Below are 215,000 nucleotides of genomic sequence, written 5' to 3'. Positions count from 1 at the left end.
TCTGGTGAAAAATCACCATCTTCAATATGCAAAGCATATTCTCTATCAGAATTACGTCAAATAAGTCCAGTTACTTCTCATATAACAGCACTTACTTTTTCTCCTTCTACACCCCGTTCATCTCGTCAATCAGGTAAAATATTTTTTAATTTTTTTTTAATTATCGGGTATTAAGTTCTAATTTTCTCACAGGTAGTGTATTAGGTGTATCTGGAGCGACCTATGATAAAAAAAATTTTAAAGAAAAGATATAAAGAGACCGTGACTCATCTTTTACGCGATATGTGTCCAACCAAGAAATTAGTAGCAAATTAGATATGCTTATTACGAACGTATGCAGATTAAATCGTTTTCTTCTTCCACATGAAAACAGAATAGTAAGGCCAGCACATTTTCCAGCACTTCCATTGACAACAGAGGAAGAATTAAAAAAATTTGAAAAATATTTATCAAAAGATGATAATGCAGGAGCAACTGTAAGTATATTATTCTTTTTGTTAGGTGTTTATTTTTTAACATTCATTTTTTCGCTTAAATACTGATATTTTTTTAGATATGTTACGTAAGTCAAATTATTGGTCTTAAAGACAATGTTAAGGAAGCTGTATATAAAGTGCTGAAAAAACTTATTTCGAACACATTGGCAGCACAGTTTACTTTGAAAGCTGGTAAAAATGTATCCAAAAAATGTTTTGAAACGCTGGCGCTGTATGAAGTTGTTCAAGGTAAGTAAACTTATATTTATTTATTTCAAACTTTCCAACATTAAGAATTATTCCAAAAAAAGAAGAGAATAATATAAATAAATAAATAATATAAATTAATCAGTAAAAATAAATAATATATAAAATAATATGTATACAATATATAATGTGTAAAATTAATATATAAATATACTAAACTGTTTAAGTTAACGAATAATGGTAAAAGATTCTTTTGTTTAGTACTTTAATACAAGAGATTATTAAATAATGATTATTGTTTTTATTAACATCCATCTTTCACCATTTTGACAAAATTTTTCATTAATTTATTTTTATTATAGTAGACTTTTTTAAGAAAGCATAAAGGTTTTCTGAAGATATCTTTTAACCTCCTCCTATTTTCAGTATCTTTTTTATACTCTTTCTATTAATTTGGCGTCTATATATATTTTTTGATGCAATACATGTAAAATAAAAAAAATTTTTACATATAAAAATTAATTCATTTTTAGGTGCCATTTTGGACAAAAGGCTAGAAACACAACTCCCAGAAATTGATGTAGCAACCTCATTATGGTTAAAACAAGCCCCTTGGCGTCGTCAAGGCGATGGCAGTATGGGGAAAAGGACAAAGAAATAACGTTTTACTGCAGAATTCAAGAAAGAATCTTCGTTTAATTTTTTTATTTTGTGATTCATCGCTCAACTATACTCTGCTTTATTTAAAACGACAAAATGTCTGACAAAATGTCTATTCTTTATGGCTCTATCCGCAACGTTTAATCAATTTAAGTTTTATTTTTCCTTTCTAATTTTATTCTATTGGATAAACAAAATTACTCATTAAGTTCGTTTTGACAATGCACACACTGGAGAATTTGATTTTGTATGCACCATAATAAGTATCGAGAAAAATCGTGTGCAATATTGCTTTTGTTGTAACTGAAAAGTTTTTACTGTTTTAAAATAACGCAGTGTTTAGTAATACGTAACTGTTTGTGCAATTATTTGTGATTTTTTGTTAAACGATAAGTACTAAACGCTTTATTCTTAGATATAAAAGATATTTGTGAAAAATATATTGTAACGTATAAGTAAAAGTACTTATTGTGTATTTAAAAATGCAATGTAGTTTGTAATCAATTTTGTTCAATAATAATAAACGAAAGAAAAACAAGAATGTTTGCACTCTTTTTATTTTTTAACACTTTTACTTTAAAAAAAATATAAAAAAATATAAAATATATAATATACCATATTTCAATCGAATTTTTCAACCTTCGACGTTGAAACGACGTTGAAACGATAAGTTGAATAGTCGGTGATATTTTATACGTTTTCGACGTCGAATCGACCAGAATTACGACGTTGATTCGACATTCGGTTTTCGACATTGATTCAACGTCGAATCAACTAATCATTTCTGACATTATGTTCAAGCAACGACTAACGAGCACAAAGGAGAGATAGAGAAAAATAATAAAATTTGACGTAAAAAGTTTACGATCTTTTTTTGAATTTTGAATTTTGAATATTTTTTTTTTGAATTTTGAATATCTGTTGTTATTTTATGCGCAACTTTCAGGGATATTGCTATATTCTTGTTAAAATATTTTACGTTGGAAATGTAACTTATAAAATTGTAATTAAAATCCTTTTTGGTTTATTAATTTTTAAATTTATTAATATATTCAGTCATTTATTAGAACTGCATTGAGCAAAGAAAATTAAGCTGAATTAATATATTAATACTGACATATTAGATTGTTAAATTTACTTACTGTATCCATTTTAAGTGTGTAAACAAAATGTTATTTAATAATAATTAGTAATAACGTTAATATCATTGTTGCTATTTTAATTTTGGTAATTATGCAGTATAGGGGACCACCCTCCGATGACCTTGACCTTGACATATGTTGTCAAGGTCACCCTTCTGTGTGACTTTCAGAAGGTTTTAGCCCTTGGTCATTGTTCGTTAAAAAGTTATTAACAAAAAAAAGTTTGGCGACCTCACCGATTTTAATGACCTTGATATGTTGTCAAGGTCATGACCCCGAGTGACCTTCAGTAGGTTTTAGCCCTCGCTCGCTATTCGTTAAAAAGTTATTAACAAAAAAGTTTGGAAAATATAGCAGCTATTTTGAGTATTGGAAGGCATAAATAATTAATATATACGTGTGTGTGCCCTACTTTAAAGAAAATCACAACTTCTATAAAGCAGGACATACACACATGTGTGTGTGCCCTGCTTTAAAGAAAATCACAACTTTTATAGTTATAGTTATAGTTATAGTTATAGTTATAGTTATAGTTATAGTTATAGTTATAGTTATAGTTATAGTTATAGTTATAGTTATAGTTATAGTTATAGTTATAGTTATAGTTATAGTTATAGTTATAGTTATAGTTATAGTTATAGTTATAGTTATAGTTATAGTTATAGAAGTTGTGATTTTCTTTAAAGCAGGGCACACACACATGTGTGTATGTCCTGCTTTATAGAAGTTGTGATTTTTTTTAAAACAGGGCACACACACATGTGTGTATGTCCTGCTTTATAGAAGTTGTGATTTTCTTTAAAGCAGAGCACACACACGTAAATATTAGTTATTTATGCCTTCCAATACTCAAAATAGCTGCTGTATTTTTCAAACTTTTTTTGTTTATAACTTTTTAACGAACAATTACCGAGGGCTAAAACCTTCTGAAAGTCACTCAGAAGGGTGACCTTGACAACATATGTCAAGGTCAAGGTCATCGGAGGGTGGTCCTCTATACTGCATAATTACCAAAATTTTTTTAATACGTGACAAGTATTTGGTTATACACGCAAAATTTGATTTTCGAGCAAACGCTGTGCTTTAAACTTTCTACAATTCACGCGTTTAACGTGGATCACAATTTGCATGTTACATCAGGTGAAATTTGCAAAATTTGTGAGGAAATAGCGTTTAGTGGAATAATTGATTTACAGATATGCGTGTTTACTGATTTGGTATAAGTGATTCTGCTTGCGTTTGCGTTTCAATTAGACAGATTTATGATATTTGATATTACAATTATTATTATATAATTCTAATAATGGAACTTGTTTGGAATATTAATTATTTAAAATGTATATTACATATTATAAGGGTTTTGAGAAAATAACTGTAAATAATATTACAAATAGAGCAATTTGAGTGCATAAGAAACGTTAATTACTAGCAAGATAATAAGTATTTATTAATTTAATTTTATTTTTTTAATTCTTTATTCTTTTATAAATTTTTTTATTTTGTAAATAATTACTGTTACTTTGTTGTGAAATCTTTTATTTTATATTTTTGCGGAAATTTTTTAGGTAAATAAACATTTAGTGTTTAATTCTTTAGTTATTTAGTGTTTAGTTTTTTCTTTTTATTGTGTAAAAATAACTTATATATTGCATATATTTATATATCTATTCATAAATTATTTATATTTTTTTATTGTATATTTCTAGATAGGTTATTCTTTATTCTTGATGTTCGTACATATCTTAATTTTAATTATATCTCTTGTATATAAATCTAGACGATTTACATAAAAATTATATAAAAATTATATAATCTACATATAAATTACATGTAGAGTATATGCTTTGACAACCATTAATACGTTGACCTATTCCATCAAATTACGCTTATTAACATTTCCTTATTCGGAAAACATCGTTTAGGAAGCTTAATTGTCGAATTAGATCTGCTTGGGATCCATAAATTATACCTTACATTTATACCTTTTGCATAAAAGCATGTAAATCAGCATATCCATTGATCCGTTGTAATTAAGTGACTTCGGATGACAATTCATGAGTTGTGTTCGAACATCATTACATCATCGCTATAATTGAGTCTTCTCTTAATTTCGACCTCATATTGAGTAGCAGCTTTCATAGTTCGAAGGTCCATTATTGCTGGATTAGGTGTACATCCGGTTGATTTAAATCTTAACGCAACCTACATTTTCGGCAAGATTGCAATGAGCGTCTTCATTGGACACGTATTTCCAATGTATTTCTAAATAATGTATTTCAGATGTATTTCGTATAATACATCTATGCGAAACATAAGAGCAATTTTATCTTAAGGATGTATAGCATTAAACTTTATACTAATTCATTCAATTAGCATAAAATATTAAACATCTCTACTAGATTTTAAATTAATTAATTTAATACATTAATATAATAATTGTATATTAATGCATTTAAATGCTTATATGTCGGCGCTCAGTAGTTCGCGAGTTGAGATGGCAGATGGCGCGCTTAAGATGGTGGGACACGTGAGAGACCTCTCCTCGTTTCAGAAGCGGACGGCGGTGGCGCGGTGGCACGTCAGGCCCAGTGTACTTGCGAGACACTCTGAATCGTTATTAGTTTCCGCAATAAAAGTTTAATAGTAAAGATTATAGACGTTTTACTTAACCAGCTATCTGTCAGCCTACAGATTTCCAACCCAATTCGCGATAAACCGAGAATTATGGCATCCGAAAGAGAGGGCGCACGAGGAAAGGGGAACTCGGAACGAACCTTCGAGACCTCTTTCTCGACTAACCCTTCTATTTCTCTAACATCAGAAGGGATGACGCGTGGCTCAGTGCCTACGCGAATGATTAGAAACACCAAGGTCCGTGGTTCGAATCCGACCCGGCCTTCGTCCCATATATACTTTGTTAAAAGAGATTTTTTCCGATTAAGATCCTTATGGATTAATGGTCTGCACGATTGGGAATCGGAAAGGATTCACAATCTGCAAGGCTTAAGATTCGTAAAGGATCAAAAGATTATGAACGTGTGTATCACGGTGGTAGTGTAAATGAATGACTAGGTCTACATCGCTTGTGCTAATTACCTTAGGGTACAAGGCACCTTATTTCCTCATCCGAGGAATGTAACGGATAAAACCCCCCTAACATCAGAAGTGGGATCGTCTCAACGCCGAACAGCAGGACTGGCAGATTCTGACTCTCCACCGCTGAATACGGTAACAGATTTCTTCAAGTTTGCTATAACGGAAGTTATGGAAAAAATGAGTACAGGAAATAGAGCGACTGTGGCAGAGATAATGAGACTCATACGCCCGGATAAGCCTTCACGTACCCGGATATCAGACGTTTATTTTCCTTCATATGATCCTGATGGTGGCACAGATGTACGAGGGTGGGTTAACCTTATTTCTCGGACACAGAAAGAATATAACCTGAAAGACCATGAGGTTCGATTAAAAGCGGTTAGTGTGTTACAGGGTCGTGCAAAAACATGGGCGGACGACAGCTTATTGAGAACGATTACTTAGGAGGAGATGTGTAAAGATATGCTGGAAACATTTGAGCCTGAATCGAGGTATTTCTCTGACGTGTTAAAATTTCGAAATTATACCATTGATGATGCCGTAGATGTTCCAGAGTACCTCTCCAAAGTCTGGAGAATGTTCAAGCGTATCGTGAAACCCAATCCCACTAAAACATATGCCGTAGAATTTGTAATTGGAAGCGTAGACGACAATAGAATTCGAACGGAATTGCTTAACAGTAAATCAAAGACAGTTCCGGAATTAATCGCAATTGCCAAAACGATGCAAAAAAAAAAAACTACCAAATCGACAGCGAGATTTTTCGAATAAAAAACCACGTAGTGAAGATGATCGACAGAAGGAACCATCAATTACTTGCTTCGTTTGCGGAAAAATTGGTCATCGTGCTCGTGATTGTAAAATGAACGCGTTGAACAAGGCTAAGGAGTCACAGCCATTTACGAGCAATCTAGGACGTCAGGGCCAAAACAAGTTAAAACAATCTTGCTCATTTTGTTCGAAGATTGGTCACACATTTGAGACTTGTTTTAAACAAATGGAGTCAGAACGTAAGAATGTTAATTTATGTCAAGCGTCCACGCGCCCGTGTAATGTCATAATGGCCAACTTCCGTGGACGACCCTTAGAATGCATCTTTGATAGCGGAGCGGACTGCTCTCTAGTACGAGAATTGATTGCGGCATCCTTACCAGGAGAGAGATTAAGCGTAATAAAATGCTTATAGGGGATTGGTCCGATTCCTATCTTTTCATCATCACAAATCAAGACCACGTGCGAGATCGATGGATTGACGATTGAGTTAAAGTTTTATGTTGTTCTGGATCATGAGATACCTGTAAATGTATTAATTGGCAGAAATTTATTTGAGATTCCAGGAATTAGAGTAGAATTGACTGATTCAGGTACGACAATTGCAAGGGAGCCAGAAGAGCGTCAAGTGCTGCAAGTTCAAGGTACACGATTTGATCAGATAGACAGCAACCTCACCAAAGCAGAAGACAAAGAAGCATTGAAGAATCTGTGAACTAAGTACAAACGTATTTTCGTGAAAAGATATAGCAAGACAAGAGTTACCACGGGAAAACTCGTTATTCGCCTGAAAAATCAAGACAAGGTCGTCCAGCGGTGCCCATATCGCTTAGCACCAGCAGAGAGGAAGAAGCTACGGAAAATTATAAACGAACTTTTAGAGAATAACATTATTCGTGAGAGCCAATCACCATTCGCCAGTCCTGTCATACTAGTGAAGAAGAAAAACGGTGAAGATAGGCTCGTTGTTGATTATCGAAAACTTAACTCCAACACCGTGCGAGAACATTATCCACTGCCTTTGATAACTGACCAGATTGATCCACTTGCGGACGCACATTATTTCACGTGTTTGGATATGGCTTCTGGTTTTCACCAGATCCCCGTATCAGAAGATTCAATTGAAAAAACCGCATTTGTAACACCGGACGGACAATACGAATACTTGACCATGCCATTCGGATTATGTAACGCCCCTGAGGTGTATCAAAGATTAATCAACAAAGCTTTGAAACATACAATAGCTCAGGTTTACATCGACAACGTGCTGATTCTCGGGGGAACGTTTGAGGTGGCTTTAGAGCGACTAGAACTCATGCTTGAAGCCTTAATGGACGCTGGATTCTTGATAAATTTTGATAAATACTCCTTTATGAAGAGATCTGTAGAGTATCTTGGATACGTTATTAAAGATGGTAAAGTCTGGCCCAGTCCATATAAAATTGAAGCTTTGGCGCGGTCTCAAATACCGAAGAATGTTAAACAGGTGCGACAGTTTAATGGCCTGGCTGAATACTTTTGGAAGTTTATACCGAATTTTTCGCAAGAGATGATTCCGTTGTACGAGTTAACAAAATCAGGCGCCAAATGGGAATGGACCGATACTCATGAAACTGTGAGGAGCAAGATAATCGACTACTTAACTTCAGCACCGCTACTAACCATTTTTAAGGAAGGTTTGCCAATCGAGTTACATACAGACGCTAGCTCGGCGGGTTTCGGCGCAGTACTTATTCAAATCAAAGAAGGACGACAACACGTTGTAGCATACTTCAGTATGAGAACCACGAAGGCTGAATCAAACTATCATTCTTATGAGCTGGAGACGTTATCGGTGGTACGGTCAGTAAAACATTTTTGACACTTTTTGTATGGTAGAAAGTTTGCGATTGTTACAGACTGCAATGCCCTCAAAGCATCACGTTACAAGAAAGAGTTACTTCCACGCATTCATCGATGATGGGCTTTTCTTCAACACTATGACTTCGAAGTGGAGTACAGAAAGGGAGAACAACTTAAACATGCCGATTTCTTTAGTCGGAACCATATTGTACCAGTTGTAATGAATCTGACTAATGATGATGATTGGCTTATTATGGAGCAACACCGAGACCTGAAGTTGAAGGAGATTATCGATTCAAAGCAACACAATCAAGAGTTGTACCCGGAGTATGAGTTAAGAAACGGAGCTCTTTGTTTTAAAAGACAAATTAACGACAAATGTGTTTCTCTGAAAGTAGTCCCTTGATCGTATCAATGGAGTCTAATAAATCACTATCATCAGGCCATAAAACATTTTGGTTGGGAAAAAACCCTGGACAAATTACGAGAGAACTTCTGGTTTCCTAATATGTCAACCACGGTACGGAATTTTGTGGACCGTTGCGTCGTTTGCAAGACTATGAAGGGACCGTCAGGAGCAACACAAGTGAAATTACATCCGATAGACAAAGTTGCAGAACCATTTCATACTATTCACATTGACATCTCAGGCAAATTGAGTGGACCCGCCGTTAAGAAAGGGTACGTGTTTGTGGCAATCAATGCGTTTACAAAATTCGTAATTTTGAAGTACGCCAATTATAAATCCCAAGAGTCAGCGTTAGAGTACTTAAAAGAAGTTGTATTTCTTTTTGGAGCACCAAAACGAGTTATTGTAGACGGTGACGGAGCATTTCTGTCACAATATAAAACCTATTGTGAATCCTACAATATTGAATTACACCAAACTGCTGCTTACGCGAATAGATCGAACGGACAGGTTGAACGTATAATGCGAATACTTAAAAATGGACTGACTATAATGGAAAACACGGAAGATGATCGTTGTAAAGCTTCTCTGGGAGCCTTACAATTGGCAATGAACTGCACAGTTTCTAAGGCAACGGGAAAATCACCGATCGAACTCTTAACGGGAAAAAGAGGATGTGTGCCACCCGAATTACTGTCATTAATAGACTACGAAAATGAGAAGGTCGATATCGAGTCGTTTCGGCTCGCAATACGGGAGAAAATAGCTGAGAACTCCGCTACAACCAAAATTAAATTCGACGGGGGAAAGCGAAGGTACACCGCTTTGAATTAGGAGAATATGTCTTTGTAAAGAAAAACCCACGACTTGGAACAAAACTGAGCCCCAAATTCAGTGAACCTTTTGAAGTAAAAAAGGTACTGCCTAACGACCGGTATGAGGTACGAAAGATAACTGGAAGAGGTCGTCCGCGGAAGGTGGTGCACGAAAACTTAAGAAGAGCACCTACATTCGGAGGACGTGACGAGTAAGACCATGGGGCTGAACCAGTGGATGATGATGATAGCGTTGCAGAGTCAGAGACGGTTGAGACGTCTAAAACTAGGTAGATAAATTGTTTAAACGAGTTACATTGCATGCGTGAGCGCGCGCTGACCGACATGGGCGCTGAGGCTTTGAGGTAAAAAAAAACGTGCGCTGGTCGATAAGGGTGTCGAGGCCCTGAGGTCAAAATGAGCGTGTATTAAACAATATGGGCATTGAGGCCCTGAGGCTAAAAGAAGTGTGTGTTGGCCAATATGGGCGCTGAGGCCCTGAGGTCATGAGAGATAAAATAATAAAACATGTGTTTTCTAATAATTTTTATTGCAAAATTCTAATACGTGTGTGCAATTTGTATGAATTTTATTGGCCATTTTAGTGACATGTAAAGTCGACGCAGGGACGCGCCGCTCGTCAGTATGGCCGTGTCGGCGCTCAGTAGTTCGCGAGTTGAGATGGCAGATGGCGCGCTTAAGATGGTGGGACACGTGAGAGACCTCTCCTCGGTTCAGAAGCGGACGGCGGTGGCGCGGTGGCACGTCAGGCCCAGTGTACTTGCAAAACACTCTGAATCGTTATTAGTTTCCGCAATAAAAGTTTATTAGTAAAGATTATAGACGTTTTACTTAACCAGCTATCTGTCAGCCTACAGATTTCCAACCCAATTCGCGGTAAACCGAGAATTATGGCATCCGAAAGAGAGGGCGAACGTGGAAAAGGGAACTCGGAACGAACCTTCGAGACCTCTCTCTCGACTAACCCTTCTATTTCTCTAACATATATACGTAACAAAGAAAAATTTAAAAGGCATACGTATTATATAATTATGATTTATTTATTTTTTTGTGAACATATTTAGATTATAATTATGTAACAAAATTAAAGTTTGAGCAATATAAAGTTTTTTAATAAATGAAAAAGTATTACAATAAATGTAATAATGACACATCAAATTAATGTCAAATAAAATATTATATTAAACTCTTACATAAGAAGTTCTGGAATATCTAAAAATGTTTCGATATTTTTTATTTTATTTAAACTAATTGTTATGCATAATTTCTTTGAACTCGTTAAGCGTAATTTTTGCTTCCGCCTTCGGAACGTTGGAGAAATCAATAGAATGCCTTTCGCATTTCGATTGCTGTTGGAATTTGTTCGAGAGGTAGAATTAAATAAACTCATTCCTCCGCTGTAACGTAAACAGATCTGTCTGAGCAAGAAAATAAAATTCATTTCTGCCATATTGATTTATCTAAGATTATTTAAGAAATGTCACTTGATCTGTGAATTTAATTACAAGATTGCTTCCTACGTTACTTATTGTTAATAAATGTATTTCCTTACGTTTGTACTTTATTTTGTTTCAGACTTGGCATAAATAACTGCTAAAAAGTAAGGATTTTTTTTATAAATTCGTCACATTAAAGAGAAATTTTCTATTACAAAGAGCCTTGCGTTTCGTAATTATATTATTTCCTTATTTTATTTCGTTATCTCAAAGGTTTATGACAAATGTCGTATTTGCATTGTGTTGCTCTACAACAATCGCAATGTAATGAAAATAACGGCACATTTCGAAAAAAACAAACATTCTCTAATAATAAGTGTTATTACCTTTTTCTAGAATTCCCATCTATTTAAGAAAAAAGCTTAATATGAAAATACAAGTATAGATATAGACTTTGAAATACAAGAACGAAGAAATAGATAGATACCTTTACTCATCCGTTACGTGCAATATCGCTTTCATAAAGGCAGTTGTTGTCGTCACACGACGATACCGTGGACTTTAATTTGATCCAGGACTTCGAGCCTTCAAGCACGCCGTCGCCGCCGTCGTCGTCGTTGACACCGAGATGTTTTTCTCACGGCAGAGGCAGGATTGGATAAAAAGCTTCGCAATTAATCGGATATTCTCTGTCCCTTACGATCGCATCACCGTGAAATTAGTAGACAGGCGGTAGGCAGTGTAATTATAGGTGGTAGTGAAAAGTCGTGCGGGAATCCTGTTCGATTTTTGAATAGCGAATCAAATGATCGAATCTAATTCGGCCGCATTCCCGTACTACGGTGATAAAGTACCATTTACGAGCCTAACGCGATTTCCACTTTAGACTGCTGAAGATCATTTAGCACAATGGTGGGTGCCTAATTATCGACATAGCACAAGGCAGAAAGAAAAGCAGGTATTATTTTTCTGTCGAGCGTATTAGGTAAACAAAGGATAGAATCAGGTTTATGCTTCACTATATTCGTAAACCTCTTTACGGTTGTGCAATTTTCAGTTTTCTAAGAATTTCAGTTTACTGAGAAAATACGCAGAGAAAATACACAATCTTTATATTAAAGTTAAAATGTGCAACACACTTTTTTGTAATTAACAAACAAAGTTTAAATTAAAAAGCAGAATTTTGATCTTAAATTAAATTTATTAATATTGCGCAAAAGCTTCTATTACATATATATTCTATACATATATGTACATATACATACATATATATGTAATAGTATATAATATTGACATATATAAACTAATATTCTGACTGTCTCATCAATGCCGCCCAAACCCCTAAACCTAGAAACATGAAATTCGGGGAGTATATTTCTTCCATGACGTAAACATGTACTAAGAAGAGATTTTTCTAGAAATTTGATCCTTAACGGGATAAAATCTTCCTGAAAAAATTCCCCCGAAAAAATCTCTCCATCCAAAAATCCAGTAATACTGTATTTTAAATTGTGTGGCAACATTTGTGGGGCTTCACTACCGTTAAACTAGACACATAGTATGCCTTGCAAAGTACATGCATGGGCTTTCCATGCGTGGAAAATCGTAAACCCATGTGGCACCTTGCTTTGCGTGGAAAATGTATGCGTGAAGGTAGTAGGTTCTATCCCCCCCCCCCAAAATAAGTTTACAAGGCGAAGCGAGGTTTATTCCACACTAATGTGTCTAGCTTAACGGTAGTGGAGCCAAGTAAAAAAAATGATTAAAAGTTTTATAGCAGAGATAAATGTAAAGTGTTGTATAGAAAAGTGCGTGGTTGCAGTAAGTTCCACCCCCCTGCGGGAGGTTTTAAAAAAAAAACTAACCCATAACCCAACCCATTTGTTGCGTGGGTGGACCACACGTGTGTGTGCGTGCGTGCGTGCGTGCGTGCGTGCGTGCGTGCGTGCGTGCGTGCGTGCGTGCGTGCGTGCGTGCGTGCGTGCGTGCGTGCGTGCGTGCGTGCGTGCGTGCGTGCGTGCGTGCGTGCGTGCGTGCGTGCGTGCGTGCGTGCGTGCGTGCGTGCGTGCGTGCGTGCGTGCGTGTGTGGTTAAAACCAAAAATACTTTTGAATTTTTAGATAGAGATATTTTTTTGGAGATATTTTTTCCCGGGGGAAATTTTTTGATGAAAAGATTTTTTCCGGAAACCAAAATGACGGTTACCCAACATGTCGATGCGCAGTATAGATCGGCGCAAAGCAAAATAATTAGTCAAGTTGACTTACTGGTTATACTGTGGCTGCATTCCGATATTCACTGTCAGTAACTTTCAGTACTGAAAATCTATAGTATACGTGACGTAAAATATAGATTTGCAGTACTGACAATAAATATCGGAATGCAGCCTGTGTTGAAACTCGAATCTGCTCGAGGCCGCGCGCAAATTCTTTAAGGCGGAACTACGATGAACTTAACGTAACGGAACGCGACGAGACGCGAAGTAACGTGAAACCTAAACACATTGTTTTTTGATATTTCACGTCACGTTACATAAAGTCGATCGTAATCAGCATATAATAATATAAAAACGCATATAAAAACAATGTGTTTAGATTTTACGTTACTTCGCGTCCCGTCGCGTCGCGTTACATACGTTAAATTCATCGTAATCCCGGCATTACGAAGCCATGGTACCTCTGTCTGCTTTACAAAAAAATATATAAAAATTCTCTAGTTTTCTGCGCAATTTTTCAAACCGATCTTAAAATTTTTCTAATACTCCCTAGAATATTTTTTATAAATTTCAAAAAAATAGAAAATAGGGTTTTTAAAATATTCAAATTTTTTGTGTTTTTTACTCTATTTGTTTAACAATATTATTATAAAAATTTTGAGTAATTTTTTCAAAAAATATGATAAAAAAATAAGGTATTTTATGTTCAATAAATTTTTGCCTTAGATGTCTAATAGGCGAAAAAATTCATTGAAAATCTTACAGTCCTAATTTTGCGCAGGCTTTATTTCGGAAACGCTACATTTATTGTAGAAACGCTCTTATATGGGTATAGTACTCGTAAAGACCTGCTAAAAAACGGGACGCCATCAAAAATAAAAAGGTCGAGGTTTGACCCCTTGCAAATTGGCGTGGAATGCCCCATTTACATATACATATACATATACATATACATATACATATACATATACATATACATATACGTACACGTACACGTACACGTACACGTACACGTACACGTACACGTACACGTACACGTACACGTACACGTACACGTACACGTACACGTATACGTATACATATACATATACATATACATATACATATACATATACATATACATATACATATACATCTATCGACATCACAGTTCTTTTTTCCAAAAATGAATTTGGGGGATTAGCTTTTGCCATTCTTCTTTTTCTTCTTTGTGTCCTCCAATTATTTATTTACGAACCTTCTTTAGGATATAAAATATATTTTTGCAGAGTATTACTCTCATCTTTTGTATTCTGAAATCGATGCTTCTTCTTTGTTGTAATCTAACCAATCGAAATGGCTCACGATATTAAATGTACCCTACCGAAAATATAGCAGGAAACAGATGGCCACTACTTTTTACATACCTGGCTTTGTGGTTAATTTTCTTCGCGCGGGCGCGCGCGTGTGTGTGTGTGTGTGTGTGTGTGTGTGTGTGTGTGTGTGTGTGTGTGTGTGTGTGTGTGTGTGTGTGTGTGTGTGTGTGTGTGTGTGTGTCTAGCTATTTCACTATTCTCTTTCAAAAGGTGACAACGAGAAAAGTCAATTATATGATATCATAAAGATATTACTCGTTTCTTGGAAATATTCCACGAAAGTGGAATATTTTAACTCTTTGATACAGAGAGCATTAATATGTTACTTTATATAGAAGATTTTATCTTATCTAAACAGATAATTATTAAACTTTTACATTAATCCAATGAATTGTTAAATATGTACAGTACAAAATAGCCATTGTTCTAATTTTTTTGCAAAAATTTGCGAAAGTAGTTATCTAATAAAAAACCTAATTTTCTTATAATAACTCTTTATGAAGTTACAAAATGTCTAAAATCTTGTGTCTTATCTTAAAATAGTAATATAAATTAAAATATAGGAAGTCAATATTATACAAAAGTCTATTTTTGAACGATTTTTTTCCATTACTAAAGAAAAGTGAATATTGGAAATTTTTATATGAAATAACTATCACGTAACCTATTTCAATAGGGAACGATCAGATTTTATTGGATGAAATACGATTCACTTGGTATTTGAAACTACAACCCCTTTCCCCAAGTAAAAAATGAATTTGCTTGCAATTATGTAATTAAACTTTTTTTTAATTATTGATGTATGTGATAGGAAAAATACAAAACCTATTCTGCATAAAATATACGTAAAAACAAAATTTAATTTAATACTTTTTTGGAATAACAAACTTTAAATGTAAAACAAAAGTATATATATTTTAATTATACTACATTTATAAGCAAAATGAGAGTAATTTTGCATATATGCTTCATGTATATTCTCTTAAGGGCTCTAACTATAAGGTTGTAATACACATTATTAGGTATGGTTTAAAACAATTTGGGCAAATGTCAAAATAAATTTTTATTTATAAATTTAATAAATTTCTCTCTGAATAAACCAGTTAAACAAAAAGAGAGAATTTTTTATTTAGCTGGTTTATCATATATAAATAATGTAATAATATTATTACATTTATGTATAATACATTATAATTTTATAACGTACGTTTTTTTATAACGTTCTTTTTGAAATTTGTAACTTGACTTTAAAATTCTGTTCTAAATTTAAACAAGTAAAAAGCTTTAATAAACTTTTATTAATTGAATAATAAAAATTTATATATATAAAAATGTATAAAAAGTTTTAATTTTTAATTACTTATACTACGGCGATTATTAATATTTGTTGAAACAAACGCAATATATATTTTTTTATACATCTTGATCTGTAAAAAAGAATTTGTTTCCGCATACTGAAAGTTATATTATTATAACTTTATCTACGCATTTTTTCCGTTTTTTTTTTAATATTGTAAATGCCATTAAAATTAAAATATAAGTAATTGCTTTGTTTACATATCCTTAAGTAATACATTAAGTTTAATAACTTAAGTTTAACAATATTATAAATATATTTCTAATTTTTAATATATCTGTATTTTTTCTGTTTATATGCTTTTATCCCAGAGATAAATATGCATATTAGGTCAAACCTCACCGATGACTTTGACCTTGACATATGTTGTCAAGGTCACCCTCCTGAGTGACCTTCAGAAGGTTTTAGCTGGCGGTCATTGTTTATTAAAAAGTTATAAACAAAAAATGTTTTAAAAATATAGCAGCTATTTTGAGTATTGGAAGGCATAAATGACTAATATATATGTCGAAATTATAGTTCACGCATACACTTTTCACGCAAACCGAGGTTTACGCACACCTCCCCCTGCTTTCGGGGGAGGTGCGGTAGTCCCGAAATAGTTCACGCAAACACTTTTCACGCGAACCGAGGTTTACGCACACCCCCCCGTGCTTTCGGGGGAAGTGCGGTAGCCCCGAAATAGTTCACGCATACACTTTCCACGCAAACCGAGGTTCACGCACACTCCCCCGTGCTTTCGGGGGAGGTGCGGTAACCCAAAAATAGTTCACGCATACACTTTCCACGCGAACCGAGGTTCACGCACACCCCCCCGTGCTTTTGGGGGAGGTGCGGTAGTCCCGAAATAGTTCAAGCATACACTTGGACAAAATACGCAAAATTTTAAGTATGCAAATTAAATACACGGGACTACCGCACCTCCCCCGAAAGCACGGGGGGGGGGGTGTGCGTGAACCTCGGTTCGCGTGGAAAGTGTATGGGTGAACTATTTCGGGGCTACCGCACCTCCCCCGAAAGCACGGTGGGGTGTGCGTGAACCTCGGTTCGCGTGGAAAGCGTATGCGTGAACTGTTTCGGGGCTACCGCACCTCCCCCGAAAGCACGGAGGGGTGTGCGTGAACCTCGGTTTGCGTGAAAAGTGTATGCGTGAACTTTTCATGCGTGTAAAATTAATATGCGAGATGCCACATGGGTTAAAAATATTCAACTGTTTAAAGCGCGTCATCTAACCCATGTAAGTATTTTCTGCTTTAACAAAGACTTCAATTTATCAACAATTTACTACTTTAAATGTTGTGTTTTGGTAAAGCAGCGACTTTCTCGCGAAATAAAGTATTCTCTGCTTTAAAAAAAAAAACGTAATATTAGTCATTTATGCCTTCCAATACTCAAAATATCTGCTATATTTTTCAAACTTTTTTTGTTTATAATTTTTTAATAAACAATGACCGCCGGCTAAAACCTTCTGAAGGTCACTCAGGAGGGTGACCTTGACAACATATGTCAAGGTCAAGGTCATCGGTGAGTTTTGACCTAATATGCATATTTACCTCTGATTATAATATTGCAAAACCTATGAGCAAAATAAGATTCACAACTGTATAATTATTATTATATTATCTAATACTAATATATTTAAAAATACCGAAATTATTAAGTCACTCTTTGTATCTTTTTTATCATATTCGAGGAATAAATTTTTCATATTTAATTATGTATAAAATATGTTCATATGTTTTCTTCTTTTGTATAATCTCTGTTTGCATTTATACAATAAAAATAAAAAAAATTAAAAAATAAGTAAAAGAATAATTTTTGCAGTTTTTTTACAAAAAACTAAAATTTGAGGAAATGAAAAAAATTCACTATACATATATAATATCATATATAGATAAAGTATAATAAGTGTATGTAAAATATGATTATATTAGAATATTGTATAATCTAATTGTAATTTTACTCTTTATAAAAAGAAACAATGCAAATGCTATTTTACAATTTATTTTTCAATTACTTTTTTTATTATTTTTCTTACATATACGATCAGAGATTATACATGAGGAAGAGAAATCATGTATGGACATATTTTATATATGATTTATACATGAAAAATTTCTTCCCGAGATGTGAAATATCATATTAAATTAGATTTTAATAGAAATTATTTTGATAAATTATAATATATTTTGAGTAATAAACAAGAAAATATGGGTCCCTTTGATATTGTAAGAAGATTTTTTTTGCTCCGATAGAACATGCTGGTTATGCGGGTGAAACGAGATGTCAAATTTTCATAAAATATCTTGCAGTGACACTACTGCACATCTATATGTTACTTTCCACATATCGATCGATACTTTAGCAAATATGAACTTTTATAAAATACGACTTTACACATCGTATGGAAGTACTTCAAAGAATACTAACGAGAAAAACAAATAATAAAAGAACCTATATAGAACTTCCGTCATATGGTTTCTCTTTATCGAGTTTTGTTTGTCCGGCTCCAACCCCACAAATTTCTTTGATGACAAAGTAAGTTTTTTAATGCGTAAAAAGCGTTACAAAATCTTATTGCTTGTTGTGATTAAATTGTTATGCCATAGTAACAATATATAAACGCCGGTTGAGTTTGCTGCTTTAGTCACGACATTATATAATAAAGCTTTTACTTAGGGTACGAAAATAGAATTCCAGTTCTCTAAACTCAAGTTAAAATCTTTAAATATATAGAATTTATGAAAATTTTAATATACAGAATTTCAAATTTATCAATTCTTGTTATGCTTTTTGAAATTTTATTTTATAAAATATTTTATATTGTAACTCCATACTTATAAAAATAATATTTTACTTTAAATTAGCAAAAAAGTGGCAACGATTAAATTTTTTAATTATACATTTAACCTGATATTCAGCCTGATACTCAATTTTATTATTTTATTGATTTAGTTTCTAAAGCTTATATCCTTAAGGAACAGATCTGGATATCAGCAATCTCGAACAATTGATTACAATTACCTCAAGCAAATTAGTTTCTTTGACAAACTCGGCTTTAAAATAAAATTTTGCAAGATATTACGTTTTTCGTGATCGAATTTTCCAGTATATATATCATAGAGGCCATATACTCATGTAATTGAAGCATAATTTTGCTTTTAAAGACAAAATGTAATTGTTCTTGAAATTTATCAACGTAATTAAACAATTATAAACAACTTAACAATGTGCTCTTAAAACTATTTTGCCAATTAATTATGACATACCTACATACATAAATATAAATTACTGGATAATACAAAATTCCATAAAACCAAATTTAATGAAATTATTTATGTGATGAATTTCTCTCTCTCTCTCTCTCTCTCTCTCTCTCTCTCTCTCTCTCTCTCTCTCTCTCTCTCTCTCCGCCCTCCTTCCTCACTCGCTCTCTCCCTCAATACAGTTGTCAATATTTAATAGCTAATTTGTAAATTAACAATAATTGACTACTAAAATAATACTATATTAGAATTTTTACAACTATTATAAATTGCTCATATTTTAATCACATATAAAATTTATCGAATTATTTTAATTTTGCAAATAATAAAATAAAGCGCAATGGACCGTTAGCGCAGATCACTGTTCCCGTTGAATTAGGTGTACTGTAATAAACGTGGTACTTTGCCAAGCTCTCCAAGTATTTACTCAACTCATGCCATATCATCTTAACTGCATTCCAGCTATCTGCCCTTTGACGTAGACAGCTACTTGCATCAATGTTAAGTGCATCTGGAAACCGCATTGGCAGTGGCTCGTAACATTTGCCACTTCAACTCGAAGAGATGCTCAGTACGAACGTAATATTTTAAATTAAAACTCGAATTAAAGACTTATTTCTTTGTTTCATTATATTGATCTGTACTCCGAAAAAAAATTTATTTTAAAAAGAATATATTTTATTATTTATTTTATTCAATGTCTTTGATAAACATATATTAATAAAAAATAGATGATAAGTAGGTACGATTAAAATAAATATTTTTGATGTACAATTATCGCTTTCAAATATCCTTTTAACATAGTAGGTGAGACCGAGGCAAAGTTGTCACTGTTTTTTCGGTGCACTTTTAACAACAAAACAAATAATTTCAGTAAAATGCGGTATACCGTTGTAATAAGTTAAACTCTTGGCTACAAAATTTATTAGGACATTTTTAGTCTATGTCGCTTTGTTCAACTGGTATAGAGTAAAAACGACAAAGGTGTAAAAATTAAAATGTCAAAATTGCCGGGGCGGAGTCATCACTCCATTTTCGGACTGGATTTTAAATAAAAATTCATAATTCCGATCATGAAAAATGATAGGATACATTTTATTAATTATTTTTATATGACCTACGTTTGCACGTTTCTCGTCAGCTCTATTCTGTCATCTGTGAGCACACGCAGCACATATTATTTAAGTCCTCGCCGGAATCCAACCACTGCTGCGTCTTTGACTTTGATTTTCGCCCGAAGCCTGCATGATATGGCTTGGTGACGAGTTCGCCCCGGACACAAGTTTCAAGTTTGGTCGCTCATAAAATATTAGAAATCAATGAAAATAAAAAACTTTACTGGATTCGTGTTTAGCATGCATTACTCCTTAGAATCACTTACCTTGAGATTTGGAGACACAATAATATTTAAGATATTACAAATTTTAGACGCGCAAAAAATTTTACTTTTGACTACCGAAAACACGTTTGCCTCGATAAAAATCACAACATGGCACATAACCTCGCTAAACTCCGTTGGTCACGTGGGCACCATAAGCCGCGTTTACACAGTATTAATGGCGAGTTCACACAACAAACAGATTTCGAGATAATTGCAATGACGACTCCGCCCTGGTGACGACTTTGCCCCGGTCTACCCTACCCTTTTTTTATTGATAACACTACACGGAAAAAATGATGTTGTATCAACAGCATCAGTGTGAGTTAAGATAAAATCTATTAATGCAACATCAATATTAATGAATAAAAGACATTAGATAATTGTTTTAATAATTTAAATAGTTGGTTTAATAATATCCAATTGAATTAACTATTTATGTTTGTGGCAGACCGTGGCGTCGACGTTTAATTGAAAAAACTTTATTTTTTTCTGTGTATATTAAATTTACAAAAAAAAACAAAAAAATTGCATTAAAAAATTATAAAATTATAAAAGTATTTTATAAAAGTAATTCAGCTAATTTTATCAATAACGTTATACAATTTGATAAACAATTTATGATTTATATCGTTTTCATTTATAGCGTTTAACAAAATAAATTCAAGAAGCGTTCAATAAGAAAGAAATAAGTTATATCGTTTAATAAACGCCATTTTCAAGATTAATTTCTTAATCTTAATAACATTTAAAATGTTGTTGCTTTTCTTTATTACAGTTATCTTTTACACGGAGTTGGTTTAAGCTATTTATGTATTCTAAGAACCAACGAAAGACAGCACAAACGTCTCAGAATCATGAAGAAATTGCATCATTCGTAACATTGAAATCAACTTGTTTGTATCTCGTCGCTGGATACGAGTGGACCAAAAGAAAGAGACCATATTTTTTGACAAAACGTCATTCGTATGGAGTCAATCCGGAGATTGATTCAACTATGCAATTTGTGGATTAGAGCCACAACTTTACCTATTTAACTGTCCTTGGGGCCATTCTCTAGAAAAAGTATTATAAAACTATAGTCAATTACCTTGAGCGGACATAAGGAGCCGTGGGAAAAATTGCAAAACTGAGATATTTTGTAGATATTTACAAAAACATTTAAATTTGCATATTTCCGCGATCATATTGTTATTCAATATCCCGACTGAAAATAATGACTGTCTGAATCTCCGTCATTACACGCCGGCACGTAACATCGAGGTGACTACTTTGAGGGGAAGCCCCTAATTTCGACGTGCTAGAGCGACTCGGAGTGTTAAGTGCGAAAACGATTGACAGGTACTGTGCACAGCCACGTTCAACAGAGAGTGTGTGTGTGTGTTGTACTTGTTGCATTGCACGAAATGTCTTGAGTGTAAGTGCCGATGTTTCACATTGACATGTAGCATGACGTGCATGCATCCCAGCACGTTAATTAATTTCTAATTAGTCAAGTGACATTCTCGATTGTCTCTGTATGTTTGCCATATGCATGCTACATGAGATGCATATACAATGCTTGACGAAATTTGTAAATTGATATATTTTAAGTTATATCTATCTATATTTTTTTGCGCCAAAATTGATTAACAAAAATGTTAAATAGCTTTAATATGTTGAATGACTAATATTTTAATATACAAAATTTTCTGTCTTCTACATCACTGAGAAACCCATTTCGTTGAATCAACTAAATCCTTGTTTGGATATAAGCAAACAAATTCTTTAGTTAATATAACAAAAATTTGGTTTACATAACAAAAAATTTAGTTGTTAAAAATTTTTTGTTATGTTAACCAAATTTTTGTTATATTAACTAAAAAATTCGTTTGCTCATATCCAAACAAGGATTTAATTGATTCAACAAAATAGGTCCTCAGTGCACTTTCTAATTATTAAATCGAATAATAAAATAACATAAAATTTAGGTAGATTCAAATTTGCTATAAGCAAAGTTATAATTTTAGATATCTACTTAAAAAATATACTATTATGTAAAGCTTTAAATAACGCAAATTTATTTAAAATTTTTTTAAAAACAAAGTTAATTACAAATTAAAAAAAACATAATAAATAATACAAAATATATATATATATATATATATATATATATAAATTAATAATTAACATATTAAAAATTTGTTTAACTTAATACTATATAATAAAAGGTATATTTAAAACATATAGACTTATCGGAAGCATTATTTTTGTTGGATGTTAAGCGTTATTCAAACTGCGCGAGTTGAAAGCTGAAATCTTCGTCTTATGTTGTCATGATTATTTTATGTCATGCATTAGCGAGAGATACAAATACGTGAAGGGATATTATTTCGGAGATATGCCTTATACTATACCGTATTATCGTATACGTAACTTTCCGAGTCAAAAGATTTAGCGGTAAGCTTAGAGAGTCCTCGTCGTATATACTTCGTTCGAAATATGCTACGTATTCCCTGACGAGCGCACTTTAGCCATATCTTTTTGCATCTAGATATTTTGACTAGATAAGGGAAGCAGATAAACATAGGCAGTAATGCTTCGAGTAAACGATATTTTATTAATAATAGAAATATTAAATAGAGATTGCATAGTCCAGATTGCAATAGTACATATATTAACAATATACAGACTCCGTTATAGCTATTAAAATAAAATATGGAATTTTGAACGGTAATAAAATTAAATATTATATAAATTAAAACTAAATGTATATATAAATGGCCATTGTCCACTTTATACTTTTCTCACTTGATATTTATGCAATTGGAGTATAGTAATAAATAGTCTTACTTTACCTTTTATTATAAAAAATTGAGATTGTAAAGGGCACATCAAATTCCAATATTATAATAATTTATGTATATGAATCGTTCGAGAGATGTTTTGTAACGATGCACCCCCACACATGCATCATTCCCGGCGAAGAACTGCCGGATGCCGCCCGACGATCTCCGTCAGGCGAGGAAAGGGCGCGGTGCGCCCACCTTATTTTTTAAACGAAGGAACTGCGATCGTGTGCGCGGCACTCCGCCGCACCGACATCTTCCCGGGTCTCCGACAGACACCGAGGGGAGCCGAACGCCGCCGAGCGCGAGCACGCTTACCGCCACGCCGATCCCGCTCCGCTCCGCCGGCGGCGCGGCTCACGCGGGAATCGGCCTCCCCACCCTAGCGTACCACCCGGGCGAGTATAAAATACCGGCGCCGCGACAGATCGACACTCGCAATCCGAGCTTAGCTACCTGTGCTCCGCTACCCTCGGAGACGAGTACCTTTCCGCTTCCTAGGCCAGCTCACGAAACGGGGTACAGCGTTCTGTGCCTCGCTCGAGAGTTCTCGAGCGCTGACCGCCTTCCTACCCGGGACACCCCGTCTGCCACGGTAACCAGGGGTCGAGCGTGCTCGGCCTCTCGACAAGAGTTCTTGCCGCCGGAACAGTCGGACCTCCTCGTCAACCGATCGACCAGCCTAGCCCCTGGCCGTTCGTTTCCCTTACCTCTGCGCCGCGTAATTAACACCGGATCATATCGCGAGAAAAGAAACCGCGCCGGATAACACACACGCGCCCGCGCCGCGATTTTCGCGCCGCGGGCCGACCAGCCATTGGCCGGCCTCAAGGCCCGTTCGCACGCGTACCGCATCGCGCCGGTGCGGACCACCTGATTCGCGTCCGCCGCATAAACCGAATGCGCCCCCGACATTTGTAATTATCGCGACCGTCTTATAGAATATAATCCGCCCGCGTCCGCCGCATAAACCGAATGCGCTCCCAAAATTTGTAATTATCGCGACCGTCTTATAGAATATAATCCGCCCGCGTCCGCCGCATAAACCGAATGCGCTCCCGAAATTTGTAATTATCGCGACCGTCTTATAGAATATAATCCGCCCGCGTCCGCCGCATACACCGAATGCGTTGTAATTATCGCGGCCGTCTTATAGCATATAATCCGCCCGCGTCCGCCGCATAAACCGAATGCGTGTCCGTACTCTGTAATTGAACCACTGTAATAAACCACGTTTCGTATCAAAACTGCCTTCTGTCTCTGGGCCTACCATCGAACTCCTGGTCCGGCGAGCTAGTCCGCGTTCGATAAAAACAGCCAAAAGGCAGGCCGTTACATTTAATAACAAAATATAGTGACGTGTTAATATGGTGACGTCAGAATATGAAGATGTGTCGTGCAGAATCCATATTCTTATAAAAATACTATCATTAAGAAAGAATGTAGAAAGAATTGACGTTGCGTGTGATAGTTTTCCTACTGCAGTATTAACGACGTACACTTCTGCATTGCGGCAAAGGAAGAATAATGTGTATGAAAGTCGGGAGAACAAGTATGGTTTCGTTTTCTCTTTCTTTTTAACCGATAATAAATAAAGTATATTTTTATATAACCAATATAGTATAATAAAGTATATTTTAGTATTAAAGTATATTTTTAGTATTATCAAGTATATGAAGTAAATTTTTCTTATAATTTTTTAATTCTTTTACTTAATTTTTAATTGTTGATGTTAAAGAGAGTGAATTAAAAAACTGATGCCTTTCTAGAACTTTATAGGATTATATACCAATTGCTGCATATGTACCGCAATGCGCATTGCAGCTATACATGGTTTTCTCGTTGAATTTTCAAATGTATTTACATCTCTCATACTGCGAAGATAAATTGCACATGAATTTCAGTCTAAGTAATTCCGATCTTATATTCATAATACTTTTTAAATTTTGTAAATACAGTATGTTGCACCTAGAAAACCGATTTACTAAATTTATTTCTTTATTTATACGGTTGAATTTTCTCCTTGAAATAAAAACTTAAATTAATATTTTTAATTACCATAATTTATCTACAAGTTATTTCAACAACAAATATTATAATAATTGAATGATCTCAATATTCTAAATAAAATCTAAAATGAAGGCAAACCTTTTCATTGCTTATATTTACGTTATTAAGAATACATTTATCAAAACGTTTGTGCTTTAATTATTAAAAATTTAATAATTAAAATAAACTTAATTAGATCTTTGTAGGGTTGTGTGTGGGGTGATGTGCAACATGGGGTGATGTGCAACGTTTCCGATTCCTGGTCTGCATGTCGACATTTGACAGAACCGCATATTGCCATGTATTTGTGTCGACAGTACCTTTGTTTTAGATAAATAACTCGCGAGATAGCACGCACCCTAGCTGGTTTGCTGTACGAAAAGCGAGTTAAATTTCTCGAGCTGAATTTTTTTTTGCTTTTCACATTTATAGTGATTTTGTGAATTTGTTTTAGTCATCTTATAGGTAAATATTTTTATATTGTCAGTATTTTAAGTGCTTTTGATAATCCAAAGCGATTTTGTGATTTCCTTACATTGTGTTGGTGTCACGCCAGTCCACGCAAAATAGCGTGTTTGGGGTGATGTGCAACACTGTGTCGACATGCAAGGTTGTAACTATTTTACTTGTGACAACTGCGATTCAGATGATAAAAAATAAAGTTTTTTGCGTTTTTCCTTTCATTATATTCATTTTTAAGCGATAAATAAATAAGAAATTAAATTAAAAAATGATTTTTTTGTGAAATTTCTATTTGTCAGAGGTCGATTACAATTAATTTTTTGTTCACCAGATTTCAATTAATTTGTATTTAAGAAGCCTAAATTTAACATTTAAGTCAATTAATGTCGATATTCATGCATTTTTTACCTTAATTTTACCTGTGTTGCACATCACCCCAAAAAAATTTGAAAATGCTAAAACAGATGTTTTTGAAAACTTGAAAAATTTTTAGGAAAAATTTAAAATTTTGAGAATCTAATTACGCCAGAATTTTAGTATTTTTTTTCTCTACATTATACAGCCATGATATATTCAAGAATTTGATTTTTGGATATGTTTTCCGAGCAACGAAAAAAAGTGTTGCACATCACCCCTCACAACCCTACTATATTCCAAGAAAAGAGAGACAATGATTCTAAATTTATTAAAAACATAATTAATTTCTGCTATAATTATCTAGAATAATTATATAATAATTATTCATTCTTTAGTTTGTTTAAAAGTAAAATTAAAAATCATACTATTATATAAAACCCGACTGTTTGTCTGTCGGTCCGTCCGTCTGTCCGCGAACTACTCACTCGTTAATGAACCAAATTTTTACCAAAAGTATATGAAACAGGGGTAGAATTTTCCGCGGAGTGCCATGACGTGTATAGTTTTTTGTTACCAATTTTCTGGAAACCGGTTTTTATAATTATTTCAATTTTTGGGAAATAATTGACCGAATGTCAAAGAATTGGGTATGAAACAGAGGTAGAATTTTTCGGGGAGTGCTATAAAATGTATAATATTTCGTTACTGATCTTTTTGGAAGCCGGTATTAGAAATATTTCCAATTTTTCGGGATTTAATTGACCAAATCGCAAAGAATTATATATGAAGTAGAAGTAGAATTTTACAGGGAGCGTCATGATGTGTAACAGTTTTTGTTACCGATCTGTTTGGAAACCGGTTTTTTAATTTTTCCAATTTTTAAGGAAATAATTGATTGAATCTCAAAGAATTATACATAAAGTAGGGGTAGAATTTCCCGGGGAGTGCTATAAAGTGTATTATTTTTTGTTACCAATTTTTTTAAAAACCGGTTTTAAATGACCGAATCTCAAAGAATTGTACATAAAGTAGGGGTTGAATTTCCCGGGGAGTGCTATAAAGTATATAATTTTTCGTTACCGATTTTTTTGGAAACTGGTATCAGAAGTTTGACGAAATTTTCGAAAAATAATTGATCGAATTTTAAAAAATTGTATATAAAAACAGGGGTAAAATTGTAAAATTTGCCGGAGAGTGCTATAAACTGTATAGTTATTTTTCGTTACCGATCTTTTTGGGAACCGCGGCGGTATCTTTTTGGAAATCTGATCGGATACTTTTTCTTTGTTAGTGAGTAATAAATCAAGCAAAATTCTTTTCTTTAACCAAACTAACAGTCTTTATTTAAAAAGGACAACGCGTTTCGACCGAGATTCCGGTCCTTATCAAGTGCGTATATTAAACTAGCTGGTTACCCAGGCTTCGCTCCGGAGAACATATGTAATAAGACAGAGGGAGAGGGAGAGGGAGAAGGAGAGGGAGAGGGAGAGGGAGAGGAAGAAGGGAGAGAGAGAGAGAGAGCGAGAGAGAGAGAGAGAGAGAGAGAGAGCGAAAGAGAGAGAAAGAGAGAAAAGAGAGAGAGAGAGAGAGAAAGAGAGAGAGAGAGAGAGAGAGAGAGAGAGAGAGAGAGAGAGAGAGAGAGAGAGAGAGACTATTTGCGTGTTTTACTACATATGTCCTCCGGGGGAGTGCCATAAAGTGTATAATTTTTTGTTACCGATCTTTTTGGAAACCAGTTACAAAATTTTTCCAATTTTTCGGAAATTAATTGACCAAATTTTTAACAATTGTATATGAAGTAGTGGTAGAATTTTCTGGGGAGTGCTATAAAGTGTATTATTTTTCGTTACCGATTTTTTTGGAAACCGGTTACAAAATTTTTCCAATTTTTTGGGAAATAATTGAATCTTAAAGAATTACATATATATGAAATAAAGGTAGAATTTCCCCGGGATTGCTATAAAGTGTACAATTTTTTGTTACCGATTTTTTAGGAATTAGTTACACATTTTTTCCAATTTTTCGGGAATTAATTAACCAAATTTTAAAAAATTATATACGAAATAGGAGTCGTGTCAACATTTTTTTAATTTTTGGAAGATGTTTAATTTTTTTTTAATGGATAATTTTTCATTAATGAATTGATTTTTTTGAAACCGGTTATAAACTTTTTCCAATTTTTCTAAAGAGGTTTCCAATTTGTTTAAAAAAATTTACGTAATTGTTCTAATTTCCTCAAATTTTGAGATATTAGCTGAATTTTTTTAAAGATAATTTTTTGTTACTTTTTTAAAAACAATGCCCAAATTTTTCTAATTTTTCGGAGATGGCAAAGACGTGTATAATTTTTCATAATCAATTTTTTAGAAACTGGTTTAAAAATTTTCTAATTTTTTGAGGATGGATACGATGAGTTTATAGAAAAATTGCTAATAATAAAGGAGTTTCCGATTTTTGATCCAATTTTCGTAAATTTTGAGATGTCAAGCTGAATTTTTTTTATAGATAATTTTTATAGATAATTTTTTGTTACCGATTTTTGTGGAAACCGGTTACAAAATTTTTCAAATTTCTCGGGAGTTAATTATATCAAAGAATTTTATATGAAATAAAGGTAGAATTTCCTGGGTTTTGCTATAAAGTGTATAATTTTTTGTTACTGATATTTTGGAAAATTGGTTACAAAATTTTTTCAATTTTTCGAGAATTAATTGACCAAATCTTAAAGAATTACATATAAGATAGAGGTAAAATTTCCCGAGAATTGCTATAAAGTGAATAATTTTTCGTTATTGATTTGTTTGGGAACCGGTTACAAAATTTTTCCAATTTTTCGGGAATTAATTGACCACATCTTAAAGAATTATATATGAAATGGGAGTCGTGTCAAAATTTTTTTAATTTTTGGAGGATGTTTAAGTTTTTATTAATGGATAATTTTTTATTAAGAATTGATTTTCTTGAAACCGGTGCCAAAATTTTTTTTATTTTTTGATGATTTTGAAAAAAGAAAATAAAATGGAAGAAAATGAAAGAGAGTTAATAATGGCGGGTCAACGGAGGGTGAAAACGCGCGAGGCGTGAGCAAAAATAATATTTGAAGACTTTAATATAAGGGATTACATTTTTGAAATATTTGACAATATGCTAATCTGCATCTATAATATATTATCTATTATTTTTTGTTTTTTAAAAAAGAATTCGAAGATGTAGGTTAGAGTTTGAGGAGAAAGAATATCAAAGGTGCTTCTAATTAATGAGTGAGTTTGGGGAGAGGGGAATAGATTTTGAGCCCGCGCGAAGCGCGGGCGAAAAATCTAGTAGATTATAATGCCAGTTTTTTTTAGACATGTGTATTTTACATGACCACTTCTATACCTTACAATTAATTATTATATATTATTACAAAAATAATAATTAAAAAATATATATATAACTATAATAAATATATATAAAATTATTTAAATTCTTCGAGATCTATATATAACTATTGAGGTAATGATGGCATCCGCGTATCAATATGCTTTTTATTATCATGATGCTTCTAGTGCAAGCGCAAAACTGGGAAAACACTTGAACACGTAGATGCTGCACTCACGCCTGATGGCTCTCTCCCTTTATTGTATATCTTGCAACACTCGCAAATGAAGTTGCGAGGTCATAAAGCATTGGCCGGTTCAGGCTGGAGGAGGATCGTGTAATCGAGGAAATGAGATGAAAGGGCAAAGTTCGCGGTTTCTGGATGCAACTAAGGTTATTGCGACGATGAGGTCGATAACTGAGCCGGAACATCTGGTTTCAAACATGGCAACAAAAGAGAAAAGTTGAAATTTTATGATATATGTGAAATGAAGATCAGTTGTCCTTTTATATTTTCTGTTGATTAAATATTGCACAGGTCAACGACTTTACGTATTTGAAGGATCCGGATTATGTTTCCGCATAGAAACTTAGTTGTTGGCACCTAAACATATAATTGCGTTTAGTCCACTTTTTGTAACTTCGGATTCATATGCAACACAGTAACTGAGTAAATAGATCGCTATACTATTTGTTAAGCTTTTATATTAAATAATAATGAAATATGATACATTTGGAATAAATTGTTTAATTTTTTAAATATAAGGTTTAAAAACTCGTATGTTGTTTAAATTTATATTACGTTTTAAAAATATTATTACGATTTTTAAGTAACAAAAATATATAAATTTAACAAGTTTGAATATATATCTAGTCGACATATAATAAATTTTAACAGAGTAAAAATTTGTGTAATTAATGCGTTAATATTTTTTTTAAACAATTATTAATGTTAATATGTGGTGAATGCAGATCAGTTTGTAAAACGCAGGTTCTTATTCTGTCCACATTTACTTTATTACTAATCTGAATTTATGCAACATTTTTCGAAAAGACTGTTATTACGAAAATTGATACAGTGTGTTGCACAAATTCGTTCTAGTTTAATATTAATTTTACAAGTATTAACTTGTTTCTAGGTTTACATGATAATTTGCGGAATGTATTAAATGCAAATTTCATTAATTGTGAAAATTTATCACATTCTATATAAACTCACATTGGTAACTTTCTGTTTTATACACGTTGTATTAACTAAGTCCAGGTTGTAATGAACAGACTATGAATTTATATCTATTTATATCTATCCTGTATCTTTTCTAAAAACAAAAGTTTATATTATTTTATATTTTATCAGACATTTATAGTATAACTAGCTTTTTCCCCGAATAGTAATATTTACCCCCAAAAGAAATTTTTTTGAAAAAAGGGACCTTTTTTATACAATTTTGTATGGTGGCCCTTTGTCCCCGAGCTCAGACCCCTTCCTAAAACTCTCTACAGTCTAAGTTAGAGTATCATAAGATAGTATACCAAATTTGGTTGTTCTAATTTGAAAACTGTGAGAGTAGAATAATAATATCACAAATTAAATTGATCATCAAATTCTAAACGCAACTGATGCTAATAAACATTCTTTTCCAGCAGACCTTTTCTTCTCGCTTTGACCCCTTCCCAAAATTCTCTACGGGCTAATTTATTAGACAGCAAACAATGTTTTTTCTCCAAATAGTAATATTTACCCCCAAAAATATTTTTTTAAGGGACTTTTTTATACAATTTTGTATGACTCTTTTTATTTATTTTATTTTTATTTTCTCATATTAATTTATTCTTTATCGACACCATCTCCAAAACATTAGACAAATTTTAATACCGGTTTCCAGAAAATCTGTCCATTAATGAATGAGTAGTTCGCGGTCAAACAGACAGACAGACAGACAGACATTAAAAAAATTTTGAAACCGGTTTCCCAAAAAAACATTTTCGTGAAAAATGAAACTTTTTTGAAAAAAGGAACCATAAAAATTATGTATATTTCTCGAAAATTTTTGTAACCAATTTCCAAAAATAATTCTTTAAAATTCAGTTGAAAAATTGGTAACAAATAATAATACATATTATTGCCATCCCCAGAAAATTCTATCCCCGTTTCATATATAATTCTTTAAGGTTCGGTCCATTAACGAATGAGTAGTTTGTGCAGGTTAAACTTTTTTTTTTTTAAAGGAACTAAAAATTACGTATATTTCCCGAAAAATTTCGTAACCAATTTCCAAAAAATTGCTAACAAAAAATAATACACATCATTGCTATCCCCAGAAAATTCTATATATACTCCTGTTTCATATATGATTCTTTAAGATTCGGTTGAAAACTGTACATTTGCATAGCGGACAAACATACATACATTTTTTCAAGAAAATCAGTCCATTAATAAAAAATTAAACCCATCGACACCATCCCTGAGAAAATTGACAAATTTTGGCACCGGTTTCTAGAAAATGGATCTATTAATGAATGAGTAGTTCGCAGTCAGACAGACAGACAGACATTAGAAAAATTTTAGAACTGCTTTCCCAAAAAATCGGTAATAATGCGGTTCTCAAAATACGTCTACGGTCTAAGTTAGAGTATCAGGAGATAATATACAAAATTTGGTTGTTTTAATTTGAAAACTGTATTATAGATTTGCATAGCGGACAAACATATATACATTAATTTTTATATATATAGAGATATATAATAGTTTCTAATTCTTTTTTGTTTAAATCTACATACATCATAGGGGCGCAGTGTGGTCTAGTGGGAAAGCGCCAGACTCATAACCCCGAGGTACCGGGTTCGAGTCCACCTGAACACGGGAATTTTTTCCACCAGTATATTTTAGACTGCGCCCCGCCGCACGAGTGGGGCTCGTGCGCAGAAACGGTGCCATCATAAGCAATTAATTAAGACCCCCAAAAACTTAGGACTAAAGTACCAAAAGACACTAGGATTTAGAAAAAGTGCTAGAGTGACAGACCTGATAAACCTGGTACTAGGCTAAGGGCTGGCCCCAAAACACCTAGCAAAGAAAGAGCGGGAGGTACAAAGGATCTTAGGATCTAGGTGCCATTGTGGGCTCAAGTAGAACCCCCCGCTTACTACTACTACTACTACTACTACATACATCATACATTTTGACATTTTTATTAAAAAAATAATTAATTTCCAATTTATTTAAAAGAATTTTGTTATCTAGTCTCAATGAAACAAATTTAATTCAGGTTAAATCCATCAATTATAAAACTTGATACTACTTAGTGTCTCTATGTTTTTAAATATTTATTTTGATCCCTACGAAAATACGACGCGTCTGAGTGCAGCTCTAAGGTTTGAAAAAATTGCTTCCAGAAGAAGCTTTCCTGTAAAAAAACGTGGCGAAAGGTACGCATCGATCTGCAGCTAAATGGATATTTATATATTTTATATTTATTTTTTTATGTATAATAATAAAAGTCATTATTCCATTTTTAAATTAAAACAGTCCGTAAAATAACATGCGAAAAAAATACAGCAAAAAATGGTTTATTTATAAATTCTATAAAAATGATTTTGTAAACAAATTTTATTTCAAAATAAATAATTAAGAAATTCGATTTCTTTTTAACTATGATACCAATATGTGCATGTGCAATAATTATTTATGCAATATAACATTTATTATAGTACATATCTATTTTCAAAGATATGATATTCTTAATATATCTTTGTGTAATATTGCTAATTACAAAAGGAAAATACGCACAATATCGATTTTAACTCGTTTAGTGACGGTTATAATAAATTTTTATTTAATTTTTTAACACATTAGATATGCTAGACTTATCTTATTAGTTTGTTTTTGTAAAATTAAATTTAGTTTATGCCACTAGAAATTTCATATTTTTTTGTATACTATTTTTTCTTTTTTTTAACAACAAATTTTATTGTTTATTGTTGCTTTATATTATTAATTATTTTAAATTTCTTTTTTATTGAGTTTAATTGTCTTTGATAAGTTAATTATTATTTAATAATTAAGGCTCCTGCTGGTTCCATTGCTAAGTCAGCATTATGCGTATTAATGCAGTAATTGTAAGTAAATATGTATATGTATACATTTTGATCAAAATAGATTGAACCTGTCTCACGCTGAGTAGCAGAAAACATCTACAAGTTAATTTCAGAGGATTTATTCACAGTCAATGTAGATACCAGCAATTTCAACTATTTACCTTTTCTTCAAGATTTATCGCCAGAATTTAGCGTAGGTTGCGTGAGTTACATATACTACTAAAGAACAAGAAAGAAAGAAAGAAAAAGAGAAAGAAAAAACAAAATAAGTCATGTGATAAAATGGTATTATACAATTTAATATTGTTGTAATTTTAAATTGTTTCTGTAGGTAAAATTTATTCACATGAGTTTTGTAAGATTAAATTTTTTATATTAATAAATGTATGCAATAGATTTAAATTATTATGCTGTAATATATAATACTTAAATAATATTTAAATTATTATACTATAAATATATAACATCTTTTATCGTGTATATATATTAATTACTTAACTTGTTAATTCTTTAACTAGTAATTTAATTGGTATTTACAAATGCATATACATATCTATTACATGCTAAATTCTTATATAATAAAATAATTTTGTAAAATTGTTCTATTTTTTAATGTCAATCTTTCCTTAATTAATTTATTAAAGAAATGTTATTATTTTTAGATTATATTACGTTATCTTTATATTTTTATGCTTTAATTGTTATATTTAGAACAATAATCTATCATAGACTTGTACGTTCGGAAAGATATTGTTGGCATTTATTTTGTTTTGAGCAATTCCAAAAATAACGTATTTTATGAAGAGCAACTTGACAGTCGCTATAGGCTATTTACAAGAGCATTGTAGATCAAGAGTGTCAGAGGTCTCCTGACATTCGCGGTACTGTATCTTGGTTAGTGCTTTCTGGAGACTTTGCCATCGCCCAACAAATCTCAAAATAGATCTAGCTGAACAAACGTTAGTTACGTTTCTAAGAAGAATTTATATTGCAAAACTTGAATATAGCAAAACAATGTTCTGCATTATTTTATTTAATAAAATCAGCACGTTTATAGCATGGTATCATATACAATTTATTGTATAAAGCACTGGAGATAACTTAAATCTATAGGCTGCAAAGAATATATTATAGAAGCAAATAAAAAGAAAACACTTAAAGTATTTTATAATTTAAGAATAAATAACTTGAATAAAAAGAAAACTTAAAATACATTCTATTTGCAAGTATAATTAAAAAAAAATCTATGTAAAAACAATTATTATTTTTATTAAATACAAAATAAACAGGATTAAATTGTTTTGCTATATATTAGATACTAATTTATTTAAATTTTGTATTATACTCTTACATATTTATACTTACACATTTTATGGCGTCTTAGAAAGAAATCGTTTACATCGTTCGTACTATTCTAGATAAGAGAATGACCAATGGCAATCCAAAGGCAATTTAATGAAACTAGGCTTGCATAATACACAAGAGAGCTACGCGCTGATTGCCAACGGCTATCTTTGGCGTCTGTGAAGGGAAGTTTACTACTCGCGCCTTACTGCGTAAGAGTAGAAGTGAATCGTTGAAATGCGCACACTTTCTCACGTATCTCTGAATTTTATTCGCTTCTCTCTGAAAGAATAGTCGGGGGATTCAGAAATTCAAATAACGTCGAATTTTCCTTGTATATCGCCAATCTCTTTCATGCGGCATTATAATATTCTGCATTATCGTTATTTTTGTCAAATACTCTGCAAATCCAAGTGTTTTATTTTAACTAATGTTCTTCTTGCACATTTTTTGCCGTTTTAAATCATGTCATTTAACACGGAAAACGTATTATCTTTGAATTTAATACGATTAAACGTGTTAATTTAACATGCAACAAGACATATAAAACAAGTTTCAGTCAAATGTGTCATTTTTAGTCAAGTTTATGCGTGTAGAAATAACACATTTGAATTTACAGTGTAATAAGCTATGCATCGACAAAATCTATTATATTTTATATAATTTTATTTTACTAAAATTTTTATCTATCAATGATTTTAATAGCTTAAAAATTATACGTTTATTAATATTAAGGGAGACCATGGCTAGTTGGTACATGGGATTGGTACACAGCAGTTATTGTAAAAGTGACAAAAGATAGTCAAATCTAAAAAAGGCATGTAAAGTTGATGCTCGAATCTATCGAAGTTTATTGTTGTCGCTTTTCCGCGACGCCAATTGGTTCTCTCGCTGCGTTTACTTCATGAGCACAATTTTTAGGCAATTTTGTTTGAGAGTTCTTTGTCCCCGGGCTCAGATCCCTTTCCAAAACCCTCTGGCAAAATACGTTTACGGTCTAAGTTAGAGTATCATGAGATAATATACCAAAATTGGTTGTTCTAATTTGAAAACTGTACATTTGCAAAGCGGACAAACATACATACATATTAAATGTTATATTTATAAATCTGATCATTGTTTTATCATAGTTCTAACTGCCTTTAAAATCTTTACTTTAAACGTAATAACTTCTAGTTACGTTAATGTCTTAGAAAATTCTTTTGTTTAAACAATAATCAAAATATCTAAATATGGCAGGTCGGGGCTGGTTGTGATAGGGTAGGTTGTTACTGCTGTTCTAGTTATAATTTTGACCAACTCCGTCGATGTAACACATAACCTTGGCATAACACACACAGCCGTAGATATTTCAATTAGCCCAGTAAAATAAAAAAATTTGGAAGAAATAATACTGACTGGGCTGAAACTTTGTAAACAGGCTTGTTTTAGGGTACTATTTAACATATTAAAAGTTCCCATGTGTAGACGCTACATTGCAGGCAGGCCGCGCGCGGCCGGAAGGTCCAAGAAACCAGTTTTTCGCAAATAACTCGGAAAATATCAACTTTACGGAAATTTATGTAGATATAAAAATTGTAGCTTACAAAATTCCGCACAATTTCGTTTTTTAATCAAATCTGTACGACCAAATGGAGTAGAAATAGAATTTTTTTAAACACTGGTAGTTTTGCGACGCAACAAAAACGCGTACACGCGTCGCGCATTTTTCGTTAATATCTCGAAAATAGACTCTTGAATCAAAAAATTTTTAAATAGTTGTAGAGAATCTAATTACAATAATTTCGTTTTTTATTTATTTCTCTACAGTCTAAATTCGCCGAGTGCTTAAAAAAATTATATCCTTGCTCCATTTGGTTGTACAGACTTGAATAAAAAATATAATTGTGCGGAATTTTGTAAGCTACAATTTTTATATTTACATAAATTTCTGTAAAGTTGATATTTTCCGAGTTATTTGCGAAAAACTGGTTTTTTGGACCTTTTGGACCCTCCCCTGCCCGCAACGTAGCGTCTACACATGAGGACTTTTAATATGTGAAATAATACTCTAAAAAAAGCTTGTTTACAAAGTTTCAGCCTAGTCGGTATTATTTTTTCCATATATTGACAAATTTCGAATTATTTTACTGGGCTAAATCTTATGTAAGATTTCACCGTTAACGTCTCTTATTACGTATCAGAATCAGTCAATACAGAACATCAGTTAAATTATATCTATACTAGCATGCCCCGCCAGGCTTCGCCCCGGAGGACATGTGTATTAAGACACACAAAAAGTCTCTCTCTCTCTTTCTCTCTCTCTCTCTCTCTCTTTCTCTCTCTCTCTCTCTCTCTCTCTCTCTCTAATTCGTCAAATTTTTGATACCGGTTTCCAAAAAAATCAGTAACAAAAAATTATATACTTTATAGCACTTCCCGGAAAATTCAACCCCTACTTTATGTACAATTTTTTGAGATTCGGTCATTCGGAACCGGTTTCCAAAAAAGTCGGTAACAAAAAATAGTACACTTTATAGCACTCCCCGGGAAATTCTACCCCTACTTTATATACAATTCTTTGAGATTCAATCAATTATTTCCCGAAAAATTGGAAACATTAAAAAAAACCGGTTTTTAAAAAGATCGGTAACAAAAACTATACACATTATGGCGCTCTCCGTAAAATTCTACCCTTACTTCATATACAATTCTTTAAGATTCGGTCAATTAATTCCCGAAAAATTGAAAAAATTTTCGTACCGGTTTCCAAAAAGATCGGTAACAAAAAATTATACATTTTATAGCACTCGTCGGAAAATTCTACCCTTGTTTCATATATAATTCTTTGAGATTCGGTCGATTATTTCCAAAAAAATTAAAAAAATTAAAAAAATCGGTTTTCAGAAAATTGGTAGCAATAAACTATATACATAGTGGCACTCCCCGGGAAATTCTACCCCTATTTCATATACTTTTGGTAAAAATTCGGTTCAGAGGTTTGGGCTGGGCGTTGATGAGTGAGTGAATCAGTCAGGACATCTTCCTTTATATATATAGATTATAATTTTGCACTCAACAATATAAATGTAACATAACACATATTGTTACATGTTGTTATTTTTCTTTATTAAATACATTATACTTTGAAAACTGGATCCTTTACAACTTAATCCAGTACTGTAACAACTTTTACCCCCTATATGAGGCTGGTTGTTACAAATATCGTCACTTTATAATTGTTATTAGTGCAATAAAATTAATTATATTATTTAGTTAAAAAAATAATTTTTGTGTTGTATAAGCATGCGGCTATTGAAAAATTCTTTTGCGGTTTGTATTCTATTTATTAGTTACGTGTAAAAAAATCTTTTAAATAAGTGTATTAACTAGCCCTGGTCTCCCCTAAGTTTTTTTTCAGTTATTTCGATTACTTATTTCTATTAATTTTTATTTATCTTTGCGACTATCTGAGTGCCGTAACATATTATATGGGGATAATCAAAGATCCGAACATTATTGTTCATTTATTATACACAACGGTGCCGCGGCAGGTTTTTGTTTAAATTTTTATGTTTTAAGTGAAATTTATTTCTTCTGATCACACACAATCTTAAACTGCAGTAGCGGTTTTCTATTTACGCCAAGTTGTCTCTTTATGTAGAGCGCTGTGTAACATCCAATCTGAACAATTCTCGATCACTTTGACACACACGTAACGCTTTTTGTCTGGAATATGGCGCAAGTAAGCCTTGGGAAATATATAAAATCAGGAAAACGAGGACCAATGAGTGATAGATTGTTATTTTTGAATGTAAATAAATATAAGAGTATCGTATTTTTTGCATGCATATTCTATAGTGCTTGAAAAACGAAGTCATGTATATATCTACAGTAAAGCGATGATTGGTATTACAAATAGAAATGACTTAATCCAATTTAGAGAATTTGCGCTCCGCTGCTTGCTGGAGTTGTGCATATAGATGGACGACAAATCGAAGTCTTATTGGCTCTCGCACATCTTCGGTCCTTATTAATTTAAATTTTTATTTAACAAGTTCGCCCTATTAAAAGCACGAGTTGTGTTATATAAATTTGCGAATAATATATATATAAGAATATGTATGTCACATAAAAAAACCGCTTTAATCGAGAAAATCAAAAAAAATTCTCTCTTTTGTGTTCACATGATAAAACATAAATAGAAAATATCAATTAGATTTCATAGTATCAGCTGGTAATTGACCTAAATTGCAACCTGTTTTTGATAATGGTTAAGAGAGTATTTCCGTTATTGGTTTTATCATTTACTCTGATCTTTTTGACAATACTTATATTTTTAAAAATGTAAAAAAATGTGTAATATTACTTTGTTGTTTTTTTGCCTTTTTTTCAATTTGTTTTGAAAAAAACAAATTACAGCACTCGACTTATTTATCACGATAGTTTGATTTGTGATTGCAATTTTAAGTTGATCTGACTGCGGCTTATTGTTAGTATGGATTATCTTCGTGAAAAGCGTGAAAGAACGGCATTCATAAAGCAACTGTTTGCTACGGAGACGAAGAACGGAGTTCTATGCAACACACATTTTCACCCTTACTCGGGTCAAGATAAAGGTGCCCGAGAATGTGAATTTATGATATTACTAGGAGGTAGGGTTACTTTCTTTCTTTCCTTACAATATGATGGATGTAGCCTCGAATACCATCTTTTGCTTTCGCAAAACTACTCTATTACGAAAGTTTAATTACGACAGCCGCAATTAAAAAATCTAAAAAAAGTGAGATTTTTATTAAAGCGCGCGAAATATATACATACAATAGGGGAGACCGGGGCTATGTATCCCATTACACTTTACGCTTTTTTCAAGTTTACTAAAAAACTAATAAAGATATTTGGCTAAAATTTTAATGGTATAACCTTTCAACTTTGCTATTAAAAAAAAAAATAATTTGAATCGTTGATCTTTTGACATTTTAAAAAGACGAATTTTTTAAGTAAACAAGTCAAACGTAGACAGATAGCCCCATATATATGCGGGGCTATCTGTCCACATAATAAAAAACACATTATTAATGTCTATACTTATTTATAATATTATTTATTATTAATATATAATATTGAAAAAACTGCCTAGTCATTGAAGTCAGAGAAGTAATAGGCATTTTGTGTAGAATTTTTGACAAGTTTCTTGCGTAGAGCTGACTTTTCTTTATATACGGTGGCATCAAACTGATTTTGAGTCTGTTGCAAAATCAATGTGATGAGTTTCTTTTGTCCCTTCAATTCTTTAATCTTTTTTTTTATTTGAGGTCTTTACTTTATCCTCGGCAGCGTTTAAAATACTCAATAATTTAAGACAAACTCATATATTTAACTTGACGTGTATTTTTAAAATAAAATACTGTATATAAAGGCTCAGTATATCAAATATTAGAATTAATCAGGCAATAAGAGCCAAGCGTGGTTACAATCGCTAAAATTTATTACGTGTCAATACATCACGATTAAAGTGTCAATTACAAAATTACGTACGTTTCGACCCTTTTTTGGGTCATCCTCAGCGCGTTGTCTACACATTACATAGTACTAAATCTAAATAGGGCCTTCTTTTTCCGTAAGCCTCTTTGACGAATCAATTACTCCTAACAGTTCTTTGGGCAGATGCCTTCCCAGGTATCTTAGTGTGTGACTTCCTGGTTTGAGCTTCCAGGAAATTTGTTTGCAGATAATCAGTCATGATTTGATGGAAAAGATACCTATACAGATACTCAGAGTGACAACTACCCCAGGACTGTATGCATACAACACGTTATGCTATGCGTAACGCTACTTACAGATAGTGCAGTCATTCGTCACATCGCAGTTATTCTCTTTGCACGACTATCCATGACAGCAAAGAAACGGACTGTGTCTCGTCAACGCTTAAACGAATAATGACTGTCAATGACACAATCGCTCTTACAATATCATTGCTGTACATGGAAGGGGAAATATGACGAACAAGAACAACAATGTTTTTATATTTTCGCAAGACCTTTAATAACATTTATATACGCATTTCAGGCAAATTCTCTGTGTCCGTTTGCAAATTTATACCGTTTGTTTGTTTTTTGATGTAAATCATTTCAGATATTAATCTTTTATTTAGAAACCATTCTCTATCTAAGATCTTCACATCATTCCAAATAAAATCGTAATTACATTCAACCCTATGGTCCGTCACCACTGAATAACCACTACCATTCCTCCTTATGTGAGATTCATGCTCTTTTATTCCGTATGCAGTTGTCTGCCGGTCTGTCCATCATAGGATTGCGGCCCCAATTAATGTAATAATAAAATAAGAATAGTATTAAGAAAGACCGAGAATAACAATAGGGAATGCGACCGCGAAAGCCCGAAAGAATTACGCAAAGCCGAATCAGCAAGAGATAAGTTGCGCGATCGGCCCACATACGATCGAGCAACTCAGCGATATCGAAGGACAGGACGAAGACTCAAAAGGAAGCAACCAGAGGAGACGACAGGGCAATCGGAGTCAGGGAGCAGATCAGTAACGGGCATTCTTGTACGCAATAACTGTAAAACGGATTTAAGTAAAGTATCGTTTATTGAACGTGTCGTGTGTTATAATTCTTCCCGCCTCCTCCGTGGAATAAAAGATCCCCGGTGTCCCTCTTCTAAAAAAGGGGCACAACAGGATACATCACAGTTTTTACAGTTAATTTGGTATACTACGTTCCTAGTTGACGAATTAGGATTGTAACCACGTTTAGCTCTTATTGCCTGATTAATTCTAATATTTAAAATAAAAATTTGGTAACGATTCTTGAATCGCAAGATCAAGTAGTTGCTCGTAGGTCATTTTTTTACAGTATAGCAAGTGAGAGCCCGAACGTTTATTTCAAAGTCTAACACTGTTTTTACCAAAAGATTCTCGCTCAATTTTTATTCTTTTATTTGTCTTAGGGCCGGTATCACAGTCTCCGATTAACGCGTGATCCTCCGATTAAACTCACTCTTCGTCTCTTTCTAGGGGGACAGTTAGAAATAGATGTTTTTATATTTTCGCAAGACTTTCAATAACATTTATATACATTTCGATTAAACTCACTTTTCGTCTCTTTCTAGGGGGACAGTTAGAAAGAGATGCAGAGTGAGTTTAATCGGAAGATCACGTTAATTGGAGACTGTGATACCGGCCCTTAAGGAAAGTCATTCTTTTGTAGTTACGCAAGACCTTCAATAACATTTATATACATTTCGATTAAACTCACTTTTCGTCTCTTTCTAGGGGGACAGTTAGAAAGAGATGCAGAGTGAGTTTAATCGGAAGATCACGTTAATTGGAGACTGTGATACCGGCCCTTAAGGAAAGTCATTCTTTTGTAGTTACGCACCATTATCTATTTATAAAAGAACAATTTGTCACACATTGAAGTGTGGACACATTGCCCCATCAAAAATAGGACAAATAGCCCCGACCACATTTTTCAGTCTTTAACATGTTGCCAATTTTAGATAATGCGGAATTAAGATTTGACGCTTCTCACACCTAATAACTATATATTAATTGATAATATTACGAATTGCTTACTTTAATTTGAGTTGCACAGCAAATTTTTCGACCGTCAAAAAATGTAAATAATTGTTTTCGCTTTTCTTGTAACGTATAGCATTTGCGAGAGGCATCGCAAAAAAACAAACAACATTTAAATATCTTACGTAGGGCATTTTTTAACTACTTGTTACAATGGTAGAGATATCTGTCTCTTAAAACTTGAAATAACAATACTGTGGACACATAGCCCCCGTAGACAAGTAGCCCCGGTCTCCCCTAATATACCTATATTTTATATAGACTTGATAATATATATATTATATATTTTTTTATAAATACTTATTCTTTCTTTTAAAAGATTCTATATATGTGAAACTTACCAATAACAATAATTTTACTTTTTGACATACAAATACAAAGAAACAACAAAAGATCAAAATTTTGCAATATTGATTATTTTTTTAATAAAAGAGACCTTAATAATTGTTGCACACAAGATTTCTTCTACATAAAAATGCTGTCTAACTAAAATATCTATTGAATTTGCTCGTCTTTATAATCAACTCTGTAATTTCACAAATTAATTAATATTGAAGTCCTAAAATAAAGACAGATTTCTGATATAGCTATATTATTAAACAGAAAATAATCCTTTTCTTCTCGCCAGTAATAATTAACAAGTTGTTGGCTATTATTAAACTTTGTTTCATATGTTATATACTGCCAAACTAAGTCTTAATTTAATTTTTTAAGCTTTTATTAAGAAGCATATTATTATTTATATGTGTTGTTGCTGTAATGAGAGAGAAAATAAGCTATATCTCTTCCATAGTGCACATCTTTCATTTTTAACTGTTATTGACAGTGATAGAATATCATTATTGTAATTTCACCAATTGTTTTATCATTTTGCGACTAATGATTTTATCTTCTGCCACGGCTCTAATTCCTACACTCATGTTCTCTGGACTATGTTGTGAGTTGACTTTGATTCCTTTAAATTCATTGTCTAATTATGTTGGGTTTAATTTTGATCATATTACAGATATTAATTATTTAGTCAAATATTACATGCCAGCTTTTCTATATATAACTACACTTGCTTGTTATCTTCCCAATTTTGAAGCACTCTCCATTGGCTTAACGGGGCGCGTGAGAAATAATTATAATTTTATTTTATTTTTTTTACATTGCTAAAAATGGTTCAAATCGGAGCCGAAACGTCCGTTATTACTATGCTAGTTGTTACGCCCGCGCTGAGACGGTCCTTAACTCTGAGTTGAAGCGAGCGGTCATTCCGCAGAAGTTGCGAAGTGTTCCTTTGACAACAGGCCGCTGTTTAACAATGGAGCCTTTAAGATTCAAACCTCGGCTTTTAAACTGTTCTGACGTAATCTCTGGTGTTAATAAAGAGATTCGTTACTTTTTTTTATAAACAGGTCGTTTTTTCCGCGATTGCACGAGTGCGAGTGAGTAAGTGTGAGAGCCATTTGAGGGGTCACGGACTCAACGCCGGCCCGGGCGCAACACTATATTATTTTTAAATAAAAATTAATTTTTTAACAATTTACGCACCAATAACCGCACTCTTATGGCCTCTTTTAAATCACTTTATAGATTCATTATCGAGTTCGGTTTTCAATTTTTTTTTTTTTTTTTTATTATTTTATATCGAATTTATTTTGACATCTATCCCATTTAATCGTACCTATTTAAATTAAAAAAAAAAATTAAAAATTAGTTTTTTATATTTTTATTTTTTATAATTTAGAATTATAAAATATAGTATATAATTAAGTTATTTTAATACATTTAAAATTGTAATAAAAAATATTTTATATATTAAATATATAGAATTATCTCTCTCTCTCTCTCTCTCTCTCTCTCTCTCTCTCTCTCTCAATTATCTCAATCAAACTGTTCGATAATTAAAGAATTGTATAAGTAATGTTTATTGTTTATAAGAATATTTAAGAATGCTTTAAAGAAAAGTTAATATTTTTTTTAGTTTATTTTATAACACAATATAAATAGGGGAGACATCGGAGCTCGTTAGCACAAGAGGCAAGTTGGCAACGAGTTCCGTTTATGTATTTATGACAAAAGAAACAATGAAAAAGTTATCACAAAATATTTCTTTTATGACATAGGTAGGGGAGACCGACCGGGGCAAAATCGTTGCTATTTTTTCGGTGCCGATTTTTAACAAAAAAAAAAACAAATAATTTTAGTAAAATGTGATATACCGTTTAAAAAGTGAACCCTTGGCTAAAAAATTTATAAGAACGGTCTACGTTGCTTTGTTCAACTGGTATAGAGTAAAAACGACAAAGGTGCAAAAATTGAAATGTCAAAATTGCCGGGGCAAAGTCGTAACTCCATTCTCGGACTGAATTTTAAATAAAAAGTCATAATTCCGATCATGAAAAATGATAGGATACATTTTATTAATTATTTTTTAATAGAAAAATGGAAACATTAATTAAAAACACGATGGCGGAAAATAATTACAAAAAAAGCGCACACACTTGTGTGCCTTACGCTCGCACGAAATGCACTGCTTCTCGTCAGCTCTATTCTGTCATCTTTGAGCACACGCAGTACATATTAAGTCTTCGCCGGATCCGACCACTGCTGCTTCTTTGACTTTGATTTTTCGATTTTTGCCCAAAACTTCCATGATATGGTTTGGTGACGACTTCGCTCCAGACATAGATTTTAAGTTTGATCGCTCATGAAATATATTAGAAATCACACAAAAATAAAAAATTTTATTGGACTTGTGGTGTGTGTAAAGCTAACGTCTCATTTTGCGGAAACTCACAAATTATTGAGAGTTCTGACTTCCTTTTCAATAGTTCTAGAGTTCCTGCTAGTGTAAACAAATAGTTCTGGCTTTTAAAGCCAAAAAACGCGTCAGTACAAACTGAGACGCTAGGTTCACGCAGCGTCTCACTTTGTCCTACACAAGTTCCACTACTGTATATCAGATTTTGCGAGATCTATAGTTCTATAACAGTTCTATAAAAAGTTCTGCCATATAAAAGCAAAAAAATTAATTATAAGGTATTAAAAAAAATTACAATGTAACGAGTATACCGAGTTGAGACGCCAGTTGAAATCTCAGGGAGTTCCGGTTTATGTAAAATATTTTTCGAGTAGTTCTGAGCATATTGAAGCATTTTTTAAAGAGTTCCGAGCGTTAAAATATTTGTTATATTTTAAAAAATTAATATTAACCGAAAAGTAATCATGACGAAAAACGATGAAACACTATGCGAAATCTCGGACTTCCGGTTTATATAAAATATTTTTCAAGTAGTTCTGAACATATAGAAGCATTTTCCAAAGAGTTCCGGGCATTGGCATTGTTGTATAATTTGTAAATAAATTAATAACGCTCGAAAGTCAGGAATTTATCGAAAATAGGTGAGACGCTGGCCGTATTTCGACAGTTCTGCGAGTTCTATTACAATTTTCGTGTAGTTCTGAACGTGTTCTAACGTTTTCTAAAGAGTTCTGGCGATAAACATTATTTAATCATTTTTTAAATAATTCTTATCGCCCGAGAAAGACGCATTTACGAGTATATGAGTGAGACGCTGTAAGAAATCTCGGAGTTCTGGCTTATATAAAATATTTTTCGTATAGTTCTAAACATATAAAAGCAATTTCTAAAGAGTTCCGGACGTTGGCACACACACACACACACACACACACACACACACACACACACACACACACACACACACACACACACACACACACACACACACACACACACACACACACACACACACACACACACACACACACACACACACACACACACACACACACACACACACACACACACACACACACACACACACACACACACACACACACACACACACACACACACACACACACACACACACACACACACACACACACACACACACACACACACACACACACACACACACACACACACACACACACACACACACACACACACACACACACACACACACACACACACACACACACACAATGTTGCAAAATTTTTAAATAAATTAATAACGCTTGAAAGTTAGGAATTTATCGAAAGTAGGTGAGACGCTGGCCGTATTTCGACAGTTCTGCGAGTTTTATTATAATTTTCGTACAGTTCTGAACGTGTTCTAACGTTTTCTAAAGAGTTCTGGCGATAAACATTATTTAATCATTTTTTAAATGATTTTTATTGCCCGAGAAAGACGCATTTACGGATATATGAGTGAGACGCTGTAGGAAATCTCGGAGTTCTGGCTTATATAAAATATTTTTCGTATAGTTCTAAACATATAAAAGCAATTTCTAAAGAGTTCCGGACGTTGGCACACACAATGTTGTAAAAATTTTAAATAAATTAATAACGCTCGAAAGTCTGGAATTTATCGAAAGTAGGTGAGACGCTGGCCGTATTTTGACATACAAAAAATATTTTATATAAACCAGAACTCCGATATTTCCTACAGCGTCTCACTCATATACCCGTAAATGTGTCTTTCTCGAGCGATAAAAATTATTTAAAAAATGATTAAATAATGTTTATCACCAGAACTCTTTAGAAAACGTTAGAACGCGTTCAGAACTGTACGAAAATTATAATAGAACTCGCAGAACTGTCGAAATACGGCCAGCGTCTCACCTATTTTCGATAAATTTCTGACTTTCGAGCGTTATTAATTTATTTACAAATTATACAACAATGCCAATGCCCGGAACTCTTTGGAAAATGCTTCTATATGTTCAGAACTACTCGAAAAATATTTTATATAAACCGGAACTCCGAGATTTCGCATAGTGTTTCATCGTTTTTCGTCATGATTATACTTTTCGGTTAATATTAATTTTTTAAAATATAACACAAATATTTTAACGCTCGGAACTCTTTAAAAAATGCTTCAATATGCTCAGAACTACTCGAAAAATATTTTACATAAACCGGAATTCCGAGATTTCAACTGGCGTCTCAACTCGGTATACTCGTTACATTGTAATTTTTTTTAGTACCTTATAATTAATTTTTTTGCTTTTATATGGCAGAACTCTTTATAGAACTGTTATAGAACTATAGATCTCGCAAAATCTGATATACAGTAGTGGAACTTGTGTAGGACAAAGTGAGACGCTGCGTGAACCTAGCGTCTCAGTTTGTACTGACGCGTTTTTTGGCTTTAAAAGCCAGAACTATTTGTTTAAACTAGCAGGAACTCTAGAACTATTGAAAAGGAAGTCAGAACTCTCAATAATTTGTGAGTTTCCGCAAAATGAGACGCTAGCTTCACTCACACGGACTTATGTTCAGCATGCATTACTCTTCAGAATCATTTATCTTGAGATTCGGATAGAAAATAATAATTAAAATATTTAAACTTTTCGACGCGCAAAAAGTTTTACTTTTGACCTCCAAAAACACGTTTGCCTTAATGAAAATCACAACATGGCATATAATCTTACTAAACTCCGTTGGTTACATGGGCACCATAAGTAGTGCTTATAATGTTAATGGTGAATTCACACAACGTACAGATTTCGAAATAATTGCAATGACAACTCCGCCCCGGTGACGACTCCGCCCCCGGGTCTCTCCTACTTTTCTCAAAGTTTTATTTAAATCAAACAAGTATTACAAGAAAAAAAAAGAAAAGTCTAATTCAAGAGGTGGCAAGTAAATTTTTAAGCGTTTTGAAATTTCGGATTAATGTTCTTCAGCTTGAGAAGTAAATCAAAGTGATGTATTATTAGTTAAAAGAAAAGTTTCTGTTACTATACGACATATTGTTTTGAGTATAACAACAGTAATTTATTGTAATAGAATGACTGAAATCAAACGTATATGTAGGGGTGAGGTATGTTGGCTCATAAAAGTACGCTTAGTTAAACTTGCTGTTGCCCCGCGCATGAGACCTGTATGAATATGTGATTTGCTACCTACAATGCTGATAGAAGCTAGATATATATTTAAATTTAATATTTTTATATTGAAGAAAGCTACATCTAAAATAGTTTACAATTGTTTTTCTGCAACAGCATTTTGCTATTCGGTCATTACAAAATAACTTTAAAAGATACAATCTTTATCAAAAAGTACATATCTGCTATCTGTGTGTTTTGTATTTCTATTATGTTTTTATTAATTTAACATGGACTTTTTGTCGTATAGCCAACTTACCCTACTATCGGGGCAAGCTGGCTACAATGCAGCATGTTCGTATTTCACTTATTACAAAGAAATTATACAGTATACAGGTACGTTCCTGGCATACAAATGTAGAAAAAGGTTCTCTCTATCATATTAATACTGTGTAATCGTGATAATTAGTTGTTTAAAAACTCAAATGCCGAAATTGTGAAAACTATGCCAACGAGCCCCGGTTTCCCCTACTTATCATACTATTATATAAAACCCGACTGTTTGTCTGTCCGTCCGTCTGTCCGCGAACTACTCATTCGTTAGTGGACCGAATTTTTATCAAAAGTACATGAAATAGGGGTAGAATTTCCCGGGGAGTGCCATAAAGTGTATAGTTTATTGCTACCGATTTTCTGGAAACCGATTTTTTTAATTTTTTGGGAAATAATCGACCAAATCTCAAAGAATTATATATGAAACAGGGGTAGAATTTTTCGACGAGTGCTATAAAGTGTATAATTTTTCGTTACCGATCTTTTTGGAAGCCGGTATTAGAAATTTTTCCAATTTTTCGGAAATTAATTGGACCAAATTTTTACCAAAAATATATGAAACTCGGTAACAAAAAAGAATTTCCCGGGGAGTGCTATAAAGTGTACTATTTTTTGTTGCCGATCTTTTTGGAAACCGATTTCGAATGACCGAATTTCAATAAATTGTACATAAAGTAGGGATTGAATTTTCCGGAAAATGCTATAAAATATATAATTTTTCGTTACCGATTTTTTTGGGAACCAGTATCTTTTTGGAAATCGGTTTAATTGAAAGTAGTATTTTTTAATTTACAGCATTTTAGAGAGAAAGATAGATAGATAGATAGATAGAGAGAGAGAGAGAGAGAGAGAAAAAGAGAAAGAGAGATTGATTGATTGATTGATTGATTGATTTATTATGCCCGAGCAATGGCTAAGGGGCAAAAGGTAATATAGCAGTTACAATAATATCGCAATTACAATACTATAGCAGTTACAATACCACAGCAATTACAATAATATATAGCAGTTGCAAGATGCAAAGATACAATGAGATGATATGCATGCTCTCTCTCTTAAGGCAAGCAACCAGCAATCTCAATAATATATACTATAAAACTAAGAACTAACGCAACTTAAACTAATAATGAGTACAGTGAAAAAGAATAAAATATAAGGAGCAAGTGTTACAGAAAAGAACTAAATAGTGCATATAAACTAAGAACTAAGGCGTAGTGCAATTTACGAGCTAATAATAAGGAATGAAAGGACTAGAAGCTCTATACCAGAAACAATGTTATCCAATTTCACATGCAAGCAAGTCGATATGTCCACGAAAGGAATAAGCGTTGAATTTAACAAAACGTATCCGAGAAGAATTACATGTTGATTATGCCGAACGATCAAAGAACAAGGGACGAGCAGGTCGGACCAGTCAGATAAGTCAAATAAGCCTTGCAAGGTCAGAGTTAGAGTTGACATAAATAACAGGTTTGCCTTCAGAATGCCTGACACGTATTCGACCGCGTCGTAACCATACATGCTTATAAGGTAGGCGTCTCGCTACGTGCTAGTCATGTGACTGTTTGTAGGTTTTCACGTTCAGAAATATATTTCAGGCAATTTTTGCTAAGGGAAAAATAATTTTATGAATTATGGTGTAAAATTTCATACGTGCCAAAGTATGTTACTTTTTCCAAATTATGTGATTTTTCTCATTTGACTCCGTTTTGATCAGCTGATCATGCGAGTCGTCGAGAAAGGTTACAAGTGAGGTTACATCTCCTTTTCGATTGAATTTTGACAATTACTGAGAAAGGGTTTCAAAACGCATGACAGGGGTGTCAATTACTATTCAATTCGGCTAAGAAAGACGAGCCTCATAACCTGCAACTACAGTGATTAGCCAGCGGCTTGCCAAGTCTTCCCAACCTTACCTCGACTAAAAAATGTCTGCTCGATTACCGCATTTTCACTAAAATAAACTAAAAAATTAGCAGCGAAATCTCCGGTAAACTATATATTTTATGGTTGCATCGGATTCTTCGAAATCTAATGTACAAAAAGCAATGTTTTTTCTCACTTCATCTAATCGAAAAATGCGAAAAATATGTGATTGAAACCGTGATAGAGCCTTCTTTTTCTGGCCGTCTGTATGAAGTAATGCAAAATTTGTGATTTTCGAGATCGATTTTCTAGAGTAAATAGTCGGTAAGGAGCCACAGAAAAAATCGACTGCAAAGCTGATCATATAATTTGATATAAAATCCAAAATCGAAAACTTTATCTAATACATGCCCTGACGAGACGACTACCTTATAAGACCTTTCTTTGGCAACACGCCTTGTTAATTGCAACAATTCGTAAGTGTCTTTGGAGAGAAGCTCATTTACAAGAACACTTCTATCAGAATTGTTACCGCAGACATCACTTTGCTTAAGCAGTCTTTTGGCTCTCTTTTTTGCTATAATAAAGTCGCGGACAGCACTCGAGGCTAAGGTGACTATGCAAGAGCGAGCAGGTACAGTTGTTACGGGTCGGTCGTGAACTGCCGCTGGCGGAGAATTTTTAACTACAGTTCTAACATCAAGAATATGACAAGAAAGATGTGGGACATCTAGAGCGTTAAACACATTATGAGCAAGCTCAGAAGGAGTAACAGACAATGTCGCCGGCAGTCCCGATATAATAAGCTCGTTGCCTTCATAAATCTGCTGAGTAGACCGAGCGGCTTTTAAGTCTTGGAGCTCTCGCACTAAATTAGCATTTTCTTGTTCTAATTTAGTAATGCGCTGACTGTTTTGAGCAACGGTGTCAGCAATTCGAGTTAAACAATCAAGCTTATTAGTGATTCCTTCATTTGTCCGCTGTTGATTTTCAATAAGAGCTAAAAATCTAGCTTCTGACTCCATAAGCTTCGCCATCAGCACGCGCAAAAGCTCGTCAGTAGTATTAGGCGAGTGTGAACGAGAGAAAGAGGCGCCATCAATATTAGATGTAGTCAGTGTAAGAGCCGTAAGAGGCATGATAAACAAAAGTGAGTCTTGCAACAAGCACTAGCGGACTTCGTACCAACGTAAGTTTTGACACAACCCTGCATGTGTTGTATACAATCGTTTAATCACTGGGCTTAAAAGAAGTAGAGTTCTGTAGTATCGATCCATAATCAGAGTGTTCCGTATAGATGTCGCGGAGATCAACCCGAGCAGCCAATCCGCGGTCATTTAGATAGCACGTGATTCAGAAAATAGCATGTAGATAAAGAAGATCGGCAACGATAGGCGCATGCGCAGCTGAGATCGACGCCTTCCACAGGAACAGCCAAGAATTAGGGTTAGAACAAGCGATGATATTTGCCACAGAAATGCTTTTAATTAGGTTGCAAGCACCAGAAAGATAATGATAGCACGCGACAAGCGACAAAAAACCTGCCAATACCTGCAACAAAATGGCCCGGAGGCAATTTACGGCAGAAAACAGATTCACTTGAAGCAGGAGCAAAGAGAACAGACAAGCAATGATACTCACAGAGAGAGAGAGGGAGAGGGAGAAGGAGAGGGAGAGGGAAAGGGAGAGGGAGGGAGAGAGAAAGAGAGAGAGAGAGAGAGAGAGAGAGAGAGAGAGAGAGAGAGAGAGAGAGAGAGAGAGAGAGAGAGACTATTCCCGTGTCTTATTACATATGTTCTCCGGGGCGAAGCCCGGGTAACCAGCTAGTCTATATATATAAGTACCGAACGTCTGTCTGTCTGTCTGTCTGTCTGTCTGACCGCGAACTACTCATTCGTTAGTGGACCGAATTTTTATCAAGGGTACATGAAATAGGGATAAAATTTTTCGGGGAGTGCCATAAAGTGTATAGTTTTTTGTTACCAATTTTTTGAAAACCGATTTTTTTAATTCTTCTAATTTTTCGGGAAATAATCGACCGAATTTACAAGAATTATATATGAAACAGAGGTAGAATTTTCCGGGGAGTGCTATAAAGTGTATTATTTTTCGTTACCGATCTTTTGGAAGCCGGTATCAAATTTTTTTCAAATAGTTTTTACCAAAAGTATATGAAATAGGGGTAGAATTTTCCGGGAAGTGCCACTATGTGTATAGTTTTTTGTTACCGATTTTTTGGAAACCGGTTTTTCTAATTTTTCTAATTTTTTGAGAAATAATTCACCGAATTTCAAAGAATTGTAGATCAAACAGGGGTAGAATTTTCCGGGGAGTGCTATAAAGTGTATAATTTTTCGTTACCGATTTTTTTGGGAACCGGTATTCGACATTTTTTTATTTTTTCGGGAAATAATTGACCGAATTTTAAATAAATATATATGAAACAGGAGTAGAATTTCCCGGGGAGTGTCATAATGTGTATAGTTTTTTGGTACCGATTTTCTGGAAACCGGTTTTTCTAATTTTTTGTAATTTTCGGAAAATAATTGACCGAATCTCAAAGAATTGTATATGAAACAGGGGTAGAATTTTCCGGGAAATGTTATAAAGTGTATAATTTTTTGTTACCGATTTTTTTAAAAGCCGGTATCAGAAATTTTTCAAATTTTTCGGGAATTATTTGACCGAATCGCAAAAAATTATATATGAAGTAGGGGTAGAATTTCCTGGGGAGTGCTATAAACTGTATAGTTTTTTGTTACCGATCTTTTTGGGAATCGGTATCTTCGGAAATTGGTTTTGAAAGTATTGTGTATGAAGTAGGGGTAGAATTTTTCGGGGAGTGTTATAGAATGTATAATTTTTCGTTACCGATTTTTTTGGAAATCGGTATCCGAAAGTAGTATTGACTGTGAAATTTAATAACGTCAAAGGTGGCATTAAATAAGTTTTCACTAAATAATTAATTGCTCGCGAAAGTCACGAATTGAAATGACTGATTTATCAGTTTTGACATATAATATGTGAAAGCAGCAACTTCATAAGATAACACAGACAAATGACATAGACACTACGCGGCCCATCGTCGTATATTTTCGCGTTATTAAGATTCAACATCGACCTCTATATCTAGGGCAGCGACATTATCCTTTGGTTTACCCTTGACATTTACTAACAACTGACATATACTGAGTGAAATTATCAACTTATCTATATAGAATGTGAGAAGCCGATTAACTTGAAACTTGGTGACATTTATGAGTATATGTTCGGCTCAGAAATTCGAGTTGAGAAGTTCGAGCCGAACATATACTCATAAATGTCACCAAGTTTCAAAATCGGCTTCTCACATTCTATATAGATAAGTTGATAATTTCACTCAGTATATGTCAGTTGTTAGTAAATGTCAAAAGAAATATATGGAAAAAGAAATATATGGAAATGGAAAGTAATCTAAAGAAAATGGACATTGAGGAAGAAAAATAATGGTAAAAAAATTAAAAAAATTTATATACATATATAAAAATGAATGTATGTATAATATGTATGTAAGTATGTATGTATGTATGTCCTTTATGCACTCTTAAACTATTCGACTGGTTTTGAAAGTATTGTATATGAAGTAGGGGTAGAATTTTCCGGGGAGTGCTATAGAGTGTATAGTTTTTCATTACCAATCTTCTTGGGAACCGGTATCCAAAATTTTTTCAATTTTTCGTGAAATAATTGACTGAATCTTAAAGAATTGTATATAAAACGCGGGTAGAATTTCCCGGAAAATGCTATAAACTGTATAGTTTTGTGTTACCAATTTTTTTGAGAACCAGTATCCAAAATTTTTCCAATTTTTTGGAAAATAATTAACCAAATTTTAAAGAATTGTCCACATTATAAAGAAAATTTAATTGTTTTTCTCCTTCAAATCCTTCAAATTTTAAATATGTGTATAATTTTTTGTTACCAATTTTTTGGAAACCGGTTTTTCTAATTCTTTCAATGTTTCGAGAAATAATTGACCGTATCTCGAAGAATTGTATATGAAGTAAGGGTAGAATTTTTCGGGGATTGCCATGATGTGTATAATTTTTTGTTACCAATCTTTTTGGAAATAGGTATCAGAAATTTTTCCAATTTTTTGGAAATTAATTGACCAAATCGCAAAGAATTATATATGAAGTAGGGGTAGAATTTTACGGGAAACGCCATGATGTATACAGTTTTTGTTACCAATTTTTTTGGAAACCAGTTTTTTTAATTTTTTCAATTTTTCGGGAAATAATTGATGATTGAATCTCAAAGAATTATACATGAAATAGGGACAAAATTTCTCGGGAAGTGCTATAAAATGTATTATTTTTTGTTACCAATCTTTTTGAAAACCGGTTCCAAATGACCAAATCTCAAAGAATTGTATATAAAAACAGGGAGGGAAAGAAAGTGGGGGAGAGGGAGAGAGAGAGAGGGAGGGAGAGGGAGGAAGGAGTAAAGGGATAGAAAGAGAGAAGAAGAGAGGGAAAAAGAGAGAGAAAGAGAGAGAGAAAGAAAAAGAGGGGAGGGAGAGAGAGAGAGAGAGAAAGAGAGAGTTGGAGAGAGAGATTAATTGCGTGTTTTACTACATATGTCCTCCGGGGCGAAGCCCGGGTAACCAGCTAGTCTATATATATAAGTATAATCTATATTATCTGCTTTTTATTAAATTTATCTATATAGATTCTGATCTAACAATAATAAAATTTTGCAATTTTCTCTGAATATTTTTATATATTTCTTTGATATTTTCTTTTATTTGAATGAGCGAATTTTGAACACGCAATTGATGTAATTTGGAAGATAACTGTACGCGTATTACAAGTACGTTATATACGCATTGGCACTCCTTAGGAAGTTTATCCTGATGATGATAGAATTTTAAATCATATTTTTTTTAGTTTCACAAATATTTTATTCAACAAAAAAAATTGTTTTATTGTGTTTCTGTTATAAAGATTTTTTCCTGTTTCCTGTGGCTGTTTTTCTGTTCGTTTTTAATAAAAAATAAATAAAAAAACATTAAAATAGTCATACTGCTATATTTTTAATTAAAGGTATATATTTTTAATTATAGTATACAGTAAATACAGTAAGTACAGTAAATTTTCGAATTTAGAGAAAAAGTGAATTTTAAGAGTATAAAATGCCTAGAAAGAGAAAAGGCTAAAATTTGAGTAGAGTGAGTCGTGAAAGCAGCCGTTTAAGGCAGAGACGAAAAAATGAGAATAAGAAGGAAAGGACTGAAAGACTTAAAGCTAATGCTCAGAGACATGCCCAGCAGAGGGCAGAAGAAAATGATGAGACAAGATCTCAACGACTTAAAAATGATGCCCAGAGACATGCTCAGCAAAGGGCTGACGAAAATGATAAGGCAAAATCTCAAAGACTTGAAGCTGATGCTGAGAGACATGCTCAGCAGAGGGCCGACGAAAATGATGAAACAAGGTATCAACGACTTGAAAATGATGCCCAGAGACATGCTCAGCAGAGGACAGAGGAGAATGATGAGACAAGATCTCAACGAATGGAAGCTGATGCTCGAAGACATATTCAGAGAAGGTGCAAAGCCAAACAAATAAATCACCAAATTGCGCTAATTGCCAAAGATCAAGAAATAAATGTGCCTGTTCACAAACTGGGCCAAATGAATGTCAAATACCAATTTTGCAAATCATTAAACTTTATATGTGAAAAGCCCAAAAATGGAAAATTTACATATTGTTGCCAAAAAAGCAAGCTTCAATTAAAACACATAAATTTTCCTCAATTTCTTAAAAAATTATTTATGGGAAATGATGCTAAATCTAAGAATTTTAGGAATAATATTCGTTCATATAACAGTGCTTTAGCTATGGCTTCCATGGGTGCCCCGGGCAATAAGAATCCCTTGGATGTAATAAACGTTGCTCCTTATTGCTTAAAGATTCATGGGCAATATCATCATTTGACCACGACAGCAATGCGCCCAGGAGATGGGCAAGCTCCGCGTTATGCACAGCTTTATTTTTTGGATACGGAAGAAGCTGTTTACCATAGAATGAAAAACAAAGCCAACCAAGGATGTGATTCAGCTCTAATGAGAGATCCGTCATGTTTCATGGTTCAATGCAATGAATTTGCTAAGACTTTTAAAATGATGAGTCAAGTTGAACAAGATCTCAATCCGAAAGGCACTAAAGCCCCAAATTTGATGTTATCCTTTAGAAATAATCCTCAATACAATCAAAGAAGATACAATGCTCCACGAGCTAATGAAATAGCCGTAGTTTTTCAAAATATTGATGGTGAGCCTCCATTTGAAAGAGACATTCGAATTTATAACAAAAATTCAAATAATGTACAACAAATTTCAATTCTGGACAAAAGGTGTGACCCAATGTGTTATCCTTTGTTATATCCATACGGTAATGATGGATGGTATTCAGAATTGAAATCTCATAATCCTAAATATCCAGGATTCAAAATAATTCAAATGGATTATTATGCTCACTTGCTGGCACCAAGAGCAGAATTTAGTCAATTTCAAAGAGCAGGCAAGTTGAGATGTCAATTCATACTTGATGCATATATGAAAACAGAGGCCAATAGGCTTAATTACATTAAAATGAATCAGCCCCAATTAAGAGCTGAATTTTATTCAGGATTAATGGATCACCTTGATAATCGATTAAAAAATGAAGGAATTACAGCTGGTGTACCTGTAATATTACCATCCTCAATTATGGGCAGTCCAAGGAACATGCAAGAAAGATACCAAGATGCCATGTCTTTAGTCAGAAAGTTTAGTAAACCAGACATATTTATTACGATGACTTGCAATCCTCAATGCCCTGAAATTAAAGAAAATCTTGATGGATGCCCAGTAGAATATCGACCTGACCTGGTCGCAAAAACATTTAGCTTAGATGTCAAAGAAGTTTTGAAGGATATCGTTCAAAATAGAATTTTGGGAAATGTCATAGCTTATGCAGGCGTGATTGAGTTTCAAAAAAGAGGGCTACCACATTTACATTTACTTGCAATGTTAAGTAATGAAGATAAGCCCCGATTATAAGAAGTCATTGACATGATGGTATAGGCTGAAATTTCTGACGAGGAAAAATATCCAGAACTTAATGCAAAAGTTCTGAAGCACATGATTCATGGTCCTTGTGGTGACCTCTCTCGAAAATATCCTTGCACTGGAGCCTAGATGATGAAAAATGTTCAAAAGGTTTTCCAAAAGAATTTCGAGACGAAACTAATGCTAATGTAAATGGATATCCGATGTATCAACAAAGAAATACTGAAAAAAAATACATTGTAAGAGGCAAAGAAATTGATAATAGATGGGTGCGGTGCCATATTCGCCATATTTATTTATGAAATATGATCGACACATCAATTTGGAAATATGTTCATCAGTTAAGAGCGTAAAATACTTATATAAGTACATTCATAAAGGATTTGATTGTGCTGCTATTGAAGTACAAACACGAGATGGCAAAAGGCTCATTACAGTAGATGAAGTTAACACATTTCTAGATGCAAGATATATTAGTGCTCCAGAAACAATGTGGAGACTAAATGGATATGATCTGTTTATGAGGTCTCACACAGTAATAAGACTTGCAGTTTATTTGCTTAATCGCCAAATGGTTTATTTCCGGGCGGGAAATGAAGAACAAGCTGTACAAAGAAAGCTCACCCGAGATACTACATTAAATGCATGGTTCAAATTAAATTAATCTGATGAAAATGCGGTACATTTTCTTTACACAGATATTCCTTCTCACTATATTTATGAAAAGAAAGAAACTAAGTGGAAGCGACGCAAAGAGGTATTGCCAAAACAATTGCAAGGCTTTACACAGTAAGCATTAAAGATAATGAAAGATTTTATCTCCGTCTTCTTCTCCTACATGTGACTGGAGCAAAATGTTTTGAGGATCTGAGAACTTTCAGCGGCATTCTTTATGAGACGTTTAAAGATGCAGCAATTGCAATGAATTTGGTAGAAGCAGATGATCTGTGGGAAAAAACAATGGAGGAAGCGACAAGTATTCATATGCCTGCACAGCTTAGAGAGCTATTTTTATACATTTGCATCTTTGGAAATCCAACAAATGTACCAACGCTTTGGAATAGATACAAAGAATCAATGATTGAGGACTTTGTACACAGCAATATTGTCAATCCTGAAAATATGGCTTTAAATCATATACAAGAAATTTTGAAGAATAATGGAAGTAGTTGTGAAAATCAAGAGACACGGTAGTGTCTCGCGCCAAGTACACGAGGAGCGAGACCGACCGTGATGACTCTTTTACGCGACGCGACGGGTTGTGAGTACCCGAGATGTTGAGATCTCGATAACGAGTGAACGGATCAAGTTCTAAGTAGGCTTGATCGATAGCTTGGGGTCCAATTAGGGGGGGGGTTTCTCTCATAATATTCCGCTACGTGCCCTACGAGCGGAGATATTGCGACGCAAAGTCCAAATGTGAAAATTTTTTATTAAGATACATCTACTTCTAACGCCGACGTCTGATATGATGACGTCATAATCAGAAACGTCACTTTCACTTTTTCGACGCTGGCGGCGCAAGTATCGCCAGTTTCGATATCGCGCGCGTATTTCGAAATTAGGTCGATAGACTTATCGGTCAGAAGGAAGATTTCTATTTAGGTAAATTAGGTATATATATAATAAATATTGAGTCAACGGAAAAGTAGGTTCTCTATGCTTGGCAGAAAGTGCCGCTAGGGAATTTTTAAGTCGATTCTTATGAATCAAGCTTGAATTCGATGTCTAGGTATCCCAGGTTGCCGATGACGAGGTCCAGATAGTGCGCTTTATAGTTTTCGGTGTCCAGGTGTAATAACACGTTGAATTCGATGTCTACGTGTCCCAGGTTGCCGATGACGAGGTCCTCATAGTGCGCTCCGTAGTTTTCGGTGTCTACGTGTATTAATACCTTGAATTCGATGTCCACGTGTCCCAGGTTGCTGATGACGGGATCCAGATAGTGCGCTTCAGAGTTTTCGGTGTCCATGTGTAATCGTACGTTGAATTCGATATCTAGGTGTCCCAGGTTGCCGATGACGAGGTCCACATAGTGCGCTCCGTAGTTTTCGGTGTCTACGAGTATTAATATCTTGAATTCGATGTCCACGTGTCCCAGGTTGCCGATGACGAGGTCCTCATAGTGCGCTCCGTAGTTTTCGGTGTCCAGGTGTAATCGTACGTTGAATTCGATGTCTAGGTGTCCCAGGTTGCCGATGACAAGGTCCACATAGTGCGCTCCGTAGTTTTCGGTGTCTACGTGTATTAATACCTTGAATTCGATGTCCACGTGTCCCAGGTTGCCGATGACGGGACCCAGATAGTGCGCTTCATAGTTTTCGGTGTCCAGGTGTAAGAATACGTTGAATTCAATGTCTACGTGTCTCAGGTTGCCGATGACGAGGTCCACATAGTGCGCTTCGTAGTTTTCGGTGTCCAGGTGTAATAATACGTTGAATGCGATGTCTAAGTGTTCCAGGTTGCCGATGACGATGTCTAGATAGTGAGCTCCGTAGTTTTCGGTGTCTACGTGTATTAATACCTTGAATTCGATGTTTAGGTGTCCCAGGTTGCTGATGACGAAATCCAGATAGCGCGCTCGGTAGTTTTTGGTGTCTAGGTGTAATAATACCTCAAATTCGATGTCTATCTAGGTGTATTAATAACTTTAAATCTGAATGGGTGCGTTCAGCCGATACTCCGCTAGCCTAGCAATTGTGAGCAGTCGCTCGTTTTCCCTCGTTTCCTCTCCTTTTAATCCATTAGGTCAAAATAGAGGAAACGAGCGAAAACGAGCGTCTGCTCACGATTGCTAGGCTAGAGGAGTATCGGCTGAACGCACCCAATGTAGGACACGTAGATATCGAATTCGAGGTATTAATACATGTAGACACTAAAAACTACGAAGCGCACTATGTGGACCTCGTCATCGGCAACTTGGAACACGTGGCCATCGAATTCAAGGTATTAATACACCTGTACACCGAAAACTATAGAGCGCACTATGTGGACCTCGTCATTAGCAACCTGGGACACCTAGACATTGAATTCAAGCTTGATTCATAAGAATTGACTTAAAATTTTCCTAGCGGCAGAATTAGAATTGTCAGGACATAATAAAAATTGCTAAATTAAAATTATGTCTAAACATAATAAAAATTGGACAAAAATTATGTCTAGACATAATAAAAATTGGATGAATTAAAATTATGTCTGACGTAAAAATAATTATCAAAAATATCGATACCTGAAGATATTGGTACATACATATACAGTTGCGAACAACATTCAGTAAAACACGCAAATAAAAATAAATAAAGAATTTTACAGTTAACGTCTTATTAACATTAATCATGCTTTATTGCGATTATGTTTTATGTTGTAATTGAAAAATATATACAAGGTGTACAACTAAAAGGGTTACAGATTATTATTTTAAAAAAACCAAGCAAAATATTAAATTGTTGTTTTCTTTAGAAATAATAGTACGTAACAATTTTAGCTTCATACCTTGTATTATATACTGTTTATAAGATTATAAGATATATTGTTTATAAGATTAAGATGCGTAACACTACAAAATGGCGTGATATCAGTACAAAATTACCTTAAAAAAAAAGGTAAAAAAGAGCGCCAAGTACACGCATAGTAGTGTATATGTATTATGTTGTTACCCTGCTATGTTGTTACTTCGAAAAAAACAAAGTGGTAGTATTATACCTCCAAATAGCTTTATCCTGTATATACTGTTTATAAAATGCGTAATATACTACAAAAAGGCGTGATATCCGCACAAAATTACCTTTTTTAAAAAAGGTAAAAAAAGGCGCCAAGTACACGTATAGTAGTGTATATGTTGTTACCTAAAAAAAAATGAATATTGTAGTATTATACCTCGAAAAAACTTAAGTAACAAGTGGTAGACTTTTATATCTCGAAAAATCTCGAAAAAATCTAAGCAGTAGTATCTTTATTTCCGAAAAATTATAACTCAAGTGATACACGTCACAAAATTATGTTTCCTTATCAAAAAGAAAAGTCGCGCTTCAAGTGATCTATTACAATTACAAAAAAGAAATGATATCTCTTTAAATTAGAGCGCCAATTACAGAGAGAACATGTATATTGCCTCAAAAAATAATTGTTGCCCTACTTTGAAAAATCTTTACATTGTGTCAATTAGAAAAGAATGTATGATAACAATTTTATAAGATTAAAAATTTTATTTAAATTTAACAAGGGAATACAAGATATTTAAATACAAAGTTTACATGTGTATTTTTTAATGGTCACAAAGAATTACAGAGGTAACAGTACAAAATACAAATATTTTATTAAAATATTTAATCCAACGAGGGAATACAATTTGTATTTAAATATAAATTTTATATATGTATTTTTCAATAGAATAAAATATTTAATCACAAAGAATTACAAAGGTAACAGTACAAAATAAAAATATTTTATTAAAATACATAAATTTTTTTTGTAAAAAAACTTGGCGCTGTTAGACCTCGAAATTTCAAATAAATAAATAAATTTATTTTATACTTAATTATAAGCCGCATTATTCGCCGTCCGCGTCGTCACGCACACCCATATCATTCACTCCCACATCCACGCTGATAATCATTTAATATTACTCCCATCGCATTTTTCTCTGAATTATTTTTATTTACTGTTGTCTTTATTTATTTAAAATTTCGAGGTCTAACAGCGCCAAGTTTTTTTACAAGAAAAATTTATGTATTTTAATAAAATATTTTTATTTTGTACTGTTACCTTTGTAATTCTTTGTGATTAAATATTTTATTCTATTGAAAAATACATATATAAAATTTATATTTAAATACAAATTGTATTCTTTCGTTGGATTAAATATTTTAATAAAGTATTTGTATTTTGTACTGTTACCTCTGTAATTCTTTGTGACCATTAAAAAATACACATGTAAACTTTGTATTTAAATATCTTGTATTCCCTTGTTAAATTTAAATAAAATTTTTTAATCTTTAAAAATTGTTATCATACATTCTTTTCTAATTGACACAATGTAAAGATTTTTCAAAGTAGTGCAACAATTATTTTTTGAGGCAATATACATGTTCTCTCTGTAATTGGCGCTCTAATTTAAAGAGATATCATTTCTTTTTTGTAATTGTAATAGATCACTTAAAGCGCGACTTTTCTTTTTGATAAGGAAACATAATTTTGTGACGTGTATCACTTGAGTTATAATTTTTCGGAAATAAAGATACTACTGCTTAGATTTTTTCGAGATTTTTCGAGATATAAAAGTCTACCACTTGTTACTTAACTTGTTTTTTCGAGGTATAATACTACCACTTTCATTTTTTTTTAGGTAACAACATATACACTACTATACGTGTACTTGGCGCCTTTTTTAAAAAAGGTAATTTTGTGCGGATATCACGCCTTTTTGTAGTATATTACGCATTTTATAAACAGTATGTACAGGATAAAGCTATTTGGAGGTATAATTTAGAATTACCAAGTCCAAATCCAGTGATTATTGAACAAAAACACGTGTATGATTTAGTCATGCGAGCAATTGCAATGATAATGAGAATGAACCACAGCGTCTATTTTGTATAGATGGGTTTGCAGGTAGTGGGAAAACCTATTTGTTTAACACATTTTTGAGTGTCATCCGAGGAAGAAACGAGGAAGTTCTACCATGTGCATCAACTGGTATTACTGCCACACTTCTAAAAGGAGAAAGAACAAATCACTCCCTGTTCAAATTTTCCATTCCAATTGATGATAGTGCTAAATCTAATATCAGAGGAAACTCGAAAGCTGCACGAGAACTGATCTCGGCTAAATTAATTATATGGGATGAGGTGAGCATAACTATAGGACATGCCTTAACAGCAGTGGATAAACTCCTCAAGGATTTGATGAAAAATTTACAACCATTTGGAGGAAATGTTATTTTATTTGCAGGAGATTTTAGGCAAAATCTACCAATAGTGCCACATGCACATAAAGCAGCAATAATTGAGTCGACTGTTAAATATAACCCGATATGGAGGAATGTAAATCAAGTTAAACTCCAGCAAAATATGAGAACTGGAGAGGAAAAAAAATTTGCAAGTTGGCTGTTGGAACTCGGAGAAGGTAAATTGTCTAATATGGATGGATTACATCCCGAGACAATTGAAATTCCTCAGGATTTTATATCAAAAGGATCTCTTATAACTGAGATTTTTGGTGATAAAATTATAACATGGAACAAATCAAAGTTAACTATGATCGAGTAATCCTTTGTCCTAAGAATGAGGACACATTCAAAATTAATGACGAAATCTTTTGTCTAATGGAAGGAGAAACAAAGGAATATCTCTCAATTGACTCTATTGTGAGTGATGACCCACAGGAGCAATTAAATTTCCCGATTGAATTTTTGAACTCTTTGACACCCTCTGGAATGCCAGTTCATCGACTAAAAATAAAAATCGGTGCTACAATTATCCTATTAAGGAATTTGAATACTAAGAAAGGGCTATGCAATGGAACAAGATTTATTGTTACTGATTTGAAACCTAATCTTATTTATGCGGAGGTTTTAACTGGCCCAGCTCAAGGTCAAATTGTCTTCTTACCAAGGATAGATTTCCTTCCAAATGACTCGGAACTCCCGTTTAAGCTTAAACGAAGACAGTTTCCTATTAGAATGGCATTTGCTATAACAATCAATAAATCACAGGGACAAACTTTAGAAAAAGTTGGGATTAATTATCTGCCACAACCTGTATTTGCGCTCATGGACAACTCTATGTAGCATTCTCAAGAGCAACTAAAAGAGATAATGTCAAATTAAGATCGATGAAAACAGCAATCAAGGACAACTTATTGAGGGAAATTCGAAATTTTTTACAAAAAATGTTGTATATCGAGAAATTTTGTAACAAAGCTGCTACTTATATCGAGGGTGGGGGCCGGGGGAGGTTTTTAGTCGGTGCAAGTACGGCATAACCTTAGGGACCGGCCCTAGGGTATGCATTAGGCATTTTTTTCCTCCAACAGAAAAAAAAGGCCCAATATCTCAAAATTTACGGATATTAAAAAATTCACGATGAAAAATTGAAACTTTTTAAAAATAAAAAAAATGTATTTAAATTAAAAATTAGTATATTAAACTGATAGTAAAATAAAGGTTAAATCTAAAAAAAACGAAGATGTAGATTACAGTTTAAGAAGAAAAAATAACAAATTTAGTGTTTCAAATTAATGGGTGAATTTAAAGCATATATAATTAATATACAGATAGATTTATACCCGCGCGAAGCGCGGGCCGAAAAGCTAGTTGTAAAATAAACTGCATAAAATATCTATTCTTTATATAATTATAATAGTTATTTGTTATATACGTATATAGATACTATAATCAAATCAGATAAATTAAAATTTTATAAATAGGCATCAATTTTTTAAATACCCTACAATAAAAAAAAACAAAATATATATTAATGAAGAATATTTAATACAGATATACGGGTACAGGATTTTAAATGAATCGTATAATAGTTACGACACTGTATGCACATGGAAATTTCTTTTATTTGCATGACATTGTTAAATGCTTTGAATTCAATTGTGATAAATACATATGCATTTTTATGTTAATGACGATAGAACAAGTTTAATTGAAATTTAAATAGGTATTAATAAATGTACTGCCAAGTTTATCTATATTATCTGATTCCAATTATTTAATCAGATCCCATTTAATTATTGAAAACGCATGAACATTAAATGCTTTGGATCCAAATATTTTAAGGCGATACACACACAATTTATGTTGAAATATTGCATACAAGAAAGCATAACAACTATTTTTACGTAATTGAAATGTAATACATACTTTTGAATAATTGATTAATGTACCTATTTGTGCATATATGGTTTGCATGAGTGATTTGTATTACACAATATTCATAATATATGTCCTTTAATTTCTTGTTAATTTTTTAATATTTATGTCTCAAAAAAATATTTGATGTGCAGTGATACTGTAAAAACATACCTTTTTTAAATTTAAAATTGTATATGATTATAAAAAATCAGTTATACATGATCTCTACACTCTCTAGAGTCAATAACTTAAGTTTCCTCAAATATTCTAAATATTTATGATTATTTTGAAATAAATATATTATTTAAAAAGTATGTAATTATTTTATTAAATATTTGTGGATTAGAAAAGAAATGATAACTTATATATATATATATTATATATAATCATATAATAGTGTTATTTTTTATTGTTTGTTTATTTTGAGTATAGATTTTCACTGAATGTAGATTTATAAAAATTTATAAAAATATGGAGTGAAAGGAGGAGGGTCCATAAGGCCAATTTTTGGCCCCCTCTGAATTTCATTCTAAAATATTAGACACGTTTTATTTTTCTAAAGACTAATAATGAAATCAAGTGTAATGAGATGATGGGTATGTAGGTGGCATAAGAGCGTTGATGGAATTAATTAAAGTTACAAGATAAACAGGCGTCAACATACGTTTGTTTAGGCGAAAATTACCTGATTTTAATAGTTCTTACAAAAATAAAACATTTCTGATATTTTAGAATAAAATTTAGAGAAAACTAAAAACCGACCTTATGGACCCTTCTCCTTTCCTTTAATTAATAAATTTCAATTAAAGAAATATTTTTTTAATTGTCAAAAATTTAAAAGTTAAAATTGCGAAAATTATTTACACAATTTATTTATCCTAAAATCCTTAATATTCTTTATTGTGATATTTGATAAAATATGTACTAGACATTTTATCGGTCAAGATATTGCATTTTACTTGAAAAATTAGAGATTAAATCAGTGTACAGCGGCTTTAATATGCACCATCAGTGCGTACTGAGTGCATCTAATTGAATTCGCGATTATGCTTGGAAATGAGATAATGCTGTTGTAATCATTATTGCACTAAGCATGTTCATATATATTTTGACACAATCTCTGTAATTATTAATGTTTAATTATAATTTTTAATCTTACGAAGTGTTTTAAACAATGGAAAAAACAAAAAAATCATGCGACATTTTTATTAAAAAAAAGATACTTTTTATAGATCTTGTTACATTTCTTTCAAATATATAAGTTTTATCGATTTTTTCATTCTCAATATAACTGTGGATTCTTTAAATCTACATTTCGAATATTTGCAACTGTTCAAACACCTACGTAAAATTCACTGATATCAAGAGCTGAAGGATTAAAAACTAACATAACCATGGACGGCCATGTTAACGTTTTCACATCAGCAGCGAACAAATTTAAGTAGACGAATCGTAAGATTTATATCCATGAGAATGACTTTTCATCAACGCAGCCGCTTTATTTCTCTGAAGCAAGATTATGGAATGCGCCAGACGCGTTCTGCTATAGCTATCTGAAAAGCTACGTAAAAATGATGTAATCTACGCTTTCCTAGATTAGACCGTTGGACTCATACCGCAACATTTTACCATTTTATCTTTTTATGTAAAGTCTTGGTATAATTGAAAGATTTTTGATACAATTTATAATTCCGTTTTATATATATTAAACACAAATAATTTTGTTGATAAGAATTTTTTTATATATAGTTGCAAAAACTGTATGAATTATTTTTCTGTGGAAAATATAATTTATCTTCTAGATACGGATAAAATTAAAAAGTATAATAGAGATATATGTATTAACACTTTAATATTAATTGACATTATTCGCGTAATAATCTGATAATGTTTGACAAGCAATAACAAATATTTCACAACAAAATCGGGTAAAACTTCAGATTAAGGGCAACCTCATCGATTTCAATGACCTTGATATATGCTGTCAAGGTCATGACTTTCAGAAGGTTTTAGCTCGTTAAAAAGTTATTAACAAAAAGAAGTTTGGAAAATATAGCAGCTATTTTGAGTATTGGAACGCATAAATGACTAATATATATGTCGAAATAGTTCACGCATACACTTTCCACGCGAAACGAGGTGCCACATGGGTTTGTGGCGTGCTTTACACACAAGCTCGTTTATATATATAATACATAATAAAAAATTATATATTCTCTTTTGGTAATTAGTAATACGGACCACCCTCCGATGACCTTGACCTTGACATATGTTGTCAAAGTCACTCTTCTGAGTGACCTTCAGAAGGTTTTAGTCGTCGCTCGTTTTTTTTAAGTTATTAACAAAAAAGTTTCGAAAATATAGCAGTTATTTTAAGTATTGAGAGGCATAAATAACTAATATTACGTCTTTTTTTTTAAGTAGAGAATATCTCGTTTCGCGTGAAAGTTGCTGCTTTACCAAAACACAACATTTAAAGCAGTAAATTGTTGATAAATTGAAGTCTTTTTGTTGAAGCAGAGAATACTTTATTTCACGAAAAAGTCGCTGCTTTACCAAAACAAGTAAATTTTCTTCTGAAATAGAAAATACTTTATTCGTTGTTCATTGTTCTTCACTAAAACTTCAGTAGAACGAACACTAAAATATGTGTATTCAGGAAATTAATAGAGAATATAAAATGTTTCATTATGTATATATATAAACGAGCTTGTAAAGCACGCCACAAACCCATGTGGCACCTCGTTTCACATGGAAAATGTATGCGTGAACTATTTCGACATATATATTTGTCATTTATGCCTTCCAATACTCAAAATAGCTGCTATATTTTCCAAACTTCTTTTTTTTAATAACTTGTTAACGAATAACGAGCAACGCGACGGCTAGAACCTTCTGAAGGTCACTCGGGGTCATAACCTTGACAACATATATCAAGGTCATTGAAATCGGTGAGGTCGCCCTTAATCCAAAGTTTTACCCAAAATTGTATCTCTTTTGTCTCGTTTAAAATACTTCGTAAAACCGAACACACCAAGCAGTTGTTTGATCGCGAGTACTTGCGTGCTGAGCGCAGACATGTCGATGTACTTCTTCCGGCTGCACAATCTGCGCCGTCAGGCGGAAGAGGTACGCAAGAAGCGACAAAAACGTGGTCGAGGGAACCAGGGCGGTCAACTTGGGACCAACCACACGGACCAGTCCCAACCAATGGCTGGATCCATGCAATGTTGCAACCAGATTCATCGTGGTCCGAGCAGGCTCTTCGAGCGGGCCCCTTTACAACCTAGCGACTCGCTTGATGAAATCGCCTTCCAAATACCAAGGTAAACTTTTCAGTTGCACGCTTCTGCCTTCAAACTTCTTTCCTTGTGACCTCGTTTTCCTTTCATTGATATTCTTTAGATATCAACAAAATTATAGCTTGTGACTTAAATAATAACTTTTAAAGTTCTTATGTTAGTTTATTAATTACTTAATTTATTAACTCTGAAGTGTGTAATATATGCAGTTTAATATATATATATATATATATATATATATATATATATATATATGTCAGACGTATTTTTTGGGACACCCTATTTTTTTAATTGCAAACCATGTTAGATAATCCCCCGAACTTTGGATAAGTGTTCTTTTTTAAAATAAAGCAATATTTTGGGTGTTAAAACATTTTTTATACTCAACGTTTACTATGAGGACTCATGAATGTAACGTATTTTCCTAGGACATGTCCTCGAATTATACTTTAAACAGACTATTCGCAATTAAAGTTAGATGTCCCAAAATAATACGTTTAAAATAAAGCAATTAAGATATTTTTTATACTCAACGTTTACTACGAGGACTCATGAACGTAATGTATTTTTCTAGGACAGTCCTCGAATTATACTTTAAACAGGCTATTCGGCAATTAAAGTTAGATGTCCCGAAATAATACGTTTAAAATAAAGCAATATTTTGACTGTTAAGGTATTTTTTATACTCAACGTTTACTACGAGGACTCATGAATGTATTGTATTTTTCTAAGACATGTCCTTGAATTATACTTTAAACAGACTATTCGGCAATTAAAAAGTTAGGTGTCCCGAAATAATACGTTCAAATTTTACGTAGTTTATTTATCGTAAGCTTACTTCGAGGTCATCATATAAAAGATGTCCCGAAATAATACGTTTAAATTTTACGTAGTTTATATATCGTAAGCTTACTTCGAGGACATCATATAAAAGATGACCTCGAAGTAAGCTTACGATATATAAATTACGTAAAATTTGAACGTATTATTTCGGGACACCTAACTTTAATTGCCGAATAGTATATATGTTTAAAGTATAATTCGAGGATATGTCCTAGGAAAATACATTACATTCATGAGCTAACTTTAATTGCCGAATAGTTTTTATGAATAAAGTAACTTTTGAAGTTAAATTACTACATGTTTGTATGTGATATGTTACCTTATATTATGTGGCATATTACCTATATGGTTGGGTAATATGCCACTTTTTTATTTCTTTTTTAAACAATCAAAATATTTTATTAAAATCATATACAAATAACAGATAAAAGAAGGAAGAAGAAGACCAGTATGCAAAGATAGTTCAAGAAAAAAGAAAAATATGAAAAAAGTCAAATTTTTGTTAAGTGTGGCATATTCCCCTGAGTTACCCTATATTTCGGAAATTATGTCTAACTAGGTTTACATGTTTCTACGTATACTTTGAGGACGTTGAGAGTTTGAGGACATTTATAGAGAAAGATAACTCGATTTAAATAAATTTAGAAGCAAGTTAGATATATCATTTATTTTATTTAGGAACATTTATATTAAAATGTAATATGTTACATTACATGTAAAAATATATATCTTTTATAAACGATTATTTTTAATATAATATATCACTTTGACTTTTTAAAATAGGAACCTGGCGTATCTATATAGTTGACGTCGAGATGTTTTCGAAATATTAGTTACAAATCCTTTTTCGATTAGGACTTCTTCAATTATAACCATAGTAACCTTTGCGTGATCTTAATATCTTCATCTAACATCAAACAAATAGTTTTTTATGACCCTCTCAGAACTAAATAAATTTTGTCTGAAACACGAACATGTCATTTATAAGATATTTGAGGAGTGCAAATAAAATGGGACACCCTATATATTATACATTAGATGTAAATAAATAACCATTTAAAAAATAAATATAATGTTCGAGTAAAACATTCTACTTCACCAAACCACTTAGATTTATTAAAAAACTTTACCAAGTAGTTTGTGTGTGTGTGTGATTTAAAAAATATTATTAAAAACAAAGGCAATCAATTTTATATACTTTTTGAAATACTGATGATTAATGTTATTACACAACTAATATACTTATTAAATATCAACATCGATAATATCTTACTGATAACTGACATTGAATGTCACTAATTTTTATATTATTGACTTCTTAAAAATAAAAAAATTACACTTATTATTTATTAATATTAACAGACTTATTCATTAGGCAATATTGTAGCAGTAATTTTTTCTTACTAACCTTATCGAATGGCAAGAATAAACTCTATCTGATCGAATCCGAATAGCTCGGATAAGTATGCCGCAGTAATATGATAATCGCAGCTCACTATGTGCACAAGCCGAAACAGCGTGTGTCGAAAGTTATTGTTTACGTTTCAGGTTATCGTTCCGCGTGTACTTGGCGCGAAACACTACCGTGTCTGTTGATTCAAATTCGTCGTCGTCCGTGAGAGCGTGTGTTTACATGTGACGCTTTTGATTGTTTTCATCGACATAAAGGCGGTCTAGAAAAGAATAGAGATGTGCAACCAATATCTATCTCTTTCTATTCAACACCGTAATATTGGTCGAAAAGAGACAGAAAAGGCCGGTATTCATAGTCGGTTCTTATATTTAAGACCATCTTAAGTACAATCTTAAAATGTCATTAACCAATCACAGAGCCGTATCAGCATCATAAGATATTACTTAAGACGGTCTTGAAATAAGATCTGATTATGAATACCGGCCAAGAGATTGGCCGTACATGCATTCTACTCTCTAATTTTGAGGGCCATTTTGGTAAAATCAAATAATAAAAAAATCAAATACGGTAAAAAACGTTGAAATAAAATCAAACACGGTAAAATACGGTGAAATTGTCAAATACGGTAAAATACGGCGAAGTAAAATCAAATACGGTAAAATACAGTGAAATGAAATCTAATACGGTAAAATACGGCGAAATAAAATCAAATACGGTCAAATAAAATCAAATACGGTAAATATGGCGAAATAAAATAAAATACGGTAAAAAAACGTTGAAATAAAATCAAACACGATAAAATACGATAAAATTCAATCAAATACGGTAAAATACGGTGAAATATAATCAAATACGTTAAAATATGGCGAAATAAAAACAAATACGGTAAAAAACGTTGAAATAAAATCAAACACGGTAAAATACGGTGAAGTAAAATCAAATACGGTAAAATACGGCGAAATAAAATCAAATATGATAAAATACGGTGGAATAAAATCAAATACGGTAAAATACGGTCAAATAAAATCAAATACGGTAAATACAGCGGAATAATATCAAATACGGCAAAATAAAATCAAATACGGTAAATACGGCGGAATAATATCAAATACGGTAAATACGGCGGAATAGTATCAAATACGGTCAAATACGGTCAAATAAAATCAAATACGGTAAATACGGCAGAATAATATCAAATACGGTAAAATACGGCAGAATAATATCAAATACGGTCAAATACGGCAAAATAAAATCAAATACGGTAAATACGGCGGAATAATATCAAATACGGTAAATACGGCGGAATAGTATCAAATACGGTCAAATACGGTCAAATAAAATCAAATACGGTAAAATACGGTCAAATAAAATCAAATACGGCGAAATAAAATCTTGAATACGGTAAAAAACGTTGAAATAAAATCAAACATGGTAAAATACGGCGAAATAATATCAAATACGGTCAAATACGGCAGAATAATATCAAATACGGTCAAATACGGTCAAATAAAATCAAATACGTTAAATACGGCGGAATAATATCAAATACGGTCAAATAAAATCAAATACGGTAAAATACGGCAAAATAAAATAAAATACGGTAAATACGGCGGAATAATATCAAATACGGTCAAATACGGTCAAATAAAATCAAATACGGTAAAATACGGCGAAATAAAATCAAATACGGTAAATACGGCGGAATAATATCAAATACGGTCAAATACGGTCAAAAAAAATCAAATACGGTAAAATACGGCGAAATAAAATCAAATACGGTAAAAAACGTTGAAATAAAATCAAACACGGTAAAATACGGCAGAATAACATCAAATACGGTAAAATACGGCAGAATAATATCAAATACGGTCAAATAAAATCAAATACGGTAAATACGGCGGAATAATATCAAATACGGTCAAATACGGTCAAATAAAATCAAATACGGTAAAATACGGCGAAATAAAATCAAATACGGTAAATACGGCGGAATAATATCAAATACGGTCAAATAAAATCAAATACGGTAAATACGGCGGAATAGTATCAAATACGGTCAAATACGGTCAAATAAAATCAAATACGGCGAAATAAAATCAAATACGGTAAAAAACGTTGAAATAAAATCAAACACGGTAAAATACGGTGAAGTAAAATCAAATACAGTAAAATACAGCAAAATGAAATCAAATATGATAAAATACGGTGGAATAAAATCAAATACAGTAAAATACGGTCAAATAAAATCAAATACGGTAAATACAGCGGAATAATATCAAATACCTCAAAATAAAATCAAATACGGTAAATACGGCGGAATAATATCAAATGCGGTCAAATACGGTCAAATAAAATCAAATACGGTAAAATACGGTAAAATACGGTAAAATAAAATCAAATACGGTAAATACGGCGGAATAATATCCAATACGGTAAATACGGCGGAATAATATCAAATACGGTCAAATACGGTCAAATAAAATCAAATACGGTAAAATACGGTAAAATAAAATCAAATACGGTAAATACGGCGGAATAATATCAAATACGGTAAATACGGCGGAATAATATCAAATACGGTCAAATACGGTCAAATAAAATCAAATACGGTAAATACGGCGGAATAGTATCAAATACGGTCAAATACGGTCAAATAAAATCAAATACGGTAAAATACGGTCAAATAAAATCAAATACGGCGAAATAAAATCTTGAATACGGTAAAAAACGTTGAAATAAAATCAAACACGGTAAAATACGGCGAAATAATATCAAATACGGTCAAATACGGCAGAATAATATCAAATACGGTCAAATACGGTCAAATAAAATCAAATACGGTAAATACGGCGGAATAATATCAAATACGGTCAAATAAAATCAAATACGGTAAAATACGGCGAAATAAAATCAAATACGGTAAATACGGCGGAATAATATCAAATACGGTCAAATACGGTCAAATAAAATCAAATACGGTAAAATACGGCGAAATAATATCAAATACGGTCAAATACGGTCAAATAAAATCAAATACGGTAAAATAAAATTTCTACCTCTATTTCATATATAATTTTTTTTAAATTTGGTTGACTAAACCCAACTTAAACGCAATCGAAAGTTTATATACGAAATTCACGAAAACAAAGCTTCCTCTATGAGGAAGCAAAATGTAAAAAAAACGGCAAGTATGTTTCACGCAAAATATCACGATAAAAGTATTACGCAGAATAATATAACCCAATTTAATCATATTATGTAAAATTTAATCATTATGTGCTTTTAACAGTAGAAATTTCACTCCGGCGTATGGGGTAGACATAGAAATTTGACCCGACACTTAACATGTTAATATACGTCGAAGCAAATGTAATGTAGATACATGAAAGTAAATAGATTTTTAGGTTACGAGATGAGTCAGCTGTTCTCACAAGAAGTAAAAATTCGGAAAAAAGGCTCGATTTTTACTTCTGCGTAGAGCGTTGCGAGAAGATCGCAACGAGAAAGAGTAAATTATGCAGCTGAGTAGTCAGAAAAATATTAAGCTCTCAATAAATCGAGGTTAATTTGGAACTTAGAGAATTTGACCGTCTGGTTTTTCAAAAATTGTATTTAAGATTTAAAGAATAAACTTTGATTTATAAGGATAAGTCTATTATTTTACGTTTATGCCTTATGCATATTGCAAATTATTTTTTCTGAAAAAGAACTATGCCTTTTTTGCACCAATTTATTTGTCTCATCATTTTGTGCAGATAAACAGTAAGATTATCGAAAACTAAATAAGTTACGAGATATTTTGTATTTTATATCAGAATATGTTAGAATAAGATATAAAATATCTCGTAAACCTTTCAACCTTTAGCTATTTTACTTTTATAACTTTTTATACAAAAATTAAAAGAAATCTATTTACATAAAATACAATTAAGATAGATTCATTAAAAAAATTAAGTTAATCTTGAAATAATTAAAAAAATGCTTACTTGAGGACAATTCGAGGCAAGATCACGATATTATGTCTCCCTCGAAACCATATAACTTTCATCTAAAACATCATTTTTTTCTAAAACCTTGTTCTTACCGAGATATTTATTTGATGCGAAGGTTTAAACAGGAAGCCCTGTACCCTTACAGAAAAGTATTACTGACTAAATACTTAAAATCTAAGTAATTAAATATTGTAAATATTTTTTTGGAAAATACGGAAAAAATACTGTTATTGATAAATATTATAGTTATTAATAAATACTACACAGAACTACTGGTGCTTACAATTAGTATTGAATTTACTCACCGTACTCACCGATATTTCGATTTCCGATATTTACCCGGCATAAAAAAAAATTATTTTTTTTTCGAAATTTTATTACTATTTTATAACTAAATTTGTTTCTTAAAAGATGCAGTCTATAATTATAAATATTTTCTCGTATTTAAAAAACACACTTACCTTGGTGGGATCGAACTCGGGACCTCTGGACCGTGAGCCAACTGCCTTACGTGGTAGACTACTTCTTAATTTGATGTAAGTGTTATATATAGTCTACATGTGTCATAACTAGCACAAATATATAATTTTTCAAAAATCATTTTAAAAAACAAATTCAGTTTAAAAAGAGTAATAAAATTTTGAATTGGATATAAGAATGATATCCGCAATATTATTTCAAAACTTGTACACTTTTATCACGACGAATTAGTACAGATCTTCATATAAAATGTATTTGTGCATTACTTTTATCTCTCTTCCTTAATATTATCAGGAATTACTCATTATAATGTTTCTATACAAATTGTAGTACTGGTCAATGATTAATTTCATATGGAATATTCCGTTCAGTACTTGAGTATTAACATTAAAATACTGGCCAGTGATTTATTACACACGGAATTTTCGGTCCAGTACTTCAGTACTAACATTGAAATACTCATCAATAATTCAACACAAGTATTTATTACACAAGTATTTATCACTTAGTATTAAATGCATTCTTATCAGAAATTTAATACTAAGTATTCAATACTCGTCCTGTATTGAATACTACTTTCACAAATTACTGACTTGTAGTGAAATACTGTGCAATACTTGGATTACAGTGATTCAAGCACTAATAAATACTCAATTTTAGTATTATTAATACACAAAATAAGTATTTATTACTAACCAGCTGGTAATACTTTTTTGTAAGGGTATATATTTAAATGGAAAAAGTTTAAATCAGACTTAGGATCTATTGGACAGTAGGTTATCTATAAATTATATATAAAACGCATACAATGAGGTCACCTTAATATAAATATTTGAAGTATTTTTAAGATCAATCATTGTCTAAAATTTATTCATCCACAGAAATTTATTTACATTTATATTATCTAAAATTATTATATTATTTGTTAAAGACACAAGTTCTCAATCCAGCTTCTTAGATCAGAATATTGAACAAGTTATCTATAAATTATATACAAAACGTATACATTGAGGTCACCTTAATATAAGTATTTAAAGTATTTTTAAAATCAATATTTTTATTGTTTAAAACTTATTTATCCACAGAAATTTATTTACATTTATATTATTTAAAATTATTATATTACTTGTTAAAGACACGATATCTCAATCCAGCTTCTTGGATCAGAATATTCTTAGAACGGCCAGAGTAGCGCTATCTAATGAGTATTTTAATTTTTTTTTTAATATTAGTAACTGATAAAATTTATGCTGGGCTCAAACTATACGTATAACATGCGGGAGAGTGTATATAAGAGATTGTCCCCGAACCATACGTTTAATATATGGATAGTTTGAGGCCTGTCCTCAAAGTATACAAATGTCCCCAAAACATACATGCGCTTGAAATTTTGTCCCCATTAAATACACGCAACATATATATATATATATATATATATATATATATATAACACATATATATAATTTTTTAAGTACTGAAATGTAATGCTTTTGTGCAAATATTGAAAGATATTATGTGCAATTTAGATTATCTTATTGTTAGTAAATAATATGTTTTTAATCACTCTTTTAAAAAAAGAAGGAATTATTAAAATTAGAAATAATGAAGACTTTTTAAAAATGATTATTTAACATACATCTTACGACACATTAGATCTTTAAATTGCGAAAGACATTCAGATAATATTTCTAATGCAAAATGTTTAATGTTATAAGTTACAATAGCTGCAATTGATTGCAGTCTGTCACTATTTAAATGCAGTAATAAAGTTTTGTATTCTAATCCGTTTAACGGATTCATTAAGATTTTATCCGCATGGCAGTTTTGTGTTTTGCTATTCCAACTTGGAATACCGTCTTACATTGCACAAATCAACTTGATAAAACGATTTGCGCAATTTAAAAATGTCAGTTCGCGAAAGCTTATCTATAGTACCTTTACGATCCAAATGTAATTTTCATCCTGATCTTCGCGTGAAATGAAAGTCGTAAAGCATCAAGAGATAGCAGTAGAATGTTCCACTTTCTACAGAAGGGTCAAAGGTCAAGATATGAGACTCCTCAGGAAAGAAAACACAAAACTTGTACAAATATAGAGAATCTTAGAATAAATGTAATCTTCATTATAAATAGTCAATATAAATTCGTTTTGTCATTATTTTTATGCAATTTTTTCTTATAAAAATGAGCAGAAAAATAAAATACACAAGTAAAAAAACAATAATGAATTTATTATCTAAAATGTTTTTCCACATTCTTTACTCTTTTTATGTATAAATTGATTGTATATATAAACTGAAATTCTCCAAATAATGTTCTTCTTGATATTAAGTAAAGATCTACGTTACGATTATGATAAACTATATGTATAAAAAAATCAAGTAACTTTAATAAATCATGATTAGTTAGGAATTTTATAAATTAGAAAACAATTTAAAAAATAAATTGTTAATATAAGATTAAAATATTTAAAAATTAACTTTTTTTTAATTATCTAATCTAATCTTCTAATTTATTAGAGACGTAATATATTTTGTATGAAGATCGCATTTTAATCAATATTATGTAATCAATTTTTATGTTATACTGCTACAATGTATGCTTTTTTCATTTGCGTTACAATATTTTCTAACTAAAACGGTAATTGCGCAAATAAAAAAACATTTACGATATAAATTAAAGTCATGATAAATACACTTTGCGGATCGTAAAGCTATCAGTTCTTTCTATTTTGCTTCATTCAATGAGAGTAAATGAAGGATACAGTGACAGGATATGGTATTGCTCCCTCGCGGAACTCTGGGGCTACGTAGAAGTCGAACTTTTAATTTGTTTAATTACATTTGGCTCCTGAGATTGCTCGTGGACGCAATCCTCTCAGGATTAGCCCCGCTTTCTTGTTTCCAACGAGCGAAAGAACTCACTTTCGCTTAGTGACAGAATTTCTGGAGGCAAACTCAGAGTTGCGGTTGACTAGTTGGAAGACGAGAAGATGGAAAATGATGGTAGAAAGAATTGGATTACGCTTGGATACGCCGACTATGCTCCTATTTAGCCCGCAAAACTTTCGATCCTATCGTGAGATTGTCACTATTGCGCAACTTGTAAATTGAAGATAGTTATGCGAAAGTGACACAGCTATTGACTTCTTGACTCTTTTCAGATTTATTTTAAAATAAAAAAATTCACTAAAAATATTAAAATACAAGATAGTTCAATAATTATTATTTATCAAATGCTTTGATGTCAACGTTTAGTTTATATTTAACACCGCAACAGTATAAAGAGTTTGACAAAATTAGAACATATTTTATTATTTTTCTTATACAATTCTTTATGTAATCTTATTGTTATTTTAAACTCGTGAGATACAGATTTAAATTTACCAAACAATATTACTTTATAATGAATTAAATTACTATAAGGCATTTGGAAAAATTACAAAAATTGAAACTTTTTCTAATTAACCCTCTAATAGCAAGGTGATTTTTCAGGAAATATCTAATTAGTCTACAAAATTGTTAAAAGACGTAAGTAATAACATAAAACTACTTTATCTGTTTATTTAAATAAAAAAAATACAATAAAGTTTATTAAATAATTATACAATTACAGTAAAACAAACTGTAAAATAAACAAAACTGTAGATCGCATTTGACCCCAATCTTAATAAGGTTAATATGTACACGTTACGCTGTGCTTTGCCTCTCATCAGATTTTAAGCTCAATCATGCTATTCGCGGCGAGCAATTCATGCGGGATTCATGACATGGTAAAGGATTCAGTAATGCTGCAGGAGTTCAATAACGAGGCGGTTCGAGAGGTCTCGAAGAAGCAAAGAGTGATTAGGTAATCTCTATGGTCGTCAGTGTTCTGCCGCGCCCATGAAAGCCAATCACGAACACACCCCTTTGTCCAAGCTTACCCATGTCATTTACATTGGCAGCAAATTTATGTCGGACTATCTTCGTTCAACGAGCGCGATGGTGCGACAAAAGTAACACGAATCCTCGATTGTTTATGACTATACGTTAGAAAAAAAGAAACAATAGATATTAGAACTTTTCTTTTTTTGCAGAACTAAAATTAAAAATATTATTTTTTGTTCTTAATATACTTACACATATATAAAAATATAATAGAATATAAATATATATTAGCCTGAAAATATTTTACAAAATAAAGAGGTGCAAGTTATACAAGGGGCGTTCAATAAGTAATGCAACACATTTTTTTTCTTATTCAAGGTTTGTTTTATTGTAGTTTTTAATACACCGTATTTTTCCCCAATTTTTTAGCTACAAAAACTTATTTTTTAGCATAATCTTTATTCAATTCTATGGCTTTACATCACATAGATGTAAGAGTCTGTATATATACCGTTGCGGTATCACTCTGGGTAAGGAATAACAGTTCACTCTACAGCTCAGATTTTGCATCTTTTGACTTTCATCTCTTCGGTCCTCTGAAAGATGCAATCCGCGGGAAGAGATATGGCAATGACAAAAAAGTTATAACCAAAGTAAGAAAGTGGCTGAGAGGCAAACCAGCAGAGGGATACATACACAAAGGCATACAGACTCTCACATCTAGGTAGCGTAAGGCCATAAAATTGAATGGCGACTATATAAAAAAAATTGTTTTTTTTTTTATAATCCAAGAATTTAAGAAAAATATGGTGTATTTAAAATTGCAATATGTGTAAAACAAACCTTGAATGAAAAAAATGTGTTGTATTACTTATTGAACGCCCCTCATATTTATCTTATCGTAGACATCAAGATATAGTATAGCACACCTCTCTCTCTCTCTCTCTCTCTCTCTCTCTCTCTCTCTCTCTCTCTCTCTCCTAGTCAAGTAAATACTTTGAAGAGTAGAGTGATTAATCAATATTCGTCAATCGGCATTGGCCTAAAAATGTCGCGTACATGATGAATTTTTGTGTACTTACTGGAACATCGATCTATCGATTGTATCATTTGTAAGTTTTTGTGTAATATTTGCAGTTTTGATATTTATTTAATTTTTGCGTTATAACACTTCTTTGATTATTATTATCGTTTCTCTATGGAGACGGGTTTTAAATATTTATGAGAAACATAAAAATGAGATTCATCAGTTTTTAATCGTCATGCTGATCTGTTATGCAAAATAGAAGTTTAACTTTCTTGAGAAGCGAGATAAATAATTTATGCGTATTATTATTATGCAAGATGTGATTAAATTACATGATAAATATTCAAAGAAACATTAAACAAAAAGTAAAAAGAATTAAGGATGAAGTATTTAGATGTTTTTCATTGTCATATAAAAGATTGTATATAATACAAATGTAATATAAATAGATAAAATAATGAAATCAAAATGAGTATAAAACACACATTAATATACGTATTATGTGTGTGTCTGATTGAATATAATTAAATTTAATTTTACTAAATGTAATGGTTTCGATATATTGACATTGTCCAATTTTGTTGTAAAAAACATCGTTTAATGCGATAATCTATGCATATTTTTATATTTTTATATCATATTTTGTTTTATATTTTATCTGCATAAATTTGTACAGCCAAATTTTGAGCAAATAAGTATTTAGAATAATGTCAATGAAAATGATGCGACTATAGATAATTGACAAAAATGATTAACATCTATCGTTTTTCTTCATGTGTGAAATAAAATAACGACAGATGATTTTTTTTAGAAAATGGCAGAAGACAGAAAGAATAGAGTACACTTTGAAAGGAAGGGTGCAAAGTGTTACGCATTTACGGTAATCAAGAATAATCGAGGTCACGTGTGTCCTACATAGAAAAGCACGTCGTAATACCATCGTGTACGTGTTTCTTGCAAAAATATCGTCAGGGATTTTCGAAGTATTATACTTATATCGCCCTCAACGACGAAGAGGAAACGCTTTTGTCTTCGAAGTGTCCATAATAAACTCTCAATCGAAGAAAAAAAAAGGTCGGTTCAATAAAACATAGTTAGACACGCATTAGCGCGGATATAAACATTATAAACATAATTCGAGCTCATTACTCTTCAACGCGTATGACCGCATTGTTGAGACAATGATGCAAAAAGATAGCAAATGGTAGCTTTAAATTTGCTTTACTGCTAGATAACTGCATCTCATAAATGTTTTGTTACTGTTAAAAAAAAAATATTCCTTATTGTAAATATTCCTTAAAAATTCCTTATTGTATTATATATATATTGTATATATATATATATATATATATATATATATATATATATAATACAATAAGGAATTTTTATGAATTAAATTTTAGAATTAAAGTAGACAAAGTTTGTTTTATTATTAAATTTCAAACTTTTATTTAGCAGAACTTTAATGCGATACTAACTATATGATATTAAAGATTAAAATGTGTTGCAACAACTTACTGTCATATTTTTTTATTAAAAATATTTATTATAAATTTTTGTTAAACTTTTGTTCTTTAAAATTCAATTTGATGTAGAAATAGAAAACTCTTCTTTATACATCCTACGTATCTAACATACCTAAATTGTTATAAATAAAAATTGTTTTGGTGGTACAATTTTCGGTAATTTTGGAGCACGAAGGCATTCAATCCATTTTAATGCCATGAGGATAGTTTGAAGCTTAGAAAAGAAATAACTGAAGTGCTGCTCGCATTGTTTCGTTAAGGTGCAGACAGCAAAGCTGACCATATATTTTCGCCCGATATAGGAATAAATGCTCTTATTCTTGGATGCTCGTAAAGTTAATTTACTACTTGGCACATTGACGGATAGATAGTCGTAACGAAGTGGTAGTAAACCTCAAGAATAAAACTATAATTCCGGGATGTTTGTGAAAAATCGGTCGAACACTTTATCGGCATTATTTAGCATTTAAGACGTTATAAACTTTCTTTTCATTGCACATTTAACCCAATACGACTTTCTATGGTGTTAGTGTTACATTTTACTAGTTTTAATTATCAACAATTTTATGTGTTTCATGTATTTGATGTGAATTTAAGGTTTATATTTACAGAAATGTCTGAGACCACCCGCCCACCCCTTTTCTTTCAAAAACTAAGCATTTTAGAGAAAAACGTTCCAGACAAAAATTGTATGGTTTTGAGGGGAACATAAGATAGTGTCATTGATTTTGACCTTGGGTGGCATCGTTAAGGACAGGTCAAGGACATTTTCAGTTTCTTAAATGGAACCCTTTATTTTTTATTGCATATTCTTATAGCTTATGTCTAGGGTTTTTAAAAACATTATAATTAAGTATTATTTCATTAAGTACTTTTTGAGTTATAAGGCTTGAAAGTTACAGTATTGTGACATAATACTTTGTTAAGTATTTTTAATTCAAATTCCTTACTTTTTATTTTTGCAAACAATACGAATCAATTAATGTAAAGAAAACACAATTTTCTTAAAGAAAAACTTGTTGTGTAACTGTTTATTGCATATTCATTATTTTCTTAGCTTCTCACGATTCGAGGTGCTTGATTTGCGTGAGTCCCCTTGCCTCTCACGATTTGGGGTGCTTGATTTGCGGGGGGATCGTTTTGCTCACTCAAAACAAGCGTGAAAAGCGGCCTATTTCACGCTCGCGTTAGGAAAAATGCTTTTTCAATAACTATCAATCACGCAATAAAAAATCGTTACTCTTCTTTCATGGTATAAATTTAAGTCTTTGTCGAAAGTAATTTAATATGTACTTGGTGAATAGACATTTTGTAAGAATGAAACTTAATGCATGAATATATGAATGCCTACAGAAATTACACAGCGCGCAATAGTTTATTCCAGGTATTTTAGACAATGTTCTTAAAGTGGTATGTCCATATAACCTATGAAAACAGATCGATGCAGTTTTTTCAGTAAAAGTAATTAAGCAACTGACGAATCTTCATGCTAAATTTGAAATGGATTGACCGTGTAGTTTCCGAGATATTATTGTCTAAAAATATGCTTTTTTCCCTATCTGAAGCATTGCGTTTATGGCGGACGACGCGTGAGAGACCGTAATTTTGAGATAAATTGATGGTAGTAAATTATAGAAAAGACAGATCAGGTTGAAAATTAGAATAAAAACAGAGGAGTGTCTTCCGAATCATATGGTACCAAAGCCAACAATCTCAACCGTATATATAGAATGTTCACAAAATTAGTTAAAAGACATCGATTTCCGCATTTCAAATTCTTTCCCAGCGTTTTGAGAGTAACAACGTGTCGCCCTTCACATGGGTATTTCACTTCGACTGTGTTTCGCCATTCGGCTTGTTTTTTTGTCAATAGTTCTGCGCGTTTTCTTTTGTGGTCAAGCACTTTTTGTTTGATAAAGCGTCCTTTAAAATGCGGTTGTTCGTTCATGATATAAAAGTAAATGTTGCACTTAAATAAAATTAACCTCTAAGTTTATTGCTCCGAACAATACACGTGCAACCATTTGTTTACATGAATGTTGCGACGTTGCCACATCTGAAGCTCTTCTGTACTACGCTAAGAAAATTAGACTATTTTTATTCGCCTTTTTTTATTATTGATTATTTATTTGATTTGTGATATACAATCATTTTGAGAAATTCATTAATAAATTTAGTCGACTATGAAAGTGTATGAAATTAGAAGTTTTAAAATGAGGTTTATTTTGACTCACATAGTCGCGAATAAACCACCTTAACAACGGTACAAGAATTACACTCATTATAAATGGCATTAAAATTGTTCTTCAGCTTTGTAGATTAGTGCGCTATCTATTGTACCACATTACGCTCTTACACAACAAGTTTTTCTTTAAGAAAATTTTGTTTTTTTACATTAATTGATTTATATTGTTTGCAAAAATAAAAAGTAAAGAATTTGAATTATAAATACTTAACAAAATATGTCACAATACTGTAACTTTCAAGCCTTATAACTCAAAAAGTACTTAATGAAAAAATATTTAATTATAGTGTTTTGGAAAGCTCTCGACATAAGCTATAAGGATATGCAATAAAAATAGGGGGTTCCATTTAAGAAACTGAAAGTGTCCTTGACCTGTTCTTAACGATGCCACCCAAGATCAAATCAATGACACCATCTTATGTTCCCTCTAAACCATACAATTTTTGTCTGGAACGTTTTTCTCTAAAATGCTTAGTTTTTGAAAGAAAAGGGGTGGGCGGGTGGTCTCAAACACCCTAAATACATATTAATGTCACTGAATATATTGAACGTAGACAGATACACTTTAGATTTTATTATTAGTCTCATTAGAGACAGATATTGAATATCACATATTTTATTATTTAACACAGCATGATTTAATTTCTTCGTTTACATATAACAGCTATAGTTTTCTTCTCACGTTTAAAGTACCTCCGTTCGCTTTAATTGTGGTCTAATCCTCGTTGCACGCCTCAATTAGTCTCGATTACACCAAATACCTTTCATAAATATATATAACATAAATATAACAGGTTAAACACTGTTGTGAATAAGATTAAAGTTAAAAGTTAAAAATTACGCGGGTTTGTGTTAGAAGTATTTCAGAATATACCTTCTCTGAACAAAGAAGTTTATATAAAAAAAATGTATTTTTTTATATTTAAGTTTTCATTTATACAAGGATGTTAATAAGATGCAATTCTAATTCTTCGAGATCTGGTTTTATTTCTAACTTAAATGTTTTTCTTGTTATAATATTATTATATAAAAGTAAAAAATACGTTTATTTGTAGGAATAAATGTCCAGTAATTAAAATAATGTCTATTTTATGCAGAACGGATTTTCTGTTTTATCTAGATTCTATATAGATGTATATTACTTGAAACAGACTAATTGTATCTTTTATCTGAAATTAAATTACTTTTTTTAAACCAAAATAGAATGATATTTGCATGAATACATCCAAAAGTCATTTGTGCTCTACAGTTTTAAACCAAAAATCTTACATTGGTTCTGAATCAAACAAATCAGCAGTGTTTCAGAAAATTCTAAAATAAACATCCATCATATGATGATGGAAGAATAGAGCGTAAAATAAGAGTCAGAGGACGGAGCGAGCTCAAAGCTCGCCAAGTGTCTGCGTCAAACGCTGTTCAGGGGGCGCCTCGCAACAGTTCGGAAAGCTCGGAAAAGCTCCGAGTGCTGTCGCTACGATGTTATAATGGGTGTCTTACGAACTAAGCGCATCAGGTTTCCAGTAACCAATCCCTGTCACTTGAGGTTACCGCTTCAAGAACATAGTAAAGTCCTTGCACCAACATCGTAATCTCATTGCAGGAAAAATTCAGAGAGCAAAAACGCGGTTGCAGATGAGAGAAAATCGTAAACTGCTTATCTATACGTTTGTCAATAGAACTGTCGATGCACTGTTGGAAAATTTTTGCAGTTTTGTTAAAAAAAATTTTTGTTAAAATTTTTGTGTAAAATAATCAACACATACATGTGTAGATTTAACATATGCCTGTTATGTTAATTGAACTTTACAAATTAAAAATGTAAAATTATTAAAATAATTTAAAAAATATGTTAAAGTAACACAATTTGAACGTATTTATTAAATGTGTTAAAATTTACAGAAAAAGAGTGTTGATTTTATTCTATAACAGAAATGGGAATAAAAATTTACAGAAAAAGAGTTGATTTTATCTTACAATTTTAACTTCAACATAAAAGTTATGTTTATTGTACATATAATTAACCTCAAATTACGATTTTTTTTCTGTCGAAATATTTTAACATACCTAGTATCGGTGTTACTATTTAACACATCCATATTATGTTGAATTAACACAAAAATTTGAGTGGACTGTTTAAAACATGCAATTTATGTTATATTTAACACAAATTTTTCAACAGTGTGATTACCGATCGAACTTCTTCTTCTGCATTTGCATCTCTTTAATTCTTAGGCAATGTGTTAGAAATATATATAGGGGAGACCGGGGCAAACTCGACACGATTTTTTCAAAGGCAATTTTCAACAATTAATTACAATTTTTAAACAAATTTAACGATACACATTTAAAGAGTGTTCCTTCAGGTACAAAATTGCTTAAAAAAGTTTTGCTGTACGTTGCTTAGTTTTGCCCCCAGGGAAAAAAAATGACGCAAAGACAAATTTTCAAATTAAAAAATGCCGGAGCAAACTCGACACTTTGTCTAATCAAATTTGATCTGGAACTTATTTTTTATTGTCTGAAACTAAACATACATTGTTTATCGTGTATTTAGAAAGTACAAACATTCGGAATTAAGTAAAACAATCATTTGAAATAATGAAAACAAAAATTGTTGAACATTTAATTATTTTCATTTAAACTCATGCTTGAAAAACAATTTATGCAAGTAAATTCGCGATTAGACGTACGCATACATTTGTCATGGGCCATATGGCTGCATGACAAGCATCGTTTGTTACTGGGAGCCGATGAAACGGCGTGGTGTCAACTTTGCCCCGAACGTCGTTTTTCACTTTTATCACTCCAAAAACATAAAAATTTTGAAAATATGCAAAACTATTATTTGATTCGTATAGAGCATCGAATTTCCCATCAAAATCACATACCGGTAGATTCGCAAAAGTAAAGCTCGATGAAAGAATAGAAATTTTCAAGAGATCAAAAAAATTACTTTTCACCATCAAAAATGTTTATAATTTATACGCTAAAAATTACATTATAACTCAGAATGTCACCAAATTCTGTTGATAATACTGGCACATAAACACGCATTTGCAGTAGGAAAGGCAAGTTTCTTATACGATAGATTTAAATTGGCAAAAAGCCTAGTGTCAAGTTTGCCCCGGTCTCCCCTACATATATATATAATGTATATAATTTTGTATCATATCGACTATCAAAAATTATGAAATAATCAAGGTTTACACTTTGAACTTTAAATCTTAAAATCGTCTAAATAGTTATATTTATGAAAAAAATATAAAAAACCTTTTTTGTAGATCGTTAAATTTTTTACAAAAATATGTATTGATTATTTTGTAATTTTTGATAGTCGATATGATACAAAATTCATAAGAAGCAAAAACAAGTTTTATAAAATTTATCAAACTTTAACTTTGAATATATTTTAAACGGTTGAATTTATGAAAAAATGATAAGATATCTTTTTTGTAGAGCGGTAAATTAACTACAAAAATCTCTTGTGGATCAATGCTGTATTACTGTTTGTTAGATAGTTATAAAATTTTCTCTATCTTACTAAATAAAAAATAAAAAATCGCGATGAGCCTGTTAATATTAATATTATGGGCTAAAACTTTAATAGGTATCTTATTTTACCTTCCTGCAAGTATATATGCTATTCGTGAAATGAAAAAAAAAGTTGCTTCAAAATGACACACCCTAATATATATATATATATATATATATATATATATATATATATAATATATATTTTAATAATAGATTTGTCGCAATATAATTTATTTTAACTTTTGGCCTTGCAAAAAATTGATGATTTTAATTTAATTCTTTGATTCTCCTGACAATAAATCTTCAACAAAATATTGTAAATTGATAATTATATCTGACGCTCCAAAGGTAATATGCAACTTTTAAATTTAAATAGGGGAGACCGGGGCGGAGTCGTCACTACAATTATCTCGAAATCTATATGTTGTGTAAACTTGCCATTAATATTGTAAACACTACTTATGGTGCATGGTGCCCATTTAACCAACGGAGTTTAGTGAGATTATATGCCATGTTGTGATTTTCATTAAGGCAAACGTGTTTTCGGAGGTCAAAAGTAAAATTTTTTTGCGCGTCAAAAATGTGTAATATCTTAAATATTATTGTGTCTCCAAATCTCAAAGTAAGTGATTCTAAGGAGTAATGCACGCTGAACACGAATCCAGTGAAATTTTTTTATTTTCGTTGATTTCTAATATTTTATGAGCGATTAAACTTAAATTATGTGTCCGGGACAAAGTCGTCACCAAGCCATATCATGGAAGCTTCAGGCAAAAATCAAAGACAAAGAAGCAGCATAGTGGTCGGATTCCGGCGAGGACTTGAATAATATGTGCTGCGTGTGCTCAGAGATGACAGAATAGAGGTGACGAGAAACGTGCGAGCGTAGGGCATATAAAAATAATTAATAAAATGTATCCTATCATTTTTCATGATCGAAATTATAAATTTTTATTTAAAATCAGTCCGAGAATGGAGTGACGACTCCGCCCCGGCAATTTTGACATTTTAATTTTTGCACCTTTGTCGTTTTCACTCTATACCAGTTGAACAAAGCGACGTAGACCAAAAATGTTCTTATAAATTTTGTAATCAAGAGTTTACTCTTTACAACGGTACCTATACTAAAATTATTTGTTTTGTTGTTAAAAATTGGCACCAAAAAAATAGTGACTACTTGCCCCGGTCTTTCCTACAAATAAAGAGATTTTTCTTTGCTTTCTTAATCAACTAATTGTAAAAAATATATAGGGGAGACCGGGGCTAAACCATCAACGGGGTTGAACCGTCAAATCAAATATCTCGGAACCTGTATATTTTGCGAACTCGCTATTAACATTGTAAACGCTGCTTATGGTACCCATGTGACCAACGGAGTTTCAGCAAGTTACCTGCCATGTTATGATTTTTACGAGGGCAAACGTGTTTTCGGAAGGTAAAAGTTACATTTTCTGCGCGTGGAAATTTTGTAAATCTGCAATAATATTTGCTCTCCAAATCTCGAGTTTTTAAACAGCTTTTAAACAGCTATCAAACAACTGAAAACAACTAAAAAACAGCTAAAAACAGCTAAAACATCTATATTATACTACAAAATATGTGGGAAAAGGAAATAAAACATTTATATATACATATATATAGTTTATTTCAAAAAAATCATAATTTTTCTGGTGTCGCGACTACCAGTATATTTTTAATACATTTTGCAACGCGCAATTCTTAACATGTTTTTCGCATCTTACAGTATTAGTAACATGTAGATTATTTAAAGATTTGATATCTTCGTAATCTGCATCCAAAATTTCAATTTTTAGATTTTTTCTCGCTTTATTCTCAAGCAGATCCACCAGCCATTCTCGTTTTTGGCATCCCTTGACGTACACAAGAGTCGACGTCTCGTCGCCCTTTCCAAGTACGGCCGATGTAATTAGATGTTTCGCCATGCTGTACGGCATGTTTCCATCCTCCCATCGTAGTCCATGGTGATTTGCAATCAACCAGGAAGCGCATGACTTGTCGGATTTCATGAGGAGACTCCATGGCATGGGACATGTAAAAATGTAATGTGCCAAAACGGTCCCGTTTCTCAGAACCGCCACCTCTTTCACGACAAATTTCATCCCGACGGTAAATCCTTGCAGATCGATAAACGTCGGTACGATCATGACGAAACGATGGAGCAATCTGTATCTTATCGCGGTACATCAGTGTCTCTTATATTGCAATATCTGCTGATATTGCAATTTACATGATTTTGAGCACTACGTTCGACAACGGACAGTATTCGATTACGCGATCATGCAAGATGAGACAATAAGCGGTAGTATTTGCCGGTACAGTCTCTTTGCAGTCAAATTCTATTCGCAGTGGCGCTCTTGACAGATTCGTTTTGTCGCGAGCAATCAATTACTACAAAAGGTCCTTTTGTCAGGAATGTAACCACGGTGCAAAGCGTATCGAAGCAGTCTTATTTGTAATAAGCTTTACGAAAACGTGCATACATATCGAAAAGGACGGCGTATTGATTTTTGCCAAAATCCAGATTCATGTCATCGTACGGATAAAATTCAGAGTTTATATAAAGTTTCACGTTAAACGTTTCACGTTAAGTTAAAATGGAAATCGGAACATAAAAATGCACTGTCACAATCCGAAGAAGATAATCTTATAGTATATTTTCAAAGTTTACAAACAAGGTTAAGTCCGGCAACGTTGTGGAGTGTGTACTCAATGTTGAAAAACATATTATACACAAGAGAGAACATTGATTTAAGCAAGTATTACAAGTTAATAAATATAATTAAAAATAAAGCCAAAGGTTATAAACCAAAGAAATCTGCTGTGTTCACATGGGATGAAATTATGAAGTTCATGAATGATGCGCCGGATCACCAATATTTAGGATTAAAAGTATGTATTTATTTACATTTTTATTAATTATGTAGCTAATTTGTAATTTTCTATCTTTACTTTTATATTTGAAGGTTATTCTGATCTTTGGTATTTGTGGAGCTACTAGATGTAAAGAGTTTAAAGATCTTGGAGTTGCCGATGTAGAAGATCTAGGTAATAAATACTTTGTTACTATAAGTGATTCGAAAAATGGACTCGCTCGTCAATTTGTAATCGGAGGCCTTTTTTATGAAAGAGTCAAGAAGTACATATCATTGAAGCCTACTGATTTTACTACTGGAAGATTTTTTATTCAATACCATAAGGGTAAATGCCAGCGACAAGTAATCGGAAGAAACACTATTAGTCTTATTCCTAAAAATATTGCTGAATGTTTAGAGTTAAATAATCCGAAACGATATACTGGACACTGCTTCCGACGAACGTCGGCAACACTTTTGTCTAACTCTGGCGCAAACATAACTATGCTCAAACGGTTGGGAGGGTGGAAATCGACTGTGATAGCACAAAGTAATGATTTTATTTAATAAAAAAAAATTATCCAACTCTATAAAATACAAACTTATACTTCAATATTACATTTTTTTAAATAAATATTTATCATAATATTTTTTTTTACAGCATATGTTCAAAATTCCTTAAAGAACAGGCAACAAATTTTTGACAACATAACTCATGCAGCCACATCCAATGCTTCCACATCTAATGCTCAGTCAAACCCTCAACTATCGACGAGTAAGAACAGTGCAGCTAGTGCAATAGGGATTGATAGAAATGAAGCGTCTATTCCATTAGAAATTGGTTATGATGATTTTCATGAAGAGTTTGAAGTTGATAATGACGCTTTAGCAGAGCTAGAGAAATTGATTCCACCAGAAGAATCGATTTCACCAAAAGAACCTACTTTACCAAAAGAACTGATTCTACCAGGACAGTCAAAACAGTCACCAACATTTTTTTATGCCGGGAGCAAGAGAAAAATAGTTGTAAATGCTAATAGTGAATCAATCAAGCCAACGCATTTCATGAACAAACCACCGATCTCTGTTGTTAACTGTCAGAAAGAAAATAAACCACCAATAAAAAGAAATAAATTTGAAACAACTGAAAGGGATAACCAGGCATCAGATTTAACTTCTACTCATTCAGCTAAAATCAAAGATTCAAGTATAAAATATGAAAATTGTGTGTTTCATGGCAATATTGTTAATAATTTTTATTACTCGCAAAATAATGACCAAGCTTCATAAAACTATAATAAAAGTTCGTTTTACAAATTAATAAAAAATAAGTATTCCAGAAAAATAACTACATTTATGTATTTAGATGTATTTGATTTGAAGCCTGCCCCCGACCAGCAGCACTCGCTTCGCTCGTGCAGCAAATGTCGGGGCAGGCATCAATATCATTTAACACACGAATGCAATTTCATTCGTACTTTCGGCCTAGTATTGAGAAAAATAGTATACACTACGTGTGATCGAGTCACGTGCGAGAAATAATACAATGAGTAAGTACCGCTAATTTTTGTATATACTTGTGCAAAAAAAACTTTTATAAATAAAATTGTATTTTTTCAGTTTTAATAAACCCCGCTACACGCCTCGTATTTTGGGAAAGAGATTTGCCTTGACATCGACCGCATATAAATTTTTGGATGTTGGAATCAACGCTGGACCTATTTTTTCTGTGAATATACTTATTGGCGATAACCGAGGCAATCAGATAATTCTGCCTCATGCAATGTAGGTGACATTCATCGAAAAACGTGCAGGTATTCAGAGACTCGTGCAGTCGCCGGCACCATCATCGCTAGGGTTTTGAGATTTGGAACTCGTTAAAATACGTGACGCAAATATTGTAAAATTGACGTCGTGCGACACCAGCTTGTACATGAAACCGTCAACCGTACTCTTCCTGTTCAAACTAGAACATTGCGTCGAGAATGTGTATTTTCAACTGTGCCAAAATGTTCATGGCGTAAGTGAAACATTTAAACAATTTATAACAATTTTACGTCAAAATTGTATCACCGATAAATGTAATGCAGTTAGAATCTTGCGTGAATTTTATGATAAGAATTCAATTATTGATTGTGAACTGTTGGCGTATGCTGCAAATAATATTGTACACGATGCATTACATGAGAAATAAATGTATACTAAATGCATATCACTGTATCTAAAATTATCTTTCCTTTTGTCTACCGTTCTCTTGTCCACCGTCAGCGGTTTAGAATTACAAAGCGGTAACTCTCGATAAAAATGCGCGTGCCGCACTCGTCGCGCGATCATTAAACGTTTAACTTAACGTGAAACGTTTAACGTGAAACTTTATATAAACTCTGAATTTTATCCGTACGATGACATGAATCTGGATTTTGGCAAAAATCAATACGCCGTCCTTTTCGATATGTATGCACGTTTTCGTAAAGCTTATTACGGATAAGACTGCTTCGATACGCTTTGCACCGTGGTTACATTCCTGACAAAAGGACCTTTTGTAGTAATTGATTGCTCGCGACAAAACGAATCTGTCAAGAGCGCCACTGTGGATGTGCGAATAGAATTTGACTGCAAAGAGACTGTACCGGCAAATACTACCGCCTATTGTCTCATCTTGCATGATCGCGTAATCGAATACTGTCCGTTGTCGAACGTAGTGCTCAAAATCATGTAAATTGCAATATCAGCAGATATTGCAATATGAGAGTCACTGATGTACCGCGATAAGATACAGATTGCTCCATCGTTTCGTCATGATCGTACCGACGTTTATCGATCTGCAAGGATTTACCGTCGGGATGAAATTTGTCGTGAAAGAGGTGGCGGTTCTGAAAAACAGGGACCGTTTTGGCACATTACATTTTTACATGTCCCATGCCATGGAGTCTCCTCATGAAATCCGACAAGTCATGCGCTTCCTGGTTGATTGCAAATCACCATGGACTACGATGGGAGGATGGAAACATGCCGTACAGCATGGCGAAACATCTAATTACATCGGCCGTACTTGGAAAGGGCGACGAGACGTCGACTCTTGTGTACGTCAAAGGATGCCAAAAACGAGAATGGCTGTTGGATCTGCTTGAGAATAAAGCGAGAAAAATCTAAAAATTGAGATTTTGGATGCAGATTACGAAGATATCAAATCTTTAAATAATCTAGATGTTACTAATACTGTAAGATGCGAAAAACATGTTAAGAATTGCGCGTTGCAAAATGTATTAAAAATATACTGGTAGTCGCGACACCAGAAAAATTATGATTTTTTGAAATAAACTATATATATGTATATATAAATGTTTTATTTCTTTTTCCCACATATTTTGTAGTATAATATAGATGTTTTAGCTGTTTTTAGCTGTTTTTTAGTTGTTTTTAGTTGTTTGATAGCTGTTTAAAAGCTGTTTTTAGTTGTTTAAAAAAAGTTTGATAGCGGTTCAATAGCAGTTATACCGATCGCAGTTATACAGATAGCTGTTTTAGTTGTTTGATAGCTGTTCAAGAGCTGTTTGATAGCTGTTTTTAGCTGTTTCATAGCTGTTTGATAGCTGTTTCACAGCGGTTCAATAGCTGTTTGATAGCTGTTCAATTGCAGTTATACAGTTTAAACCACTGAAAGTTAATGGTGCGATATCGTTTTTATGAACATACGTGTCTCGCGGCGACTTCATCGCACACGTGCAAAACTGTACATCGTAGATTTTTCGCAAGGCGCATCCGTACGGATGCTGAGATCATTGTGAAATTAGATATGTTAAACAAACGCTGTGACAATAGTGAGATATAGAAGGATGAATTTGAGGGTACGCTCAGTAATAGTGGACTAGAAGTGAGAGTCAGTTAGTGTGCTTGATCGTGCGGTTTATACAACAATTGGTTCGCCATCTTAAGAGCTGTGTATCAAAGCCCACCGATATGAGGGAGTACGCAAAACTTTGCAAACCGATACGTAATTCTAAATTCAAGATTGTGAAATTCAGCGAACCGCAGATGAGAAACTGTAGCAGATTGTATAAGAGGAGAGTCGACGTAGTGCGATATCTATTCCGTCGCAAAATCGGAATAGCCGATCTCCGATCGCATCAAGATTTTCTCGATCTCCAAATAAATTGGTTCATCCTCGTAAAAGAAACGTTCCCTTTTTATCAAGATGGAAATGAAAGGGCCTGAAGAAGTGGAAGTGCTTGGAGAAATGGAAGTAAATGAAGAGAAACATAAACAAGAACATGAACAAGAAATTGATGATGATGCAATTTTGTCAAACGATTCGTGTTACGACAGTGAAAGATTTGAGGATGTTTTGAAAGTAATTTTCCGAATATTAAACCAGGCTGAAGTGAATGCTTTAGATGAATTGAAAAAGATGTGTTGCACATACTTTTATTATACTTCTGTTAATGTAAAATTTTGTGCATCCTGTACTGTGAGATTACGAGGATTATTCTCAATGTTGTACGCTGAGCAAAAACATGACACCCGCGCCTATATACTGATCGATGGTTTATTCTGTGCGTCGTGTGGAGGCCCACTTACATCAAATAATGCCGTGTAATCTCTGTTTAATTTACACTGTTTGTGATTGATAGTGCTACGTGGTAAAGACATGGTGTCCGAAAGCTGTCTGTATTGCATATCAATAAAACTGCAGTTTATGCTTACAGCTTCTTTCATGTGTTGCTTCTTTCTAACTTATCTGTGTTCAAAACTCTAAATATTTTGTATAAAATCATTGTTGTGTTGCAAATCTGAATGGCGCCGCGAGACACCGATAAGCGGCTCTTCTTACGAAGAAAAGTGAAAAGTACCGCGGTGTCACGCTAGTCGCAGGTCATAAATTATAGCCGCCTGCCATAAGCGCTCGCTCGCATTTGAAGTGTGAAATGACATCTGTTTATAAATACTATCGGCCAAACATCGACGCGAGGCGGCATTTGTTTATCGAACATGTCCCGACGCGCTCGCCTGATTCCCCCCCCCTCCCCTTTAGGACTTTCTCTATCTCAAAGCCCTTCCCGCCCCCACCAACTATATGATGGGAAGGCAGATCACCCCCCCGCCCCCCTCTTGGATGACGGAGGCGCTAGAGTCCCCCCCCGGCAGACCCCTCGGCCGCGAGTTTTTCCCCCCCGCCTTCACCCTCCCTGAGATCTCCGACCTAGAACTCTTATTTTTATCACTACTAAAATAACCTCTATTAAGCTGGACCCCCCACCAGCGCAAATCAAGTTCGCACTAGGTCAAAAATTTAGTGCTATTTAAGTGCTAATTAAGTGCCCTAGTCCGAATTTTGGTGCTCGAACCGTTTAGCAAGAAATCGTGTAAAAAATGGGGGGGTCCAGCTTGCCATAAAGCTGGACCACCCCATATCAGAAAATGGTCCTACAGAGAAGATAAGTACACTATAATTTAGTGCTAATTAAGTGCTAACTAAGTGCTCTAAAAAACGATAAAATGTTGACAGATTATAACATTTATTTAAATATACCATTATATATTGAACACAGAACCGTCGCGGTCGACACTAACACTTAAAAAGATTGCTGCATGAATATATTCGTTACTATAATGATCGAAAACATATATTTCCCAAATCTGAGTTCATTGCTAACAGTAAAACAATTACAATAATTAACTTAGACCAGCCGTTGGCGCTGAGCACTAAGTTCCGTCATCTGATCGTCTACGAATTAGTTGCTCGCATGATTATAGTATTAAAATAATTCTCAGACATTGTACTTTAAAAGAATATCACGATTCGAATTTAGTGTTAGCAGCTTAGTGTTGAAATTAATTAATTAATCAATACAGCGCGCGCTCCATGGATAAATTAATTAATTTCAACGCTAAACAGCTAGCACTAATTCAAATCGTGATATTTTCTTAAAGTACAATGTCTCGGGATTATTTTAAGACCATAATCACGCGAGCACCTAATTCTTTGACGATGCAGTAACGAATTGAAGAGTGCTGCGCGCGCGCTCCATAAGTTAATTAATTGATTTCAACCTTTTGCAGCTAGCACTAAATTCAAATCGTGATATTTTCTTAAAGTACAATGTTTCAGGATTATTTTAAGACCATAATCACGCAAGCACCTAATTCTTTGACGATTCTGTAACGAATTATAGAGCGCGGCGCGCGCGCTCCATGGATAAATTAATTAATTTCAACGCTATACAGCTAGCACTAAATTCGAATCGTGACATTTTCTTAAAGTACAATGTTTCAGGATTATTTTAAGACCATAATCACGCGAGCACCTAATTCTTTGACGATTCTATAACGAATTATAGAGCGCAGCGCGCGCGCTCCATGGATAAATTAATTAATTTCAACGCTATACAGCTAGCACTAAATTCGAATCGTAATATTTTCTTAAAGTACAATATTTCGGGATTATTTTAAGACCATAATCACGCGAGCACCTAATTCTTTGACGATTCTGTAAGAAACTTTAGAGCGCTGCGCGCGCGCTCCATGAGTTTATTAATTGATTTCAACCCTTTGCAGCTAGCACTAAATTCGAATTGTAATATTTTCTTAAAGTACAATGTCTCAGGATTATTTTGGAACCAAAAACTCGCGAGCACCTAATTCTTTGACGATGCAGTAACGAATTGAAGAGTGCTGCGCGCGCGCTCCATAGATAAATTAATTAATTTCAACGCTATACAGCTAGCACTAAATTCGAATCGTGATATTTTCTTAAAGTACAATGTTTCGGGATTATTTTAAGACCAAAATCACGCAAGCACTTAATTCTTTGACGATTCTGTAACGAATTATAGAGCGCGGCGCGCGCGCGCTCCATGGATAAATCAATTAATTTCAACGCTATACAGCTAGCACTAAATTTGAATCGTGATATTTTCTTAAAGTACAATGTTTCAGGATTATTTTAAGACCATATTTACGCGAGCACCTAATTCTTTGACGATTCTGTAAGGAACTTTAGAGCGCTGCGCGCGCGCTCCATGAGTTAATTAATTGATTTCAACCCTTTGCAGCTAGCACTAAATTCGAATCGTGATATTTTCTTAAAGTACAATGTCTCAAGATTATTTTGGGACCAAAAACACGCGAGCACCTAATTCTTTGACGATGCAGTAACGAATTGAAGAGTGCTGCGCGCGCGCTCCATGGATAAATTAATTAATTTCAACGCTATACAGCTAGCACTAAATTCGAATCGTGATATTTTCTTAAAGTACAATGTTTCAGGATTATTTTAAGACCATAATTACGCGAGCACCTAATTCTTTGACGATTCTGTAAGGAACTTTAGAGCGCTGCGCGCGCGCTCCATGAGTTAATTAATTGATTTCAACCCTTTGCAGTTAGCACTAAATTCGAATCGTGATATTTTCTTAAAGTACAATGTCTCAAGATTATTTTGGGACCAAAAACACGCGAGCACCTAATTCTTTGACGATGCAGTAACGAATTGAAGAGTGCTGCGCGCGCGCTCCATGAGTTAATTAATTGATTTCAACACTTTGCAGCTAGCACTAAATTTGAATTGTAATATTTTCTTAAAGTAAAATGTCTCAGGATTATTTTGGGACCAAAAACACGCGAGCACCTAATTCTTTGACGATGCAGTAACGAATTGAAGAGTGCTGCGCGCGCGCTCCATGAGTTAATTAATTAATTTCAACGCTATACAGCTAGCACTAAATTTGAATCGTGATATTTTCTTAAAGTACAATGTTTCAGGATTATTTTAAGACCATATTTACGCGAGCACCTAATTCTTTGACGATTCTGTAAGGAACTTTAGAGCGCTGCGCGCGCGCTCCATGAGTTAATTAATTGATTTCAACCCTTTGCAGCTAGCACTAAATTCGAATCGTGATATTTTCTTAAAGTACAATGTCTCAAGATTATTTTGGGACCAAAAACACGCGAGCACCTAATTCTTTGACGATGCAGTAACGAATTGAAGAGTGCTGCGCGCGCGCTCCATGGATAAATTAATTAATTTCAACGCTATACAGCTAGCACTAAATTCGAATCGTGATATTTTCTTAAAGTACAATGTTTCAGGATTATTTTAAGACCATAATTACGCGAGCACCTAATTCTTTGACGATTCTGTAAGGAACTTTAGAGCGCTGCGCGCGCGCTCCATGAGTTAATTAATTGATTTCAACCCTTTGCAGTTAGCACTAAATTCGAATCGTGATATTTTCTTAAAGTACAATGTCTCAAGATTATTTTGGGACCAAAAACACGCGAGCACCTAATTCTTTGACGATGCAGTAACGAATTGAAGAGTGCTGCGCGCGCGCTCCATGAGTTAATTAATTGATTTCAACCTTTTGCAGCTAACACTGAATTCGAATCGTGATATTCTTTTAAAGTACAATGTCTCAAGTTTATTTTAAGACCATAATCATGCGAGCAACTAATTCGTAGACGATCAGATGACGGAACTTAGTGCTCAGCGCCAACGGCTGGTCTAAGTTAATTATTGTAATTGTTTTACTGTTAGCAATGAACTCAGATTTGGGAAATATATGTTTTCGATCATTATAGTAACGAATATATTCATGCAGCAATCTTTTTAAGTGTTAGTGTCGACCGCGACGGTTCTGTGTTCAATATATAATGGTATATTTAAATAAATGTTATAATCTGTCAACATTTTATCGTTTTTTTAGAGCACTTAATTAGCACTTAATTAGCACTAAATTATAGTGTACTTATCTTCTCTGTAGGACCATTTTCTGATATGGGGGGGTCCAGCTTTATGGCAAGCTGGACCCCCCCATTTTTTACGCGATTTCCTGCTAAACGGTTCGAGCACCAAAATTCGGACTAGGGCACTTAATTAGCACCTAAATAGCACTAAATTTTTGACCTAGTGCGAACTTGATTTGCGCTGGTGGGGGTCCAGCTTAATAGAGGTACTAAAATATATATTACAAAAGCGCGAAAAGAACACGCAAGATTTCGAATAAAATTGACCTTTAACTTGTAGCACATGTGTTATATGTAGCAGTTATATTACACGTAAACTATAAACAGAAAGTTAGAATTGTGAAGAAAGTTGGCCCGAAAGTTTTTCAGCCTTGACATATATCTTTATTATTACCATTATTCTTGACAGTTCTCGGCTAGTATAAAAATTACAGTATTAATTAATAATAGAATCAATAACGGAATTTGTTTCAAATTATGCTCATGTGGCTAAGTGATAATATTACGTTACAATCCTATATTACAATTCTATATTATTGTAATGTATTACACAAATCAATAAAACAAATCATGAAAATTGAGATTGTTTACATCGCAAAGTTTGTTATAATAGAAAAGAATAATGCAATTATAACTCAAATTTTGTTCCACATAATGCAATATAACATAATATATATAAAAGATACAGGGGAAAAACGATCAAAATCCACTTTTTTTGTCGAAATTAATCTGATCATTGCTATCGTGTAACATTTTTAAAGAACTTTCATAATTCTTACCTATTTCAATCAAGAATCGTTAAAATTTATTGGAAATAAGGCCAAAAGATGTATCGTGTTAAAGAAAAACGATCATAATTTACGCGCTTGTGGGGAAGAACCATCGGAGTCCAACATAGACATTGATCATTTTTTTCCTGTACCCTTCATATGCACCGATATTTACAAAAGTTTAATTTTAAATGTTTTTCTCCATTTTTATAATTTTGAAATGTATGCTTATTTTAATTTAGCCTGCAAATATATAAAAACGTTGTGTTATATTAATTTTTCTTAAGTGACTAATCGTCGTAAATTATATTATGCAATATAGCTTACATGTGCAAAAAGAGAATAAGACAATTTGAAGTCGCAGCGCTTTTTACGACGTTAAAGAGGTATAGCGGCGTCCTCTTTAGGTGTTGGGATTCTTATGATTGATAGTACTGGCGAAAGAACACTAACTTCTGCGTCTTCACCGGTTGAAAGCAAGAAATGTACGAAGTAATGGTTTTTTTTGGACTTCTTACGGTGACTATGAACTTTTCTATGCAACATTTCGATGTTGGATATAAAGCATTCAACTTCATACAAGTCATATCAATCATCATTATTTCCATGGTGGAAGTAATAAGGTGTGCTTATGCGCACGTTTCTTGCAATATCCAATCACAGAACGTGACAGAAGTCCGCCATGTTTTTTTAATTTTGGTAGGAGATTCAAACGGAAATACACCGACACAAGAATCTGTTAGTATGAGCTCAAAATGGACGATTTTTGTCACGATGCGCAGAACAGACGAAAATGTGTCCGCAATACGAGCACACCTTATTATTTCCACCATGATTATTTCTATTTGGGAAGGAATATAAAGTTGAATATTACAAAATGTTATTTTATACCTTAAAATCATACTATCATATTTAATTCTCTTTTTCAAAAAAGATGAAAGAATAAGAAATGACAAGTTATACTATTATACAATATATAGATACTTTATACTTAACTAATAATTAACGTTATTTTTATTTTTTATGTTTTAGTCGCACAATCACTATTTTATTTAAAAAAAATTTATAAATTAATAAAAAAAATTAATAAGTGAAATTAGTTTAATTATGTAGGAAACGCCTTATCAAAATGTATCAAAACTTATCTAGGTTATTTTCACATTTTCTTGTATTATTTATTTTTATCTACTTGTTTTTTTATACGTAAAGCAATATGTGTATTATATACTTACGTATATTGACGATTATCTTAAGTTGGTTGTTTCAATTATTGTAATAAATTGTTTAAAAAAGCATTGATTAGTGTTAAAAGTGCAATTTATATTATCTTTGGTCAAAGTGTAATAGTTAAAAATGTAATAGTTTAAAAAAATTGATTTAATAAATAATGGCATTTTTTATTAAATAATCATGTTTTTTAGATATATTCTTCTGATTGACAATTTAATTTCAATTAATGTAGCGTATCTTTTCCGCCGCGTTCTTATCTCATTATATGATCAGCGACATACGCCGTCTATTGCAATGCACATTCAACGTTACAGATTGATTTAATCAGGAACGAGAAGCTACGAGTCATCCGTCAGAAAATTCGATTCCCAAACTGTGAAACTTGTAACTCTCGTGGTCGCAAGAAATCTCTAGCTCTTCACTTCGAGAAAATGCCCTTCGACTATTGCCTTCAAAGTAATCAGACCGATTTCTATCAATTTTCGATTAGCACCATATCAGTGACTGCAACGGTAACGTTTCACCTTTAACTTAAAATGAACATACAGTGCTTGGATTGACAATTTTTTTGTAGACATAATACGTATTCCGATACGTATTCATATTTTCATCATACTTTGCCAAATAATGATATACAACGCTAAAATATATAATTTATTGCTATTTCGATGATTTAACTTTAATTGCATCTAATAAGAGTTATAATAAACAGCAACATTTGTATTAATTGTTATTATTTGATATATACAATATATTGTATATGCGATGAGTTCAGCATAATCGGATATGAGCGTGTGGTCTCAGACACCCGGTATATATATATATATACGCCCACCCCTTTTCTTTCAAAAACAAAGCATTTTAGAGAAAAACGTTCCAGACAAAAATTGTATGGTTTTAAGGGAAACATAAGATGGTGTCATTGATTTGACCTTGAGTGGCATTGTTAAGGACAGGTCAAGGACACCTTCAGTTTCTAAAATGGAACCCCCTATTTTTTATTGCATATTTTTATAGCTTACTAGCATGCCCCGCCGGGCTTCGCCCCGGAGAACATGTGTATTAAGACACGCAAATAGTCTCTTTCTCTCTCTCTCTCTCTCTCTCTCTCTCTCTCTCTCTCTCTCTCTCTCTCTCTCTCTCTCTCTCTCTCTCTCTCTCTTTCTCTCGAGTATAGACCGATCAATATGTTATCGATATATGAAAAAGTATTAGAGTTAGTTGGAAAAAAACAGTTGGAAAAATTTCTAGAAGACAATGAAATAATAACCGAATACCAATCGGAATTTAGGAAACAGCAGTCGTGTGAGACAGCAATTCAAAGTTTTATCGAGGAATGGAAGTTGATAATTGAGGAGAAAAAAATGGTGGGGTGTTATTCCTAGATCTTAGGAGAGCGTTTGAGACAATAGATAGAGTAAGATTAGTGGAAAAATTATATCAGTATGGAATAAGAGGAGTGGTACTGGAATGGATAATATCGTATTTAAGTAATAGAAAGCAACAAGTTAGATTCAATAATATATATTCTAAAATAATTGAGACAGTATATGGCGTGCCACAGGGATCAGTATTAAGACCTCTATTGTTTATTTTATATATAAATGATATAGTTAAAGTCTGTCCGGAGGGAAGTATATTTAGATTATTTGCAGATGACACGACCGCAAGTGTAACAGGAGAAAGTTGTGAGGAATTAGAAATAAAACTAAATATAGTGCTCGGTATACTTGAAGAATGGATGAATGTAAATATGTTAAAAATGAATGCAGATAAGACCAAATATATGATAGTTAGAAGTATAAGGAAAGAAATAAAAACAGACATAATAGTAAAAAGTTTGGATGGAACTATAATTGAGCGTGTCGAGATAGCGAAACATCTGGGTGTAATGATCGATAGTAAACTCTGTTGGGAGAATCACTGTAATTATATGTTAAAGAAAATAGAAAAAAAAGTGAGTTTTCTGAATAGAATAGGAAATGATATATCGGCGTACACTAGATGTACTGTGTATAAGTCTATCATAGCGCCTCACTTTGAATATTGCGCAACAATGTTAATAGGCATAGGTGAGACGCAACTGAATCGACTGCAAGTGGCACAAAACCGTGCCATGAGAGTCATACTGCAGTGTTCGCGATATACAAAGGTAGAATTGATGCTGCAAACCCTTAAGTTTATGAATGTAAGACAGAGGCTAATGTACAATGTATGTATTTTTATTTTTAAGATAGTAAGAGGCATAATGCCAAAACATTTAAGTAATAGGATAGAAATAGTAGGAGATGTGAGTGGACGGCAAACGAGGCAGACTGAGAATATTAGAATTCAATATCGCAGGACGAGAAGCGCACAGAAAAGTATATTTTATGAAGGTTTGAACATGTATAACGCTCTGCCGATAAAAATTAAGCAATGCGAAAGAATTGAACCTTTCAAACGTAGGTTAAGAGAATATATTGTACCTCATGTAGAGGAATTAATTTAACGATATTTTATGTAAAAAATAGCCGTGAAGGCTAATAAAGCTCAATCAATCAATCAATCTCTCTCTTTCTCTCTCTCTCTCTCTCTCTCTCTCTCTTGGTGTTTGGTTTGAATCTAATCTCTCTTGGAGGAAGCATGTCATGCATGTTTCGCAAAAAGTTCACTGGGCGTTACACAAGCTGAAATTCAATAAAAACTCTCTCTCTACTGAGCTGAGAATTAAGCTTGTGACGACGTTAATTCTACCCTATTTAGATTATTGTTGCCTAGTCTATCATGGCTTGAGTGATGAACTGAACACCAGATTACAGAGACTAGTGAACTGCTGCATCAGATTCATATATAACTTGCGGCGGGATGAGCATATTACTCAGTATAGGCGTCGCTTGGGATGGCTTTTGGTGGAAGACAGAAGGCGGTACTTTCTCGGGTGTCAGATGTACCGGATACTTTATTTGTCTTCACCTTTGTACTTAAGTGAACTTTTCACTCCACTCGACCCATTACTCAGAAGATCTGACCGACTTGCTGCTTTGTCTCCTCAAATCTTTCATATTCCTCCTCACAGAACGGTCACCTATAGAAATTCCTTCCAACTTTCTTCCATATATTTTTGGCATTCTCTTCCCGATGAAATTACATCTGCATCTTCTCTTGCATTATTCAAAAGCCTTCTTCGTGAGTATTTGCTTGCGTCTGAATCTGAGTAGTGGGTCCTTTGGACTTTTGTTCTTGTGAATTGCTGTATTATTGTATTTTTTTCTTTGTAGTTATTTGTTTTTCTTTTCGTAGCGTTATTCTCTTAGTTTTAAGTTGCGTTAATTTTTAAGGCGAGTTAGTTGTAAGTTAGTTTTAAGTGTGTATTGTTTGGGAGAGAGCATGAACATGAACATGTTCTATTTACATGTATTCAATGCATATTGTATTCATTCTTTGCCCTTTAGCTATTGCTTGGGCATAATAAAAATCAATCAATCAATCAATCAATCTCTCTCTCTCTCTTTCTCTTTCTCTCTCTCTCTCTCTCTCTCTCTCTCTCTCTCTCTCTCTCTCTCTCTCTCTCTCTCTCTCTCTCGATCTCTCTCTCTCTTTCTCTCTCTCTCTCTCTCTCTTCAGCAGAAGCAGACGTGTGAAACATCGCTCCGTAAAAGTGTTAATTTTTGGGTGGTTTAGAAGTGAGGGAGAGTGTTAAAAAGTTGTGTAACGAATATCTTCATAGACCGGGGGTAGCCATGAGTGTTATCTAGCCGGAATATGTTGATACATAGACACGAGAACTGCATTTCGTACAGAGGTCATCGAAGCCTCGTACGACAGGTAGACATCGGCGACGAACACAAAACGCTGACGTGTGAAAGTGACGTGTTATAGTGACGAGTCAAATAACTGTCTCTGCCGATATTAGCAGAATGAACGAGGAATACGCCGAGTATCGATGCTCGGCATGTAAGAAGGCAATTAAGAGCAGAGCCGTTAAATGTAAAATTTGCCCAAAGCTTTTTTACCATCCGGGATGTGTAAATAAGCATAAAATTATCGATAGAAACCAAGAGTACGTGCCGTGTAAAGGCCCATATGAGGAATTCGTAATTGATAGTGAGAAGGTGCCGGCGGCAGGGAGAGACAGGACATCATCTACAGGATCTACAGGATCTACAGGATCTACAGGAGCGTTCACAACATCGAGCAGTGGAAGTAAAGGATCAAGCATGGATATAAAAGTAGACTGGATTATAAGAACTGTCAAAGAAATAAAAGATGAAACGCTGCGTAAAAATGAAATTAAAATAATGATTAAGGAGGTAGTTCATGAAGAATTAAGTAATGTTAAACAAGAGCTGGAAAACTTGAAGAAAATAATACAGGGAATAGAGTATGGATCGAAGGCAGGAACGCAAAGAAGCTACAGTGAAGCGGTTAAAGAAAAGAAGAAAGAAAGTCTTATAATTGTTAAGCCGAAAGTGCAACAGGAGAGTGAAGACACGAAAAAAGTGATTAAGGAAAAGGTAGATATAAAGAATATGGCAATGGGAATAACGAAATTAAAAAAAGGAAGCAAAGGAGTAGTAATCATGGGATGTGAAACTGGAGAGGAGGCAAAAAAGCTGAAAGAGACAGTTCAGGCTAAACTGGGAGAGAATTATAAAGTAACGGAGTCATCTAAGTCAAAACCAAAGGTGAAAGTTATTAATATAAATATAGAAGAGATGAACTTAGATGATAATAAACTTATAAGTACGATAAAGAAGCAAAATAAAATAGATACAGTAAATATGCGAATTGTGAAGAGAATGGTCAAAGTAAAGAATGATCAAAGAAGAGGAAATGAAGAAGGATCAATAATAGTGGAAGTAGATGAAGAAACACATGAGATAATATTGCAGAAAGCAAAATTAAATGTAGGATGGAAAAAGTGTCCTGCATTTGATCACATCAGTGTCAAAAGATGTTTCAAGTGCTGGGGATATTTTCATATCGCGAAAAATTGTAAGAGAGAAGAAACATGCTACAAATGCGCGGGGAATCATAACTCGCGTGTTTGTACAGCGACGGAGAAAAAGTGTGTGAACTGTATGTTCAAAAATCGAACATACAATTTGAAGATAAATGACGACCATGAAGCTATTAGCCGGGAATGTCCGACCTTTATAAGGGCGTTACAGGAAGAGAAGAAAAGAGCAGGCTGGGAAGAGGAATAGCAACGACAGAAGAAAGAAGAAATTTTACTGTATACAAATGCGCAGAGCTTGACAGCGCATAAGGATGAGATTCAACATCGGATTATGAAGAAAATATATCCTGCGTTCTTAGCATTTTCGGAGACCAGATTGACCGAGGATATTGAAGACAGTGAAGTGAACGTTTCTGGTTATAGTATAACTAGATGTAATGCTGAGAATAGAAATACAGGAGGCGTTGTTCTATATGTAAGGAATGATATTGTTTACGAGACAGTGTTAGTAAGAAAATTAGAATCGAATTGTTGGTGTGTCGCGGTAGAAGTAAAAGATAAATTATATAAAGGAGTGATGGTGGTAATATATCACTCACCTAGCGCATCGCACGGGGATTTTATAAGATTTTTCGAGGATATAGTAGAGGAGTTAATAATAAAGGGAGAATGCATGGTAATAGGAGATTTTAATATAGATCTTAGGACGGACTCGTTTTATGCGAAGAAACTGCAAACGACAATGTTAAGTCTGGGTATGAAGCAGTATGTAAATGAACCGACGAGAATCACGAAAGACAGTCAAACAATTATAGATCTAATCTTTGCTAATAATAATAAAACAGTGCAAGTAATTCATGAGCCTAAAATTACGGACCATGCGTGGCTGGAAGTTGAGTTGAGTGTGAATAAAAGTGAAAGTAAATATAGAGAATTTAGCGCTAGGAATTACAAAGAGTTTGATGAAGAAAAATTTGTTATGTTAGTAAAAAATAAATTACAGGAAAGTCAGGGTTGGCAGTGTGTATGTATGGGTGTGAGTGAGAGAGCAGAAAAATTTGTCAATAGTATAGTAGACGCGTTAGATATAATGGCACCGAAGAGAAAATCTAGAATTCCGAAAGTGTGGGAAGGGAAAAAATGGTTCTCAGATGAAATAAGAGAAGCTGCGGATAGGAGGGATGAGGCATTTAGGCAAGCAATGTATGCCAATACAGAACAAAGCTGGTTGCAATTTAAAGTTAATAGAAATGCAGTAGTAAAATTAATTAGGATGAAAAAGAAAGAATATTATGAAAATATGATAGATTTTAATAAGGAAAATCCTACGACTATGTGGAAAACTTTAAAAGAAATTATTAGAGGCGAGCCAGTATATGCAAAAGAAATAGAAGATATAGATTTTGAAATATTAGATAACATAGATTATAGTACAACAAGGTGCAATATAGCGGATAAATTTAACTTATATTATATACAGAGTATTAATAGTATAATAAAATCTATAATCGAGGATAAGCCTACAGGCGCAGGTAAAAGAATTATTTATGCTATAGAAAATATGGAAACTATGGAAAATTTTGAGAATATCACGATAGAACAGCTAGAGAAAATTGTTAAGGGACTGCCACAAAAGAAAGGTACGGAAGAGGGAATAACTAGCGATATATTAAAAGCAACGTTTTGCGTAATAAAAGAGGAATTTGTTGATATAATAAATAACTCTCTGAGAGATGGTTGCTGTCCAGAAAGTTGGAAAACGTCTACAATAATACCGATTCCAAAAGTAGATAAAGCCAAGAAGGCGAGTGAATTTAGGCCTATTAATGTGTTACCTATATTTGAGAAAGTGCTAGAATTAGTAGTAAAAGAGCAAATTAAATTATATTTAGAAAATAATAGTATTATAACTGAACATCAATCGGGCTTTAGAAAACATTATTCATGTGAAACAGCGATACAAACTGTTATAGACGAACGGAAACTGATAGTTAGTGAAGGGAGAATGGTGGGGGTAATTTTCATGGATCTGAAACGAGCGTTTGAAACAGTAGATAGGGAAAGATTACTATGAAAATTATATCAATATGGAATCAGAGGTAAGGTTCTTGAATGGTTTAATTCATATCTAACGAATAGAACTCAGAAGGTGAGATTTAATAATAAATGGTCAAAATTAATGACAACGGAATATGGAGTTCCACAGGGATCTGTATTGGGACCTTTGTTATTTATACTTTACATAAATGATATAATCAAAGTCTGTCCAGAAGAGTGTAAGATAAAAATGTTTGCCGATGATACTTTAATATATGTAGAGGGAGAAAGTAGCGCAGAACTAGAAAGGAAAATGAATTCGATGTTTGTTATAGTAGAAAAGAGAGAGAGAGAGAGAGAGAGAGAGAGAGAGAGAAATGGATGAATATAAATAAGTTAAAAATGAATGCTGGGAAAACAAAATATATGATAATTAGAAGTGTAAGAAAAGAGCTAAGAGGTAATATTATGTTGACATGCTTAGATGGAACTGAGATAGAGCGTGTCGAAATGATGAAATACCTAGGTATAATGATTGACGATAGGCTTAGATTTAGAGATCACTGTGATTATATGCTAAAGAAAATAGGGAAAAAAACGAGTTTTCTTAATAGAATAGGTAGTTATATATCGGCTTATACCAGATGCACGATATATAAGACAATCATAGCTCCTCATTTTGAGTATTGTGCAACGTTATTAATTGACATGAGTGAAACGGAGCTAACCAGGCTGCAAGAAGCGCAAAATCGAGCTATGAGAGTCATACTGCAATGCAATAGATATACCAAAGTGGAGCATATGCTGCAAGCGCTGCAGTTTATGTCCATAGGACAGAGGCTATATTATAATGTGTGTACATTTATCTTTAAAGCGGTGAACAACATGCTACCGGAACAATTAAAAGACCGTCTAGAATTAGTGGGAAAGAACACTGATAGGCAAACCAGACAAACCGGCGATATAGCAATAGTGTTTCGTAGGACGAGAAATGCGCAAAAAAGTATTTTCTATGAAGGAGTAAAAATGTATAACGCACTGCCAGCCGAAATTAAAAGATGCGAAGAACTAAAAATGTTCAAACGTGTGCTAAAAGAGTACGTTTTGTTGTATGTATAAATATGTAGTATGTAAAATAGCTGAGAAAGCTAATAAAGGTCATTCATTCATTCTCTAACTTTCTCTCTCTCTCTCTCTCTCTCTCTCTCTCTCTCTCTCTCTCTCTCTCTCTCTCTCCCGCTCTGGAAAATTTTGTAACCAATTTCCAAAAAGATACCGATTCCCAAAAAAATCGGTAATGAAAAACTATACAGTTTATAACACTCCCTGGAAAATTCTACCCCTACTTCATATATAATTTTTTGCGATTCGGTCAATTAATTCCCGAAAAATTTGAAAAAATTTTGATACCGGCTTCCAAAAAAATCGGTAACAAAAAATTATACACTTTATAACATTCCCCGGAAAATTCTACTCCTGTTTCATATATATTTCTTTGAAATTCGGTCAATTAAAAATGAAAAAATGTCGAATACCGGTTCCCAAAAAAATCGGTAACGAAAAATTATACATTCTATAACACTCCCCGGAAAATTCTACCCCTACTTCATATACAATACTTTCAAAACCAGTCGAATAGTTCAAGAGTGTATAAATGACATACATACATACATACATACACATACATACATTCATTTTTATATATATAGATGTCGAGAGCTTTCCAAAACACACTATAATTAAGTATTTTTTCATTAAGTACTTTTCGAGTTATGAGGCTTGAAAGTTACAGTATTGTGACATAATATTTTGTTAAATATTTATAATTTAAATTCCTTACTTTTTATTTTTGCAAACAATACGAATCAATTAATGTAAAGAAAATACAATTTTCTTAAAGAAAAACTTGCTGTGTAACTGTTTATTGCATATTCATTATTTTCTTAGCTTCTCACGATTCGGGGTGCTTGATTTGCGTGAGTCCCATTGCTTCTCACGATTTGGGGTGCTTGATTTTACATTAATTCATATTGTTTGCAAAAATAAAAAGTAAGGAATTTGAATTATAAATACTTAACAAAATATTATGTCACAATATTGTAACTTTTAAGCCTTATAACTCAAAAAGTACTTAATAAAAAAATACTTAATTGTATTAGTATTTTGGTAAGTTCTCGACATAAGCTATAAGAATATGGAATAAAAAATAAGGGGTTCCATTTAAGAAACTGAAGGTGTCCTTGACCTGTCCTTAACGATGCCACCTAAGGTCAAATCAATGACACCATCTTATGTTCCCCTCAAAACCATACAATTTTTGTCTGGAACATTTTTCTCTAAAATGCTTAGTTTTTGAAAGAAAAGAGGTGGGCGGGTGGTCTCAGACACCCAGTATATATATATATATATATATATATATATATATCTTCCATATCTAAAAAAGGCATGTAAAGTTGATACTTGAATCAATCGAAGTTTATTGTTGTCGCTTTTCCTCGATGTCGATTAATTTTTTCGCTGCGCTTACTTTATGAGCAGCTGTCATCTTATATTTTGACAGTTGTGTGTAATGTTAAAGCTAAATAGCGCGCGCGAAGCGCGCGTCTGTGGTGTCTAGTTCTCTCCATCCATATCTAAAAAAGGCATGTAAAGTCGATACTCGAATCTTATCGAAGTTTATTGTTGTCGCTTTTCCGCGATGCCGATTGGTTCTCTCGCTACGCTTACTTCATGAGCAGCTGTTATCGTATATTTTGACAGTTGTGTGTAATGTTAAAGCTTAATAACGCGCGCGAAGCGCGCGTCTGTGGTGTCTAGTATTGTATAAAAATTGGAGTGACAAATGAAAGTTGTTAACATTGTGCACATAAAATTATTTTCATTTTACAGAAATTTATCAATACGCTAATTGTCAAAAATGTGTTAATCCGTGCTATGACTGTATCTAAACTGTATCTAAATTTTACATTATATTTTGAGTTTACTTTTTTATTATTAAACTATTATACAATCTAGGAGACAAGATAGAAAGTTATATTTCTGTGGACTGGTCAATTTACTTAAAACGATGCAATATAAATCTACGAGTAAAACTAATCTTGAGCTGCGGTTGGTTTTGAAAATTTTTTTCACAAGACTTGGCGATGAAATTTCTTATGCATACCTCGTGGCGGAGCACCCTTCAAGCTGCTCTTAATGTTGAGCTATCTCTTCTTCGCTATATCCTTGCGTCAGTACCTTACGGCCAGAATAGTTTTACTTATAAATTCACATTGAGATATTTTGAGCGCGAGAGTTATGGACCCGGTAGGCTACCCTAAGTTACCCGACGAAATTCAAACGTTCATGTGTATACATGACGCGGTGTGAAACTTGAAGTGGCCCCGGTATAAAGAACCCAGAGAGGCAAGAATTAATCTTGCATGCGGTAACCACATAAAGTTTGACTTTTTTGCTGACCGAAGGCATTTTTTATTTGTGACGGAAATTTATATACGTTAGGCAAATATCTTTTTATATAAAAAAGTTTCAAATGTTAAATTAATAAGATTAATATATCTTTTAAAGATAAAAAATGTTGAACGTTACTAGATAAATTACAAAAAAAATATTTTACTGATATTTATCTAAAATAAAATGCAGACATTTAAAAAAATTTTAAATTATGTCGTTAGTATTACTATAAAGTACTTTTTAACACTAAAATTGTGATAAAAATATCGATTTTAATTAAAATCTATTTTACTAATGTTAATTTTATGTTTTTATAACCGATATTTTAAATACTTACAATTTATTATAATTTAATAAAAAATTATAAAATTAGAGAATAAAGTAAATAACAATTAAACTATGATTTTAATTATTTATAACTGTGAAGTTAGAAGTTCAATGACTGACAGCTGGATTTAGATATAACTACATTAATTTCATCAAAAATTTTATGTACCTCTGGTCTAATATCAAATAATTCGTGACTTGTATGACTCATTTGATAAATGTATTCAACCTTCAGTGAAATGAATTTTTGCAAATGCTCGATATTCGAGAATTCTTTTTATACATTATGTGTTGATTTACATGCATCGAATAAAAAAGGATAAAATTGTTTGCATATATTAGTGAGACTTTTACGATATATGAAACACTCGCAATCACGAAAGAATATTTTAAAAGTTTAGAGTGCGCGTATATTTCACATAGAAGTGTCGCGTCTCTTTCAATGTAATCCTCGTATAATTAAATCATCAATTACAAATACACAAATTGAATATTTATTTATACTAAAAAATATATTAGGTACTATATAAAATGTCACCATTTTTTATGATATTAAATATTGCTTTCAATATTCTATTTAATGCTATAAAATATTTTTGCCAAAATGACACGTTTATTTTGTAAAATCTAAAAAAGCAGAGGATCTTATTGAGTATAAAATATTCTTATTTTATAAAGTGGATTTTATTTACCACTGATTTACAATAAGCAATTAGTTATACAATTATCATTTTTTTAATCTTTCAAAAGCAAATGCTATAATAGTAATAATAATAATAATAATAATAAATGAAATTGGACCAATATGAATCTTACAATTAAATAGAGAATATGCCATCTTTGGTCGGGCTGGATCTTGGTAGCCTAATAATAATATTTTTGTGGGAATTTTGTATACTTTTTCTAACGCAGTAAATTGCGCGCCGATTATTTGTCGGCTTAAAACTCAGTTTATTGAAATCATATCCATATACTTAAATTGATAATCAATTTAACTTTTAATGCTAATATACGTCCTTTTTTAAATCATTGTAGAGAATTTATTGCGAAAAAAATCACTTTAGCCAGGGTTCGAACCGTTGCTATTATCATTAATTTGTGGACTTATTATATCTTTTAATGAATCTATTATACATTTATACATCTTACATTGATGTGCATTTACTTCGAAATAATTTTTTAATATTTTAAAAATTTAAAAATTTTTATACTATATTTTATTGAACATAAAATATTTATATTTTTAACGAAAAACCATTCGCTAAGCAAAGATTATCAGTCAAATCATAAATCATCGATCCGTCTGAAAGTTCTTATATCATTGAAAAGCGGAATCGCGTCTAGTCGATTGCATGTAAAAGATGGATTACACGCTTATGTATATACATATATATGCGCGTCTTACTCATAAAACGCATCACAAATTCGACATTCATTTCGCTCATCACACCTCTTGTTGAAATAATACATATTTATTTTTGTCGTTGTTGTAACCATTTTCTTTTATATGTATTTGTTTACAAAAAAATATTATAGGAAATGTTTAAAATGCTCTAATATAAAGTTGATTACCCTATACGTACAGTGTATTAGCATAAAAGCATAAAACAGTTTCAATATAGCTGGTTGGTAAATGTGCGTTAATATTAAACCGCATTATAGCAAACAAGATAATTTATCATTTGCGAGGATATTAAATAATTCCTTATTGTCTTATGCTATATGATATTATACTAACAGGCTAAACTCATTAATTGACTGACATGCTTCAGCAAAGATGTTATAATTTCTGATTATGATGATAATACCAGAAATAAATTTACAATTTAAAAATTGCAGAAACTATTGTAATACAAGTCCGTAAGTTTAATTAAATCTATAATTAAAGATATATTATACATATATCCGCATTTATTGTTTAAAAGACAAAAATTATTAAGTATGTACATCAATTTAATATGACGTTTGATCATGTTTAATGAACTCAATCGTTGCATACATAATACATATTCATTATTAGATTGTACTACTGCGATCAGTTAAACTGACAACCTTAAAAAAATACAACTTTTCTTCATTTCTTTTACCTTCATTTATTTATAGCTTTACAAAATTGTGATGAAAAGTTGCCTTCTCCACGTTTCCGCGAAATAAAGAATAATGGTTTCCAACATTATCAATAATCAATGAGCCGAATTACTCGTATACAAGAAATATACGAAACATGTATTATATACGAAAGAATATCTCTCCAGACATACAATTTTGAAGATTCTCAAGTCTTAATTCCGTTAAATAATGATAATATATATGAGATAATTGTATCTATAACTCTTCCGCAATTCATATGTTTATTGATAGATGGTAGTGAGAGAACGCGACGGATTCGAAATCGCATTGGACACTATAGCCGTGCGAATTACTATTTTTTATGTGGTTCCCCTACCGCGACTCTTTGTTTATCGGTTTCCCTTCGAGGGAGGCAATCGGGTAGTTTGTCGAGGAGAATCAGGAGAGGGTGACGAAGAGCGGAGCTTGCGCGGTGCTAGGGGTGCGCGTCGTCGCGACGGTGAGCTTGAGGCTGATTCCGCTAGTCGGCGCTAAGCCAGGCCACGCGAAGCGCGTTGTGCTTGCGGAGCCTTCGCGGGGAAGGACCTGTCAGGCCGGCGGTACGACAGCACCCCTCTCGTGCGCACGCGAGAAAAGTGGGCCGATGGTACCGCGACAACGCTTTATTTCCCAGTGAAACGACGGCCCGCACCGGACGCAAGCGGACAGAGGTAGCGGAGCATTCAAAAAATGCGGTACCTGAAGAGAAAGTCCCGTTGCCTCATTGTGAGAGACCGCGTGAAACCGCATCCGTGACAGCGAACGTCACTCAAGGCGAATCGCTCCGCAATCAGCGATACCAGAAACGATTCCCAAAGTAATTCGACCAAGCACTTCCCTGAGAGGCTTCGAAATCGTAACTTTAATTGTAAGACCGAGCAGAATTCCCAAGAAGCCTCTACGATCGAACTTCGTAAAGAAAGGACCAACAATTATGTTGAGGAGCTTCTAGGGCAAAACTTTGAAAACAGGACCAATGTTTTCCAGGAAAACATAAACGTGATTGTTGACGAGAGAAGAGAGAACGTTTTATTGCACGACATTATGTTGGATGTCAGTTTGCGGGAGGAATGTGGAACCGTTTTCAAGAATGTCCTTCGGGACTGTACGAGACAACGGTGAGCTGGCGGTGGCATCGGAAAGAAAAAGACGCGGTGGACCACGAAAAGAAGGAAATCTTTTACAAAGGGATTTCCAATGTTCTTACAAAGCGATTCCACGAGGAGACTTCAACGAGTTTTGACGTCTTCAAGTTTCGACTCAGAGAACTTCGGGAAACGACATCGGTCTCCTTGGGTGACTACAATGCGATTATAGCGAGCTATTGTAACGTCGGCGAGCCGTGACCCCGCAGAAACCTCTAACGACGCGTCGTAGTTTATTGATGCTATTTGTGGAATCGGTCTCATCACGATGTCAGTCGTCATCATCATTCTCACCCTCCTTCCAAACTAATAAATTCTTTACGACATTTTCGCTATAATCATTCATCGTTCGTGCGAACGCGTGGTAAAAGTTTTTCTTTTTTTTGGGACGCGTCATAGAGCGTCTTTCTCCGTTTGATATATTTGCGAGTATTTCTCTTTTATGCAAAAAGATTGTGTCTGAGTGAAAAAGTTTTGCAAAGAAAACCTTTTTTTAAGATAGCATGAAACACTCTTCTTAAGGAGAGCAACGAGATCTTTTCTTAAGGGGGACAAGATCAGTATCGCAGCAACGAGGAAGAAGTAGATTACAATTGCGAGATCCGGAGAGTTTGCTTAAGTGTATTCGATTAAGGGAGCAATATCAACGAACAACGAAAAGAAGAAAAGAGGAAAAAACGGGAGGGTAGGCAAGGGAAATATGACGTCCGACATTGTGCGATGAGTAAACAAGCGGGCGCACCTTCCTTTTAATTACGAGATACTTAACGAGCACGCTGGTTGGCGGGTCCAAAAAACGTAGATTATTTTTAATACGCGCACGCACAACGCGCACGCATGCACGTCCGTATGATACGCACACAGTTACGCACGTACGGCGCGTCGTTCAGAATGATGGATAATTTTAAGTGCAGCATAGGAAGTAATTGACATTTTAACGTTTTAACGAGAAAGGATTAAAAAACGGCGGTCCAATTAGACAGCGAAGTAGCGAAATACGTGGTCCAAGTTCTAGTGGCTTAGTCGTATTTTTCTGCTGTCTCTTTATACGCGGTTCCGATCATTGTGATCATTCACGCTGCGGTGTAATTTATTTTACGGGTATATCTTCGTGGATTGTGTACACTGGCGGAGAGGGTGGTGAATGCAAAGGGGTGGTGAAAGTACTTTACGTGTATCGTGCAGGTGCCGAACGCGGTTAGACGCGCCCGTGTTCTAGAAGTTCCTTTCTGGTTCGTTAACCCTTGCCACGAGCGATCGTGCGTGTTACGAGACTGTAACTACGTCGTTCTGCTCCGAGAGAGGTACATATGTCGCTACAACCGCGATTGGAGCACTCGGAACTCCCGCTCATTGTCCCGACGGTTCTCGTCATTGAAGACAAAAACAAACGGAAAATTTTCATCACACAGCGGTGAGAAAATACCAGGTCAATGGGAAAATACTAAACGTGAGGAGGGATAATATTGCGCTGGAGCAAGAAAGATACCTGTAACTGTGTATAGCGATTCCGTACTCCCGACTATATATGAGCGCCAGTTTCGATATAGTGAAAAGATGGAGGACGTTCGTGGTGGCACTGTGGAATAACGCGACTGAGCGGATCCGAGATGCCTCAGCGAGCAAGACGTTAACGATGACGACTTCTAGCAGATACAGTAGCTACAACTGCCTTACCAGTTGGGATAGCTACGATCGAATTCCAAGGTACCGATCGTTATCGTTAATCCTTAAGGACACATCATGCTTGATCGCGTTTGAAAATTTCTTATAATATTTCATAATTTATTATTGTCGTGATTTTAAGCCAACGCACAAAATATTCCCTTGGCGTAAATATTAATCGACACTTTAATTTCACAAAGTAATTGGAGACAACTGTATTATTATTGTTAATTAAATTGAATCGTAATTCTTGCGATAACACGAAGTGTAAACGGGAATTGGAAAAATTTACTAATGTTTCTTTTAGACGTTACATTTAATTGTAAATTAATAACAAAATTTACAATATTAATTATATAACAATGATCAATCTGATTTCTGCAATTTGCGATCTACTACTTGTACAATACATATTCACACAAGCATTCATTCTGCGCTTCTACTTGTACGACCAATAATATCTTCAATAATTAATTACAATCTTCTTCTGACTAGTTAATTCCTTTTGGTTATAAGCATCGATTCATCATCGTTGTTATTGTGATGCCGCACTTTCTTCTGTCTTTCACGTATGCCTCTCATTTTTCACACTTTCATGGTCTATACCGCTCATGCCAAACGTATTAATCGCGCAACGGACTTTTATACTATCCTGTAAAGCTAAGATTGATTTTGATGTGCCCTGGTTAACTAGCGATGTGTTAGGACACACGAGTAAATATTTGCTCCGCAATCTCGATCCTGACTTCGTAAATTCGTACAACTACGGATGCGTTGTTCGTCGTAACCAACGTCATTCGAACGTGTTTAGAGGGTAAAATGAATAAATGTTCCAAGCGTCACACAAAAGAAGAATTAATTTTTTCATACGTCAAAATAGAAAAATAATGTTTTACATTTTTTATACAATTAATTGTTATTAATTAATTATTACGATGCAATCAAAGATGATATAAAAAAATTTCTTTTAAGAAAATTGTTCTTTTGTAAAAATTGTTCTTTATAACTTGATTACAATAAAGATAAAATTATTATATCCTCAATGAAGTTAATATACTACATGCTGATATATAATTCATTTTGCTGTACATTTATGTTAACAAATTTTTATCATATTTAAATTTACCTTTGATTTTTGTTTTAACGCAACTCTTTATCTTCATTATTCATGTTTTGGTCCATAATATAACTCAATCAATATTTCAAGATTCGTCATGAGAATCCAATACGCGACATATGGGTAAACGATACAGTGTCCACCATTCATTTTCAATTTGCGGTAGAAATAACGGTCGCCTTCGCGCGGTGGCAGATGAGTTTGCCGCTCGTTAAAATACGACAAACGGCAACGGCTCGTTCGCGTTTCACGGGTATTTAACGTCGGCTATCTCGTTACAAGGGTAATCGCGAGTATCAATCTACCAATAACAGGAGGCGTTATAACGCTCTTCCGGCGCAAACGAGGTATTATCGGCCTACTCAAATGCCGATGCGCGAGATATTACATGTCATATATGTGCAGTCAAGTAGAAGTACCAGCTGATTGTAATTTGTTCTAATCCGCAAGAATATGTCTCAAGAGTTAGAGCTTTGATACAGAATTATTCTGATATTTCAGTGACATTTTTTTTTGAACATTTTAATAATTTTATTGATCAATATTAAATATTACATTAAATAGAAATAATTGCAAAATAAAAATAATAGCCTGCTTTAAATTTTTAACTAAAAGTAATTAATTTTGTAAACAATAAGAAAAAAAGGACATTTTGTAATTACAATTTTATTTGAAAAAATTCTACAATCTATCACAGCAACTTGTATTCTATAATGTTTATATTGAGAGACAATATATAGTATATGTTACACAAATAAAATATATTTTCATAGGTGTAGAAATTTCAAAAAACGTATTTTTTTTTATTATGCTCCTTAATTTTTAAAGGACATCAAAATGTTATAACGTTTCAAAATCAATGTTATATTTTGTATCCGATTATATGTTAAACATATATATATTTAAGAAAAAAACCCTGCTCTCTGAAAGTTAAATATGAATAAGATATTATATGATTTCAAATAGAAAGAAAATTGAAAGATTACGTATATAATTTTCTCAAAAAACATTTGATTAATTGCAAAAAATTTCTATTATAGCTAGTCGACAAGAGATCAAATGAATAATTCTTTTTATATATGTTGAAGTATAATAATCTTCAATCCATTATCAAACTTTTATTCACGAGTGACAATTTTCTATTATAACGCGCGCGACGTGACTTTTTTTTCATCTCGACATGTAGGCACTCGTTTTATTCTGTGGAAAGTTTAATTTGACACTGGCAAAATTGGCGGCTAATTGAAGATTCATGCGCCATTCATACTCGGATTTACAAGTGAGAAATAAAGTAACTGACCAGATATGGATTCTTTCATCTGTCGCTATTGACTCCTCCGCTTATTCTTCAATTTCATTTTAGCCGCGTAACGAACAATTGTACAATCTATTGGCTCTTACCATTCAATCTTCCTTCGGATAAAGTCTGTTGGCACAACAAATGTTTGCCAATCTTTTTTTTTTTTACGCATCTTCAGTGACTACATGGAGAATGAATTCAACGAATGAACGTGATATCCGTGAAGATCACAGAGATTAATATATGGATATATACATAAAAAAATGTCTCTTCTTTTATAATTATATCGCATTTAATTTTATAATGTTTGCCAATTCAAAATTACGTGTGCTCTGTACTGTTACTATTTTCTTAACTCATTAATTATCGCTATTTTCTGCTTATATCACTGTTCGCGTGTGCGATATTATCCGACACGGAGTTTCTTCTGATGAAATAGTCCAAGTGCCATACCGATTTATTTTTCTTTGAGTTCTGCTGTATGATATGCAGATACGATGGCAAAATGAACTGTAATAACAACGCCCATAAACTTTTCGGAATTAATAAAAGATTCTTACGTTCCATATGCTTTCCCAACGAAGAACTCATGGTTGTTTTTTTTTTGTTCTTATTAGTGCTTGCGTAACAGATTTCATTCAACGTGAAATTTCTTTCAGTGTAATGCTACTTTTGGTTTCGGTAGACTGCTATTCCAATTTTTCTTTTTTCGAAATTTCAGGTTATGTAGATATCTTAATCAAACACATTATAATGACAAAGTATAGTATATTATAGTATAAAATAGATCGTACAATAAATGTAAAATAGCTTCTTAATAAATAATCTCAATATTACTACTTTTTACTCACGCTAGCTTTTGCATATATAAGATCTGCGTCTGATACGAAAGTTTCGTCGATAAAACACTGTAAAGATTATCATTTGTTTTGTTCAAAATTTTTGTGCAATACCGGTAATCATGCACTGATATAGAAAAATTTTTGGTATTTGCGACTATAATTGCATATATAGTAAAATAATTATGGTAGAAGAATTTCATAGTTATTATTGTTATAATATTAATAAATATAACCTTACAATAGTTATAGTTGTCATAATTTTACTATAATTTTTAGTTATAATTTTTACTATAATTTTTAGTTGTCCCCAATGGGGATAACTGCAACTATTGTAAGATTATACTTACTAATATTATAGCAATAATAACTATGAAATGGTAACTCCTACCATAATTATTTTACTATGCAATTATAGTCGCAAATACCAAAAATTTTTCTTTTAGTGTAGCTTAATTTTCTAGAAAATTATCTTATTTTATAATGAAATCAACGAACTATTTTTTGCTACTACTTTATAATACATAAAATATTTCTCTTAAAAGTTATATTCAAACAAATTATTATTTTAAGATTTATTTGATTAATGATTATTTAATTCATTATTGTTGATATATTTGTGTTTCTAATAACTAAAAATGACATTTTTTTATAGATTATAATTTAGGATATAAAAATCAAGTCAAATATTATTTTTCAGATTATATCTGAAAATGACTGAAAAGACTATATCAAATAATTTGTAGTACTTATACAATTATTTATTACTTATACAAAAATTTGGTACTTAAATAATTATTTGATTCTGCAGATTACAAAAATTAGAAAAAATATAAAAACTGATAAAATCTTTATTTAAAAGATCAAGGCCGTACAATCAAAATTATAAAAGAAAAAAAATGCGCATTTTCTAAGAATAAACTATATAAATATTCTAGCAGTAAAACAGAATATATATTATATGTATATTATAGCATATTGCACTGTAATAAAATGAAGTACACATTATATAAGTATATATTAGGGAAATACGTCTGATATATTTTCCAGGCAATAAAGTTATTACGCCGTTATGGTGTCGAAGCGCTATTCAATGCGATTGCAGTTCTCTTAGGGACGATTATAGAGGCGATACTAGCGACGGATAATAGAATCACATTGCACTTTGCCGATCTATTAAATAATGCATCGTGTCCCTGCCACGTCCTCATCGTAGAATTTTACATACGATGGGCTTTCGTAGCATCAGGGCCTTTTCTGAAAATTATATTCATATAGCGGAAGAGATGCTCTGAGTGCATTCGTGTAATACGCACGTGTATATATTAAGTATATTTAGACTCTTATACGGTCGTTGCATCCTGTTCTTGCAAAGTGCTTCTACGAAGTTATATAATACATGCGGAATGTTAGCACGATTTTTTTTCAAAAACATTTTTATCCATCTTTTGAAATTTAAAATGCAACTCGAGAAAGTGAAGTAACTTCACTGAGTTTATTTGCAAGTTTTGTTAGTTTTTAATTGCTGCGCGCTCTTGAGCTACGATCTTAAGAGCTTTAATTATCATGATAAATTTAAAGACAAGAATATATACGAATTAACTCATCCGTTTTGTTTGCACAATTATTTAATATTATTTCAGTTTTTCTAAATACGTTTAGAATAACAATGTTTTTCCAGAAATAATTCTTTTTAATGCATATTTTTATTTAATGCTGCATGCTATATATTATAATTTTACATTTTATCTTTATTTTATTTTCTATAAATTTGAAGATTATACACTGTATATTATTGATTTTTTCTACAATTTTATATTTAGTATTAAATCGTAATAAAATAATAGCAATTTATCGCGTATTTTAATATCTATAATATTTGTATTTTTGAAAATTTTGAAGAATATTTGTATCTTGTATTTAACAGATTTTACATTTACATTTTTAATTTTAATTAAATTTATAAGATCGGATTTGTAATTCTTTTTATAGGAAGATCATGTACATACATACACTTATACATACAGAGTGTCAATTTGAAAACTTTCAGTCGGAATATCTCGGGAACTAATAAAGATACCAAAACACGGTTTGGAGAGTATATAGGGCAGCAAGGGGGACATATTTTGATTTTAAAAAATTTGACCTTGGGTGAAGGCGTCATGGTCAAATAAAAGTCAACTTAATTTTTTTTAATGGACACAATTTTTTAAACACCTACATTTGTAGCCCTTCTCATTACGAGTTCAACGCGCTATGATCCAAAGTCGCCGAAGGTTAAATGACCAAATGCAGGCTCATAGTATTATTGTTTTTGTACATGTTATGAGACACTTTTTGCAGCTGGAGCTTCTCTACTAGATCGAAACTAAATCGAAATTGAACGGATCTTGTTGGTAGACTGCTATTTCTGTTCGTGTTTATGTTCGTGGACATGGGCAATGTCATGATGACTTAGTTTGGCACGCGGAATCATCATGTTAACGCTTGTAGTACAAATTAGCATTCACTGTACTTACCAGTTTAAGTAAACTAGAAAAAAATTGTCAATCGCACCTACGTCCAACAATTAATATTAAAATTTGAAGAAACAGGATCAATAGCAAAGAAAAACAGAACCGTACAAAGATTAGTAAATGAAGCAACTCAACTTGTGTACATATACATATATATATTTTTTTCACGTGAAAGTTCCACAACATATTATATAATAGTATGATAACACACATTAAAACAATTTATAACTTTATTCAGTGATATATACTGTTATGCAATTGTTTCAATTTGTACACAGTTGGAAAACTTGTGTTAAATTTAACATAAATTATTTGTCCCAAACGGTCCACTTAAAATTTTGTGTTTATTTAACATAATATAGAAGTGTGTTAAATGCGGTAACACTGATACTATGTTGATATTTCAACAAAAGAGAAATGTGACTTTGATTATAATTTGAAGTTAATTGGGTGTACAATTAACATAATTTTTATGATAAAATCACACTATTATATAAAACCCGACTGTTTGTCTGTCTGTCCGTCCGTCCGTTTGTCCGCGAACTACTCATTCAATTTTTCGGAAATTAATTGACCGAATAGCAAAGAATTGTATATGAAGTAAGGGTAGAATTTCCCAGGGAGTGCCATGATGTGTATAGTTTTTCGTTACCAATTTTCTGGAAACCGGTTTTTCTATTTTTTTCCAATTTTCGGAAAATAACTGACCGAATCTCAAAGAATTACATATAAAACAGGGGTAGAATTTTCCGGGGAGTGCTATAAAGTGTATAATTTTTTGATACCGATTTTTTTGGAAGCCGGTATCAGAAATTTTTCCAATTTTTCGGAAATTAATTGAACGAATAGCAAAAAATTGTATATGAAATAAAGATAAAATTTCTCGAGGAGTGCTATAAAGTAAACTATTTTTTGTTACCGATCTTTTTGGAAACCTGTTCCAAATGACTGAATGTCAAAGAATTGTACATAAAGTAAGGGTTGAATTTCCCGGGAAGTGCTATAAAGTATATAATTTTTTGTTACCAATTTTTTTGGAAACTGGTATCAGAAATTTGACAAATTTTTCGGGAAATAATTGATCGAATTTTAAAAAATTGTATATAAAACAGGTGTAGAATTTCCCGGGGAGTGCTATAAACTGTATAGTTTTTCGTTACCGATTTTTTTGGGAACCGGTATCTTTTTAGAAATTGGTTACGAAATTTTCCAGAGAGAGAGAGAGAGAGAGAGAGAGAGAGAGAGAGAGAGAGAGAGAGAGAGAAAGAAAGAGAAAGAAAGAGAAGAGGAGAGGGGGAGGGAGAAGGAGAGGGGGAGGGAGAGGGAGAGGGATTGATTGATTGATTGATTGATTAATTGATTGATTGAGCTTTATTAGCCTTTTCGGTTATTTACATAACTCGGTTTTTCCTGAAATTAAGTCCTTTACATGAGGTCTTAACCTACGTTTTTCTTTAAATTAAATCTTTTACATGAGGTACAATTAAATTCTTTATATTTATCTCTTTTTTTTTATTTATATTAAATCCTACTTTAAGCCATGCATGGTCCGTTATTTTCACTTGTTTCTTTCGCAAACTCACATTTCCTACTATTTTTATCCGATCACATAAATGTTCTACCCTGTCTTCTAATATTACAAAATTATTGATGTTAAATTCTTTATATTTATTTCTCTTTTTTTATTCATATTATAAATTTCACCTTTAGCCATGCATAGTTCGTTATTATAAGTTACTCATTTACTTGTTCCTTTATTTCCTTATTCGAAAAAATTAATTCTATCATCGCAGAGAGAGAGAGAGAGAGAGAGAGAGAGAGAGAGAGAGAGAATTTTATTATGCCCATGCAATGGCTAAAGGGCAAAGATAAGAATACAATCAATAATTATAAAGGCAAGCACAATATAGCAGTACAAGATGTTACAAAATAGAAGTACAGTACTGTAATTACAAAGCATAATGCAAAGATACACATGATGTAGATAAGAGCAAAATATTAAAGACAGAAGTTTATGTGAGTTTGATAGAAGTACAGTACTGTAATTACAAAGCATGTGCATGCTCTCTCTCGTTAAGCGAGCAACCAATGATCCAGTATACAAACAATTGGTAGGATGTTGAGTATGACGCAATAAAATATAACCAATTTCAATAATATATACTATAAAATTAAGAACTAACGCAACTTAATAAGTATAATAAAAATAGAATATGATAGGAAGCAAGTAATACTAAGCGAACTGAACAGTGTATATGGAACTAAGAACTAAGGCGCATCACAATCTACAAACTAATAACAAGGTAAGAAAGCGCTAGAAGCTCTATACCAAAAAACTGATATTATCCAATTCCATGTGCAAGCAAGTCGATATGTCCACAAAAGAAATTAGCGTTAAATTGAGCAATACGGATAAGAAACTTGGTAGACTCAGAAACTGAGCCGCGATGCGCAACTGAGGACAATGAAGAGTGATCGGAACGGGCATGTCAAACGAACTTATCAAGATCAGCAATAGAGTTAAACTGAATAACCGGCATGCCATCAGAAAGTCTGACGTATGGACACGACCCCTCCTCACCCAGGCATACGCATAGGACTTGTCCTTAGCGACACGCTTTGTCTGTTGCAACAATTCGTAAGCGTCCTTAGGGAGCATCTCGTTAACAAGCACATTCCGATCCGAGCCGTTGCCACAAACATTCTTCTGCGTGAGCGTACGCCGAGCCCGTTTTTTGGACATTACAAGGTCACGAACCGCACCTGAAGCCAATGTGACAATGTAAGAGTTTGTAGCAGAAATTGGTAAAGGTCGGTCACTAGCCGCCACCGGCAGAGGCTTACGAGTGATAGCCCTAACATCAAGAACGTGGCACGACAACTCAGGGATCTCCAATGTCGCGAACACGTTGCGAACACATTCCGAAGGGGTGATAGACATTGCGGCAGGCACACCCCATACAATCAACTCATTCGCACTCTGAACATACACATCAGAATGAGAACCAGCACAATCACTTTTCATATCACGAATCTCATCCGCGAGAGCATTACACCGCTGCTCTAACTCAACAGTCCGCTGACTGTTCCGCTCGACACTGCCCGCAATACAGTTCAATTTATCAAGTTTATCATTCAATTCGTTATTCGTACGCCGCTGCTCCTCGACAAACGCAGAAAATCTCGCATTCGACTCCATCAATTGCTCAGTCAATTTTGCATTCGACTCGCTCAGCTGTTCAGTTAAACAAAGCAGAAGGCTATTTGTAGTATTGTCACACTGAGACTGCAACTGAGACTGTGACTGAGCACCGGCGCTTGCAGGAGTAGTCATAATGTCAAAATTAAGTGATCGCACGGTATTATCCACCTCAGGTGTAAGTGGTAAATCAGAAGAAGCAGACAACGATCTGCAGCAATCTTCAGCGTACTTAGTAATAGAATATGGCTTAATGCAACCCGGGTGAAACACTCTCATGCACTTACATTCAACCAAGGTAGTTGCGACTGTCCTTTTGCACTTAGTGCACACACGTTGCATCACTGTTAATCAATCAAGCAATACAAATGGAAAGCAATACAAATAGAAAACCCGCGCTAAGAAATCACATAGACACAAAGAATCGGTAACGGTAAGCGCACTCGCAGCAGTAGATAAAGGTCGCTACACACGGATCGCAAGCACTGAGTCACGTATGGCAGCCAGCCCACCCAGATAGCACGTGCTCAGGAGAAAGCGTCAAGATGGAGAAACCTTTAATAATAGACGCAACTAGAACAGCCAAAAGTGAGGTTATAACGGGCGAAATTTCTCCACGAAAATGCCCTTGACAAACAGCAATTAGAGCTCTAGATTATAAGAGTAGCGCAAAAGTCGGACATGTTGGTACTAAAAGGGCGCGAAAAATTTGAACGAGACATGTAAACCGTTTTCCGCTCACTGCCAATATGGAACATTTATAGTATACGTAACATATGTAAATGTATTATAAATTTGTTTTGTGGTATGTACATATCTATTTGCAGTAAATATTGAAACGCAGTAATTATTATATTTTTAATGCACTCTGTATGATATTCAGGATAATGAAATAAAAAAAGTCTTGAAATTTTATAATTTTATTTTGAATCACATATAAATTATATTGTATCTTTGTACTTATGTTGTGTCTTTGGTATGTTTATATATATATATATATATTTGTACTTATATTTAATGTTTATTACATTATATGTTATCACAAGTGTAATTACTTGTTTACAGCATTTCTCATGCCAACGCTCTTGCTTCCACACTTCGAAGATTTATTACAAACTATTGTATTGTTAAATTTACGCACGATGAAATGAATGCGTGAAAAAAGATATGCTTTTAGGATATGCTTTCCAACAGAATGGCACGGTGGAAATTTGTATGTAATACAAAGCGGCAGCAACGTTTCTAACATTTCAGAGAATGTAACTACACCTGATAGAATTTCTACTTCACGTTTTCGAAATATGAACTCTGCATTTTGTAAAAAACAATAAACCAATTTGCTACTAAATATTAGCCCTGAATTTTTGTCAAAAGTGTCTGGTCGAGAGTAATTGCTTAGATTAGTGAGAACCTGTGCACGAGAAATATCACACGAAGTAGATTTCAATAAAGCCGATTTGCACGTTTCGCATCGTATGCGATGCCTATTTATAACCGTTCGTACAACTGCTCCACTAAGTTTATATAAAGATTGACCTTCTTCTTCTGCAAATCAAGTATTTGTTTTCATTATGAAAAATGTACAATTATAAAGCATCAATAAAACCTACATACTGCAGTAAAAAAAAATTTATATTACTTCGTAACAGTCGAAGATATTGAGATATCTGAAATTTCGAAATAAAGATTTTATTTATATACCAGATAAAACTGAACCAATCAATTTCAGATCCATATAAATAGATGTAGAGACATCCGTTGTATTTCGTGAAGAGCTGTTCTCAGGACTTACATTGTCTAAAGTGGGATAATAATATTGAACAAGTTATACAAAATATATGACAATAAACACAATAATTATGGGCATTTATGTCATGTCTAGTTGCAGAAAATCTTACTTTCAATAAATTGATTAGGGCTAACGTTTTCGTCGCACAAACTGCTTCCGTAGGTAAAATCAGGTAGATCTGAAAACATTAAAGAATGTTCAGTGTCTATTTGTAGTAAGCAAAATAGTATTAACATCAGTTTCTAAATGTACATACCTATTTTTGTCGACGAACTTTGTCGTGTCTTCAAGTACTTAAAAAGGAAATCAGTATCTTCTGCCTCATAATTACCATTTTTATTTGGTTTAAAATATTGTGCTGCAGATATCATTCTAAGTGCACTTTTGAATTCCTTCGGAGTTGGAACTGGATTCTTTCCTCTAATCATAGAGAATAAATTTTTCGTCCGATTCTGCGAACCCATTCAGCTCTCCGAACTGAATCAGTTGGTAACCAATGTAACATTTTTCCTGTAGCTTGCTGCAAAAAGCAACCGTCTGCACAACACTGCGGCATTTTGTACAAAATAATTTTTTCGCATTCTTTTCGTCACACACAATCGGAATCAGACCACAATCACCACATCAAACAGGTTATGTTGTCCTCGTGTGTTTTTGCCATGTCGAGAAAGAGTGAGAAAGAGCATGGTGTAGAAAGAGATAGACGATACCGACATGGCGGTCGACCAATAGGAATACGCGGTTGTCGGCATTCGCAAGGATCAAAGGTTTTGGACTTTTGCGCTACTCTTATAATCTAAAGCTCTAACAGCAATCACCCAAGAGATAAAAATTGTGCGTGATAAGCAACAAAAAACGTGCTAAAACCTGCAACAAAACGGCCCGAAGGCGGCTTACGGCAGAAAATAGGACAGCTTAAAGCACAAACAAGAGAATAAACACGCTGTAATACTCACAAAAAGAGAGAGGGAGAGAGAAAGAGAGAGAGAGAGAGAGAGAGAGAGAGAGAGAGAGAGAGAGAGCGTGTTTTACTACATATGTTCTCCGGGGCGAAGCCCGGGTAACCAGTTAGTTAACACATAAGAAGTGTTTTTTTTACATTATACAAATGTAACACCTCAAATAAAAGACAACTCTTATAGAGTAAAATCAACACTCTTTTCCTGCAAATTTTAACATATTTAATAAATACGTGTTACAAATACAAATACAATACGTGTTACAAATACAAATACAAATTGTGTTACTTTAACATATTTTTTAAATCATTTTAATAATTTTACATTTTATAAGATTAGTTAACATAGTAGACATGTGTTATATTTGCAAATTTTAACATATTTAATAAATACGTGTTACAAATACAAATACAAATTGTGTTACTTTAACATATTTTTTAAATCATTTTAATAATTTTACATTTTATAAGATTAGTTAACATAGTAGACATGTGTTATATTTACACATGAATACGTTGATTATTTAACACAGAAACTTTAACCAGCAGATTGTTTCACAAAAGTACACAAATTTTTCCAACTGTGTAGTACCCCAAGCAGCATTTTTCGGTTAACTTTCCGACTAAGGACTACTTTTCTACTAATCACAACGTTGTAAGCGGTTCAAGAAAGTTATAAAATGTAACTTATAATTACTAACGTTTTTTGGACGTTGTCTAAACGTTAAAATTACGACGTGCTTTTTTTATCACTTTCCCAACGTCAAATTCGAAACAGTTTAAGTCCTATTACCCGACGTTAAGATATTTAACGTTCGCCTGACGTTATACTCTGCACTACACTTTTCGAGCGACTTCAATACGTAATTCCCAACGTAAACCAACGTTTTGTTATCAAACGTTGTAAAACGCTAACGTTGTGAAACGTCGCCTGTGGTCATTTCTGACTGACGTTAAGAAATCGCGAGAAATGGTAACAAATTCTGCCTAAAAAAATGTAGAGCAGATTACTGCTGCGTCAAGCGGGCATCGTCGACGGCAATTCGCGGCGTCGTGCGTGAGCTACGAGGACTATGCGACGAATGTTGACGATCCACGGCCGAACCGGTCCATCTCATCTCACGCGGTTATCGTCGCGTCGTCGGGAAATAACGCGCGCGCGCCGCGCGGTTCACAGCTCGAGAGCGCGTTCGCTCGGCTGCACGGCTGCCATAACCATGCTCTAGATCACCATATAGATGGTATTGCATAGGTCGGATTTGGTTAAGATATACGACTCATTCACAAATCTAGTATAGAATTTTCAACTAATTAATACTTTATCGACATGTTAAGTCAGTTTGGCGACCTTGTTAAGACTTTTAGTCAATATAGGTACAATTTTGCCTACAGTGGTATACTACTTAGTTTGGAAAAGTCGGAAAAAGTTAATTATTTTATACGAAAAGACAAATTTTAGTAGAATTTATCGCACCTTTTACTACGTAAAGTTTGATATAGTGTGGAACGCTGACTTCGCCATTTTCATTCCTCAAAGAGGAAGGCAAATAATCCGCCATTTTCCAGTATATTTAGATTTAAATTTTTTAACGCACTTTATTAACAATTTAAAGCATTTATATAATATCTGTTGTTAAAGTTTTGACAACATATTTATCTTAAAAATAATTTTGATGAAAAAAAATTAAAATCTACACTTTGGAAAATTTTAGTTATTTATTAGAATATTTAGTAAATTGGAATATTTTAGAAAGGATTCGTCTAATTTTGACCTATCATTTCCACATTTATCAATAAAGTGGGTTTTGTTATACAATTTCAGTGCTGGGTTCGTGTATTTATGGCAAAATTACAATAGTATCAAAGACTGCGCAAACTATATTTTTCCTATAAAGCCATTTTATTTGTACCAAATTGATAAGTATGTATTATGATACATTTATTACACCAATGCCGTCATATGGTTTGAATGGAAGCACGAAAACTACACCTAAAATGTACGTTGTGAAAAAATAACCTCAGGTCTAGCAGAGTGTACAAAATCAAAGTTTACATACCAACGTTAAAACTGGTGGAAAAAATGTAACCTCAATTTAACTTATATAAGTCGGATTCCAACGTTGGTACAACCTAAATTTGATTCCCCAAATTAGTGCAAAAGAGGGTTGAAACGACGTAGCGAAAACGTTGGATACCAACGTTAAGTGTGTTTATCTTAACGTCGGGCGGACGTCAAAATGCTGCCTGGGACTCACCTGCGAGCATACGAATTTGTGCTGACGTAAAGCTGACAGTAGGTCCTCGTACCGAGACCAGAGGGCCGTTTGTGGTAATCGAAATGCCTTGTTCCCGCAAACAGTCATTGCCACCGTCATCTCGCAGGAAATCCGACGTGCCCCGTCAGGACCCCGCTTCTTGTCCTGTTAATGAAACACGGGCGAGTGGCAGTCGCTGTCGAGCCGGGTACTGCCGAACCCGGACGGTAAATTGATCGTAAAAGCGACGGCTAGCACTTCTCGGGCGACGAGCTGGCAATTAATTCCTGCCACATTTACACGTCGCGAACACACAAGGGTCTCCCTCGAACGCGATCTTAACCCGATACTAGAGCACAGTGCCCCAGAACTGTCTCATTTTCTCTCGTATGAAATGCTAATCAATCGAAGAGTTTGGAACATAAATTATATTCGATTAAAATGAATGTGTATTATAATTCAAGATTATTTAACGAATTCAAATAGCAATTATACGAATAAAATAACTTATTTGTATTAAAAATTACACACAAATAATAGATATATTAAAAAGCATAAAAATATTTAATTTTCTATCAAAATTAAAGTATCGTTTTATTTTTATTGTTAGATTATTGTTAGATATTTGATTAAAAATTATTTTTATTGAAAATAAAAAAATTACTGTTTTTAAACAATTGAAAATGAAAGAACAATATATACATTAAAAGTAAGCTTAAATTGGTAATTTAAAATGGAAAATTATGAAAAGAAAATGACAAATAATAATCTAACTTTTGTCGATTTTAAATTTTCTTTTATTAATTATCTTATAAAACCTGTATTTAAAAGAAAAGGCGGATAAATAGCATTATTTTAAGATAAATTTAAAAAATTACTTTTTTAAAATTTATTTCCAACCACTTTATTGTAATTTGTTATGCAAACACTCTTGGCCTTTAAGAAAGTTATGCTTTAGGTCGGTTATATGTTCTACGGTGCAAGTATTTACTTAAATCAGATTTTGCTTAATGCGTATAACTTGTAATTATTTATTGATTCAGCAACATAATTATTTAGAATCAATTACATTAAAATTTGATCATATTTGAATATCATGCTTTAAATTTATGGCTTAATTACTGTAAATAGTTTATAAATAATTTTATGCTTTATTCATTGTATTAAAAAATGTAGGTACATAACATTTGTACATAATGTTTGGCTTTGATATTATTTTTGTGTATTACGTATTGGAAAATAATGATATTAATAAACAAATGTGCAGTTTAGAACAAATTGCAAAGTTACATTGCTAAATTCTTTCCGGTTTAAATATAAACATAAATATAAATCTATATTAATGAATAAAAGTTGTTAGTGAATCTTTGCGGAACAAATGTACAATTGATCAGTTTTAATAAATGTTATCACTATAACAATAAAACATTGTAAAATACATAGTTTTAACAAATCATGGAACTCAAAATTATGACATAGAAAATTATATCTGTTTATTTCATATAATTGGACAAGATGGAGACTATAAACATGATGAACCTCTCGATCACTCCATTAATATTTTTCTTTTAAAATCTGTAATAGATTATGATAGATACGAAGTATAATCTATTACGCTTGAAGGTTTCAGCTTATGTACCTTTGAACAACGGCAAATTACATAAATCAGCTGCGTGTCGATTATTATGTCGTCCGCCATTCCGTATCAATTACCGGTGCACTTCACTATAATGAACCACTTGCAGATAATAAGCACAGAGAACAGAGAGCCGCAAATGTCACTACCGTCAACGCGAGAACCGTAAAATAATTTTTTTTTAATGAAATTCGTGGAGAGCATAAGTGGAATATCTGATTGCATCCTTTATAACAAGTAGTCAGTTTAGTATATGTATTTCCGAACAGTTGTATGTGCGAGAAACATTTAACAATAATTAAAATTTGAATTAATTTTATCAAATTTAATAAGTTTGAAATAGAATAAATAACGATTTTATTATAGGTTAATATTTATACATACGCCCATGTGTGTCTTTTAGATTCGAAAAACAATTGAATTTTTTTAGCTGTCGTATATAATTTTACATTGAATTTAACATAGAGTATATGTGGAATTTTCTAAGTTTTCAAGAAACCATTCAGCTTTGCCTTTTAGCTTTTGCATGAAAAGTACAGAAATTATTAGTGAATATAAGATTTGCGATATACAATATTTTATATTAAAAAATATTTTCAATTTTGATTATCGCTGTCTATGTTTTGCAAATTATATTATCTTTATAATACGCAATATGCGTGATAGGATCTTTTAATAGATTCAAAAGATCAATGATCTTTGCTTTCTAGCTATCGTATATGTATTTCAAGAGACTATACTATTGAACTTTGCCTTCTAGCTTTTGTATGAAAAAATTAATAATTTAAACCTATTAATTTTAATACACAATAATAATAATTAATATTTTTTTTATTTTGTGATCTAAAAGGTGTCAATAACATTAACAAATTTAATTATTTATTATTTATTTATTTAATATTTATTTATTATATATATATATATATATATATATATATATATATATATATAGATAATTAATAGAAATAATTAATCTTACATTCAAAAAACCATTTAAGAAAAATGTAAAAAATTAATAAAGTATCTAAGAAACACATACAAATACACACACACACACACACACTCATTTAGCACAAATTGTGTCAATGTTTTTAATGTTATCTTGTTAAAAGTTAAAATATTACAATATGAATTAGCCTATTGCAGTCATGACAACAGAACAAATTGAGACATGTTACAATTATTGTTGTGCCCATTGTCTTCTATTACCTTCCAAACGCAAGTTTGCGTATATAAATTAAATAAATGCGTGCCGCGAGATAAATTTTTATTAAAATGTTGCGCAAATTCAATCTGTTACAAAAACGGCGTAATTTAAGAACAGACAACTACTTCGGCTTTGATGACTATTTCTACCTTAAAGTTCTAATATCAAAGCGAGTGATTTTATTAAAATTGAATTTAATACGTTCGTTTTTGTTAATATCAGTAACGAGCTCTTGAAATTATCCTCGAAAGATTATAATAGGATTTGCTTCGCACTTTGCAAGCGCAAAAGAATTTATTCCGCAAAGTTTTCTCTTTGATTAAAAATAGTCAAAGTGAACAAATGTATTTATTTCTACTAATATAAGACATATAAATAAATTCTCTTAGAAATATGAATATAACATAAGTGAAACGCATAAATCTACGCAGTTTGCGTATATGGTTTATAAAGCGATTTATAAATCTAATTTATAGAACATATTAATCTCCTCAACTTTTAGATTGCATACGTTTCTTGGCTCAATGTAGTTAACTTATATTATTTACTAGCATGCCCCGCCGGGCTTCGCCCCGGAGAACATGTGTATCAAGCATGAAGTAGTATAAGGAGACATGACTAGATAGTGTCGAGAAGCAAAAGATGATCACGAAAAATGTTCCGTGTAGAGGGGAGGTTTGCTGAACAAAATAACTTGCAACATTTCGTCGCCATCTCTCCACCAATAAGTTAGAACGAGAGAAAAGTATATTTGTTTCATTCTAACCTATTGCACTTGCACTTGCTTGCACTAGTTCAAAAGTGTAACAAAAACGAACAGGTTTTATATGTGCAATGTGCAATGTGTGAATTTGTTGATTTGTAAAGGTTATTGATGCAATCGCATTTGGTCAATTCGTCCCAAAAGGACTTAAAAATTGTGGCCGTATCAGGCCGTACTGTGTCATCTTGTGTGACAGAAATCAAGTGCCAGCTTCGTTAAGAGGTAAGGAAGAAGCTTTTATCAACTCCAAATTATCTTGCAAATATTTAAAATATATATGTCTATTCTTATGTTCCATTGTGTTTTATTCTTAAGTTCCTTATGTTTCTCTACTTGTATCCGGGATTCGTCTTTCTGAAATATATTTAATTATATTATTTTAATTAAGGTAAACGTATTTTTAAATTATATATTTCATTTTAATTTTAACATTTATTTTTGTTTATTTATAATTATATAATATATACTTACGCGTATTATTATTTATTTTAGTATAGGCCCAATGAAAAATGTTTTTATACGTTTATAAAATATTATATTTACTTATGAAATACATTTCTGATATATTTTACATTTATTACCGTGTTCAAAAATTAAATCATGCAGCTAGGTAAAAAGTAGATTATCGAATATTTTCGGTTAACTTATGCTAGACAAATACCTACGTTTATTTTAAGTCAATTATATGAAATATGAAATCCAAATAATATTGATGTTTTATATCCCATTTGTGATAAAAATTTATGATACAATAACACAATAATTTATTCTCAAAAATTAAACTTTAATTGACTGAAAAAATGTTTTTGTTCTCGAGCTTTATAAATATGTACTTTGTTAGTTGAGATAGAACAGCATTGGACATCAGAAGCAGAAAATTTTCTCACTTGAAGCACTTTCCGTCCATAACATTTATACAACAAACTTTTCAAAGGTCTACCAAGTCTGAAAATGAATTAATTAATAAATACCTAATTAAATCTACTGACTAGGTAAACATTTCAATATTTGAATATTTATAGATGTCTTGATAAATTTTACAGAAATAGATTATGTATTATAAAAAAAAATCGAGCAAAGGATTTCTATATTTAGTAATCTTATTTAGCGATTATCTTAAAATACGCATTGAAACTATTATATAAAAAATTTGTGAATATTATTTTTTATGTTAGTTATATAATATATTATTTTTATAATTTAAAGTTAATACATATTACACCACTTATCACAATTAATATATTACACAGTATCACATATATAAGCTGAGGGAAAGAAAATTTACACAACATTATCTACAAAAAGTTACATGCAGTATACACGTGTTATGCGAAGCAAAATATTAGTATAAATTTACTTTGACAAGATTTTGCATTTAATATTTACTTATTATAATATTATCGCACAATATATCACGACGGTCTGACGTGAACTATTTTCTGCTTTATGATGTCTTAAAGTGAGCGACCTCGCGGGAAAACATCGTTTTCTTCGAAAACTTGTTAGAACACCGTCGGCGCAAAGCGCCTTTGGCGCTTTGGTGAGCACAGTGAAATTTTATCTCTATACTCTTTCACCCTCGCTCTCATCGCTCGAACAAACGAAATTGCAGGAATGCGGACGTGTCCCCTCATCATTTTTTGATCACAAGACTCAAAATGATTTTTGAAGTAAAGTAAATAAAAAACAGCATGTGGATTAGAAAAGGATACAATTTTTATATATATAGAAAGAAACTGATACAAAAGCCTTGTAAAAATCTTTTTAAAAGCAAATACATTTGCCTTTCTGGCAAATGTAGCGAGTGTTATAGCAATTCCGTGCAATATAGTGAACATGATTTGATTTTTTTTTAAATTCTGTACACATTCAAGTAATAAGTTGCTTGTTCTTAAAAACATTATATTATGTTAAAAAATATAAAAATTTAATGTGTTGCAACAAATGTGACAAAATTGAATAATTTACCGTTAAATTCTTTATCATCACTTTTTAAGTTTAATTTATCTATTTTATCTTTTTCTTGATTTGTGTGTGTGTGTGTGTGTGTGTGTGTGTGTGTGTGTGTGTGTGTGTGTGTGTGCGTGCGTGCGTGCGTGCGTGCGTGCGTGCGTGCGTGTGTGTGTGTGTGTGTGTGTGTGTGTGTGTGTGTGTGTGTGTGTGTGTGTGTGTGTGTGTGTGTGTGTGTGTGTGTGTGTGTTGTCTCTCTTTAAAATTATGTATTTGTATTATTACGATGAGAATATATATTGTTTATGTTATATTTTATTTTTCTTTACTCAATGACATTATTGCACATACACATTATGAAAAAATAACATTTTATTTATGACTTATTAATTTATATTTTAATGAATTTAATAAAATTTACTACTACATCAACTGACCAAAACCATGATCAAAATTAATGATGTCTCGATATTGATCTAAAAAAAGTGCTGTGTGAATCCGACAAACCAAGTTGGCTCACAGTTTTTCGATGTTCATATCGGAAAGACGTTATATATATTGCCAGTCAGGTCGATTTAAATTACTTTAATTGTTAAAATTTACTTTTGTTGTTAACATATTGTTTTATTATAATAACTTGATTTTATGTATTTCCGAAAAAATGTTTACAATGTTGAATATTTTCTCGGAAATACATAAAATTCGTCTAGTTATGATCATATTGTATTACCGTATTTATATATTTTTGGTTTAAAACATTTCTATACAAAATCCTTCGTTCAAAACTGGAACACGTAACGGCTTGTAACAAAAGGGATTATAATGAGTGAATTTAGCTCTGAGATATGAAAGAATAGCGCGAGAACTTGACGATGAAATTCTCTGCAATTTCTCGAATATGACGTATGTGTACTGCCTTATGTGTTGTAAAGAAAACAAGAAAGAATGAAGAATGAAAGTGGACATTCACAGTGCTCATTATACAGTTTCCTCATTGTGCACGAAAGCCATCCTGAGCTCGCGCGAAAGTATAATCGAAAACTTTTGTACTCCTCGGTGCTCTTCCAGTTCTCCAGTTATATTTCGCTTTCCCTTCGCCTGTCCTCCCTCTGTCTTTCCCGGAAAAATCTCCAGAGGGTTATAGGACTTCACGGCGATGCTCGAGATAAGAGAAAAGAAGAAAGACGTGACGCGGCAGCGTAGAAAAAAGTCATCGGAGAGAGAAGTAGCGGTAACTCGCATAGCGGCACCGAATCGAATCATAGCACCTACGGGAAATAGGTTTTGGCGGATCATACACTCGGACCTGTTTGATCAGATAATACTTAAACCACTACAACCACTGAAGACAATCGACGCAACATAAAAGTACTTTCGCGTTCTTTTGAACTTCGCCGATAGATAATTACACTACTGACAAATAAGGGAACCTCGCAAACCCGAAAATCCTGATTTTGATAAAACTTTACATACATGTAGGAGGGGAGAGGGTAAATAGAGGAATTTAGAAATTTTTAGTTGCAGCCAAAAAACGGTTATAAGGGTCATCTATTAGAAAGAATTTTTGGTAATTATACATTTTAGGGGAAGCACCTCCGATGACCTTGACCTTGACATATGTTGTCAAGGTCACGCTCCTGAGTGACTTTCAGAAAGTTTTGGCCGTCGCTCGTTTTTTATTAAAAAATTATTAACAAAAAAATTTGGCGACCTCACCGATTTCAATGACCTTGATATATGTTGTCAAGGTCATGACCCCGAGTGACCTTCAGAAGGTTTTAGCCGTCGCTCGCTATTCGTTAAAAAATTATTAACAAAAAAAGTTTGGAAAATATAGCATATATAGGTGCATATATAGGTTAGTTGACACGCTTTAAACACTTAAATACTTTTAAAGCGCGTCAACTAACCTATATGTAGGTTGTTTTTTTGTGTTTTAGTAAAGCAGCGACTTTTTCGCAAAATAAAGTATTTTCTGCTTTAACAAAAAAACTTACAATTTACTGCTTTAAATGTTGTGTTTTGGTAAAACAACAATTTTCTCGCGAATTAAAGTATTCTCTGTTTTAAAGAAAAACGTAATATTAGTCGTTTATCCTCTTAGTACTCAAAATAACTGCTATATTTTCGAAACTTTTTTGTTTATAACTTTTTAATAAAAAATGAGCGACGGCTAAAACCTTCTGAAGGTCACTCAGGAGGGTGACCTTGACAACATATGTCAAGGTCAAGGTCATCGGGGGTGCCTCCCCTAAAATGTTTAATTACCAAATTTTTCTTTTTTAAATTATTTTTTTTGAATATTATTAATATGGTTAAATATAAATACTCTTACCATAAAACTTTTGTGTAAAATATTTTTTGATATATTGAATACTTTTCGAAATATATATTTAAAAAAGCAAGAAGCCACTCTACATATCAGGGGTGGTTTCACTCTTTAGATTCGTTTTTAAGCTGCAAATAAAAATCTCTAAATTCGTCTATTTATTCCTCCCCTACATGTGTAAAGTTTCATCGAAATCAGAATTTTCTGGTTTATGCCTGGTTATCCCTCGTGAGTGAGTAATTTTATCGAAGCATTCATAATTTTACCGCATATTTTAAATTAAAAGCAATTGCTAATCTGATTTTAAGTTATATATGTATATATAACATAAAGATAAAAATATAAAATTAATTTTCTGTTTCTCAAAATATAAATATGATCTTTTGAGCAATAAACGTGTTAATTTGAAAACACCACTTATTAGAATCCAATTTGCGCGAGATACGTGGGCTTTTCTTCGTTTTTTTCCGCGCTCATATAGTTGATGGAATGCATGAGGAACGAGAGTCCCGACGGGTTTATAACCGATTGAACAATCTTTTGACGTAATCGTGGGGTTGGAAGTTTCTTCTTTCAGTCCTAAGCGTGCGAGTGACGCGTGACGTCTAAATCCCTCCGCTCAATTACTGCGAGACCACCTCGGCTCGTCTCTTTTTCCCTCGTCGAACTCTCGGCTACCCACGTTCCGGAATTCTTGCCACATGGCGCGAGAAGAGACACCGCGAAGTCGATTTGCCAAGTCGCCGCCGCGTCGTGGAGAGAACAAGCAATCATGTAGTTAATGCACGCGACTTATTGTTAGCTACCGATCTATGTGTATAAATTTGTACGAGAAAAAGCCAATTTTGCGCTTTCTCTCTTGTTTAATTTTTATGAGATCTTGTACGAGATGGATAATATTTTCAAATGTATCGGTTATATAAGCATCAGTGGATTCATTTCTTACTTTATTCGTATCAATACAGTTATGAAAATATCATTAAATTACATTTTATTACTAGCTTGAAAAAGAAAATAGTTTTAAAAAATATGTTTTTATTTTTATATATTTATGCTCTGTAAGTTAACTTAATGTTTAACTCACTCAGTATCAAGGTAACTTTACACTTACGTATTAAATAGAAATTATAATATTATTTAATATCAAAAAAAGTTAAAACTTTTTTTCTTATTTTCTCAGTAAGTTTATTGAGCTATCTCACTAAATGTTAGTCTCATAACTCTACTTATATAGTTATAAAATTTTCATTTATAACGTAAAAGTTGCTCTTGATAATACAATTTGAGCTGCTTTTTTTAACGTTACATTTATTAAAGTTACATTTATATCAGTATTACTGTTTGTTAGTGACATACTCGTAGAAAGACCTTCTGCAAATGGATTTAATCTGACATTTATGCGAAATCATATATATATATGAGAAATCAGCGAAGGAAATGGGAAGTATTTATGTGTCTACACTGTATCCGCTTTAGACTCGAGGGTAGTGTAACAATGTCGGTAGTTTACAAATCGATATTGTCGACCTCGAGAAAGGCATTGTTACGTTGTACCTTTCCGTACAACTGTTCATTTCGATCTGACCACATTTACGACTTTACAGCTTGATACACCCTGTTGCAAAGTTCCGTATCGTGTCTCGAGAATCTGTTACTGTCGTAACAAACAACACAATACATGTCCACGCCTAGAAAAGTCGCATTTCCGCCGATCAACGAAACTTCGCAAAATACGTGGTAATTGTTCCAGTATTAACTCTTGTTCTGAGAAACGAGCGAAGAAACTTCTGCATGCGAGTATTTAACAAAGTTTCAAAAACATTATTAAAAATTTATGATAATAGGAAAAAACTATAATGTAAAGTCCAAAATTTTGCTCATAAAAATAAGTGATAAAAATAATGGCAAGTTATTTAGTTTGTTTATAAAATGTGAAGTTTATATTCACAATTTATATATTTAGCGTTAAATGACAAATAACTTATTATCATGTAATATTAATTTTTTTACATAACTTTTTACACAATTATTATTTAGAACAAGCACCAATTCAGTGTATGTAACTTAACGCTAAAACTTCTTATCTCTACTATTATATAAAGGGGAAAAGTTTGTAGCATTGTTCGGGGTAATCTTAGAAACTATTGGACCGAATTTTTACCACAAGTATATCAAACAGAGGTAGAATTTTCCGGGGAGTGCTATAGGGTGTGTAGTTTTTCGCTACCGATTTTCTGGAAACCAGTTTTTCTAATTTCTTCAATTTTTCGGTAAATAATTGACGGAATTTCAAAGAATTGTATATAAAACAAGGGTTGAATTTTCCGGGGAGTGCCATAAAATGTATAATTTTTTGTTACCGATCTCTTTGAAAACCGGTACTGAAGTTTTTGAAATTAAAAACTATTTGACCGAATTTTTATTAAATTTCATATACTTTTAATATCGATTTTTTTGAAAACCGGTATCAGAAGTTTTTTGAATTAAAAACCATTTGACCAAATTTTTATTAAAAATATATGAAATAGGGGTAGAATTTTCCGGGAAGTGTAGAGGTAGGGTGTATAGTTTTTTGTTACCAATTTTCTGGAAATCGGTTTTTTTTATTTTTCTAATTTTTCGAGAAATAATTGATCGAATTTTTACTAAAAGTATATGAAATAAGAGTAGAAATTTCCAGGGAGAACTATAAAGTGTATAATTTTTTGTTACCGAGATCATAGCAAATAAAAAAAAGCTACAAACTGTTTTTTTATTATAATAGTAAAGAACTTTGCATAAAACAGAGGTAGAATTTTTGAGACTAAATAAGTTGTTAAATTCACATGTTAAATATTAATCAATTGATCAATATCGAAAGTCGCTTTCGGAAAATAATTGATCGAATCTTCTTGTGGTGTTATTTTTTGACCCGGTATATTTATTCTTTATACACACACACACACACACACACAAACACTAACCCAAACACACATACACAAGAGGTGTAAATCCGACCAGGCAACCTCCACGTGGTACATCTTGGGTAATGATAATGCCGGTGGTATTGACACAAAATTGAGGTATGGCTATTATATGCAAAAATGCTTTATTTCCGAAATATAAGTTTGTAATATTGAAAATTAAAAATGGCAAAAGCTACGCGTATGAGAGCAATGCATATGGAGAGAGGGAGAGAGAAAGAGAGAGAGAGAGAGAGACTATTTGCGTGTCTTAATACACATGTTCTCCGGGGCAAAGCCCGGCGGGGCATGCAAGTCAATGAATAAAATAAGGCACTTCAGATAGCCATCTTATTCGCGTTATTGCGTCTGTACGATTTTAAGCTGAAATAAATCGTGGATTGCTTATCGTGTGAGATAATAGTCGACTATCATAAAAATTGATCCACTATGGTATCGATGTCAACATCATAATAGAATATCCGCTTTTCTCCTTGCCGAAACACAGAGTGTTTTCTCCTCCATGTCACAGTGTAGGTGAGAATATTTTATGACCGTTTCTCTAGGGTCTCGTAAACCGAAATTCTGCGATCCATTCGTATCACGAATAAAAGCCCGAAAAATAGCCGCGTTATCATTTTTGCAACACAGAAAAAAAAGATTAGCTACTATAACAAATTTACCATTTGTTAAAATTTTGCTACTATTGCTAAATTATAGCTCTTGCTGCAAAAACTATTAGTTATCTTTCTATTTTACAACTACATTTGCTATAGTAGCTAATCCTCTTTTTCTGTGAAGTGATTTTAGACGAAAGAATCACGAACAAAGAAATACTAATTGTTATTTGTGTTAATATCGATTATTTTGTTGAAAGACGGTTTTATAAATTAACTTAAATTTGAACTTTAATACTTTTTGGAGATAAAATTATAAAAATTGAGAAAGTACGATATAATTCTGTAATTACATTTAATATTAAAGTTGTGAATTTAATATTTTTAATGTGACTGTGCTGACGTAGGTATTTCAAATTACTTTTTCCTATGTATATATCTTTTTTAATGCACGTAGAAGATGATTTTGCATACAGTATACAGTTTTTATAGAATTTAAAATTTTGTTTTTGGATACGTTCGAGAAATGTAGAGAAATGTAGAAAAAAGCTAAAAACAGTGTTACAAAATTTCTGATCCAACTTCATGATATAATTAACCCCAATCTTAACTAATGGAAATAGGTTTAGAATGTTCCAAAATGTCGAGAAATCACATTAGTAGAAAATGTCCGGAAGTGTGCGTGTGCGTGTGCGTGCGTGCGTGCGTGCGTGCGTGCGTGCGTGCGTGCGTGCGTGCGTGCGTGCGTGCGTGCGTGCGTGCGTGCGTGCGTGCGTGCGTGCGTGCGTGCGTGCGTGCGTGCGTGCGTGCGTGCGTGCGTGCGTGCGTGCGTGCGTGCGTGTGTGTGTGTGTGTGTGTGTGTGTGTGTGTGTGTGTGTGTGTGTGTGTGTGTGTGTGTGTGTGTGTGTGTGTGTGTGTGTGTGTGTGTGTGTGTGTGTGTGTGTGTGTGTGTGTGTGTGTGTGTGTGTGTGTGTGTGTGTGTGTGTGTGTGTGTGTGTGTGTGTGTGTGTGTGTGTGTGTGTGTGTGTGTGTGTGTGTGTGTGTGTGTGTGTGTGTGTAGGTATGTGTGTGTGTGTGTGTGTGTGTGTGTGTGTGTGTGTGTGTGTGTGTGTGTGTGTGTGTGTGTGTGTGTGTGCAGATTTTTGTACATGCATCTACTTCTACAATTTTTTAGATACCGGGCTGAAATTTTGCACACAAATAGATATATCATAGAAAATATGTTCTCCTCTAATTTTCTTAAAATCCATCATGCGGTATAGATTTTAGGGAAGTTTTTATTTTTCAGAAAAATGTGTTTTACGCTGTAACTTTCTTAATATTTGAGATATTGGTCTATTTTTAATTCTATTATATTCTTCAGTCTTTTCTACCCATATTTCATAAATAATTTTTTAAGATTTGGTTAATCAGTTTTTAAGTTACAGGCATTTGAAATTTTTGAGAATCCGTACATACATAGAAGCCTTATAAAGTTTGGTCTAATTAATCAAATTTTAAATTTTATTTTAATATAATAAAATTAAAAATAGGCCGATATCTCAAATATTGAGAAAATCCATCAGATAAGACAATTAAACCAATTAAGGAAAATTATTTCCTAATTTTATTTTCTAATTTTATTAATAAAAGCAATTTTTATATATTTAAAAAATTATTTTAAAGTAGAAATAAAAACTATTGTAATACTATATAACAAATATTAGTCACAATAAAGATTATCACAATAAAAAAAGTGTACAAGTAGAAACTTGTACATTGCTTTCTCATAGTTTTTAAGTGTGCAAGTAGAAACTTGCACATTGCTTTCTTATAATTTTTAAGTGTGTAAGTAGAAATTTGCACATTGTTTTCTCATAGTTTTTAGGTGTGCAAATTATAAATTTGCACGTTGCTTAATCAACATTTTATTTTGCTCATAAAGCTTTCCTCTATGAGGAGCCAAATTAATAAATATCTACTAATAAATAATTATACATAAAAAAAGACTTTCTTATATAAGAGGAAGCTTTATGAGCGAAATAAAATGTTGATTAAGCAACGTGCAAATTTATAATTTGCATACTTGAAAATTGTGAGAAAGTAATGATCAAATTTATAATTTGCACATTTAAAAATTATAAGAAAACAATGTGCAAGTTTCTACTTGCACACTTTTTCTACATTTCTCGAATACGTATCTATACGTAATTGCAGAATCTTCTAAAAACATCAAGAATTAATTATTAATCAAATCTGATTTAAAATTAAAACAACCACATTGTTTCTTAATTGGAAGTATGCTTTTCTTTTTACATATTTTCTTATTAAACGCATATAATCTTTTCTTTTTGGAAACAAAAGTAAACATAAGCTAATTATATGTACATAAAAATAATTACTTTAGTATTTTCTCAATAATTCATTTTATCTAAATGAAATTCAAAATGTTTTACCTTATAATAGACCAAGTTTTATAACACTCTTCTTCTTTTAATAGCTAGAAAGCTCCTTGATACTTTTTAGAGTCGACTTTCTGTTGTCAGAATTCTCCTGGATACACACAATTAGCTTGGAACTAATTTAACATTTGTGTATCATGACCAGCATATCAACTCAAGGGCACTCCCTCGACGTGTCCCATAATGCAAATCATATTATCTTAATTACTGCGCCATGCGTCGTCACGGCGTTTACACGTACTTACGTCGTTCTCTCTCAACCCTAAATTATTTATAAACACGCACCGTCAAGAGAGTTAAAAACAAGAAAAAGAGTAACCATCCAATACGCAATTCCATGCGTATTGGATAGTTATTCTTATTTTTTTGGATTGTTATTTTTATTGGATGGTTATGTGACATTTTCAAAATGCGTATACATGGGCTGCGTTCGCTTTGGGCGCTTTCGTGCTAATAACGTCAGTCTATCTTTATTGCTCATTACATGTTGAAAGAAGATGGAGTGATGCTTTCACAAAAGCACCCAAAGCGAACGCAGCCGTTATACAAGCAAGTGCGAGATCTTTCTTCGTCAACCTGTAATAGTCGCAATGCCAGGAGAAAAATAATTAATAATTTCGACACTAAAACGCGTGTACGAAAATACAACACAAATTCCGTGCTCTGTAGTAACATCCATTTAATGAAACATCGTTGGATATTGTTAAAGCACGCGTTTATTGTATTTTGTAATATTGCGTAGGACTTTATTAAAAACACTTTAAAAGAAGAAAAAGCATACACACGTGACACACAGAGTGCTACGTTATAATAGTGTTTTTGAGATTTACTAGGCAAAGTAAAATTTGAGATACGTGCATATGGTCTGAAATGTGTTTGTGTAATACTGTACAATACAAATACAATTTTTTGACATTTTTAAGATTAGTTAATTATTAAACAGTGTTTTAAATTTGATTTTAATATTGTTTTAGTTAATAAATTTTATAGCGTATATGTTTTCAAAATTTTGATGTGTAGGATACAGAAACATACTTTTGTTAAAAACAAAGGATGAAGTCTAAAGTGGATATCAGTTAATTGGTATATATTTATAATTAAAGACGGAATCATATTACTATATCAATAAAATTTAACGTTTTAATTAAAAAATTAAATAGTTAAAAACTTTTTGAATAAATTTTTGAATCTTTAAACAATGTTAACAACGTTGAGAAAAATTATTGTATTATTATAATATTGTGTATTATTATATATAATATTTTATATATAATATTAAACATTTATCGACAGTATCTTGATGTAATATCAAGTAAAATCATTACTTCCACTTTGTGTTCTCGTCGAATGGTTTTACCAATAAGCATCTTTGTACAAAAAATTCTTCTAATAAAGTCATTACCCCTTTGCGTAAAGTAATCTTCTTAGGATTTACTTTTTAGCGATTGGCGGTTTGTTCGTTTAAAGGCTACTGATAATTAATTATATCGAGTCTCAAAACTCCGCAGCCCATAAGTAAATGCACTCGGTCCATTACTTAATTACTGCTTCCCTGTCGAGTGATTAATTATTATAGTGGCTAATTAGAGGCTCGTACTGGTGAGTAACTGCAACCCGCTTGATTGGATTTGCAATTGATTCAAAGCAAGAAGTATCGATGGAATTTTATTCTCGTTTGACGACTGGTGGCTTTAACGCATAATACCACAATAACTGAATACATAGAATACTGTGACAAAACTATTGTCTATCTATATACATCAGAATGAATATTACAAAACATACACGGTTTTATTTTGAGCACGCTTATTTTTTGTTGTTACCTCGTTTTAGCTAAGATGTATATATTTTCACGAGCAATAACTGCTCTCTTTGCGTATCGGATGGTACCATTTCAGTATCTTGCAATCCACGCGATTCACATAGACGACCGTTTGTCAGGACAACGAGAAAAAAATAAATAAAAATGGATTCTTTTATATATGTACACACACGCACACGCACACGCATACGCACACGCACACGCACACGCACACGCACACGCACACGCACACGCACGTACGCGCACGCGCGCACACACACACACACACACACACACACACACACACACACACACACACACACACACACACACACACACACACACGCACACGCACACGCACGCACACGCACACACACACACACACACGCACACGCACGCACACGCACACACACGCACACGCACACATACACATCTATGTATATGTGTGTATTGTGTATTGTGTGTAGAATAATGGTAATAATAAGATAAATATATGTTTATGGTAATGCGCGATATTATGTAATCCAAGCAATTAATTCTTAGTGCACTGTAGGTAATTATCTATATACAGTTACATATATTGTTTAAAATATTTAATGATAACTGATGATGATGAATATCAAGTTTGCTTATTAAGAATAATTTAAAAAATATATAAGCTCAGTATAATGATATGTTTTAATTGATTATTGAAAAATATTAGGAAAAAATAACATTTACATATATTATATTTTTAATGTTGAATTATATTAGTATACATCAATTATTTCAATAGATTTTTATATTTACGATGCATTTGACATAAATAAAGTATAATACAATTTAAATGTTTATTTAAATTATATAAAAAACTTTGTGTAATAATGAATATATATTTATTCTCAAGTATTTTTCTTCCGCGACATGCACGTTATAAATAGTGAAAAAACTGAGCTCTATATGGGAAATACAAAATAAAGTATACATATAGGGATTAGTTAAAATCTCTTACCCTAAAAAAATCTCTCATCTTTGAAGTTGATACAATCATTACATGCATCCTGGGCTTTAGTAAATTTTATAATATTCGGTGATCTCCCCTTTTTTCGTCACTTTTTATTGGACAAAAATGTCGAAATTTTATCTGCAAGATTATTAAAAATGTTTTAGGATAGGAGAAAATAGTTACCTAAATATTTTTATGGTGAAGAAATTGTAATATCTTATTATATTATACAAGTATTTGTATTATAATACAAGTATTCTAGTATAATATGGGAAAATGTATTGGATTTATTTGATTCTAATGGCCGTTCTCAAAATTAACATTCCTTAAATATTTGTTTATAGATGTATGACTAGACATTTAATTTCTGTTAAAAAAATATGTCTAGCATATTTAAATTTTCTTTTTGTTTATCTATTTCTCCCATACATATTATATATTTAATAAAAGATATATTTATATATTTTTTATTTTTAAAATAGTATTGGTATTATATTATTAGGAGAATTATATATTTTCCTTAATTTCTTTCTGATTAGGTATCTCAAGATTAATTCGTAATCATCTCTGCCCCAATCTATGTTATGTAAGATTTTAATTTATAGAAAAGCAAATCTTATTATATTTTGTTAAATACATTTTGGCTCTTATAAACTAATTCTTTTTTTTTTTTTAACTTTTAATATTTGATCGGGCACAAGAGGTATTGAGAATTGAAGCATAACCAAACAAAAAAAGTTTTCAGTTTATGATTGCTACATATAATGTAGCACCTAAGCAGTTTCTGGAATCTAGCACAGTCCATCGTACGTATGGTGAACTATTGTGAACTAAAGTACACTTTGTTTCATCTAGTTTCCAGTTTCGAAGGATACATATACGAGTTAAGGCCGCGCTTATGTACATGAAAATACGTTACGACATATTACGGTAATAAAGCGGTCAATGGAGTGCAAGGTTGCCGATATTTTTACACGACAACCGGCGTCGTAGTTCTATTTGCAGTGCAGGGAAGGCAGGTCACTATATAATTATAGACGGATGAGATATAGATCGGTAATATTTCCATTACAAATAGCAAACAATTCTAACGCAAGACTAAAAGCTAAATATCTTTATAGCTTAAAAGATTAATGTTACCGTCCGAGTGCCTTCCACTGTTAGATTGAGCTTATCTCTCTTTACATCCACGTGAATTACTTCAGGCTGACGGAATTCTCGACGATATTACACAAATTACGTTCATGATATGGATTGATGTACGCTCTAATCTTGAAGAAGCAGTACGTTGAAAGTGGATAGAGTATACATCGAATTATGTATATTTATAAAATTGATCTGTTCAAAATTACATTGCATAAAAATCTAATTACTGTTATAACTTACGAATCAAATGCAAAGTATAAAATTAACATTGAATTTTGTTTGCATTGTTAATTACTGCAATGCATTAAAGAAATGGTGAAATAAAAAAATGTTTATTTTATACTTGTTGAAAAATAAATGTAGGTATAATATAATGTTAAAATAAATTTACTATTTAGCCTGCTTTTACAAAAATCGATTGATATACGGAAAAGTAAATTGTATATACAAACTCGTAAAATATATGATTTGCTTCTTTTAGGGCCGGTTGTTCCAACCTATTGGTAACCTAACTGGTTGGCATTTTGCCAAATAATAGTTCAATCTCATAATATTCTATCTTTGTTTAATGTAAAGAATAAACAAAGTCATATGATTTAACTATTAGGTAGTTTACCAACAGGTTGGAACAACCGGCCTTTAATGATTTTATTATTTAGTTATATTTATCACTTAGTTTTAAATATTTATAACAATACTTTTTTGTCGTAAAAAATTCAACATGAATTGTTTCTGTTGTAATAAAAAGAGAGAAAAAAATAACGTGCGAGCTTTTACTTTATTTAATTTTGAGTGAAATTGTGGCAAAAGAAAAGACATTTTATGAACGACGAAAAAAGCTATTTCACTGAATGCTTTTTGTGCATGGTTGATGTATCAATTTCGATCAAAAACTGCATTTTTATTTATCCTGATATTTTCAATTATCCGTCAAAAGATTTTGCATCACAGAGAAACATTTTGCCAAATATTTATAACTGAGTTTTTCATTTGCGCGAGTTCTACCTCTTTATAGATTTTGCGGGTCTGATGCGACAAGCAATGCATTATATATATATGGAACGCCGTTTTACTTTTTAAAATAGCATAAATAATATTCTACATAATATAAAAGTTTCAAAAAATAATGTCTTGAGAAAAATAGCTATTCGTACTAATGAATTAAATTTATGTCAAACATTATAAAAATTGGATAAATTAAAATTATGTCAGGACATAATAAAAATTCGGAATTATTTTTATCCTGACATAATTTTAATTTCACAAATTAAAATTATGTCTGGACATATATAAAATATAATTTAATTTCAAATTTTTATCACGTCCCGACATAATTTTAATACATCCAATTTTTATCATGTTTGACATAATTTTAATTTGATGAATTAAAATTATGTCGAGACATAATAAAAATTGAATGAATTAAAATTATGTCGAGACATCATAAAAATTGTATGAATTAAAATTATGTCGACATCATAAGAATTGTATGAATTAAAATTATGTCGATACGTAAAAATAATTCCGAATTTTTATGATGTGTCGACATAATTTTAATTCATTCAATTTTTATGATGTCTCGACATAATTTTAATTCATTCAATTTTTATTATGTCTCGACATAATTTTAATTCATTCAATTTTTATGATGTCGACATCATTTTAATTCATACAATTTTTATGATGTCTCGACATAATTTTAATTCATCTAATTTTTATGATGTCCAGACCAAATTTTAATTCGTGAAATTAAAATTATGTTAGGACATAAAAATAATTCCGAATTTTTATTATGTCCCGACATAATTTTAATTTATGCAATTTTTATTATGTTTGACATAAATTTAATTCATTAGTAAAAATCGCTATTTTTCTCAAGACAATTATTTCTTGAAACTTTCATATTGTATAGATTATTATTTATGCTATTGAAAAGTAAAACGGTGTGCCATGCAATTTTTATTATGTATATCAAATTTTAATTCGATGAATTAAAATTATGTCGTGACATCATAAAAATTGGTTGAATTAAAATGATATCGACACGTAAAAATAATTCCGAATTTTTATGATGTCTTGACATAATTTTAATTCATTGTAATTTTTCTTAAGACTATTATTTTTTAATCTTTTATGTTGAATGGAATATTTATTATGCTATTAAAAAGTAAAACGGCTTGCATTAAAAAGTAAAACGGCTTGCCGTACATTTTTTATTATGTTCCGATATAATTTTAATTGGATGAATTACTATGATGTCGGAACATAATAAAAATTCGGAATTATTTTTATGTCCCGACATAATTTTAATTTGTCCAATTTTTATTATGTTCGACATAATTTAAAATTATTAGTAAGAATCGCTATTTTTTTTAGAACAATTATTTTTGGAAACTTTTATATTGTGTAGAATATTATTGATGCCATTAAAAAGTAAAACGGCGTGCCATAAGTTCTCCATTGCAAGTACATATGTACATCGACAGATTTTAGTGGAAATTAGTAAATAAATTTGTATTTGCATCTCATAAATATGTAAATCATTTTCTTCTCTATGCCTCAGGCGATATTTTATAATGCTTGTATACTTAAGCATTGATTAATATTTATAAATAATAAACTCATAAAATATAAAATATGCTAATGATAATTATAAATCTTAAAATTGATACAATATAAAAGGTCTTTTAAAAAAGTATTATTATAAAATATTAATTTATATACAGGGTGATTCAGAAATACTTGTATAAACTTTTGGGGGCGGGGTAAGTCCTCCACACATAAACAAAAAAAATGTCATTTATACATATGTCCGGATATGCCTGGATGGTTTATGAGTTATAATTGAAAGATTACTTTTGACAAAAACTTACAGTATACATCAATGACACATGACAAATGTGATACATCTTTAGTTCAATTGTTTATCTACTTAAAATTCATAACAAATGCTCAAAATGTCCTCATCTGCTTCAGTGCACGCATGGATGCGTCAGATCATAAACTGTCAATCCTTTCGAAGATCTCATGATAGTTACGGATGGTTTCACAGGCATTTTCAATATGTTGGTGAAACGTCTCTTCATTTACAATTTCAGTTACATGAACTAGAGCTTTTAAGATAAAAATCGAATAGATTTAGGTCAGGCAAATGTGCAAACCTGGAATGTAATGTTTCAATTATAACTCATAAACCAGACATTTCCAGACATATGTATATATTATATATGACATTTTTTCTTGTTTATAATGTGTGGAGAACTCACCCCCAAAGTTTGTACAAGTATTTCTGAATTACTCTGTATATTTTACTATTTTATATGTATAAAAGAGATATAAATTTTAATATAAAATTTTATATTTTGGTAACATTATGGTTTTTAGCAAAAGAAACAGAGAAATCAAGCATTCAGCTGTATATCAAGGTACAATTAATCAACTCGCAAATGTGCAATCAGTTATTACATATCTTCATATAACCTATTTAACAAATAGGCTCGAATGTAATCTTGCTATTAACTAAGATTATTCATACACAATTAATAACGTATCAAGTGATAATATTTTAATTTTACGAAACACAATAGCATAATTTTCATGTATGCATGGGTATATTCTCTTTACTCATTAGCATTAAATTATACAAAATGCCGTCTGAATATTATAGACCTAGATTTTCCATGCTTTTATTATCAATTTGCGCATATGCGATACCTGGTACATCATACAAAGTTGCTCGTTTTCATGCAGTCGACAGTATTATGGAATAGGAGCGATCAAGATGATGAAAATCTGTAAATTGTAACAGTAGAAGACAAATCTATCTGGCAAATTACCTAACTTATAGGTGCAAATTTAAAAAACAAATGCGTGCATTAATCGGCCAATATTTTTGCCGTTAAAAAGGCATTTATAATTATTAGGTAACTTGTTAGGTGGATCGGAATAATGTATCGCCCGTTTTGATTACTCATTACCTCGGAATGCAATCTGTTTCTTTTTTCTTTTCATATATGGGGGCTTTTATTTCCAAGAAGATACTTAAACACGTAATATTAATTTAAGAAATTAACATGCTCTTTTTTGATTTTCTAAAAAAACTCAATTTATGTTAATAACAGAATCAAATTAAATAAACTCAAATTAGTAAATATATACTAAGTGGTTAACGAAGTGATTCTGCGAGTTTATATTTATAAGACATTAGATATTGCTTGTTTGAAATAATCTTACAATATAAAATAAGATTTAATAAACTAAAAATTAATTAACCTAATGCAACTTTATATTTTGCACAACTCTATTAAAAATTACTGAGAAAATAATATTTCTTTGTATAGTGGTTTTATATTGATAGTTTTATCATTATTTCATTAATTACAATTTCTTTGAAATTAAATTTTTTTGACCACTCTAACAACTGTCTTTTTCTCTCGTGTTTAAAGTATTATTTATCTACCATTTCTTAAAAAACAATATTTTATGTTTGCCATACAAATTTTTGTTGTATTATAAAGATATATGTAGAGAAGTTGATTGAAATGCGTAAAATAATATTGACATGCCTGTGAACATATATATAAGCTTCCTTTAGTCATATGAGTACTAGTTATTTAGTCATATGAACAATGAAAATTCTGACGAACTTATCGACGATATGCATCAATAAATAAGCCAAGTGGCGATGTTGCGGAAAAGTCAAAGTTCAGAAGTCAGAATGTCTTGAAAAGGAGCAACTATTTGCGGACTTAAGTTATCCGCTAAGCTTATTTCAATTTATTAGTCTGCAATGTCAATTTTGCATAAGCGTCCATATCCGAACGCTTTGGATGCGGCAAGTTTGGACAACGATAAAACGATGCTTGTACTTTTAAATTGCCCGAAGTAATTGCCCAATATCTTCTCTCTCTGTCAGAGTCATGATATTCATTTCCACATGGGTGAAACTCTCTGCCCCAAAGATTGTTTTAAACAGAAATTGATGGAGTGTCTTGGAACGATCACACATAACTCCTTAAAATAAATCGAGAAGCAGATTCTTTCTGAAGCTTCCATTTCCCGTAATTTAACAAAAACTCTAAATAATAAAAAATCTGAATAAAAAAGTAGCTTTAGTTATTTAATTTATTAATGATAATGTGATAATAACAAACAAAATTTTTTTATTATACATAGTAGAGGAGACCGGGGCAGACTCGACACGATTTTTTTAAAGGCAATTTTTAACAATTAATTAAAATTTTCAAGCAAATTTAATGGTACACATTAAAAGAGTGTTCCTTCAAGTACAAAATTGCTTAAAGAAGTTTTACTATACATTGCTTAGTTTTATCTCCAAGAAAGGAAAAGTGACGCAAAGACAAATTTTCAAATTAAAAAATGCCGAAGCAAACTCAACATTTTGCCTGATCGACGCAATTTGATCTGGAACTTATTTTTTATTGTCTGAAACTAAATATACATTGTTTATCGTGTATTTAAAAAGTACAAAAATTTGGAATTAAGTAAAACAATCATTGGAAATAATGAGAACAAAAATTGTTGAACATTCAATTATTTTCATCTAAACTCATGTCTGAAAAACAATTTATGCAAGTAAATTCGCAATTATACGTGCGCATACATTTGTCATGGGCCATATAGCTGCATGACAAGCATCGTTTGTTATTGGAAGCCGATAAAACGGTGTGGTGTCGACTTTGCCCCAAACGTCGTTTTTCACTTTTGTCACTTCAAATATACAAATTTTGAAAATATGCAAAAACTATTATCGGATTCGTATAGAACGTCGAATTTCCCATCAAAATCACTTACCGGTAGATTCGCAAGAGTAAAGCTCGATGAATGAGTAGAAATCTTCGAGAGATCAGAAAAATTACTTTTTACCATCAAAAACGTTTATGTCACGCTAAAAGTTACACCATAACTCGGAATGTCACCAAATTCCGTTGATAATACTGGCGCATAAAAACGAATTTACAGTATAGGAAAGGTTTCTACAATAGATTTAAAATAGCAAAAAGCCTAGTGTTAACACAACTTAAGTTTGCTACGGTGTCGAGTTTGCCCTGGTCTCCCCTAATGTAAAATTTATTATATATGTAATTATATAATAATGTAATAATATAATAAAATTACTAGGAGAAGACTGGTTTGCATGGCAAGCACGTGTGCTAAACAGAGCGTAAGTACGCACAGAACGAGGCAAACAGGAGTGTACGAAAATGAGAAGAAGGAAGGAAATGGATGGAAAATGGGAAAGTAGTAAGTAATATTGTACGTCACAGGGAAAGAAAGAAGGGGGACGGGAGAAGTAGAAAAAAAGACAGAAGAGACGGAAGAGAGCGGTTAGGTTAGAACAAGTAGAAAGAAAGAAGGAGAGAAGTAATCTGAGACTCAATTTAAATATAACGGCAGACAAGACGGAGACCCAGAGAACCGGTCGACAGACAGAAGAGCCGGAGTAGGTCAAAGAAATCGCGAGGGAGCTTAGGGAAATACGGCTCGATATCAAGAAGGAAATGAGAAGGGTAGGAGAGGAAATCAAAGAAGGAATGAAGGACATAGGAACCCACCTAGAAAAGATGGGAAAAAAATTGACGGAGGAAAAGGAGAAAAGCAATGAGGAAGGATGGAGCGAGAAAGAATGGGGAGAGGAATGGTGGAATGAACGGACTGATGCGAGCCGAAGGAAAGAGGGAGGGCCAGGGAACAGCAGCGAGAATAGGAAGCAGCCGGGAGTCGGACAGGAGATACATTGGAAGAAGAAAGGGGAGGAAGCTGAAGAGACAGGAGCATATGGAGGAGTGATGAAAACGTTGGAAGAGAAGAGCGACAGAGAAATGAACGGAAAAGAGAAGAGCTGGAGAAGGCCACAAGAGAGAGACAAAGAGAAAGAACAGGAGGAAGAGAAGAGCAGAATAAAACGAGTGGTGGAAGAGAGAGAGGAGGAAGTAAGATCGAGAAGAGAAAGAAGAGAGACCGTAGAGAGAAAGAAGAAAGAGAGAAGAGAGAAAAAATCGAGAAGAAGAAAAGGATATGGAGGAAAGCAACAGGAAGAGATCCAAAAGAAAGGAAGGAATTCTTGGAAACGCTAATGAAAAAAGTAACGGGGAGAATAATCTCGATAAAGAGGGCACTGGAGGTGACGGGCGCTGGTGGACAAATACTAATATTCACGGAATTGGAGAAAGAGGAAGATAAAGAAGAGATAATAGGGAAATGCAATGAAATTTAGAGGAGGTGGGAGGTAGGAGTGGACGAGGAGCTAACGATGGAGGAAAGGGCCTATAGACATAAACTTGTAGAAATGGCAAGGAAAGAGAGACAGAAGTGTAGCACCGTAATTTTAACAAACAGAAGACTGTGGGTTAATGGAAGGGAAATGAAATAGGATAAAGAGAGAGGTAGATGGAGGGGGCTATGAGGGATGAAAAAGAGGTAGGCACGCAGGAAGAATTAAAGAGCAGGGCGGAAAGAGAAGCAGTCCACAAAGCAGAGGGAAAAAAAGACAAATGAAGTACGAGGCAAAAGATACAAGAGAGATGGTTAGGTAGAAGTGGGAGGCGAATATGAAGGCTGGAAGGCTCGGAAGATAGAAAGACAGTCATGATCGGAGGGACCCAGAAGCAAAAGTCTCATCGGACAAATTTTGTTTCAATTCCTTTTCCAATTTTCTTTTCTATTTAAATTGTATAATTTTTTATTTTGAGTGGACTGAGTTTGTACAGGGTTGGGTACGTCCCTTCAAAACGCCGGATGTAAGGTTTGGGTGTAAGGTATGGATGTAAGGTTTGGGTACATTCCATAAAAACGCTTTTTAAGGCCCCTTTGGGGGCAAATAAAGTATTTCCTAAACTGAACTGATATAATAAAATTACTAAAATATGAGAAAATAAATCATCTGTCAACAAATTTTTAAAAAAATTTAGAAATAGTATTTTGTAAATCATAACCGTTGCTGGTTTTATGACTCTGAATATAAATTATTGTATTATAATATAATCAGATCTAATGTTTAATTAAATTAAATTAAGTTATTGTGTAATTTAACAAAGACGATAGCGATAAAGTGTTATATAAAAATTTTTAATAATTTTAAAGAAAAGAGCAACTTTTTCACATTGATTGAGTATGACTCAATTGAGAGGCAAAAGACTGGAATTGCTTGTGTGCCTCTTGTTCTTTATTAAAGGGTTAATCAGCCGGTAATTGTAGCTTATTCTACGTCAAATACTTTATTGATATATACGAAATAACGGCTAATAATAACTCAAGGATAATTAGTAAAAAAAGCTACTAAATTCTTATATGCTTTTGTAGATATTAGTACTTTTTGCATACCAATATTTTGAATTAAATTAAACATAATTATTACATATAAAAGTGTGCAAGTAGAAACTTGCACATCGCTTTCTCATAGTTTTTAAGTGTGCAAGTAGAAACTTGCACATTGCTTTCTCATAGTTTTTAAGTGTGCAAGTAGAAACCTGCACATTGCTTCTTTATAGTTTTTAAGTGTGCAAGTAGAAACCTTTGCTCACAAAACTCCTCTATGAAGAAGCTTTTATTCAATGTATAATTATTAGTATTTATTTGTTTTGGCTTCCTCATACAGGAAGCTTTGTGAGCGAAGATTTTGTGAGCAAGTTTCTACTTGCATAATTTTTTTTATTGTGATAAGCTTTATTGCGACTAATATCTGTTATACTAATATCTGTTATACTATTACAAAAAATTTGGTTGATTAGTTCTTGAGTTATAGTATATAAGCGAAAAAAATGATAAAAAAGCAATATGTAAGTTTCCAATTTACACATTTTTTTATTATACTAGAACACTGTAGTAACCAGACGCGCGCCATTTCTTCAATTTATCACATATATGTACGTACATATATACGTAATGTATATACATATATATTGTTACACCCGTGCTGTACGACCGTGCCGTGCGCTCATACGAGTCGCCCCGTAGCGAGAATTCGCGAATCGTCCTTAGCGACGGTTGTTTGTAAATATTGTTTGTCAGATTTACGCTCTGGATCTCGAACCTGTCAGACGTGTCTCGTTGTATCTGAGCAATAAATCCGTTCTTTTATAATCGAAAAGAGGATCTCTATTCCCGGTGACGGGGAAGCGCGGCGCGTTCGCGAGTGTGGTGAGAGTGCAAGTGCGGCGAACGCGTATTGAACAATATGTAAATTGGTAACCCCTTCACCAATCATTGTCAAATTCCACACCAACCTACCTTTAATGATACTCTATCCATAAAAAAAGAATTAAGCTCAATATCTCAAAATTTACAAAAATTAGAGCAACCACGGAAATTTCTAAAAATAGCCAGAAATCGGTAATTCCTTCACCGATCCTTGCTAAATTCAACACCAACCTACCTTTAATGATACTCTTTCGGTAAAAAAAAAAATTAAGCTTGATATCTCAAAATTTACGGAAATTAGAGCTATCACGTAGATTTTTTTAAACAGAAATCGATAACCTTTTTATTATTAGCAATTTTTATTAATTCTATTATATTCTCCAATTTTTTCTACCCTTATTTAATATATAATTCTTTAAAATTTAGTTAATCAGTTCTTGAGTTATAGAAATTTCAGTAAACTTGGCTGTTTTTTTTAACAGAAAAATCGGTAACCCCTTTATTATTAACCACTTTTATTAATTCTATTATATTCTTAAGTTTTTTCTACCCCTATATATTTTTCATATATAATTCGTTAAGATTTGGTTGATTAGTTCTGGAGTTACAGAAATTTCGGTAAATTTGACACATATACAGCACAGATTCTTGCAGAAAGCTTCCAGAAAGGTTTCAAAAACATTTTAACCTTTCACATTTTATGTGCAACATCTCTGAAAGAATTCTGCAATATGTCAATTAAAATGTTGCAATAGAAATGTTTTTTAAACCTTTCACATAAAGATAATTTTTCAAAACTTTTAGTTGAGTTATCTCTGAATCGTTTCACATAAAATAATTTTATAAATCTTTCAGTTGAGCTGTTTCTAAAACCTTTCTCACGCAATAAATTTGAAAACGTTCAGTTGATTTATTTCTGAATTGTTTTATATGAAATGATTTTGTATACCTTTTAGTTGAGCTGTTTCTGAAACCTTTCTCACGCAATAAATTTGAAAACTTTCAATTAAGTTAGTTCTGAATCGTTTTATATGAAATGATTTTGTAAACCTTTCACTTGAGCTGTTTTTAAAACCTTTCTCACGCAATAAATTAGAAAACTTTCAGTTGATTTATTTCTGAATTGTTTCATATGAAATTATTTTGTAAACTTTTCAGTTGAACTGTTTCTGAAACCTTTCTCACGTAATAAAAAATTTTAATTAAGTTATTTTGGAAACATTTCATAAAATATAATTTTGCAAACCTTTCAGTTGAGTTTTCGATGAAACTTTATACACATCTAGGAGAAGTAAATATAGACAAATTTAGAAATTTTTAATTGCAGCCCTAAAAACCACACCTATCATATGTAGGGCTTTTTGTTTTTCTCAGATATAAATCATTAATATTATATTATGTAATGATATACAAATCTTTTATATTAACCCGTTGTGGTTACACTTTCAAAAAATAACGTAGTGGTCACACGGGGTCCAACGGACCCCACAACAGCTGCCATTTGCGTTTTTTTTTATGTATCCACTCAAACCTTGAACTGGAATTTAGTTTGTCACTTCCTCTTTATAATCCAATAATTTAAAAAAAAATTTTATGTTGATAAAACACAAATTTTTTTTTTCCAAGAAATTTGACTTTTTTTTACAAAAATATTTATCAAAATTTTTTGAAATAAAGTAAAAAAACTTCCTGCGTTTTACTCTCAAAATAGTATACTTTTAAAGGAAAAAAAAGCCTGGGGTCCACTGGACCCCATGTGACGACACAACCGGTTATTAATATTTATAATATATTAATTGTTGTTGCGTTGTTTTTAATATTTGCCAGTAAATAAATAATTTCAAATTTTTGAACACTAAAGATGCTTATATACGATATGAATAACATAAGCTAGAAGGAGTTAAGCATCAGAACCAGAGGATCGTCACTAGCCCGTTCGATCATGAAAGTCAAGCAACTTTGAGTGCGGTTACTACTTAGATGGGTGACCGCCCGAATAAAAAAAAATACGGCAATATATTTCGGAAACCTTTCAACACTTTCTCAGAAATGTTTCAAGTGCGGGAATCGCGGACATTTTGCTATTCCAGAGCTGTCTCAGAGATGTTGCAGAAACATTTTAAAATATTTATGACATGTTTCAACTCCATCAGATAAAACATTTTTTAAATATCTCTGAAAGGTTTTTCAGATATATTTTGGTAACCTTTCAGCACGGTTTCAGAAAGGTTTCAAGTGCAAGAATCGCGGACATTTTGCTATTCCAGAGATGTCTCAGAGCTGTTGCAGAAACATTTTGAAATATTTATGAGATGTTTCAACCTATCGAATGAAACCTTTCTTACAATATTTCTGAAAGGTTCTTGTGCTGTACACACACAAATACACACATACATACATACATACATACGGACATTTTTTTTAATGCAATATTTTGATGTTTTAGAACACTGAACATATTGACATCAAAAACTCAAAAAACAATCTTTACTTTGGTTTCTTCTACCCCTATTTGATATATAATTCGTTTAAATTTGGTTGATTAGAGCCAACTTTATACGCAATCAAAGGTTTATATACGAATTTACGAAAACAAAGCTTTCTCTATGAGGAAACAAAAATATGTATGCATTACGTAAATATAATTAAATATTATTAATATATTTTATTTATTTATATAAATAAGTCGCAGAGGTATATGATAAATATGTGCATTATGTAAATATAATTTGCGATTTTTTAAAGACAATATTTATAAAAATATTAAAATTTATTTGGGCAAAAAATTTACAATATAGTGAAATAAAAAAATATCAATGCCTTTAAAACTAAGAAGTAAAAATAACTAAGAAACTAAAATTCAGAGATTGTAGAAAATTTTGAAGTATTTGTAAATTTATACATAATAATATTATATGTTAGATAAAAATAAAAAGAAAATAATTTTTTTTTAATATATATATATATATATATATATATATATATATATATATATATATATATATATATATATATATATATATATATATATATATATATATATAGAGAGAGAGAGAGAGAGAGAGAGAAAGAAAGAGAGAGAGAGAGAGAAAGAGAGAGAAAGAGAGAGAGGAGAGGCGTTAAAATAAATATTCAAAAATTTCAGGATTTATTCAATAATTTTATTGTTTTATTATTTTTATCAAGATATTGTTAAAAATTTCAATTATTTTGGGGGAAGGTTATTTTTATTAATAATAATCCAAACGTAAACATTTCATGTATAAAACGGTTTTTTTATATATAATATTTATATAATCATTAAATTATTGATGGTAAAGTTAATGTTACTATCACTTGTGCTAGAATAGCTTAATAATAAATTTATGTCCACTACTATGGCGTAATGCCATGCAGGTATATTTTGCGAGAAGCGAAAAGTTCATAAAAGTCGACGCGACTTTCCGAAACTCATTACTGTGAATTGACCTTTTAGTGGCAATCCAATCCAGGCAGTATAAATTCGTTTCATTAAAATGAAAATATTTTGCTTCGTTTAACCTCTCATTGTTCTCTTTGATTGCGCGTGAAAATCGCTTTGTTGTCAACACATATTAATCTACAATTCAGTAAACATATAATTATAGGTTTAATTTAACTGAACCAAATTATTTAACTACTTTTTCTTATTGGACACATGTATACAGGAAATTATTAACGATAGTAGTTTATACAAATTATATTTAGATATACCTAATATAATCCAAGTTGCATGTGAAGTTTATTCTTGTGTTTGGTGTATTCGATATTGATATAGTTGTTTCAGTTTAATTTACGAATAATTAGGTACAATATGATTGAGCCTAATATTAAATTTATTGATATAATTAAATTTAAAAAAACTTGTAACTCAAAACAATATTATTACGATTAGATTATAATAATTTTAAATAAGTTGATAAAATAAAATACTTTGTGGTGATAAAATGCTTATCAAAATATTTCGCAAAATACCCGAGTGGAAATCTAACCTCGCCGGCATCCAGTTACCAACTAGCCAATACTAGTTTCAATATCGCCCCTGTCCAGTAATGTAACGCTTAGTTGTCTCATAGCGAGGTTAGAAAAACTATCTAGTTACTAGATAGCATTGTTAGGCAGCTACTAGACAATTTTTAAATATAGAGAAAATAATTTTTTTAATTTTATTAATTGTTGCATTTTTGCTACATATTTGTGATAATTCCTGAGAATTAAATTTCGTTATAATATTATATATTAAATTTTGTTAGTTAAAATTTTCACTTACCGAAGGGGGATTCGAACCTGGTACTGTTGCTGCTGATGAGTTCGACAGTCGTTCACTCTATCCACTACGCTATCGAGTATTAGTAATAAATCGATTTTAAATTCTCCTTATATGTTATACCGTAATATAAAATGCCAACCTGAATTTTTTTTGAATTGTTAAACAATATTTAATACTTTAAATACTCAATACTGGGCGGTAGCCTAGCTCCAGCATGATAGTTATAAAAAAACTATTCAAGAATGACATAACCTCACTGTTCGAATGCTAACAAATTTTTAATTGGTAGTGGCTAGACAACGGCTGGCTAATTTTTTTAGCTGTAAAATCAGATTGGCTAGATCAATTTCCACTCGGGTTGCTATGAGTACACAAAAGTGCTATCCTATTAATTGACTAATATAAATCATATAGGTCTTTTATTCTTCTCAAAATCACTTTCCAATATAATATAGAATGACAGTTGTGAAGACGCTATCAAGAATAACATAACCTCACTTTTCGAATGCTAACAAATTTTTAATTACTAGTGGCTAGACAACGGCTGGCTAATTTCTTGAAAGTTTTCAGCGCCATCTATTCTAATATTTACCGTGCAGGGGGTAGAAAAGTACTAGATAGCAAAAAATTATTCAGACATAAACCTCATTTTTCGAATGCTAGCAAATTTTTAATTACTAGTGGCTAGACAACGGCTGGCTAATTTTTTGAAAGTTTCCAGCGCCATCTATTTTAATATTTACCGTGCAGGGGCTAGAAAAGTACTAGACAGCGAAGAATTATTCATAAATTATAGCTAGTGCTAAGCTAGTCAATGGCTAAGTAACATATCTAGCCTGCGTGATCCAGTCATTAGCTGTAAACTCAGATTGGCTAGACCAATTTCTACTCGGGTACTTCTATCTTTTCAAGAATCTTTTGAGAAATGATAGTTAAATAGAGAATTATTGAAAATATGTTTATTATAGATTTGTTATTGCTCTTTCTTCATGGAAGAAGAAACTCTTAAATAAATCTTGAATAATTTTATTGCCAGGATTTTGAATATTTTGAATCTCAGAAAATAATTATTATTTTTATTATAATGACTCAAATATTTTCTAACAATTAGTTTTGTAAGAAAAGAACAAATTTTTTTATTATTTTATTAATTAATAACTTAAAATTAAATAGATCTTTTATAATATCGAGTTTCTTTGTATTTTATACAGTGTTAACATTAATCATTAAATTGTTGTATATTATTTACAAAGACATATTAAAGAGTAACCATTATATAATAAAACTTATTTCTAATTTATGTAATAGAATTATGTATTTATATTAATGTGTTACATTTTATAGTGTAAATATTAAATAAACTTCTAAAGTTCTATATTCTATATACATATTTTTTATTCACTGCAAAAATTAATTTTTGAAATTTATGATGGTAAAGTTACTTGTAATACACTAAAAGTAAATATCAATAATATTTAGGAAATAGATTTATTTTTGTAACTTCGATAATCCCTTCAATGAGATGAGTTGCATTGGTTTTACTGTGCATCCGCGGTGGGAAGTCTGATGCGGCTCGCAAATGTCACCTCGCGATTCCCAGAACGCAATTTCAATTGGAAATCGCTGACGATCTCTGCGAACCACATCCCCATGCGATGTAATTAGAAACGGCGTCGTAATGAAGCTGTCAATTATCTCCCGACGATGCAGCAGGTCGTTTCCATTCTCGATTTGTCGATGCAGCGAATTGACGATTAATTGACGGCTATTAACACGCTGTGATTTATAAACTTTCTCAATTTGAAACACTGTACGTCTTTCAAACAGATACATATCTGATTTTTCTTATTCATACAGATAGTAATGTAATAGTGTGATTTAAAACAGCTAATACTTTGAGTACACAATTGTCTTTTTATTGAATTTTTTTATCCGTTTCTTTTGTTCTTTAATAACTTATAATTATTGAAATATTTATGTTCGATATTCGAAATATTTCCGTTAATTCGTACGTTATAAATCTCATATGTACAGATCTCGTGGATTCAATTTGCACAAGGATTAATTTCAAATTTGGTTTTTATCTCAATTCTCATCTTGGTCTTAAAATATACAGTTGGAGAATGTATTTTATCTGACTGCGAGAACAGGATTTATCTACAAAAATTACCAGTTCAATCGTATCACGGTAACCGCGTTCTTTTGCTCGAGTGTCCTTGAAACAGGAACATCGGTCGCATCGACCCATGGCACGTATTTCGTCAGTGACATTACTCACAGCCCACTATAAACGTGCTTTTCTCGTCTATACGGCCGATTGCGTTAAATTACCGTGCATCGTAGAGACTGCGGCGATATCTGCGTGCAAAACTTGAGTGATATTGATACATTTTGCTTTGTATCGCTTGCAGAATCGATGTCCGCTCCCGTGGAGCTTGAAGGATTTGCATTCCTGTCGAATCATTCAAACTCGGCAATTTTTCTATTGCATCGTTCCACGCAATGTTCCGTGAAATTTCCGAACTGACGGCATACATTGATAAATGTCACTTTCTATTAGATCTTTCAAACTCGATAATTTTTAGATGTAGTTTAACACGATCTTTTTTACATCAATAACGTACCGTTGAATACCAATTTTAAAATAGAAATCAAAAACTTTTTATTTTGCTTGCCAATATTAAAAGTTTATAGTTTTGTCGCAACAAAGAAAGTGACTCGAAAGTCTTGTAAATTAATTTTACAGTATAACTACCACAGTCTTCTTTATATAGGAATTATCCTTTATCAAGAATAAAACAAAATTTTAATACAAAATAAAATTTTGAAATATATGTTAATTTCAAATTGACATACGAATAATTAATTGTCCAAGATTAAGTTTAATAGGTGTTAATAAAAATTTTTTTAAAATTATTCTTTTTATGTGATGAGCTTTGGAGATAGGATAACTCCAGTATTTACGCAGCGCGGGGTTTTACGCCGCAGAAGTCAGAAAAAAAAATAGAAGGAATGAAGGTATTTGCTCGCAATTATTATGTTGTTATATGCCTTTATGTCATATTAGTATTGTGTTGTAATTTCAGTTCTTTACTGTTAACATTAACGAAACCGTCGTGAGTTGAATCGATTTTTCAACGTAGTAAGTAGCGCGATCATATTACGAATTACGACTTACGTAAAATGATTACTGTAAAAAGTGTAAAAGGTTTAATGGTTATTTCATGATAAGTGTAAAGGGATAGTAAAGGATGGAATACAACAAAATACAAGTGCATAGCTCTTGTATTCTTTGTTTAGCTTGATATCTTGTATATCCCACCTGTTTAGGATATATGATGGCGTTTTTAGCATGCGAGATTTATGCTATAGTACAAACACACTAGCTGCGTTCGGGGAGCGCGCTATTAGCGCTATTAGCTTATTCTATCTTTGTTTTACGCCTGATGAGCGATAAAGATAGAATGATGCAATAGAGCTAATAGCGCGCTCCCCAATAAACGCAGCCTCTGTAAAAATCGAAATCTTCTATATATGTGTTTTTTTTTCTTCTCTTTTTTGGATCATATAACAATAACCTTTAACGCAATCTATCGTTCGTCTATTTTCTTTAAAAAAATTTTCAGTTTTATAATTTGTTTATCATTCTTACACCTTAATAAACTTTTTACACACATTTTATAACTTATTATGACATTGTATTGCCTTATTTATAAACATTACTTGTAATTTTTTATAAGGCGTTTATTCTATCCATGAATATCATTTATTCCATCTCTAAGTTTTTTTTTGTTGAATACAAAGAATAAATATTTCATATTTTTAATTTTTTTATAGTAATAGAAAGTATATACAGTTTTTATTAGTATAATTAATTTGCCTTGAACACATCAAATAGTATACTCAATAAATTAAATTTTCCTTAGATATGGCGTATATACATATACCGGAGTTACCCCCTATATTATAATATTTAAATAAATTTAAAAAAAAATTATGAGATTATACGACCATGTAAGATATACAATCAAAGGGAGAAAACGCCGTAATTGGTCAGGACTGGATCTTGCTTGTCCGAATAATATATTGATTCTTGAGTTTGTATTCTTAGTATCCTATCCTATATATTGTCATGACTTTTTCAATCCCGGACCGCTCCGGGACGTGTGCCGGATCAAAAGGAGTAAGGAGAGCGGGATGACAGGCCTCTCCGACGATTCCCTCGCACCTCCGACACTTTGCGAAACGAATTTACCGTTGGGCACCAGACACGTCAATGCGCGTCCGCAAAATCGCACAAGAAAACCAAAACGAGACGCAAAGCGAAACGTGCGGATGTGCGAGGAATCGGCTAGCTTGACCTAATCCTCAGGCGGGGGTGATGAAGGGCGGCGCGATATCAGGCGAGGTGACATGTAAATTAGCAACTCAATACGTTAACAATAATGAGTAACATTTATTGCGTAATGACTCTCAATAAAATCATAAGGAGTGCCCATGCGGCTTCGATTAATAACAACCTAAATCAAGTAAATAGTAGCTGCCGCGAGCGTCCGGATTTAAGGAACAGAAATGATAGCAACGTGGACGCTAGAAAGTAACGGAGTCTCACTTCTAATTAATATAAACGCGCGGAAAGTGCTTTTCTCGAGCAACGAATAGTAATAATAGAAAACTCAGATCGCCACTAGTATACAGAACATCGGCAAAAGAGACGACCGAGCTTGGAACAATCGGAGTAACGCATAATAGTAAAGTCGCTATGAAGTGAATTTTTACGTGAAATATCGCGAACAAGGGTGTGTCACGCCCGGAGCGCGTGAACGCCACGTATAAAGTCGCGCGAGAATTCTGTCGCCAAGTTACCGAAATCTCACGTAGATGACTTCTGATCGGGCACAACAAGGAGGCGCCGATACATTCGATAAAATAAAGAACCTTATAACTAACGCAAAATCCGGGGTCGTCGCGAGGGGACGCGGAATGCTAGAACGGACACGAAGAAAAAGACGGAATTACCGCGAGCAATGATGGGACGCAGGACGCAGTCATGCGGGCAATGAGTCTACCGCGAGCACCGAGTAAACCACGCGAGTAACGTTCTCCAGCCCGCACGACTAATACTTACACGCATTCAACATCCGAACGCAACTATTCTAACACGAATAATATCCTACTGCAATTAGCCAACACGAGCGGTACGATGACGCCATTAATGTGTCGACGCAGACAACATTCCAACGCAAGGAATTTTTGGTGGCTTGATACACCGTATACACCGGGTGCGCGAAACGCGTCCACGAGCGCGGACATTATACGCGAAAACGGGCTCGCCTTACCGGATTTCGTCAACTAATCTATCGCGATCTCCAGAGGCTCGCTAGAACGTTCTTATCAGGATTCCGTGGCCACGATACCATCCCGAGGCCCTTCGCTCTCGCTGTCGATCGCAATTCGATATTCGGTCTCAAAGAACCGTATACGTGTCGCGGTATTACAACATGTTCCCGAACGAGAGCGCGTACCGGAGGGCGGCGTCGTGGCTTACATATCAGTATTACTTGCGGGCAACCTCACAGAATGCGATGCCTTCTCCTCGGATTCCTCGCCGTCACCTCGTACCAAGAATCGTCGCTGCGTAATAGATTCTCCCGATTCGGGGCGGCTATCGCGGATCTTACTTAACGTGCGGTCTCGCCGACGGACGACCAGGGCCCGAATCCCTTTCCTGCCTACCGACAACTGTCGGTTCGATAAGTGTGGTTGCGCAGGTTTTTCATATCGTGTAAAAGCTGCGCAACGACACCGACAATTGTCGGTAAGCGGATTTTAGCAGAACAGAATACGGCCCCAGGGAGTGTTTCGCTAGATTCGCTCGATAGCGGAATCGATGCGGCACCCTCTTCCGTAGGGGCGTGCCAACCAATCGAGAGCGAGCTTGCAAGCTCGCGCGATATTCTAACGCAGGATCGTCGTAAGGTGGATCCTTCGGGGGCGCGCAACGGTCCCTCGGCGGCGTAGCGACTTCTTCAATTTGTCCCTGGGCAGCAGACTGAACTTCGTTCTGGCCGGTGTGCCTCCGGTTGCCCTCGGGGCGGTGATCAGTCACCCCGCGGGCCGGTATTTCGTGGAGGCAGATTGCTGAGGCCGGGTTTTCCCCGGTACCTGGGGCCCAGCTATCGGCGGCCTTGTCCATCGCTGCCTCGATCATTCGCCGCACGCCTGCCGCGTTGCTCTCGCCGCCCGTGATCCCTGTAGTTTCCGCTCTCGCCACCCCTCCTCGGTCATTGGTCCTCCCGGACCCCTCTCGTTATCGGTATACTCCCACGAAGATTCGCCGTGGTGTGGGTGAGGCGCCGCGCGCATTACAATTTACACATGAAAATAAAAGAATAGTCAAAACGCGGAAATGATATAAAATGTTGGCCTCTGGAGATCTCGTCGTCGCCTCCCTGGCTCGTCCCTGGGCGCGAATTTCCGCGCCTTGTGACGGCCGGCGGCGGGGCGCTGCCACGAAGCGGCGGGCCGCAACGTCACAATATATATATATATATATATATATATATATATATATAAGGAGTTAATTTTATTAACTGATTGTCAGTTAATAAAATTATAAATAATGATAATAAATATAAAAAATTATATCGCTTTATTTTACGAGCAAAATATGAAACTTTGAAATGTTCTATTATGTAGGGTAGATAGTCCAACAATAAACCACGTAAATTTCAGACGCTTATATCTCTCTCAATTATTGAGTTGAAAATCTGTGTTTTTACATACAGTTCATGAATTTAAAATTAATCAAAGCCAGAACGATACAATCACACAATTAAATTGATATCAATTGAATTATATTAAATATACACGAGAAATTCGGAATAAACAATATACGAAAATTACGGGATGTATATTATAATTTTTAAAAAAAGGTAAAGAAGGCGCCAAGTACACGTATAGTAGTGTATATGTTGTTACCTAAAAAAAAAAAAAGAAAGTGGTAGTATTATAGCTCGAAAAAACCTAAGTAACAAGTGGTAGATCTTTATATCTCAAAAAATCTCGAAAAAATCTAAGCAGTAGTATCTTTATTTCCGAAAAATTATAACCCAAGTGATACACGTCACAAAATTATGATATTTTATCAAAAAGAAGAGTCGCGCTTCAAGTAATCTATTACAATTACAAAAAAGAAATGATATCTCTTTAAATTAGAGCGCCAATTACAGAGAGAACATGTATATTGCCTTAAAAAATAATTGTTGCACTACTTTGAAAAATCTTTACATTGTGTCAATTAGAAAAGAATGTATGATAACAATTCTATAAGATTAAAAAATTTTATTTAAATTTAACAAGGGAATACAAGATATTTAAATACAAAGTTTACATGTGTATTTTTTAATGGTCACAAAGAATTACAGAGGTAACAGTACAAAATAAAAATATTTTATTAAAATACATAAATTTTTCTTGTAAAAAAACTTGGCGCTGTTAACACCGAAAACTACGGAGCGCACTATGTGGACCTCGTCATCGGCAACCTGGGATACCTAGACATCGAATGCAAGCTTAATTCATAAGAATTGACTTAAAAATTCCCTAGCGGCACTTTCTGCCAAACGTAGAGAACCTTCTTTTCCGGCAGCGCAGCGGTAGTAATACAATGTAAGAATACGAAATCTCTCCAGATAAACATGAAGCAATTGACTCAATATATATATTATATATATACCTAATTTTTACCTAAATAGAAATCTTCTTCTTGACCGATAAGTCTATCGACCTAATTTCGAAATACGCGCGCGATATCGAAACTGGCGATACCTGTGCCGCCAGTATCGAAAAAGTGAAAGTGACGTTTCTGATTATGACGTCATCATATAAGATCGGCGTTAGAAGTATATACGTATTCGTATCTTAAAAATAAATTTTCACATTTGGACTTTGCGTCGCAATATCTCCGCTCGTAGGGCACGTAGCGGAATATTATAAGAGAAAACCCCCCCTAATTTGACCTCAAGCTATCGATCAAGCCTTCTTAGAACTTGATCCGTTCGCTCATTATCGAGATCTCAACATCTCGGGTACTCGCAACCCGTCGCGTCGCTTAAAAGAGTCACGGTCGGTCTTGCTCCGCGTGTACTTGGCGCGAGACACTACCGTGTCTCTTGATATACATATATATTTTTATCATTATTATCAAGATTTTGTCACTTTAATTTCTTTAACAAAAATATATACATTTTTTTATAATAATAAGCGTTTAAATGCGTTTCCTTTATGTATAATATAATTTAGTATCTTAGATATATGTGCGTCCATAGAAAATAAAGTAAATATTAGAGATTGATGATATGTATACAATTCATTATAATGGAAAACTGTGATAAAGTAGGTTTGATAAGCGTGTCATACAGTTTTGATACATACATACATGTGTGGACATATTGTAGAAAATGACAAAATGACATGCGCAAGTCACAGATCTGTAGATAATAAAATGGCTTTTACGCGAAGCATTTAAAGTACCGTAAAATAGTTCATGTAATATTATATGAGCAGAGTAATTTTGCAAGAGAATAACAAATTACATGTAAAACATAATAAAAGAAAATAGATAAAAAATAAATATTTAAAAATAGATAAAATAATTTTATAATAATCACACACACACACACACACACACACACACACACACTGCTTAATAAATATTTAATAAATAATAATCACGTGTAATCATTGCATAATAATTATTAATTTAATATTGCTTGATTTAGTTTGTTGAATGATATCAAAAGCTTACCACGATGATGTACATAACTATGTTTGTTGATGAAATCTCGTTCTATGCATGATTGCTTTCATTGTAAATTGCAAAACAACCTCAAGTCTTCAGTAAAGCTGGTACCTATATCAAATTTTAATTTAACATATAGCAAGAGAGGAATCAAGAAATTTCGAATACAAGCTTGAAAAAATAAAAGATAATGATGAAAAATCACAAAAAAGTATTTTTCTAACATTTAAACTTATTATGAGAATATTCTAAATTTGCAACATTATTTTCTTAAGAATTCTTTTTTTACAATCAAGAGGAGAAAACGCCGTAATCGATCAGGACTGGATCTTGCTTGTCCGAATAATATATTAATTCTTGAGTTAATTTTTTCGTACAATTCTTATGCCGTGGCAGAACACACGCGCCGTTACTTTCGGGCGTAACGCAGTCTCAATCAAAGCCAGAACGATACAATCACACAATTAAATTGATATTAATTTAATTAATATACATATATATATATATATATATTATGTATATAATACATATATATTATATATGTATATTATATACATAATATATATATATACATATATATAATATAAAAAATTATATCGCTTTATTTTACGAGCAAAATATGAAACTTTGAAAAGTTCTAGGATAAACTTCCGAAAACGGACCCCTCCGATTTCGATGAAACTTTGTGAAAAGCTTCGTTTTGGGTCAAAATGAAAGCCCTTAAAAGGAATTTTGGCGACTCCTATGATAAAGCCATTTTTTTAAATAAAATGATAAAAAATATAGGAAAATCTTCATAATTCTACAGGATGTTATAAATTGAATATATACTGTTTGTATTTAAATAATCAAGGTCAGAAGCTAGTATGTATATATATAAACAAGCTTGTAAAGCGCGCCACGAACCCATGTGACATCTCGTTTCGCGTGAAAAGTGTATGCGTGGGGGCAGTAGGTTCCGCCCCCTTGCGGGGAGCTCCACATCTTTTAAACTAGACACATAGTGTGCCTTACAAAGTACATGCGTGAACTATTTCGGGACTACCGCACCTCCCCCGAAAGCACGGGGGGGTGTGCGTGAACCTCGGTTCGCGTGGAAAGTGTATGCGTGAACTATTTCGGGACTACCACACCTCCCCCGAAAGCACGGGGGGGGTGCGTGAACCTCGGTTCGCGTGGAAAGTGTATGCGTGAACTATTTCGGGACTACCGCACCTCCTTCGAAAGCACGGGGGGGGGGGGTGTGCGTGAACCTCGGTTCGCGTGGAAAGTGTATGCGTGAACTATTTCGGTACTACCGCACCTCCCCCGAAAGCACGGGGGGTGTGCGTGAACCTCGGTTCGCGTGGAAAGTGTAATATATTACAAAGCATATTATTTATGTATTCTGCTGTAAGTATATAATAAAAACATTAAATCATTAAATACAAACAGTATATATTCAATTTATAACATCCTGTAGAATTACGAAGATTATTTTCCTATATTTTTTATCATTTTATCTAAAAAAAAATGGCTTTATCATAGGAGTCGCCAAAATTCCTTTTAAGGGCTTTCATTTTAACCCAAAACGAAGCTTTTCACAAAGTTTCATCGAAATCGGAGGGGGGCCGTTTTCGGAAGTCTACCCAAGTTCCAAGTTCTATTATGTAGGGTAGATAGTCCAACAATAAACCATGTAAATTTCAGAGGCTTATATCTCTCTCAATTATTGAGTTGAAGATCTGTGTTTTTGCATACAGTTCATGAATTTAAAATTAAAATTAGATGTTGTAAGCGACCCAACTGGCCAAATTTTATTGATTTAAAACGCTACATTTCGACTGTGGATCCGGTCCTTTTCAAGCGCAAATACACCTCTCACAAATATCCATTAGTCAGGCATAATGCCCTAACTACGCCGAATCTAAAAACTAAACGACAAATTTTAGCGCTCCGCAATAAGTAAAAATAAAAAAATTGGTAATTATACAATTAAAAACTTACATATTTGTGTGTCGGGATCAAACGATAAAATATAAAATATTCGCTAAACGGCATTCTTCGTTAGATGTTTGTCAGAGCCGTGCGGTGGTAAAATTTAGACTGATGAACTTGACAATATATAAAAACAAACAGTTGCCGTAGTAATAAGCTGGGACGTAGAGAGAGAGGGAAGTAGCGAAGACGGAGAAAAAGTTATAGTTCTCTTATGATATGTTCGTAAAGAACGTTAAGATTCTACGTGTCCTTTTGTAAATCGATAGTGCCGTCAAATTTTTTAATAAAAAACATCTTCGCTAGTTCCCTCTCTTATTTCTAGTCTGTCTTTCTTGATGTAATATTTCTGGTTTTCCCCAGTCAAAATCATGCCCATAGAACATTCTGTGCTCGCTCACAACGGAATATTTGCTAATGTGCTTTCTGATATCGCCCTGGTGTTCCCTGAGACGCGTGCACAAATGCCTTTTAGTCTGCTCAATATACGTGACCTTGCAATCCCTGCAGTTTATCTTGTATACTATGTCGGTTTTTTTAAGATCGTCAATTCTATCCTTACCACGTCTTATTAGGCAGTCGAGTTTTTTAGGAACCGTAATTAAATAAGGTGGTGATGTGCCGTTCTTTTAACATGCGACAAATGCTATCACTCAACTTTTTAATATAAGGTAAAGGTTTGCAGTTCTTTAAATCAAAGGTTGTACTATAGTCAATGAGGGTGTTATGTGTATTGTTACGTGTTTTGAGAATGTTTAGACGCTTGGCTACGTGTTTATTAACGATTAATTTAGGAAAGCTATTGTTGTTCAAAATTTCTTTAACTATTTTAATGTTGCTGTCATGAAATTTTTCATCTGAAAGTAATTTGGCGCGATCAACCAAGCTAGTAATAGTATTTAATTTGTATTTTAACGGATGGTTAGAATAAAAATTTATGTACCGTCCGGAGAACGTCGGTTTTCGATGCTAATTGGTTGTCAGTCTGTTACCGTTCCTGATAACAGTCATGTCTAGAAAGTTGAGTGATGCATTTGTTTCAATTTCATACGTGAACTTAAGTCTGGGATGATATTCGTTGAAGACCTTTAATATTAAGCCCACACTCTTTTTGGGAACCACCGAAAATATGTCATCCACATATCTGATAAATATCGGGATATTACAATTCAAACGGCTTAGGCAATGCGTCTCTAAGTCGTCCATGATAATATCAGCAGCATCGGGCGATAACGGAGATCCCATGGGGCTGACGAAAATTTGTTCATAAATTTCGCCGTTGAAGCTGAAACTAGTGGACGATAAGACAAGGTCAATTGCGTGTAAAAACTGTGGTAAATTTAAGTCAGTCTTCTTAGAAATGTGGTTCCATCTTTTTTTTATTCCTTTTAGAACTAAATCTTTCGGGATGTTCGTGAATAATGCCGTAACGTCTAATGAAATAAGTATTTCGTCGTCTTTAATTTCTTTATTATTAATAAATCTCGCAAAGGACCAACTATCTTTAATATGTAATTTCGGTTTCGGAATTGACAAGTGTAAGGTCTGTTGGAGGAGACTAGCAACATTATAGAGCGGGCTTCCCAACGCTGAAACAATAATGCATAAAGGAAGGAAGGCCTTATGAACCTTCGGCAGTCCGTAGGCTCTCGGTAAATTTCCATTGGTACAATTTAGTATTCTATATGCACCATCACTGATAATGCTCCTGTCATGCCAAGATTTAACCAATTCATGAATTTTTGATGTAATTTTGTTAATCGGATCTTTTTTCAATTTTTTATAGGTATTTTGGTCTCCAAGCAATTCAGTCATTTGGTTTACATACGCGTACTTATCCAGAATAACAGTTACTTGGCCTTTGTCAGCCTTGGTGACAAGGACATCATCATTGTCCCGTAAGAATTTCTTGCAAGTAGTAAATTCTCTTGTGAAAAATCTATCGATATGGTTGACATGTCTATTCACACTGAGGAACTTGTGCAGCGAATTAGTAATGGAACGGCGTGTTTCCTCTACCAAGCTTTTCGGGATTTTATATGTGTTAAATTCAAAATTTTTAATAATGTCTAGAGCGGAGCACAAACGATCTTTTTTCTCTCTCGGATCAATGGGCAAGGCGAAATTTCCACCCAAACTTAAAAAGTTTAATATATTACTTGGTATAGATTTACTACTCGCATTTATGATCCATTTGCTGGCGCGATCTATGCTCGAAAATGAGTTATAAAAGGTATTTTGTTTAGTCATAATTGCATTGAATTTACTTATTAATCTTAATCTAGTTTCATCGTTATGTCGATCTATGGTGTTCAAAGTTTTTCATTACGTCATTCGGTAAAATAGAAGTAAGTGTGTCCTCGATTTTCTTAACATTAGATCGCAGAAAATTTAAATCAAAGATACAGACTAAAAAAAGAGGGAACTAGCGAAGATGTTTTTTATTAAAAAATTTGACGGCACTATCAATTTACAAAAGGACACGTAGAATCTTAACGTTCTCTACGAACATATCATAAGAGAACTATAACTTCTTCTCCGTCTTCGCTACTTCCCTCTCTCTCTACGTCCCAGCTTATTACTACGGCAACTGTTTGTTTTTATATATTGTCAAGTTCATCAGTCTAAATTTTACCACCGCACGGCTCTGACAAACATCTAACGAAGAATGCCGTTTAGCGAATATTTTATATTTTATCGTTTGATCCCGACACACAAATATGTAAGTTTTTAATTGTATAATTACCAATTTTTTTATTTTTACTTATTGCGGAGCGCTGAAACTTGTCGTTTAGTTTTTAGATTCGGCGTAGTTAGGGCATTATGCCTGACTAATGGATATTTGTGAGAGGTGTATTTGCGCTTGAAAAAGACCGGATCCACGGTCGAAACGTAGCGTTTTAAATCAATAAAATTTGGCCAGTTGGGTCGCTTACAACATCTAATTTTAATTTTAATTATTTACTGGCGACTCAAACTCTCTAATACTCTTTCATGAATTTAGTTGGCTACATACTGTATAAGATAACTTATAAGTCATTTTTAAAGTTCACCCACAATTTTAATTTTTTTAAAACAATGTCTAATGCTTCATTGTGTACAGGGATGTGTACACACCAATGAACTTAACCATTTATAACAATAAACCACATGTTTTATACAGTAAAATGTTAGTGTTAGTTTAGTTTTACTATGTTTTAAAATGTTGATTTAGGGAAGAGATAATTATAATACATGATAAGTAAGATATAGTAAGTATAGTAAGGTATAGTATGACTTTAAATTAAAGCTAACTTAATTATATATCAATCAAAGAAAAAGGACCGTTGAGCCGCGTAACAAGGTGTTGGTGTTCGTATATTCTATACTTAAGTAAAGAAGTAACGAATTATAATGTACATACTGTACATGTACATATACATATATTCCAACTTAATAGACTGCGCGCCGCAAATTTGTCGGACTTGAAACACATCAGTTATCTTGGAACATTAATACCCTTCCCTCCCCGGAATTAAATCGACATGATTTAATTGTTTAAAAAACTGTAAAGAATTTATTGCGAAAAATATAACCTCAGCCAGGATTCGAACCTGGAACCTCCCTCATTCCGTGCAGGGCGTCGTACCAATTCTACTACCGAGGCATGTGGTAATATTTATCGCAATAACCGGTTAATAATAATAAACTTGAAAACGATTTTTGGGTTCTCTTTTATGTTATGTTCACAATTTTTTGTTTTCTTCCGTTAGATTCATGATTTTTTGGTTTTTTTCCAAAGAGAATAAAAAAATCGTGGACATAGCACGGAAAAGAACCACAAAAATGTGCACATACCGACAGGATTCGGGTACAGCCAAAACGCGGGCGACGCTGCGTTGCCACATCTACCTACTCGCGAACTATCAACTGCTATTTCAGTCTAATTTCGATCGCTTTAACTTGTAATATATTTGTTATTAGATGGTGAATACGTGTTTTCTTGCGTTCCAAATGTTTGCATTAATTTACTGTACGCGTAGGTACGTTTTTTGAGCGTTTTTATATAGACTAGATATTAAAGAAAATTGGGATCAATCATCGCCGTCAACGCTTTCTCCATATAACCCCATGTAAAACGACGCATTTTTGGAAATTAATATCTCAGTTTCTGGATGATCAATAAATCTGAAATAATTCTCACACATGCGGTAGATCTTATATACTATCATATATATTTTTTACAAACTAAAATCTAGAGTTGACCAAACTGCTTCAACCTCCTTAACCCCGCAAAATATAATAATCCATTTTTCTTTGATTGATTTGTAATCTTGTGAACCTTATTATTATTTTTAATTATATATGTTATATTTTTATTATTTAAAGCTTATAATCAAAATTATTATTTTTAATCAGACATTTTCTCACTTATAGATTATTATTTATTGTAACAACTAGTCAGTTTAATAAGACTCGTATCGCCGTCTTTTATTTAATTAATTTGTTGACATTTTCACGAGTCTAATGATATATTTGAATCTATGCAGGCTGAAACATGCGCTTGTTAAAAAAAAAAAAAACTTACCAACGCTGTTATTGCGATAAATTTTACCACATGCCTCGGTAGTCGAATTGGTACGACGCCCTTCACGGAATGAGGGAGGTTCCAGGTTCGAATCCTGGCTGAGGTAATATTTTTTGCAATAATTTCTTTACAGTTTTTTAAATAATTAAATCGTATAGATTTAATTCCGGAGAGGGAAGGGTATTAATGTTCCAACGATAACTGTGTTTCAAGTCCGACAAACAATCGGCGCGCAGTTTATTAAGTTGGAATATATGTATATACGTATATACATTATAATTCGTTACTTCTGTAACTATTAATTCTCTAGTTGCGCACCACGTACCGCGCTTGACTCGTATCGCCGTCTTTTATTTAATTAATTACTTTAATAAGACTTATAACACAGATAACTGTAGTAAAAAACAAAATGGTTCATTGTAGACCATATAACATTTTTTATGATAATCTTCAAAAAATACGGTAAAATAATTCAATAGAAAAAAATTGCCTACAGAATTATAAAGCCAAATATACACACAAAATTATAGAATAATGAAAAAATAATAGATATAACAACAAAAACATGAAAAATACAATAAACTTACGAAAAAAACTTAGTTTGTCACCCAAAAATCACAAAATGTGGTCTTAAACGGCCGTCCTTCGCGCGATTTGCCGGCCGATTAAGGACCCGAAGAGGGGTTCAAATGCGAATTGTTGCATGACAACAAGCACAATCTAGCACTAACAAAAAATACACAAAAACGTTTTGAAAGAATTTAACTAATATTCACTCTAGATATGATTACTCAATTTACATATTAATTACTGTTGAATTTCTCTTCACAATAAGTAAAATATGCATAAAATTTTGTTAAGCAAAATTTGTTACAAAATTACCGTCAATTTTGTAAAAAAATCGACTGATTATAAATTAATTTTCAACATAGATAATGTGTATCATTCTAAAAAAAATCTGCTTGCGTTTATAAATTTTTGTCAACTTGTTCCATCGTGAGAATGCATAAAGCCAAACACTGGCTTGTCCGTCTCGATCGGCATTATTTCTTCCATTAGCTTTCCGCGTTCGCCGAGGACGGGGTAGCCTAGGTCAGGCATTCGTGACGTTATGTGGGTCAAAGAACCAGTTCAACAACTGAGAACGATAGCATACGACAGACCGCCTGTCGACGCCGGCCCGGTGACGTCACGCGACGCTATTCTCGGTGCAACGCCGACGCATTTACCGCGGCTAAAAATAAGGACTGCAGCGGTGCATTACCAAGCGCGCAAGCAAAATGACAGCCGGCCAATAAAATCAGCCTGCTTGCTTTGCTGCATTAGTAACAATAATAATAACGACAGTCGTTGTACGCTGTTGATTCCGTTCCTTGACACGGAGTCCAATTCGGACGCACAAATGTAAGGATGAATGAAGAATGAGATCATTAACGATCAATAAAAATAAAAAATGAAACAACTTTACGTATTAATTATCAGATTTCATGTTAACTATATATTTATTAAATAATTATATTTTTTACTTTTATAATTTTTATACAGTTTTTAAGTTGATCAGTAGATAAATGAACATGAGCAAATTAAATTTCTCGTAATATTTGACAAAATAAGCATTATATATAAGCATTATACAAATATATAGAATAGGCTCTTTTTTAAGCAATTTACATGTTGAGCCATTGTATAATTTGCATTACAGCCAACATATACCAATTTCTGTAATGGCTTTTACTGAAATGTTGCTCTATAATGCTAGACGGAAATGACTCGTGGGATATAATACAGTAGACAGTAGATAGCAATACTGAGAATTTGAATGACATATATGTGGCATATTGCGTCCCAGGCAGCATCTCCGAGTGTTCGATGAATGTTACAACCGTTACGAAATAACTGTTATTTGTGTGTTAGGAGTTTGCACCTAACTAATGTTCGGAGAATGTTCAGAGAATGTTCGTGGGACATTACGATGTAACGTTTGACGAGCTTTCGTCAAACATTCGGGTAACACAAAGCACGGGGGGATATTCCCTGTATACAGGGGGCAATTTTCGGGAAAGCAGCTTTTGCAAATTATTCATTTCCAATGGCGTATTCAGGATAAATGCTTAAAAGATAGGGATCCCTGAACCAATTTTAAATAAATAAGGACAACAATAAATAAAAATATTAAAAATAATTCAGAGAAGAATGCGATGAGAGTAATATTAAATGATTATCAGCGTGGATGTACGAGTGAGTGCCAGATATGGGTATGCGGCGCGTGACGACGCGGACGGCGGATAATGCGGCTTATAATTAAGTAGAGGATAAGTTTATTAATTTATTTAAAATTTCGAGGTCTAGCAGCGCCAAGTTTTTTTACAAGAAAAATTTATGTATTTTAATAAAATCTTTTTATTTTGTACTGTTACCTCTGTAATTCTTTGTGACCACTAAAAAATACACATGTGAACTTTGTATTTAAATATTTTGTATTCCCTTGTTAAATTTAAACACAATTTAAAGATTTTTCAAAGTAGTGCAACAATTATTTTTTGAGGCAATATATATGTTCTCTCTGTAATTGGCGCTGTAATTTAAAGAGATATCATTTTGTTTTTGTAATTGTAATAGATCACTTAAAGCGCGACTCTTCTTTTTGATAAGGTAACATAATTTTGTGATGTGTCTTGATAGATCACTTGGGTTATAATTTTTCGGAAATAAAGATACTACTGCTTAGATTTTTTCGAGATTTTTCGAGATATAAAGATTACGTCTACCACTTGTTACTTAAATTTTTTTGAGGTATAATACTACCATTTTTTTTTGACGTAACAACATATAGTTAAACTACTATGCGTGAACTTGGCGCCTTTTTTTACCTTTTTTTTAAAAAAGGTAATTTTGTACGGATGCCTTTTTGTAGTATTACGCATTTTATAAACAGTATGTACAGGATAAAGCTATTTGGAGGTATAATACTACCACTTTGTATTTTTCGAAGTAACAACATAACAGGGTAACAACATAATACATATACACTACTATGCGTGTACTTGGCGCCTTTTTTCACTTTTTTTAAAAGGTAATTTTGTACGGATATCTCGCCTTTTTGTAGTGTTACGCATCTTAATCTTATAAACAATATATTTTATAATCTTATAAACAGTATATACAAGGTATGAAGCTAAAAGTGTTATGGACTACTATTTCTAAAGAAAACAACAATTTAATATTTTGCTTAGTTTCTTAAAAATAATAATCTGTAACCCTTTGCTCTGTAACCCCACATAGTGCGCTTCGTAGTTTTCGGTGTCCAAGTGTAATAATACGTTGAATGCGATGTCTAGGTGTCCCAGGTTGCCGATGACGAGTCCACATAGTGCGCTCTGTAGTTTTCAGTGTCTACGTGTATTAATACCTCGAATTCGATATCTACGTGTCCTACATTCAGATTTAAAGTTATTAACACACCTAGACACCAAAAACTACAAAGCGCACTATGTAGATCTCGTCATTGGCAACCTGAAACACGTAGACATCCCTAAAATATGACAACAGATTGGCAGCAGATTTATTCAGGTATCGCAACAGATCCGATATCATCCGTGTCCGCATTAAGGGGATGCTGGAGTGGCAAGAATTACTGACATTTTTTTTAGCAAGCTAAACTTTGAATTGGCTTTACGAAATTAAAAAATTTTTTTTACAAAATTAAAGTACTCATAAAAACGGAAGGTGCTAGCGTTGATTTTACATCAAAAACGAAAAAAAAATAAAAAAATAATGTGACGTGACAACATTTGCTGCACATAAAAATTTAGACTTTGTACGTATAAAATATATAAGCATACATTACCTTCGGAAATACAATAAAGAAGAATATCGTGTGCTTGCAGAAATGAGCTGCGAGCTTTAGTATAAGAGAAAAGTCTGTTAGAAAATTTCATATGCACATGTTACGCGTCTCGTGCTTTGTATGCATGTGTAAGAATCGGTGAGCACTTCTTTATTGACGCTGATCGAGTTCGTCTGTGACTCCAGCATCCTCTTAAACTCGTATTTTGCCGGCAAAATCTGACAGCAAATTGTCGACAGAAACCGAGCAGAATTCGTCATTTCGTAAACATTATTTAAATGAAATACATATTTTAAATGGTTACAAAACAGCAGATTTTACTCATCAGTTTCTGCAATCAATCTGCCATTATACTCTGTTAGCAGATTCTGTTATATTTCTGCTGGTATTCTATTGACAAAATTTTGCAGCAAACACATTCAAAATCTGTTCTCGACTGCAGATTTAACTATCCGGGTACCTTACATACAAACAAATATACGGAATTTATAACTAAAGTTATTAAATATGGTTGAAAACTTATTTAATATGGTTAAATATGATTGGGTAAAATTAGTTAACATTTACCTACGAAAAGTTTGCAGAATCAGTTAGCAATAATATCGTTGTATGTCTGCTTTCAGGGTTCGTGTTGAGTATTATGTGAACGAAAACACATTCAAGGAACGACTGCAGTTGTACTTCATCAAGAATCAACGTTCGAGTAAGTAAAGATTGATTGTAATAAATAAAGATTATTTATGTTTGTGATAAATTTAAAACCCTAGATATACATAATTTGAAGCTTTTATGGAAAACTAAAAAATTTCGTAAAATTAATCGCTGGAATTTACATTGCCAATCATAAAAATGCGTTAATTAAACTTATATTTTAAAAAATCTTGTTTTGTCCTATATTTCCGCGATGAAAGATTGTCGTGATATGATTGTCACAATTGGTATAAAATTGTTTGTTATAATTTATACATGGCATCGCGTGTTGATACACATCGATTATACATTTGATATCGTATACCTCATGGTAGGCGAGAGATCCGCTGTCATAAACTCGTATCTATATTTCTATCTCACGCTATTTGATAGCATCATTCATTAAATTCCGCACTACATTGTGACATGCGAGATACGTAGTAAAACATGTCACGTTTTTATTTATATGCTTTTACATAACTTAATCCAACTTTCCTGTCGCTTAACTACTGAATTAACTACTGAACATTAGTAATTTAAAATATAACGATATATATATATATATATATATATATATATATATATATGTTTGTATACTTTAAATGAAGTATAACACACTGTTAAATTTATAGGATTAAATTAAACTCAATTTTGAGTAATTTTTAACCATTCCATAGGTCGCCACTGCTCCTACTCAATGTGTAGTTAGTTTAACTAAAACAATGTTAATTTGACTAAACCAATAAAGTTAAAAATAATCCTATTTTGTTTCAAACTAATAAATTTTGACGCACATGTGGTAGTTAAAAATAACAAAATATTATCTAACTTATGGTATTGATATTGGTTTAAATTTCATCCTCTAACCTTTAACAGTGTAATATGATAGTACAACTACAGTGCAATATGATATGGAAGCAAAAACATTTCTGATAAAAATAATACAACTTTCGAGATAAGTTTAACTGCATCGCTGCGCCGTATCATTATTATATTTTTAGTATTTTTACCAAATTTTTGTCGCCGGAAATAGCCGGATTGTCATGAACGATCTTCCGGGTTGCCGTAACGCGGTCTCGGAAGCTTTCTTTTGAAATAGCAAAGCCGTTCCAAAAGCACTCTTGAGAATATTGCCGCCATCATTTTCACGGATATTCTGAAAGTGCACGATTGTGCTCTGTGATGATGGTAATCGATAATAGATATTGCGTTGCCACAAATTCTTCTTACTTACTGGTGTTGGTCTTTGTATCTGACCAATGCATTAGGACGTGAGCCCAACAGGTCAACGCTTTGCTGCTCTTTATGAAGTTTGTTGCGGGTAACTTATAGTTAAAGCATCTCGTTAAAGCTACTTCGACGGTCGATACTTGGTCCAAGCTTAAACCAATCTTTGATCTAAGTCTTATTGTTAGTGAATCCTTAGCATATTAACGTAACTTTCCTTACGCTTAAAATAGTAAATCACGATACATTTGCATTATACATAGGGTAACTCCGGTATGTACGCCGCAGCTAAGGGAAACTTAATTTATCGAGTACTATTTACTATGTTTAAGGCAAGTAAATTATACTAATAAAGAGTTTATACTGTTTACTAAGGTGTACAAATAAGTCTCCGCCGTTTTACAATAGATGGCCCCACCAGGAGGTTATGGTTGAAATTGTCAGATGTAAAGTGTTATATCGTAAGGTTGGACATCTGGCAACACCATAAACTTGACATAGTATCAGACTGTATCGGCATCACATAATTCTTTTCGTGCAAAAATGTCTAATTTTGACCCGAATAAGCGTCATTTGCGGGAACTTTTGATTTATTTCTTTAATTTGAAGAAATCTGCAGCTGAGGCGCATCGATTGCTTGTAGAAGCATAGAATTTGTCGTGAGTGGTTTCAAAAGTTTAAGAACGGTGATTTTGACGTCGAGGACAAAGAACGTAGCGAAAGGCCGAAAGTGTACGAAGACACGGAATTGGAAGCATTATTGGAGAAAGATTCGTGCTAAACGCAAAAAGAACTTGCACTTACATTAGGAGTGACTTAACAAGCAATTTCACATCGTTTAAAATTGTTGGGAATAATTTTTTTTTGATAAAAAACGGCGGAAACTTATTTGTACTCCTAATACTATAAAAAAAAATCGAAATATAAAATATTCATTCTTTGTATTTAATCAAAAAAACTTTTAGAAAACTTTGCATTTTTGTCATATATCCCAGAAGGGTGGGTTATATGGCATTCATGGGTGAAATATACGCCTTATAAAAAATTCCAAATAATATGGTAATTATGCAGTATAGGGGAAGCACCTCCGATGACCTTGACCTTGACATATGTTGTCAAGGTCACCCTCCTGAGTGACCTTCAGAAGGTTTTAACCGTCGCTTGTTTTTTATTAAAAAATTATTAACAAAAAAAGTTTGGCGACCTCACCGATTTCAATGACCTTGATATATGTTGTCAAGGTCATGACCACGAGTAACCTTCAGAAGGTTTTAGTCGTCGCTCGCTATTCGTTAAAAAGTTATTAACAAAAAAAGTTTGGGAAATATAGCATATACATATAGGTGCATATATAGGTTAGTTCACGCGCTTTAAATACTAATAGCGTTTTTCACTGGCAGAGCCGGTGCGCACTCAGTGCACATTAAAGCCGTCGTACACAAACCAACGTAAAGTGTATGTTTAATATAATTGGGTTAAATCATGAAATCCTCAATATTCTTTATTGCACTATTTGGTAAAATATGTACTGAATATTTTATCAGTCGAAATATTTGCATTTTACTTTAAATATTAGAGACTTAAATCAGTGTACAACGGCATTAATGTGCACTGAGTGCGCACCAGTTCTGCCAGTGAAAAACGCTATTAAATACTTTTAAAGCGCGTCACTAATCTACATAGGTACGATTTGCTGCTTTAAATGTTGTGTTTTGGTAAAGCAGCGACTTTCTCGCGAAATAAAGTATACTCTGCTTTAAAGTAAAACGTAATATTAGTCGTTTATGCTTCTCAGTACTTAAAATAACTGCTATATTTTCGAAACTTTTTTTGTTTATAACTTTTTAATAAAAAACGAGCGACGGCCAAAACCTTTTAAAGGTCACTCAAAAAGGTGACTTTGACAACATATGTCAAGGTCAAGGTCATCGGAAGTGCTTCCCCTATACTGCATAATTACCAATAATATTTATAAATAAGGCAAAATGTCATAATAAGTTATAAAATGTGTGTAAGAAATTTATTAAGATGTAAGAATAATAAACAAATTATAAAACTGAAAAATTAAACAAAAAATAAAAGAGCGATAGATGCATTAAAGATTATTGTTATACGATTCAAAAAAAGAAGAAAAAAAACACATAGGAGATTTCGAGTTTTACAAAGTGTCTGTACTATGGCATGAATCTCGCATGCTAACTTGCCGTATATCCTAAACAGGAGATATATATAAGATATTAAGTTAAACACAAAATACAAGAGCTATGCACTTGTATTTTGCTGTATTTCATTATTTACTATCTCTCTACATTTATGTATCATGAAATAAACATTAAACCTTTTACATTCCCTACAGTAATCATTTTACGTAGGTCGTAACACAAGATCGCGTTTCTTACTACGGTGAGAAATCGATTCAACTCACGACAGTTTCGTTAATATTAACAATAAAGAACTGAAATTACAACACAATACTAATGTGGCATAAAGGCACATAACAGAATAATTGCGAGCAAGTACCTTCATTTTTTCTATTTTTTCTGACATCTGCGGCGTAAAACTCCGCGCTGCGTAAATACCAGAGTTACCCTATACCATATATGCTATATAATTTATATATTTAGATGTGGTCTTTTATTATTTTAGATTCTGTTGTGTGCACTAAATTTCCAGCGAAAATCTTTCAAATTATTTTTTTTATCTTATAAAAGTTTTACCAAAATTATTAAACAGAATAATGAATTCTCTTCGCCAGTATATATTCTATAAAATAACAAATAAGTAATTTTAAATCGACTTTGACTGGCAACCGTTGACTGAAGAATTAGTGCTCCATCCTATAGTTGTTATTGCGATAAATATTACCACAGCCCCAGTGGTTGAATTGGCACGACACCCGCACGGTATACGGGAGGTTCCAGGTTCGAACACTGGCTGGGGTAATATTTTTTCGCAATAAAATAAAATTATTTAATTCAGAAATTACATCATCTGACCAAAAGCGTTGGTCGAAATTAATAATGTCTTAACGATTGATCCGAAAAAGTGCTGTGTGAATCCGACAAAGCGAGTTGGCTCATAGTTTTTTCAATGGTCACATCGAAGAGATGTTATATGTATATTGCCAGTCAAAGTCGATTTAAAATTATTAAATTTTAGGAAATTCAGAACATTTTGGATTTATAACTAAATAAGTTTATGATTGAAAATTATGATAGATATAAATTTATGATATGCTGTTTAATTGTATACTTTTTGGGTAAATAAAGAACATTCAGCATTAGATTTAACTTGAGATGAAAATATAAAGACAGAGGGAGATATTAGTATTTTAATATTTATATAAAAATAGAACTGTTAAAAACTCTTGAAAATGTTTATTTATAATATTTATTGATTGATAGAAAATAATATAAAAAGCATTTCTCTCTCATAATTATCTTTAGACTTATTTCTAATCTATAGTATAAATCTTATATAAATCGAAACGTAGTATTATATTTTATTTTATTACAATTTAATATATTAAAAAAAAAAACTAATATGAGATTAATACGTAAATTAATACCCCCCCCCAAAAAAAATTGAATTGAGTTACAAAGATGTACATACCTAAATTAAATAAAAATGTAAAAATCACAACAAAGAAATGAAATTTATGTTTCAGGTTTGAGGATACGACTTGCCAATCTCTTCTTCAAGCTCTTAACATGCTTCCTGTATATATTCAGGGTTATTACCGACAGCGATCCAACGTTCGCTGCATGGTAAGCTACGTTAAATATCCGAATAAGTCCTTTTAAACGGAACTTAATAGAAATATAAAGTTTGCATCGAATTTTTGTTCGCGTTTGAATTTTTCAAATAAAAACTTAAATATTTTAAGGATATAAGTATCCGACAAAATAACAATTCAGAAATGGACAACTTAAAAATTGTTATTATGTTATACAAAATGCAAAACTGCATTTATTATTATTTTAATATTTCTATGTAGGGGAGACCGGGGCTAAGCCGACACTATTTTTTTAAAGGCAATTTTTAATATTTAATTAAAATTTTTAGACAAATTTTTTCAATGGTATAATATATTTAAAGAATGTTACTTCAGGTACAAAATTGATTCAGGAAGTTTTGCTGTACGTCGTTTTGTTTTGCCGACGGGAAAGGAAAAGTGACGCAAAGACAAATTTTCAAATTAAAAAATGCCGGGGTAAACTCGACACTTTGCCTGATCGACACAATTTGATCTGGAATTTATTTTTTATTGTCTGAAACTAAATATACATTTGTTTATTGTGTATTTAGAAAGTACAAAAATTTGGAATTAAGTAAAACAATCATTGGAAATAATAATAACAAAAATTTTTGAACATTCAATTATTTTCATCTGAACCCATGTCTGAAAAACAATTTATGCAAGTAAATTCGCGATTACACGTGCGCACACATTTGTCATATCCTGCCATATCCTGCATTACAAGCATCGTTTATTATTGGGAACCAATAAAACAACATGTCGACTTAGCCCCTGTCGACTTAGCCCCGAACGTCGTTTTTTACTTTTGTTACTCCAAAAATATAAAAAATTTTAAAATATGCAAAAATTATTATCGGATTCGTATAAAGCATCGAATTTCCCATCAAAATCACTTACCGGTAGATTTGCAAGAGTAAAGCTCGATGAAAGAGTAGACATTTTCGAGAGATCACAGAAATTACTTTTTACTATCAAAAACGCTTATGTCGCGTTAAAAATTACACTATAATTCAGAATGTTATCAAATTCCGTTGATAATACTGGCACATAAAGACGCATTTACAGTAGGAAAGGCAAGTTTCTACGATAGATTTAAATTGGCAAAAAGCCTAGTGTCAAGTTAGCCCCGTTGTCGACTTAGCCCCGGTCTCTCCTATTTTTTCACTTTATTTATCTTATGCGAATAAAAGGAAGAATTTCTATGTATTTTATGGCACTGAGAACGCGTTGCCGTTTCTTTGGATTACCTTTCAATTAAGTACATATTACTTGACTGACAAATAACAAATTATACTTAATAACAGAAATACTTAATAACAAAATTATAAAGTATTTTTTTATTAAATTAAAATTGGTAATATATTCATATTAGTGAAATAAGAATAAAAAGTTCTAAAATAAAAGAGAAATACGGAAAATCTGGAATATGTATGTAGCAGCACAAATTGCAACCGACGTAATGCTGAAAATATAGGAACTGCTTCATTTGGTTTCATTCCGTTTCGTCGTTGACGGAACGATTTTCTGGAAAAATTTTATCTTCCTAGAAATAAGCTCGCTCTAACGTGTGAGCAACGCGATACTCATGCATGATTACAATAATATTATGCAGCATTCCTATCATGACTCAGAATAAGACACGGAGATAAGACATCAGTAGATACGACGAATACAATACGACGTGATGTTGTTTGCATAGATATATGAGACCGGATAAATTTCCAAAAATTTTACGATATTTTTATATATACAATATTTTTAAACAAAATATATATAATAATCTATACTTTAAGTGTTTAAATTTAAATATTATTAACGTTTTATATAATCAATCTTTTAAAATTGTATAGAACACTAATAAGAATCACATTAGGTACTATAATATTCTCGTAAATAATCTTTGATAAACATATATGTAGGAATAATCTTGTTAAAAAACGTTTGATTAAAAATGTAATTTATTAATAATTTTATACAAGGTTTTATCTATCTTTATTGTTAGATTTCTTAGTAGGTAATTAGAAATGTTATTTGTTTTAATTGATGTATTTGAGTTGTTTGATAATGGAATTTTTTTTATCATTTATTAATATTTTTTAAGCGAAATTTACTAAAACTAATATTCAATATAATTTTATAATTAAAATTAATGATTAAGATTCCAATGAAATTTCCGTTAAACAGCTATCGATTCCTAATTTTCCGAGAAAATTGTCACTGACGGCAACGGCGATCTCAGTAAAAGTATCTTATCTGTAAGTTTCATACATCAAACGTAAATATTTCAATACGTTCTTGATTGGCTGTATAAGCTTTTTTCGGTATTCGATATTGTGTCCTTCCTATTTTTTCCGTGCGACGGTAATATTTGCGCGTATTCCCCAATGCGACCCAAACGACGTACTTGATATCAAAAACCTATCGAACTCGTCCGATTCGTGCACGCCAAATATCACGCGACAATCCGTCTCTCCCTATCCACACTCATCCGTCACTTATAACCCTTCTCTCTCTATCTCTCGCCAGTTACGATTGCACACCCGGCAACAAGACCGAGTTTCTCGCGTCACAGAACTTGACGGAGGAGGAGTTCCAAGACCACCCGACCATCAATTGGGATGCGATCCTGTGGGTCAGACGACCCTTAGAGTTGTGGGTTGTTCAAGTCATCTTGGCTATGGTGTCGTTAACGGAAGCTTTACTGCTTGCCTACCTCGGTTACAAGGTACGTCATCCTTCCCTCTTATATAAATAAATTCTGTTTTTATTACTTACGACTTATATTCGACTGCTGCTTGGGCACGCCCTCGTTATTTTATTGGCTCGCTTGCCAAAGAATTTTATGATTTTTTCACGATTAAAATATTTTTTTTCTCAAGATAATTAGACTATGCTAGAATGTAAAGCGATAATGTATATTGCGATTTTCTTGTACATGTAAAATTACTTGCATAAATAATTACATTACATATACAATTGTGGAATCATAAATTTTATTTCTAAAAATCTAGATTTATTTTATAACTAATATAAAAAATAGTATAAATTGTAGATATACACGTATTATTGAATTAAACAATTACAAAATAAAAATAATTGTAACTATCTATTAAAAATCTAACCTTTTGTTGTCACAAATTTCAAATCGGGCTTTAAAGTCTCTCATACAAAATCTCAATGAGTATCGACGTTGCCTTCTTTCATCAAATTAATCTTTAAACAATCAATATTTTGGTGAGATTTAGAACAAGCTTTTTTCTTTAAAATTTAGCCTGGCGTTTGTTTATTTCCGTTGGAAAAATAAAATCTATAATATACGTTATGCTCCCAATGTGAATAAACGAACGCAAGCTTAGTTGTAAGAATTTGTTTTATGCCTCCCCAAAATATTGAAGCTACCCGGGTATACATTGGTATACTCCCTTCTCCTTCTAACTCGCTGAGATAGAAAGAGAAGAGAGTATACTCGTGTGCATTAGGGTGACGTTTCCGAACGCAGCTCTGAATGCTAATCTGGTGAATACAGCAGCATCGAGATCTTCTTTCTGCGTGCTACAAAATTTTGAAGCCCAATCGTTTGTAGAAATTTGTGAAGTCAGAAGATGGACATTTTTTTAGTAGTTATTATAATTATTATATTATGATTAATCTCAATTCAATAAAATATATATAATACACTTTATACTGCTTTTTATTTTAATTATAAAATAAATCTATTTTTATAGAAACACAATTTATGGCATAACTATATGTAGTTTATATTATATATTTTATATGATGTATTTTACTTTTAATTGAAGTAATTAAATTAAAGATTAATAAGAAATATATTTTATCAATAAAAAAATATTTTATGTTTATTTAAATTTAAAAACTTAAAAAATTAACGTCTATGTTTAATAAATGTTTTTTTGTGTCAGTATAATATGTATACAGGGTGTCAATTTAAAAACTTTCAGTCGGAATATCTCGGAAAATAGCAAAGATATCAAAACACGGTTTGGAAAAAATAAAACATATTTTGATTTTTAAAAATTTAACCTTGGGTGGAAGCGTCACGGTCAAATAAAAGTCAACTTAATTTTTTTTAATAAACACAATTTTTTAAACATCTACGTTTGTAACTCTTCTCATTGCTAGCCCAGGTAGCAGACAGTCGTCATAATGACGTGATTTTTACGTCATTTTATGACGTATGTTACGTCATTTATTCCTAGAGTTTAACGTAAAAATGACGTATTTTACACGGTCCTAAGTCACATCCCAAAGACGTCATTTTCTGACGTTTTATTGACGGCAAAAATAGGTCCAATGTACGACATACCGGTTTCTAGAAATGTTTTTTATGAAATTAAAATTTTAAAATGTCTACTTGATAAACGTTTATAAAAATATGTTATTTTTCTTTATTTAAGAAAAAAAAGCTTTTTTAACTGTTTCGTTACATGCCATGTGCATATAGCCGCTCTCTCAAGGCGGTCACCCATCCTAGTACAGTACTTACCGCGTCGGAGTCGCTTGACTTCGATGATCCAGTGGACAGTGACGATCTTCTCACCCTGATGCTTCCTTATTAACTGTACTTGTCTATAACAGGTACATCTTTAAAGTGTTCAAAAATTTTGTAATGATATCTTCTTGATAATTATAACACTGCATGAAGTAGTTGTCATAAAACTATAATTACACACGCAATAACTAGATCCACTTATACCATAAATTCACCACGTCAATCATAAAATTACGAAACACTTTATAAATGTAGGAATATTCCTGTGAAAAATACTGTGAAAAATATGTTATTTTTACGTTAAACTTTAGGAATAAATGACGTAACATGCGTCATAAAATGACGTAAGAATCACGTCATTATGACGACTGTCTGCTACCTGGGTAGTCACGTAAACGTCTATATAATGTCATTTTACAAAGTCTTTTTGACGTATTAAAACATGACGTTAAATATACGTCACTTAATCGACGAATGACGTTACTGACCAATTATGACCAAATATTGACGTCAAAATGACGAGTGCTTGCTACCTGATGGGAGCTCAACATGATATGATCCAAAATCGTCGAAGGTCAAATGATCAAATGTAGGCTCACAGTGTTATTATCTTTGTACATGTTATGAGACACCTTTTGTAGTTTTGCAATTTTTACAAAATAAATAAATTATATATCTAGTTTACTTAAACTGATAAGTGCAGCAAGTGCTAATTCGTAGTACAAGTCACGTTAATTCCGCGTGTCAAATCAAAATTGAACGGATTTTGTTGTTAGACTGCTATCTTTGTTCGTGTTTGTATATTTGTGGATATGGGCAATGTCATGATGACTTAGTTTGGTATGTAGAATCACTATATTAACGCTTGTAATAAGAATTAGCACTCATTGTACTTACCAGTTTAAGTAAACTAAAAAAGAATATCAATCACCTACGTCCAACAATTAATATTAAAATTTGAAGAAACACAGAATCAATAGCAAACAAAAACAGAACTGTACAAAGAATAGTGAATGTAGCAACTCAACTTGAAGTGTTAAGTCATTGCATAATGACCTAACAAAAGGTGCAAAAGGTGTCTCATAACATGTATAAAAACAATAATGTTGTAAGCCTGCATTTGACCTTCGACGACTTATTTGGATCATAGCGCGTTGAGCTCGTAATGAGAAGGGCTACTGGCTACAAACCTATAAGTGTTTAAAAAAATTATATGTCTATTTATAAAAATTAAGTTGACCTTTATTTGACCATGACCCCTCCACCCAAGGTCAAATTTTTTTAAATCAAAGTATGTTCCTTTTTGCTACCCTATATTCTCTCCGAACCGTGTTTTGATATCTTTACTATAGTTCCCGAGATATTCCGACTGAAAGTTTTCAAATTTACACCCTGTATAATCTATTATATCTAATAAACTTTTTTTATTACTAGCTTATTTTTTATATAATTTTTTTTTAATATATTTAAAAAACAGTATTTTTTAAGTAACATTTTTGTAATTAACGCAGTTAAAAGGTAATTTTTATACTGCAATTCTCTTCGTAAACAAATTATTTTGTGCAATTCTAATGCACGCTGTAAAGCTACTAAAAATATCAATCCATAATTAGTTTAATAAACGTACCTATATATATTATCGTATTATCGTATTTTATGATATATCTATTTTTATCAAATATCTGCTGCATATAATTTTGCATGAGTAAGTATGGTTGTGCTTCGCTAGATTCGCTACGCTCCTTCGTTGTTCTGCAATTTCTAAAATAAATTTAAATTGCACCTGAAATAAAACGAGACTTTCATAAGCAAATTGAAGAGCGGACATTAATGTGTGACTTATTTATTCAGAGCAGATGGTTTACGGTTCAGTGATTAGATGTTTTGAGTCGACTGAATACATCGTATCGCGCAAGATTGACGTTCAATGACTCGCAAGCTATTTGCTTCCGTGATTTATTCGTTCGGAAAAAGAAGTTTTACCCCAACTCGCCTCGAATTATATACAGAGAGACTACTTTTGAATTAAAAAGTTTACAAAAAATTAATTAGAGGAATGTCGCGATGTTTTTGGTCGGTTAGGCTTTTTTAATCGATTCTTTTTTTCAAATTTTTTTTCTTTAAAACTTAAAAAAACTTGTAGTAATAGTAGTTGTTTCAAAAATACGAAAGGTGAAATAAAAAGCGATTAAACGAGCAGATACCTATTTCTTCGTTTAAAATGCAATTCTTCTGCAGCTAATTATTTTATTTTAATCACAAAAATAATGTAAACCAAGTTTGAGAAAAAAATAATTAATATTAAAATGTTTAGTATGATATTTTAAGTTTGTTGTCTGATATTTTAAACAATTTAAAATAATTTGAAAAAAGTTGGATTGTGAATATTTCTATATACTTGAAGAAAGATATTAATCGAGAGAAGATAATGTTAGAGTTGTATGTTAGAGCTTCTGTCGAACATTTATCTCCTTTACTAGTTTTATAAGAACATTATAATGTGTAATTCCGATTTGTAAAACCCGCGACACGAGGGATAGGAGCACTCCTGCCGGACGATTCGTTTTCCCGTGAAGGCGCAAGCTACGCGCGGGCGATCGGTTTTTGTTGAGTGTGACGACACCGATGTCGAAGAGTCGAGTGTAAACTGTCTCTGAGTAAAGATACTACATACATAAAAAGTTTCGAGTTATTTTTACAATATCAAATATATAACATAAAAATTGTTTATTATTTTAATATACATAGATATATTAGGATCAAATTTAATTATTTAATTATTTTATATTCATCTTTTTGTGTATATCTTGAGCAAAGCATAGAGAAATTTTTTTATTTTACAAATAAAATTTTTAAATATTTTCTGTAAGTTAATTACTTCAAAAACGAAAAACGATGATTTGGAAAAAGTTATATTACTGTTAAATGATTATTTGATCTTACTGCATCGATAAATTTTCACGCACGCACGTGCAAAATTCGCGATATAATCTGCAACGGTCTGTAGCAAGTCCGTCATGCTATTCGCTAATCGAGCATTCTGGCGATAAGCCGATAACATTACATCAATAACGTACAGGTGTATTATAATCAAATGTACTGTTATTAAAGTTTGTAATGTAATATCCTCCGGTTGCTACGTAACTTAAATTGCATGTTAATAAAAAATCTCTGTTTCAAATTTCTTTAGAGTTAATGATGACATTCTCTAAAAGATTTATCTCAGATTACTGTAGTTTATTATACAATACATAATACATATAACGAGAAATATGCATAATTTTTTAATATTCTCGTGTAAATTGGATTTTTCTCGTATTGTGTATCTCATTTTACAAATTAGAAATTTGCACACTTTTTTTGCTTATATATATTTGCACATTTTTTTCGCTTATATATAACTCAAGAACTAATCAATCAAATTTTAAAAAATTGTATACAAAATAAGGGTAGAAACGATTGAAGAACATAATAGAATTAGAAAAAAATTGCCAATATAATAAAAATCAAACGGGCACCGCGTAACAACTGTGCCGCAACCAACAACGTAGAACTATACGTTTACAGTCACTAGTTCATGTTAAAGTATTCAGCGAAGGACATTTGACGTAGGGCTACGTCAACTGTCCTTTGCTGAATACTTAAACATAAAATAGTGACAATTGACGTAGCCCTACGTCAACTGTCTTTCGCTGAATACTTTAACATGAACTAGTGACTATAAACGTAGTTCTACGTTGTTAGTTGCGGCACAGTTGTTTTTGTTTTAATGCAGTGTTTTTTTTAAACTGTTATATTTAATTACATTTAAAATTATAATGTTAAAATATATTAAAGACTCTCATTTTGTTATAATTTAATAAACAAACATTTTTATTTTACAATAAATAAAATATATTATACATGTAAGCTCTTTTAAATAAAATCAAATAAAAGTTGACAAATTTAACAATAAAAGCTAGGCGCGGTAATTAGTGCGCTATATAATTTATTATAATTCAGACCAATAAAATTGTTATTTTATTTCGACAGCTGTCAAATAGCTTGTTTTCGTTCTTGATTAGTCACAATTCAATTCGACATATATGAGTTATTTATTAATTACCCAAACAAAATGGAAGTTTTCGGTATATTTTAAAAATCTATTCTATTAATTTTTTATAAACTATTTAATTAAAAAACATTTTTATTTTAATGTACGTTACAAGAATTTTCATGATATATTTTCTCACTTTTGACGTCATCAATCGAAGATGGCTGCCGTGAGTGAATAAGAGCCTTAAAACAATATAATAGGTTCTAATCTACCAACGAGCTCTTGTCATTTTTTTAAATATTCCAATCATCGAAGTCTCCGTCTCCGACATATTACACGCGTCGGTCTCTGCACAGTATATATATATAGTTGTAAAAATAATATTTAATAAGATATTAATATTTTTATATTTATTTCATATATGATAGCATAAGCATAAATATTATTTGACACTTTTAGCAAAATTATCCATGTCTCTAAATTTTGATATTGTTAATTATAATCAAGAAGTTTTTGCGGAAAATGTCAGTACGTGAGGTATCGATCTTTTTTTCACCACAAAAATAAATAAGAAAAGATAGTAGTATTGATATTCTTAATAGATAATTTAATAATTGTAGTCTCAGTGTCGCATCAGCGTGCGGTTACTAATGTTGCGGTTGCCGGAGCCACTATGAGTTGACAGCAACAGAGACGCTTTGCAAAATCGCATCAAGTTCCCTTGTTTGTAAGTTTAGCCGCGACTTGCGGTGCGGTTCGGTGTCGAGGCTCTTTCGAAAACTGTCATATACCGTCATATCAAAATTAGCAAGGTAACACGTGGATGCGACGCATCTGCGCGATGCAATGCAACGCATCATAATCTTAAGCGGAATGAAGTTTATAATCCAACTTATATGACTAATGATCATGGAACGTTGCACTTTTATACGGATCGACGCGTACGTCCGCCTACGATGATCGTTTCTCATTCCTGTCGACGATGTTTCCGCCAGTTATTCTGGATTTGCGAAATTCTAGAAACCCTTTTATCGGATTTCGGAAAGAAACGAAGACGTCGCACAAATGAAATCTAAAGAGTCATTAGCTGCATGGTTATACGCTCAGGATTATCCTACGCTTTGCTATACGAATTAAACATTTGAAGCTAAGAGTTGTGTGAAACTATTGCAGATTCATTTTACTAAAAGCAGCAGGTTTGAAAAATAAAATTGAGTCCAACGAGAAGATGAAAATAGAAAGTTGAAAACTGTAACCATATTATATTCTTAAAAAAAATGTGATGTGGAAGCATTGACAAAAATAATTTAAAAATTAACAAACAGTTAATTCTTTTATTCTATTATTCTTTTATTATTTGATTTTCATTATTTTATTAAATAAAATTTTATTACAGTACGCGTACAGTATGTACATAAAATTTGTTAATTCTTTACGGAAGTATAGAATATATGAACACCAACACCTTGTTACGGCTCCACGCTCCATCTTTTTTTGATCAAATTTTATTAATTCCATTAATTTGAATGTAACATGTATGTAGAGTAGGTAGTCCAACAGTGAACCATGTAAATTTCAGAGGATTAATTATATATTTTTCTTAATTATTGAGTTAGAGATCTGTGTTTTTGAATACAGTTCATGAATTTAGTTGGCTACATTACTGTATAAGATGACTCATAAGTTATTTTTAAAGTTTAGCTACAATTTCGATTTTTTTAAAACGTCAAATTGTTTATTGTGTACAGGGGTGTGTACATAATAAACTTAGCCACTTTTAACAATGAACTACATGTTTTATACTGTGAAATGTTAGTGTTATTTTAGTTTTATTATGTTTTAAAATGTTTATTTAAAGAAGAGATAATTATAACACATGATAAGTAAGATTAGGATTTTAAATTAAAGTTAACTTAATTATACATGTTATGTTTTTATTTATTACTTAAAAAGTTTACAATTAAAATTATTATTTTTAATTAGACTTTTTCTCACTTAAATTATTATTTATTGTAACAACTAGTCAGTTTAATAAGACTTATAGCTTATAACACAAATAACTGTAGTAAAAAATAAAATGGTTCATTGTAGACTATGTAACATTTTTTACGATAATCTTCCAAAAATACGGTAAAATAATAGAACAGAAAAAAGTTGCTTACAGAATTATAAAGCCAAATATACACACAAAATTATAGAATAATGAAAAAGATGATAGATATACCTAACAACAAAAACATGAAAAATACGTAAAACTTACGAAAAAAAACTTAATTTGTCATCCAAAAATCACAAAATGTAACCTCAAACAGCCGTCTTTCGCGCGATTTGCCGACCAATTGGGGAGCCGAAGAGAGGGGTTCAAATGCGAGTCGTTGCATGACAACAAGCACAATTAATCTAAGCAACATTACATTTATGAAATATTGCAATGGTTCATATTATAGTGTATACTGGTATATTACTGGTTTATTGTTAGACTATCTACCCTACATAAAATACATAAATCTGAAACTTTATATATATGTATACACAGTAAAAAATCATGTGTACATAGCGGTCCATATGTTAAAATTTTCTTGTGTTAGCAAGATTTAATTATTATTTCAATGATTTAATATGAGGACCTTCGAAATTCAAGTGATGAGAAGTCAGGGCGTCAGTAGGGTCAGACGCAGATCATTGTGCGTGAAATCAGTAGTAGATTTATTAATCCTCTTCAATACATTATTCCGAGAAAAATCCGGACGTTTCGGTTCTGTTTCGAACCATCTTCAGCAGTAACAAAAGACGTGTGACAGAATTTTTCCGTTACTGCTGAAGATGGTTCGAAACAGAACCAAAACGTCCGGATTTTTTTTCGGAATAATGTATTGAAAAGGATTAATAAATCTACTACTGATTTCACGCACAATGATGATCTGCGTCTGACCCTATTATTTCAATGTAAAATTAACATACAACAGCTATGCTATTATTTTCTTAACATTTTCATGTGTTACATTTATGTCAACGTGATAACTTAACACTTTATGTATGTTATACATTTAGAAATTAAATATTATTTCAAGTTCTTTTAACACATAAACAAAAGTTAAAGTAAATTTTCAAATAATCGTAAACTTTGACATACATGCAAAATAATTAAATTTACTAAAATTAAATGTTTCTATTACAATTCAAGTAAAATAATTAATATCATGTGTTAATATAACTTAAAAAACAAAGCCAAAAAACCAAATATAAATGTAAAGTATAGTGTCAATTAACATTTTTAATTTGTCAACAAGTAACACACGATGAATGAATCATTTTAACTTAAAATTTAGAGTGGACTTTCTGGGACATGTAAAAAATATTATAATTACGTTTTATTTTTTACTGTGTATAGTGTTTTATTATACATATAAACAACTTTACAACTTTATCGATTATTTAGTCGATTTAATTAAAATGTATAAAAATTTTAATGCAATTAATTACATAACTAATTTTAAAAAAAGATTATTATGTAACAATATATATATAGAAAATGTTTGAGGTATTTGTTGTTAAAGTTTTTTGAAGTCTTATTTTCTTATTTAAAAATTATTTAGAGTAGAATAAGAATAAATGTTAAAAATTACATTAAATAATAATATAATTTTTTAATAATAATAAAATTACTTTATACGATGTAAAAGTATCCCAGGTAGCAAACACAAGTCATTTTGACGTCAAATACTAGTCATATTTGTACGAATGACGTCAAATAACCAAAATGTCTTTAAAAATGACATTATACTGACGTTATTCCATAACGTCATTATAACGTTTATTTTTAGTCATTTTTGGTTTATGACATCGGCGACTAATAATGGACGTTTATAAGACGTCATTTTAAAGACGTCTTAAAGTTGTCCAAATAAGGACTTTTTGTAATATAACTATTTTTAATTCTTAATATTGTATAATAAAGTAATAATAAAATTAAAACCACAAAATTAACTACAATATGATTGTTTCGCAACTTTATGATTGAAGTGGCGAATTTATGGTATCAATGGATGTAGTTGCGTGTGATTATAGTTTTATGATAACTATTTCATGCAGTGTTATAGCTATCAAGAAGATTATCATTACAAGGTTTTTGAACACTTTAAAGATGTATCTGTTATAGACAAGTACAGTTAATAAGGAAGCATCAGGGTGAGAAATCGTCACTGTCCACTGGATCATCGAAGTCAAGCGACTCGGGCGCGGTACTGTACTAGGATGGGTGACCGCCTTGAGAGCGGCTATACGCACGTGGCTTGTAACGAAACAGTTAAAAAAGCTTTTTTTTTTTAGATAAAAAAAAAACATTTTTTTTATAAACGTACGTTTATCGAGTAGACATTTTTTAAAATTTTAATTTTATAACAAACATTTCTAGAAACCGGTATGTCGTAATAGACCTATTTTTGCCGTCAATAAGACGTCAGAAAATGACGTCAAAATAACGTATCCGCGATGACGTCAATTGTCTGTGACATTAGACCGTCATTTTAACGTCATTATGCCGCCAGTTAGTGACGTCAGGAATGGTCAGTAAAGGACCAAAATTTGACGTCAAAATGACTTGTGTTTGCTACCTGGGTATCTTCCAAAATCTAACATTTTATTATCCCAGGTATAGCAAACACAAGTCATTTTGACGTCAAATTTTGGTCCTTTACTGACCATTCCTGACGTCACTAACTGGCGGCATAATGACGTTAAAATGACGGTCTAATGTCACAGACAATTGACGTCATCGCGGATACGTTATTTTGACGTCATTTTCTGACGTCTTATTGACGGCAAAAATAGGTCCATTACGACATACCGGTTTCTAGAAATGTTTTTTATGAAATTAAAATTTAAAAAAATGTCTACTTGATAAACGTTTATAAAAAAATGTTGTTTTTCTTTATCTAAGAAAAAAAAGCTTTTTTAACTGTTTTGTTACAAGCCATGTGCGTATAGCCGCTCTCAAGGCGGTCACCCATCCTAGTACAGTACCGCGCCCGAGTCGCTTGACTTCGATGATCCAGTGGACAGTGACGATTTTCTCACCCTGATGCTTCCTTATTAACTGTACTTGTCTATAACAGATACATCTTTAAAGTGTTCAAAAACCTTGTAATGATAATCTTCTTGATAGCTATAACACTGCATGAAATAGTTATCATAAAACTATAATCACACGCAACTACATCCATTGATACCATAAATTCGCCACTTCAATCATAAAGTTGCGAAACAATCATATTGTAGTTAATTTTGTGGTTTTAATTTTATTATTACTTTATTATACAATATTAAGAATTAAAAATAGTTATATTACAAAAAGTCCTTATTTGGACAACTTTAAGACGTCTTTAAAATGACGTCTATAAATGGTCTAAAAAATGACGTCTAATAAACGTCCATTATTAGTCGCCGATGTCATAAACCAAAAATGACTAAAAATAGACGTTATAATGACGTTATGGAATAACGTCAGTATAATGTCATTTTTAAAGACAGTCGCTTTTTGGTCATTTGACGTCATTTGTACAAACATGACTAGTATTTGACGTCAAAATGACTTTTGTTTGCTACCTGGGTTAAATTTGCGTCTTAAAGAACATTTCCGCTACATATTGTTTATTGATAATAATGATAATCTTGTTTACTTAAGACGGCAAAATGTGTTCAGAAAGAGCTTGAAATTTTAGTCCATCTTTTTCCGTCGACGTACTCCCTTAAATTGCGTTTGCCGACGTAACCGCCAGTTTGTAAATCCCGGAAGTGGATATTAATAGTCATGGAGTTCTCGAAAAAGTTCATCTGGTTATCGTCTGGATGCAGCCTCTGTGGAGCTTTAACCTGCGTTATTGCCTTGATAAATATAGAAAAAAAGAGAAGGGTGATTTCTCCGCAGAGACTCTCCATTAAGAGATGAATCCCATGAGCGTGGCTGTTGCATTTCCAATTTCTTTCCAGGATGACGATCATTTTTTTGATGAAAATAAAACCATATGTGAAAAAGTACCATGCAAATAATTTATAAGTATCTTGTTATAAGTATCTTGATATAATGAAAAAAAAAACAAAAGAAATACAGCAATAGCATTAGATAATGTTATTATAAATAAGAAAGGAGATTATTTTTAATAATTAAGTAATATGAAGAAAAATCAAATAGTATATGGATTGTATACGGATTCTGTAAATATAATTAGGGTTAAAATTAATCTTGATTATAGAGTTTTCTTTGAACAATCAATCATTTTTAATCACATAATTATAAGCATAAAAATAATCTAAATTTTGTGTTAACATCAATTAGATATTAAAACCAGGACGCACATTTTGATTAATATAGAATACTTTAAATCAAGTAATTATTTTTATGTTGTTCTTTGTAAATAAAAATTATTGGAAAGATAAATAACAATTTACTTGAGTAGCTTTTACTTGTTCTTAATAACTTTTATATATTGTAATTTTATATTTATCAATTTTTAGCAATATGACAAACTGCCAGATAAATTGATTTACCTCTATTTCGTGTTGCAAAAATATAGAAAACCGTATTAAAAAGCCAATACATCACAAGAAAAACGTTGGCAAATGTGGCTAGCGCAAAATTTGTTTTCCTCAAAATTCTTCGCTCATACACTATTGTTTTAAGGTGGTCTTTGTGACGCAGCGACTAAGTGTTAATTAATGTTTTCTATCTCTGAATTTGTTGTTTGAAAATTACTTGAGTAAAGTAAATCGAACGTGTATTAGGAAACCCAAGTCAAGCTTATCGTCATATAAAGAGCAAAGCAGATGTGTATGAGCCGATATAAATGAAAGTTTATCTACCCGATAGTCGAAGGAAGTTCGAAGAAACCTCTCGTCTCTCAGGGACAGCAGATCCTCTCGTAATCGTTTGTATGAGATCGACAAAATTGCTTGGGGTGCAAACACACGAATCTATAATATATTGATTCACCGGACACACTTTTCCAAAGGAATTTCAGCTCGCTATAGAGCTAAAGTGAAGGATTTGCAACGAAAATGAGACTCTTGGATAATCCGAGACACCCTTTAGACTTGAATAATCCGACACAGGTGACGGTATCTCTTCCAGAGATTTTTGTTATAAATTTTTTGCATCGAATAAAAAGGGTTGAAGGAGATAAGAGTAGGATCAATGATCATTTAAAGTACTTTACGCAGTATTGTTAACTTAATTACATCCACACATTTTATCGTTTCCAGTCTATAAATTTGCTATTCCACCTGCAGCTCAAACGTTAAAAAATTTTATATCAAAACATTGTACGAAAATTGGAGTGTTTAATTGGTGTCTATTAAAGTGCATCGGAAAAAAAATACTTTGCACAAAAAAATAATATAATATATATTTTAAAAATATATAAAAAAAATATATATATACATAAAAAATTAACAAAAAATAATTTTAAATAGGTTTATTTTTTTCACTAAATTGCAACTAATTATGTTAATAATTTAATTTGGACAGAATAAAATACATGAAAGCAATCATCTAAAATAATTTCCTAAAATAGAAAAAAGAAATACAAAGTAGCATTTTCATAAATTTCATGACTTTATTACATAACGAGTATCGCTATTTAAAGCGCTGAAGGTAGAATTTAACGTATATCCCGTCTACATCATGAAGTTGCAGTATAGTATATACACTGTTGATTGCTGTTGAATATTCCGTGATAAAACGAAATGGTAATTAGGAAGTATTTTAAGACGCGACATTATTTAGGACGTTCGCATAAATGAATACTGTTTAAAAATTATTTGCGCCAGTTAAATTTATTAAGTTGTAAGTTACAACAAATTTTTCAAACTGTATTATATCTTATACATAATTATGAAATGCGAAAATATAATAATACATTGAATTAGCGTATGTGAGATGTAGCTGTGCGCGCGACATTCTATTATATATTATGTTGCGAATTCTAAAGAGACCTAAAAAAAATAACATGTTACTTTGACAATGTGTAATAAAATTAGTTTTTTTTTCTTTTTTTGTAAGAAGATTATGTTGTAAATATCTTTATATATAAATGAGGATTGTTTCCTGTTCTTAATTAAGAACGTACTTTCTACAAATGCAAAACTTTTATCGAGATAAAAAGTCAATCGTTAACATCAAAGAGATGCATAATGTGATGAAAGGTCGTGGTTTAAGCAAAAATGTAATATGCGCGTCACGTTCTCGGCGAGAGATGTACATCAAGTCAGTCCGGCAAGTTTAACGATAAAACGAAGAAGTTCCTGATCTGATTACGCACGTATTCACCTTTTCTGTCTCACGACTAAAGTTAATTACTGTCGGCGCTGATGCGGCAAATGACATTTTTTATGAAGCAATCTAGAAGATATAATTTCCGATTAATCCTCTTGGCTGCAATTTTCTGCACTCTTATACTTAGCGTGTCGTGATTTAAATCATCGTAGAAATCGTTTTGCCGATTAAATAAAATAACGAGTATATAGTTTGTAATAAAAATATAATGAAATAAATAAAAATAAGTTATTGTTTTTGTTTATTATTAGCGATTAATGTGCATAAAACAATGCAGACATGCATAAAATATGTATATCGCGTATATTTTTACTCATAAATTTTTTTAAAATTACAAAATTATAAAATTGATCTGAAAATATTTTATTATCAAACTTAAATTTATTGTTAACTGTACAAGATGTTTTATAACAATAAATATGAATATAAATAGTAATTTTATGAGTGAAAATAGATCGCGAGAATCTCTTAAACTCCTAAATCTTGTAAATTTATTAGTGCATATTTGACTTCACAATATTTACAAAATTACTTTAGAAAATGCAGAACAGCGAAGCGCATGTTTACTTTTGAAATGTTATTCACAGTTCCTACTTTGATAAAATTGTCGCTGGGTGTGTTGAGCTGTCTTCGTAATGTTCACAGGGAAATGTCTGGCAGCAGCTCCTGTCCTTCCATTTCATCCTGGAACTGGTCAACACGATCCCGTTCACAATCACGGTAAGTACGTAAGAGAACACAATCGCTTTCTATTTTTAACACTTATTCTAAATTAGTTCAATCAAGAATAGGGCTAACAATATATTTTTATGCGCATACTTGCAATATTTACGAAATTTGTTTGATTGCATATAAACAAATTTTTTGATTGCAAATTTGTACAAAACTTTGTGAAATTATGTATTTTAAAGTAAATTCAATAAATATACGAAATGGCCAGTAATCTCTCCAAAATGATAACCCAAGCTGCTTAATTTCTCTGATTGCCTGTCATAATTTGTTTCTAATATATTTGGTTTTAAAATTATTTATTTATTAATATAGATAGAGATCTTCCGGAAAAAAATGTTTATATACAATTTTATCTAATTATATCATACTAGCTTGATACACCCGTGCTTCGCTACGGTATGCGAAGGATTTTATAATTCACCCTCAAATTTAGATTTGCCCCTTTAGGGGTTGATTAAAGCAAAATCTTAAATGTTTTAAAGCACTTGTATGGGTAACCTTTGTAAACAAAAACCAAGTCGATATCTCAACGGACCTAAGAGATATTGAGAAAGTCGTGAAAACACATTTTACCCCGTTTCATCCCCTTAAGGGTCAAATTTCTAAAAATCCCTTCTTAGTGAGTGCTTACGTTATAGAAACAAAATACTCCTCAAATTTCATTTTTCTAGGTTTAGAGGTTTGGGCTTCGCCCCGGAGGACATATGTAGTAAAACACGCAAATAATCTCTCTCTCCCTCTCTCTCTCTCTCTTTCCCCCTCCTCTCTTTTTCTCTCTTTTTCTTTCTCTCTCTTTTTCTCTCTCTTCCTCTCTCCCTCTATTCCTTTACTCCTCTCTCCCTCTTCCTCCTTCTCTCTCTTTCTCTCCCTCTCCCCCTCTTTCTTTCCCTCCCTGTTTTTATATACAACTCTTTGAGATTTGGTCATTTGGAACCGGTTTCCAAAAAGATTGGTAACAAAAAATAGTACACTTTATAGCACTTCCCGGGAAATTTTGTCCCTATTTCATGTATAATTCTTTGAGATTCAATCATCAATTATTTCCCGAAAAATTGAAAAAAATAAAAACTGGTTTCCAAAAAAATCCGTAACAAAAACTGTACACATCATGGCGCTCTCCGTAAAATTCTACCCCTACTTCATATATAATTCTTTGCGATTCGGTCAATTAATTTCCCGAAACATTGAAAGAATTAGAAAAACCGGTTTCCAAAAAATCAATATCAAAAAATTATACACATTTAAAATTTGAAGGATTTGAAGGAGAAAAACAATTAAATTTTCTTTATAATGTGGACAATTCTTTAAAATTTGGTCAATTATTTCCCGAAAAATTGGAAAAATTTTGGATACCGGTTCTCAAAAAAATTGGGAAAAAAACAAATTTTCAATTTTTAGCCTTCCCGGTTCCCAAATTTTTACCCCTTTTTTATACAAATTTTTTTAATTTATTTAAAATTTTTTCCCCCGAAAAAATTGGAAAAATTTGGATACCCCCCGGTTTCTTCAAAAAACTTCCCCGGGAACAAAATTTACCAAAATTTAATAGCACTCCCCCGGGAAAATTTTTTTTTACCCCCGATTCATAAAAATTTTTTAAAATTCAATTTAATTTTTTTCCCAAAAAAAAGGGGGAAAAATTTTGGGTTTCCATTTCCAAAAAAAACGGTAATAAAAAAAATACACTCTAAAAACCCCCCGGAAAAACTATCCCTAATTCCTATACCAAAACTTTTAAAAAGTCGAAAGTTTAAGAGGGCATAAAGGACCCTACTCAACCCTACAAATTTTATTTTATTATATATGTTTTTTTAATTTTTTTTTCCTTTTTTATTTTCCTTCCCAATATCCCTTTTTTTTTGATTATTTCCATTTCCCACTTCTATACAAAACTTTTTAAAAACCCAATTCCAAAAAGATCCCCAAATTTCCCAAAAAAAATTTTTTTGAAAAACTAAAACGTTTATAAACATTTCCGGGGAAAACTTTCCCCACTTCCCTATTAAATTTTTTTGATTCGGGGCAATTTAAATTCCAAAAAATTAAAAAATTTAATTTCCGGCTTTTAAAAAAAACGGGGGGAAGAAAAAATTTTTTTAAAAATTTTCCCCTTTTCCCCGGAAAAAATTTTCCCCGTTGCATATACAATTTTTGAGAATTTGGCAAATTTTTTCCCCCCCAAAATTTAAAAAAAAAGAAAAAACGGTTTCCAAAAATCGGTAACAAAAACTTACCCCTTAAAGACCTCCCCCGGGGAAATTTTCTTTCTGTTTTTTCATTTTTAAATTTTTTTAAATCGGTTAATTATTTTCCCAAAAAAATAAAAAAAGTCCCCAATACCGGGTTTCCCCAAAAAATTGGTAACAAATTTATAAAACTTTTTTAGCATCCCCCCCCCCGGGGGAAAACACCCGTTTGGGGCTACCAAATTTTTTAAAAATTTGTGAATATTTCCCGAAAAAAATTTGAAGAATTAGAAAAACCCCGGTTTTAAAAAATTTGGGAAAAAAACTATACACCTAGGGCATCCCCGAAAAAATTTATCCCATTTCATAAATTTTTGGGAAAAAATTTGGTTCGGGGTTTTGGGGTGGGGTTGATATGAGTGAGGAGTCCCGCAGTCAGTCATCCGGAATTTCCTTATATAATAGACTAGCTGGTTTCCCCCCCTTCGCCCCCGGGGGACATATTAGTAAAACAAAGCAAATAATTTTCTCTCCCCCCCCCCTTTTTTTTTTTTTTCCCACCCCCCGCCCCTTTTTTCTCTCTCTCTCCCCTTCCCCCTCTCTCCCCTCGTTTTTTCTCTCCCTTCCCCTCTTTTCTTTCGTTGAGGGCACCCGGGGCCCACGATTCTCGGGTTTTATAGGACGCCCGGGTTCAGGGGAATTTTTTCCGGGGTCTGAGGGGCCCAAATTTTCCAAACTTTTACGAGGACCCGGATACGGCTGTAATTTAACCCACCCAAAAAAATCAACTGGGTGTGATTGGGAGAGGGTTTCCGTCGCAAAAGTCACGGGATTACCGAGCTAAAGCAAAAATGTGCTGCTCTTGAACCGTGGGGTGCGGAAATTAAAGGGTTTACTCGAGTTCTCATCCCCCTTTTTTTTCAAACCTTCCGCGTCCGAGGCCGCGAACCCTCGGTTTTTATTTTTTTTTGGGAACCGGGTTTTTTTTAACCCCAAATATCTGAAATTCGTTGCCCGTTTTTTCGCGCGGTTTGGGTTTTTCCACGCTTGCTCCCGGGCGTTTTTGAGAATCCCGGGGCGTGGGGGTTGGCAATGCTTTGCGACGCGTGAGGCGGCGCCCGGAAAAGTTTTTTCCCCCGGGGGCCGATCGTGCGGTTTACCCCGTTAAAAAACCCCGGGGCCCCTTATTGTTGGTCAAGTCGCGTGGAAAATTCGTGACTTGTTTCGGGGTGGCCGCGGGTCGCTTGAAATGTTTAGGAATTTTCCTCTCGAAGGAAAGTCCCCGGGCACATTTCCCTTAAAGCTCTTTCCCCCGGATATTTAATTTAAATTGTTCCAAAGGGCTCGCAGAGGGTAAAAATTTTTTTAACACGTATGGTGCAGGGGGCGGCCGGGTCCTTTTTCCTTAAGACCGCGGCAATCTCCGATTTTGGGTCACCCCCGGGCGGGTTGGCCCGGGGCCCGTGGAAAACGGGTTTACGCCCCCGGGCCCGGGGTTTTTTCCCGCTTTTGCTGACCGTCTCGCATTGCCCAAAATTTTAAAGCTGCTCCCTTCCTTTCTAAACTTTGGGGGCAAAACGGCCCTTTTTTTCTTCAAATTTTTTAAAATTTTTCCAAATTGAGAATTGGGGTTCACTACACATTTTCCGGGCGGGGTCTAGTGCGATCTTGGTATTATTTTTTGCGTTTTTGACGGGGGGCAGGGGAGGGGGCGGTTTGGCCCGTTATGTGCATGAATCCCTTTTGGGGGCGCGGGTTTTTGCGTCCCTCAATTCTGCTTTCTGGGAAAGCACCCCGAATTTATTCTTTGAAAATCCTTACGGCACACGGAGCCTCCTTATTCCCCCCACTATTTTTCGCAGCCAAAGGGCAAGAAAAAACCTTATAATTACTCGATCATTTTTCCCTATTTCACTCCTATTACAAAGAACATTTTTAACTTTGGGGCCTAAATTGAACCCCCCCTTTTAAAATAGGCTAAATCGTAGGAACATTATTTCGCAGGTTTGGGGGCCCCCCCCAAAATTGGGCGGCGGTTTGCCCCCCAAACCCACTTTTTCCTACCAGCCCCCCCTAGAAACCTTTGGGGAACCTTTTTATAAATCAAAACCCCCGATTTAAAATTTTTCTTACCGAAGTCGGATGGCCCCCCTTTACCCCCCGGCCGAAAACCTCGAGCTTTCCTATTTTTTGTCACGGCTGTTTTCCCTTTACGGAATTGGTTTTCTTTTGGGGTCCAAGGGTTTTTTTGGGTTATTTAAGGGAAATTTTGAATAAAACCCTTTATTTTGTTTTAGGGGCTCTTACCCCAAACTCCTTTTAACCCTTTTCCCCGGCCCCGATTTTGGGCCTGACGAGGGCCCCCCCGGGCGGATGGGGGATTAAAGACCCCTCCGGGGCCCGTTACTAATGATATCAAACCCCCAGCTTTAAACTACATGTCCTTTTTATTTTTTCGGTTTACTCGTCCCTCGGGCCTTGGCTTAAAAATTTACCTTTTTACGCGGAATTCGGCATGTAAACCCCCTCTTCAAAGCGGGACGTAGGGTCGGCAACATTCTCGATTTCCCCTATTTAAAAGGCTCTTTAGAAAACCCCACCCCCTTGATGTGCGAAGGGGTGCCAAGAGACGGGTTTTAATTTAATAGATGGAGTTTTCCCCCGTCTTTTCGTCCAAGGTTCTGGCCCGGGGGAATGGCCCCAATTTTGGTTTTGTGGTTCCCGGGGGATCCCCTTTCCCCATTTTTAACCCCTTTTTCCCCCGGTATCCCCCGCCGGGGAATTTTGGGGTTTTAAAGGGCCCCCCTTTTCTCCCCCCATCGGTTTTTTTCCCCCCCCTTTTTGACCAATCTCAATTTCTCCAAAACCATATACCTTGCCGTCCAACCCAAGTTTTGTTTTACCAATATTCCTATGAAAGACCAAAACCCCCCTAATGGTTTTTTCTCTTCTGTTTTTTTGGGGCCCCGGGGACACCCGCCTCGGTTTTTCCAAAAAGGGCCCTTTCCCATATTGGAAACCCCCTGAACCCCCTTTTTTTAATGGGTTGCCCCCAAAATTTGGGGAATTTTTCCCTAATTGGGGAAAACCCTATCGTGGCCCCCTTCCCAAAATCAAATCTTTCCCCTCCCTCCGAAAAGAGACCCATTCTAACTTTGGGAAAAAATTTGAAGCTGTTCAAAAAAAATTTGGACCGCCAAAACGGTTTAATTTGTCAACAAACCCACATTTCTCGACGACCCTCAATGGGCTTTCCCTAAAGGGGTTTCTCCACCCGTCCGCTCTCCTAAGATTATTCCCCATATCAAGAGCGGGTTTTTAAAGGGGCAGGGTTTTGATCCTAGCCCTTGACTTTAGTAAAGCCTTGGGTAAAAACCCTCTCCAAAATCCTTTTTAAATTTCCCAACCCCAAATGGGGCAACGGGGTTTTTTAGATATGCCCTAAAACTTTAAATTTTTTCCCTACCCCCTGGGGGGGTTTTCCCAAGCGGCCGATCTGGGGACGTATTTCCGATTTGGTACCCGTTACCTTGGGGGGGGGATGGGAAGACCGGAAAGGGTCCGGGCCCCCTTTTCCCTAATTTTTAACGGGGCAAATTTGGGGGGCTGTCCAAAAAAAAACTCCAAAACCGGGCTTGTTTTGATGAAGGCACCCCAAATTTACCTAGGGCCTAGTCGGGGGAAATGGGGGGCCCTTGCAGTTAGGGGGGGCCCCACCCCCCGGGGGGGGAAATATAGGGGGGAAATTGGGGGGGCCCCAAAGGGGGTATTCTTCCCCAATCTTTTTTAAAAAACCCCAAGGTTCCTAATGGAAAATCCCCCCGGGGAGGGGGGGAAACGAACGGGGACCCAAAAATTTTAAATAATTAAAACCCCTCAATCGCCGTGGGGGGGGAAATCATTCCCCCCCTTTAACCCCCGGGGGGCGGGAAATTAGGGTTAAAATGACTCGGGCCCAGGGGCGGGGGGGGGGCCCGGGGCGCCCAATTTTACAAAAGGAAAGGGGGGGGGGGGACTTAAAGTTTCAAAACTCAAATTCACAAAAACCTTATCATTCCATTGCGCGGAAAAATGGGGTCGGGTTTGATTTGGCCTTTGCTGGTTACTTTGTTTTCCGGACAACGAGTTTACAGACGAGCTCAATACCCAAAAGGGAGAGGGGTTTTCAATTGTGCATTCGGTTTTTTCTTCCTTTGGAGGGAGAACAATTACTCCCTTTTCGTCCTCGCCAGTACTACTGTTTAGAAAAAGACGTCTTTTTTTTCCCCCGGAAAGAGAGTTCCAAAAAATCTAAAGGTAGTCCCCCAAACTTTTCTCTGGGTCTTTTTCAAAGGGGATCTCCGATGGGCGAATTCGTTTCCCGCCTCAAACCTTCCAAAAAAATTCCCCACCTAGAAATATCAAATCCTTCCACCCGCGGGGAAAAAACTTTGGGAAATTCCGGGGTAACTGGGTTTAAATGTTTTTCCGCCAAACAATGAATGCGGGCCAAAAGCTCTAGGAACCCTTTTTTAAATTTAAAAAGGGGCCGTCTTGGGGGTTTTTGCGGGGGGGGCCCTTTTCCCCGGGGGACTGGGGTGAGTGCTGATCAGGGGGCGTCACGTATGGAAAGGGGGAAACTTTTTAAATAAATTTTTCCCGGTCAAAAAAACACTGTTCCAAATGGCGATGTAAATTCCTTTTTTAGCATTCAGTTTGGGGAGAGCTCAACGACCGAACTCCGTTTACCACAATCCAGCGAAAATTCACCAACATTTCCCCAAAAACTTTTAACCTATTTAACCCAACAAATTTTGTTGGTGTGGGTTATTTCCTAAAATAAACTATTACAGTCCCGGGCACGTTTTAATTTTTTGGGAATTTTTGGTTTTTTAAAAGATAGGGGGTGGCCGAGGGAAAGATTTATTATATTTTTTGCTTTTTACACTCTTACTTCTGTTCCACTTTCTCGCCGCTTCATTACAGGGCACCGTGTCTTTTCTCGTAGTTTTACTTATTCTTTTTGGGGGTTTTTGGGTTTTTGGGCTTGCCTATTCCCCTTTTTTTGGGTTTTATTCCAAAAACCCGCCAAAAGGGTTTTGGGAAATAAAAAACCCCAATCAAAAAATCCCTCTCTCGGGCCCCTTCCCTTCCTCCCCCATTCTTTTACCCCCCCCTTCTTCCCCCCCTCCTTTTTCCCCTTCCCCCTCTTTTTTTCCCCCGGGTTTATAAATTTTTGGGGGAGGGGGGGGGGTTTTTTGGAACGGTTTCCCAAAAGTTTGGGGAAAAAAAAAATTAATTTAATTTAAAACCATTCCGGGGGGGGGGGGGGGTTTGTCCCATTTCGGGGGGAAAAAAATAATTTGGGTTTGAATCAATCATAAATTATTTCCCAAAAAAAATTAAAAAAAATTTTTTTTTTAAAAAAAAAGGGGGGAAAAAAAAAATTAACCCCAAGTGGACCCGGGGGAAATTAACCCTTTTTGGATTGTTTTGGGGGAAAAAATTGGGGGCAGGGGGGGGGCTGGGGTTGAGGAGGTGATGGGGAACAAACTTCGAACCGTTTTCCAAAAAAATGGGGAACCCAAAAAAGGAAAATTCTTAACACCCCCCGAAACAATTCTCTTCATATTAAAATACCAAACCAATTCCAAAAAATTTAAAAAAAGGTTTTAAAAAAAAAAACAAACTTTCCCCCAAAAAAAATTTTACTGGTTCAAAACAATTTTAGAACCCCGGGTTCCAAAATTTTAAAAAAATTAAAAAAAATTAGAAAAACCGGTTTCCAGAAAATCGGTAACAAAAAACTATACACATTATGACACTTCCCGGGAAATCCTACTCCTGTTTCATATATATTTCTTTAAAATTCCCGAAAAAATGAAAAATTCTATATATATAAAGGAAGATGTTCTGATTGACTGACTCACTCACTCACTCACTCATCAACGCCCAGCCCAAACCCCTGAACCGAATTGATTCCAAAAGTATATGAAATAGGGGTAAAATTTTCCGGGGAGTGCCACTATGTATATAGTTTTTCGTTACCAATTTTCTGGAAACCGGTTTTTCTAATTTTTTTAATTTTTCGAGAAATAATTGATTGAATCTCAAAGAATTATAAACCAAACAGGGGTAGAATTTTCCGGGGAGTACTATAAAGTGTATAATTTTTCGTTACCGATCTTTTTGGGAATCGGTATCTTTTTGGAAATTGGTTACAAAATTTTCCAGAGCGGGAGAGAAAAAGAGAGAAAGAGAGAGAGAGAGATAGATAGTATCGTTATTTATTATGCGCTCCAGGATAGGATCCTCTCAAGCGCAGAAATAAAATACCAAAGAGAAAAATATAAATATAACTATACAAATAACACAAAGTAATTTAGAATCAAAAACAATCAACGCCCCTATGTGTTATGCAGTATGCTTGTGTAAGCCAGAGTACGTGTTTCAGTGCCTGTGTACGCGCGTGTGTGAGTGTTTGTGTATGTAGAGAGAGAGAGAGAGAGAGAGAGAGAGAGAGAGAGAGAGAGAGAGGGGGAGAGTTGATTGATTGTTGTTGTTTATTTTGCCCACCAAAAGCTTAAAGGGCCAAAGAATGAACAATATAATAACGTAAAAACCTTCCATGTCTCTCTCCCAGTACGCACTTAAATACTTACAACAAATCCCCTTAAAATTAATGCAGTTTAAAAAATGGAAAACAATGCTACGAAAAAAAAAATACAAAAAAAATTAAAATAGTTGCAAAACAAATTCCAGTTGAAAACGCAAGCACACCCGAAAGCAACAAAGTAGTCAGACCCCAAAAAAACCCCAAATACAAAAAATTTCTTAAAAACCAAAAAGTGCGTTTTAATATTGTCAGGAAGGAGTCCCAAAAATACTTTGCAGGATGGAAAAAAATTTGCGGTAGGGGAACTTTTCGGGGGAGAAGGAAAGGGCCGGGATAAAACGTTGATCTTTAAAAGCGAGTCAGGGGGGATAAAAGTTCCTAAAAGAAAAGAAGGGATTGAGCGTAGAGAACCGGAAAGTTGACACCCAAAAAATAAAGCCTTCTATTTCTGACCAGACCACCCCAAACGACCCCTGAACGGAGTGATATTTCTCTCGCTAGATTGAAAATAAATCTTTTTCAAAAATAACCCAAGTCTCGGGTTTTGTATCCAAACTCGCCACTTAAACCAGGGTAACGGGGCAGCAGTAGCGATGTGTGGTAAGACAAAGTGAAAAACAAGCTTGATCAAGCGCAGTGGGAAGTGAGTTCTTATTAAAAATTTGGTTTGCAGAGCGTGGGGAACCTTTGTGAAACAGAAGGGCGGCTTTTCCATACAGGTTGGGCTTAGATTCCCCCCCAAAATTTTTTCCCTCACAAAAAAGGGAGAGGCTTGGTTATACATCGGTGGTAAAGGGTAGTGCAATTTACAAATGAGCCTGACGCCAAAAATGATACTTGGTTTGCAAATTTTAGTTTAAGGCCCCTTTTCAGTAGCGTATTTAAAAAAGGACAGGATCCTAGAGATCGTCAAGGCCGCGGCAAAACCCGGAGGTGGACTGAAAAATATATCTGCGTCGTCAGCAAAAAACTTGATTAGAGTAAGACAAAAAACCTGCCCAAAGTCGGTTAAAGAAAAGGGAGAACAGCAGAGGACCTAACCCAACCCCGGGAAAAACCCAGGGACATTTAAGCCCGTCAAAAAATTCCCCTCATCGGACTAGCCTGGAGCGGCCCGCCAATAACCAAAGATCCAAGTAACCCCGGCATCAAAAAAACCAACTTCCCCCATTTTAAATAGGAGGGGAAAGCAGATTGTTTCAAACGCCCTTTTTAAAGTCGAACAGAAACTGATGGAAAAAAGTCCCCTGAATTTGCTTCCTGATACATCACAGACACGTAAAAAAACAATGCGTGTTGGACCAGAGGTATGCCCATTGTTAGGGTCAAGAATTTATGTTTTTTAGATAGCGGTGACTGGAGCAAAAATCCTTTCAGGGTTTGGAAAGTTGGCAAGTTTTCAATCGGTCGCGGTCTGATGGGGACAAAAGGATGCAATCTTTGACAGTG

General features: G+C 33.0%; 5 protein-coding genes and 1 long non-coding RNA gene across 9 annotated transcripts in view; 4 read left to right on the top strand and 2 right to left on the bottom strand.

The window, feature by feature from the left end:
* Positions 1–1,887, top strand: part of LOC143894207 (uncharacterized) — a 5,635-nt gene extending 3,748 nt beyond the window's left edge. Inside the window, exons 4-7 of one of the 2 annotated variants that reach the window (XM_077400347.1) lie at positions 1–133; positions 374–476; positions 554–725; positions 1,217–1,887. The exon at positions 1–133 is cut by the window's left edge and continues 198 nt beyond it. In XM_077400347.1, coding sequence (XP_077256473.1) covers positions 27–133; positions 374–476; positions 554–725; positions 1,217–1,344 — 510 coding nt within the window. In that variant the 5' untranslated portion in view covers positions 1–26 and the 3' untranslated portion in view covers positions 1,345–1,887. The other variant, XM_077400345.1, reaches the window with a different exon arrangement.
* A 38,505-nt stretch (positions 1,888–40,392) lies between these two features.
* On the bottom strand, positions 40,393–41,670 carry LOC143894203 (uncharacterized). The gene is made up of 2 exons (XR_013256016.1): positions 40,763–41,670; positions 40,393–40,684 (listed from the first exon to the last, which is right to left on the bottom strand). It is a non-coding gene; the product is annotated as an uncharacterized LOC143894203 (long non-coding RNA).
* Positions 41,671–68,552: 26,882 nt separating this feature from the next.
* LOC143894209 (potassium channel subfamily T member 1-like) lies at positions 68,553–204,758 on the top strand (the record flags this gene model as incomplete). The annotated part of the gene is made up of 5 exons (XM_077400352.1): positions 68,553–68,851; positions 182,110–182,189; positions 187,071–187,170; positions 189,690–189,888; positions 204,684–204,758. Coding segments are annotated over exons 1-5 (702 nt in total), but the record flags the coding sequence as incomplete, so codon positions are not given.
* On the top strand, positions 90,341–92,799 carry LOC143894202 (uncharacterized). The gene is made up of 3 exons (XM_077400339.1): positions 90,341–90,666; positions 90,741–91,179; positions 91,291–92,799. Exons 1-3 carry the CDS (start codon positions 90,487–90,489, stop codon positions 91,917–91,919), a joined length of 1,248 nt encoding a protein of 415 aa, XP_077256465.1. The 5' UTR covers positions 90,341–90,486; the 3' UTR covers positions 91,920–92,799.
* Positions 104,987–108,698, top strand: LOC143894206 (uncharacterized). Its single transcript, XM_077400344.1, has one exon. The coding sequence runs from the start codon at positions 105,277–105,279 to the stop codon at positions 106,564–106,566; it is 1,290 nt and encodes a 429-aa protein (XP_077256470.1). The 5' UTR covers positions 104,987–105,276; the 3' UTR covers positions 106,567–108,698.
* LOC143894208 (uncharacterized) lies at positions 124,874–128,661 on the bottom strand. Of its 3 annotated transcripts, none has more exons than XM_077400349.1 (4): positions 128,072–128,661; positions 127,925–127,993; positions 127,728–127,823; positions 124,874–127,571 (listed from the first exon to the last, which is right to left on the bottom strand). In XM_077400349.1, the coding sequence occupies exon 4, from the start codon at positions 126,366–126,368 to the stop codon at positions 125,151–125,153; it is 1,218 nt and encodes a 405-aa protein (XP_077256475.1). In that variant the 5' UTR covers positions 126,369–127,571; positions 127,728–127,823; positions 127,925–127,993; positions 128,072–128,661; the 3' UTR covers positions 124,874–125,150. The 3 variants fall into 3 exon arrangements, with proteins under 3 accessions (XP_077256475.1, XP_077256474.1, XP_077256476.1); XM_077400350.1 differs by having other exon boundaries at positions 126,210–127,571; positions 128,072–128,603; XM_077400348.1 differs by having other exon boundaries at positions 127,728–127,993; positions 128,072–128,660.
* Positions 204,759–215,000: the final 10,242 nt, after the last annotated feature.

Source organism: Temnothorax americanus, unplaced genomic scaffold (assembly GCF_048541705.1).
Source record: "Temnothorax americanus isolate GAGA-0224 unplaced genomic scaffold, ASM4854170v1 Scaffold131, whole genome shotgun sequence".
Taxonomy (NCBI): domain Eukaryota; kingdom Metazoa; phylum Arthropoda; class Insecta; order Hymenoptera; family Formicidae; genus Temnothorax; species Temnothorax americanus.
The sequence above is the reverse complement of the archived record's forward strand: the minus strand, read 5'-3'. Positions and strand labels throughout refer to the sequence as shown.

Coding starts and splice junctions, on each gene's coding strand:
- LOC143894202 (XM_077400339.1), top strand. CDS start 90,487: ATGTTGAAAAACATATTATACACAAGAGAGAACATTGATTTAAGCAAG. Junction 90,667..90,740: donor ACCAATATTTAGGATTAAAA/GTATGTATTTAT, acceptor TTATATTTGAAG/GTTATTCTGATCTTTGGTAT. Junction 91,180..91,290: donor ATCGACTGTGATAGCACAAA/GTAATGATTTTA, acceptor TTTTTTTTACAG/CATATGTTCAAAATTCCTTA.
- LOC143894206 (XM_077400344.1), top strand. CDS start 105,277: ATGAACGAGGAATACGCCGAGTATCGATGCTCGGCATGTAAGAAGGCA.
- LOC143894208 (XM_077400349.1), bottom strand. CDS start 126,368: ATGCAACGTGTGTGCACTAAGTGCAAAAGGACAGTCGCAACTACCTTG.